The 244,695-nt window shown below is 38.4% G+C and overlaps 2 protein-coding genes and 2 pseudogenes across 5 annotated transcripts; 2 read left to right on the plus strand and 2 right to left on the minus strand.

Annotated features, from left to right (window-relative positions):
• Positions 1 to 41,116: 41,116 nt before the first annotated feature.
• On the minus strand, positions 41,117 to 163,283 carry TAF4B (TATA-box binding protein associated factor 4b). 2 transcript variants are annotated; one of them, XM_021686269.1, is made up of 16 exons: positions 162,941 to 163,283; positions 148,894 to 149,039; positions 147,588 to 147,695; positions 143,937 to 144,098; positions 143,716 to 143,838; positions 140,090 to 140,179; positions 136,506 to 137,120; positions 128,818 to 128,953; positions 127,629 to 127,734; positions 99,415 to 99,584; positions 94,926 to 95,056; positions 89,280 to 89,405; positions 83,722 to 83,778; positions 69,166 to 69,263; positions 43,824 to 43,830; positions 41,117 to 41,284 (listed from the first exon to the last, which is right to left on the minus strand). In XM_021686269.1, the coding sequence occupies exons 1-16, from the start codon at positions 163,281 to 163,283 to the stop codon at positions 41,117 to 41,119; spliced, it is 2,586 nt and encodes an 861-aa protein (XP_021541944.1). The 2 variants fall into 2 exon arrangements, with proteins under 2 accessions (XP_021541944.1, XP_021541943.1); XM_021686268.1 differs by having other exon boundaries at positions 128,818 to 128,968.
• Positions 42,836 to 43,195, plus strand: LOC110577046 (annotated as a pseudogene).
• Positions 163,284 to 189,817: 26,534 nt separating the features above from the next.
• Positions 189,818 to 234,083, minus strand: PSMA8 (proteasome 20S subunit alpha 8). Of its 3 annotated transcripts, none has more exons than XM_021686267.1 (7): positions 233,982 to 234,083; positions 220,634 to 220,646; positions 205,756 to 205,880; positions 201,861 to 201,983; positions 193,541 to 193,660; positions 193,356 to 193,418; positions 189,818 to 189,910 (listed from the first exon to the last, which is right to left on the minus strand). In XM_021686267.1, the coding sequence occupies exons 1-7, from the start codon at positions 234,081 to 234,083 to the stop codon at positions 189,818 to 189,820; spliced, it is 639 nt and encodes a 212-aa protein (XP_021541942.1). The 3 variants fall into 3 exon arrangements, with proteins under 3 accessions (XP_021541942.1, XP_021541941.1, XP_021541940.1); XM_021686266.1 differs by having other exon boundaries at positions 220,520 to 220,646; XM_021686265.1 differs by having other exon boundaries at positions 205,756 to 205,916; positions 220,520 to 220,646.
• Positions 214,917 to 218,481, plus strand: LOC110576918 (annotated as a pseudogene).
• Positions 234,084 to 244,695: the final 10,612 nt, after the last annotated feature.

The following is a 244,695-nucleotide window of genomic DNA, read 5'->3' on the forward strand; positions in this document are numbered from 1 at the left end:
TCTGAGCCCAGCAGTTCACTTTCACGGCTTGCCCAACGCCGGGCAGGGTAGGATGAAAGTGTCCTGGCTGAGATTCCATCCAGATACCACTGGTTCTTCCCTGATTAAACAGATAGTGGCTCTTATTCCCACAGCCTCTTGAAGGCAGAGCTGGCCTTTAGCTCAGTGGGGCTCAAGGCAAGAATGGGTGGAGCCCCTCCTCCTCCTGCCACTCCTACCCCACCCCTGCGGAAAGTGGGGATGAGGTATCCGCGGGCTTAGCCCCCTTGTTTTGGAGACATCTAGGGTGGGGAAAACCAGAGAGAGCCAAGAGAAGAGGGACAATGATGCGGACCAGGGAACATGTGTGGCTAAGCCAACATGATAAGTAATGATTTAGGACAAGGCAAATGCAAGTTCAGTGCAAAGCACATTTGGAGGCTGACCCTGTTGTCCTGAACTGGGCCACAGGAAATCTGGCTCTGCTGCTGACTCCGGGTGGCCTTGGGCAGATCACATCTTATCTCAGGTTTCTATATGCCGGATCTATGAATGGGGTTGGAATAGAGTCTCCCTTCTCAGATGGGTGCACCCCCGTTTACTCAAGGGTGAAAAGCTACACGTCTCTCATCTTCCCAGGATACCAGTTTTACTTGAAGACTGGGAGGGACAATTTTTTTCCTTTTTAACAGCTTCATAAGATAAAAGTCACATTCCATACAATCCACCCATTGAAAGCATACAATTCAATGGTTTTTAGCATATTTACAGGCTGTACAACAGTCGCACAAGCAATTTGAGATCTTCCCATCACCCCCAAAACAAGCCCTGTATACTGGAACCATCAGTCTCCCGGCCCCCAGCCCTCCCAGCCCTGGGGAACTGCTAATCCACTGTCTGTCTCTATGAATTTGCCTATTCTGGGCATTTCATATAAATGGGATCATACAGTGTGTGCTCTTAGGAGGATAATTTTTATATTAAAACAAACAGCGGGACGCCTGGGTGGCTCAGTCGGTTAAGCGTCTGCCTTCGGCTCAGGTCATGATCCCGGGGTCCTGGGATCGAGCCCCGCATCGGGCTCCCTGCTCCGCGGGAGGCCTGCTTCTCCCTCTGCCTCTGTCTCTCTCTCTCTCTGTCTCTCATGAATAAATAAATAAAATCTTAAAAAAACAAAACAAAACAAAAAAACCAAACAGCTATGTTATGAAAAGCATGCAAGAAATACATTAATTTTTAAATCACAAAAGATATTTCAAAGAAATATCCCATGTGTCTGGTGGCTCCACGCTAAGTCCAAGTCTCTTTCAGGGACAGTATTCATGCTGCTCTGCCCGTACGGCCACTTGGTGACAATTCTGGGGGGCCCTGCACCCCCCATTGCAGCTCCAACCTTTAGAAGATGCCAAGGCTCAACGTGATAAACCTACAGAGAGACTTTCCGGGAGGAACTGTCAGTGACCTTCTGTGACCATTTTTTCCTTCATCTCCACCACAGGTTTACATTTAGAATAACTGAAAAAAATCACAAGATTACACCAATATTTCAGCTTCCTCTTTTTTTTAAAAAAAGATTTATTTATTTATTTGAGAAAGAGAGAGTGTGTGTGTGTGTGTGTGTGTGTGTGTGCTCCTGTGCGTGCACACAGGGGCGAGGAGCAGAGGGAGAGGGAGAGAGAAATCTTAAGCAGACTCCATGCTGAGCATGGAGCCCACGCGGGGCTTCATCTCACAACCCTGAGATTCTGACCTGAGCTGAAATCAAGAATCGGACGCTTAATCAACTGTGCCACCCAGGTGCCCTAGTATTTCAGCTTTCTCTATAAAAGAATAATAGGTTGGGAGGTTCACCCTACCCATTCAGACCATTCCCCTAGCTTTTCGGAGGAGCTTCTTCTTCTTTTTTTTTTTTTTAAAGATTTTATTTATTTATTTGACAGAGAGAGACAGCGAGAGAGGGAACACAAGCAGGGGGAGTGGAGGAGGGAGAAGCAGGCTTCCCGCGGAGCAGGGAGCCCAATGCGGGCTCGATCCCAGGACCCTGGGATCATGACCTGAGCTGAAGGCAGACGCTTAACGACTGAGCCACCCAGGCACCCCAGCGAGGAGCTTCTTGATCTGTTTTATTCCTTGAAGTCTCTCGAGTGCCTAGCGCAGCGACATGGAGTATCATAGGTGTTCAATAAATATTTGCTGGAAGAAAAAAAAAAAAAAATTTGCTGGAAGAAAGAAACTAAAGAAAGGCTTAAGGAGAAAAAGAAGGGATGGACAGAGAGAAGGAAGAAGGGAGGGAAGGAAGCAAGGAGAGAGGCAGGGTGGGCCTTGGTTAGTATAATTATACGGTTAGTACAATCATCTGTGGAAGTTAGGTCGTAAGAAGCATTCACTGTTAGCGTGAAGAAGGTTTGTTTGTCTTCTAGATTTGGTACTGGGAAGGAACTGACTCTGCCCCTTCAGTTTCATCAAGTAGGAGGAGAAAAAGTAACCATGAGTAAAGAAAAGAAATAGGAAGATGAGACAGAAGGGACTCAGGGGTGTCCTGCAGAGAAGGACTCTGCAAGTCACTCTGGAGGGAAAAGTCGACAGGCAGAAGCCTCTGCTGCACCCAGTTCAGGATTGGATAATAGAAAAAATTTCTTTCCAATGTAAAGTGTTCACCCAACCTGAGTGATAAACATCCCTAGGATCCTACCTTACAAATGTGGGCAGGAAAGCAGTTCAGGGCAATTTCAACACAAAGAACCAATCCCTTGCCAGAAACAATGGCAAAGAAACATTCAAGCCTGGGACCCAAGGGCCACCAAGGCCAGAGCCAAGGGGGCAGCAAACTTGTTCTGTGGATTTGGCCCTATCCTGGCTCCCTAGACCCAAAGCCCCTGAAGACAAGAAATGAATAAAATAAGTTTTTAAGCCGTCTGGAGACAGTGAGCTAGATAAGACCATGCACAGCCTCCCCCACCAGTGCCAGAGACCCTGTTGCCAGGCAACTGGAGGGTTATCCATTGAACCGCTCATCTTGTGTCTCTGTATCCTCTCTCCATCTCAGTTTCCTCATCTGTAAAATGGGTGCAGTAACTCCTCCCTGAGAGGATTGCGGTCTTTTGCCCAGAGCCTGGCATACTGTCAGTGCACGGAGAGGGCACTGCCCTGCCTAAGCAAGGAGGACTGGAGCTGGTACCTGGGCTAGACTGCCTATGTGCTCAGCCTGGGCCCCTGCGGTGCCACAAGCCTGACCCCCTAAGCCCACTGACCCGTCAGCTCTGTGCACTTGACCTTCGGGGAGCTCTCTGACTTACGCTGTGAGCACGTGTCCCCAAGGCTCCTACTACCCTAGGACAACGGAGGTGATGGAGAGCCTTTACTGTTCCTCACACGCTTCCCACTCCACAGACCCGGGAGTTAAAAGGAATGTTCCTAAAATAATAAATGTACAAACGAGGCTTTCATAACAGGCATCCACCCCAGCGAAGATTCCTCCTGGGGGCTGCCTAGGTCCCCAGGAGAGCAGAGGGCATTCGGCCACAGACGGAGAGCTAGCAGTGTGTGCCCTGTCCCACAGCTCACCGGGGGGGGGGGGGGGGGGGAGGTTACCCAGAGGAATCGGGGCCCAGCCATGGCCTCGGCGCTGAGTCAGCTCGCTGCGCTTGACAGGAAAGACAGGCCTCGCAGCCTGTCCTCCCGAAAGCCATGATCGCACGCTGTGTTCTCTTACGGCTGCGCTGGGCACATGGGGGACTGCAGGGCGCTTGTCCCAGCTACTCTTACCAACCTTTCAGAACGGTCTGGCTCACCTTTTTGCTGCTCATAGAGCCCGAGGGCAGAAGTCCTGACACAGGGAATGCCACACGTGTGGGGCTGCGTTGTGCCTTTGGGAGGGGGGCGGGGGCAAAGCACTTTTTGCTCTGTGGGCCCCTTCATCGTAAAAAAATTTAAAAATTAAAATTTATGACTGTGCGGGCATGAAGACAAATGTAATCCAGACTGGATTTGTAGGTTACACATTATACATTTATTATTATTATTTCTTCTGATTTTAAAAGAAATGACCCATTTTTGTGGGTCCCAGTCTCCCTGTGTGCTATACTTGGTGGAGTTGACCCTGAAACGGGACAATTGAAGAGCCCAGGAGGCCTGCAGCCCGATGCCCGTCCTCCTTAGACTGAGCCAACCACCCCTCAGCACCCCAGGGGTTAAGTTAGTTGAATAAAAGAACACTCCATGTAAAAGGATATGCTAAAATAAGAAACTAGAGACAGGCTCCTTTTAACAAAAACAGAAACTGTACGGTATGAATAATACCCAAAGAAATGAAAGAAGGTAGGTTTAAACAAAGTGTTTTTTTTTTTTTTAAGATTTTATTTATTTATTTGAGAGCGAGAATGAGAGCACATGAGAAGGGGAAGGGTCTGAGGGAGAAACAGACTCCCTGCCGAGCAGGGAGCCCGATGCGGGACTCGATCCTGGGACTCCAGGATCATGACCTGAGCCGAAGGCAGTCGCTTAACCAACTGAGCCACCCAGGCGCCCTAAACAAAGTGTTTTAAATCTATTGGCAGCTTTATTACACACCCACACCCACACACACCCCTCATGGGTGAGCCCCCAGTGTTTGACATTGGTTTTTAGCTAGGAAATGAGTTTGTCTTGAAAAAAGGATATTTGGGGAGGATAGAAAGAGCTTGCATCTTGTCTGGAGAACTAGCCCCTCTGTGGTGTCTCCTAAGAGTGCTCCCCACAGAAGGGAGCGTCTTTAGTCGGTCCTGTCCATGCTGCGTACCAGGCCCTGTGCCTGACCCTGGCGTGGGGACGGCCTGGCTGGCTGGTGCTAGCAGTTGCCTGGAAGGGCTTCCCAAGTGGTGGGGGACAGCCATGGAGAATGTTGGTGCAGCACTGTGTCTGTGAGGTTGCACAAGGACATGAGTGCTGAAGCATGGCCAGCCCTTGGGAGGGGAGGCTGCAGGAGGGAGGGGGAGGAGAGCGCCTCCCAGGCCAGGGGCAAGAACCAGAGAAGGGAGGGCTGAGGAGCTGCGCAGGGGAGGAGAGTCCCCGAGCCCCGCTGCATCAGAGACCCGGAAGGAGAGGTGGGAGGGGGTGCCGGGGCCGCGCCCAGAGAGCTCTAACAGGCCCCCACTTCATTCTGCAGGGATGGGGAACCAGTGAGGCAGGACTGGCTGCATAGTTCACGGGGCCCAGTGCAAAACGAAAACGCGGGGCCCCCTGCTCAGAGAGGGTTCAGAATTTCAAAACAGGGGCGAGAGAGCATTAAACCAAGGGCAGGTCCTGGGGAGGTGGGGGGGGAGTTGCTGTGTAACCGCCCAGGCCACACACCTGGGAACCTAGACCCTGGGTGTGGTTTGGGGGAGGAATCCCGCCCCAGGAGATTTCCAGTCTCTGCCAGGAAAGGCTTTATACTCGTATTGTCTTTGTATGATTGCTATTGTACTTTTCCTTCAAATACAGGATTTAAAAACGTATTCTTTTAATTTTTTATGGGATATGACAGTGTGCTTTTAAATACTATATACCATCAATATATAAATTATTCTAGTCATAGAAACTTATTTCAGAGACGATTTTTCCAGAATATCTCTTCTCCACCAGTAAGGCCTTACTGTGGAAGCCCAAGTAAATTATTGAGCGTCCCCCCCCCCCCAACCCCTAACTCTAGGGCTGGCCTGCACCTAAGTCCCTGCAAGGGTCAGAAGCCACTGCTGCCTGATTACCTGTATGGACAACTGAGGCTTAACTGCTGGCCGCAGCAGAATTTTGAAACTCACCCTCTACATATTTTACAGATAAGCCAGCCAAATTCATCTTGAAACTCCCTAAGAATTTCCCGCACTATATCCCTAGGAGAAGGCAGACTTGGAGAGAAAGAAAGGAAGTGCCTTTTAAAAGAGTAGTTGAAGCCCCTCCTCTGGGGAGCATTCACACCTCCCCTTTGCCCTTGAGCCCTGGGCCTGTCTAGCTGTGTGTGGCCCCACGGGATCTGCAGAATTCCATTAGGATTCAAGGTCAGACTCCATGGCCACGGGACAGCCAAGGCCATGATAGTCTCCCCTTCTCCACCCAGAGAACTCTGCAGAGAGAAGGCTCTGCTCAATGCGCCACCAAGAGAAGTGAGCCCGGCTCCCTCCAGATGGGCAGCACGTGAGGCTGCAACCTGCAGCGTTTCGTAGATGCCGTTTCTTTCTTTCTTTCTTACTTTCTCTTTTTAAGATTGTATTTATTTATTTGAGAGAGAGAGTGAGTGAGAAACAGCATGAGAAGGGAGAGTGTCAGAGGGAGAAGCAGACTACCCACCGCCACCCCCCGCTGCCGAACTGGGAGCCCAATGCAGGACTCGATCCTGGACTCCAGGATCATGACCAGAGCAAAAGGCAGTCAGTCGCTTAACCAACTGAGCCACCCAGGTACCCTTAGATGCGACTTCTTAAGCTCTTATCTCTCTGGGGCTTAAATTCCTTCCTGGAATGTGAGGAAGTGTCCACAGTAGACTCCAAACTTTATCCGGAAGCAAAAACATGCAGCGGGTGGGAGCCTGGGCTTCCCACCTAGCTTCACAGAGGGTCACTTAGCCCCTCTACACCTAACTTCCCTCATCTATAAAATAATATAAAATATAATAATAATCTGTTGCCACGAATCACAGCAATGCCATAAGTATGAAATGGGAAGATGGACATGAAACAGTTTTGAACCCTGTGTCTGGCACACAATGAGAGTCTAATAAATGTTATTTAAGGGTTATGATTTCTGCCCAGTTCCCTAAAGCAAATATTCTCAATCTGGAAGGTTCATAGCAGTCAAATGGTTAGAAATAGTCTGGGTGGAAGGCAGATTTTTCATAAAATTACCGTCTTTACCCAACCCCCCATCATCCCTGTGGGATGCCTGCCCCGTAGCACCCATTTTCCCTTGTGAATCCACTGCCTTAGATTTTATCGGTGGTCTTCGACCTCTAGTAATGGCCGTGGACAGGACTCCTGGTAATTCTCCTGAGTTTATCTACCATCCCCCACTACTCCAAGCCTGCTGCACACCAGCAAATGGCTTTAGTTGCCATAACAATGCAAGCTGCTCTCAAAAACACTGCTTCAAGTTTTCACATCCCTAAACCATACTTTATATGCTTAAACTAGCAACAGAATACCCATCAGCACATAAAAGTGGATATCCCCCCTTTCTACTGGAGAGAGGAATGAATGGGGAAGAAAATTATTTAAAAGTATTTAACTTATTATTTAAGGACCTCGTGGTCCTGCGCAGGCTAGAAGGTGAGCCTCCGTTCCCTCCCTTCCACAGTGTGTTCTGACCAGCTGGCTAGTGAACCACTGCCAAAAAATAATGGAAACGGTGGAAATCTCTGGAGGTATGAGAGCTTCTGTAACACCTTAAGCTTCATTCTTACAGGGCATGACTTGGGCCCTGGGAACAACCTAAGACCTCTAACCCTGGCTCTGAGGGCCATTAGCTAAAAAACAGAGTCTTAATTGCTACTGTTGATGTTCACTGTGGCTCTCCAGAAGGGGAAAATAACATGCAGCATTTCCCAAACAGAATTCACCACAAAACACTTTTATTTCAGGAGTTCTGAATGAGTAGTTCCCTCAAGCCACTGACCTAGGGGCATGAAGCAAAGGGAGAAGACACAGCATCCAGGCAGAGGGAGCGGGCAAGCAAGTCAAGGCCATGCTCCTGCCATGTTGAAGAAGCAAGATGCACAACCCAAAGTAGCCAGGCAAAGGGTGGGTTTCCATGGACTGAGGTGCTTTGCCCTTACTTTTTCCTCTCCCTCCTTTTGTTCTTCCACCGCAGCACGATCAGGGAAGCTCCCACGGGGGAGGCTCCGGGCCCTCACATGGCGCCAGATGCCTGACCCCAGCCCACAACCAGGACTGAGGCAGAAGTGAGGTTCTGCGTCTTGCTTTGGTGTTTTCTATGACTGTACTTTCCATCATCAAATGACATTTTCAAAGCAGTCATTCTCATTGTTTTAAAGGATGAAATTTATGGTTTGAAAGTAATGGCCACCAGCCTCATAAAATGAGCTTTACTATTACCACAGGCATTCTCACAATTGGCCAAATCCCCAAGACCCCTATGAAGAGCGAAGTGCCCTAGGCAGAAAAGGATTGAATTTACTCAACATCATAAAAATACACAATGACCTTTCTCATTTTCCAGCAACAGTCATGCTGAGCAGGGCTTCTTTGGACATGACCTTCTCTCACCTCACCATGTCTACTTCCCAGCATCCACATGCATTGGCCTCCACACTAACCCCACTCGGCCTTGTCTTCCATCCCTGGCCTCAACCTCTGATGTCAACCTGGACCTGCTCCAGCCCTGTCAAAGCCAGTGTCTTCTCTTGGATTCTGAAGAACCAGGTGAACCCAGAATTTGTTTACAGATATTAGGAATATGGACTCATTGATTAATATAGGCCGATTAAAAGCTTATATTCACCTTGACCTGTGAGATGTGTGAAAAATCTCTTTATAGACTGTGCTCTGCTTCATAGACTATGACCTTGGGAAAAGTACTTAATTGCTCTCAAACTGTTTATTTCTCTGTTAAAAAATTTTTTAAATATGGAAATGTAACTTTATTCTATCATCTCACTCAATACTCACTAAAATCCTGTGCGAAGAGTGGTATTACCCTCACAGGAATTGAGGAACTGACACTCCCCAGCCAGGAAATAGTGGACTTGGGATTCCAATTCTGAGTTTGTCTGATTCTAAAGCCTATCCTATTCTTTTTTGGGGTACCTGGCTGGCTCAGTCAGTGGAGTATGTGACTCTCGATCTCAGGGTTGTGAGTTCAAGCCCCATGTTGGCTATAGAGATTACTTAAAAATAAAATCTTAAAAAAAAAAAGCATACTACTTAACGCATACTACTCTTTTTCTTTCTTTTTCTTTTTTTAAGATTTTATTTATTTATTTGAGACAGAGAGAATGAGATACAGAGAGCATGAGAGGGAGGAGGGTCAGAGGGAGAAGCAGACTCCCTGCCGAGCAGGGAGCCCGATGCGGGACTCGATCCTGGGACTCCAGGATCATGACCTGAGCCGAAGGCAGTCGCTTAACCAACTGAGCCACCCAGGCGCCCGCATACTACTCTTTTTCTATAGACTTCCATCATAACCTGGGGGGAACTTTTAGAATACTAGGCAATGATGTGCACGATGGCTGAGAAAGGAAAGAGATTGACAGCAGAGGTATCAGTGAAGGCTGAACCAACTTGATAGGCGGTGAGAGACAGAGGAATAAGAAAGTGGGAGGGACCAAACTAAAGAGATTTTAGAGCCTACATGATCCAAGAGGTGATGGAAGAGGTGAGTGCAAAATAATTTAGGAAAGAGAGCCACTTGAGCATAGGGACACTAAATGAAAATGTCTAGGAGGAATTCAGGGACGTGGGATTTTAGATTGAAAAGAGATGAAGAACAGAGAATCAAGATGTGACAAGCAGCCGCATTAATAAACCTGAAGTCATCAAGGCAGTAGGCTTCCCCCATACAGAGAGGAAAGCTGTGACATGAGGACAGGCTTGGATGGAGGGGTGGGCAGGAAAGACGAGCAGTCAGAGGGCATGGGGAAGAGGCACCACAGGGTAACCCTGGGCAGAGAACACTGTCCCAGCAGGAGTGCTCAGATTCCTGTACAGAAAGCAGAGGAGAGGTCACGGGAATAGCAGGAAAGCTTTCATTTTTAAGAGTGTAATCTCAATAGAGTGGTGAGGGTGGAGGTCACACTACAGATGGCTAAAGAAAGACTCTGGGCAAAGAGAGAAGACAGAAGTCATAGACCATATGTTTAAGATATTTAGAAGGGAAAAGATAAAAAAGGGAACAGCAAGGACCAAGTAAAGATATTTTTCTTTCCCTTCAATGTCAAATACTCGAGAGTGTCTGACCAAAGAAGGGAAAGATCTAGTGAAGATGGAGACTGAGGATGGAAAAAGATCACTGAAAAAACGAATTTCTAGAGCAGGTACGAAGTGATTCAGTTGTTAATTCAACAGCATTTACAGTGAGCCACTATATGCAAAAGAGCATGCTCAGCACAGTAAGAAATAGGAGAATTAAACAAAAACCAGTGCCTTCTCCAAGTAGCTTTCAACTTCGTAGGAGAATTGAGTTATGCAAATAGTAATGTTGCACAGCACTGTAAGCCCTGTGTTCATGTTAACAATAAAGCGCTATTGGAGTTAGAGAGGAATTTTGGGATTAAGGGGGAAGGGACATCTAAAAAAATATCACAGGGCACCTGGGTGGCTCAGTCGGTTAAGCGTCTGCCTTTGGCTCAGGTCATGATCCTAGGGTCCTGGGATCGAGCCCCGCATCAGGCTCCCTGCTCAGCGGGGAGTCTGCTTCTCCCTCTACCCTTCCCCCCTGCTTGTGATCTCTCTCTCTCTCTCTCAAATAAATAAATAAAATCTTTAAAAAATATATCACAGGAGAGGGGCGCCTGGGTAGCTCAGTTGGTTAAGCGACTGCCTTCGGCTCAGGTCATGATCCTGGAGTCCCTGGATCGAGTCCCACATCAGGCTCCCTGCTCAGCAGGGAGTCTGCTTCTCCCTCTGACCCTCCCCCCATCTCATGTGCTCTCTCTCTCTCTCTCAGATAAATAAATAAAATCTTTAAAAATATATATATATCACAGGAGAGAAAGTACTAAACTCAGCCTTGGAAGATTAGCAACCCTATGATTGGCAAAAGATGCAGTGGAAGAGTGTGGAAACGTAGGAATTCCAGCTGCAAGGATAGAGGAGTTGGCCTTCCAAGGAAGGGACGGTTCTGCAAGTGGTACTCAGGGGAAGAATAAATAGCATAAAGAGGTATTGTACAGCAGAGAGAAGACAGTATGAGAGAACTCATACCTGATGGTCTCACTGTACTATGTAATACAGACAAGCAAAGGAGCCTCTGAAAGCAGAGGGTCACTGTTCAAGGTCAAGAGGAAAATGTGAATCTGAAAGAAATGGAGACAGAAACTGCAAAGCAGCCAGATGGGCTTGCTCTATTGATGTTAGAATCTTTCAAAATTTTGTCTAACAAAAATTAGCACTCTGGAAATAGGGATTGGAATAGTAATTGTTGGGAGGACTTTTCTATCTGGAAGCATGATAAAAAAAATACCCTGGCCTGTCCTCCTATGGGAGGGGGAAAAAATTAAAAATTGTATTTAATTCTGTTATAATTTATTATAATGCATATATTTTTAAAAAATTATATATACACATATACACACATATGTATATATATACATGCACACACGTACATAAAAAGCATTGCTGAATTTTTTTTCAAGTGTTTAAAACGTGTTTATTCCTGGGCTATTATATTGCAATGACTTGTTTAATTATAGTTACATGAGTACAATTAATTGTATTGACAAGAGTTTCATTCAATACCAGGCAGAGAAAGTTCCACAACATTGTTTTTCAAAGATGTTTTAAATTATTCCTGGGCCTTTATTATTCCTATATAAATTTTATTTTTACTTATGTATGTATTTACTTAATTTCCATATAAATTTTAGAATCAGATTGCCAAGTTTTACAAAAACAAACAAATCAAATGAGATCACTTGGTATTATACTGCATCTTTACATATATTAAGAGTATTATTAAGAGTTTTAAAATTGTTTACCCAATCTGTGAACACGGAATTATCTCTCTAATTAAAGTCTATTCAATATCTCTCACAGTTTTTCAAGTTTCTGTCCACCTGTCTTACATATATTTCTAAATGTTCACCCTACTGTATTGTTAGGTATGTCTGCATGGTTACTTCTTAGAAAGGACCGAGAAACACCTTTTGGTTAGTTATTATTTACACCTCTGTAGTTTTCCAACTCACTGGTTTCTACTTTTATCTTCATTAAACTATTTCTTCTGCTTTGCTTAGTCTTTTTTTCTTTTTTAAGATTTTATTTGAGAGAGAGGGAGCACAAGTGGGGGAAGCGGCAGGCAGAGGGAGAAGCAGACTCCCCACTGACCAGGGAGCCCCATGCGGGACTCATCCCAGGACCCTGAGATCATGACCTGAGCCGAAGGCAGACGCTTAACCAACTGAGCCACCCAGGCACCCTGCTTAGTCTTTTTTATTTATTTATTTATTTGTTTGTTTGTTTGTTTGTTTATTATTTAAAAGATTTTATTTATTTATTTGACAGAGAAAGAGCACAAGTAGGCAGAGTGGCAGGCAGAGGGAGAGGGAGAATCAGGCTCTCTGCTGAGCAGGGAGCCTGATGTGGGGCTAGATTCCAGGACCCCAGGATCATGACCTGAGCCGAAGGCAGCCGCTTAACCGACTGAGCCACCCAGGCGCCCCTGCTTAGTCTTTTTTAAACTTTGTTTTTTAAAATAAGTATGTCAGAATAGAAATTTCCCTGTAAGCAGTGCTCTACCTGAAGCCCGGAGGTTCTGATACCAAGCTTTCCATTGTTACAGTTTTCTGGATATACTGCAATTTCAGATCTCATGCCAACAGGTTCTTAACTCCCAGAAGGAGGGTTTCAATTTCCCTATACTGTTTGCAATTTCTAGTTTTGTTGAACTTTGGTTTTTCTATTGTTTTGAAATTTAATGTTTCCTTTTTACCTAAAGTTCTTTCATATTTTGTGACTCTTTCACTGGCAATTAAAGGGTTTATATTCTTTGCTTTCAGAGTCTGAAAAACGTTTATAATTATATCTTAGTTTCTTGTAAAATGTATTATTTCTATGTTCCACAGCCCCAGCTGTTTTCCAGTGGATCTGAGGATCTCCTGGTTAGAAATTCTTTCTCTAACAAGCATGGATCTTCTGCTTCTCCAACCTTAAGATCACTTCTGGTTTTGTATAGCAATACCCTGTAAATGGGAAATAATTTAAGACTTGGGCCCATGGAGACGAGGTGGCTGTAGATCTCCAGCATCACATCTCTGTACAGAGTCCGCTGAGTGGGGCCTATTTTCTGCCATTCTTCCTGGGTGAACTCCACAGTCACATCCTTGAATGACACAGATGCCTGAGATGTGTTCATTTTCTGCACCTCTTGGGAGATTGTAAGGCTCAGCTGGTCTTTGTGGCTCCTCCACTCGGGCTCCACCGCAGAGCACATTAGCTGTCAACGTTAGGAACGCATTCCCCTCCCGCTGCGGGGAAGGGTTTTCCCAGGTTGAGCTGCCGGCAGGGTCGGGCTCACGGTCCCCGCACAGCCTGCCCAGCAAAGAACGCCTGCTTCTGACCAGGCTCAGCCCCACCTGCCCACGCTGATCGCAGGGCCTGGCGTGCGTCCCAGGCTCGGGAAGTACCCCCAGCTGCTCCCAGGTATTACTCAGCGCCCCTGCACAAGCCCAGCCCTCCACGCTGGCTCCCCACACGTGTTGAGCCCCGCCACTCAGCGCTCTCGTCCCACGTGTGCACCTCCTCCTGGGACGGAGATCAGAGAGGAAGAGAGCAAAGCATTGCTGAATTTGACCAGAAAAATGGCAAGAGATTGAAAACTAAGTGAAAGTAAAAAACCAGAGATAAGCAAAATATCAGAGGAAAGTAAAAAATCAGAGAAAAGGCAGTTTACACATTGATAACATTCAACAGTGAATTTGGATTTTATTTTCACAGCCTTGTTGGGTGAAGGAAACAGAGCCCAATCAAGGTGGGGAGTCTAATAGAAGAGTCCTCTACCTAAAGCTAGAACCCCAATGGGTTATACCTTCCATGTAAGAGTGAACTGAGAAATAGACCTGCCTACTCCCTCCTCCAAGGGGGGTGGGGGGTAGGGTGCAAAGAATTTACCTCCTTGAGCCTTGTACTGAGGAGAAAGGGAAGTTCAAACTGTCTAGTTAAATGTCCAGAACTGAAGGTACCCCCAGATGCCTGGAAGAGGCAAATATAAATCTTCCCAAGAGAAACTCAACAACCAAGCCTCAAATAATTTCCACAGATATAAGCTCACAGTGAAGAAATCATAAACAAAATCACAAGGAAATGATGCACAAGTAAGTAAAAGCAGGAGGAAAAAAACACAGAAAAATTAGACTCATAGAATTATCAGATACAAAATATAAAATAAATGCTTAATATATTTTAAAAGATAATATAAGGAATTTTAAATAGGAGTAAGAGAACATACATGACCATATTTTTTAGAAGAACCAAATAAAACTTCATGAAATTAAATGATAAGATGTGAAACTCAGTAGTTGAGTTTAATAGCAGATTAAAGATACAATTGAAGAGAGAATTAGTGAACTAGAAGATAGTTCTTTAAAAAAATTTTTTTTTTCTTACTTACTTATTTGAGAGAGAGAAGGAGAATCTGAAGCAGACTCCATGCTGAGCGCAGAGCCCGACTCGGGGCTTGATCCCATGACTGGGGGATCATGACCTGAGCCGAAACCAAGAGTCAGATGCTCAACCGATTGAGCCATCCAGGCCCCCTAGAAGATGGTTCTGAAGAAATTAGATATAATGTATCACAGAGAGTCGAAGAGATAGGAAATATGGAGGAATGTTTAAATGATATGAAAGAGAGCATGAGAAAGTTTAATATATTTCTAGTTGGCATTCCAGAAAGAAAAGAAAAAAAAATCATATTTCAAGAGATGAAAAATTCCCAGAACTGATAGAAGACACCAATTCATAGATTCAGGAAGCCAAAATAATCCCAACCAGTATAAATAAAAAATAAAAGCATCAACATCATCATCATCATTGTTGTCATCATCACCCAGATACATCACAATGAAACTTTATATCCCCCCCCAAAAAAAGCTGGGGGGATGATCTTAAAAGCAGCAAAAGAAAAAAGACAAATTCCCTAAAGGAACAATATTTAGACTAGTTAGACTGGTAGCTGACAGCAACCCAGGAAACTGGAATGATATCTTTAACATCCTGAGAGAAAATAATCATCTACCTAATAATGTATATCCACTGAAAAATGTTTCCAGGTTGAGAGTAAATGGAGACATTTTCAGATAAAGAAAAACCAAGTGACTTTCCCTCAAAAGACTCACATGCACAGACACAATTCTAAAGATAATACTTTAGGTTGAAGGAAAGTGATTTCATATGGACGATCTAAGTTGCAACAAGGAATGGTGAGCAAAAAGAATGATAATTAGGGCGCCTGGGTGGCTCAGTTGGTTAAGCGACTGCCTTCGGCTCAGGTCATGGTCCCGGGGTCCTGGGATCGAGTCCCGCATCGGGCTCCCTGCTCTGCGGGGAGCCTGCTTCTCCCTCTCCCACTCCCCCTGCTTGTGTTCCCTCTCTCGCTGTGTCTCTCTCTGTCAAATAAATAAATAAAATCTTTAAAAAAAAAAAAAGAATGATAATTATGTGAGTAAATCTAAACAAATACTGATGGCATGAGATAATAATAATGCCTTATAGGGTTAAAAATTAGAACCAAAATACAAGACACCAGTAATCTATAATCTGAGATAAGAAGAGGGGTTTGTTGGTAGGAATTAAAGTGTCCCAAAGGTCATATGTTGTTCAAAAAGAGGGGGAAAAAAATGCTGGTTAACTTCGGACTTGATGAGTTAGAATTTCTAGAATAGTAATAAAAATGGGAAAGAAGTGCTCAATTTCCAAGCTAGTAAAGGACAAATGAGATAAGAAAATACTGTTTATTTTAAAATAAGAAAGAAATGGGTGAACCTCTTTGGATATAATTCAAACAAACCAACAGTAAAAATGAATTTTTTGCATGTAAGACAATTAGGAAAATTTGAACGCTCACTGGATATTTAATGATATGAAACATTTACTATTTTTTTTTTTAAGATTTTATTTATTTGACAGAGAGAGACACAGCGAGAGAGGGAACACAAGCAGGGGGAGTGGGAGAGGGAGAAGCAGGCTTCCCACTGAGCAAGGAGCCCAATGCGGGGCTCGATCCCAGGACCCTGGGATCATGACCTGAGCCAAAGGCAGACGCTTAACCGACTGAGCCACCCAGGCACCCCAACATTTACTATTTTTTAAAGATGTAATCATGGTAATGTGGATTTGTTTTGTAAAAGACCTCTTAAATATTATAGATACACATTGAAGAATTTGTGAGTGAAATTATATGATGGCCTCGTTTTGCATAAAAACAATCCAGTGTTGGGTTGTGGGAGGGTACAGAGGGCAGATAAATTTTTTTGATCTTTGGTGAAGCTGAGAGATGATTTCTTTACTTTTATATGTGTTTAAAATTTTCTGTGATGAAAAGTTAAAATAAGAAAATAAAAAAATAAAAGGCAAGAAAGGAAAGAAAAAGAAACAGAGAATCTAAGACAAATAGAAAGCTTTGAATAAAATATATCAGTAATTACAATCAATATAAATTGAGAATGTTTCAGTTTAAAAAGTTCATCTAGGGGCACCTGGGTGGCTCAGTCAGTTAAGCATCTGCCTTCGGCTGAGGTCATGATCCCAGGGTCCCTAGTCTGGCTCCTGGCTCAGCGGGGAGTCAGCTACTCCCTCTCCTTCTGCCTCTCTCCCCTGCTGGTGCTCTCTCTCTCTCTGTCTCAAATGAATAAATAAAAAAGCTTTAAAAAAATAAGTAAAAAATCCATCTATATGCTACTTATAGGTAACAAGTTTAAAACATAGGAACATAAAAGGTTGAAAGTAAAAAGAACTGAAAATGATATTCCAGGCAGATGCTAGTTAAAGAAGCTGATGTCCCTAAATTAAGAGCAGACAAAATAGACTGTAAGGCAAGAAGCACTACTAGAAATAAACACAACTATTATACAATAGTTAAAGTTTGAGTTCACTGGGAAAATATATTAGTTTTAACATGTGTAACAATAATAATAGCTTCTAAATATATAGAGCAAAAATATACACAATTACAAAGGTAAATAAATAAATATACTCTTATGGTGGGAGAATTTATTCTATCTGTCCCAGTAAATGAAATATCAAGAAGACCAAAATACAAAAAAGTATGAATATAGATTTAACAGCATAAGATTAATCTAATATATATTTACAGAAAACTGTACCCAACAACTATAGAACATAAATTGTTTTTAGCAACAACACACTGAGCCAAAAAAAGTCCCAACCGATTTTGAAGTATCAGTATCTGACAGATTATATTATCTGACTACACTACAGTTAAATAAGAAATCAATTAACAAAAGGATAATTTCCCAATGATTGGAAGTTTTAAAATATGCTAATAACCATAAGGGCCAAGAAGCTAATGCATATAACTTATAATAGAAATAATGAGCTTAGCATACAACACAAGGTAGAAAAAAATAGAATAAGCCCAAAGAAAGATAAAAGAAAGAGAAGATATTAATGAAATAGAGGACAAAAATAAAATAGAACCAACACAGCCAAAAGTTACTTCTTTGGCAAAATCAATAAAATTGATAAATTTCTCGCAAGATCAGTTAAGAAAAAGAGAACACACAAATAACAATATCTGAAATGAAAAATGAGACATAATTACAGATGCTATTGACATTACAAAGATGTAAGGGCTTATTATAAGCAAACTTTTGCCAATAAGTTTGAAAATTGAGATGAAATGTAGATAAATATAATTTTCCATTATTGTCTCAAGAAAAAAATAGAAAATTAAAATAGTCCTTACCATTAAATAAACTGAAACAATAGTTTAAAATCATTCTACCATGGAAATACAAGGCTCAGTGATTTTACCAGCAAGTTCTACCAACATTCAAGAAGTAAAACTAGATAGGGCGCCTGGGTGGCTCAGTCGTTAAGTGTCTGCCTTTGGCTCAGGTCATGATCCCAGGGTCCTGGGATCGAGCCCCACATCGGGCTCCCTGCTCCGCGGGAAGCCTGTGTTTCCCTCTCCCACTCCCCCTGCTTGTGTTCCCTCTCTCGCTGTGTCTCTCTCTGTCAAGTAAATAAATAAAAAATCCTTAAAAAAAAAAAAAGAAATAAAACTAGACTTAAATTATTTTAAAATGGAGAAAAGTAGGTAAGACACAGCAACTTCTTTTAATGAGGCTAGCATATCTTTGGTGTCAAAACCAGATAAGGACAGAAAGGAAAATTTCAATCTCACTTAGGAAATATAGATATAAAAATCATAAACTAGTAGCTAACAGATGGCAGATGAAAACTGATGGCACATTCTTTGCTACTCCTCCCACTGAGAGGTAGAGTCTAATTGCTTCCCCCTTGAATCTAGGTTGGCTCTAGAAAAGTGCTTCTTAGAATAGAATAGATTGTGGTGAAAGGGTCATTGCATGACTCCCTAGGGTAATGAGAAAAGCTTGTAGTTTCCTCCATAAACTCTGAGAGTACTCTACCAGCCCTGAGCTGCTCAGAACTAAGACTACCCTGAGAATGCTAGCTGGGGAGGCAACAAGAAGGCACTGCACTAGACAATCTTAGGAGAATCCAGTTTTTCAGCCATCTCTACCAAGGTGCCAGACATATGTATGAGGCTGTCTTGGATCCTCAAGACCAGCTCATCGGCCAGCTTAATTCCACCAAATGACCTCAAGGAGTCCCTATAGAGCAGGAAAAGCCCTGAGCTGAGTTCTGTCCAGATTTCTGATTTGCAGAATTATAGATAAATAAAATAGATGTTGTTTTAATCAAGTTAGGAGGTAGTTGGTTATACAATAAGAGATAGGGGGCATCTGGCTGACACAGTAGGTCGAGTGTCAGACTCTTGGCTTCGGCTCAGGTCATCTCAAGGTGGTGAGATCAAACCCCCCATCAGGCTTTGCGCTGAGTGTAGAGTCGGCTTGAGACTCTCCCTCCCTTTCCTTCTGCCCACCCCCCTCCCCTGCCAGGGGTGCCCAGGTGCTCTCTCTCCCCTTCTCTCTCAAATAAATAAATAAATAAATAATTTTAAAAAGAGAGATAACCAGAACACTAACAAACTTGAGCATTGTTTAAAATCATTATGACCTACTTGGTCATAAACATTAGAAAATCAATTCATGCAATTTACTCCATTAACAGATTAATGGAGAAAAGTTATGTTATCCCCTCAATTAAAGCAGAAAAAAGTAGCTGTTAAAATACCACATCCATTCATGATTTAAAAACAAAACAAAACAGGGGTGCCTGGGTGGCTCAGTGGTTGGTCTGACTTCAGCTCAGGTCATAGTCTCGGGATCCTGGGATTGAGCCCGGAGTCTGGCTCCCCACTCAGTGGGGAGTCTGCTTCTCCCTCTCCCTTGGCCCGCCCCCCCACCCCCACTCATGCTCTCTCTGTCTCTCTCTCAAATAAATAAATAAGTAAAATCTTTTAAAAAGAAATAAATAGGGGCAACTGGGTAGCACAGTCAGTTAAGCATCTGACTCTTGGTTTCGGCTCAGGTCGCAATCTCAGGGTCATGAGATCAAGCCCCACATCAGGCTCCCAGGTCAGCACAGAGTCTGCTTAGGTTTCTCTCTCCCCCTTCCCCTCCCCACTGCTCACTCTCTCTCTCTAAAATCAATAAAATAAAATTTTAAAAAAATGAGTAAATAAATAAAAAAAAAACCAACTCGGGCACCTGGGTGGCTCAGTTGGTTAAGCGACTGCCTTCGGCTCAGGTCATGATCCTGGAGTCCCGGGATCGAGTCCCACATCGGGCTCCCTGCTCGGCGGGGGTCTCCTTCTCCCTCTGACCCTCTTCCCTCTTGTGCTCTCTGTCTCTCATTCTCTCTCTCTCAAATAAATAAATAAAATCTTTAAATAAAAAAAAAAACCCAACTCATAACAACCTAAGGATATAAAGGAATTTCTTCAGCCTACACACCATTCTAAAGACATCATCATTAGTGGTGAAACATATATGTATTCCCTTTAATATCAGGTATAAGGTGAATGCATCCACTTTCACTATTCCAATCCATTTTGGACTTGAGATTCAAGCCAACAGTGGAGGGAAAACAAAAAAAAAAGAAGGAAAGAAAAAGTGCAAAGATTGCAAAGGAAAAAATAAAGCTGCTGCTATTTGCAGATGATACAACGGTTTTCAAAAAACCTATAGGAAGTAGTATTAGTATTGATGGGATTTTAGTAAGGTGCTGGATATAAAATAAAGCTCAGTCGCATTTTCATCTGTCCAAAACAAATGCTGGAAAATTTGTTTCAAAAATACAATTAAAAATATAATTTAAAGTAGTGTCAAAAATTTTTAATCAGTAAAGATACCAATTTTTCCCCAAATTCATCTACAGATTCCATTCAATTCCAGTCAAAATGCTGACAGAGTTTTTGTGGAACTTAACAAACTGGTTCTAAAATTTATATGGAAGTGCAAAGGGACAAGAACCGCTTAGTAGCCAAGACACTTTTTTTTTTTTTTTAAGATTTTATTTATTTATTTGAGAGAGAGCATGAGCGGGGCAGGGGGCGAGGGAGAGGAGAAGCAGGCTCCCCACTGAGCAAGGAGCCGAATGTAGGGCTTGATCCCAGGACCCTAGGATCATGACCTGAGCTGAAGGCAGATACTTAGCCGACTGAGCCACCCAGGCGCCCCAATAGCCGAGACACTCTTGAAGACCAGTGGGGAGTGGTGCAGAACTTGCATCAAACAGTACCGGTCTTTCATTAAGCCACAGTAAATGAAGCAGTGCAGTACTAGAGCAGGCAAAGTGACCAACAGAATTGAGGGTCTCAAAGAAACCAATATATATATATACGAAATTGGTAGCATTACCAATCAATGGGAAAGGACAAATTATTCAATACATTGGTAGAACAATGGTTTATCCATATGGAGGAAAAATTAAAATTGGACCATAAACTCACACCATTAAAAAAAGAAAATCAATTTCATGGGCGCCTGGGTGGCTCAACTGGTTAAGCGTCTGCCTTCTGCTTAGGTCATGATCCCAGGGTCCTGGAATCGAGTCCCACAAAACCAAGAATCTGCTACTTTGGGGCGCCTGGGTGGCTCAGTCGTTGGGTGTCTGCTTTCGGCTCAGGTCGTGATCCCAGGGTCCTGGGATCGAGCTACGCATCGGGCTCCCTGCTCAGCAGAGAGCCTGCTTCTCCCTCTCCCACTCCCCCTGCTTGTGTTCCCTTCCTCGCTGTGTCTCTCTCTCTCAAATAAATAAATAAAATCTTAAAAAAAAAAAAAAGAGTCTGCTACTTAACCGATTGAGCCACCCAGGCGCCCCACAATCATACAATTTCTAAAGGGAAAGATTTAAGAATTGAATTCTAAAAATTAACAACTTCTGTACATCAAAACACACCATAGAGTGAAATAATAAGCCAAAAATGGGAGTATATATTTATAACATACATAATTGCTTAAAGATTGGTATCCAAAATATATAAAGAACACCTATAAATCCATTAAGAAAAACAGGCAAAATATTTGCAGATGTGTGGCACAATGGCTAATTTGCATATTAAAAGATACTCATCTTCATTAGCCAACAGGAGAATTCAAAATCAAAACCACAGTGAGCAATCACGTCCTGCCCACCAGACTGGCAAACATTAAAAACAGTATCAAGTGTTGGTAAGGAAACAAACAGTACTCTACTCCATACACTCTGGGGCAGATTGGAAACTGACCTAGCCACTTTAGAAAATTGAATATGTACATACCCTGGAACTCAGTAGTTTCACTTCTAGAGAAAGTCTCGAATAGGGAGACATTTCTAGGATGTACATAGTAGAGCAGAGAAATCTGTAACAGTAAACACCTGAAAACCAGATAAATGTCCGTCAGAATCAAGAGCTCCACACAATGGGACTCAATGCGTGAGAGAAACTCAATGAATCAGAGCTGTAGCCACAGCAATGCTTGCTGCTCAGGAGCCTGATGTTGGCAGAAAGAAGCGAGTTGTAGAAGAACATTATTCCATCACGTAAAGTCCCGAAACATACAAACTGCATCTTCTCGTTAGAAATACCGGTATAGTGAAAATATACAGAAAAGCAAGGAAATGGTGAACACACAACCTGGGATGATTAATCACGTCTGAGAGGAGAGAGGAGGTGGGACACGAAGGGCACACAGGGGACCCCAGAGGTAAGAGCAATGATCTTGTATTTAAAGTAGGTGCTGGGCACGTGTGTGTTTCCTGATTTATTAGTTTTTTTATTCTACTCAATCTCGTTAAAAACGGTCAGTAAGGGTCACCCAGGATGGGTGATGGTTGTGGCCAGAAGAGCCTCTACAGGACAGCAATTCCTGCTTAGCCCAAGCCTTGAGTCTGATGGGCCTTGGGAAGAATGTGTAGCAATAATCTCTGTTCACCCCTCAGGAATAAGAAAATGTGTTTTTTTGTTTTTTCTTTGTAAAACAGGTTTTCCAGCTGAGCTAGAGGCAGGCTCTGACCCTGGTGGACTGAGGATTATGAGTGTGTGAAGGTGTGTGTGCCAGGGGAGGGGTTGGAGAAGGATGAGGGGAGGTGAGAAAAGGGAACAGGGTATGGTGGGAGAGTTTAGGGCCCCAAAGACAAGGACGGCACCAAGTGAGAGAGGTTAATGGGGACGCTCATCATAGCACCCAAAGAAAACGAGGGTTAACACTGAAAACACCAATTCATGCATATTGTGTCTACTCTCGGGGCTTGATGAAACCAGTTTGATTCTGGCCAAGAGCCAAGGGGGAAAAAACCAGGGCCCGATTTCACAGTGCCCTTGAGGATGTGCCTTGTAAATGGGCACCTCGTAAGGAGTTATGTCAGCTCCTGCCAACTTCTCATCCTTGCACGGTTCTCGCATCAATTAAAAATGCCTCCGTCCTGTTTGGCCTGTCTTCCAGGGGACAGGGTGGAATCTGTTGGCCTCATCTAATACCGGTATTGCTCTGCCTTAGTTTTTCCTGAAGTAGAACTTGGCACTGACCTCCCCGCATGGCAGAAAGACAAGCCCAGCCCTCCCAGGCCATTCATTCTTCGCCTCGGCTTGGGGCGGGAGGGTAGGTGATGCGTGAAGTGCCGCTGAGAAAGGGCCCCGTGGAGCTGGTCTGGCTTCTCCAGGCTCAGGGTTTGAATCAAAGGGCAGCGGCGGGGAGCCTCCGTGGCTCCAGTTGGGCTGTCTTCAGATCTCCAGCTGTTGGGTCTTTTTGGTTTTTATTACATTAGCCTTAAAAAAAGTTTTTAATCAGCAAGCATCAGTGAAGCAGGCTTTATGGTGCAATAATTCTACATGTTTTGTTATAAATATCCCCAGGCAAAGTTAAGGTTATTTCATACCACTATCAAAGTAACACGCCCGCTTCGGTTGCAACAAGGAATCTGTGAGGGCTAGCAAGCAGGAAGCATACCATCTGCATTTTAAGAGGCTTTTGTTTTAATAAAATGGGCATATATTTACCCATAAAAGAGATTGACCAGCTTGGCAAATTCAGAACCCATGAGAAGTCAAGATACAGAGACAAGCCACATTATTTGCTGAACTAAAAAAAAAAAAAAATCACCCATCCACCCACTTCCCAATAACAGAACTCAGTTGTGGGTTTTGGCGATACTGATGTTTACAATAAACTCAGCGCTCAAAGGCTCCAGGTCCAGCACCAGAGGCCTCGGCTCTACAGAAGACGCCGAGGTCTGTTTTTTTATTAAGAGTTAAGATTTTTCCCCCTTCGACTCCCCTGAAAAAAAACATCAGATGAAAGTTTGAAATTGTTAAAGCCAGGATGAAAAGACACTCCCCTGGTTCTGTTTCATAGATTGCATTCGGTCTTGTTTATTTCAACCCTGAAGAGGTTTGGCAGTGGACACCAGTGAGCTTGCAGAGGGGCCACACAGAGGCAGCGAACGAACCCCCGCATTCTGTTCTCTCCTGCGCAGATTTACCGACTGGCCTCAGACAGATTTCCAAACTCCATACTCCCTGCCAGGGAAGATTTCACCATTCTCTTCCATCAAACTTCCCTAAAGCTGCAAGTCTTTTTTTTTTTAAGTTTTTATTTTAATTTCAGTTAGTTAACATACAGTGTTATATTTGTTTTAGGGGGACACTAGACTGATTCAACACTTCCATACAATACCTGGTGCTCCTCACAAGTGCCCTCCTTCATCACCATCACCTATTTAATCCATTCCTCCACCCACCTCCCTTCTGGAAGCCATCAGTTTGTTCTCTATAGTTAAGAGTCTTTTTGGGGTGCCTGGGTGGCTCAGTGTGTTGGGCATCTGACTCTTGGTTTCAGCTCAGGTCATGATCTCAGGGTCATGAGATCGAGCCCCGTGTTGGGCTCTGCGCTCAGCATGCATGTTTGCTTGAGATTCTTTAAAAAAAAAAAAAAAGAAAAGAAAAAGCCTGTTTCCCTCTCTTTTTTTCCTTTTCCTCGTTTGTTTTGTTTCTTAAATTCCACATATGAGTGAAATCATATGGTATCTGTCCTTCTCTGACTGACTTATTTCCTTTAGCATTAATATTCTTTAGCTTCATCCATGTCATTGTAAATGGTAAGATTTCATTCTTTTTTATGACTCAGTAATATTCCATTCCACACACACACACACACACACACTCACCACTCTTCTTTATCCACTCATCGATCGATGGACACTTGGGCTGTTATCCATAATTTAGCTATTGTGGATAATGTTGCTGTAAACATCAGGTTGCATGTATCCCTTTGAATTAGTGTATTTGTATTATTTGAGTAAATACCTAGTGGTACAATTGCTGGATTGTAGAGTAGTTTTATTTTTAACTTGTTGAGCAACCTCCATACAGTTTTCCAGAGTGGCTGCACCAGTCTGCATTCCCACCAACAGGGCGAGAGTTTTCCTCTTTCTCCACATCCTTGCCAACATCTGTTGTTTCTTGTGTTATTGATTTTAGCCATCTGACAGGTGTGAGGTAATAATCTCATTGTAGTTTTGATTTGCATTTCCCTGATGATGAGCATCTTTTCATGTGTCTGTTAGTCAACTATAGGTCTTCTTTGGAAAAATGTCTATTCATGTCTTCTGCCCATTTTTAAATTGGATTATTCATTTTTGGGGTGTTGAGTTTGATAAGTTCTTTATAGATTTTGGATACTAACTCTTTATTAGATACGTCATTTGCAAATATCTTCTCCCGTTCCGTAGGTTGCCTTTTAGTTTTGTGGATTGTTTCCTTCACTGTGCAGAAGCTTTTTGATACAGTCCCCATAGTTTTTTTTGTTGTTGTTATTTTTTTAAATATTTTATTTGTTTATTTGATAGAGAGAGACATAGCAAGAGTGGAACACAAGAGGGGGAGTGGGAGAGGGAGAGCAGACTCCCTGCCGAGCAGGGAGCCTCCTGATGTGGGGCTTGATCCCAGGACTCTGGGATCATGACCTGAGCCGAAGGCAGATGCTTAACGCCTGAGCCACCCAGGCACCCCTTGTTATTAATTTTTTAAAGTAGGCTCCATACCTTGCCTGGGGCTTGAACTCAGGACCCTGAGATCAAGAGTTGTATGCTCTACTGACTGAGCCAGGAGGCGCCTCCCATAGTTTATTTTTGCTTTTGTTTCCCTTGCCTCAGGAGACATATCTAGAAAGAAATTGCTATGGCCAATATCAAAGAAGTTATTGCCTGTGTTCTCTAGGATTTTCATGGTTTCAGGTCTCACATTTAGATCTTTCATCCATCTTGAATTTATTTTTGTGCATGGTGTAAGAAAGTGGCCCATTTTCATTCTTTTGCATGTTGCTGTCCAATTTTCCCAACCCCATTTGTTGAACAGACAGTCTGTTTCCTATTGGATATTCTTTACTCCTTCATCAAGAGTAATTGATCATATAGTTGTAGGTTCATTTCTGGGTTTTCTATTCTGTTCCATTGATCTATGTGTCTGTTTCTGTGCCAGTACCATACTGTTTTTTTGGGTTTTTTTTTTTACTGTTTTGAGGACTACAGCTTTGTAATATAACTTGAAGTCCAGAATTGTGATGCCCCCAGCTTTGCTTTTCAAGTTTGCTTTGGCTATTCGGGGTCTTTTGTGGTTCCATCCAAATTTTAGGATTGTTTGTTCTGGCTCTGTGAAAAATGCTGGTGGTATTTTGATAGGGATTGCATTAAATGCGAAGATTGCTTTGGGTAGTATAGACATTTTAATAACATTTGTTCTTCTAATCCATGAGCATGGACTGTCCTTCCATTTCTTTGTGTCATCTTCAATTTCTTTCATCAGTGTTTTATAATTTTCAGAATACGGGTCTTTCACTTCTTTGGTTAGGTTTATTCCTAGGTGTCTTACTGGTTTTGGTGCAATTATAAATGGATTAATTCGTGAATTTCTCTTTTCTACCACTTCATTATTGGTGTACAGAAATGCAACAGATTTCTGTACATTGATTTTATATCCTGTGACTTTACTGAATTTATCAGTTCTAGCAGTTATTTGATGGAGTCTTATGACATAATACATCATCTGCAAATAGTGAAAGTTTCACTTTTTCCTTGCTGACTTGGATGTCTTTTATTTCTTTTTTGTTGTCTGATTGCTGAGGCTAGGACTTCCAGGACTATGTTGAATGAAAGTGATGAGAGTGCACATCCCTGTCTTGTTCCTGACTATAGAGGAAAAGCTCTCAGTTTTTCCCCACTGAGGATGTTAGCTGTGGGTTTTTCATATATGACCTTTATTATGTTGAGGTGTGTTCCCTCTCAACCTACTTTGTTGAGGGTTTTTATTATGAATGGATATTATACTTTGTCAAATCAAAGCTGCAATTCTTGAAGCAAAGGTTGTCCTGGGTTGGAAGGAAATATCTAAGGGGTGTCAGATTTAGTAGGAAGGGTGTTTGTTCGCTTACCTTTTCGTTTGCTAAGCAACTCACCCGTCCTAGCCAGGGCCCTGGGCATTTGTATATTGAGTCATCCAAGGATCCCACAAGGCAGGCTTCCCTCCCCTGGCACAGATGACGCGCAGAAGCGGGAGAGAGGAAGGTGTACAGGAGCATGGGCTGCTTGGTCACTGAAAGCTTGGGGGGGCAGGGCTGCCTGCTGTGCCCTCCCCACTCCTTCCCGCCATCGCCCTTTCTGCTCCCCTCCCTCAGGTTCCCTCCGCCATCGGGGTGGGTGAGTAGTGAGAAACATGGGCACCCATGAAATGCCCCATGAACCTGGCCTGGGGGCAGACTGTATGACAAGAGCTGTAGTATGGAGACTGCAGCTGCGGGTCCTCGATGTCAAAGCACTCGTCTGGATTTGGAGCTGGAAGTTTGGGCCCTGACTATAGATAGGGCCACAGTGACCCTCCCTCTGTCCTTGGCCGTACCCTCTCCTTGAGGTCCTTCCCGGGGGTGCGTCCCAGGGGCACTGTTGGCCTCCTGTCCCACACTGAGGTGCAGAACAAATGTCTTGATCGTCCTGAACCTCAGCCCCACATTTCTGGGTTGTGCAGTGACGCGGCCTCTGACAATGTGGTTTGTGAGCTGGGGGGTGGGGAGCCTCCACCCAAATCTCCTCAAGTAACATACCCTGGCCCTGTTGTAACCTGGGGCTTCCCTTCGAGCCTGGGTGGTGACAGCCACATGGGTGGGGCTGCCCGCCTAATCTCCCTCGCACCCATAAATCCAGGCTCACCTATGGTGTTAGTGCTTGGAAGGGCTTTCTTCTCTTGAGCCCCTTTCCATGATGGAAAGGTAGGCTACTAGTCAGTAAATGAGTTCCCCCAGCCAAATGACTAGGAAGCCAGTTATTGGTTAAGAGGTCTTTAGCCAGTGCCAGAGTGGAAGAGGTGGGGCTTCAGTTAGGGGTAGAAGGGTCTGGAAGTAAAACAGCTCTCTCTCTGATTGTGGGGCCCAAGGCTTCACTCCCAGGACAACAGGGTGGTGGGAAGAGCAGTCACCAAGCTTCTCCCTTCAGCTTTCTGGCTGATGTGGAGAGACAACATCCAGTCCTGTAGAGAAGTGATTGGGATTCCCACCGGAGCCCACGGTTGGAAGGAGAGGGGGCTATGGTGAGGCTCCTGGACCCATGGATGGGTGCCTAGGAAGCCAGGGGAGTCTTTCTATTATAGAACACATTTGAAAAGGTGTAGCCAGCTTCATGGTTTCCATGGCACAAGCAAACCTTCTGGCTCCAGCTCCTTCAAAGGGTTCTGCACTTGGAGGACCCACCTAAGTAAGCCCTCTGGGAAGAGCCCAGGACCGTCCCTGAGACTCGAGTCGGTCTGTGCCGCCACCAACAGCCAGGAGAACCACCACCAGGCCCTGCCCAGCCGGTTTGGCTCCTGCTGACTTCCAGAATTTCCATTCCAGAGGAGCTTAAAAAAGATGATAAAATCCCTAATTATGGCTTCTGTAGGCATTTCCTCCCCCAGGCTCAAGCTACCTGGAAGGCAGCTGAGAAGTTTTCCAGGTGCCAAGTGCCTGGGGAGGGGAACCCTGCTGGCACTGAGCTCCCCCCTCACCCCCAGTCCCACCAGGGCCCACAAACACCCCCTCAACCTTCAGACTTCTAACCTAATGTGGGCTTTATCTGAAGCAAGGTTGCAATGAATGGAGTTCTTCTCTTGTTACCACAAGTCAAGTGGGCCCTCAGCAGACCAACCCCAACCTGGAGCTGTGTCCTTTGCCTTAACGGACCCCCACCAATCCCACCAAGGAGGAGGAGTCCCAGAAAGAAGTCTCAGGGTCCTGCAAAGCAGGGGCTCAGCAGGGGTCCCCTTCAAATGCTGGCTCAGGCAGCAGGGCAGTGACCCACCCACTGGCTGTTTTCTTATTGATGGTGCCTGGCAGGCAGCTAGGGCCACCGTGAGATGTCCTATCATTAGTCCTGCCACATGGGAAAGATCAAAGCCAACAAATGGAGGTGGGCAGGTGTGTGTGAACTGCAGGCAAAAGTGGAGACTGTGAAAGCTGAGGACCTCTAGCACCTAAATTCAGGGTCTTACCTCTCGTGTGCCTGTGTGTACCATCAGCATATTGTAATTAAAGGGCTTTGAGTTTGGATACAGGCCCTCTGCCACCACCAGTGGAATCTGACAAGAGGTCTGGTGAACTCCTGGACCCTGTGAACTTGGCTTACGAAAGCGGTCATTCTGTCCTTTGCACTTGACATGCTCCAGCCTTGGTAAACGAAGTAGTCCCCAAATAAGACACATCACAATGCCTTTGCCTTCTGCTTGCACAACCTTCTTCCTTGAAGCAGAAAGGGTCCCAAGTCTCCATCTCCTCTAGAGCAGGCCCTCCTCAGTGTACCCCACAGGGCCTCGAATGTCCTCTGTCCCAGCACTCAGCCTGTCACAGTATTTGGAGTACAATGGACATGTGATAAAATAAAACAAAGTTCTATCCTTAAACTATCTGATACTTATTTTTTCAAAAAGAAAAACTGAAAGAAAAGGCAGAAAGTGAAAGAAAGAGAGGCTGATGCAAACAACAACTGAAACCCTCCCATAGCACTCAGTTCATCCTTCACCCTTGGTACACTGTGTTCCAGTCACCTGCTTCCGGTATGTCTCATCTGCTACGCAGGGAGCTCCTAGAGGCAGGGCATATGTGTTCTTCATCCTGGAACATCCCTTTATGAGATGCACTGCTTGGTATACAGCAGGCACCAAATAGATGTCTGTTGGATGCATGGCAAACCAATGAACACAAGAAATCTAGAGACAAGAGCAGCACTACTGCACGAGGGAAAATGGTAGAGTGAATTGAAGTGCAGCCAACTTACAAAGCAGAAACCTGTCTATTGCGAAAGAAGAGCCAAAGGTAAGTAACACCTGTCACCAGTGAACGGGTGTAAATATTTTGCCAGGGTGCCTAAGCAAATGCCCAGATGTCAGGCTGTCAGGCAACTCCCAACCCCAGGCTCACAGCTGCAGGGGACACTCGACTGGCCTTTTGACTGTCCCCCTGGGCTCCAGTTTCTGCTTTGCCACTGAACTTTTTATGGGCATTATTTTTCTCATCTGAGTATTCATGTGTGTAATTCCACATCAAAACTCTGAAAGGGGATATTCTATAGGTAAGTCTCGAATGAACAACAACCCTTACAGAGCCTAAGAAAAATGTTTTAAAATATAGGATCGATTTATGAATCAAATGGGAAATTCATCGGGGTCAACTGCCAAGATTGTAATGGCACATTCTTTTTTAAAAGATTTTATTTATTTATTTGACAGAGAGAGAAAGAGAGAAAGAGAGAGAGAGAGAGCACAAACAGAGGGAGTAGCGCAGAGGGAGAGAAGCAGGCCCCCCCCGCAGAGCAGGGAGCCCAACACGGGACTCGATCCCAGGACATCATGACGTGAGCCAAAGGCAGACGCTTAACCAACTGAGTCACCCAGGCGCCCCTGTAATGGTACATTTTTTTCAGGATCATAATATCGATGTAGTCGGCCTCAAGTGCTGTAGTTACTATTACTGCTGTAAGTGCTACTAATACAATTACTTTTATTGTCATAAATTAAAAACTTGTGAGGGCCAAGGCATTCTGATATGAGTCAAAATGGAAATCTGAAATGTAAAAGATGTGGGAGAATTTTCTTAGAAATGGGACAGGCTTTACTACCCTCTCCTAAGAGAGAAAGGCCGGATAGAGAAAGCTGCCAAGAGTGGGCCCCTCTCAGTGGAAGAATGGTGGTGTTTCTCTGGCGGACAATCCTTGTAACTTTTCTCCAACCCTCAATTCCACTGACCCCCCTTTGAATACAGTTAATATATGTAGCTAGCTAAGTCGCCCATTACTTTAACTTTAGACCCGGTTCTTAAGTGTATTTGGCTCAGAAACTGACACAGCATTGCCAGGTTGCATAAGAAAACATATTTTTATATTACCAGTGTCCCTAGAAAATTGTGCATAATTAAATGCATTCAAGTGTCATGGCTTCCAGGCAAATCACCTCATCTCTCTGGGCTCCCACATCTCATTCTGAAATCTGACTATATGGCTGAGGTTCAGTACAGCTTTAAAATTCCTAAGCCTGGATGTGATCTGACCCACAGGGGTATGCAGTTTTAAGCAAACCTAATATATAGAAAAGACCAGATTTACTAAAAAAATCAATGAGAGGGTTGGGAGCGTCATGCTTCTTAAACGTATCATGCGCACGCAAATCCCCTGGGCATCTTGGTAAAGTGCAGATTCTTATTGAGCCGCTCTGGGGGAGGGGCCAAGGTTCTGCGTCCAAGTCCCTGGTGATGCCCCGGCTGCTGCTGGTTCATGGACCACACCTTGAGTGGCAAGGGCGTAGCATACCTGCAGTGCTGAAGCCTCCCTCTAAACACCACTGCCGAGGGCACTTCCTTGCATGAGATCTGTCTTGCTTTCTACCTGTGACACCCGCCACGCTGGCCACAGCCGTCTGCACTGGGGACTAGCAGCAGACATTACAGCAGCCAGGCTGGCCGGCACTTATGAGGTAGTTCAGCGCAAAATCACGTCCAAGAAGGATGACTATCCAAGAGGAGGCACATTTAAAAGACCCAACCGCTTCCTCTCTCAGGTTTGAACGTGACGCAGAGAACTGTGCCCAGATGCAAAAATGTCCAAGGAAGGGTTCTAGAGGGCAGGGGGGTGGGAGGATGGGTTAGCCTGGTGATGGGTATTGAGGAGGGCACGTTCTGCATGGAGCACTGGGGGTTACGCACAAACAATGAATCATGGAACACTACATCAAAAACTAATGATGTAATGTATGGTGATTAACATAACAATAAAATTAAAAATAAATAAATAAAGGGAACAATTCAGTGACAATTTAATGCTGTAAAAAAAAATAAAAGAAAAATGTCCAAGAAGGCACTATAAAGAGAGAAGAAAAGCAGTAGCAGAAACATTAGTAGGAGAAGCAGGGGCAGCGTGGCTGGGGCACTGCCCCGTCAGAAGCATTGGAATTGGGAGAAAGGGATTCTGACATCGAGCGGACAAGATGACAGGGCTGCTAGAGTTCGTGCTGAATGGTGAATCATTTTTTTGGTTCTCCTAGCAGTTTGGTTCAGGGGTGCTGTATACGGACTTTTCCTGTAAGTTTTGATTAAATTTCATGAATGCAGACACCTTGAACATTCCTCCATACCTTGTGACCCTCGTGGTGATTCTTCTTTTTTTTTTTCAAAGATTTTTATTTATTTATTTGACAGAGAGAGAGAACACAAGCAGGGGGAGCGGCAGGCAGAGGGAGAAGCAGGCTCCCCACGGAGCAGGGAGCCCGATGCGGGACTCGATCCCGGGACTCTGGGATCATGACTTGAGCCGAAGGCAGAAGCTTAATTGACTGAGCCACCCAGGCGACTGATTCTTCCATTTAAAACCATCCTTTACTTCACCTAGGACTTTACTGTAGCACACACCCCTGAGGCATTGTAAATGTATTCCTTATGCCCACATTTCTCACACAGACAGTTAAAGTACACCTCAGCTCATCCTAATAGAGCGAGATGACCAATTCTGCCAGAAACTAATGGCAGAAGAGGGGTGGGAAGGGTGTACTAGTTAGCCTGACTGCCATAACAAAGTACCACAAAATGGGGGGCTGACACAACAGAAATCTATTTTCTCATGATCCTGGAGCCCAGGAGTCCAAGATCAAGATGGCGACAGGGCTGGGTTCTTCTGAGGCCCCTCTCCTTAGCTTGTAGATGGCGCCTTCTTGCTGTGTCCTCACATGGTTTTCTTTCTGTACTTGTCTGGGTCCTACTCTCCTCCCCTGAAGACACCAGTCATATTGGACTAGGGCCACTCTAAAGACCTCTTTTTAATTTAACTATGTCTTTAAAGACCCTATATTCAAATACAGCCACATTCTGAAGTACTTTGAGTGGGGGACACCCCCAAAATAGATTTCTGTTGTTTCAGCCTCCCATTTTGTGGATCTCCTAAACCATTATCATGCTCTTCTTTGAGATGGCTGCTGGGCTGGCTAAGCACAGGCTAGGTGGTGCATCCTCTGGAGTTGCTCATGGAAACATTAGGAACTCTGCGATGGCACTATCAATTTGAAACAGTCACAGCTGGCCGTGGAGTGCTATCAGTGCCAGTTAATAGGCTGATGGTGGAGGCAACATGCTTCACAGCTTTATAGCTGGCCCTGTCCTGGTCAACACATTTATGGACAACTTGAATGAATGCAGAAGGCATGCTTAGGAAACGCGTGGGTGACACAGGCTGAGAGGGATGATGATACAGGTATTAGCCTGAACGCAAATGTCCTCGATACATCACAGAATCAAAACTTAAATGACTGTGACTGGCTAGAACCAACAGGCCAAAACAAAAAGGAAGCACGGCAGAACATATGTGAGGTTTTCTCTTCAGGTTGATAAAGGCAATCAATCAGAGCAGTGCTTCTACAGCTTTAGGGAGCCCAGGAATCATCTGGGGATCTTGCTAAAATGCAGGTTCTGATTCAATAGGTCAGGAGTGGGCCTTGACATCCTGTGTTTCTAACTAATTCCTAGGTAAGGAGAAGCTGCTGGCCCACTGGCTCCTCTCGGAAGCATGAGCACGAAAAAGCCCTGGGGTGAGTCATTAGCCACAAGCTTCATATTTCCACAATCTGACTTTGCACCGACAGCACTATGGACTTCTGCCCTAAATACTAAATGCACTCGCCACCCTCCCGACTCTCCAAGCCCTATGGGCTGTGTTGCATTTAGCGTGGGAACCACATTTAGTGTGAAGAAATACAGTCAAGGGAACAATTAAAATACTGAGAAATCTTGCGGCGCCTGGGTGGCTCAGTTGGTTAAGCGACTGCCTTCGGCTCAGGTCATGATCCCGGAGTCCCGGGATCGAGTCCCGCATCAGACTCCCTGCTCAGCAGGGAGTCTGCTTCTCCCTCTGACCCTCCCCCCTCTCCTGCTCTCTGTCTCTCATTCTCTCTCTCTCAAATAAATAAATAAATAAATAAATCTAAAAAAAAAAAATACTGAGAAATCTAGATGACCGTTGTGCGAATTGATGAACTGGGTCCCCTCAGTTGCAGAAGGGACATGAAATGTAGGAAAGGAAATGTAGGAAAGGAAATGGAGTTACCCTCATAGTTAAAGGGCTATGACATGGGATAGAGATTAGCTCTGAAGCATTAACAAACAAATAAAACAACCCCCCCTTCCACCCCGTGTGGGAATCAAGAGGGCAGGTTCTGGGGTTGGACAGACCTATGTTCAAATCCCTACTCAACTACTTTCTCTGTGACTTCCGCTAAATCGTTTAGTCTCTTGCCACACCAGTGTCCTTATCTGTAAAATATAAATACTGCTAGCAGCAGCTATCTGCAGTGTTAATTCCGCTATATGAACTGCGAGAACAGATACATTGTTAGTTGTTTACACGTTAGATGTTTATTTCCCGCTTGTACGTAGGCCAAAATGCTGTTCTTGGTCAACAGGCAGTTTGGCTCCAAGCCACAATTCAGTGACCCAAGGCTCCTTGCATCTGGTGGCTCTGCCATCTTCAGGATTTATACTTGTCTTGAGCCAGATCGGAAATGTCGCACATCACTTCTCCCTACATGTCTTTGGTCAGACCTCAGACACATGGCCACATTTACCTAAAGGAGACTCATGGTCTAGCTGTGTGTGCAAGAAGAAATGAGTCCCTGCCATTCTCTCATGAGGCCGTGTGAAGGGGTTTACAAAGCGCAGGTGGAATGCTTAGCGTGGCCCCATACCTGATTGCGCTCGAAAAATTGCTACTGTTATTATGTAACTTAACAGAACAAAAGTAGGTCCCAAATGCTAAATTACAGGAAGGCAGATTTCAAATTAAACCAAGGCAGAATATAGAAATAACAGGACAATTCAAGTATGATTTCAAATTAAATCCAGGCAGAATATAGAAATAACAGGACAATTCAAGAATGGCTCGTATAAAATACTGAGGTCACCACCACGCGCACTACTTTAGTAGAGGACCTGTGTTTCAGGGATGCTGAAGGGAGTTCTTTTATTAGAAGGGATTAGATAACCTTTAGACAGCCTCAGAAGTATCTAGAACTTTGGGCTGCAAATAAATGGCTTGATTCTAAGTGGCTTTATACTTAAATGTGGTAGACGAGACCACATAAACATCTTGTTCAACAGACAAGTTCATTCTGGTAACCAGTCCGTACCTTAGCAATTGATGTCACTCAGTAACCTTGAAACAGACTTAACTGGAGGATGCAACATCTTATCGTCTTGCTTGATTTGGTATCTTTCTCCCCTAATCCCCATGCCTGCCTTCTGCATCTTTCAAAAAGATGGATTAAAACTTAATCTTGGAAACCTGAGATTTCAGTCTTCCCTTGAGATAACCGAAGACACTGTGCCATGAAAACAAGTTTTGAGAATCTGCTCCATGACTGTTCCTATGCTAGTATTTTAGGCAAAGGCTGCTGTTCACCGACCTTTACGAACTGCATGCAACAGACTTTCCTGTGGGGTTCTCCCTAGAGTATATGCAGCCTTCTAAAGGCCCTTCCCCAAACCACTGCCAACCGTTTGCCTAGTGATTTAGTAAGTCCCTAAGAAAAAAGGCAGAGAATGGCTTTTTAAAGCTATAGTAGGGCAAGATATACATTGTCTTAAAATTAGTTAGGATCTTTTTAATATTCTATCTCATAAGAAATCTGATAAAAACCTAAGCTGCCTGTAGTGACCCAAGATTTAGAACTCGGTACCAGCTCCCAGTTCCAGAGGCCAATGCCCTGTCTGGGATCAGTCCATGAAGCTATTCTTGACGTTTCTCCAATTTCCAAGTCTCTCCTTAGTGATGCATCTCTCCCCAGGAATTCTGGACTTTGCTCCTTCCTTTCCTTCCCCAATAATATAGGAGGCAGATTCACTTGAATACACTACTCTAAACACTAGGACAGCATAGTCTTAACCACATCAAAGATAGATTTCTGAGAACAAAGCCACCAAAAGCCTTGCCTGAAGGGGAAGGAAAGGGGGGAGAAGGATAGACATCTTGACAGAACTCAAGATTCTAAGTCTTCACTGTAAAGAGTTAACAAAATCAGCCCTTTCCATTTTAACAACCATTAAGTTTTTCACTATTATTGAAGTCAAAGGCAGAAAATAGAAGTATCAGGAATATTTAATCACATACAGGATCCTCCTGCAGTGGGCTGAATAGTGTCATTCTCCCCCACCCCACCCCAAATTCATGTCCATTTGGAACCTTACAATGGACCCTATTTGGAAACAGAGTCTTTGCAGATGTTGGTTAAGGGCCAAGATGAGATCATACTGAATTGGGAGTAGGCCCTAAATCCAATGACTAGGTGTCTTTATAAGAAGAAAAGGACACAGAAGACACAGAAGCCATGTGAGGATGGAAGCAGGGCATTCTGCTGCCACAGCCAAGGCACATCAAAAGCCACCAGTAGTTGGAACAAAGGCAGGAAAGTTCTCTCCTAGAGCCTGTGGAGGGAAACTGGCCCTTCCAACACCTTGATTTCAAACTTCTGGCCTCCAGAACTGTGAGAAAATATGTTTGTGGAAATCTATTATGTCAGCCCTAAGAAACCTTTACAGCTCAATACAGATCAGTAATGATGCTTGAATTGTTCTTTGATTGGCATCTAGCCCAGCACCACCCACTTTGTAATAATGGCAGAAGCCCTGGAAATGACACAATGTACCATTTATTCAACTGTCTTGCTCTCCTCCGTGTTAGATGTGACACTGTCTACTTCTATAGGAATTAACATTGCTGAGGAGTACCCAGTGAGATATTCATATTGCCATCTGCAGGTTTCAAGGATCTTTGGAGACCACTCAGTACAATGACTTCATACTTCTATTCAGGGAAGTGAAGGCCTAAGATAGAAGATTTCATTAAGAAGCCAACCTTCCCCTCATCTTCAGACAAAAGCCTCCATTAAAATTACAAACAGAAGTTATCAGTCCGATAGCCTAAAACTCACGGGTAGTATTTCTATACTAGCTTTCAATGTGCTAATAAACAACTTACGTAGAATTATGGCAGTTCTCCTTCCTCGTTACCTCATCATGTAGAGGGCCACTGCAAGCAATGGTGAGATTAAAAGGTACTTCACTTCACCCCTAAGGACAACAAATTGAAATCATTTTAAACAAATCCAAATGCTCTATGAGGAAATGAGAAACATGGCCTTGATATTGCTTTGAAGGACAGATTTCAAAAGCAATGTTTTATTCTCCTAGTTGTGTTTTTCTTCTCATTTTCTTCCAGTATCTCCAGTGGTATGTAGGAAAGGACACCAAGCTGAATCAATAGTATGACCTAAAACATCTACAGATTTAACATAGGGGGGAAAAAAAAAAAAGCACACTGTAGAAAAAAATAGGAAGGGGGGGCACTTGGGTAGCTCAGTCAGTCAGGCAGTTGGCTCTTGGTTTCAGCTCAGGTCATGATCTTGAGGTCCTGGGATCATGACCTGAGCTGAAGGCAGTCGCTTAACCAACTGAGCCACCCAGGCGCCCCATAATTTTTTTTTTAATAGGAAGAAATGCACCCAAAATATTATGAGTGTTTTCATTTTCCTTACAGTCTTTTATTTTCCAGATGAGGAAACGAAGGCACAGAAAAGTTAAATAATTTGCCTAAGGTCACAAAACTGGTAAGAGGCAAGACTGAGATAGGCAGCCAAGGCAATGTTGCCTCAATACCACCTACAATAAAACTTAGAAAGGTGTCAACCTGGCATTATTAAAGGAGAAGAGTTGCCAGTAAAACTGCTCTCATGATGGGGCACCTGGGTGGCTCAGTCGTTAAGCATCTGCCTTCGGCTCAGGTCATGATCCCAGGGTCCTGGGATCGAGCCCCGCATCGGGCTCCCTGCTCCGCGGGAAGCCTGCTTCTCCCTCTCCCACTCCCCCTGCTTGTGTTCCCTCTCTCGCTGTCTCTCTCTCTCTGTTGAATAAATAAATAAAATCTTTAAAAAAAACCCCAAAAAACAAAAAAACTGCTCTCATGGTTTACTCACGAAGTCAAAAGTCTTAAAGTGAGTTCCTAGAGAGTATTTTCTTCCCACAAATATTCAATGTGCTAGGTCTACATAAACTCTGAACCTCTTACTGTTACAGGTCGGTTCCTCTCACCTACCAGTCAGTGTTCAAGTATATGGTGGCAAACCGTAGGCTGCACGGCACTCTCTCATTGTTTCCCAAAAGAAAAATATGGCAAAGAAATTCTACTGAGGACCAATTTTCAACTTGTGAAACAACTTCAGTAAAAAAGCAAATGCACCAATGCAATACAATTGAAATGCATATGAAAATACTCAGAAATGGTTAAAAAGTCAGAGAAAAAGATACTGATACCAGATGTAAATCATGCCCACGTGGAAAAAAAAGAAAGTCCTTTCAGTTCAGGGAAGAGTATGAAAGTATCTGAAAAGATAACAGTGCCAACAACAATAAAATAAAAACTAGCTACCAGGTTGTGTATAAACATATGACATATTATACTTTTATTTCATGCAGAATCAGAGTCTTATTGAGGTCAGACTTTGAAAAACACAAGTTGGTTCATTATACAACTAAGGATAGAGATAAAATCCAACTTAATCAGCCTGAGATCTTGGTTCCGTATTTTTCTAAATATGCCCTAACATTACTTGTGTTCTTTGCTGCAACTATGACATAATTAGTATAAATGGCCTTAATTCTAAATAAAGTTTTGCCAAAATTCTAACGAAACAAAATTTACCTCAAATGCAGGTTTTAAGAAATACAGACTTTAAAAGAATGTTAAAATGTTAAATGTTGCTCTTTTTTTAGGAGAAGGATCTTGGATCTTAAAGATACTCAAGAGGAAACAATTTAAAAGATCAGTCACATTAAAAGTAAATGGATGAAATATGGGTGAATTTTATATATAAAATATACCTCAATAAAGTTGCTAAAAAAAAAAAAAGGGTAAGAGAATTTCCAGTACTTTACTCTTACTGATCATCACGCAAGATAAATATTGAAGGCAGAGGGTCACCAACTTCAATACTTAAAGGGTTCAGACAAGGGAAGGTAGCTTACGCCATATCTAAAGTGAATAGGCACTGGGTAGTTCCAGTGGATTACCACACACAAGGATATACGTAATGATTCCAAATCTTCTGATTTTTCAGAAGAAGTGGAAATATAGATTTTTGTAAATTAAAACATGAGCAACACTGTATGAGTCACAGAGAATGCATTTATAGATCAAATCTACCCCAAGGCCACCATTTTGCAAATTGAGCGGAAGAATACTTTGGATACACTGTATTTGTTCTTTCCTGGGTAAGATATACTTCATGACACAAAGTTTAAAAATATATATTAAAAATAAATTTTGAAAAAGAATACTTGAGTAAGAAAACCCTAGTGGGCCAAGAAAAGCTTTTGTAATGAATATGCTTAGCTTTCTTTGTGAGTCAAATAGCATGCAAATTCACAATGATTCCAAAGAAAGTGATATAGTAACTTGGATTTGAAGTTAGGTTCTGGAACCCAAATGCTAATACTCCAAAGTAAGTAACAATCAGAGCCAAGAAAGATCCATTGCCCGGGCCCAGCTGCGGGGGCTTACTACTAAAGATATTGGTTTTACAAGTCAGGGACTGAGCAAAGTTATTCTTATAATAAAATAATTATTTTAATGAAGTATTTGAAATAATTTTAAACATCTGATCAATAAGATTATACACAAATATGGGAATATGCTGCACTTTACAAAAAAATAAAGCTAAGCATTTAAATATACAAAAACAACTTTAGGTATAGATCTTTTCTGAAAGTATTCTTTTAACATATACATAATTTATAGCATTTTACATAATAACTTGCCTGAAACAAAAAGATGTGGCCAATTTAACATTTACTACCGTATAGAACATGGCCGTAACAGTCCCGATGGGAAGAACAGGATGAAGAGTAACATACTGGAGGTGTGTTTTTTCCCCTGAAATCTTTTCCTAAAAAGCAGCTTTCTTTTTTGTTTTGTTTTGTTTTTTTAAAACCTTCCTGGAGGATTTACTGGTTCTTTCTGTATGCAATTCTAAATACAGCTATTACTTTTCACAGCTACATGCCACAAAGGTGGAATTAAAAAAAAAAAAAAAAAAAAAGAGGGTTTGCTTTATAAAACATCGGCTTCCTCCTCAGATGAATATATATATATATATATTTCACATATATATATAACATGCTTCTCATAATACATTTAGAGACAAGATCTCTGACAATGAGATGCTGACATTATCTTTTGAGTACTGAATCCAAAATGGAGTCCTACTGTTAAAAATTTCTAATCATCAATTAGGATTTTTTAAATGCAGCAAGATGCTTAAAACTTGCAGTAACGAAAAAAATTTTACAAAACCATCCTTAAGATTTAAAACAATACACAAAATAAAAAAAAAATAACTTCTTCCTTTTGAAATACTGCAAATCTGAAAATGTTTGATACATTTTCCCTTTTGGCTGGACTGTGATTTTGTCCTGTCAACAAAACCCTGTACCAGCCGTGCTGGAGTTCCAATCTCACCCCTGGAACGGAGGGTGCGTGTGCAGCACACGTCCTGCTCTGGGATTCATTCCATTTTCACTCCCCCTTCTCAGGTGGAACGCAATGCCCCTTCATTCCTTCCAGTAGTTCCCACCTTCTCCAGTTTTCAGTGAGGTATATCAGCAGGTCCCGCGTTACAGTTTCCCTGACAAGGATGTCCCCTCACTCGGTATCAGAAGCAGCATACGATGATGAACCACAGAACAGCAACCTTAGGCACAAACTATCCCCATCTGCCTCAGTTTTGACAACATCAGGATGCAGATGACCAAAGTCACCACAGACCCTGCTCTGTGGCTCACCACCTGCAACTACAGAAGGTGATTGTCACAATTAGCTAGGCAACTTCTGATCCCAGCCCAGAAAACCTAACACCTTGAGACAGGTTCAGTAGAGGATGAAATACAGTTTGCTTGGTAAATAGTGACTCTTCCTTTCTTTCCCCTGCATCTTAATGCTGGCTGTATTAGGGAGATCACCTCACTTGTTAACAGTTTGGCAAATGAAGCAGGTGGTACCAAACAGGGCCTTAACCTGTTGTAATTCAATGCACAGGTAGGCAGAAGCCTACGTCTGTATAAACTGTATTTCATTAACCAATTTCCAGAAGACAAAGTTGAATTCTAGTCCTTAAGAACCCCATAAGATTTAATAAAAGTTTATAACTGTAAACAATGGTCTTCCCCATTGGTGATTATTTTCCAGAAACTGAAATTTCAGGAGAGTGCAACAATGCTCTTTATGTCTTCTTTGGCAGTAAACAGCAAGGATCTGGATGGAGAGTGCAGTGGTCACTTCAGAAGGGCAAGGTACAGAGCTCGAGAATACTTCATCTCTCTTTCCTGTTCCATACAGAATATCAAGTCCCTGAGACAGATTCTTGTGATTCTTGGACGAAGCAACTGTTTGGTGGCTATCAGACCGGATGTCCCAGAAGCAAGAAGATTGTCTTTTAAGCCCTAAACAGAATAAACAGAGAAAACAGTTTGAAGTAAGCAATCTTTCATAAAGAGAAAAACTGTCTTCAGAATGGAAGAGCTCACTAACCTCTGGCCACTGAGTTGGTGCTGGAGAGAATATAATGATGCAGTAGGCTCAACCCTGTCCCCCAACAGCCCCATCCCCTGGGGGAGGCTGCCACCACACTAGTTCATGACCTCATTCATTCTCTCTCTCTCACCTGGACCATGGCGACAGCCTCTTAACTGATTTCTCCACTTCCAGGCTTGACTTCACTCCATTCTCTGCTGTGCATTGAAGGCCGGACTTTCCTCTTTAAAGTTCTTAGACAAAACTTTTGGGAGTGATGGCTGTGGACATTATTTCAATTGTGGTGATGATTTCATAGGTCTATGTAAAAACCTATCAGACTGTATACTTTACAGGTGTACAGTCTTTTGTATATCAATTATAAAAATAAAAGAAAAAGCCTTACATGGTTCATATCCCATCATTCTGTGGTTCAAAAATCTTCAATGGCTCACTGCTATCCACAGTAGCTACGTGAGCACTTGTTATATTGACGACAGCTATGTGATTCACCTCCCACACACGATCCCTTTTCTTTCATTTAACATTGCAGCAAGTTACATGGGTGCTGTCTGCATTTATCAAATGAGAAAACTGTGCTTTAGACAGGTTATGCAATCTGTTCAAAGTCACACAGCAAAACTGAACTGTGACTCAATTTCTAATTGGATCTGAAGTGAGTGCTCTTAGTCACTATACTCTATTATCTACCAAATCAGGTACAAACTCATCACCTGGCTTCCCTACAGGCTCACTTCCCACTGTTCCTTTACAAAGCATCTTACCTCTGGCCAATAGATAAAGATCAGCAAAAGGCCATTCCAGACCAATCTACTCATCTTTTAAGACCCATTTCAAATGGGTCTACTTGCCGCCCCCACCAAAGGAATTCTCACTGTAGCAATTACCTCACATAGTATTACAGTAATTTGTATATGCTACCACCACTACCACATACCCACTAGACCATAAGCTTTTTGATATCAACCAATGTGGGCTCTAAATGCCATTCAAAAATGAATGAAACCCAATATGCCTATACTAAGACAGTTTTCTAAATATCAGTGTCTACATAATAGTATTAAAACAAAAAAGATTGGAAGGAGAAATGAAAAATACAGAATTTTCAAAGGATAATTTTTAAATATTTTATTTATTTATTTGAAAGAGAGAGAGAGAGAGCAAGAACAAGCAGGGGAGAGGGAGAGGCAGAGAGAGAAGCAGACTCCCCGCCGAGCAGGGAGCCCGATGCGGGGCTCGATCCCAGGACCCCGGGATCATGACCTGAGCCGAAGGCAGCCGTTTAACCAACTGAGCCACGCAGGCGCCCCTTCTCATTCTTTTTTAAAACCATACTTTGGCTCTTTGAGGAAGACGCGGTTGCAGCTACAGCGGAGGTTTGGATGCCCCGCTCCTGCTCCTGACTCACCGCTGTTCGCTCTCACTGAGGAACAAGTCAGTCAGGAAGCCGCGCTGCAGCCATGGCTTTTAAAGACACCGGGAAGACACCCGTGGAACCAGAGGTGGCGATTCACCAAATTAGAATTACTCTCACCAGCCGCAAGGTAAAATCTTTGGAAAAGGTATGTGCTGACTTGATCAGAGGCGCAAAGGAAAAGAATCTCAAAGTGAAAGGGCCAGTTCGGATGCCTACCAAGACTCTGAGAATCACTACAAGAAAAACTCTTTGTGGTGAAGGTTCTAAAACCTGGGATCGTTTTCAGATGAGGATCCACAAGTGACTCATTGATTTGCACAGTCCTTCTGAGATTGTTAAGCAGATTACTTCCATCAGTATTGAGCCAGGAGTTGAGGGTGAAATCACCATTGCAGATGCTTAAATCAACCTTTTTAATAAATTGATTATTAGTTGTTAAAAAATAAATAAATAAATAAAACCATACTTTGTTTCCGAAAACATCTTGATAGGGTTGGTAACCCTCCTTTCACCCTCCAAAAGACTTATATAAGAAAAAAATTTACCTAACATAGGAAGCAAATCTTCTGGTTCTATAAATATCCTTTTATAACTATCAAATTTTAATTATGCCCTCTGCATTTGTTTTGTTTTGCTTTGTTTTGATGGAGAAAGCAATCCTTTTCTTTTTTTTTTTTAAGATTTAATTTATTTATTTGACAGAGAGAGACACAGCTAGAGAGGGAACACAAGCAGGGGGAGTGGGAGAGGGAGAAGCAGGCTTCCCGCAGAGCAGGGAGCCCGATGTGGGGCTCGATCCCAGGACCCTGGGATCATGACCTGAGCCAAAGGCAGAAGCTTAATGACTGAGCCACCCAGGCACCCCGAAAGTAATCCTTTTTAAGGTCTCCAATAACACTATGGTCAAAACAAGTCAACTTAATTCCATGCATGTTCTCAAAATGACTGAGGGGCACTTTATCTGATGGTCAAATAAAATTTCCTTGAAAGATGTTTTGCAGTTTTGGGGGAATACGATATCACAATCACACTTCTATACTCATTATGGTAAACTTGGCTCAAAAGGGTCCATGGAACAAATTCTGGAACATTTTTAGAAAGGACAAAAACGTTACTCTCGGCTGCACAATTGCCTGGCTACTTCTCCAGGGAGCCCATCTATGGTATAGAGCCAATCTCTCACCACTTCTGCAAGGTTCTTAGTAATGAATGCAGTTTGTACAAATACAAATGTCAGCCTCTGTGACTTCAGCTAAGCACGTCAGTCATGCACTAGCACATTCCTCTTCCCTGTTAAAGTTACCACTCAGAGGTGGTATAATGTAGATATAATCTTAACTGCTGTAAATTATCACCATCACAATATTTTCGTAAGATTTTTGCAGAATGGGGATGCCTGGGTGGCTCAGTCGGTTAAGCATCTACCTTCAGGTCAGGTCATGATCCTGGGGTCCTGGGATCAAGCCCCACACTGGGGCCTTGCTCAGCAGGAAGCCTGCTTCTCCCTCTGCCTGCCGGTCCCCCTGCTTGTGAGCGGTCTCTCTTTTTCTCACAAATAAATAAAAATCTTTAATAAAAAAGATTTTTGCAGAATGGACCGGACAACTCAGCTTTGGAAAACTGGATAAAAAACAAACATTAGGAAGAGAGTTAATAAAACACATCATGGGCAGTGAGTGGAAATTTTGTTGTATATAGGAATTACCTGTTTAAAACTATAGTACATTTTTTTTATTTCTAAACTATAGTACACTTAAATAGAGGCACTTCTCTTAGCCAAAAATTAGATGTAATATGCTAAAGCTGAATCGATAGTTGTTTATAACTATTTAAGTACTAAGAGTTTGCCTAAAATCAGTCATTTAGTGTTTTATACGAATTTTGAAATTAAATGGCTAGCTGGATACACTATGTCTTGGCAATTCCACTTCTATGTAAATACCCAGAACTATATCATACGTTCACCGAAAGACATGTATGAGAATGTTTAACACTCTTATTCATAATGGCCCTAAACAAGAAACAATTCAAATGCCCATTTAGAATAGATAAGTTGTAGAATATTTATACAAATGGAATACTACACAGCAGTAACAAACTGAGTAACATGGATGAATATAACAAAAATGTTAAATGAAAGGATCCAGATGTAAAGGAATACATACAGTTTGATTCCATTTCTATAAAGTTCAGAGCTACAGAAGTCAGGACAACGATTCCTCGGGGGTGAGAGAAGTAGTGCCCAGAAGGAGATAGGAGAGGGTTATCTGGGGTTCTGGTGATGTTCTCTGTCTTGACTGGAGTATTATCTACATGAGTGTGCTTGTACTGTGAAAATTCAGGGAGCTTTGATTTGTGTGCTTTTCTGCATCAGTATTATACTTTAATAAAAAAACTAAAATGCTCCCAAAACCCCACAACAACCCTTGTCTAGGTAGGAAATTAAAAAGGGAGCAAAGAGGGAAAAAGAGGAAAGGAAGTAAGAAAAAAATGTTAGAAAAAAATTAAAGAAACAAAATCATCTGGGTAAAGAACAAAGGGGTCACAGTTCATGTTTGTCATGTGACAAGCCTAAAGGATTCAGGAGAAAGAGCCGTATTACAGCTGCCAGCACAGGGTTGAAAAGGTCATTCCAACAGGATGTAGCAGAAGGCCTGAGGCAATGTTATAAATGAAACAAACCCCAAGGGACAGTCAGTAACCCAACAGAAATGTCTTTCATAATTCACAACTTTACAAAGGTGATAGCATCCTCTTCGCCCAAATAGTGACACACTTAAGAAAGTCAATCTTTCTTGAACATGGATACAAACATATAGCATTTTTATTCCTATGCTTATGTTTTGGGGATGCCTACAGTCTGACTTGTCAGTTTCACAATGACCTGGCCAGAATAATCAGCTACCTCTCAATTATCCATGGTTAAGACAGTGGATAATGTATGGCTAACTTAAAGCCATAAAAACTCAAACCTGCCTTTTCACCAACAGCTTTAATTTTCTCCCACTTCACCAAGTCCCTTTTCCAAAGTTTTCTAGGGCTGGTTTCTGGTCACATTACACTATCAATGCCAAGAACCACTAATGTGGTTAAGAGACCAAAATTTGTATAAAGGGAAAAAAAAAAAAGACCCTGTGACAAAATACTATTTATTTCCGAAATAGGATGTTTCCCCAATCATCTTTCTACATGAGGATATTCTTTAACTTGGATTCTTCACCTGGATGAAGCAGGTAAAATGGAAGAGAAAGGTCAAAGAAGATGAAAGAAATAATTCACTTACCAAGTGCACAACGAATGTTCTTAAAATCATGATCAGACCTAATGTTCACATACTCTGCTAGGTCGATTAAGATAGCCTTCACTACTTTGTTCAACTGCATCACTAAACAAAGTTTCTTACTTTTATTTTGAGGAATTCTCCTCTAATAAGAAAAAATTGAACACCATAAGTTACCGATTTCAGAGAAATAACGTTTTAAGAATAACCTAATTAAAAATAACCAGTTATCCAAACTTTTATTCCCTCAAGTTAATGGAATGGGTGCTGCGAAGTAAAACCTTTAAAAGTCTATCTACTTCTTTTTCCACATTTCCTTAAATTCTATTACTGCTATACTAACTGAAAAGCAAAAATAACGTCTTTATGAGCCCAGGGGCTTCATGAATCCCGCTAAAGTTCTCAGTGACTTCGTATGGGCTTCTGTTTCTAAAAGCTGCCATCCATGGCAACTTAGCTTCATGCTAGCTCACACGCTGATATGGTTTAAAAGTTACGTGGGTTACTGGGCATCTACTATGGGCAAGGAACTGTGCTAGGCAGCGTAAGATATATAGGAGGGTTGAACATCAGTGAGCACCAGTTGTCTCCTCCATAAGCAACCACAGACAAATTACTTAAGTTCTCTGTGCCTCAGTTTCCTAATCTGCAAAATAGTAACAGTAATTATCTCATAGGGTTGTTTTGAGGATTAAATGAGAACATTACCTGGCACACAATATACATTCTATAAGTGTTAGCCCTTCTTATAATAAATTAATTAGTCAGTTGGGAGGCTTGAAGGTTTATAAACAGGAAATAGTATAATTCTAGTTCCAGATCTTTTCTGACATCCCCTAGTTAAAACTAATTATAATAAACTTCCTGCCCCTGTCCTATTCTGTTAAGTCCTAACTAACTTAATTTCTCCTGCCACATTTACTTTGTTCCTTCCAGTGAAATCTTTGAGTTTTAGTGGAGCTCTGAATGCCTAAAGCTAAAAAGTAGACTAATGGGCATTTCAGACATGTGGCAGGTGGACAAAGGATATATCCCAGGACAGGAAGTTTTTCTTTGGCTCCTCCAATCAAATACTGGAGGAGTTTGATGCTTTACAGACCCAACCAAGCTTATCAATACTGTTTCTAGAAGCTAACATCAACTTCTTGCGTTCTATTCCCTGGATCAGAAGACTAACAGAACACAAACATGTCCCTGAATCTTAATAATTAACTAGAAAGAAAAAGTGGGTGTTTTTAATAGAGGCAAAGATTCATTACATTTTCAGGCTCTGCACCTGATTTTATCCTAACCCCATGTACCATAGCAGCTCTTAATGTGAGGACTCAATTCTTAAACTTTAGGGAGGAAACAAGAAATAGACATGGGAACAGGGGGTACAATGAAGACTGGCTCCAGGAAAAAAAAAAAAAATCAAATATCTTCTAAGTCCTGGAAGCAAGGATAAATAAAAGGATCCTGGATGCCTGGCCTTGTGTAAGAAGAACACTAAAAATCTATATTCGAAAGACCTGAGCTTCTAGGCCTTAAGGGCAGCACAGAGAAAAAAATACCGAGCTTCAGGATTGAGCGCCCTCTGCTGGTCAACAAGAAGAACTTTTGAAGCAACAGAGTTGCTTTTATCACTGTTCTATTCCTTTTGAGTTACTTCAGAATACTGACAACCCTACATATTATCTTCTGCCCTAGAATTTTGTTACTTCTACATATCCATGTTTCAACAGTCTTTTATAGAAATAATATGTTTAAACAGACTGATGTGACATGTAATCATGGGCTTTGAGTTCTATTTCTAGTTGTGTCATTAGGAGAGATATATAAAGATAGTCTGGTTCTTCTGTGCTAATGACAATCGCCCTCCTTTATCTCCAAAAGAATGCTTTCTTAAAATCCAGACCTCACTGTTTAATTTCCTAATGAAGTCTCCAACTTAATGTATCCAAAATTCCTCATGTTTCAAACCATTATTCCTCTTTTCTCCTCTTCTTTCTTATTTAAAGGAACAGTAATACCATTCACCTCCAATGCCCAAGCCCGAAAATTGGGTGTCATCCTCAACCCTTTCTTCCTCTATATTCCATCTGTCACTTATCAGTTCTACCTCTTACCGATTTCCAAATCATCTGCTTCTTTCTATATTTTTTCACTGTCATTATCTTTTGCCTAGGTTACCTCAACAACCTTCTTAAGCAACTTCCTTAGTTCCTGGTATTAATATTGCTCACACTGGAGTGGGAATGATCTTTCTAAAATAATAATCAGATAACACTGTTATCCTGCTCAAAATGCTCCAATAGCTAAAAATCTATAGGACCCAGTCCAAGCATCCAAGCATGACATATGCAGTCACATGAGCATACCAAAGCCTCTCTCCAGTCTCATCTCTCATTTCTCTCTTCCTGTCCCAAACTACCAAGCATGCCAGAGTACTTTTTCCCTCTTTGCTCCAAGACAGGTAGTTCTCTCCTCCTGAACTCAATCTCTCTGTCCCATCCTTGTATCACATCACCTTACTAAAAGTTCTTTAAAACTCAGTACCTGTTTCCCCAGTGCTACAGATCCAAACTTACCCCAGGTCTGGACCAGGTGCAAGTCCTGTGTACTTCAGTAGTACTCTGAATTTCATTCTACTGTCACATGCATTCAGCACAATGTAGCTACCTCTTTAATTTTCTCACTAGCTAGAAGGGAAGGATTTTGGAGCTGTGAATATTTTATACAGCGTTTTAGCACTTAGCTGGTATCCATTCAACGTTGTAGTATGATTATGTGTCTAGTATCACCCAATAACATCGCTTATGTGAATTAACAATGAAAATGAGCCATATTATGGCTTTATAATAAAGATCCTGCTGTCATTCTTAGCTTTAAGCCAAATAAATCTGGGAGAAAATGTGAAGTCCTTTGATGGCTTGTTCCAGCCTTCTAACAACTATCTCACCCACTCATCCCCACCAAGCTGCTACCAGATGAACTTGCTCAAAAGGCTGTTTTTTGGTCACTCTTTCCAAAAAGAAAATGCTTCCACCAAATAATACAATACACAAGAACAGTAGATTACCAAATAAACAGTCAAACTCTGAAATGTAGTAACTTTCCTTTTAACACTACAGTTATTTTCTTTAACTTTTAATTAAGACACTTACAAAGTCCTCTGAAAACTTAAGCCATGTCCAAAGATAAATTTTACCTATTGCTTTACGAAAACTTCAAAGGACTGCCAGTTCACTTTTTTTTTCTTTCAGCTTTGATTTTATCCTTGGAAGACCTTAATGTTAAGAAAAGCTACTATAATATCAGTAAAGGTTATTGTGCCTCACAACTAAAGGTAAATTTACCAATATATTTCAGTACTAATAGTAGCTTTATTTAAAACTCTGGTAATTCTAGAGTTGGTAAGTTGCACAGGACTGATGGAAAATGATATAACAAAGAAATATGAATTTATAGGAAAAATAAAAAAGCACAAGTGGTAGTAAATAAAAACTATTTTTATTTTCATAAATTCTTAAAAGATTATGACCGAGTAACGACAATGTACTAGAGTTAAAAACACGTAGAAGTAAAAAGGTGATAACAATAGCACAAAGGATGAGAGGGACTTGTGTAATGGAATTATACAGTTAAAAGGTTTTCACATCTTATGTGACATGGTATTAATTCAAGGTTGAGTGTGGTCAGTTAAGAATACCTACTATGCCTGTTAACAGATACATACAGCAACCATTAAAAAAATAAAAGAGGAATATAGTTAAAAGTTAACAGAGGATATAGAACATCACATTAAATACTACATAATTAACTCAAAAGATGACTGGAAAGGAGAAACAAAATAACAGAGGGGACAAACAGAAAACAAATGGCCAGATGACAGATCCAAATTCAATCACAGTGAAATTATATTAAATGTAAATGGACTAAACGCTCCAAATACATTTTCAGACTGGACACAAATCGCAAACTCAATTAATTATATGCTATTCATAAGAGACGAGCTTTAAATAAAGACACAGATAGGCTGGAAGTAAAAGGACAGAACAAGATAAACCATCCAAATACTAAGGATAATAGTATTTGGTGTGGCTATAACAATATTAAACAAAGTAAGACTTTAAGACAAGGAATATTACTAGAAATGAGAATAACTTCACAATGACAAAAGGGGGAAATTCATCTGAAAGACATAATGTGTTTATGCCTAATAATAGACCATCAAATAAAAGAAGCAAAGATTGATAAACAGAAACAGACAAATGTATAACATAGTTAAAAAAAGAAAACAACTTACAAACCCCTCTCAGTAACCCATGGAACAAGCAGCCAAAGAAAAATTGGTAAGGATATAGAAGACTTATAGACACTTCACTCAATACTAAAGAACACACATCCTTCTCAAGTGCACAGAGAATATTCCCTAAGATATACCATATGCTAAGACAGGTCTCAATAAATTTAAAAGGACTGAAGTCACAGAATATGTTCTCTAACCATAATGAAAACACCAGGGCGCCTGGGTGGCTCAGTTGGCTAAGCGACTGCCTTCAGCTCAGGTCATGATCCTGGAGTCCCGGGATCGAGTCCCGCATTGGGCTCCCTGCTCAGTGAGGAGCCTGCTTCTCCCTCTGACCCTCTCCCCTCTCATGTACTCTCTCTCATTCTCGCTCTCTCAAATAAATAAAACAAAAACAAAAACAAAAAACACCAAATATTTGAAATTAAACAACACACTTCTAAACAGTCTGTATTTCAAAGAAGATAGCAAAAAAGCAAATTAGGAAATATTTTTGAACTTAACGATAATAAGAACACAACATATCCAACATATCAGAGCTTTTCTGCTTTGGCCTCACTCCCACAAACTAACAGAAATTTATAACATTAAATGTTTGTATTAGAATAAAAAAGTATACCCAACCTTCACCTCAACTGAAAAGCTGGAAAAAGAAAATATTAAACTCAATGGAAGTAGAAGAAAGGAAATAAATAGGAGTGGAAATCAATGACATAGGAAATAAACATTTTTTAAAAAAGAAATAAAGCCAAGTTAGTTTTTGGAAAAGATTAATAAAATGTATGAACCCTTATCTAGACTGATCAGGAAGAAAGAAAACACACAAATGATCAGTATCAGGAATGAAAGAAAAGATAACATGACCACAGACATTAAAAGATAACAGTGAGATACAAAGAATAATTTTATGTGAATGTCTTCAACTACTAGATGAATGCAGAAATTCTTTAAGAAACACAAGTTTCAAATACACACACAAAAAGAGAAAATCTAGTATTGAGTTTTCCTCACATTGAGAACTCCTGGCTTGGGTGGCTTCATTGGTAAATTCTATCAAACATTTAAGGAGGAAATAAGACCTATCTTAGAAACTTAAACATTTAAAAACACTTTTAAAAAAGGAGGAAGAAAGAACACTGGCATAACTCAAACCAAAACTAACAAGGACAATACAACAAACTAAAATTATAGACCAATATCATTCATGAACACAGATGCAAAAATACTAAAACAAAATGAATGAAAAGCAAACAGAATCCAGCAGCATGTATAATCAATTTTATATTGTGACCAACTGGGATTTATCCCAGGATTAAAAAGCTGGCTAAAATTTAAAAACAAATACAAATTACCAAATTAAGAGAATAAAGGAGAAAACTCTTATGATAATCAGATAAATTCAGACAAGCTTTGGCCAAATTCCACACCCACCATCTCAGTCAACGAGGAAGAGAAGAATTTCCTCTATGAAAAACCTACAGCCAAAATCATATTTAAAGGTTAAATACTGAGTGCTTTTTCACTAAGATCAGAAACAGGCAAGGATGTCCACTCTCACCACTTCTATTCAACACAGTACTGGGGATGTTAGCTAGTGTTCTAAGGCAAGAAAAAACAAATGAAAAGCACAAAGACCAGAAAGAAAGAAGTACTCTATTTTGATTTGTAAACATGATTGTTTAGCAAATCTTTAGGAATTTGCACCAAAAACCACCAGAACAATTAAGTAAATTTAGCACATTGGAGGATACAAGATTTGCTATATTAGCAACAAACTGGAAAGTATATAATTTTAAAAATACCATTTCAATAGCATCAAGAAAATAGTATCTATGTATAAACGTAATTAAAGACATGGAAGACTTCTAAATAGAAAGCTAAAACACTGCACAGAAAAATTAAAGATGACGGAAAGAAATGTAAGGATATACAAAACTCATATTGCTTCAATACTGTTAAGATGTCAGTTCTTGGGGCAACTGGGTGGCTCAGTTGGTTAAGCGACTGCCTTCGGCTCAGGTCACGATCCTGGAGTCCCAGGATCAAGTCCCACATCAGGCTCCCTGCTCAGCAGGGAGTCTGCTTCTCCCTCTGACCTTCCCCCCTCTCATGTGCTCTCTCTTTCATGCTCTCTCTCTCAAATAAATAAATAAAATCTTTAAAAAAAAAAAAAAAGATGTCAGTTCTTTGCAAACTGATCTATGCATTCATGCTATTTTGGAAGAATGACAAGATGATTCTGAAATTCATATGAAAACGCAAAGGACCTAGAATTATCAAAAACACTCTTGAAAAAGGACAAAGTTGGAGGATTTCAACTATCGGATTTCAAAATTATTACAGTAAGCAAGAGACTATGGTATTGGCATAAGTACAGAAAAACAGATCAACGAATAAAGTATGAATATGTACTTCTACATACACAGTTAATTGATTTTAAATAAGTCATGATAAATGGAGTAAGTCTTTTCAATAAATGGGATGGAGTAATGAGATATCTGTATATAAAAAAAATTAGCCTCAACCCCTAATTTCAAATCAGACATAAAAATTAAATTAGGAAGATCAAACACTTAAAAATATAAGATCAAACACTTAAAATGTAAAATATAAGGCTTCTAAGAAAAAAAATCTTCAAAATTATGGGTACACAAAATTTTTTTAGAATATAGAAAGCAGTAACTATAAAAGAAAAAAATGATAAATTACACTTCAAAGTTAAAACCTTCTGTTCTACCAAAAGACACCATCATGAAAATAAAAGTACACTGCTAAAGGGAGTGTGAAATGGCACAACCACTTGAAAAACAGTTTAAAGTTCCTTATAAAATTAAACATACATCTATCTTATGATTCAACAGTTGCACTCCTAAGTATTTATCTAAGAGAAATGAAAACATATGTCCACAAAATGACTTTTACAGGGATGTTGATAGCAGCTTTATTTGTACTTGCCAAAAATTAGAAAGAGCCCAAGTGTCCAATGAATAAACGAATTATGGAGCATTTATAAAATGGAATACTACTCAGCACTAAAAAGGAATGTACTCCTAACATTGGTGCAATGTGAATAAATCTCAAAAACATATATGCAGAGTGAAATTTTAAAAACAAAAAAGTACAATGCCATTTGATTCCCAATTACACAAAATTCTAAAACAGGCAAGACTAAGCTATGGTGACAGAAATTAGATCAGTAACTCTGGAGTAAAAGGTTGCATGGCAGTGGTAATGACTGAAAAAGCATGACAGATTTCTGGGGTCACAGAAATGTTTTGTATCTTGATTTGGGATGGTGGTTATAATTAAAACCAGCACATCTTATTGTTACAACTTGATCTTAAAACCAAGTGCAAAGTTTCTTTGAAGTTTTAAAAGTCATTCCCTCCTGGAGACCTCCTAGAGGAACATGGTTACTTTTCTCTACTGTCTGGTGTACTTCAGTATAAAAGTTTGTTTGAGTGGCACTGTGATGTCAGAATTCTACACTCACAAATATTATGACAGGTACAGAGAATGTAGACAAAGAAATATTTATTCCAACATTATGTGGAAAGTTGTTTTTAAATAAAAAAGTTACCTAGAAGATATTGTAAGACTCTAGAATATATTCAACTCAAGAGATTACAAGTATTATTGAAGTGCTTGAAAAATTTAAGTGTCAGCATTTCTCAAGGGGATGTTATTAGAATTCTGAGTAAGCTTGATTGGGTGGATCTGCCTCTCATATTGCATAATGTTTAGTATCACTGGCACCGTGCCACCAAATGCTAGTAGCACAGTCCCAACTCTTGAGTCACTCTGTCAGAACAATACTCCACAAATTTCCAAGCACTCCACAGGAGTAGGTACTGCCCCCCATTGAGAATCACTAGTCTACAAGCTAATGGCCTAAAGCATGTGTAAACAGCATGAAAAATAATCCAGTTAATAGACTTAATCTACCATACCATTTTAATTCAAAAGCTGATAATTTAACTAATGACTACCTTTACTTAATCTTCAAAAGAAAAAAGTCCATGCTTTTATGTGCTATATATAAGTCCAACTTGGGAGGATGAAGAACAACTGATTTTGTTGAAATTTCTAATTAGGGAAACCAAATACAACCACTGACAACACTGTCAATAGCAACAAACTGTAAGACAAGAAATAACATCAGAAACCAAACCACTAAATGGAGTGATAAATCCAGAAGATGATTTATCATGGTCAGAACCCTACAAATGGCCCATGAAATGCAACAACAGGCTTAGAAAAAAAAAAAAAAAATCAGGATACTTCCATGGTGTTCTTTGTGGCAGAAAATTAGCAAACATTCTAAGTCAGGCAGATATTACTAATTTGCTTTATGGTTTCAATATTCAAACTTGCCTTTCATGTTGCAATCAAAACACAACATAATCATTTAATGACAAGAAAGGTTTGTTAGGCTACTAGCATTTTACTGACATATGCAAATTCAAGAATGGACACTGAGAACAAGACTAAAGAATGGAAAGGGATATAAGGCCACCTACATGCCCGGTACTAAGAAGAAAAAGATGAATTAAATGGCACATGGTCCTATAACAAGAGACTGAATTAGTGATTAAAAAACTTCTCTCTGGGGACCTTGGGCGGCTCCGTCGGTTGGTTAAGTGTCTAACTCTTGATTTCAGCTCAGGTCATGATCTCAGGGTTGTGAGATCAAGACCCTTGATGGGCTCTGTACTGGACGTGGAGCCTGCTTAAGATTCTCTCTCTCCTCTCTCTGCCCCTCCTCTCCCCCCCCCATGGAAGTACTACTCAAATTGATCTATAAATTCAATGTAATCTGTATCAAAATTCTAGCTACCTTTTTTTGCAGACATTGACAAAACGATCCTAAAATACACATGTAAATATAAGGGACCCAGAATAGCCAAAACATCTTGAAAACAAAGAATCAAGTTGGAAAAATCACTTTCTGATTTCAGAACTTACCGCAAAGCTATGGTAATGAAGACACTATGTTATTTGTATAAGGATAGAAAAGACACATAGATCAACAGAATAGACAGTCCAGAAATAAACCCATACATCTACGATTAATTTCTTTTCAACAAGGGTGTTAAGACTGTTCAATGGGAAAGGATAGTCTTTTCAAAAAATTGTGCCAGGACAACTGGGTATCTACATGCAAAAGAATGAATTTGAACCCATCTCACCCATATACAAAAATGAACTCAGAAAGGATCAAGGATGTAAATAAATACAAGAGCTAAAACTCTAACACTCTTAGATACAAATCCTGTAACACTGGGTTAGGCGATGCTTTCTTGGATATGACACCTAAAGCAAAGAAAAAGATAGATCGACTGGACTTCATTTCTAGAAAGTAAACATACAAATGACCAATAGGGACACGAAAAGATGTCCAACATTATTAGTCATTAGAGAAATACAAAATAAAACCATAATGAGATACCACTTCACACCCACCAAAACCAAAAACAGACAATAACACTGTTGACCATTATGTGGAGAAACTGGAACCCTCTTGTGATGCAAGTAAAATGGTACAGCTGCTACACAAGGTGGTTTGACTGTTCCTCAAAACGTCAAACACAAAGTTACCATATGACTCAGCAATTCCACTCCTAGGAATGAATATACCCAAAAGAAATAAAACTTGAATATGAATGTTCATAACAGCATTATTTGTAATAGCCAAGTATATAAACAATCAATCAGCTGATGAGTGGATAAACAAGATGTGGCATATCCATACAATTTATGGATAATGGAATATTATTCAGTCATAACTAGGAATGAACTACTGATACATGCTACAACATGGATGGACCTTGAAAACATCATGTGAAGTCAAAGAAGTTAGATGCAAAAGGCCACATATTATATAATTCCATTTATATGAATGCCCAGAATAGGCAAATCCATAAAGACAGAAAGCAGATCAGTGGTTGCTAGGGGCTGGGAGGGAGTGCCTGCTGATGGCTGTGGAGATTCTTTTTGGAGTGACGAAAATGTTCTGGGATTAAATAATGGAGATAGTTGCACAGCCATGGGAATATACTAAAAACTACTGAACTGTATACTTTAAAAATGCTGAATTTTATGGTATGTTAATTATATCTGAAAGATCAGCACAGTCTGGTAAGTCAAACAAACAAGTTCAAATAAACATTTTGAAAGCAACTTATACTTACTGTTTTCAATACTCTATGGAATTCTTGGGGAAAATGCATAAACAGGAATTCAACAATATATTCTAAATGTTATCAGAACGTACTGTTGCAATATCTAAGGCAGATATATTGCTTTCCAAGTAAACCTGGGTTTTCACTGGTAACATTTATTGACAATCTGAACATCTACTTTGGGAAAATTTCACAGAGAAATTAACTGTCATTTAAACTATGGAAAGCTATGCTTAGCAAAGGAATTACCAACCACTTTTCCCATAAACATTAGTTTGTTGTTAATTAGCACTCATCTATCACTTTGGAAAACCCTCTAAGGCCTGATATTTATTATAGGCAGCCCTACATCACACAGGCAATTCTTGCTTTTCATAGTCACTAAAGTTGGAACCAAATAACTGCATACAAGGCTGAAACAAAGAGCTACCAGTACATTAGGGAATAAGCATAACGGTATAACTAGTGGTCATGCGAGAATACCACAATTTAAGAAATCTGAGGACAGTAATACTAGTCTAAATGACAGAAGCAGTATGCATATAGACACACTTTCAAAAACTGCTTCTTGGGAGCCTGACAACTTACAGGAATCATCTTAAGGTTTGATAAGTTAAAAAAATAATCTCTCTTAGCATAAGCCCATTATTATGCTAACTATAATTAAAGTGCTTAGAAGGGAAAAAAAAACCACTCATAAAGCCTCAAATATTACATATAAAACACCATGAACACACTATTTTTGCCCTGGGAGGAATTGTGACCAAAATACTTAATGGAGCAGAGGAATGTAACAATAAAAATACTTGAGGAAAAGACATGAGAATCTTAAAGCTTCCCCAACAACTCTTCTCAGAGTTATAATACTAATTTCCAGTTTATATTATACTAATTTCCAGTTTAACCACAAGTATCCATGGCCAACTGCTAAAAGGTCCACCATGCTAACACGGTTCATCATTGGTGTCCTGTCATGCTCAGTTATAAGGCAGAACAGGCCAGACCAGTGTATATCCAGCACAGCTGCCATAAAGAAAACTTTTTAGACTATAAATTCCAAGCAAGATGAGACCTAGTTCTATTCTTCTCACCACTGTACCTAGCACAGTTGGGTGACTGAATAAATGAATAAGTGAATACAAATGCCATTTCTTCCAAATAGAGAATAGAAAGGAGATTAATCAAAAGCTAAGAGATAACAAATGGCATTATGCTTTGAAAATAACAGGGGCGCCTAGGTGGCTCAGTTGGTTAACTGGCTGCATTCGACTCAGGTTGTGATCCCAGAGTGCTGGGATCAAGCCCCATGTTAGGTTCCCTGCTCAGTGGGGAGTCGGCTTCACCCTCTCCCTCTGCCCATCCCTGCTCCTTCTCTCTCCTGCTCAGTCTCTCTCTCAAATAAATAAAATCTTAAAAAAAAAAAAAAAGGTTTTAAAATAACAATATCCGGTATCGATTGAGATGCTAATAAATACACACTTTCATATACTGCTGGTAGAAATATAAACTAGTTCAATTTTGGTGGACAGCAATTAGCAATAAATATTTAAAAGGAACTTTTAATAATAAATATCTCATTTGACCTTGCAACTCTACTTCGGGAAAAAACAAAACAAAATAAAACAAAACCCATGGAGGTTCAGTTGGTTAAGCATCTGCCTTAGGCTCAGGTCATCATCCCAGGGTCCTGGGATTGAGTCCTGCACCAGGCTGCTTCTCCCTCTCCCTCTTCCTGCCACTCCCCTCGCTTGTGCTCGCTCGCTCTCTCTGTCATAAATAAAATTTTAAAAACAAAACAAAACCCATGGTGAAAGATTTAATTATAAACAGGCTCATACAACATTACATTAGAAACTAAAATATGTCCAATGAGAGATGGATAAATCATAGTATGCCAATGAAATGTGTAGAAAAACATTTAAATGACATGGATAAGAGATACATATGATACCATTAAGTAAAAAAGTAGGTTGCCAATATTCCCATTCTGTGAATTTTGTAAAAATGTGATAGGATGTGGATAACTTTATTTCCTTCTCTATATTTTCTACAATAAACATACATCTTGATGAAAATAACAGTTTCAAATATAAAAATTGGTGATTTCTTTAAAAGTTCCTCTGTAAAGTGAACTTTTATCACCAATCTGAGAAATCAAAAGGTGTAAGTGATGGGGACAAGAAAGGGACCCAGGAGGAGTTCAAAGAAAAGGATCCACTGGAAATAAAACAGAGAAAGCAGACAGAATAGATTCCAGACACTAAGTGAAAGAGGTAGGCTTTGGAGCTCCTGGTGAGGTCAACAGAGCAGAAAAAGGTTTGTGGAAGGGGGGGACAGTCCTCATTTCAGGTCAAATGAGGTATATATTCCCTCTAAAATCCAAAGGTGCCCCTTTCTTTGTGTGGGAGAAGTCAGCTAGATACAGCAGGTTTGTTGTTGTTGTTTTACCTTGGAAAAGGCACCTCAACATAATCCAAACCACTGGACTCCTAGAAGGTTCACCAAGATAAAAGGCACCTGAATTTTTGTGGGAATTATCCTCACCCTCTGGCATGCACGTACCTTACCAAAATGTCAATAGGAATTGTTACATCCAGCTCACCAGATCAAACCAGCATGGTATCAATATAATGGATCAGCATAATGTCCTGTGGGAGAGGATTTCCAGGTCCTTGCAGACTACCTTACAACAGAAAGCTTGATATAGCCCTGAGTTAAGTTAGTGGAGGTATATTGCTGACCCCACCAGTTGAAAGCAAACTAATTTTGATGGTTTTTACTAATAAGTACATAGGGAAAAAAGCATATGCCAGATCAAGATCTGCATACTAAATGCTAGCAGTTGCACTGATTTGTTCCAGCAACGAAACCCCACCTGGAACAAATGCAACTGAAGCCACCACCTGATTAAGTTTATGATAATGCACCATCATTCTCCAAGATCCATCTGTCTTCTTCAATGCCAAATAGTTGAGTTGAATAGGGATGTGATAGGAATGAACACTTCTGCATCTTTCAAATTCTTAAGGGTAGTTCTGTAATCCCTCTAGGTAAGAGCTGACTACTTTGGTAGGCAGATAAAACTCTAGTGGCTTCCACCTGACTTTCCCTCACTTCCACAGGTCCACAAACCAATGTGGGATCTCAGTTAGTTGTTGAATATGTTCACTCTAATTATGCATTCCAGGAATATGGAAATAACCACATTGGCCCCACTGTTATTTGGCTCTAAGCCAAAACTCCACTGACTGATGGAAAACAGTGGCATTTGGGTGTTCTAGAACTCATTACATTCTGAGTCAATATTCAGCAATCCCCAAAAAGTCTAAATATTTCTCATTACCCAAAGTCCATTACTCTAGTAAATGGCCACAGGTTTTTTGTGGGGAAGCCTAGAGGGAGATCAACAGCATAAATTCTGGCTGTATGGCAGGACCTGGCTTTCCCTTCATTTAAAGGTTGTTAGATCTGTGAACTGGCTTAAGTCCAGGGACAGGTTGAGGGGCCATAATCTCTTTATAGAGGTCATCCAAGTCACACTTCTGTTCCCCACGTCTAGAGCTCTTCTGTTTCTAGAAATCAATAAATAATTCACAAGGTTTTCCAAATATTTCAGTTGGATACTATGATCAACTACCCCATGCCAAAGATCTCTGCAACTCAGACTTCTCTGATTTCTGATTTGGCTTCACTGACCATTACAGTAACCACACCCTCACCCTTTGTTTTTTTGCAATTAAGTGCCAGTATTTATCTCTGTCACCTGGGATTCCACTACTCTTGATGAATTAAAGGATCCTAATTTGATGGCAATAGTTATCCTTTCATTAATGGCTTAACAAAAACAGCCAACAGAGCTCTTCAAGGATGTTGTAGCTCTCCTCATGAATGTATTTCTCAGAGCCCTGAGAAAAGGAGTGTTCTCTAGGCCCACCCAGCGGACATGTGTGGTCAAGTTTTTGTTTTTGTTTTTTAACAAAAAATCCACTCAGGGCACCTGGGTGGCTCAGTAGGTTAAGCTTTTGCCTTCAGCTCAGGTCATAATCCCAAGGTCCTGGGACTGAGCCCCACATTGGGCTCCCCGTTTAGCAGGGAGTCTGCTTCTCCCTCTCCCTTTGCTCCTTCTCACTGCTTGTACTTTCTCTCAAATGAATGAAATCTTTAAAAAAAAAAAAAAATCCACTCTAGCATTCTAATCTCCTTTGGATAACTTCCTCTACAGTATATAAACTAGGATCTATCTTGACTTTACTTAGTTTAGGCCACCTTTCAGTGTAGTTTTCAATCAACCAACCAAGCAAACTGTTAGAGCCACTCATAGCTCTCTGACTTAATACCTTCAATCTGGAATCTTTGCTTAGTGAGCCTAATAAATAAATTCAGCCTGATCCAATTTTATATTCCTTCTGCTCTATTCCATTCCCACACCATTCTCTAGGTAATTGCAGGTGAAATCATTCACACTTCCTCATGGGTAACACCTAGTAGGTAGGTACCTCACATTCTGGGGGCTGTTGGAATTTAAGTGAGGCTACAGAGGTATAAAAGCAATTAGAAGTGGTGAGAGTAGGTCCTGAAGAAGATCAGCAGTCTCTTAACAGGCAACAACCTCAAGGGAAGCCATTATAGATTCCTCAGGAGACTAACCTCCCTCAGACAGGGATAGGACTGGTAAAGGTGGGTGGGCAGAATTAAGGAGTCCAAGTACCCAGCTTCACTGGAATCTGCCCATATTCCCCACCCCATTTTTCAGTTTTTCATTCTTTCCCAATGTAGCCTTAACACAAGAGACCACAAAACTGGAAATTCAATTTGTATCGTAACTCAGCCACCTGCAGGATTAGACTTTGGGTTTAGTTTTCAGAAATCTCTGCCTTTGGCTACAAGAGATAAGGGTTTCCTTTTAGAGCAATCACAGAGGCTTTCACTCCCTTATGTGGATTTTGAGCTCAGAATCTAAAGCCTTTTCCTTCTTTAAGTTCCCCAGTGTACTCTGAAGGGACCATTATTCTTATTTTCATGTTAAAATGTTCTGTGGCAGTAAATACTTGGTCTCCCAAAGCCTTATCTTCTATGGGCACTTGCTTACTAGTGTCTACAGCAGATAAAGTAACTGTTTTGCTACAGGGTGCCATGGATCACTGGTGTCTCCTTTGCCACTTGAAACAGGGCCATTAATGCTTTTAAACCTAATTAGACCTGAGAACCCATTCTGGAAAACCTAGAACTAATTTAGGAACCCATCATTACATTACTGTTCCTCTACAACTACTTAGGATACAGATGTCTGTATCAGTTAGCATTTGAACAGGGAACACTAGGAATGATTCTGAATATGGCATTTATAACAGAGACTTGGCCCTAAGTAATTATGAACCCGGCCAGTTTATGTCCAGCTGTTGACTCTGGTGCTGGGCCTAGCCTAGGATTTGGAGAAGCCAACAGGGAGAATATGGGGGAAGCTGAGGGGCCCTTAGGCTCTCCCATGCCAAGAACGTTTGTGAGCTGCAGTAGCTCCCCGTGTCCCCACAAGGGCCTTCTGAGAATAAGAATATGGCTGCAGTTTCACTTCCACCTTGCAAAATCAAAACACCTCCTTGCTCACGGTAACTGGGAGCTATGCAAAAAAAGGAATTCTGGGAAATGTAGCTCTAGCTTAGCCAATGTGACAGAATACAAATCCACCATACCATCTTTGTCTTTTTTTTTTTTTTTTTAAATACTTGTTTGGATCTGTCTCAAGTTTTAACTTCTAACCCTTCTATTATTATTTCTGCTCTCATACTTTCAATTTCCAAGGGGTCTTTCATTTTTTCTAGTCATTGTTAAAAACAGCTTTCCCTTCTTGTTTCATGGTTGTAATACATTCTGGTGCTTTTTAAATTTTTTTCCAGTTTCCCACTGCTTCGTGCCTTTTCTTCCATATTCTCCTTTTAATCTTTTATGTAAGAGGTTTCCCTTACACATCTGGTTATCCTTGCCGACATGTTCATATTTAAAAGGCACTTAACTATTAATATTTAAGGCCTCTTCTCTTGGTTACTTTTTTCAGAAAGAATGCCTCTAGTCTGTAATCAATTTCTGCTCAATACTACTAAATACTCTTACTGCTGTTTTCTCCTCTTCTTCTATAGTCTTGTGTATTTATGATGTTTTCATTCCTTTATTAACATTTAAGGGGAATTTCGGAAGAAGGAAAGATAAAACCATAATGTGCAATTCAACATATTTCACAGGAAGTCCCCGAACACAGCTTATAAAGAGTCAACCTTTAAATCTCTGGAAAATTTAAAAGATTTGACTACAACTTAGATTTATGTTTAAGTTATTTAAGAAAAAAAAAAGTTATCTGTTAATCAATGTTATCTGCAAATAACATTAAAAAAAAGATCTCAAAATATAAGGAGCTGCTTCTTTATCTAAAGTAATAACATACTCTAAATTCCAGTGAATCTATGTGATATTTATAGAAAATGTTAGATGACAATAAAGTATGTTTAAATCTCTACTAAGTCAGCTACAATAAGTAACAATGTACACTTCAGGAAGTTATGGTTCCCCTATAGCCTGGCAAAAAGGAAAGGAGGTAAAGAATGGCACTACCTGTGCCCCTCAAGAACATAATGACTAAAACTGTTCCCTTTCACGTCAATAACCTTAATTTTGATTTCAATCAAATTTTCTAATTTATTGCTAAGCAAAGTTTCATGAAAGTCCTTTCTTCTCTTACCTCAAGAGTTAAAATCTTACAGGGTAGGGCTCCAGCCTGCTTCTAGACAGAGCATATACTATCCACTTGATAATTTTTTTGTTCTGGTTAGCAAATGAACACTATTTTAAGCAACATATACCACACACATCAATACTATAAGCACCATGTAGCTGATTTGGTACTGTAACCACTTAATTTTAAAAGAATATCAGCATGGGGTAACTGGGTGATGGACATTAAGGAGGGCACGTGATGTAATGAGCACTGAGTGTCACAGAAGAATGATGAATCACTGACCTCTACCTCTGAAACTAATAATACACTGTATGTTACCTGAATTTAAATAAAAATTTAAAAAAAAGAAATATTAGCATTTCAAGCCAAATGAATAATTATTCTCAAGAGACTTCATTTTTGTTTGTAAAAAAGCCCTGAAAGTAAAACTGCATGCTCACATTCCAAAATTTGTACTTTCATAGTTCCAAAATTGCTTTTTATGTATAATGGTGTGTGATTTTTTTTTAGATATGTTATGAAGTTAAAATAAAACCTATCTTTATATTCAACAAAAATTAAGAAATATCGTTATGAATGTTAGATCATTAATAAGCTACATGAACTATCTGAAAATACTGTTAATAGGAAAAAAAGATCCTTTCCAATCCAAGGATCTAAAAGTAACACAGGAAATAAAGTTATTAATGTTTTGATATTCCCAAGAACCACAAACACATCACTTAAACAATATAAACAATATAAACATGCAAACACTCTAAATCTTAAAGTAGGTCCTAATTTACTGTATACGTATCTGTACAGCCTGTTATTAATTTAAAAGCTAATTTCATATATATGCACATATACAGGAAATATATGCATATATATATACATATACTATACATCTATAAATAAATATATATAAAACATTAAACCACAGCAGTAAATTAAGGACAAATTCAACTACTCCCAAGTACTAAATTTTAACTATTTGCTTTTCTTTTTAAATGTCAACAGGTTTATGGTACAAATATTTGAACCAAAATGGTAACCGGTACTTGTTGCTTTTTGCTAGGGTAATACAAGGAGACAGCAGCTGATGCTATTCAACTTTTTCAAGACTTCTGAGAATATCAAATATAAATCTATCAGAGGCCAGTTTAATATATAAGTTGCACAAATAGATCTTTTTAAGGGTAAGAGGCATTTTTCCTTTATTTTACGTAACAGAAAAAATACTAAAGGACAAAAGTCTAAAACTAATTTCTCCAAATTTATTATTATTGTTGATTTATTATCAACAAAAATGGTAACCTGTAAGTGCAAAAGTACTAAGCTTAATTTTCTGAATTTTTAGTAGACAAAAAAACTGCATTTGAACTAAGGAGTTATTCTTCAAAGAACCAGACTTTACTTCACTACCCTCTGGGATTATATGATTATTCTAACAAATTTAAATCCAACAGGTAAGATTTCAGGTTCCCATCTATAAAGAAAGAAGCAGACAAAAAGTAAAGCCTCAGTTTCCAAGGAATAGAATATTAAAAATATAAATGTTTCATACACCATTTTTGTGTTATTTGTGAGGGAGTACAACAAATGAATAAAGGGTTTTAAACAATCCTGATTAGGGTACCTGGGTGGCTCAGTTGTTAAGTGTCTGCCTTCAGCTCACGTCATGAACCCAAGGTCCTGGGATTGAGCCCTGCATCTGACTCTCTGCTCAGCAGGGAGTCTGCTTCTCCCTCTCCCTCCGGCCCTCTCCCCCGCCTTGGGCGCTCTCTAGAGCTCTCTCTCTCTCTCTCTCTCTCTCGCCTGCGCTCTCTTTCAAATAAAAAAAATCTTCAAAAAAATAAAATAAAATAAACAATCCTGATTAATGCATTTAAGTTATTGGAAGGGCAAATATATCAGCAATAAACTTAAATATCAAAAGAACATATAACAGGGCTTTCTCCAGTTTCGCATTTTTAAAAGAAAATTGCCTTTAAAGTTAAAACACTACAAATAAAAATCAACAAAAAAGAAAGCAGTCTTTAGCTAATTTCAAAATAAGGATCATAATAAAACATCACCAGCTCATTAAAATGGATATTTTCAATTTAGGTTAGCATTACTTGAAGTACTGGCTGTTATATAATACAGTAAAATCTGACAACTACCTAAGTCTGAAGTCCAAGAAATACAGGGGAAAATATACATACTCAAATTCTCAAAACTAAAGAAGCACCAAGCAAGCAGACTATTCAATATATTTATATCTAAGTGAGGATGCATCTGTATTGAAATTTAAAAATTAATAAATTTTTATTTTAATGCCAATAGATAAATCATAAACTGATTTTATCTGTTTGAATACCAAAAGTACATTTCCCCCTGACCCTTAAACTATGACCTTTCTCAGATTCAAAAATACAATAAAAGAAAAAGACACTTAAAAATCTCTGATTATTGGGGCGCCTGGGTGGCTCAGTTGGTTAACTGTCTGACTCTTGGTTTTGGCTCAGGTCATGATCTTAGGGTCGTGAGATCAAGCCCCATGTCGGGCTCCTCAATTGGTGTGGAGTCTGCTTATCTCTCTCCCTCTGCTTTCTCTCTCTCTCTCTCAATAAATAAATAAGTAAAATTTGTTTTAAAAAAATGTTCTTTAAAAAAATATATCTCCAATTATTACACACCAGGGAATGTTTGTTTCCAAAATTTGTGACAAACTCAAATGAGAGAGAGAAGCAAAGTTTTGAAGAGATTAGTGGTCAGCATTTCAAATTCACTATGAATCATTAAGACTACTTATAAAATACTATTAAAACCTAAAATAACAATAGTGTTACTATGATGACACAATGACAATTTATTAAGTCCTTTCTTGAGGCTAGAAACTAGCTAAGCACTTCGCATAATCCAATCCTTAAGACATTACAGGTGGGTATTATACCCATTTTCCAGATGGGGACAATTGAGGTACTGTGTTAAAGAACTGGTCAAATATTATAAAACTTAAACAGAGTAAAGAACCAAACCCAGATTTGTCTGAGTCCAAAGCATATGAACTCACCCCAGGCACTGTAATACAGAATTTTTTGTATAATACTAGCATAATAGAAAAGGACAGGAACTTAGATATTCCCATAGCTCTTTCTCAAAGAAGTTATAATATTAAAAATAATAACTATGTGGATGGAAAAAATTATAAGTAACTATTCTTGCAACAAAAAAAGTATGCTAAGTCATATTTATAGGAATATGCTTCACGATGAAATAGCATGACCCAGTGTTAATAAAATATTCACACACATTTATATACAAAGAGACCAAAAGTTAAGGGCAGTGGGCTGTCCTGTGGTAGGGAAGTAAAAACATAAAAAGCTCTCTACTGAACTAGTTTTACCATATTTTTAAATATATTAAGATTTGGAACCTTGAGGACATTATGCTAAGTGAACTAAACCAGTAACAAAAAGACAAATACTGTATGATTCCACTTACATGAGGTATCGAAGTAGTGAAATTTACAGAATCAAAATGGAGTTATTAGGGGCTGTGGGAGGGGGAAGTAAGAAATTGCTAATGGGTATAAAGTTTCAGTTTTACAAAATGAAAAGAGCTCTGTAGATATGTTGTACAACAAAGTAAATATGCTTAATACTACTGAACTGTATAATTTTCAAATGGCTAAGAATGGGGGGAAAAAAGACTTTATAGTAATACATAAATAGCCATACATAGATACATATCAATAGAACAGTCCTGCACTAATACAGTAGCTTTTAGTTACATGAAACTATTAAAATTTACATTAATTTTAAAAACTTAAAAACTTTTATTTCCTCAATCAGTAGCCATAGTTTAATTGCTCAACAGCTGTATGTAGCCATTCAAGACACCACAGATAGAACATTTTCAACACAGAAAGTTCTATTAGATAGCACTGGATCAGAGTATAAACAAACAGACTCAAATACATATGGGAATTTGTATTCAATACAAAATTTGTGTGATAAAGGTAATATTTCAAATCAATGGGGAAGAAATATTGAGTAAATAGTGTTGGGACAATTTGTGAGCCTGGACGAGAACAAAGGAAGACTAAGGGAATTAAGCTAAAGCTGTATCTCAACTCCTATTCAAAAGAAATTCTGGATGAATCAAAGATTTATACTTAAAAGGTAAAATGATAAATGTATTAACACATAATTCTAATTAAGAAAAGCCTTCCCAAACAGAATGCAAGTCCAGAAGCCAGAAAGATTTTTTAGGAAAATAAAAACTTTTAGAAGAATATAGCCCAGACAAACTGGGGGGGGGGGGGGGGGGGGGGGGGGGGGATTGTGGTGTGTTCCATTTTCTTAATCAATTGAAAAATATAACTCAGCGGAAAAAAGTAAATTGAAAGTGCCAATATACATAGAAAAGACTGCTCAATTTTACCTGTAATTTAAATATTCTACTGAAAATTGCATTTTCTTTTTTTTTAAAGAATTTATTTATGTGATAGAGAGAGACACAGTGAGAAAGGAAACACAAGCAGTGGGAGTGAGAGAGGGAGAAGCAGGCTCCCTGCTCAGCAGGGTGTCTGCTTCTCTCTCTGCCCTTCACCCTGCTTGTGCTCTCTCTCTCGCTTGCTCTCTCAAATAAATAAATAAATAAAATCTTAAAAAAAAATAACCTGGGAGATAAAAAACTTAGCTGAGAAAAGTTGGTATAGATATAAATAAAGACTGGGAATAAATTTATAGTAGGTGTAACAGGGGGTGGGTATATGGGGATTTATTATACTATTCTATCATTGTATGTTTGAATTTTTCCAAAAAGTTATTCCTACTATGCACAGCCTTTAAACCAGGAATTCCATTTTTAGGAATTTAGCCTATAGTTACATTGTACAGACATAACAATGTCAGTACAAGAACATTCTGTAAAAAAGCCTAAATTTCCACTAAAGGACAGGTTGATAAATTACATTTATCTAAACATAGTAATATCCTGTATCTTTAAAACGTATGGAGGTCAATTATATGAGGGAGATTATGGAAAAAAGATTATGGAAAAAGATCCTGGAAAAAAGAAAAACATCAAGGGCATGTTCTACTGAGAGGATTGTCATTCATTTAGGAACTGTCAGTGTTCAGGGTCAATGCCAGGGAGGAGCTTGTCTCAAGCACATTTAAATTTTACAGAGCAAAACAGATGAGCCGTGACTCTTATTGCTGACCCTATCTAGGGGCTCTTACCGTACCTCTATCTCACCCCGATGATCAATCCGTTAATGTACCATTACAACAAATATTTGCTCTAAAGATGTAAGTTAGAGCTTTCCTTGGTGCTAGTCAAACAATTAACAATTTTTAATGAGTATATAAGTGCCTGGTTCTGGGGGGAAATACAAATGAATAGGATTATAGTCTTGCTCAAAAAGTTTAAAATCTTAGAAAAAATATGCATCCTATGTGGAACACAGACTAATTTGCCATGCAAACACACTATGTACTGAGACAAGAAGTCAATGAGGAAATGAATAGTGGTTCATGCAAGAAATAGAGAGGGCAGATTTATCTTAAGAGATGAGCTAGATTTAGATACACAGCAGGAAGAGGATTACATAAGACCACTGAAAAGAATGTACAGAAATAAAAAAATTGAGATAGTGAGGCTCAGTAGGACTAGAAATGAGGGGTTGGAGGAAGTATAAAATAAATAATCAGCAGGAGTAAAGTTCAAGGTGATATATATCCTAAAAACCAGGAAAAATTAAGATTCTGTAAAACAGGCAAAGGAGAGTTTTAACAAGCATTTGGCAGCACCAGCATGCTAGATAGGGTAAACTATCTACACGTCTTTGCTTCTTTTTGGCTTGCTTTCTTGACATGAAAAATAAAATAACAAACATTACTTCAATACCTCACTTCCAGACCCAGATTCTAGTGGTCTCTTCTTTCTTGGTCCAATAGCCGCAAGAGCTGTGAGGTTAGCATCTCTATGCTGTATCTGCGCAAGCTCCAACTGTTGTAACTAGAAGATGGAATAAAAAAAAAAAAAAATGAGTATTTACACAGAGTCATGCTCAGAGGGAGGAAGAAATTGATCACTAAGCCTACTTCTGTGTTCTTCACCAAATAAGTTAAAGTAAGAAATAAGTATAAATTCCCCTAATAGCCAAGAGCACATCATTTCCTGATGCCTTTACCCCAACAAACTCTTTAGTCCTCAATCTATAAACAGAAGAGGCAGAATTTAGGTAAGGAAGAAGTATAGAATAGAAGAAAAACAAGAAAAGAAAGGCATCTAGAGCTTAATCTCTTCTTACTTTAATCACAGGTAAGAAATGCCTGAAGAATAAATTGAACAGTAAACTGGACAGAAATTGGCCAAACTATAGTCAACCTTTTCAGATTAAAAGAAAATTACTCGAAAATAAAGAGTTATTGTGTGTCATAGGAAACAGTTCTGTGCTGTAGGATTTACAAACTGCCTCCTTAAAAATTGACTCATTTAACTCTCACAACACTGAAAAGTTTATATTAATTACTATAACAGGATATGAAAATTATACATGTACTCATCTTTTTTTTTTTTTTTAAACTAAGGAAGACATGCTCTAAGAGCTTAGGAAAACTTCATAAAGGTCACATAAATAATAAGTGGTAGAAATAGAACTCAGAGCCAAGTGTTCTTGTTACAAACCCTCTCTATATGTCACATGGATTTACTCTATATTTATCTTCATGCCAAAAATTGAAAGTACTCAGCAAAGCAGGGATAGAGGGAACATACCTCAATATCATAAAGGCCATATACGAAAGACCCACAGCTAATATCATCCTCAATGGGGAAAAACTGAGAGCTTTTCCTCCAGAGTCAGGAACAAGACAGGGATGTCCACTCTGACCATTGTTATTTAATATCGTACTGGAAATCCTAGCCTCAGCATCAAAATCTTACTACTATGGAGGGAAAGAAAGAACGAACCTGGCACTGGTTGCTAGACAAATATTCAAACAAGATCAGGCTCCAAGATAGCCAACTGAAAGTAACCTGTTGAGGGACTACACACACACACACACACACACACACACACAGAATATTCTTTTAAAAAGAGCACTGACCAAATTTTGAACATATTAATACAAGAGCAGGATGAAAACAGGAAATAGTTTGTGGTGAAATAGGCAGTCTCAAGGAGATAAAAAGTAAAGATCACTTCAGATTATTTTATAATATTAGAGGAAAGACCAAAAATAAGCCATAGGTAACTAAGTCTTTATTAAAGAAGAAAACACAACTTAAAAAAAGAAAAAAGAAAAAAGAATAAGTCTTCATTTGCTTCACAAATTATCAGGCAGAAATTCCTTTTTTTTTTTTTTTTTAAAGATTTTATTTATTTATTTGACAGAGAGAGAGACAGCGTGAGAGGGAACACAAGCAGGGAGAGTGGGAGAGGGAGAAGCAGGCTTCCTACCGAGCAAAGATCCAGATGTGGGACTCAATCCCAGAACCCTGGGATCACGACCTGAGCCGAAGGCAGACGCTAAACCATCTGAGCAACCCAGGCGCCCCCAGAAACTCCTCTTTTAAATTGTGGATTCATTTATATATAAACTGCTGGAAAACTGTTTTCAGGAGTTAGAAACTATCTTTTGTTGATGCTGGCCTTTTAAATAAAATATATAGTGTTAGAATCTGATGCTGTCACACTCTGGAACTTCTAGATGACAAAATACGATTTTAGTTAATCTACGCTGCAGCACAAATCAAACAACAAGCTATATTTTAAAATGCTTCCCTAGAGAAAAATGGCATCTGCAAGATAGTTACAACACATAAAAAGTTTTTAAATTGACCTCTGTCATCAAATTTCCATACCTTTGTAGTAAAACACTCTCTCCCATTCTGCAAATTACACTTCGGTTTTCTGAAATCTCACATACAATGTTTTAAAATTTTGCAAAACTATAACAAAAATTAAAACTTAACATAGTTTTGGTTTGCCCTATGTTACAACAAACTTACTTAAAAACAATGTATCTTGGCCAGCACAATACAGAAAAACCAGGCATTTTTAACCAGAACAGAAGAACATTCTGGGCATTAAGGCAGATTTGGCATACACAAGTGGGTAAAGAGGATATGTAAGCCGAGTTCAGTGAAAACAGTCAGGCACTGAGTTAGAGGCTTGCGGGTAGAAACAGGATTGAAAGTGACATGATTATCTACACAGAAAATGTCAAATCAGCTACAAAAAACAAAAACAAAAACAAAAATCCTCCTAGGACTAATAAATGAATTTAGCAAGGCTGCAAGATGCAAGGTGAACGTACACAATAATCATTTCTAAATACCATTAAGGTACAATTGGAAATTTAGGTATAAACCTAAAGCCTATGGATATTTGCATGCAATAAATCACAAAATGCAGATGAAAGAAATAAAACACAGACAAGTGGAAAGACATGCTGTGTTCATGGACTGCAAGACTCAACATTGTAAACATTTCAATTCTCTCAAAATTTTTATAGATTTAACACAATTCCAGTACTTTTTTTTTTTTTACAGATATGGGTAAGTTGATTCTAAAATATATATGGAGGGGCACCTGTGTGGCTCAGTTGGTTAAGCAACTGTTTTTTCTTTGTTTGTTTGTTTGTTTGAAGATTTTATTTATTTAGGGATGCCTGGGTGGCTCAGTCGGTTAAGTGTCTGCCTTCGGCTCAGGTCATGATCCCAGGGTCCTGGGATCAAGTCCCGCGTCGGACTCCTTGCTCAGCAGTCTCTCTGCCTGCTGCTCCCTCTGCTTGTATTCTCTCTGACAAATAAATAATATCTTTAAAAAAAAAAGATTTTATTTATTTATTTGTCAGAGAGAGAGGGAAAGAGAAAGCACAACCTGGGCTCTTGGGATCAAGCCCTGCATTGGGCTCCCTGTTCCCTGCTCAGTGGGGAGCCTGCTTCTCCCTCTCCCTGTACCCCTCCACCCTGCTTGTGCTCTCTCTTACCCTCACTCTTTCTAATAAATAAATAAATAAATCTTAATGAATAAATGAATGAATAAAGTAAAATTTATATGGAAAGGCAAAGGAACTAGAAAAGCTAAATCAATTTTGAAAAACAAAAAAAAAAGGAACAAAATCTAAAGAATTTACACCATGTGATTTTAGGAAGTACTTACAGAGGGCTACAGTAATCAAAATAATGTGATACTGATAAAGGAACAGACACACAGAATAATGAGACAGAATAAAGAATCAAGAAACATATCCACATAAATATGGCTAATTGATTTTTGACCAGGGTGGAAAACAACTCAATTGAGAAAGCATAGTGTTTTCAACAAATGTTGGAGCAATTGGACATCACATGTGAAAAAATAAATCTTGACATTAAACCACACACCTTATATAAGAATTAACTCAAAATGCAAACTATAAGCTTCTAGCAAAAAGTGTAAGAGAGAAAAAAAAAAAGTGTAAGAGAAAATCTTTGTGACTTAGGGCCTAGCAAAGAGTTCTTAAGACATGGCACCCAAAGCAGGTCTATTAAAAAAACAAACAAACAAACAAACAAACCATGACAGATTAGACTTCATATAAATTAGAAAAGTTTGCACTATAAAAGACACAGTTAAGAGAACAAAAACCCGGGCACCTGGGTGGCTCAGTTGGTTAAGTGACTGCCTTCGGCTCAGGTCATGGTCCCGGAGTCCCTGGATCGAGTCCCGCATCGGGCTCCCTGCTCGGCGGGGAGCCTGCTTCTCCCTCTGACCCTCCCCCCTCTCATGTGCTCTCTGTCTCTCTCATTCTCTCTGTCTCAGATAAATAAATAAAATCTTTAAAAAAAGAAAAAAAAGAGAACAAAAACCCCACACTATTTAATTTCTCTGTCTCCAATCTCTATATGCCTTTTCTTTTTCTTGTTTTATTGTACTGGCAATATAACACTGAGTAATAGTGATGAAAGCAGACATCTTTGTCTTTTTTCTAATCTTTGAAAGAAAGCATTTGGTCATTTCACCATTAGGAATAACATTAATAGCAGGGTTTTAATAGCTGCCCTTTATCAGATTGAGGAAGTCCCTTCTATTCCTTGATTCTTGAGAGTTATTAATACATGTTGAAATCTATCTAATGTATTTCTGCATCAATTGACATGATCTTTCTTAGACTGTTAATATGGTAAATGATATTCACTGATTTGTGAATTTTAATCCAGCTTTGCATTCCTGGGGTAAACTCCACTTGGTCATGATGTATTATTTTATATGTTACTAGATTTCATTTGCTAATATTTTTTGAACATGTTTACATCTATGTTCACAAAGGAGACGGAAATGTAGTTTTCTTATTTTGTAATGTTTATCCGGTTTATTAGGGTAATGATGGTCTCATAAAATGAACTGGAAGAGTTTTTAACTCTTCCGTGTTCTGAAAGAAATTGTGTAGATGTAGTGTTAATTCTTCTGTAAATGTTTGGGAGAATTTACTAAGTAAAAATCATTTGTGCCTGGAGATTTCTTTATTGAAAAGTTTTAACTATAAATTCAATTTATTTAATAATTATAGAACTACTGTGGTTAACTACTTCACTTGGCTAAATTTTGATAGCTTGTGCTTCTCAAGAACTTGGTATTTCACCTAAGTTGCATGGAGTTGTTCATCTGTATTCCCTTATCCTTTTGACATCTGCAGCATCTGTAGTGATTTTCCATCTCTTTTTTCCTGATATTGGTGATTTATATCTTCTTTTTTCTTTGTCAGTCTTACTAGAGATTTATCAATTCTGTTGATCAAAGAACCAGCTTTTGGTTTTACTGATTTTCTCTATTTTTTCCTTCAGTTAGTGGAAGTCATTGATTTCTGCTTTTACCTTTATTTCTCTTCTTCTGCTTACTTGGTTGTATATTGCTCTTCTTTTACCAGTTTAAGGTAAAAGCTTAGATTATTGATTTGAGATCTTTCTTCTCTAATATAAGCATTTTTTCTATCCTTTTACTTTAACCTATCTACATCATTACATTTGAAGTGAGTTTCTTGTAAACAGATACAGATTAGTCATAGTTTTTAAATCTATCCTGACAATCTCTCTCTTTTAATTGGTATATTTAGACCATTTACACTTAATATAATGACTTAGCCATATACATATACACATATATACACACACATATATATATATTGAAAATCCCTGACAATGTTGTAATTTTTGCTTTCAATATTTTAAAAAGCTCAAAAGCAGACTAGTCTATTATACCATTTCTGTTCAAGTCTTTCTTCATTCCTGATGTTTAAAGGTTCCCTTTGGTATCATTTCATTTCATTCTGAAGAACTTCAACTTCCCTAAACAATTCTTTCAGAGCAGGTCTGCTGGCAACAGATTCTATTCTTGTTCCTTCATCTGACAATGTCTTTATTTCACTTTCATTCCTACAGGGTATTTTCACAGGATATAACATTCTGGGTTGATTCACAGTTCTTTACTTACTGCACTTTAAAAATATGTTGCTACTTTCTTTTTGGTCTCCATGGTTTCTGATAAGAAATCTACAATCATTTGAATTGCTGGTCCCTTATTGGAAAAGTGTACATTTCTCTAGCTATTCAAGAATTTTTTCTATGTCTTTAGTTTTCTAAGACTAGATGTGACCAAACCTGAGTTTCTCTGTGATTATCCTGTTTGGGGAGTTTACTGAGCCTCCAGAATCTTTAGGTCTTTCTCTAAATTTGGGGGGTTGTTAGCCATTATTTTTTCAAACATATTTTTAGCATCTTACTCTTTCTCTTCTGAGACTTCAGTAACATTAATGCCAGACCTTTGGTCATTGTCCCACAGGTCTCTGAGGCTCTGTTTTTGATCCATTTTCCCCTCTGTTGTTTAGATTAGATAAATTCTATTTGTCCATCTTCAAGTTCACTGACTCTTTCCTCTTTCCTCTCTTTTCTGCTATCTAGCCCATCTAACAAGTGTTTTATTTTGATTACTGTCATCTTCAGTTCTAAAATTTCCATTTTAGAACTTTATTCCTAGGTCTTCAAGCCAAATAATTTTAAACGGTATCCTGAATATTTTAAGTATTATAAGACTCTGGGTCTTCTTTAAATCCTTTGGAGTATGATATTTTTGTTTTAGCATGCAAAACAGGCCAGCTAGATTTAGGCCACAAATTCCGACGTGTATTCTGTGGGCTTAAGCTCCAACATTAGTTCAGTTTTCAAAGCCTTTGTTGTGCTCTTTGGATCTGTCCCAAATATGTACTACTCAGTTGTCAGTCTGGGACCTAGCAGTGCTCTGCTAGTTCCATTCTTATAGTTTATGTATGCTCATCAGAATCATTCACATATGACAAATGTGTAGCTCAAGAGTGGGCCTAGAAGTTTAAAACAGTAATAATAGGATTGCTTTCCTGAGCTCTCCCTATTCCACAATGTTCCCAGTAATTTTTTATTCCCTAGGCTCCTCTTTTTGTCCTCTGGCCAGAAAGCTGGGGCTTTAGTTACTCTGCTTTGCCATACATTTCTGTGACTGTATCCATGTCTACAGTAAGCAGCAAAATAAGGAGTGGGGAGGTGAAAGAGGGATGGCAACCACACCGCTGGTTTAGTGGTATTTTGGATTCTCATCTTCTTCCCCAATTTATCTACTACTTACTTTTCAAAACCTTCAAATAGCTTCTCTGTGCATTCTGTTCAGATTTTATACTGTATTCAGTGGGAGAGACAGTGTGGAGTGTTTTTACTCCATCAACTGGAACTTTAAAAGCTGGTTTAACCAGAATTCTGACAACAGGTTTCTGTTAAGTTATATTCCTACTAGGCTTTGTTTCATAAAACTTAAGCCTGCTTGCTCACTTACATCAGCAACACACACTTTGGTCCAAAAAGATCTAACAGGCTTGGTAGGTTCTCTTTTAGAGTATCCTCACTCCTTCCTTGTGGCTAATGAAAAAGGCAGAAGCCTTCATTTCCCTTATCACGGTCTCTCTGATATCAAATAGAGGTTCCCTAAAATTCAAGTCAGTGCCCTAGAGAGCAAAAGAGCAATAGTAGTTGAAGGTTATTTTATTCCTGATGTTTAGTACTTGTCTCTGTTCATTTTTAAGTATAACTATGGTAATATTCACTTTAATCAAGTCCAAAACACATTAACAGATTACCTTAAAGATCACACAAGCTCTCAGAGTAAAGTTCAATAGAGGTACTTCTTGATGCTAAGTACTATAATTGTGAAGGACAAAAGATAAGGAAAAAAAAAAATTAATGAAAATAGAATCCAAAACCTTAGGCAGAATTAGAGGAGCTGAATGAAGAATGAATAAATCAAGTATTATATAGCCAAGTCCCTCCACAAATACAGTGAGACATACTAATAGGAAGGGCTAAATTATTTAGATAATTGTGACACTGACACTATGGGAAATTCAAAAATGTGTTTCTTTTTTGTGCTTCAGGAAGCCAAGGAATTAAAAAAAAAATGCAGGAGCTGAAAGTACAAAAGACAACAGCAGAGCTGTCCTTTTTAACAAATGATCCAAAAATATGAAGTGCTGTCATCTTCAGTCTGATTTTGCTATGAATTTTTGGAAAGTGATACTAAGGTATAATGCAAAGGGGGGAGTTGAGAGGTAAGTTAATGTCTCCCCCCAAAGCTTATGTGTGCTATCCAACACCTACATTAGTAGCAATGAAAATAGTTAATGCCACCAAATAGGAATATTTGAAAGAATCTAAAAAAATAAGAGAACTAAAGCACACTACTTGGTTTTGAGTTCAGCAAAGAATTAAAAATAATGTCCTGTTTAGATTTCACAATTAATGTTAAGTGTACATAGAAATAACAATAAAACCCTATCACCAAACAATAGATTTTTTTTTAAAGATTTTATTTATTTATTTGAGAGAGAATGAGATAGAGAGAGCATGAGAGGGGGGAGGGGCAGAGGGAGAAGCAGACTCCCCGCTGAGCAGGGAGCCCGATGCGGGACTCCATTCCAGGACTCTGGGATCATGACCTGAGCCGAAGGCAGTTGCTTAACCAACTGAGCCACCCAGGCGCCCACAATAGATGTTTTTAAATAGCAAAAAATTAAATAGAATTTTAGATATGCTTTGTAAAGATTAACGGACCAAACTCTAAAATTCTCAACAATGCTAATAATCACTTCTAAATTACTGCAACTTACTGGGGAAAATAAGGTTAAATCCTAAAATATTATACTACAAAAGAAGCAAACAATACCATACTAAACAGTATTAACGTGTGAATCCTAGACTAAAGGAACCAATGAAGCAAGTTACAAAAAAATAACTACCCCCACCTCCCCTAAAATTCAGGGGCATCACAATAAAAACACAGGATCCCTTTCAACCCCTCAAAGAAAATTATTAGGCAGGCATTCCACCAAACCTAACAATACATGGTCTGATTATTTCTTTTTTCTCCTAACCACTAACACTAGTTCTTATGATGTCAAGACACTGTCCAGAACACCTGAAATACTTGGAATCTGGAATGTAGAGTCCAACCGCCTTGCTAGTCAGCCCTTTTAATCCATCCCTACCTTTCAGGAAAATAGCACATTCCACACAATCTCAATTAGACACTTTCTTCTTTAGACTTAAACATAATACTTGATTTATGTATTGTTGAATACAAATGTAATCTGTATTAGATTACAGAACTTCCTTCCCTCTCCATCTTCCCCTTAAATTTTTTTCAACCTTCTTTCCAGTCTTCTTGAAAGAAAACACACACACACACACACACACACCTAACATATCCATGGGTCAATCTCAAGCTTACTTATTTAAGAGCTTGATGGCATCTATCTTAAATGTTTCTATAGCTATGTTCTTAAGCTACTATTTTTTCCTTTTATACCTGACCTTCCCCTAAATTATGATAGCTATGTAACATAAGTAGAGCAGGTACTGTTACATTCATTTTAAATACAGTTGATCCTTGAACAACATGGATTTGAACTGTGTGGGTCCACTTATAGGTGACTTTTTTTGATATACTGTAGTACTGTAAGTGTATTTTTTCTTATGATTTTCTTAACATTTTCTTTTCTCTAGCTTACTTTAGTGTAAAAATATAGTATATAATATAGAGAATATACAACTATGTTTTAATCAACTATTTATGTTACCAGTAAGGTTTCCCATCAACAGAGGATTGTTAGTAGATACATTTGGGGAGAGTTAAAAGTTATATGTGGGACGCCTGCGTGGCTCAGTCGGTGAAGCGTTTGACTTTGCTCACATCATGATTTCAGGATTCTGGGATTGAGCCCCACGTCGGGCTCCTGCTCAGAGTGGACTCTGCTTGTCCCTCTGCCCCTCCTCCCGCTCATGTGCATGCTCTCTCAAATAAATAAAATCTTAAAAAAAAAAAAAAGTTATATGTGGATTTTTGACTGCACAGGGGGATGTTACCCTAACTCATGAGTTGTTCAACGATTGACTATAGAAGGAAATGGGAGTAAGTTCAAAAGAGTAACTTCCCCAAAGTGAGATGCAGACAGTGGCAGGCTGAATCTAGAATTGAAGACTCCTGACTTCTAGTTCAATGCTATTTCATTTATAATATGTACCTCTTCTACCAAAAGGGTAGAATGTCTCTCAAGCCATACAAATCCCACACTTCAAAATTAATGCATACAGCCTTCTGTTGAAGCTTTAAACAAAATATTATCTTTCCTATGTAAGGCATACCAATCGAGATACAACCAATAAGTGTCTCTTGTGAAAAGTATCCATCAAAAAAACGAGTATAGGGACGCCTGGGTGGCTCAGTCGGTTGAGCATCTGCCTTCGGCTCAGGGGTCATGATCTCAGGGTCCTGGGATCAAGTCCCGCGTCCAGCTCCCTGCTCAGCAGGGGGGTCTGCTTCTCCCTCTCCCTTCCTCCCTGCTTGTGCTCTTTCTCTCTCTAATAGATAAATAAAAGTGATGGATTTTAAAAGTCCTCTTTCTTCCTTCCCCTCCTAGACCAATGGTTCTAACTATGACCTCCAGAGCAGCAGCAATAGCAAATCACCTGGAAATCTGTTAGAAATGCAAACTCTCGGGCCTCACCCAGACCTACTGTACCATAAACTCTAGGTATGGAGCCAGCAATCTGGGTTTTAACAAACCCTCCAGATAATTCTCATGTACACCAGAGTTTGAGAACCATGGTCCTGGACTGTCAATGCTTTGAAATATTTGCATCTGTTTCTCTATGTACACAAGCTTTCCACAACTTGTCATTTTAAGAATGCCTTCTCCATACTAAATTAATTGGACTGCTAGAATATATTTTTAATGACAAGTTTCACTTAGTCCTGTCCAGTGTTCCATGAGTTTTGGCTCATGCAGAACAAGCATAAAACTTTAGATACAAATTGCTATTAATTTAATAGCCTTAATTATCACATTTCACTGACTCCGTATCTATAAAAATTGCATTTAAAAACAACTTCTGTCTTTCTCATAATGAAGTAACATTTTCTGATCATTAACAAGCCTTATGATACAGTATTTTATTTCTTATACAATAATGCTTTGTATGTGGATAATAGTACTACTTTTTATGTCCTATGTTTTCTTCTTTTTTTTTTTTTAAAGATTTTATTTATTTATTCATGAGAGAGAGAGAGAGAGAGAAGCAGAGGGAGAAGCAGGCTCCCAAGGAGCAGGGAGCCCGATGTGGGACTCGATCCCAGGACCCTGGGATCATGACCTGAGCCGAAGGCAGACGCTTAACCGTCTGAGCCACCCAGGCGCCCTGTCCTATGTTTTCTATAAACAAAAATCCTAAATACTTGAGGGTACAAGTTTTCTAATTTGTCATGCATTTTAATCATTTAATACTTATTCTTTTGCCCAGTTTCTATAGGTTGCACTGTGGAGCTAATATGCCAGCAGGTACAGGTCTTGCATTTCTTTTTCTTTCTTCTGTTGTCTGATAACAAATGTAAGTGGGAATGCTAGGAACTGTTAAAAGGAAGTAAATGAATTCTTTGTCTCAGATGTGCTGAATTCACACTTCCCAAAGGAGAAAGAAGATATTCAAAAGGAAATAAGGGTCACAGTATATATAACAAATGTTTAAGGAATCAGGATATATGAACTACAAGGTCAGGTGGCTTGCTCCTCAGAATTCTGAATGATGTGGTAAGAAAGGAAAACGAAGGCTAGATGGTAATCTAGGACACACGGTACATATTTCAACAAGTCTACAGCTGCATTAAACATAGATGTGCCTACTTGTTTGAAGTTAGAATCTGGCAATTAGTAATCTATTTAAAACCTTTCACAAATAGATGGTAAAAATGGAAGTATGTCAGTACTTAACATTTTAGGAAAAGTATCTAGGAAAATTTTTAAAATCAGAATTTAAAAGCATCAATATTTAAAATATAAAGTTAACAACAGAGAGAGAGAGAGAGAGAACGCTTATAATATTGTTGTGGGGTTTTTTTTTTTCAGGCAAAAACAGAAAAAGGAGGGGGAGGAAACATCCCCAAAGTTGAAACTAAAATGTCTGAATTACAGAGATACCCATAGACATTTTAGCCAAACAACAATAAGGTTTTCAAACAGACAGATAACCTGTCAGGTCAATAAGAACAGTATGCAGCAGGAGCCACTTCAATGGACTGAGACTGGACTGGAGGCAAATCCCACAGGCAGCCTATTTTTCTAAGTGCCAAATAAGAATGACAAAATTGTAAGAAGTCTATAGGAAGGATGAAAAGAAATTATTAAACACCTTTATAAAAACCTACTTGATTTAACACAGTTTGTCATTACACCCAGAATGCAAAGAAGAAATGAACAGACTCTAAAATAGTATTAGAGAAGAAAACGCACAGGAGAAATGATCAAGATCAAAACTCTAGTCCTTAACAGTTGAAACCACCACAGATTATAAAATTATGAAGGGGATTCAAGTTATGATTTAATATTTATATGACAAACATCATTGTTAAAACATATCCCAGGATCAATAAAGCCTACGACTTCTCTAAACAGTTCCTCAGAGTTGTGCACTTATAAGGTACTGTCTTTAATATATTTCCTATGACCAGCTTGGTAGGTAGGTAGTCACCTGGAAAAAGAAAGCAAACCAATTTCAAATCAAGCAACTGAAAGGAATCCGTGCTAATTTTCACAAATGAGCAAAGAAAACTTCCCAGAGAGCCAAATACCAAAAAATCACAAACAAAAGCTTTATAGTTTATACCAGTGTGATAACAATTAGCATATCCCAAATGATAACCTTACAAATTACCATACAAGAGAACAGTTCAACTCTATATTAAGATAAGGTCAAGTGACTTTTGCAACCAGACAAAATATCGCATCCCTGTGTGTTTGATTCTAAATTGGAGCCCCTTAGAATATTAAAGTTATTAAAAGCTCTAGGGGACAGAGGAATGATACAAATGACAATATTGTATTTTCATCAAACATTTGCAACTAATACACAGTGGCTCTGTTCTTGGAATGAGGCCAGCATATTTTTTTTTAACAGAAAGATTTAGGATAGTAAGCAACTAGAAAACTTTTAAAATATTTTAGAAAGAAATTATACAGTCCTTTAAATCTTGCTAGGAAAAAGAAATGGAGGTGCAAAAAGAGGGGGAAAACCAAGTTTGCTACCACCTGCTCTCATTAAAAGGTATTTTTTTTCACATTTACTTTTACAGTTTTCTTTGAAAAATACTGTCCATCTATTCATCCCTTAGAGAATAATTAAGCACAATATTAAAAGAAAAACCAACCACACAAAACAATCCTATACAAACCTGAAGGAAAAATTAATCGATCCAGATGTTTATGAAGGTTTATGAAAGCGGAATAGATGGGATAAAATTTTTAAAGATAAAAGAGCAAGCTTTCTGATATTTTCCCAAAAGTGGATGGAATTATAAGATAAGCATCTAATCAGTTCTTAATTAAAACAAAGAGGAATGCCCGTGATTCAGAGCAACAATAGGTTGCCCATTCCCAAATAACCTATGAAGCCAGGCTTGCTTAAAGAGGGTAATTGGTAAGGTTCTCATGCTAATTTTTTGGATAATATCTTTAGATACATTTTCCACTGAAAAAGAAATGAGTATGAGAAGTGTTCTGTTGTTGAAATGAAATGTTTCTGGCTTCAATCCTTTCTAATGTTCTCCCTTTCCAGTTCTCCTCATCTCAATCCAGAAACCTCTCCATGCAGAGTTCATGCATTTTCCTTCTCTATTTTAGTGAAAACACACCACATTGATTGTAAGAATCTTACTAGATTTCCATTTGTTTTGCCTCAGTTCCTACATTAATCCAAACAATAAGGGCCTTTAAAACATTCATAAATAACCTGCTGCTGCTGGCACCTAGGAGCTGAGTCCTGCAATGTTAAGCAACAACAAATTTCATAGTTCAAGAGGCACAGTTAAGGAAAAAGGTTGCTCAGGAAATCACTCTTATTTAGCACAAAGATCCTTAAAAATTGCATGAAATCAGTCAAGTAACTATAGAAACCAATTTCTTCAGCTCCATATCACACGTCTCACACCTCAATTGTCTTTATTATCGTCTGCTGTCAGATCCTTAATCAGAAATGTGAACAGGCTTGATGATTTATTCAGCAGGGAAAAGGATCTGTAGGTCAAGTGAAAAATTTCACACACACACCCAAACACACACCACATCTTCAACCTTAGGTACTTTCATTTCCTTCTGTTCTCAGCAGCTCTGGGGGCAACTCCAGTGAGATCCAATATTAAGGCTCAATTAAAATAAGCTCCAATTAGTGGAGCTTTTTTCTCTGGGGCTAGAAAAGTCAGGAAATGGATATTGGGAAATGTAAAAAGTCAGCTACTGAGAGGAGGCTGCAGACATAAATGAACTTATTTGTTGATTTCTACAGTTGCTATGCAGAGGCCTCTGGGAGTAAAAGCTTAACCAGTCTAAGCTATAAACTAAAACCCCTGCAGCTAAACATGAACTGTGTGAAACAAGGGCTCCATTCCAGAACAGAAAACTGCTGGGCCCAGAAAATTAAAAGCCAGAGGCGTTTTCCATTTAAAACTAAATCCCAGTACCACCTCCCAGCCAAAGAATTATAAGCAGTATCAGATTTACAAAACGAACAATTACCCTGGAAAAATGTAGCCTATTGTACAGTCCCAGATGCTAAATCTCAGAAGTTTCTTTTTCTTTTTTTTTTTTTTAATCCCACGTTATATTCCTCCAAGTACACTGCTGTAGTTTACAAAGAGCCATTTCTAGACAGGCCTAAGCCTTGAAAATAAATTTTAAAAAGAGAGCACATAACTCATTGACCTCATTTGAAGTACTGCCCTTGCCTTCAGCAGTTCCTGTCCTTCCCCAAGGCTTCTGCAAATGGTATGCAGCAGCAAAATAAACCCTGACCTAATTGCCAGGAGAGAGCTGCCAACCTTCCCTCCAACACAAAGACAAGCATGGTAACTTGAAAGTCCTACCTCTTTGGCTTTCTGCTTTAATCTCAGCTGTTCTGGATCTTCTTTATTGGAACGACTCTATCAAAAGAAAAGAAAATTTTAATAGAAATTACTAGCATCTAAACACCATAGTTGCCATTAAATATTTAATAAATGACAATTTTCTCTTGTGATTGAAAACCTTAGCTCCAGGGGAAAATGCCTCAATCCAGTCTGCTGCACTCCCTCCTTTACGCCCCCTCCCTCTCATCATCTGGGCTGGCTGCTGCAGTTCTAGCCCCGAGGAAGCTTATACTGAAAATGATGCTAACAATGTCAGTCAGGTCCAGTTGAGGCATGACGTTGTTCTTGTTAGAACACTAAAAACTAAAAAACGGATGGTACAGATGAAGGAAAAGAAAAGAAGGATAATTGCTGGCTCAAAGAAGGAAAGCAATCAACATTGGCTAATCTTCAGATAAAGCCATTTTGGGAAAACATGTTATTTCAAGGACTGTTAAAATCAAGAACCTCATAGGGTGATGTATGAAATTGTTGAATCACTATATTGTATACCTGAAACTACTATAACACTGTATGTTAACTGGAATTAAAATAAAAACTTAAAAATAAATAAATTAAAATAAAATCAGGAGTCTGAACCAAATCAATCTCTTTAGAAGTACAATTCTCAAAAACTAAGTAGGAAATACATCCCAGTGTTTTCATTAGAGTATCTTGTCATCTTTGGGTCCTCCATAGCATTTAATTGAATGCTATGCACAAATAAATGTCCAATAAATGTTATTCAATACTGTTTTCCATACTGATTCAGTTCAACATTCAAAATTGAAGAATCTAACAGGACTGCTATTAAGGAGAGAGCTATCTTCTATATGTAATGCTATGATGAAAGCGGTAAAGAACTTCATTTCTGACACTATGAACATCTGTCCACTGAAAAATATGCTCAGGAGTATTCTTTTTTTTTCATTCTAACAAAGTTATCTAAGTCCTTATAAATCTGAATATTTGTTCTATAAAATGCAACATCAGCTAACTAAGTATAGCTAGCAAAATAAAAGCTAAAAGTATTTTCTTATTTACTAAGTTTACTTGATACATTTTACTGATGTATCAGTACTTTTGTTAAAGGGAAGTACAAGAAAGAAACCATTTAGATTTAAGAGTGCCTTGTAATTTTTTTTTTAAGATTTTATTTATTTATTTGAGAGAGAGAGAAAGCACGAGTGGGGGCGGGGGGGGCGGAGAGGGAGAGGGACAAGCAGACTCCCCACTGCACAGGGCTTGATCTCAGAACCCTGGGATCATGACCTGAGCCGAAGGAAGCTGCTTAACTGACTGAGCCACCCAGGCGCCCCAAGAGTGCCTTTTAATTTTAAATACATGAAGTGTTTAAATTAAATTTAAATAAGGCTACCAAAAGCTAGTAACTTTTTTCTTCTTTTTGTCCTCTGTCTACTAAAACAACTTAACCCAAACTAAGATAAACTCTTTTATTATTCCACCTATGATATGAGACAATAAGCATGTATATAAACGTATTTATCTTAAAAATGTGTGTGTATGTATGTATATACATATACATTGTGAGTGTATGATTTTTGCCCCAGTATGTAATGGGCACATTTGAATATCAAGTCTTTATCACTTAACCAATATTTATTGATTATTCATAGATAAATTCTACTCTGTGTGCCTCTATTCTGAGTCTGGAGATACAGAAATGAAATAGTAAGACAAAGTCTCTGCTTTCAAGTGACTTATATTTTAAGAAGAGAAAAATAGTAAAAAAATTTTATAAAAATTAAATACAGTTATGATATGTAAAACATTTATGATGGGGAAAAATTTTAAAAAACAATTACTGATAGTTGCTAAGTGCTATAAAGAAAATTGGACAATGTGATAGAAAGAAGAAGGAGTGTGTGTGGTGGGGGGTACTTCTTTAGCAAGGACAGGAGAGAAGACACCTGAAAAGTGACATTTGAGTAGAGCTCTGAATGACAAGGAGGCAGCCACGCAAAATTCTGGGGGAAGAATACTCCAAGCAAAAGGCCGAGTCATTGGGGCGCCTGGGTGGCTCAGATGGTTAAGCGTCTGCCTTCAGCTCAGGTCATGATCCCAGGGTCCTGGGATCGAGCCCCACATCGGGCTCCTGGCTCGGCCGGGAGTCTGCTTCTCCCTCTCCCTCGGCCTCTCCCACTGCTCATGCTCTCTCTCTGTATCTCTGTGTCTCAAATGAATAAATAAAATCTTAAAAAAAAAAAAAAAAAAAGCAGAGTCATTGCAAAAGCCTTAAAATGGGAACAAGCTTGGCAAAACTGAGGAAAGAAGGAAGGCCCGTGTGGCTGGACCATGAGAAAAGTTGAAAGAGATAAGGTTGGAGACCATGTAGGCCAAGATACAGAGTTGAGGTTTAATTCTAGTCATAAAAAAAAGCCACAAAAGGGCTTGGAACACAGGAGTGAGATGCCACTGCTCTGACACTTTAGAAAGATCACTCTGGTTGCTCTGCAGTGAATGCAGCACTGTAGGGATCCGAGATCAGAGGCACAGGCTTACAGAACAACTCAGGAGACTGCTCTAAAACAACTGTGGTTTTAGAAAAAGATAAGGGAAACATGGACTAATGTCATAGCAGATAAGATTAGGTTGAAATATATTTTGGAGGCAGAGCCAACTAGATTTATTGATGGACTGGATATAGGGTATGAAGTAAAGAGGAGAATCGAAGATGATTTCCTAGGATTCTAGCCTAAGCAATTGGAAAGATGAGAATACCAACTTTCTAAGATGGTAAAGACCAAAGCAGATGTTAAGACATGGGACCTCAACTTTCAGGTTGAGTCACCTAATTAGCAGTCTATGATGCACACTTGGCACCCTCAAAGGTCAGTGTGTCTGGAGCAGAGTGAGTACAGAAGGGAGGGATATGAGTGGTGGGCGGGTACTTTTTTAAATCTGGTAAGCAGTTTGGATTTTAAATGCAAGAGGAAGTCACTAAAGGCTTTCAAGTAACGGAGACATGCATGATTTGTTATGAAAACATTATTCTGACAACAGTATGAAAAACGGATTGTAGAATGAAAAGGAGATCAGTTAGGGGACATTATAAAAGTCCACGCTGGGCCTGGAATAAATTGGAGTAAATTGTGCCAGAAAGTAAGGATAAGGGCACCTGGGTGGCTCAGTCAGTTAAGTATCTGCCTTCTGCGCAGGTCATGATCCCAGAGTCCTGGGATCAAGCCCCACATCGGGCTCCCTGCTCAGCAGGGAGTCTGCTTCTCCCTCTCCCTCTCTCCCCAGCTTGTACTCTCTCAAATAAATAAATAAATAAATAAGAAAGAAAGAAAGGATAAGCTCAGTGAATGATGGAAACATGAGTAACAGACAGATGTACCAGTTGGAAGGGTCTCCTACTCAGGAGGAATTTGAGCATCAAAATAAATAATGATAGTAATGGATTAATAACCTACTGAATCAAATAGAAATCCAAAGCCCATTTTGATATCAGTGAATACATGAATAAATGAATAAAAGAGAAAGGAAAGCTCTTCCACATACAATGCTAATAAATGTAGAAGATGATGAGAATTAAAAAATTACCATTTTATATTTACGAGTAGTGTTCATCATAGAGGTGGCTGACTTAGGTAGATATCATCTATGGGCACTAAAGTTGATACATGGAGGTTTGGTGAGGAAGGGAATATTGGTATAATCTTGAAATACCTTCCTATGAAAAACTAACTGATTACAAAAGGAAAAATGGCAAATTTGAAATGGAGAGAATTGGAAGGCACCCACACAGCTGGGTGATCAAGGTTGCCTTTTGATAGGATCAGCTGAGAAGAATGTATTATTCCTGCCACAAATTCATTACCTAAGTCATGAGGAAATATCAGATGAACCCAGGAATTATCAGTCACCCTATAGATAGTAAGGCCTGTACTCTTAAAACCTGTCAAAGACATGAAAGAGAAAGTAAAAAATCTGACTAAAGGAATCTGAAAAGAGATGACAGTTGAATGAAACACACATTGTTGAATGGGACAATAGACCAAGAAGGAAAAAGAGACTGGGCTGAGACAGTTGGTGAAATCTGAATGGGGGTCTGTGGATTACATGGCAGTGTTATATTGTTCACACCCTGACTTGGTAGGGTTATACAGCAGAATGTCCTGTTTTGAAAGTAAGCTTCAGAGAAAGGCTAATTAGAGATGATAGTTGCACAACTGTAAATATTGTAAATATACAAAAAAACCTCTGAATTGAAAGAAACAAAGGAGAACAAAGGGATGAAAGAGAATAATAATAATAATGATAAGGGTGTGTGTGTGTGTGTAAATGCAGAGATGGAGAAAATGTTAAAAATGGGGGCATCTGAGAAAAGGAGATGAGGATTCTTTATATAGTTCTGACAACTTTCCTGTAAGTATGAAGTACTTCAAATTAAATTAATTTTTTAAAAAAGTGATTAGTATACCAAATACTCTAAAAGGGGAGGCTGCCAATAACACTACAAATTTTTTTTTTTTAAAGATTTTATTCATTTATTTGAAAGAGAGAGAGACAGCGAGAGCAGGAACACAGCAGGGGGAGCGCGAGAGGGAGAAGCAGGGCTTCCTGCCGAGCAGGGAGCCCGACCCGAGGCTCGATTCCAGGACCCCGGGATCATGACCTGAGCTGAAGGCAGACGCTCAACGACTGAGCCACCAGGTGCCCCAATAACACTACAAATTAAAACTAAGGTGTTTAAAACAAAAAAATCGGTCTAGTGCCCAACATTTACGACTACTCGCAAAGGACCTATGCCTATGGAGAAATGTGAAGCAACAAAAGGCAAACCACAGTGCAACTAGCTTTCACCCCTTCTGACACTATAGTCCAGGAAAATGTTTCAGTAAAGAAGAAAGAAAATATATTTATATATAAGATAAATATCTTCTTACCTGTTCTTTTATTCTCTAACCCATTTCTGCCCATCCTATATTTTGTTCCATACAATCCTAATTAATCCTAATTTTACCCATGAATTTCCAAACTTTTCTCTCTCTAATTTAACTTGGCACATATCAAATTATATCCCTAAAAAGACGTTGAATATTTTTAAAAACATTTTTACTTGGGGCATGACCAGTCAGTTAAGTGCCCAGACTCTTGATTTCAGCTCAGATCATGATCTCAGGGTCTTGGGATCAAGCCCCGCCTGGCGGTCTGCACTCAGCGGGGTGTCTGCTTGAGATTCTCTCTCCCTCTCTCTCTGCTCCCTCACCACCCCCACCTCAAATAAATAAATCTTTAAACAAACAGTTTTTACTTGGGGGTGGTAGGTATGATCCTAGGCACATAGGAACTGAGAATGAGGAGACAAAAGATTGTATCTGATTAAAATAATTAACTGAAAGTCACTGTACCACACCATTCTGCTTATGAGAGATTTTATTAGTAATTTCATTTAAAGAAATCCTTCAGAGAAATCTAAAAGCCTAGCAAAAACAAGACAGTTGGCTAACAATAAAGCCAATTCTAACCTTGCCAGGTCATGTTCAATCATAAATCACGTAGGCTCTTACCTTGGCCACCCTAAGTAACATTTCTCTTTCTTCTAAATCCTTTCTCTGCTTCTCCAATTGATCTAGCTTTTCGAGAAATTTGAGCTGTGATCTGGTATCACTAGACAGGATGTAATTTTCACTTGCCTGGAAAAAAAGAAAAAAGAAAGTCTTACGATGGTCCTAGGCAAAACATTCTACATTAGGTCTTATAAATCAGCTAACGACAATACTAACATACATAGAGAGCTAAATTTTCAGGATGTAATATTTATATTTCTGATAATACAAACAACAAAAAAGAACCTTAGTCATCCTTAAAAGTTGAGGGGTAATTAAGCATTTAAATTTCAGAGCTTTCCTAGTAGGCCTCATTCAGAGGGGATAAAGAGAAGCCAAGCAAATCCTAAGAATAGGAAGTAGAAAGCAAGAGAGTATAACATGTACCTATAATCTAAATCTTTTTAGCTAAATTATTGTCCATCTCTGCAGACCTTAGTATAATTAATTAAATCTTAGGCTTGTGAAAGACAAAACAAAAAACCAATCACTTCACTAAAAAATACACCAAAGATGAAAGTTATCACCCTTGTTTCCACTGCTGGATTGGTCTAACCTTGGCAAGTGAGTACATTTTCAATCAAAATGTAACATGAGATAAAATGGCAAACATTTAAAAACCTAAAACTTGTTTTGAGGATTCCTTTAAGCTATGAACTTGGGCAGAAACTATAGTCAAAGAAATTAAGTATACAATTTATAAATGAGAGCTGTAACAGAGAAGTATAATTATGTCTTAATTTACTCCATAAAATGATAAAATTTAGTTTCATTTACTCTGATATTCTAGAGTGTAAGACAGTGCTTTCCAATATAAATATTTTGTAATTTTCTTCATCTGATATGATCACCTATCTCTCCTAATACACATAAGACGGTGGGGGGTGGGGGGGTGGGTTGCAGTGGTGGGCAATCTTCCAAATCAGCATTTAAGACATCCTGCCATCTATAGTCATCTCAGTAATTCAGACATTTAAGCTATGGGATGAAGATTGGGGGAGACTGTATAATAGGAAAACTGAATGTTTTTAAACATTTAGTCCAACAGTCAGTGCCTAGCTTAGAAATCATAGGTATAGCACCAATCCCATCTTTGTTTTATCCCATGCTTATGGTTGATTCAATTAACTGGGACCAAGAGATTTCATATGCCCAAGATTCCTTCTAAATTAAATTTTTATTGTTGGTATTTAACTAGATCAAAAGAGTATTACATAGTATAACGAACAAGGATGTATTAGTGCTACTTATTTTAATTCATGTTTAATACAAAACGAATTCTCAAATGCTTTTAAAGTTAAATAATACAAGATAGAATATGGAATACATTATAGGCCAACCATGAGGCATAAACATAATAACCAGCGGTTTCTTAAATACTTCATCTTTACCATGTTTGTGCTCAGATACTCTGGAGATAGTTTACTGACAGAATTTAATTTTAAAAGGACAACAAACACTAAATTAAAAAGGGGCACAGACTTTCTAAAATTTAACCCAATACCATCCCTGTGCTAAGATCCCTTCTTCTCCCAACTTGGATACAACTGCCTCTGGCTTAATGCATCCTTCCTTTATTCTTACAGATGCTAAACAAATGAGTGCCTCCCCTATTCCTACTGATTCCCCAACCTTATTTAAACAAGAGTAACCCCAATCTTAAAACATTGCTTCCTGTCTACCAAGCTGGCCTAACTGAAGTCTTTATGAACACTAAATAGGGTGGGGTTTTTTGTTTTTTTTTTTAAGATTTTATTTATTTATTTGAGAGAGAGCAAGCTAGAGAGAGAGAGAGCAAACAAGTAGGGGAAGGGGCAGAGGGAGCAGCAGACAGCCCGCTGAACAGGGAGCCTGATGTGGGGCTTGATCCCAGGACCCTGGGATCATGACCTGAGCGAGGGTAGACGCTCAACCGACTAAGCCACCCAGGTGCCCCTAAATAGGGTGGTTTAACAATAAAAATATAAGGACTCAGACCAAATGATAACAGAGCAAATCAAGCAAATCCCATCTAAAGAAAGCACTACAGCCCCTTTCAACTAGAAAACACTGAAGGGCACCTGGGTGGCTCAGTCGGTTGAGCATCCAACTCTCGATTTCGGCTCAGGTCATGATCTCAGGGTCCTGGGATCAAGCCCCACAAAAGGCTCCTTGCCCCATGGGGAGTCTGCTTGAGGCTTCTCTCTCTCTTTATCCCTGCCCCCTAACAGCTTGCGCATGCGTACTCTCTCTCTCTCTCAAAAATAAATAAATTTAAAGAAAAGAAACACTGAAGCTTCTCCACAGTCACTGGTGTGCAGAAGACTATAATATACCTTCAGTGGGAAAACACCTGGCAAAAAGATCAAAAGCTTTGTATTGCATGTGTCACTTTCTACTTCTTTACTTAAATCTGTTTATGGACTATGATTAATTAGATAATTATATATAAACATGTGAAAGATTATCAAAAGCAGATGGATGTCAAATGCAAAGAGATGGTGGAATTTTGCTTTTAATAAAAATAAGCTCACTTTTGTGAAATTCGTGGGACAAAATTTCCCACACTGTACAGATAAAAAAAAGTCCTATCAGGGATGAATTGAAATATAAGGACAGGGCTAAATCTGTGACACAATAATTATTATAATATCAAAGTCTACAAAATAAGTATAATTTTGAACTAGATCCAAATATAACTAAATGATTATTACTTCTGTTTAAAGAAGAATAATAATGTAGCTACAAATTCAGACAGTGGCATTAACTGTATTAAGGAATGAGTGTGGGGAAAGGCAGGCTGGGGAAAATCAATCAGAATAGGCAGTGTATACAACAAAAGGTTAAGGAAGTGTTAGCTTTAAGCTTAAGTTACTGAGGTTCCACGTGGGGTAGATATTATCCATTTTGCCTATGGTAACTAAATCCTTAGAACATATGCTATTGATATACAACAGAAGAACTCCATCTGAAAGCTGGAACACACAAGAGAGATTTGGAGGACACTCAGAACAGTAAACCCTACTTGGAAAAATTCTATTCCACACTAAACTGTACAGTTACATTTTATACAGAAACTGCCTATTGTAAATAAAAGTGCACTCATGTATCTCTGAAAATATATAATTGAGGTGGGAATAGGAGAGAATCCAGGTTTGAAAAATTTGCTAAGATGTTACAGTAAAAAGCCAAAAAGGAAGAAAATTTTCCCCACATCCCAATATTGAAGGAAAACTGATTATCAAGTCAAACTAGATTATTACAAATTTAGGATGTTAATTGTAATCCCCAAGATAACCACCAATAAAATATCTAAAAAAGTATACATAAAAGGAAATGAGAAGGGGATCAAAATAGTATATAACAACAACAAAAATCAATCCAAAAAGGCAGTAATAACGGAAACAAGGGACAAAAAAAAAAAAGCTACAAAGCATACAGAAAATAGTGAAGTAGCACAAGTTCTTCCTTATCAGTAATCACTTTACGTGTAAATGGAATAAACTACCCAATCAAAAGGTAGAGACTAAAAGAATGCATAAAGAACATGATAGACTACAAGCTGTCTATAAGAGATTGAGTTTGGATGAAAGGACATGCATGAAGTGAAAGGATGGAAAAAAAATTTCATGTAAGTAATAACCAAAAAAAGCAGAGGTGGCTACACTAGTATCAGGTTAAATAAACCTTAAGTCAAAAATTGTTAAAAGAGATAAAGATAAACAAGGGGGGCCTGGGTGGCTGGCTCAGTCAGTTGAGTGTCTGACTCTTGATTTCCGCTCAGGTCATTATCTCGGTTGTGGGATAGAGCCCTGTGGTGGGCTCTGCACTAAGTGGGGAGTCTGCTTGAGATTGTTTCTCTCCCTCTCCCCTTCCTCTGTCTTGCCCCACTCCACTGTCACCCTCTCTCTCTCTCAGACAAATAAATCTTTTAAAAAAAGAGATAAACAGGACATGATATATTGACAAAAGAGTCAATTCATCAAGAAGATATACATAACAGACAACAGAGCCCCCCAAATGTATGAAGCGAACATTGACAGAACTAAAAAGAGAAATATGGTTCTACAGTAACAGTTGAAGTCTTCAATACCTCCCTTTCAATAAGAAGAATACCTAGACAGAAGATCAAGAAGGAAATAGAGGACTTAACTTTAAAACCCAAATAGATCCACCAGACTTTTATGAACATTCCACCCAACATAGGAGAATACATGTTCTGCTCAAGTGCACATCGAATGTTCTCTAAGAGAGATCATATGTTAGGCCACAAAACAAGTCTACATAAATTTAAATTGATTGAATCACATAAAGAATCTCCTTTGCCCATATGGAATGAAGCTAGAAATCAACAATAAAAGAGAAACTGGAAATTTCACAAATATGTGGAAACTAAACATACTTTCAAACAACCAATGGGTCAAAGAAATCTCAAAGTAAATTAGAAACTACTTAGAAGTAAATGAAAACAAAAACACAATGTACCTAAACTTACAGAATGCAGCGAAAGCAGTGCTCAGAGGGAAATTTATAGCAGTAAATGTCTACATTAAAAAAGGAAGATCTCAAATCAGTAACCTGCTTTATACTTAAATGAACTAAAATAAAAAATGAAAGTGGGGTCATTACTGCTGAACTTACAGAAATAAAAAGGTTTGTAAGACAACACTATAAACAATTGTATGCTAACAAAATAGGACCTAGAAGAAATGGACTAATTCTGAAAACACACAAAAAGAAATAACTGATACTGTTTTTTTTCCCCACAGCCTTTTCTCCTGATGATCACTTATTTTTAAGTCGGTCTTGCAAATTCTCACAAAAATTTATACAAGTGAGGACCTCAGCAATTATAAATAGTTCTTCCAAAGTTCTAAATAAAGCAGAAAGTACAGAAAATAGAATGATTCCTCCAGGGAACTTACCAGTGATGTGGAAGCTGCTATTTCTCTGAGTTCCTTTTAACTTATGGCTAGGACATTGTGACACTGACCATTCTCACAAACTCAAAACCTCATAAGGTTACCCACATACCACGTTGCACAAAATCTAGCTATCAACACTTCTTGGTATGGAGGAAAAGGTTATCTTTTTTATTTTTCATCTCTCATCCCAATAAATTCGCTCTCCACCAAAACCATAATACAAATAAATCAAGTGCTTTCATCTTGATGATGGCAAGTAATTTGGTTCCTACCACTAGAGACAAGACAGGCTATCGTTCCATTTAATTTGTTTAAAAAGCAGTGGCACCAGCATTCGCACTCAATACAATTATTTAACTTATTAAAAGGAACAACAGTGCTAACAGAGCACAGAGCACTGAAGATATATTCTCCTTGCCAATCAAAAGCTATAGGAGATGTCTCAGGCAGAACAGATGCATATCCCAATCTACATTGACACAGAAGCTTCGGATATAATTTTAAACTCTATGTTAATTTTGTCATGTAAGCATATCTAAATCAGGCAAATTAGGAATTAAACTTTTGTCTACCAATATGAACTATGTCTCTCGACCATTTCCTTTAAACATATACTTAAAATATGAATCCATACCAAAATACTATCTTTAACATGACAAAGAGGAAAGAGAAGAATTTGTACTTCTTTAATGATTTTCTTTACCTTGTAAGTTGTCATTCGATGCTGAGCAATTGTAGTCAGTTTTTCTAGAAGGCCTCGTAATCGCTCCTGTGTTGCATGGGAGATCAAGTTCACAGCATCAGAGTTAAGTTCTGTAATGTCATGCTTTTTACCTGTACAAGCAGAGAAAATCCATTACGTGTTTTAGTAGTGGCTGATAATTGAAATAATTAGCACAGCAGGTATTCTGTTCCCCCTGGAAGTCATACCCATTATGAATAAAGGTTTGGAGATTATGATTTTCCTGGTAAAGTCACAACTTCAAAGATCTTAGACATTACATTAATAAAACCTAGCCTGAAGCCTCAGAAAATATAGACATTGTTTCACTTAGCCCCTAGAATCATTCTCCTTGCAAGGTCATTTATAGGACAAAGTTAATAAGAACACAAATCAAGTCTAGTGTTCAGGGAGGAAAACGGTAACTGCAGAAATTAGTGCCATATTCTGTTAATTTTAGTAATTAAAAAAATAGAAAATTACATTTCGCTCTGTTTGACACCGTTAACAATTTATGACATTTATTTCAATGAATTCAGATTGTGGGTCTCTGTTACTGCCTTATCTACAAGACATACCTACACTTCTTTTGTCCATTACCAATCCTGCTTCTTTTGCACTAACTCATGTTCTGATAAGTTGACCTGGTAATTAGTTTACAAGCTGAAATGGGTTCAAAGCCTTATCATTTCACCCATCCATTTGAATACCTTCTCTTTCAATGTATCTCCTTCCATAAATAAACCAAACTTCTATTCTTCTTTTGGCTAACTAGGAAGAAAGATTCAGGAAAACAACTTGGACCACATACCCAAAGGCAGAAGCTCATTTATAAAAGACCTTATCAGTATTTACATAGTAATTCCTCAGCTCAGTGAAACCAACCTGTATCAAGAAAGACCTAAATCTAAAGATATAGCCAATTGTGTAGTCTAATTTAAATGAGCTTTTAATAGTGCTATTATGTTTATTTTTAACAAACATAACAGTTTGCTTTTGCACTCATCTAAAACATACTCTTATATACTCACCAAATTATGAATCAGTATAGCAAAAATAAGTTTTAATTAAAAGCCAACAAATCTTAAATACATTCTTTGACATTATTCCATAATAAATGCTAAACTTCAAAGTGTAAGCTATAGGATGTGAGGGCTATCTGGCTGTGACATGTGTCACACCACTGATCACCAGGGTGGATTCAGTTGATCTGGCTGCCAAGGCGCAGTCCCCTTCCTCTCTCACTGTTCCTTGTGCATCCCTCTCAAAGCTATGTGCTCCCTTGAAAAGAATGATCTTCCTAGATAGAGAAAGGCCATTCTTTGGTCAGGGGTATGCAAGTAGCTGCATTCCCCTACTAGAACCTCCAAAGAAGCTCCCAAGGTCCAAAATGCAGGCTATAGTAAACCAGACAGGAAGAAGATATAAAATTATTTAGCTTCTCCTAAGCTAAACCTTCAAAATATAATTCATTACTGTGTAGCAAAACTGAATTCATCATCAATTTTAGATTCAAGCAAGGAAAAAAACACTACAAAGTCAAATCTTCTCTACTAAAATTGTTAGCATACATAAATAGTGAAGGCCTTCTATATAAGGACATAATTTCAAAACCATCCAATGATTAAAATTACAACTAAACATAGGGAAGAGATAGGGGATGACCTGTCAGTTCATGCTTAAAGGAAAGAAAATGCACATTAAAAAATATGTAGTGTTTTGGAGAGAAACTTTGAAAATAATTTCATATGTATTTATAAAATAGTTTATCCTATGTAGGAAAAAAAATCCATATTTTAAAAATATTAGAAATAAACAAGGGTAGGGATTTGCAAACAATTCCAGGGTTTAGTGATCAAATGTTCTAATATCTTCACTACACTGATAATAAAACATGACAAAGTTACCAAGTTAAAATACCGTAAGAAAAATTCCCACCCTTTTTTCTTTAGATGCTTTCTTTCTTTCTTTGAGAGAGAGGGGAGAGGGAATGGCAGAGGGAGAAGGAGAGAGAGAATCTGAAGCAGACTTCTTGCTGAGCGTGGAGCCCAACACGGGGCCTGATCCCATGACCCTGAGATCATGAACTGAGCCTAAATCAGGAGTCGGGTGCTTAACCGACTGCACCACCAAGACGCCCCCCCAAAATTCCCACTTTTAAACAAAACATTCTAAGTTGACAAAACTGATGAAAAAAATCTGGTTGGTGCTTTTAAGCTTGTTACGTGATTTTATAGAATGTCTGTGTAATTTAGTTTAGGTAATTAGGAAAAAAGGAAGAACACTGGCATATTAACTCTCCTAACAGTATTCAAGTAGAAAAATCCCCCCAAAATTCTTTGGGTTGATTTATAATTTCTGTGATTAAGGAATAGTCCTGGTTCTGAGCTGTTCTGTAAAGATGGAACTTTACTATACATGGAAAACATTCCTAGAAATATATAACTACACTCACTCTATAGTTTTATTGTTTTTAAAAAAGCTTAGGTATTTCAGAAGTTGTTTTGTAATTTTCCATGATATTAAATGACAAGTTTGTGCTTAATTATTAAGAACTGAAAATACCAAATAGTTACTCCCAGAATTCTCCTTGAAAGCAGAGGTTGGCAAACTAAATTTGATCTCTTTTTGTATAAAGTCTGATGGGAATACAGTCTTGCCTATTTGTTTATGTATTCTCTATGGCTGCTCTTGCAATGTAATAGAGTTGAGCAGTAGTGACACAAACCACATGACCACAAAGTGGCAAATATTTACTATCTGGCCCTTTGCAGAAAAAAACTGCCCATCCCTGTCCTAAATGATCAAATTGTTCTTTCAATGCTAAAAACTTTCCTATCATATACTCAAAGTGTAAGTCAAGCTAGAAATAAAATTTGTCGGGTGGGGGGGGGTGGGAACTGATAAAGCTAAGTATCTACTTCTTCTCTACCAAAGCTCTAGATAATTACAGGGTTACATGGAATCAATACCAGTAAGCTTCCCAAGCCATCACAGGAAAGTATCATGCTTGTTCCAAAATTAAGGAACTGGCTCCTGTACAGTACACAATACATACGCAAAAAGAGACTGTAAGAGAGAGTAAGAAAAAGAGGGAAGGAAAAAGAAAAAGGAGTGAGGAGGGAGGTGGGGGGAAAAGTCAAACAAAACACAAGCAAACATTTTACCATCAGCTCTTCTGAATTGCTATCCTTTTGAACTGCTTATAAATTCTAGTTTTTCATAATAAAAGAAAGATTACAGAGGGGCTCCTGGGTGGCTCAGTCAGTTGAGTGTCTGACAACTGATTTTGTCTCAGGTCATGATCTCGAGCCCCACTGCTGGACTCAGGGCAGAGTCTGCTTGAGATTCTCTCTCTCCCTCTGTCCCTCTCCCCACTCACGCACTTGCACTCTCTCTCTAATAAATCTTAAAAAAAAAAAAACAAAAAACCCCCCAGATACCCAAGTTATGTTAGAAATGAAAAAAATGGAATTTGTAGAGTATATAGTAGGAGCTCAAACATTTCTTTATTATTTTGTGAACTAGATTTAAACTATGTAATAGTAATGTACTTTGTAGTCCTTAAAAATACTATGGGCGTAAATCAGAAATCAGAAACCTTCACATTTTTGTGTTAGGGCTTCAATATAAAATACAAAGATCCTTACTAAAGTATACTCAAAGGTCACTAGTATTAACCTCCCAAATTTGATATGGGCAATGAAGAAGGTACTCCAAGAAGTCCCAGGGTTAGGACACATGAAATGAGATAACTCACATGCAATAATCTCTCTCTAAACTGTCTTATTTTTCAGTCAGTGTGGGGAGAATGTAGTCTTTCATGTTTCTGCAAGTTTGGTATTAAACAACAAGAAAAAAGCTGTGTGGCTCCAGAACAAAATTGGAACATTCTCTTCCATTTCCTTCTACACACACTAGGCAGCCACCTAATAACTACTCAGTGGACCTAGGGAGAAACCTAGTATTTTAATTTAGTTCTTTTAGGGTAAAGACGAGTTTGAATTTCAGGGTTGAGAGAAGAAAAAAGGGACTTAGTCTCTATTTCTATGTTTCACAATACTTGGAATTTTCTAGATTTCATAAACATGAACTTGTAACGTATGCATGCATTTGTATACATATGTGCCTAGTCCAACCAAGAAAGGAACAGGACAGAAAAAAAAAAACAGTACATCATATGTACAAATTCACGTAAAGTAAAAATATACACATATTTCTCCCACTAAGAAATAAAAGTAAAATATTAACTTCTATTATCTAAACCAGAAACCATAGGTTATGATTTAAGTTATGTTAATAGTTTTTAAAATGAAATACTTCTCTCTATAACACCCATGAAATCCTGATTATTTCCAGAGCCTTATTTAAGCCTGAGTTCCAGGAAAACCAACCCACACTGTCTCTTTTGATAACACTTTCCCTGGAACAGACAGTCCTCTTAGGTCAATAATCTTAAGTCTGCACTTACCAATGTCTAATATTCTCTTTTGCAGAGCTCCAATGAAAAGAAATGGTTCATCTTTACATGACTGAACAAGTGTGCCAACCAATTCAGAGTTTGTTGCTAAGATGCAGGCATTTTCTTCACTGAGGTTGACCCCTGCCATGGAAGTCACATCATTGATGTCATCTTCATCTCTAAGAGGAAAAAAAGATAGCTTTTTGGTGGTGGTGGTGGTGGTTGCTGATGTGTATATGAATGATTTAAGAGAGCAAAGAATTATAGATCTCTCCTTATAACTGAAGACATTATTTTAACTCAATTCATCCAAGCAAGAGAACTGAAGAATGGCTATCTTTCCCTGGAAGCCTTTAAAAATTAATTGGTGTTCTAATCACTAGTGTACATTTAATATCAGAGAGATGAATCAGAAGCAACTCTGTCTTCTAGTGCCCATCTTTCCATCTTTCAGCTTAGTAAATGGATACACCAACAGGGACTTGGGAGTTAAACTAAGTTAACCACAAATGCCCTGCAATGAGAGACAAAGTAACAATAACAGACTTCTTTGTTTTTATCCAAGATGATTAAAAGCCCCTCAGATTTCCCCAGTGCACTCTACTGTTCCACTGAGGATCAGGAGAAATCCGCTGATCCTGAAGATCTATACCCACATAAACCCATAAGAAGAAGGTTTCTTGACTAGTTATTCTGAAACCAAATGGTTAAAACTAGTTTTGATCTTCTGCTTCAGACTTTTGGTGTGTTCCATCTGTACCAACTGAATTCATTAAACCACATCCTCGAGCAAATGGCTGCAAAGGGTCTACATATAAAATTACACACACACACACGTTAACATGACATACGTATATATATAAGAAACAAAACATGTTTGAGCTCCTTGCATTGCACCAGCAAAAATAAATAGTTTTTATCTAACAGGATTGCTACATGGCTACAGTGCTAAGATTAGTATATATGTTTAAGGATCAAGAAGAAAAAGAGAAAAGAAATACAAAAATTCCCTCACAGCATCCTTATCACCATATGTAATAACAAACACATTACTGATCATAACTCACCTAACCAATGCATAACATAATTTACACAAACATGATTACATAAAAAAAGATGTTGCTTCTCTTTATTGCATGGGCCAAATGGTATATCATGTGGTCTCACATCAATAGATTTAAATTATGGAACTCCCTGTGGTAATGCATTTGTGCACGAGAAAAGGAAATAAATTATAATTGTCAAGCACTCAAGAAATGAAGGCCTCTGGTGTTCCACTTTAAAAAGCAACACATTTGGGGTTAAGGGGAAAGAGCCCATCTTCAAACATAAGAGATTAAAAAAAAAAAAAACTATGTAAAAGAAAGAAAGAGCTAGACACAGCAGTTGAAAGTGAAGAGATAGAACAATGGTCTTATAATCTGAACAGCGGATTTAAAAGCCTAACATTAAAAGGTGTGTCTTTACAAAGAGAAGAAAAATTTAAATTTAGTATCTCAAACCACTTAAATAAAACATGCAGTACAAAGAAAGTATACTGAAATGGTTGGACTCTACCTTATCAAATGTCACAGATATTGTCAGAAGTATGGATGCTGAAAATGACTCTAAGAATCATTCTGCCACCTATGTAAATAAAGCATTTCCAGAAACATCTAAACATGTAAACATCTAAAGTGTAAGAATGGTAAAAACCATAAACCCAAAGATGGACCAAGACCCAAGTAAAAAAATAAAAGGTCTGAGTAAAAAATATTTTTTAAAAATCCATGTCTCATGGGAGCCTGGTGGGCTGAGTTGGTAGAGCATGTGACCCTTGATCTTGGGATCGTGAGTTGGAGCCCCATGTTGGGGGTAGAGATTACTTTAAAAAAACCAAACCAAAACAAAAACCCCACCGTGTGTCAAGAGAATGAAAAGACAAACCACAGAGTAGGAGAAAATATTTGCAAAAGACATAGATAAAGGACTGTTATCCAAAATATACAAAGAATTCTTAAAACTCAACAATAAGAAAACAAACAAACCAATTAAAGAACTGGCCAAAGTCCTAATAAAAAAGATGTACAGATGGCACATGAGGCATATGCTCCACATCCTTGTCATCAGAGAAATACAAATTAAAATGAGATACCACTATACACCTAATAGAAAGGCCAAAATCCTAAACACTGACAACATCGAATGCTGATGAGGAGGATGTGGAGCAACAGGAACTCTCATTCACTGCTGGTAGCAATGCAAAATGGTACAGCCACTTTGGAAGACAATTTGGCAGTTTATTATAGAACTAAACATACTTTTACTGTACAACCCAGCAAGCACATTCCGTGGTATTTACTCAAAGGAGTTGAAAATTTATGTCCACACAAAAACTTATACATGGATGTTTAGAGCAGCTTCAGAGATAATTGACAAAACCTGGAAACAGCCATAATGTCCTTTAGTAGCTAAGTATATATATAAACTGTGATACATCCAAATAATGGAGCATTATTAAGTGCTAAAAAGAAATGAGATGTCACACCATGAAAAGACACAGACAGGAACTTAAATGCAAATTATTAAGTGAAAAAAGCCAATCTGAAAAGGCTACATACTGTATGATTCCAACTACATGACATTCTGGAAAGGGCAAACTTTTGCCTTTTGGAGGCAGAGCACAGAGAATTTTTATAGCACTGAAACTACTCAGTATGATACTATAATGTTGGATACACATCATTATACATTTGGGTTGTTTTTTTTTTAAGATTTATTGATTTATTTGAGAGAAAGAGAGAGGAAGCAGGGGGAGGGGCAGAGGGAGAGGGAGAGGGGAAGCAGGTTCCCTGCTCAGTTTCCCCGCTGAGTGTGGAGCCGAATGCAGGGATCAATCTCATGACCCTAAGATCATGACCTGAGCTGAAACCAAGAGTTGGACGCTTAACTGACTAAGCCACTGAGGTACCCCTCACTATACATTTGTTAAAACCCATAAAATGTACTACACCGATAGCAAACTGTAAACTATGGGCTTTGAGGCTTAATGACTTGTCAGTGCAGGTTTGTCAACTGTAACAAATGGACCACTCTGGCAGGGGATGTTGATAATGAGGGAGGCTATGCATGTGAGGGATTAGGGGGAATTCTCTGTATCTTCCAATCAATTTTGCTGTGAACCTAACCTGCTTTATTTTTTTTAAAAAAAGATTTTATTATTTATTTGAGAGAGAGAGAGAGAACATAAGTGGGGCTGGGGGCAGAGGGAGAAGCAGGCTCCCGGCTGAACCGGGAGCCCAATGAGGGGCTGGATCCCAGGACCCTAGGATCACAACCTGAGCCGAAAGCAGATGCTTAACCGACTGAGCCACCCAGGTGCTCCAAACCTAACCTGCTTTAATAAACAAAACCTATCAAAAAAAAAAAAAGTCAACTACACATCAGTGAAGAGCTAGTCACTACAAAACAGAAACCCAGTTACTTAACATCTTAAGGATTTCAATTTTTTTTTTTTTTTAAGATTTTATTTATTTGCGAGAGAGAGAATGAGAGACCGAGAGCATGAGAGGGAGGAGGGTCAGAGGGAGAAGCAGACTCCCCGCTGAGCAGGGAGCCCGATGCGGGACTCGATCCCGGGACTCCAGGATCATGACCTGAGCCGAAGGCAGTTGCTTAACTAACTGAGCCACCCAGGCGCCCCAGGATTTCAATTTTTCCTTTAAAAAATGAGTAACTTAGGGATGCCTGGGTGGCTCAGTCGTTAAGCGTCTGCCTTCTGCTCAGGTCATGATCCAGGGTCCTTTGATCGAGTCCCACATCAGGCTCCCTGCTCAGCGGGGAGCCTGCTTCTCCCTCTGCCTGTGCTCGCTTGCTCTCTCTCTGACAAATAAATAAATAAAATCTTAAAAAAAATTATAAAAAGAAATAAAAAATGAGTAACTTAGATCAGGTGCTTTCTAAAATCCCTCTCAGCCACTTAAAAGAATGAGGCAGCTCTCTTTGACCTGATACAGAACAACTGCCAAGATATACTGTGAAGCGGGAGAAAAAAAAAATGAGGTAAAGAGACTGCCCCTTGGGGAAAAAAAAGATACACACCCGAGCATAACATATCTCTGGAAATATACATGAGGAATTCTCCTCTGGAGAGGGAAATAGGGAAGTGGAGATAAGAAAGACTTATTTTATAACCACAATATACTCTTTTCTACCTCTTGAATGTTGTACTATATACATGGATTACCAATCAAAATGATTAGTGATATTTATTTATTTTTTAATTTTTTAAAATGTTTTATTTATTTATTCATGAGAGTCAGAGAGAGAGAGAGGCAGAGGGAGAAGCAGGCTCCCCGCCTAGCAGGGAGCCCGACACAGGACTCGATCCCAGGACCCTAGGATCATGACCTGAGCCCAAGGCAGACGCTTAACCATCTGAGCCACCCAGGCGCCCGGTTAGTGATATTTAAAAATAGTAAACAAATATTTAGGAAAAGAAAACTGAAAATAGAAAATATGATGAAGTTTAGACATAAAACCCCAATATTCCCTTACAAAGAAAATCAGAATTATTTAACACAAAACATGGCCTTTACACACATGCACACAACACTGAATGTTTACAATCTCAGATGTGTATCAGGTACACAGGCACCATAAACTGCAAACTGCTTCCACAGGAGGGTTCCTGCATAACCCCTGTTGAGATCTCACACACAGGCTGGAAAGACCAGTACCAAGCATACTTAGTACCAGTACTTAGCATAGTACTAGAATTGAACAGAATTCATCAATGACGAGACAGTCCCAGGGTTTTAAGAATCTTCTTGCAGCCCTTCTCTGAAATAAGCAAGGAACTAACTGCCCAATAAAACTGTTCTTGCCTGGCTTCCCTCCTCCTATTTGGCCCTAAGCTGAACACAGCTCCCTCTAGTACATCTGTCAGTTGCTATGGTTACAGAGGGCAGCAGGAATAGAGGAAGACCCCCACTGAGGGAAGAGGAAAAGGTGCCACAATAAACAGCACCCAAGCCATTTAAAACTTCCTCTAAGTAAGGAGGCAGACTGAAGGGAAAAAAAAGTCAACACAATGTAGTAGCAGCATTACCAATAAGGCAGGAGACAGTATCAAAGGCGTTGATGTTGAAGCATAGTTGTGAGAAGAAAATGAGTCCCCGAACTACATCTTCAAGTCTTCTGGTCTAATGCAATGTCTTTTCATGAAGGTACTGTGCAAAATAATCGGTTTTGTTTTGTTTTAAAAAATATACAAAAAGGAAATTTATTTTTATTATTTTTAAAGATTTTATTTATTTGAGAGAGAGCGCACATAAGCAGGGAGAGCAGGAGAGGAAGAAGGAGGCTCACTACTAAGCAGGGAGCCCAATGCGGGACTCGATCTCAGTACCCTGGGATCATGACCTGAGCTGAAGGCAGACGGCAGACGCTTAATCAACTGAGCTACCCAGGTGCCCACAAAAAGGAAATTTAATAGTGCCTTGGCAGAAGCTTTCCAACTCAAGATTCTGTGAGATATAATAAGTTACTGTGTAAAAATTAAAGAAGAATTACCCAATTATCATTAATGTCTTACATTCTGGCTTCTAAAATCAATCTAATTCCTTAGCTTTTGATAAAGCTGTCCACTGCTTGTGCCTGACTTCTTAAATCTCTTTCACTGTCTTAAGATCTGAACAGCCCCAGACTGATGATTCTTCTAAAGTAGAGGGAATCATATTATTTTCCTGTTCAAAAACCTGTCATGTTTCCAAAAACTTAACTTGATATTCAAGGTTTTCTAGGTAATGACCTTAACTTAGCACTCTTCCCTCCCATTACTCACTATCACATAGTTCCTACTGATTCTGGCCTTGATTCAGGCCATTCCACACTTCCGGTTCTCATCTTCAAACTCCTACTTTTATTGTCTTTCAGTTGTCAAAGCTTTAGCTATATCCCAGTCCTATTTCAAATGCCTAGTTTAGAAATGCTGGTTTAATTTGTTTTTATACTTTTGTTTCTATGGTTTTTTTACTTTGTTTTTATATTTTTAAAGCATTTGTCCAATTGCTACAACTTTTCAACTTCTGAGAGCACGTTGTGTCTTCCATTTTAAACATCAGTGTGTTTCTCTTAAAAACCAATAGACTTGGGCGCCTGGGTGGCTCAGTTGGTTAAGCGACTGCCTTCGGCTCAGGTCATGATCCTGGAGTCCCGGGATCGAGTCCCGCATCGGGCTCCCTGCTCGGCAGGGAGTCTGCTTCTCCCTCTGACCCTCCTCCCTCTCACGCTTCTGTCTCTCATTCTCTCTCTCGCAAATAAATAAAAAATCTTAACAAAAAAAAAAAAAAAAAACCAATAGACTTATTTTATTGATTATATTCAACAAATATATTAAATATAATAAAGATTATATTATCTTCATTGCCTATTATTCCTAGCAGAAATGATAATAGTTGAGGAATTTCCCTCTGTTCAGAACATGTGCTATTCATTTGTTACAATGTACTGAGAAGTAGAACAGTGGGTAAAACAGTGAGTCAAACTGCCTGTAGTGCAACTCTGACTGCTTGTTATAATCTATGTGAAGTAAAGCAAATTAATCTTTCCAGACCTGCATTGTTAGTAAAATGGAGGCAATAGCAGTCCTTACATATTAGACTGAAGATTAAAGGAAGTAATTCATCCCACGGAAAAAGGAATTAGTCTAATATAGAAAGAGTTCCTACAAATAATTAAGGAAAAAAACCCATGATCCAATGGAAAAATGGAGAAAGCACATGAATTTTCACGAAGAAAAAATTTAAAATGACTCAAATATAAGATGTTCTACTCTACTCATAAGAGAAATATAAGATATAATTTTTCACCTGTTAGACTGGCAAAAACTAAGTTCACCAGAACATGTGAAAATATGCTACCATAAGCTTGCTGCTCAGTGTAATTTGTAAATTTAACCTCCATGGAGAATCATTTGATATTCTGACAATTTAAAATAAATAAGCTCAGGGTACTTGTGTGGCTCAGTTGGTTAAGTGTCTGCCTTTGGCTCAGGTCATGAGGTCATGATCCCAGGGTCCTGGGATGGAACTCCACATCAGCTTCCCTGCTCAGTGGGGAGAGTCTGCTTCTCCCTATCCCTCTGTGCTTACACACTCTCTCTCTCAAGTAAATAAAATCTTAAAAATAAATAAATAAAAGCAAGACTTCTTTATAAATAAATAAATAAATAAATAAATAAGCTCTTCTTTCTAAAAATTATGTGAAATGATAGCCACTGTGGCTTTGCTTTCCTAGTACAAAACACTGGAAATATCCTAAATATCCACCATTATATAACTTTGTTAAAAATCTCCAATCACAATGATTATACACTGATATAGAACAATCTCCAAGATTTATTACTACTAAGTTGTAAAAAAAACAAAATGTAAAACATTATGTATTGCATACTACCATCTGTGTTGAGAAGATTACATCTAGAAAGACACACAAGAAATTGCTAACAGTGGTTGGCTCCAGAATGGAAACATGGGTAGCAGAGAGAAAAAGAAGCAAGGGAAAACCTTATTTTTCCACTGTATATCTTTTCTTCCTTTCAAATATTGTACAAAATGTATATATTATCTCACTGAATAAATAAATAGTTTAGAAAGCATAAACAAAAAATTTTATTTTAAGAAGATTAAGGGCTTCCCGGGGCACCTGGGTGGCTCAGTCGTTAAGCATCTGCCTTCGGCTCAGGTCATGATCCCAGGGTCCTGAGATCGAGCCCTGAGTCGGGCTCCCTGCTCGGCGGGGAGCCTGCTTCTCCCTCCCCCACCCCCCCGCTTGTGTTCCCTCTCTCGCTGTGTCTCTCTGTCAAATAAATAAATAAAAATCTTTAATAAAAAAAAAGATTCTCTCTCTCCCTCTCTCTCCCTCTGCCTCTGCCCCTCCCTCTGCTCTCTCTCTCTCTCAAAATAAATAAAATCTTAAAAAAAAAAAAAAGATTAAGGGCTTCCCTTAGATTACTAATCCCTGGTAAAATAACTTTGCCTTCAATACTCTTCTGGTAAACCCTTAGATATAACCTCTCTACCACAGTCGGCACATAAACTCATGCAACACCCTGTTTATTCCTCCTCCCATGCCTTTGTGAAGTTATTTTTCTCATGGGAAATTCTCTTTTTCTTTCCTCTTTTGACTCAATGTAGCATAACATACTGCAGGATTTCCCAAACTTTAGTGATTTTAAGAACCATCTGGGACGCAAACAATGAATCATGGAACACTACATCAAAAACTAATGATGTAATGTATGGTGATTAACATAACAAAAAAAAAAGTATAAAAAAATTTATCTTGCAGACCTGAAAAAATATATATATATAAATTAGATCTTGTAAGTCTTACCTGACTTTGGTCATTATTATATTTCTAATTTATAGAATGAGGGTTAGTATAAAGTGTTCAATAAATATTTGTTGGATAAATAAACATTGTTCTATTGCCTAAAAAAAAAAGAACCACCTGGGAGTATATTTAAAATACATGTCTCACAATCAAATACACACCTGCACAGTACCCACGATTTGCACTCAGTGGCTCTAGGCTGGAGACCACAAACCTGGAATTTTTTTTTTTTTAATTTTATTATGTTATGTTAGTCACCATACAATACATCATTGGTTTTTGATGTGGTGATCCACGATCCATTGTTTTCATATAACACCCAGTGCTCCATGCAGTACATGCCCTCCTTAATACCCATCACCGGGCTAACCAATCCCCCCTCCCCCCTCCCCTCTAAAACCCTGTTTGTTTCTCAGAGTCCATAGTCTCTCATGGTTCATCTCTCCCTCCAATTCCCCCCCCACCATTTTTCCCTTCCTTCTCCTAATGTCCTCCATGTTATTCCTTATGTTCCACAAATAAGTGAAACCATATGATAATTGACTTTCTCTGCTTGACTTATTTCACTTAGCATAATCTCCTCCAGTCCCATCCTGGAATTTTTTTTAAACAAACATACTTAGGTGATTGTGAGGCATATACTCTGTGGACCACACTTGGAAAAATACTGAGTTATAAAAATTAAGAGCACCAAATCTATAGTTAGAGATGAAGGTTTTAGCCCCTGCTCTGACAATTATTAAAAGGATGACCTTGAACAACTTACTCATCAATTCCCTTATATATGGAGGTAAAAACTATACTTGTTACATGATTTTGAATGACAACTGTATTAGAAACCAAAACTATATTAGAAATAAAAAATGAGTATTTAGGGGCACCTGGTTGGCTCAGTGTGTGACTCTTGATCTTGGGGTCGTGAGTTCAAACCCCATGCTGGGTGTAGAGATTACTTAAAAATAAAATCATTTTAATACAGTGGAATATTACTCAGCCATCAAATGAAATCTTACCACTGGCAATGATGTGGATGGAACTAGAGGGTATTATGCTAAGCGAAATAAGTCAATCAGAGAAAAACAATTATCATATGATTTCACTTGAATTTAAGAAACAAAACAGAGGATCTTAGGGGAAGGGAGGGAAAATAAAATAAGATGAAATCAGAGAGGGAGACAAACCATAAGAGACTCTTAACTACAGGAAACAAACTGAGGGTTGCTAGAGGGGAGGTGGGTGGGGGGATAGGGTAACTGGGTGATGGGCATTAAGGAGGGCAGGTCATGTAATGAGCCCTGGGTGTTATATACAACTGATGAATCACTGAACTCTACCTCTGAAACTAAGAATACACTACATGTCAATTAATTGAATTTAAATAAAATTTAAAAATAAAATCTCTTTAAAAATGAGTATTCATTAAAAATTAATAAAACCATTACATATTAACATAAATAACATTTTAATGAAAACCAATACCAAAATTACAAAATAACTACTCAAAAGGGTGGCAGTGTTTTCTATTTTTCTAATCTCTTTAAAATCCATTGATCCTCTTCACTTTGAATGGATCTTTTACTGATGCATGATTTTGTAACATTAACTGAGTTACACAGATCTTCCAAATTTAAGCTCATTACGTATAATCCAAAATCACATGTCAATATCTGCACCAATCTAATCAGAAAATCTAAATATTGGGAAGATGTTAAGTTCATGGCAGTGGATACAAGTTTTCCAAATTTTTAATTTTTGCTTGAAAAGCTCAAACCTTATCACTGGCAAAAAATGCTGTCAAGTTGTTTTCCCTGAAGTGACAGGCTCACTTTTTTCATTTTTACAAAACTGTCTGTCAAATTCCCAAATCTAAACAATCAGTTTGTTTTTCAGTTATTCTTTGTTCTTCCAAGTAAAAATGGTTCTCCATGGAAAAAAGTGGTTAGTTTAGCTCACAACTGAAACATAAGCAGGGTGCTGGGGTGGCTCAGTTGGTTAAAAGTCCAACTCTTGATTTAGACCCATCAGGTGATGATGGGGGGTGCTGGTGGATTGAGCCTCCCCACCCCCTGCGCCAGGGAGTCTGCTTCTCTCCCTCTTCCTCTGCCCATCCCCCATGTGCGCACACACGCACGCTTGCTCTCTCTCTCTCAAAATAAATAAATAAAATCTTAAAAAAAAAAAAGAAATATAGGCACAAGCACTTCTCCTTGAAACAACCATGAGACTCCGGCATGCAGCAGAATAGCTTTCTGCAAACTTCCCACTTTGTCACACAGAATATTAAAAAGGTATATACTTAAGGGTAGAGACTTAAAAAAAATGTTTGCTTCCTCATTAAAAACATTAAAAAAAACACCAACAACCCTGGCTTCTTTTCATTTACTGGGAGTGTCTGAGGGTAAAAAATAAATGGCTACTAGCACAGTTTGGTGCCCCTGCCTTGATTAATGCTAAGGTGCCAGCAGTTTTCCACTGTGGCTTTTGAACCAGCAATCAAGTATACTGAAAAAGGCAAATAACAACATTAACATCATCATCATTATTAAAATTGTTTTAATCTCACAGACCCCCTGAAACAGTCTCAGTTTCAAAACTATTTTCTGTAGATCGTATTTTGGGACCTGCTAGCCTGTATTTATATTCCCAAGCCTACAATGAACATCAGAAATACTATGAGGATTTTTTTTTTTTAAAGATTTTATTTATTTATCTGAGACAGAGAGAATGAGAGAGACAGAGAGCACATGAGAGGGGGGAGGGTCAGAGGGAGAAGCAGGCTCCCTGCCGAGCAGGGAGCCCGATGCGGGACTCGATCCAGGGACTCCAGGATCATGACCTGAGCCGAAGGCAGTCGCTTAACCAACTGAGCCACCCAGGCGCCCACTATGAGGATTTTTAAAAATACAGATTTCTGCCAAGGTTCAGTCTCCAGAGATTTCATTCTGGATGAGCCCCCAAATCAACAATTTCAGTAAGTTCCCTGAGTAGTTTTCAAATTGTTGATCTGCACTATATTAGCAATTACTTACTTATAAATTGTTTTGAAAGTATCTACCACCCTCTTCCTATATTTATATATTTTCAATTGAATTATTAATACTGTTAAGAAATTTTTATTATAAATGATACTCTACTATTATCAGTCTCTTGGCTTTGATCCTTCTTGAAGATGCCCATGACATATAAATGAGATATTCCCTATCTCCTGCCCATGTAACATCAACCTCTACCTCTAATATCTCTTTTCTTTCCAACTCATTCTGCATCTAAGTACAAATATAATTTTTCCTAAACAGCATTTTACTATGACAAAATCTGGCTACAAATTCGGAAAGACTTCACAATCTCATCTCCCAAGTGTTCATTTATATAATTTCCCTGTGAAGAATGTTTAAGAACTTAATTTCTATCAAATTTCTAGTATAAGGCAACTCCTCCCAGAGGACTGTTTTGTTGAATTTTTACCCTAGATTTAGAGCTACTCCAGGCATAGCTTACACTGATGGTTCTTCTTCTCTGTCTCCTTTATCTTTCCAAGATGAGAGGGGTTTTTTTTTGTTTGTTTGTTTGTTTTGTCACTAGAGGCTGTTTTCTAAGTCCCTGCTCTGGAAAGATTAACCATATATATTATGTCATATATTATATAACATATATATATATACATATATATTTTTTAAAGATTGTATTTATTTATTTGACACAGAGAGAGCACAAGCAGGGGGATCAGCAGGCAGAGAGAGAGGGAGAAGCACTCTCCCTGCTGAGCAGGGAGCCCGACGTGGGGCTCAATCCCAGGACCCCGGGATGATGACCTGAGCCGAAGGCAGACCCTTAACAAATGAGCCACCCAGGCGCCCCATAACAATATATATTATTGATACACTTGTACATATAGGGAAAAGCAGACTCTTTAATAAGTACATGATGAAACAATTACATATGAAGCAAGGTGAACACGTTTAATCAACACTAGAGAATCTGATTCCTACAATATAAAATAAAGGACACTAAAGTTAATGAAGTAATACTGTCTATGACAATAGCGTGTAACCTTGTCCTATATTATTTTCTAAGTGTGTTTTATTTTTTTATTTCGTTTTAAAGATTTTATTTAGAGAGAGAGCGCGCACAAGTGCACGTGAGCAGGGGGAGGGGCAGAGGGAGAAGCAGACTCGCCGCTGAGCAGGGAGCCTGATGGAGGGCTCGATCCCAGGACCCTGGGATCATGACCTGACCCAAAGATAGATGCTTAACCAACTGAGCCACCCAGGAGCCCCTAACAGTATTTTAAAGAAAAAATGTAAAAATATCACACTAAACCCTAGCTGTTAAAATACTGTCACTAACAGAAGTAACATATATGCATTATCCATCTATATTTTATTTTTCTCTAAAATACAAGAACTCTTTAAAAAAAAAAACCTTAATCTTTAAGCATTATCATAGCTTCAAAAAATCAACAATTCCGTATTATCATTAAGTAGCCAGTCAGTTTAAGTGAGGTTAACTATACAAACATGCAAAGGTACTGTAATATTTGTCACTTCTGATTCTGAAATATGAAGAATGAAACATGAATCTCTGGCACCCTCTGGTGTTTAAGTACTATATAGCTTCCCTTATTCATCCCAGGTGTATTGACAAGCCAAATAGAAAATATAATTCTCTTAGTCGAAAAAGCCATGAAAAAAATAATTTTTTTAGTTAAACAAGTAGTTTTGAAAAAATAGGCAAATAACACTCTATGTTATTAAACCTCATCCAGTTAAGTCAAGACAAGATCTAATGGCATACACTATTACCTCCTCTTACTTAACAAAAGAGTCAACATCAAGGGTCTATTTTAAGGTTCATTTTAACAACAACTGAAGTGACATTGATATTAAGTATCCAAAAAAACCCAAACTTAAGCTAAAAAAGCCATCACTTCAAAAAAGATATGCATAAATCACATATGACCAAAATTACTATAAAGCATACAAAATGAAAAATGTATCTTAGTGCAGAAATAAAAGATATCCTTAAAAATAGCTATGATTATAGACACTTTTGTTCTCTTTTTTAAAATTCATTATTTCAGCAAATATTTGAATGCTTATTATGAACCAGGCCTTGTTCTAAACATTAGGTATACCATGGTAAAAAAGTTACTGTAAACTCTCAGAGATTTTTAAAGGAGTGGGGAAAAACAAGGAATGGTAAACAAAAAAACAGGATACTTTTAGATGAGTGCCTCAAGACAGCAGGTATGACTGAAGAAGCTACTTTACACTGGCTGCCTAAGCAGACACTCTAATTAGGGAGATCACTTTTAAACTAAAATAAGAAGGACCAAGACAAATAAAAACTGGAGGACAGGGGCGCCTGGGTGGCTCAGTTGGTTAAGCGACTGCCTTCGGCTCAGGTCATGATCCTGGAGTCCCGGGATCGAGTCCCGCATCGGGCTCCCTGCTCGGCAGGGAGTCTGCTTCTCCCTCTGACCCTCCTCCTCTCATGCTCTCTGTCTCTCATTCTCTCTGTCTCAAATAAATAAATAAAATCTTTAAAAAAAAAAAAAAAAAAAAAAAAAACTGGAGGACAGAGAGTCCAGGGAATATCACATCTAAAAACTGTACAGTGAGAACATGAGCATGTGTCTGAAAAACAAAAAGAAAGCGAACAAGGAGGCTGGGTCCCTTACACCATGGAATGTTATACCTGCAATGATTCAGTTTTCCTGAATGTGAGAGAATCTTGTCTTGCATATGCCACTGTTTTTTGGGGTTTTTTTTGGGGGGGGTTAGTATATCTATTATCTATAATCTTACTGAATTCTAACAAATGTAACTATGGCTCAAGATGGTTCACATCATAAAAAAGTCAATTCTTCCCCAAATTAACCTAATCACATAACCTCAAGACAAAATTTTCATAGAACTGCTCTGCTCATTCTAAAATTCATGTTTAGTAGAAAAATAACAAAGGTAAAGTGGAGATACCTTTGATAAAAAAGGAATAAAGAGAGAGGATTTGCTCTGTCAGATACAAAAATAAATAATAAATCATAATTGAAAGTGCAAAAATATTAACACAGAAATAAAAACAGCACTAAAATTCTAGAAATGTATCTTTGTACAAACAATAATTTACTATAAGATAAAGGTGACATCTCAAATCAGAAAAAGTAAGGATAATGAATTCTTCATAACTACTGTTGAGACCAGCATTTCCAACTGGGAAAAAGCTAATTTCTGCTACAGATATTTACAAAAATAAAGAATGTTGAAGATGTAAAGGTGTATGTACATATGTAGGTGTGTGTTTATATATATCTTGGAAGAAAACATGGAGGCACATCATTATGGACTCAGGATGAAGAAGAATTTTTTAGAATACAATGATATTCAAAAGCCATAAAGCATGAGAGTGATAAATCTAATACTGTGATTTAAAGTCTTCTAAAACAAAAAGACTCTAAAAACAAAGTTACAGTTAAAAGATTGGGAGAAAGATATTTATAACATACACAACAAAGAATTACTCTCCTATATATGTCTAGAAAGCAATAAGCATTCAACAGATAAATGAGCAAAAGTAATATGTTAGAAATTTCCCAGAGAAAATACTAACGGTGACATTTTTGCTTCAGGCAGTAAGTGGACTAGATTTACTGAGGAGAGATTACACGACATGCTAACTAGACCAGCATTAAGACATTTTCATTCCAGTGTTGGGTGCACAGAAGTTGTCAAAAAAGTTGTCAGTAAAAATAAGCAATAACCACACTCTAAAGGTAGAGCTGCCTTAGTGGCAAATGCCTGTGGCTGGCACTAGTTCCTGGACCTCTGTTAATGTGGAGAAATTGTATCTGAGACTGCTGGGTTAAATCGGATTCCCTAGAATAGATACTAAAGTGGTCCCAAATCAACAATCATCCCTGGTTACCATGAGAAAGTCACAAATCCACTGTGGAGTAAAGCCAACTCAATTTAAGTCCTTAGGTTTAATCTGATCTACCCATCCAATGAGGTTTTAAATTCAGAAATACTTTCTTATTATTTTTACTTTTTTAATTTTTTTGAGAGAGCACATGTGCACAAGGTTGGGGGCAGGGGCAGGAGGGAAAGAAAGAATCCCAAGCAGGCTCCACGCCCAGCATGGAGCCCAACTCAGGGCTTGATCTCAAGACCCTGAGATCAAAATCAAGAGTCAGATGCTCAACTGACTGAGTCACCCAGGCATCCCTACATTTTTCACTTCTAAATGTCCTTTTCCAAATCATTGTATTCATTTTTTTTTTTTTTTAAAGATTTTATTTATTTATTTGACAGAGAGATAGACAGAAGAGCACAAGCAGAGGGAATGGCAGAGGAAAAGGGAGAAGCAGGCTCTGCACTGAGCAGGGAACCCGATGCGGGACTCGATCCCAGGACCCTGAGATCATGACCTGAGCCGAAGGCAGACGCTTAACCATCTGAGCCACCCAGGCGCCCCATTGTATTCATTTTTTAACAGAAAACTGTTCTCCACTCATTTTTGTGATTCCACATTTTATTTCTAACCATGTTATAATAATTTTTAACATTGAATATTTGATCATCCAATGTTTGAAGTCACTGGGGTTTCAAATGTGCTGCTGTTTCATTGTACTTTAACTCTCAGGGTGACTTTTCCTTATATGTTTTACTTTTGAAAGTGAATACATACATGGATACCAGAAAACCATGGAATGATATTTTTAAAGTGCTGAAAGAAAAAAAAAAAAGTCAACCCAAAATTCTACCACTCCTGACATCACTGTCTATATAAATAATCTAAAAACTACCAGAAATTAAGAGCCTAACAAGCCAATTAGCAAAGGATTAAAGAAAAAAGCAATGTGCATTTCTATACAGTAGTAACAGAAAAGGCAATCACCAAAAATATTTATAATAGCAATAAAAAGGTACCTAGGAATAAATCCAACAGATAGATACAACAAATTATGTACAACCTTATAGATAAAATTATATCACTTTATTGAAAGATGTTAAAAAAAGGTATGCATAAACGAAGATATAAATCATATTTATAGATAGAAAGCTCAAAATTATAAAGAAATCAGCTTAAAGACAATGGACTCAATGTCATGCCAATTCAAATTCCAGCAGACATTTTTGGTGGAATCTAAACTAATACTTAAATTTGTATGGAACAGCAAAATCCCAGAAATAGCCAAGAACAGTGGAAGGGTGGGGTATGAAAGTGAAATACAGAGAAGAAATAAAGTATACTGGTAAAGGAGATGCTTTAATAAGACTTAAAATTTATTCTGAAGCTATAGTAAATTGAGAATCATGCTACTGGAAATAAACAAATTAACCAGTAAGATAAAATAGGGATGTAAAGATAGACTAAAAATGATAGCCTAGAAAAGACCCCAAATATGATATAGGAGATGCTACAGATCACTGAGGAAAGACAGAGTCTTGATTAAATCTGCTGAAACAAATGATTATGCATATGGGAAACAGTGAATTAGGATCCCTATCCTACATCATAAGAAAAAACAAAACCAAAATTAAACCGTGTTGACCAAGATTTAAATAAAAAAAGTGAAATTTCAAAACTTTTAGAACACTATAAAGGAGACTATATGATACAAAGGAGGATAAGACAGCATAAGCAATTCATATAAGAAATTGCTAAATTCAACTACTTTTTTTTAAATACAACTACTTTAAAATGAAGAACTTCTGTTCATCAAAATATACCATTAAGTGTACTAAAAACACTAACTCCAATAAATATTGGCAATACCAAAAAGTATAAAGAATTACACTAGGACTTCTGCTTAGTTGTAGACTATCACTTAGACAATTGTTCTGTCTACTAACAAAGCCAGAACATTTTTAAATTTTTTTTTTTTTAAGATTTTATTTATTTATTTGACAGAGAGAGAGAAAAAGGACAAGTAGGCAGAGTGGCAGGCAGAGGGAAAGGGAGAAGCAGGCTCCCTGCTGAGCAGGGAGCTTGACACGGGGCTCAATCCCCAGGACCCAGGGATCATGACCTGAGCCGAAGGCAGACACTTAACAACTGAGCCACCCAGGTGCCCCCAGAACATTTTTTTAAAGTTTGTTTGAGGGCAGACAAGGGTCCAGGAAACCAGGTCTTGAGGAGCCACAGTCCCAAGAAAAGAGAACCTCACCACTGGAAACCCAATTTTTTCCATGTTCTTCCATGTTCATCAAATTCTTGATGTAGAAGAAGACACTAAGAAGCCATGGAGAGGGGATGCCTGGGTGGCTCAGTCGGTTAAGTGTCTGTCTTTGGCTCTGGTTATGATCCCAGGGTCCTGGGATCGAGTCCCATGTCAGGCTCCTTGCTCAGCAGGGAGCCTGCTTCTCCTTCTGCCTGCAGCTCCCCCTGCTTGTGTGCTCACTCTCTCTCTGGCAAATAAAGAGAATCTTAAAAAAAGAAAAAAGAAAAAAAAAAAGAAGCAGCAGCCATGGAGAGGGCAGCTACTAAGAAACAGAAAAGCCAAGAGAGCATTAGGCAATCTCATGATGATGAGAGACAGAAAGTTAGAGTTCAAGGTTTCTGAGGCTGCCAATATTCAGGGTGTAAGCCATGACCCTATAAAAGAACTGAGGCACAAAGAAGCAGACTTGACATTATGTGATGATTTTTCATTCAAAGCACTGAACACTGAAGCTCTGCAAAAGAAAAGTCAAAGAAGCCAAGCAAAAAGCTTATGAAGAGCACTCTTGAGAAGGATTCTGGGAGATGGCAGAAGAGCATCAGGAATCTGTCTGGTGTAACTATTTTGGAACTTTTGAATCTTTTGAAGGCTTACAACTTTCAGGGGAAGGCTTGTAAGATAAATTGGGTTTTGGGTCAATTTCAGCTGTTAGTTTGGCAAGGGCTACCCATCCCCCCGACTCCAGCCCTGGGGCAAACAGCTATGCACAGGTATTAGAGAAGTCTGCACACAGCTTGTGGCAGCTAGGGTGTGTGTGGGGGGGGGGGGGGGCGGGGGATTGGGGGGGAAACTGTCCTCCAAATATCAGGAATATATGCTCAGGATCACTGATTGTTGCTTCTGATCTCAGAAGTGCAGACTATGAGGTGGGTGGGCATTGTTGCTAATACTCCTTTCTCTGTTGCAGGGCCCTCACTCTCTAGCCAAAGTGACTTCTAAGGCACATAAAGGGTGAGTCCCATTTTCCCCCATCCCCTCATTTACCCCTTTTAGAAGCCAGATATGAAAGATCAGGACATTCAAAGGCAACTCCATATATTTAAGGGAAAAGAGAAAGTCACCAGACATGCCCAGGGAAAGTCAAAAGCTAAAAACAATCTAAGATCTAAAGTTTATACCTCAGGTTTATCCTACAACAAAAACAACACACACAAAAAAACAAAAGACAGCAAGCCCTAGGAAATGGGAATAATCTAATTTTCAGAGATGCCGCATTATTAGATTCAAATGTCCAATTTTCAACAGAAAATCATGAGACATACAAAGAAACATGAAAGTATGACCAATTAAAAGGAAAAAAATACAACACAGAAACTATCCCTGTAAAAAAAGACCCAGGGATGGATGTACTAGACAAAGACTTTAAAACAACTGTTTTAAAGATGTTCAAAAAACAAAAGGAAGATATGAGGAGAGTCAAGAAAATGATGTATGAACAAAATGGAAATAACAATAAAGAGAAACCTAAGGGGCACCTGGGTGGCTCAGTCGGTTAAGCATTGACATCAGCTCAGGTCATGATCTCAGGGTCCTGGGATGGAGCCCCACGTCGGGCTCCCTGCTCAGCAGGGAGTCTGCTTCTACCTTTCCCTCTGCCCCTCCGCCATTCATGCGTGCTCTCTCTCTCTCTCAAATAAATAAAATCTTTAAAAAAGAAAGAAAGAAAAGAGAATAACTCAAAAGAAACCAACAAGAAATTAAGAAGCTGAAAAGTACAATAACTAAAATGAAAAATTCACAGAAAAATTCAAAGGCAGATTGGGGAAGACAAACAAACAATCTGTAAACTTGAAGACAGAGAAAATGGAAATTTACTGAGAATGAGGAGCAGACAGAAAAAAGATTGATGAAAAGTGAATAAAACCTACAAGGACCTGTGGGAAACCATCAGATGGTCAAACACATATATTACAGGGTCTCAGAACGTGAAGAAAGGGGCAGAGAATATTTAAAGAAATAATGGCTAAACACATCCCAAATGTGAGGAATAACATCAACATAAACATCCAAGAAGCTAAAAAAAACTCTAAGCAAGGTCATCTCAAAGAACCCACATTGAGACACATTATAATCAAACTTTCAAAAGACAAAGACAGAGAATCTTGAAAGCAGTGAGAGAAAAACAACTTATCACACAGATGACAGTGTCTCCCTCACTATGGTATTGGGAAAAGTGAATGTTATAGAACTTATCTTATTAGCACAGTACCTGGTACACTGTAAGTTTGAATAAATATTACTGAAATGATAGTAACTGCTAAGTTATTACCTTTTAAATAAGCCTTTAAACTGATAGGTCAAAAGAATATCTAAGACTGAAGATATCTTGATTTCTGAAGAATGAGACACTCAGTCATTGACACTCCTAATAGACAAGATGGAGTATGACCAGAATGATAACACCAATTATATAAGAAACACAATGACAAGTACAAAGCAGACAATAAACAGTGGTTAAATGGATTAGCAACATGTTGAGAAAAAAATCATTTAAGTGTTGGTTAATCCATTAGTATCACCTTAAAAGGCAGGCTAGAGTGTCAAGCTTTGTCTTTCACTCTTTTTTTTGTTTGTTTTTTAAAGATTTAGTTATTTATTTCAGAGAGGGAGAGAAAGTGTGTGCACACAGTGGCAGCTCTGGCTTCACTGCGAATTATACCAAACATTTAAAGGAGAACTAATATCAAATCCTCTAAAACTTTTCCAAAAAACTGAAGAGGAGAAGATACTTCCTAACCCATTCTATGAGGCCAGCATTACCATGATACCAAAGCCAGACAAAAATAACATAAGGAAACTACAGATTGCTGTGCCTGTCTGACTTGGTCGGTACAGCATGTGACTCTTATCTTGGGGTTATGAGTTCAAGCTCCACACTGGGTGTAGAACTTACTTTAAAAAAAAAAAAAAAAGAGAGGGGCAGCTGGGTGACACAGTCGATTAAGTGTCTAACTCTTGGTTTCAGCTCAGGTCATGATCTCAGGGTCATGAGATCAAACCCCGTGTTGGGCTCTGTGCTCAGCACAGACTCTCCTTAAAACTGTCTCTTCCTCTCCCTCTTCCCCTCACCTGCCCACACGCTGTCTTTCTCTCTCTCTCTCTCTCAAATACATATTTTTTTTTAATTAAAAAAATTTAAAAGAAAACTATAGACCAATATCCCTTATGAACAATGATGCAAAATTCCTCAACAAAGTACTACCAAACTGAATTGGACAGCATATTAAAGGATCATACACTAAGGCTAAGTGTGGTTTATTCCTGGAGTACAAAGATGGTTCAATATATAAAATTGATCAATTTAATACAGATTAACAAAAAGGAGGGGGAAAAGCCACTGATCATCTCAAGTGATGCTGAGAAATAATTTTACAAAATCCAACACCTTTTCATGATAAAAACATTTAAAAAACCAGGAATGGAAGGAAAGTACCTCAACATAATAAAACAATATATGAAAAACCCACAGTGAAAACCATATTCAATGATGAAAGACTGAAAACTTTTCCTCTAAGATCAAGAACAAGATAAAGATGTTAACTTTGGCCTCTTCTATGCAGCATGGTACTGGACATTCTAGCCAGAGCAATTATGCAAGAAAAAGAAATGAATCCAAATTGGAAAGGAAGAAGTAAAATTACCTCTATTCACAGACGATACGATCTCATGTGTTAGAAAACCCTAAAGATTCCACAAAAAGAATTAATAAATGCACTGAACAAAGCAACAGGATACAAAGTCAATACAACAAAAACAGCTACATTTCTATATATTAACAATGGACAATTTGTGAAGGAAATAAGAAATTACATTTACAATAGCATCAACAAGAATAAAATACTTAGTAAAATAAATTTAACCAAGAAGCCAAAGACTTGCACAATGAAAACTACAAAATGTTGTTGAAAGAAATTAAAGAAGACATAAATGAATAGAAACACAGCCCATATTCATGGATTGGAAGGCTTAATATTACTAAGATGTCAATGTTACCCAGAGCAATCTACAGATATAACGCAATCTCTATCAAAATCCCAGTGACATTTTTTGCAGAAATAGAAAAACCCAACTTAAAATTCATATGGAGGGGCACCTGGGTGGCTCAGTCGTTAAGCGTATGCCTTTGGCTCAGGTCATGATCCCAGGGTCCTGGGATCGAGCCCCACATCAGGCTCCCTGCTCCATGGGAAGCCTGCTTCTCCCTCTCCCACTCCCCCGTCCCTCTCTCTTGCTGTATCTCTCTCTGTCAAATAAATAAAAATCTTTTAAAAAAGAAAAAAAAGATTTTAAAACAAGATAAAAAATAAAAAATAAAATAAAATTCATATGGAATCTCAAGGGACCCTGAATAGCCAAACAATCTTGAAAAGGAACAGATGGAAGACCCACTTCCTGATATCAAAATTTACTACAGTGCTACAGTAATCAAGATAGTGTGGTACTGGGGAAATCGGAGGGGTAGACGAACCATGAGAGACGATGGACTCTGAAAAACAAACAGGGTTCTAGAGGGGAGGGGGGTGGGAGGATGGGTTAGCCTGGTGGTGGGTACTGAGGAGGGCACGTTCTGCATGGAGCACTGGGTGTTATGCACAAACAATGAATCATGGAACACTTCATCTAAAACTAATGATGTAATGTATGGGGATTAACATAAGAATAAAAAAAATAAATAAACTGGAAAAAAAAAAAAAAAAAAAAGATAGTGTGGTACTAACATAAAGCCAGACATATAACCCAAATGAAATAGAACAGAAAAGACATAAATAAACCCTTACATATATGGTCAAATGATTTTTGACAAGGGTGCCAAGACCTTTCAGTGGGGAAAGGGTAGTATTTTTAGCAATAGTATAGTGCTGAAGAAACTGGATACCCACATTAAGATGGATGATGTTGGACCTTTACCTAATTCCATATACAAAAATTTAACTGGGGGCACCTGGGTGGCTCAGTCGGTTAAGCGTCTGCCTTCGGCTCAGGTCATGATCCCAGGGTCCTGGGATCAAGCTCCGCTTCCCGCTCAGTGGGGAGCCTGCTTCTCCCTCTCCCACTCCCCCTGCTTGTGTTCCCTCTCTCGCTGTCTCTCTCTGTCAAATAAATAAAATCTTTAAAAAAATTTTTTTTAACTGAAAAAGGATCAATAACCAGAAAGGATAAAAAATATAGGACCTAAAACTATAAAACTCTTAGAAGAAAACAGGACAAACACTTTACAACATTGGATTTGGCAATAATTTCTTGGATATGACACCAAAGGCACAAGCAACAAAAGAATATTAAACAAACTGGATTTCACAAAAATTTTTAAATTTTATGCTTCAAAAGAAATTAACATCAAAGTAAAAAGGCAATCCACAGAAGAAAATATCTGCAAATCATACATCCAATAAGGGAGAAATATACAGAATATAAAACTCAATAACAAAAAAATTTGATTATAAAATAGGCAAAGTACTTGAATAGAAAATATCCAAAGACGATATACAAATGGCCAATAAGCACATGAAAAGATGTTCAACATCACTAATCATTAGGGAAATAAATGCAAATCAAAACCACAAAGAAGTATCACTTTATATCTATTATGAAGACTATTATCAAAGAAAACAAAACCAGAAAATAACAAGTGTTGGCAAGAATGTGGAGAAATCTGAACTCCTGTGGCCTGTTGATGGGAATGTAAAATGGTACAATTGCTGTGGAAAACAGCATGGCAGATCCTCAAAAAACTAAAAATAGATACCATATGATCCCATAACTCGATTTCTGGATATATAACCAAAAGAATTGAAAACAGACTTGAAGATATTTGTATGCCCATGTTCACAGGGGCATTATTCACAACAGTTAAAATGTGGAAGACACTTAAGTGTCCATTGACAGATGAGTGGATATACAACAGAATACAACTCAGTCTTAAAAAGGAAGGAAATTCTGACTTATGCTACAACATAGATGAACCCCTGAGGACATTATTCTAAGTGGAATAAGCCAGCCGCAAAAAGACAAATACTCTGCAATTCCACTTACATGAGACTGTTGTAGTCAAAATTGCAAAGACAGAAAAGTAGAATGTTGGTTGCCAAGGGCTGGGGGGTGGGGGGGGGGAAGGAAAAATGAGGACTAATTGATTAAAAGGTATAGAGTTTCATTTTATAAGATGAAAAGAGTTCTGGAGATAGATGGTGGTGATGGTTGCATAACAACATGAATGTACTTAATGCCAATTAAAAATGGTTAAGATGGTAAGTTTTTTTATTTTTATTTTTTATTTTTTTAAAGATTTTATTTATTTGACAGAGAGAGACACAGCGAGAGAGGGAACACAAGCAGGGGGAGTGGGAGAGGGAGAAGCAGGCTTCCCGCGGAGCAGAGAGCCTGATGTGGGGCTCGATCCCAGGACCCTGGGATCATAACCTGAGCCGAAGGCAGACGCTTAACGACTGAGCCACCCAGGCGCCCCAAGATGGTAAATTTTATGTGATGCGTATTTTCCAAAAATTTTTTTAAAATGGGGGAAAAAGAATTAAGACAGTTTACAACAACAACAAAAGCCTGGTGAGTTTTAAGCACTCTTAAAGTACTGAGGAAATAAAAATTTTCAGAATGCAGCAAAGAAAAGCACCCTAACTCTTAGTTGAAACTCCTGAGGGACTACATCTTGGGGCCAGGAGAACCAAAGGGATATGCTAACCTTGGAAAGATTACAACCTAGCTTTGAACCAGCTCAATTACTGACTATATTGAGGCAACTTGCTCCTCTACTGCCAACCAGAAAATTGGGTAAATTCTCTTTCTGGAGGTAACTAATCCAAAACTCTTTTTAAACATATCTGACATTGACTCAAAAAAAATTACTAAGTAGACACCAAGAAACAGGATGAAAAAGTCAGATAAAAGAAAGAGACTTATAGTTAACATGGATATTAGGAATATTAGGCATGGACTTTAAAATAAAGATGATGATTAATTGTCAAGAACACAGGAGATAAGATACTTCCACCAGCTCAGTCGGTCAATATCCACTCTTGAGACTCTGGATTTTGGCTCACATCATCTCAGGGTTGTGAGATCGAGCCCTGCCTTGTCTTGGCTCTGTGCTGGCTGTGGAGCCTGTTAAAGATTCTCTCTTTCCCCCTCTGCACCCCCTCCAGAAAAAAGATACTTCCACCAGATAACAATAATGTATTAAAAAAAGAAGTGGAGGTTATGATTTCTGGCAATGGCAGAGTAACTTGATTAATAATTATAAAATCAACATACAATTTTTAAAAAGGCAACCATTTAAAAAAGACAAATCTGGGGCACCTGGGTAGCTCAGTCAGTTAAGCATCTGCTTTCTGCTCAGGTCATGATCCCAAGGTCCTGGGATCGAGCCCCGCATTGGGCTCCCTGCTCAGCGGGGAGCCTGCTTCTTCCTCTCTCTCTGCCCCTCCCCCTGCACACTCTCTCTAAAATAAATAAATATTTTTTAAAATAATAAAAAAAGAAAAAAGAAAAATCTAGGGGCACCTGGGTGGCTCAGTCGGTTAAGCATCTGACTCTTGGTTTTGGCTCAGATCATGATCTTGGGGTCCTGGGATCAAATCCCATGTTGGGCTCCCCACTCAGTGGAGAGCCTGCTTGAGAGTCTTTCCTTCTGCCCCTCCCTTCAAGCTTGCTCTCCCTCCCTCTCTTTCTTTAAAATAAATAAATAAATCTTTAAAAAAATAAAAAAGACAAATCTAAACCACAATGACAGGAAACTGGTCAGTGGCTGGCTGGAGTGTAACAAGGGGACTGGCTAGGAAGGAGCACCAGGAAGCTTTTGGGGTATTGAAAATAGTCTATGTATCTTGATTGACACAGACTAAACACACTGCATTGGAAGACAATGATGACTGCCTAGATGTCCATCTTCTAACATTTCCTCCCAAAACAATGCAGAACAAGGAAAACCACAACCTCAGCATAACTCAAAGAGAAAGAATACCCAAACTTCAAAATAAGTATAAATGAAATAAAGGGCAACCAGTTCCTCACCCACCCACTCCTTGCCCCACCCACCCAATGTGCCCCCACCTCATCTGACTCAAGACCTGTGGTAAAAGCAGACTAAGAAAAACTGCTGTAAAGAGGTCAGAGAGGGCGCCTGGGTGGCTCAGTTGGTTAAGCGACTGCCTTCGGCTCAGGTCATGATCCTGGAGTCCCGGGATCGGGTCCCGCATCGGGCTCCCTGCTCAGCGGGGAGTCTGCTTCTCCCTCTGACCCTCCTCCCTCTCGTGCTCTCTATCTCTCATTCTCTCTCTCTCAAGTAAATAAATAAAATCTTTAAAAAAAAAAAAAAAAAAAAAAAAAAAAAAAAAAAAAAAAAAAAAAAACAAAAAGAGGTCAGAGAACTGGTGGCAGTGTCAGGCATAAGGATGAAATATTCTATTAGGAGGAAGACTAAGCACATCCCAAATCAGAAAGTACTAAAAAGATGTCCTACTAGATCATAGTACGAGCTCTATTCAGTTGAACCTCGTAGATTTAAATGTGTAAGCTGGGGATGAGGACCAAAATGGGGAAGGGAAAAATTTATACAGTGCTGCAGACAAGAGAATCAAAGAGGTTTTTCATAGGCCAATAGATACAACCAAAACCCTATTAAGAAGCATTGAAGAAAGGTGTAAAAACAACCAAGGGAATGAAAAGGAGATAAATTAAAAAAGATCAGAGGCAAAGTAATGGAAAGTAAGGGAAGTAAAAAGAATAAAATCCAAACTATTGCATTCCCTGAAGAGTAAAACATAAAACAATGGACTAGAACTAATATTTCAAACTATAATCCAAGAAAACTTCACAGACATTTCAAGAGATCAGAATCTACATATTAAAAGGGCCAACTGGTAACCTAGGAAAGTGAAGTAAGAATGGTCCATGTCTCATAGTACACTCTAATATAAAGATATTAGATTTTAAAGATAAAGAAATAAATTCTCGAGGCAGACAAAAAGATCAAATAAATAAAAAAACAACATAAATATCAAGGCAACAGTAGAGAAGCATTTTTAAAAATGCAATACGAAAAAAAAATGCAATACGAAATGTTAATTTCATATCCAGCCAGCGGTCCTTTAAATATGGAGGACATTGAAATCCATTTTTAACATAGAAGAATTTAGGATATTCTACACCAGATGAGCCTTTCTTGAGTAGATGAACTTCATCCAACCAAGAGATAACTAAGAAAAATTCAGAGAAAGGACTGAAGATGATCATTTTAATATAAAAGTAGACCTACAACTAAAATGCAGGTGGAAATGAGAAAGACTAATGCACAAATGTTTTTATATTGTGACAAAGAAATAATGCAACTAGAACTGGGAGAAGGTTGAGGAAGAAGAAAGTAGAATACCCACACATTAATATTTATATAGGTAATGGCAGAAATTAAAGAATATCAATACAAGAAGGACAAACCTAAAACTGTAATACTTCTACAACAAAGCATAGGAGATAATCTTTGTAAGCTAGAGTTGCACAAACATTTCTTGGATAAAACATGAAAAGCATAATTTACAAGGAAAAACAATGAACTGAACTTCAGCAAAATTAAATGTTTGCTCTGTGAAAGACACTGGTGAGAGAATGACAGAACACACTACATAGAAATTATTCTCAAATCACTACCATGGCAAAAGACTTGGATCCTGGATACATAAAAAATGCTAAAAACTCAACCATAAGAAAACAAATAACTCAATAAGAAAAACTGGGCAAAGGATTTGAACACACACTTCATCAAAGAAGGTATATGGATAGCAAATAAATACAAGAACAGATGCTCAACATCTTTAGTCATTAGGGAGATGAAAATTAAAACCACAAAAATAACCACAATATACTTTTTAGAATGGTAAAAATCAAAAGAACTGACAATACAAAGAGCTGACAAAGTTGAAGAGCAAATGAACTCTTATCATTGCTGGTAGAAATGCAGAATGGTACAGTTCCTTTGGTAAACAGTTTGTTAGTTTCTTAAATAGTTAAACACACACTTCCTTAGTGATCCAGCAATCATATTCTGGAAATAAAAACCTATGTTCACATAAAAATCTGTATGTAAATGTTTATGGCAGCTTTACATATTATCGTCAAAAACCAGAAACAACCCAATGTCCATCAACAGGAAAAAGGATAAAGAGATTTACATTTATATAAAGAATACTTCCCACCAATACAAAAGAACAATCATCTAATGTTCAAAATGATATGGATGAATCTCAAAAACATGCAGAGTGAAAAAAGATGCAAAAAGGTTAATGTGATTTTTCATTTATGTGAAGTTCAAGAATAGACAAAAATGATCTATGGTGATGGACATAAGAATAGCAGCTGCTGGAGGCAGGGGTCAGAGGTAATTGATTTGAAAAGAGCATGAAGGTGAAGGGTATGTTCAGTATCTTGATTATACAGGGATATATGTTTATCAAAATTCATTGAACTATACAGTTAAGGTTTGTGCACTTGTTTATAAATTATACTCAATAAAGTATTGTCAGCTTTTCAAAAAGGCATCAATATATTCATTTTATAAGTATTATTCTGTCATCTTTTCCTTTAACCAGACCAAATTTTAACTATTTATTTTCTTTACCTGAAGGATGTTGTTCCATTCTCTTTTACTTTATTTTTCTGAATAGGAGATGCTTGGATTGACAGAATCTTATTTCCTGGCAGGGTAATTTGCTTTAGAATGGAAGCTATACAAACAAAAGAAGAAAGGAAAATGAATTAAAAAAAAAATCATGCCATATTAGGAAAAATGCAGAATAATAGCTTTTAGTATACAAAGAAAATTTCAAGCTGTCCTAGAACTATATTTAAATTCAAAAACGACAGGGGCGCCTAGGTGGCTCAGTCGGTTAAGCGGCTGCCTTTGGCTCAGGTCATGATCCCAGGGTCCTGGGATTGAGCCCCACATCGGGCTCCCTGCTCAGCGGGAAGTCTGCTTCTCCCTCTTCCTCCGCCTCTCCCCCTGCTTGTGAACTCTTTCTCTCTTTCTCTGTCAAATAAATAAATAAAATCTTAAAAAAAAAAAATTCAAAAACAATGAATTTATTCCCTGTACAAGCAATCATCTTATAAAATCAAGACCTCTCCATTTCTTTTTTTTTTTTAAAGGTTTTATTTATTTATTTGACAGAGAGAGAGAGAGACAGCGAGAGAGAGAACACAAGCAGGGGGAGTGGGAGAGGGAGAAGCAGGCTTCCCATAGAGCAGGGAGCCTGATATGGGGCTTGATCCCAGGACCCTGGGATCATGAGCTGAGCCGAAGGCAGACACTTAACGACTGAGCCACCCAGGTGCCCCTCCATTTCTTTTTATATAGTCTTCAAACAGTCTACAGAATTACCAGCGTTATAAAAACACGCAGAAAAAGTGACAGGTGATAAATGTTAATAATATATCATATTTGTAGATTTAAAAAAATACACGAAATCTCTTTTACGTGTAAGAATGATTTCCAAACTTAGAAATAGTACATTTTAAAAAGAAATAAAGTTATAGCAATTTTTATGTTAAAAAGTGCTTTATATAAATATGTTATTCTAATTACAAAAATACCATGAACAGCTGCTTCTTTTATTCTAAAGCAACACATATCCCTAAAAAGTAGCTATGTATGTACAAAGAATGTACTAAATAATTATTTTTCAGTCCTCCCCCCAGGTCCTATTTAAAAGACTATCTTCTCTTAATATAACAATGAAAAAAGAGAATAATACAAAACCCCATCATGTTCCAAACCCAGTGTGATGGGGCAGGGATGGATTGGGGTCTACCTGGAGCAAACTGACTGGTAGGTATTGCAGTGCTCATTGGCATCTTCTTCTGTCCAGATTTCTGAATGGTCAATGCTGAGGAATGGGAAAGTGTGGTCACTTGTTTTGCAACACCTCCTGAAGGCTGCTGGACTACCTGAAACAATGAGAACTATTAATACACTCATTCAACTAAACCTGCTTTAGAAAAGAACAAGCTTTCAATTATAACAGTAGAACAAATGACGGTGCTCACCTAACTGTAAATACACCTTTACATTAGCGTAACAAAGTCTACTTAAAATTTATATTTGTATGTCACAAAATTATCTTGTTCAATAGTGAAAAACATGACTATTATACAATATATTTTATTTTTAGAGTGGAATTCAAATTTGCATTATATACTGCCCGACTTAAATCTCCATTTGGATCCTATTTTCATTTTTTAACTTATGGAAAATTTCAAACATATACAAAAGTAGAGGGAAGAATAAAATGAAACCACCTATTCCACTATTATCCAGCTTCAACAATGAGTAATTCTTTACCAATCCTGTTTTATCCATATCCCTACCCACTCATTTTCTCACCACCCTCAATTTTTTTTTTTAAAATCCCAGGTATATCTTTTTATCCCTAAATATTTCAAAATATGTCTCTAAAAGATAAAGACTTTTAATGGGCTGCTTTTTACAAGTCTCTGGAAAACAACAATGCTAGGGCATTCTCCAAGAGAATAGTTCAAGAAATCCAGGGGGCAAGGGTTGGGGATAAAGGAAGAGAAATTAAACTAATAGTAGGGCCTTATTTTTAGCTAAAAGAAGAAGAAAAGTCAAAATAGCAGAGCTTCATTTTTTCACTTCAAAAAAGAAAAAGTCACCATGTATATTTGAGTCCGCTATTAATAGTGAACTACTTAAAAGTCCTTAAACTCGGATACGGCTAATATAAACAAGTCAGGAGAAAGACTTCTGAACAGAATTTTGGGGATAGTATTCTATTCTCTCATTTTTTGTAAATAAAATATAAAATTTAGTGTGTATTACTAAACAAAAGTAACTCACAAGAAACTCAAAATGTCCCAGTGAAGAAGCCCATGGGAACTAATGGCCATACAGAAGAAATACAAGTTGGAATAATCCAACTGCCATCATTCTATAAAAAGAAACTCTTGAAAGAGAGAAAGAACTCTTGAAAACAATGATGTATTTTAATAAGTTGAGATTATAAACTGAGTTGTATTGTAAAGTACGAGGAATCAGATTTATATTCTACAAAGTAATATTTTGATGGATGAACAGATAAAAGAAGATATGGTATACATACAACAGAATAGTACTCAGCTACAAAAAGAATGAAATCTTGCCATTTGCAACCACATGGATATTACATGCTAAGTGAAACAAGTCACAAACTTCCAGTTATAAAATAAGACAGATGAATATAATATACAGTATAGGGAATACAGTTAATAGTATTTTAATAACTTTGAGGATAGATAATAGCTAGGTTTAGTGTGGTAATCACTTCCTAATGTATTTAGATGTTGAACATTACTATGCTGTATACTGAAACTAATATTGTATATCAACTGTACTTCAAAAAAATTTTTTATAAGTGTATGTACAGAGAAAGGTCTGTAAGTTAAAAAAACAATCTGTAAACAGTGATTATTTCCTAGGATTCTACTGCAGGGTAATTTTGCTTTCTACTTTGTGTATTTATTATATACTTTATAGATATGTACATTATTTGCTTTTTTATGATTAACATAAGCTACATTTATAATTAGAAAAATAATAAAGTTAAACTTTCAAATAACTGAAGATGAGAATATTAGAAAAAAAATTTTACAAAATAATATACATTTAGAGTCACATTTATTCATTCAGACTGAAACTCAACAGAAACAGTCCTCTAACAATTCTGTCTTATCTTCCTATTCATATTTTCTTCCTTAATATTCTTAAGTATTCTTTTCCAGTATTTTAATTGTGAAAAACAGTAATAAAATATTAGAGAGGTGTTTATGAGTTAGTCTTCATACCATTTTGATAGGTAATCATATAACAGCCCAAAGGCCTACCCCTGAGGTAGACACAGGCTCTACATAGCCTGGCTGTGTGCAGCCTCAGCTATAGAGTAGGCCCCGGGACGCCTGGGTAGTTCAGTTGGTTAAGTGTCTGCCTTTGGCTCAGGTCATGATCCCAGAGTCCTGGGATCTTCAAGTCCCCCATCGGGAGCCTGCTTCTCCCTTTGCCTGTCACTTCCCCTACTTCTGCTCTCTCTCGCTTTCTCTCTCTCTCCCCACCCCCTGACAAATAAATTCTTAAATTTCGTAAGGAAAGGACACAAAGAAACACAAGTATGAATTAAACAAGTAGATGAGAACATCCCTTACACTTTTTTTAAAAAAGATTTTATTTATTTGAGAGAGAGAGAAAGCACGTGTGAGCAGGGGGACGGGGAGAGGGAAAGAATCTCAAGCAGACTCCTCGCTAAGCACAGAGCAGGACGGAGTTTGATCTCACAACCCTGAGATTATGACCTGAGCCGAAATCAAAGAGTCCAGCACTTAACCAACTGAGCAACCCAGGCATCCCCATCTCTTACACTTTGCCTTCTCTGTATTTCAACCCTCACCTACTCCCCTGTTCATAAATACACAGCAATCAAATTCTTATCTCTAAATAACTCAAGTAGTACATACACACATAGTAATTAGAATCAAGGGTATTATCTCCTCTAATTTCTATTCCTATATAATATTCAGTATGTGATTACTGGCATGCACTCGGTAGGTTGAGTTCTAGAAAACAGAGGACCCCAACTAAACAAAAGCTACAGCTTTATAGTCAGGAAATACATGTTAGTTGCCAACTATTTCTCAGGAACAGCCAGGATGTGGTTCTTGTACCACTATTTCCTTATCTCCTGGGACAATGGCATACATCACTAAATGCCATCACTTCTATATACCCTCATCCAGCCTCAGAATCTTAACATAGAACTCCAGTAAAATCCTACAAAGAAGATTGAAACTTATATGCCATACCCAATCTAAATTAAAACTCAACGTTGGTAAACTTCAGAATATGCTGTTTCTTTCATTTAAAGGGCCTTCTAAACACTTTTAAAAATGTGCTCAAATGAATTTTTAATTATACTACCAGCTTTTATAAGGAATCCATAAATGCTCCTTCAAATTGAGAACCTCTAAGTTTCTGTTAAAAAATTTATGATCTCTGGTCTGTAGATACTCTTTAAATTTAGCTTTTGCTCAACTATGAATAAAACATTTTTTTTTACAAATATCCTAAGAAAAACTTTTAAGCATCAAAACTGAAAGCTTCTACTTACTATCTACCCATCATCTGTAGACTATAATACAATTCATCCACTTATTAACTTTTAAAGAAAAGTAAAAACATTAAGCTTAACATTTAGTTGGAGTGTGTAACATCATATAACACCTACTATGCCAGAATTGTTCAATAACCAATAACACTAACCATTTATAAGAACTAGATTGTCAGATGAAATCACAGGAACTACTGAATAGGTCCATAGTTCAACAATGAAAGCATCTGAGGACCAAAATATACAAAGCAATGAATTACTGGCACAAAATGAAAAACTTATATCTAAAGAAACTATGAACAATTCCAATTATTTCATTTGATGAGAACTCTAGCAGATCCCCAGAGGATAACATACAATAATCAATGAGATAGGAAAGATAATATATAGTAACAAATCTAAATTAAAAAAATAAATGGGGAAGGGCCTCTTTAATCTGGAATAAAAACATTATTTCATAAAATAATAATTCTATAAAATCTAAACCCTGCACTGGGAGATTAAGAGGATCCTTATAAATTGAAAAGTGTGATATTTAAAACATCTAGAAGGCAAGAAACCTATACAATTCTTCAGAAAAGCTAGTACATGCTAGAAACATATAAAACATTAAGAAGAGGTTTTAAAATTCATGATCAATCATTAAAGGAAATTAAAAAAAAAATTTTTTTTAGAGAGTGTGAAGGTGCGAGCAAGCAGGGGGGGGGGGGGGAGGGGCAAACTGAGAGGGAGAGAAAGAATCTCAAGCAGGCTCCACACCCAGCACAGAGCCTGACCCAAGGGGTGGGGGTGGAGGGAATCAATCTCACCACCCTGAGATCATGACCTGAGCCGAAATCAAGATGGTCACTTAACCAACTGAGCCACCCAGGCACCCCAGAAATAAACAAATTTTAAAACTAATATTGAACAATCTATACTTGTATTCTTCAGCTCATTTTTGGAGACTACATCCTGAGTTGCACAAACCACAGATTTGAACCAGTATGGCAATTCTCATATTTTAAATTATGATTTGCCAGATCTCTTATAAGCTGCATTGAATACTCCTATGTTTCTAGCACCCTGAGTATTTTCCCCCTCACTTATCTGGGATTAAATTGAACTATGGTTTATGATGGCCTCATGGATGATATTCTTAAATTACTTGAGTAATACTAAACTTTAGTAATATTAATTTCCTAAATTAGCTGATTTGAAAGAATGTCTTAGTTCAAGCCTCTCTGTGGCATTACCACAGAGAATGGCTTGTTTTGTGCCCCCAGGTAAAAATGTGTTATAAAACAGATTACAATGCATCTTCAGTGTCTAGATGCTCTGGTGTTTGACATTTTAAATAGGAAGGTATAAATACTGACATCAAATCTGCTGAGTAAAATTAAAACAAAGGGCAAATAAGAAAGCAGAATTCACAAGAAAAATTAAATTATTCCACATTTTTGTAAGAATGAAAGTAGGAGGTCAAAAAATCCCTAAAATTTACCATTAGATTTTCTTTCTTTTCTTTTCTTTTTTTTTAAGTAATCTCTACACCCAACGCGGGGCTCAAACTCACAATCCTGAGATCAAAAGTCCCATCCTCCCTGGACTCAGCCAGCCAGATTCCCCCCATTGGAAAACCTGTTACATTTTTTCTTGATTGAAATTGTTTCTCATGTATAACAAGTCAAACATACAAAATATAAATGCTGTCAAGATATCATTACCAGTCTTACTGTTTCAGGACACTCTAGATACCTAGAAGTTCTTGCTATGAGTACATCCTAATGGGAAAGACCCTGGGTTTTGGTCTGAGATCCAAGACTTGCTAAGTGCCAGTGGATGGGTCACTTAATGTTTCCAGATTCTAAAATTTTCTTTAGAAAAGTGTTATTTCACTTCAGGAACTAATATGGTACAGATGTTCAATAAAGATTAGCACTGATTCAACAATCACTTATGACCATAAAAAGGATTTCAATTCTGTTCAGTGCTACCAAAAAAGAGGCCTTTCCTTGAGGTGATTACTCTGTTTCAGTGGTTCCCAAAGCTGGCTGCTCAGACTGATGTTTAAGAATCACTGCTTCTAAAAAGGTTTCATCTCTGAGATTAAATTCAAACAACCCAAGAGAAATTCTGCAAGGCAGGCACATTTCTTTATTTGAAAATCAAACTCAGGGTAGGAAGGGATGAAAAATGATTAGCACCCAGGAAATGACATTACTTCCTACCTACCCAAGAGTTTGACCACTGTCCAAGCTTATCTTCCCCCTTTCTTTCTTTCTTTCTTTTTTTTTTTTTAAGATTTTATTTATTTATTCATGAGAGACACAGCAGGGAGCCTAATGCAGAACTCGATCCCAGGACCCCCGGATCATGACCTGAGCTGAAGGCAGATGCTTAACCATCTGAGCCACCCAGGTGCCCTGATCTTCCCCCTTTCATCTTATGCCCATAGCTGACCTTTGCCTCAAAGACAATCATCCACAGATATTAACCTCTTCTCCTGACCAGACAACAAAGGCTGGGAAGTTTATTTAGATTTTATTATTCTCAGAAGCAGAATAAACTAAAACAATGAGATTTAACACACAGCCTTTAACATAAAGATTTATAAAAGAAAACAAGGGCAATTACCCAAAATTAAAAGAACAGCTAACTGTTATGGTATAAGGTAAGTGAGTTTACTAAGAAATGTAATTTTAAATTAATTCACCATGTAGTATTTCCTACAGGTTAGTAATAATCTGAGTCTGTCTTGATTAAACTGGAATGTTCTAAACACTATGAAAATAAAGGGAAACCTCACTAAAATGAGTCAGGAGGCCAGAAGGGGAACCTCTCACACCCTATAACTAGTCATCAACTGCAGACCCCAACAGAAAGGGAGGTGCCTTGCATTCCCAACAGGAAGAAGCCTATCCTTTACTACGCCTGTAGGAGGAAGAAAGATTTTTCACCTTGCCCAGCAACAGCCCAGCCAATGAGAGACTGTCACAACTCAAGCCAATGAGAAGGCACTACACTTCGGTTTACTCCAGCGGACTTTTGTAAAAGCCTTTTCCAACTTCCCCCTTTCCTCTGTACAAGGCCATTCTTCTTTGTTCTCTAGATCTGCCTATGGTTTTGCCATATCTTGCTTGTCCTGAATTCTAATTCTTTGCTATTCCCAAATAAACCCATTTTTGCTGGTGAAATAATAGACAGTTTTATTTCTAAGGTTAACAACACAAAAAGATAAACAGCTAAGATTTCTTTCACCTAAGAACCTCCCAACCTACCAAGTTTAGGAAAAACCACAACTTCATACTCATCTACTCCCCTCACTGTTTCCCTCTCCCCTTTGCACATTTTTCTTGAGAAATGTTACCATAACATTACTTCTGTAATGACCTTGCCCAAAAGATTCAGTCTGAATCTAATCTTGAGAAAACAATTAGATAAAACAAAGGACATTCCGCAAAACAACTAGCCTGGGTACTTAAAACTATTACAACAGAATGAGCAACTACAAAAGGCTGAGGAGTTGTTCTAGATTAAAGGAGCCTAAAGAGAAATGACAGGTAAATGCAATACGCAGTTCTTAATCAGAAACAACATCAAAAAAAGGGACATTATTGGGGCGCCTGGGTGGCTCAGTCCTTAAGCGCTCAGGTCATGATCTCAGGTTCCTGGGATCGAGCCCTACATCGGGCTCTCTGCTCAGCGGAAAGCCTGCTTCTCCCTCACCCACTTCCCCTGCTTGTGTTCCGTCTCTCGCTGTGTCTCTCTCTGTCAAATAAATAAAATCTTTAAAAAAAAAAAAGGGGGGGGGGCGCCTGGGTGGCTCAGTTGGTTGAGCGACTGCCTTCGGCTCAGGTCATGATCCTGGAGTCCCTGGATCGAGTCCCGCATCGGGCTCCCTGCTCGGCAGGGAGCCTGCTTCTGCCTCTGACCCTCCCCCCTCTCATGTGCTCTCTCTCTCATTCTCTCTGTCTCAAATAAATAAATAAATAAATAAATAAATAAGGGACATTATTAGGTATAAAAGACACTGTTGGGACAACTGGGGAAAAAAAATCATACCAATATTAAATTTCCAAGTGTGATGATAAGTACGTGGCCATTATGTTAAAAAAAAAAATCCTTTTCCTTAAGAGATACACAGTACTTAGAGGTACAATGTCACAACTTCTGCAATTAACTCTCAAGTGGTTCAGGAAAAAGTTCTGTGTGTGTGCTTATGTGTGTGAATAGAGAGAGGGAGAGACTAAGCAAGTGTGCTAAGTCAAGGATACTCAGGGGCTCATTTGACTAGTCTTGCCAGTTTCCTGAATGTTTGAAATTTTCAAAAAAAGAAACTGAGGAAGAAATGAAATGTTACTCACTAGCTGTTTGACTTGAACTGCCTGGGGAATCCCAGCTGGTTGTGAAAGGATGGGGCCCGGCTGTGCAAGTTTGATCTGGACTGGAGCAATGACGGCCTTGTCGGATGTGGTCCCAGCAGAAGTAACAACAGGCTTCACAGATGGAAGACAGAGAGCTGCTGCGGAAGCTTCTCCAAAAGTTACTGAGGGAAGGGCCAGCGTGACTGCTGCCCCAGAGACAACTGGCTTTTCAGGTTGAAGCGAGACTGCTGTAACTGTATTCTGTATAGATGTCACAAGTGGTTTTGGAGTCTGAAGCAAAACACTTCCAGCGGTTGTTCCTCCTGGCACAGCACATGGACCCACAGAATGAAGTGTCACAACTCCAGTTTTTGCTCCCCCTGGACCAGCGAGTGGATTCAGAGTCGGCACTGACACAGTACTGGGTGTTGTTGCTCCGGAAACAATGATGGGTTTTTCAGACTGCATTGAGCAAACTGCTGTTGTCACCACAGGAGAAGTTGTGGCTGTTGTGGTACAGGTGGCAATGACTACGTCACTAGAGGTCTGCTGAACACATTGCTGAATAAAGCTCTGGGAGCTGGGCATGAGTTGTCGTAAGGCATTCACACTTTTCTAGGAACGGGAGAAAAAAGAACCTGATAACTAAATAAATTAGCTGCTAGTAAAATAGAATTACTTTGTATTTCGTAGCTTTACAACCTAAGATAAATCAGAAGTATACCAGGTATTTCAGTTGAGTAAATCTGGGATCACCTGGTAGTCATATCCTGCCGATATCCAGGATACAACCAATTTAAAGCACAAAAGTGCTTTATTTTTCAATACAAAATTATTATCTCTCAGTATTAAATTTATTTTATATCCCTCAAGATCCATTTGGTAAAATAAAACACTGTGTCATACTTGTTTGTGTTTACTTATACCCCATAATAGATCACTAATAATTATTCTATCAGTAAATTTCTTTATATGACAATAGAATCTAAAAAAAAAAAGTTTTTGTTAATTAACTTTCAAACTTCGGATAAAAACAGTCTTCAAATCAAAATAAAACTAATACACGGGATGCCTGGGTGGCTCAGTTAAGTGTCTGCCGTCGGTTCGGGTCGTGATCCCGGGGTCCTGGGATCGAGTCCCACATCGGGCTCCTTGCTCAGCGGGGAGCCTGCTTCTCCCTCTGCCTGCTGCTCCCCCTGCTTGTGCTCTCTCTCTCTGACAAATAAATAAAATCTTTTCAAAAACAAAATAAAACTAATATAAACAAGGTCAATTTCCTTAATTGAGCTAGAATATTTTCTGACTAGATTGTAAATTGGTGTTTCTCCTGTATCTTTCTGAAAGAGTAATGGCAGTTCAAACTAAAAAGTAGAACATTCTGCCTTTTCATCCCTGGGGGTTTTGTTTGTTTTTGTTTTTGAGTAAGGAAAAAAAAAATGGAAAAGGAGGTAGATAGTAGATTATCTTTTGGTGAATTCAAGGGCCGTTTGGAAGTTTTCCTTGTTTTGACACTTAAATAAAGGCAGTCTGATGGAATTTTAGAAGCAAATGAGAACCATTGTTCTTCCTTTCCTTTCAGTTACATCTTTTACTTTTTTTTTTTTTAATTAAAAAGGATTGAGAAGTTCTTCTCTGAAGGTTTTCAAATATGTATATAAATGGTAACAAAGGAAAGTAAGAAGCAGAGTCTCAATGTTTTTCTAAACTCAAAAAATGGTGGGAAACAAGCTGCTTTGGAAATATATGAACAAATGAAGTGATCTGATTAAATTTAAGCTAGAAATCTAATATGAAGGGGTCCTGAGAAAAACACAATTGGAACAAATGTTAAAATAATCAGACTCAAAGAGACTATTATAAAACTGTATATTAAATTATCTCTTGATCAGCTGGCCAGAGATTAAGTGCTGAATCCCTCATCTCCATGCAACATTCAATGCTCAAGAGCTCTCAAAAATGGGGGGGAAAAGTCTCAAGAAACAAATCACAAGGCTTAATAGGTCCTTAGAAAATACATACAAACCACAAAAATTTCATGGTGTAGTATTTGGTAACTTTAAGGTAGTGTTACCCAGCAAGCAGAGTCAGATAAGATATATTCTGGACCTGTAAGTTTGATAAAAAATTAGTCGATATAAACAGTTTATCTCTAAAATGGAAAATACTATAATATCTAGCACCTAGTATCCTCGAAAGACTGATATGAAAAATAAGTGCAAACAATGCAAAGTAAAAGTAAAGTATCTAGCAAAGCATAGGATGAGTAAGAACATATGTGATTTCCTCCCTTCTCCCCCAGCGTCTCCAGTGAGTATGAAATATAGATAAATTCAAGAATTGTCAGGGTCATGTAGACAACCTATAGCTCAAAGAACTTTTGCACTGAAAGGGACCCAAGGGAGAACTGCCTCTAATTTCTCTATCAAGAGGATCATCCAAAAACAGGGCACTAGTCATTTGATATTAGATATTATGCTGAAGCTTCAACCTCCCTTTGCCCAGACCAAGTCTTCTCTAGCTAAAACATTCTCAGTTTCTTTAGCCACATTTTGTATCACATGATTGGCACCCTCCTAATCAATGTGCTCACCCTCCTAGTGACAGTTTCCATTATTTTAATATCCTTCTGAAAATGTGGTGCTCCACTTCCCTTCCCACTCTTTTTTTATGAGGCAACCAAAAGGAGTCTTCCACTGTGATGCCTCTTTCATCTCCTCTAGACAATTAAACCAAATAGTTCTTTTTAAATTTTTTAAAGATGTATTTATTTATTTGGGAGAGAGAGAGAGAGATTCAGAGAGCGAGCATGAGCAGGAGGGGCAGAGGGAGAGAGAATCTTGAGCACACTCCACACTGAGCCCAACACAGGGCTCAATCTCACAACCCTGAGATCATGACCTGAGCCGAAACCAAGAGTCGGACATTCAACCAACTGCCCCACCCAGGTACCGCTAAACCAAATATTTCTAAAGGCCACTCCTCATTCCATTATTTCAAAATTTATGGGATGACTCTGTGGTTAACTATAATTCCAGTTCTTTAATGACTTTTTAAATTTCAACTTGATTCCTCTTCAGCTTCTGAGTATCCAAAAAAAAAAAATTTTTTTATAGTCTCTTGTTATCAAATATACTATTCTATGTCAAAATTCTACTTTATTCAACAAATCTTAGAAAAGAGTATGCTTACTAACAGTATAAATCAATTTTTAAAAATAACAGCTTTCCCACCAACTTTGGCACTATTTGATTTATTATTTCTAGGAGAATATGAGTCATTAGGACAAAGAAGAGGCCCTATTTTAAAGGAAAAGTCAAGCCTTTTAAGATGCAAGCTTTACCAATAAAATCATTAAGTTATGTTCATGAATGAGATGTTACTTTTATTTTCCCAAAGTGTTCCAATCCAAAGAATATGGACTATGAACATTCTTAACAGATTACAACATTTGAGAGCTTTCTCCTACATTGTTAGTATCTTCACATAGCTATCTTATTGAAATATTCAGGATTCCAATTATTTTTAAAAATTATTTTAAGGTAATCTAACTCAAATAATTTCTTCAAAGTAACACATAACTTTACCTTAAGAAAAGGAACTAGGTGAGGCTGAGGTGAAGACTTGAGTTCAACATACAGTTGTCTAGTAAATTCTTCAGCTTCAATTTTTCCATCCTGAGAACGGCAGAAAGAAAAATACTTTCAGGTTTACAAATACTTTAAAAGAGGAAAGGCATGTAACTCATGATTGATGTAAGGAGGTAAAAGACCTACCTGTACTGTGAAAACTATAATTGAAGAGGACACAAATAAATAGAACCATATACTGTGTTCATGCACTGGAAGAATTAATACTGTTCAAGTGTCTATACTACCCAAAGCAATCTACAGTTTCAGTGCAATCCTTATCAAAACACCACCAACAGCATTTTTCACAGAATTAGAACAAATAATCCTAAAATTTGTGTGGAACCACAAAAGACCCCGAACAGCCAAAGCAATCTTGACAAAGAACAAAGATGGAGGTATCACAATCCCAGATTTTAAATTCTATTACAAAGCTATAGTAATCAAAACAGTATGGTACTGACACAAAAAAAGACACAGAGATCAATGGAACAGAATAGAGAGCTAAGAAATAAACCCACAATTATATGGTCAATTAATCTACGACAAAGAAGGCAAGAATATACCATGGGGAAAAGATAGTCTCTTCAATAAATGGTGTTGGGAAAACTGGACAGCTATATGCAAAAGAATGAAACTGGACCACTTTCTTAAATAACATACCCAAAAATAAACTCAAAATGGATTAAAGACCTAAATGTGAGACTCAAAACTATAAAGGTCCCAGAAGAAAATATAGGTGCTAACCCCTGAATATTAGCCTTAGCAATATTTTTCTGGATATGCCTTCTTAGGCAAAGGAAATAAAAGCAAAAATAAATTACTGAGGCTATATCAAACTGAAAAGCTTTTGCAGAGTAAAGGAAACCATCAACAAAACAAAAAGGCAACATACTGAATAGGGAGAAGATATTCGCAAATGTCATATCTGATAAGGGGTTAAGATCCAAAATATACAAAGAATTCACAGAATTCAATGGCCAAAAATAATCTGATTAAAAATAGACTGAGGGGGCGCCTGGGTGGCTCAGTCATTAAGCGTCTGCCTTCAGCTCAGGTCATGATCCCAGGGTTCTGGGATCGAGCTCCACATGGGGCTCCCTGCTCCGCGGGAAGCCTGCTTCTCCATCTCCACTCCCCCTGCTTGTGTTCCCTCTCTCGCTGTGTCTCTGTCAAATAAATAAAATCTTAAAAAAAAAAAATAGACTGAGGACCTGAATAGACATTTTTCCAAAGAAGACTTAGGATGGCCAACAGACACATGAAAAGATGCTCAACATCACTAATCATCAGGGAAATGAAAATAAAAACCACAATGATATATTACCTCACACCAGTCAAAATGGCTAATATCAAAAGGACAAGAAATTACAAGTGTTGGCAAGGATGTAGGGAAAGGAAACCCTTGTGGACTGTTGGTAGGAATAGAAATTGGTGTAGTCACTGTGGAAAACAGTATGAAGGTTTCTCAAAAATTTTTAAATTGAACATACAATCCAGTAATTCCACTTCTGGGTATTTACCCAAAGAAAACAAAAACACTAATTTGTAAAGATATTTGCACTCCTATGTTTACTGCAGCACTGTTTACAATAGCCAAGACATGAAAGCAACGTAAGCGTCCATTAATAGAGGACTAAAGAAGATGTGGTATACGCATACAATGGAATATTACTCAGCCATAAAATAGAATGAGATCTTGCCATTCACAACATGGATGGACTTAGAGGGTTTTATGCTAACTGAAATAAATCAGAGAAAGACAAATACTGTAAGATTTCATATATATATATATGGAATTTATTTTTTTTTAAAGATTTCAGTCTTTTTTTTTTTCTTTAAAGATTTTATCTATCTATCTGACAGAGAGAGACACCGCGAGAGAGGGAACACAAGCAGGGGGAGTGGGAGAGGGAGAAGCAGGCTTCCCGCAGAGCAGGGAGCCAGATGCGGGGCTCAATCCCAGAACCTGGGGACTACGACCCAAGCCGAAGGCAGACGCTTAATGACTGAGCCACCCAGGCGCCCCTATATATGGAATTTTTAAAAAATACAAAAAAACAGAAACAGATACAACACAGAGAACAAACTGGGGCGGGGGGGGGGATGGGCAAAATAGGTGAGTGGTTAAAGAAGGGCAAACTTCCAGTTATAAAATAAGAAAATCAAAGGGATAAAAAGTACAGTGTAGGAAATACAGCCAATAATATTGCAGTAACTTTTTATAGTGACAGATGGTAACTATACTAATGCTGTATTTTGTAATGTTTATAATTGCCAAATCACTATGTTCTACACCTGAAGTAATACAATATCTATGTTAACTATACTTCAATCAAAAATTAAAAATTTAAGTTAATTGAAATTTTTAAGAATGCTTGAAAGTTAAAAACTTGCTTATAGGATTTATAATTTTAAATATCTAAAATAGTTTTCCCAAGTGGGAAACTAGCCATTTCAAATGTGCTCTATTTCTAACAACTATAGGTAGCATAAAAAACAGTAGTAAAGAAAATATTTTAGTATTTATAAATTATACTTGTTTTCCTGTGCAATATTTGAAATATACACATTTTCTGCTGGGAAAAAGTGACCATTTTTATACAAAAAATACACAAAATGCTCATTATATGGTCAGAGAAATCTGTATATTTCAGTAGCTCAAAAAATCCAAAATTGTATTTGTCTATTATACCCTCAGCATATTTCTTAAGCATATAATATGCAATTTTTGTTAATTTCCACCTTCATCTGCTTTAATATATCTAAGCAATTCACCTGAAAGAGGATACAAAACCTGAATGATGTATAATTTAATAGCTAAAAAACACAGCATCTTGGAACTTGGGAACTCCAAGATCATCACATTTATTACTCTTCTCATCTTATAGAAAAGAAAACTAAAACTTAAAATTAACTTACTTCCACAGGTTACAAAGTATGCTGTTTGAACTTACAAGAACTGAATTTCATTATTTGTTGATAGCCTGGCTTTCTGGCATTCGCAATTCTAGTAACAATTTTTTATTTGACCAAAGAGTCAACTTTCTCTCCAAGGCCTTTTATTTTTTTTAAGATTTATTTATTTGTTTTAGAGCGAGAAAGAGTGCATGCAGGGGTGGAGGGGCAGAGGGAGACAGACTCCTCAAGCAGACTACCTGCTAAGCATGGAGCCTGACACGGGGCTTGATTCCAAAGCCCTGAGATCATGACCTGAGCCAAAATCAAGAGTCGGACACTCAACCAATTGAGCCACCCAGGCACCCCTCCCCAAGGCCCTTTTTAAGCTAAGGCATACAGAAAGTAATATAATGGATTTACTTGTTTCAGATTTATTATCATTACAAATTAAAAAACAAAAGCTTATCCTGCTTCTCCCTCTCCCACTCCCCCTGCTTGTTGTCCCTCTCTGTGTCTCTCTTTGTCAAATAAATAAATAAAATCTTTAAAAAAAAATAAATAAATAAAAAACAAAAGCTTATCAAAAAAATCCATCTAAAATAAACCTCATTTAAAGATAAGTCCCATTTAAAACATGTTCTACAAATTCTTACAGAATTTAAGCTTTCATAATACTAACTTACCAAAAGTTGTTCCACCAGTTTCTTCACATTCTGCCCCATTTCTGGAGACTGTGATCCACTACATGCTAGTTTTATTAACATTGCAAGGAAGTTCTTACATTTCTTCACATTTTCTAGCATCGCCTACAGGGGGAAATATAAACACAAATGTTAGCTGGAAAACAGAATTCAAGAAAATTTCTAAAGAGCTGTATTCATGTAAGATGGAAGTGGGAGCTTACCGGAGAAAGACTCGTCTGAACAGCTGCTGAGTTCTCTGTGTTGAGACTGGGCTCATTTGAGGGGGCAGCTGATGCTCCCAAACTTGAAGGCTTCAGGGTAGTTACGGAATTCAACGGCTTTACAGGAGTAACTGTGACAACATTGGCTGGCACAGCTACAGACTGAAATTAGAAGTAATGCACATTTAGATATGTATTACTATGAACTGTATCACAGCAGGTGCCTCGTTTCACACTTATCAGACTACACATGGATCTTGACATCTTTGCTTTCATGTTATGTTCTACTAGTCTAAGGCATCAGAACACTGTTGTAAGAGCTCTGGACTTCAGTAGATCTGGGTTTCATTCTCATCTACCTACTTACTTTATTATTATTTTTTTTTATGTTCAATGAGCCAACGTATCTACCTACCTACTTTTCACTGACACCTACTGAGTGTTGACTTCAAGCAAGTTACTTAACCTTGCTAATACTTTGATTCTCGTCTGTAAAAAAACAAGGACAGAAATGGTACCTCCCTACTCTCCTAGGTTTGTTTGTGAAAAACAGTACCAAGTGCATGGTCCTCAAAACACATTATTAATACTTCTCTAAAAAGAATTTGAAATAGTAAGTTTTTATATGAAAATATAGAATATCCTATTCCGTAATTTTCTGCTTTTTCTTAAGTATAAAGCAGAGAGATCTACTGATCATCTTATACTCAGATAAGCTGCTTTTATCTAGACTCTTAGATTAAGCATAATGAATATTACAAACTGTGATAGCTTATTTTCACACTGAAAAGAATTTTGGTTATGTCTTCCACCTTCTATTGAAATGAGGTGTGATTATAGCACCACCCGCAGGATAAAAAGTTTAATACAAGAAATCACAAGTCAGGCAATAATTTAGACAACTCAGATAAAGCAAAAATCTTATTTTAAAACAAACACAAAGTTACAGAACATGAGTCAAGTTTGAGGGTGATGGGAGAGACAACAGTATTTACAACTGACTCAGAAAACTGAACACTGCACCATCATTTTAATTTAAATATTTGTATTCCAGAGGTATACAACACAAAAAGGTCAGGTTGCAATCACCTTCAAGAAAATTTCCTTTGGTAAAAGTCAAAATAAGTGAATTCAAACGTACACCAAAATTTCCCACTTTAGAAAGACTGGAGCATATATTAGACGAAGCATGCTTTAAGGGTAAAAATGGGGAAAAAATTTAAAACATGATTAATGGTGAAGAGACTAGAATGATGAAATGTTAAGCAAAAAAGGTAAAAATAACTGCACCTAATTTAGTGAAATATTATTAAAGTAGATCTCAAGGCAACAATGAAAATGAGTCACCTTCCTATTCCTAGCCTTAGTTCTGCTCTCCAAGGACAACTACTGTGCAGTTTCTCTGAATCCTTTTGGAGACTGTCTAATAAACTTTTTCAGCTTAATCTACAGTAATTAAATACCCTTTCTTCAGTGAGTCTATATTTATACTCTGCCATTAACTCCTTATGCTATTATTTAAAGAAAGCATAATCTATAACTTTAGCTAGTGATTATGATTACCCTTCTGGACTAATGGGAAGGGTTCCTCTCCCTTATGAAGCAAAATAAGAGCCAATGAAATGCGAGCTCAGGAAAAGCATCCTATTTTTTGTGAACATTTACGGCATTTCTACTTTCCTTGTTAATATTTTATAGCCTCTAGTACAAAATCTGTCCTTCACAACTCTAATATAGCTACTAGCTGTACCTTACCAGATACCTGCACCTTCCAGGCCAATTCTTCCTCCTAAGAGGCACAAGGAGGTACACAATCCCAGTCTTACTCTACCTACATAATCCCACTGCAGTAATGGGTGGACCATCTTAAACTCAATCATAACTCCTGATATTGAAGCCCAGCCCATTCTATTTCCATGCTTTGCAAGACCATACTGGCACTGATTATGAATGTCTGGGGGCATGACCTAGAAGCTGGCAGCCTAGTAAAGTATCAGAACAGCCTGCAGAGGGCACAGGTGAAGTGCAAACTCAGGCAATACTCAATGAAGATGGAATTCCATCCTCCAAGATTCAGTGTAAGCTGTATCAAGAAACTCTATGGTACTATGTCTCCAATAGGACAAATACATGAAAACCAAGGAGTAGAGGAGCAGAGGGATGAATGGAACCACTTATCATCACTCCCAAAGACGCAATGGGGGACCCTGTGCTTCCCATTTCTACCCACAGGGGACACACTTTCACCAGAGAACACAGCAAGAGTTCCCATAAGCTAGACACCATGGCTGCCTCCTGGGTACTTCAGGTTCCTAGTGTCTAAGGAACAGCAGTAAAGAATCATTATCATGGCAGCAATAATTGACCTGACATCTGGAATAGGTAGGGTTGCTATTACACAATAGAGACTGAGGAAGAATATGTGTGGTGAATCCAGGTGATCCACTTAAGCGCCTGCTGGTGTTTCTTTGTCCAGTTGTTATGATACCATGTCTCAAGAGAGCATGGTGAGTAGGACCTCAGATCGCTCAGGGATGAAGGTCTGGTCACACCACCAGTTAAGTTACCAAGACCAGCAGAGTTATTAATCGAGAATGGAGAGAATCTAGAATGAAGAGGAGAGTCAAGGAGGGAGATGATGAGTATCAGCAACAGTGGTGAAGACTGCAGTTCATCCTAGTAACCTCCTCTTCTTTGTTTCCCCAAGGAAGAAACCCACTGGAATTCCAAAAGCTCTGGTCTTTAACATATTTAAGGAAGTAGCTCCCAGTGACACCAGGAGTAAACTGTGATATACCATTACAAGGAAATCTGTTTTGTCCCAGCTGTGGGGAATGCTATTATATAGCCCACAGATGTCAGTTCTTTCAGGATTTGTCTCAACTACAAAGAATTACCCTGCCCAACAGCACAACTTCCTTGTGGAGTTGACGTCCAGTGACTTATCCCAGAGGAGGAATTAAGGCCCAGCTGACCAATGCTGGCACACAGTAGAACAACTCTGACAGGCCATATTTCCTCCAATGTTCTCCACCCAGTTGGCAGAGGCTTTACTGGGCCTGCATCTAGTTCAAAGTCTTATTCTCCTTCCCTTCCACAGATATCGATAATTTTTTTTTTTTTAAAGATTTTATTTATTTATTTGACAGAGAGAGACACAGCGAGAGAGGGAACACAAGCAGGGGGAGTGGGAGAGGGAGAAGCAGACCCCCTGCCGAGCAGGGAGCCCGATACGGGACTCGATCCAGGGACTCCAGGATCATGACCTGAGCCGGAGGCAGTCGCTCAACCAACTGAGCCACCCAGGCGCCCCCACAGATATCGATAATTAATAAATACCTCCTATGTCAAAATTCTGTCCTGACAACTGCTTCTAGACCCTCTGACACATGGCTATTAGATGCATTTGTATTAATTTATTACATGCAAGTAAAACTGATATTCCAAGATCATACACGATGTTTATCTTGTGTTTTCCACAGCTCCAACCGTTCCCACTTTGATAAGTGTCACCAAATATCACTGAATTGCTTTCTTCAAGGTCACATGGTCATTGTGGCAACTTATACCTCTGGCAGAAAATAGCTAAATGAGAAAGAAAGGTGAGAGAAAAACCAGTGCATGCATGGACAGAAGTCAGTCACAACTTACTTGTACTGAGGAAGGCTTTGGAACAGTGGTTACAACAGTAGTTCCTATTTGTGCCAATTTTTTAACAGGTGCCACTGCCACTTTCTTAATTAACTGTGAACTAGAATTCTGGGGGGGAGGGGGGAGGGAGGAGAGATAATAGAGTCATCAGCATTAGTAATTTTAAATCAGTCAGTACTACTGTAAACATTAAACATTAAAACACTTCACCATAGCAAACTTCTTTGTTATAACTGGCTTTAAAACCTTAGAGATTTTAAGCACGTTTTCCACTATGAACCTAACTGGTCAACTGGCCAACTGACACCCACTTCGTTTTCCTAAGGAGGCAACTGATTTAACAAATAAATATTACAGTATTTTAGCATTAAAATCTTGAACTTTACTCTTTGGCTCATAGAGAAAATAAATGGATTCTTATTTAACATCTAATTATAAACAAAAATCTGCTAACCTATCTTCTCAACTCACAGCAGTTACATAAAGCAAATTGGAAAGGAAAGGAGAAGCTGTCATTGAAAGATACAGTAACAGAGAAAATGGTCGAGAACCTAGAACCAAATACTAGGAAAGCACAAAATGGGGGCTGGTGGGGGAGCGGACAGAACTGGCAGCAAATATTACCACAGAATACTATGCAATCCTTCATTAGGATGAGCCTGACTCATCAAGAAAATGTTATACCATTCAGCATTTTTTATTTTACCAGAGAAAGATGCCATTAAGAAAATTTTTTTATTGTATTTTTTATTGTATTTTTTCTTTTTCTTGTTGTAAAAAAAAAAATTTTTTTAACCTCTGGCACACAAGATAAATTTTAGTTAGTTACCTGGAAAAATTATCAGGTATGTAAAATTAACCATTTTCTAACAACACCAACTAATGAAATATTACAGATTTCTGAATTTCTTAAAAGTCAGTCCTGTAAGGTATGTATAAAAATGAACACCATAAACTGTAGTGTTAATATTTTATACCACAAATTAAAATTGAAACAGAATGATTATTTTCTTTCCATTTAGAGATACAAATAGCCCTTTGAACATTCCCTTGAGGACTATAAAATCTTTGAGTATGAAGAAAAATCATTAGTATTTTAGCAAATACCAAATGACAAAACCAAACACCTTAATTAACATGTTCAAGGAAAATGGCTTAATTCAAAAAGTTGAGCAGAATCATCTATTATTCTTATTGACAAATACACACACATTTATAGGAAGAAAATAGCTGGAAAATTAAGGAGGATTAAAAAAACTAATAATAAAAAAATTAAAAAATAAAAAAAAAAACTAAGGTATATTACCGGCATTGTACAGATTTTGACTGTATGAGTATTCGTTGGTACAGCTGGCCTTGAAGTTATGTTAGTAGTGGTCTCTGCTCTTGTCACAGCTTGCTGAGGAGATACCAACATCAACTGGCCACTGTTACTTTTGATCAAAACTGTTCCTAGAGTTAGAAGAAAGCAAAATATGACTTCTAAGCTAATAAATGAAACAATCATGTATTTTGTGTTCTGACCATTTCTTTCAACACTGTAAAATGCTCTGAATAAGTGATTAATACATACTGAATTCCATGTATACTAATTATTATGCTACTTAAAAGGAGCCAAAACACTTTTCCTTCATGACATCAAACTATAGAACTACAGTAAGATGGTAATGGAACCAGATTACACAACGTAACCGATGGAATAAATTGGAGAATTCCAAAATAGACCCATGCAGATATGTTATATCAAATTCTCCTAGGAGGCACTGCAGATTAGTGAGGAAAAGAGCAACTATTTGATAAATAAGGCTGTGTCAATTAGTTATCTATATGGAAAAGATTACAAGTTTCACACCACACAGAAAACCCCAAGGGCATTAAGAGTATAAAGGTAAAAAGTAAAACCTTTTAAACTCTTAGATAATGTAGAAAATTATCTTTCTGAACTTGGAATAGGGAAGAATTTCTTTTTTTTTTTTTAAAGATTTTATTTATTTATTTGAGAGAGAGAGAATGAAAGAGAGCACATGAGAGGGGGAGGGTCAGAGGGAGAAGCAGACTCCCTGCCGAGCAGGGAGCCCGATGCGGGACTCGATCCCAGGACTCCAGGATCATGACCTGAGCCGAAGGCAGTCGCTTAACCAACTGAGCCACCCAGGCACCCGGGAAGAATTTCTTAAAATAAGTCTGATGCATTAAAGTATATTAAAAAAAATTTTTTTTTTGTTTAGCAAAAGACACCATCAGGTAAAAACTAAACGACAAAATGGGAGAAAATTTTAGTTCACATACGTTCAAAGGACAAATATCCAAAATGCACAAAAGAAACACAAATGGCAATGATAAGGAAAAGTAAATTAAGACCACAGTGAGATATCACTTTATATATATATACCTAGACAGACAAAAATTAAGAAGTCCAATGACAATATTAAGTGTTAGAGAGATGTGCAGCAACAGGAACTTTAACATCTTGATGATAGTAATATAATTTGGTACAAGTGCTTTGTTCAACTTTACATGATTGTGCCAAACTGATTCCCATTTGCACACTCTTTAACCCAGTATTTCTAATCTAAAGAAATTCTTGTCCATGTCAGTAGGAGGCACAAACAAGAATATTCATAGCTGAAGTTCCATTTCCAGAAAGGGAGCATGAAGAGCTCAACAAACCTGCTCCCCAGCAAAGGAAGCATAACTGGTGAAAATTATTTTTAAAAACAACTATTTAAAGTCTTTGGAAATTGTGTGAAGGCATACAGAAAATGACTTCACCATTATTAATGAGGATTTACTAAAACTCAGTAAGCACAGCAAGAAACAGTGGCATCTCAATCATGACTCACTCCCTTTCCCTTCTCAGATCAGGCAGTGTGGCCAACAAAGGCCCTCTCTCTCTCCCTCCCAAGCTCCCAGTTGAGGGCTATGGTATCTCTCTGGGAGGAGCAGGCCACCAGCATTTCTGATCTCCCCCACAATGAGCTGCATACAGCAGAGGACAAATTTGAGACAAGTGCATCCAGAGGTTTCTAGGCTTCTTTTACTCATCCCTACTCATAAAGGGAAGGTTCTACTTCAGGGATGGCACACTAAAAGTATCTGGACCCCACTCTCCCTCACCCCAGTTCTTTTGTAGGATGGAGGTTCCATGCTGGAAGAAGTAAGTAGATAAGACCAGATGGTGGTAGCCCAGTACCCCACTCCTAAAGCAGGGATACTGCCCACAAAGAAGCATTCCACAGTCCTGATCCCCACTCCAAATATCTCTATAGGGAAGCTGACTTTATTTTATTTTTTTTTAAAAGATTTTATTTATTTATTTGACAGAGAGAGAGATAGCGAGAGCAGGAACACAAGCAGGGGGAATGGGAGAGGGAGAAGCAGGCTTCTTGCCGAGCAGGGAGCCCGATGTGGGACTCGATCCCAGGACCCTGGGATCATGACCTGAGCCGAAGGCAGATGCTTAACGACTGAGCGACCCAGGTGCCCGCTGACTTTATTTCAACACAGTGTGGGGAAGCTCAAAGGTAACAGCACTCTCAAATACAACAAAAACAATTAAAAGAAGGATGGTAGCTTCATGACAGATACAAGCTAGGCCATAGGCCTAGCTCTAGTTTATCAGAGAAAACCAGAAATAAAAACAACTAAGAAGGGCTCTCTTGATGTCAGAACAAACCTCAAATATTAAAAGTAGCCTAAATTTAATTGGATCAGACTATGGAACAAGTTGGGCCCTATGGCATTGTTGAAAACAATAGGGTAAATGGCTGGCAAAGGTAGAGCCTAATACCTGGGTATGATACCAAGAGACACACAGCTTAACAGAGAAATCAGAGAAAGAGAAAGTCAAGGAGAGCCCTGTCATCTCAGGGTGGCTGAGCTTATGCCCATGGTTGTGCCCTCTGAGAAGCAACATCAAAGGCTTCCCACTGTGGGGAAAAATAGACTTCACTAGAATAAACCAGTCAGACATTTAAAAAAAAAAAAAAAAGCAAACAATAATACACTCAAGGGAACAGGGGGCAGAATCCAGAGTTGCTGCAATATATTAAATTTTTTAAAGATTTTATTTATTTATTCATTTACTTGAAGGGGGGCAGAAGGAGAGAGAGAAGCAGACTCCCTGTTGAGCAGGGAGTCCAATGCAGGGCTCGACCCCAGGACCCTGAGATCGTGACCTGAGCCAAAGGCAGATGCTTAACCAACTGAGCCACCTAGGGACCCCAACATACTAGTTTTGAATAACAAGTTACACAACATGCAAAGAAAAAGAAAAGTATGACACACAGGAAAAAAGGCAGGCAAGAAAAACCACCTATGAGAAGGACTGGCTGTCAGATCTAGTAACAAAAACTTCAAAGTAAACATTATAAATATGTTCAAAAGACTAAAGGAGACCATGCTTAAACAAGTGAAGGAAGGTATGATGATATCATCAAATAGAGAAAGATAGATATTATTAAAGGAAAAAAAAACAACTTCGGTAGTTAAAAAAAAATACAGTAACAAAAAAATCCACTAGAGGGGCTCAACAGTGAAACTGAATGAGTAGAAGATCAGTGAACTTGAAGATAGATGAATGGAGATTATTAAATCCAAAGAATGGAGAGAAAAAAGAATGAAGAAAAATGAACACAGCCTCGGAGAAATGTGTACCACTGAAAGGCACAGCAACATAGGCATAATGTGAGTACCAGAGAGGGAGGACAAGAGAAACAGAAAGAGAGATAAAGAAACAGAAAAATATTCAAAGAAATAATGGCTGACAACTCCCCAAATTTGAGGAAGAATAATCTAGATGTCCAAATAGTTCAACAAACTCTAATACATTGAAAGAGATCCACACCAAGACACTTCAAAATAAAAGTGTTTGACTATTAAAAGAAAATCTTGAGAACAGCAAGAGAAAAATGACTCCTTATTTACAAGAGATCCTCAACAGGATTAACAGCTGACCTCTCATCAAAAACAATGGAGGCCAGGGGCACCTGGGTGGCTCAGTCGTTAAGCGTCTGCCTTCGGCTCAGGTCATGATCCCAGGGTCCTGGGATCGAGCCCCGCATCAGGCTCCCTGCTCAGCCGGAAGCCTGCTTCTCCCTCTCCCAATCCCCCTGCTTGTGTTCCTTCTCTTGCTGTCTCTCTCTCTGTCAAATAAATAAATAAAATCTTAAAAAAAACAAAAAAAAAAACAATGGAGGCCAGAAGGCAGTGAAATGACATATTCCACTTGCTGAAAGCAAAAAAAAAAAAAATCAACCAACAATCAGATATTCATTAAAAATATCTTTCAAAATTGAAGGCAAAATAAAGACATTCCCAGATAGGGGTGCCTGGCTCAGTCGGTTAAGCGTCTGCCTTTGGCTCGGGTCAGGATCCCAGAACCCTGGGATTGAGCCCCATTTTGGGCTCTCTGCTCAGTGGGGAGACTACTTCTCCCTCTCCCCCTCCCCTCTTTTTCTCTCTGTCAAATAAATAAATAAAATCTTAAAAAAAAAAAAAAAAAAAGACACTCCCAGAATAAAACTGAGTGGACTGGTTGACTAGCAGACACACCATATAAGAAATACTAAATAAAGTTGTCCAGGCTCAAAACAACTGATCCCAGGAGTAATTCAAATTCACATGAAAATGAAAAAGGGCACTGGGAAAGGTGATTACATAATTTGACAATATAAGTAAATGCCTATTAATTCTGCTTCTCTTAATTTTTGTAAAGAAATTGTGTAGAAAAATATGTATATAATTATGTTTTTGGACCCATAACATAAAAATGTAATATATTTGTGAATAACAGCAGAAAGGAAGTGGATGGGGGGCACCTGGTTGGCTCAGTTGTTAAGCGTCTGCCTTCGGCTCAGGTCATGATCCCAGGGTCCTGGGATCGAGCCCCGCATCGGGCTCCCTGCTCAGCCAGGAGCCTGCTTCTCCCTCTCCCACTCCCCCTGCTTGTGTTCCCTCTCTAGCTGTCTCTCTCTCTGTGTCAAATAAATCTTAAAAAAAAAAAGAAAGGAAGTGGATGGGACTAAAGTTGTATCACACTAAGGAAATGACTTTGGTTGAAAACAAATGAAGAAAACCAGAAACGGTAACTCACAGAGTAATAAAACAAATGCTACAAATATGTCCTGTGCTCCTTTCTTCTGTCAGTTTCTTTAAAAAACAAAAAGTTACATAAGGTAATAATTATAACAAGGTATTTGTTGGGTTTCTAACATATCTAGATGCAATATGTAGAGCAATAATAGTACAAAATAAAAAAGGGGGAGGAAAATGAGCTAAATAGAAACGTTTCTATATCTCACCCAACTAAGTTATTATAAATGTGAAATAAATTCTTACTAGAATTTATTAGATATATATACAACATATACTAGATATATTTTGTAACCTCTAGAACCACTAAATATATATATTGAAAAATTATAAAGAAAACAAAGTGTCACACTAGAAAATATTCACTTAGTGCAAAAGAAAGCAGGAAAAAGGAATACAGGAACAAAAATGAGAGGATATATAGAAACAAAAATAAATGGCAGACCTAAACCTAACTATAGAAATAACATTACATGTTAACAGATTAAATAATCCAATCAAAAGGCAAAGTGTCAAACCAGACCAAAAAAAGATAAGGTCCAACTATATGCTGCCTACAGGAGACACACTTCAGACTCAAATATAAAACAAAGTTGAAAGTAAATGGCATATCATACAACAGCAACCATAAGAAAGCTAGAGTGGCCATACTTATATCAGACAAAATAGTCTAAAAGTGTTACTAGAGATAAAGAGGTGGCATATTATAATTGATAAAACACCCAGTGATCAGGAATATTGACAATTATAAACATTTTTGCAACAACAAACAGCCCAAAATACATGAAGCAAAAGCTGACATAAAGGAAGGGAAAAACAGAAATGCAACGATAATAGTTGAAAGACTTAAATACCCCATTTTCAACAAAGGATAGACAACTATATAGAAGATCAACAAGGAAATCAAATACTTCAAAAATACTATAAACCAAACAAATCTAAAACACACCTATAGAATATTCTACCCAATAACAGCATTCTCCTTTAGTGCACATGGAACATTCTCAGTATAGACCACATGCTAGGACATAGAACAAGCCCCAGTAAATTTTAAAAGACTGAACTCATACAATGTATAGTCTCTAACTACACTGGAATGAAATTTGAAATCAACAACAAAAAGAAATTGGGGGAACTCAGAAATATTTAGAAATTAATTACTCCTAAGTAGTCATTTGTCAATGAAGAAATCACAAGGGAAATTGGAAAATACCTTGAAATGAGTGAAAATGAAGACATAATAAACCAAAATTTATGGCATGCAGATAAAGCAGTGCTTAGAGGGACATTTATAGTCACAAATGGCAGTATTTAAAAAGGATGGCTCAGTAAGTTAAGCATCCCAACTCTTGATTTTGGCTCAGGTCATGATCTCAGGGTCACGAGATCCATCGAGCCCTGTGTTGGGCTCTGTGCTGGGTGTGGAGCCTGCTTAAGATCCTCTCTCTCCCTCTCCCTCTGCCCCTCCCCCCACCCCCATTCCTCCCTCTCTCTCTTAAAAAGGAAGATTCAAGGGGCAACTGGGTGGCTCAGTCAGTCTTACTCTTGATCTTAGCTCAGGTCTTGATCTCAAGGTCGTGAGTATAAGCTCCACTGGGTGTGGAGCCTACTTAAAAAAAAAGGAAGATTCAAATCAATAACTTAAACTTCTGTCTTAAGATACTGGGGGAAAAAAGCAAAATAAAAACTAAAGCAAGCAGATGAAAGAAATTAATAAAGATTAGAGCAGAGGTAAATAGAGAGTATAAAAACAATTGAGAAAAAGAAAAACAAAAATGGGTTCTGGGAAAAGACCAACAAAATTTAAAAACCTTTACCAGACTGACTAAGAAAAAATAAGAGAAGGCTCAAACTACTAAAACCAGGAATGAAAGAAGGGACATTACTACTACTTTATAGAAAGAAGGATAATAAGGGAATAATACTATGAATAATTGTAAACCAATAAATTAGATGACTTACATGAAATGGACAAATTCTTTTTTTTTTTTTTTTAAGATTTTATTTATTTGAGAGAGAATGAGAGACAGAGAGTATGAGAGGGAGGAGGGTCAGAGGGAGAAGCAGACTCCCTGCTGAGCAGGGAGCCTGCTTCTCCGTCTCCCTCTGCCTCTCCCTGCCACTTGTGCTCTCTCTCTCTCTCTCAAATAAATAAAATCTTGGAAAGAAAAGAAAAGAAAGGAAAGGAAAAGAAGAAAAAAAAGAGGCAACCTGAAGAGGGCTCTAACAAATGAATTTAATTACTAATCAAAAAAAAGTATCCACAAGATAAGCCCAGGTCCACATGGCTTCACTGGTGAATTCTACCAAACATCCAAGGAAAAATTAATACTAATCATTCACAAACTCTTCCAAAAAATAGAAGGAAACATGTATCAACCCATTCTGTAAGGTCAGTGGTACCCTGATACAAAAACCACATAAAGACATCAAAAAAAACTAGAGACCAATACGCCTTATAAATATAGATGCAGAAAGTCCCAACAAAGTACTAGCAAAGTGAATACAGCAGCACAAAAAAGTGTTATACTCCATCAAGTAATATTTATCTCAGTGTGAAAGGCTGGTCTAACATACAAACATTACTGTAAAAAAGCATATCAATATAGGACAAAAACCCCAGGATCATCTCAACAGAAGCAGAAAAAGCATCTGACAAAACCTAACGCCCCTTTTTTCATGATGAAAACACTCAAAATAGGAATAAAAGCAAACTTCCTCAACCTGGTAAAAGAGATCTACAAAAAACTCACACCTAACATCACATTTAATGGTGAAAGACTAAATGCTTTCCCCTTAAGATGAGGAATAAGACAAAGATACCTGTGATGAGAAATGAGACAAGAATGCCTGCAATCACTACTTCTATTCAACACTGTACTGAGTTCTAACCAGGGTAATTAAGCAAGAAAATGAAATAAAAGGCATCCAAAGAAAGCAGTAAAACCATCTATTCACAGATAATACGATCTTCTATGTAGAAATCCTAACAAATCCACAAAAAAAACTATTAAAACTAATAAAGTTCAGTTTGGAGGCAGGATACAGAATCAATGTATAAAAATCAGCTGTATTTTTATACATTTGCAATGAATGACTAAATTCATGACAAAGAAAACAATGCCACTGACAATAGCACCAAAAATAATAATATACTGATAAATTAAACAAAATAAGTACAACACCAGTACTCTAGAAACTACAAAATGCTTTTGAAAGAAATTAAAGATCTAAATAAATGGAAAGACACCCCGTATTTGTGGATTGAGAGACTTAATACCTACTTTCCAAGATCATTAACAGGATTAAATGAGGTAATACTTTCAAGCAGGCTTTTGAATTTTAAAGTTATCAATAGTAATAACTGTTATTAATACCAAAAGGTTCACAATCCAAACTTTTCTTCAACTAAATACTCAAAACTTCAGTAGGAAGTAATATTAGAATAGTTGAAGACAATACTGAGAATAAAATAACAAGAGCTCATCTAAAGTCAATGCTCTTCTAACTGAAGTGTTTATCTATCCCAAAGGCCCAGTTCTAATGAGCAACAACCTAGTGAAAAGGACTTATAAACATATAAAGGAAACTGAACAGTAGTCTCTTTTCTGAAAACCAGCTACCAAGTCTCTTTGAATCAAATCCTGATAAATTTGACTCATTTTCCAATCATAAAAGGATAACCAGTTTGCCTACTTATCCTACAGACATGTTGAAAGAAAGTAAACATACATTAGGTTACAGAGCACCTTTCCTCTAAAAATATTGTTAAAGTGTAAAGTGGTCCTGTGCTCATTCTCTATCTGGTATATAATTTAACATACTACTCTACTCATCTGACCAGTGAACTGCTATGTCCTAAGATGACTTTCCTATTTTGTCTTGGCTACAAGTTGATCTGGATGGTGGCTGTGATTGCCCAACTTCCTAGCGTTGGTAAATACTGACCCTGAAAGGATAGCAGACCACACAAATCTAAGAGCCAGAAAAACTTCAGAATTCACCTATTATAATTTAGTATCTATACATAATTGCCTGACTGGTGACCTTCTAGTCTCTACTGAAATAAGTCTAGGGTTTTAAAAAAAAAAAAAAAAAAAAGATGAAATTTAATAAAGTTAATAGAATTTCTGGGTTTTTTGTTTTTTTTTTTTTAAGATTTTATTTATTTGACAGAGAGAGACACAGCGAGAGAGGGAACACAAGCAGAGGGAGGGGAGAGGGAGAAGCAGGCTTCCCGCCGAGCAGGGAGCCCGATGCGGGGCTCGATCCCAGGACCCCGGGATCATGACCTGAGCCGAAGGCAGACACTTAACGACTGAGCCACCCAGGCGCCCCTAAATTTCATCTTTTAAAAGTAGGATCATATGTTTTCAGGTGGTTTTACCTTTTTAACTTGCCATATTTGTTTTTACACATGTCTTAGTTTACAAAAATAATATTGTTGTAGAAAAATTAAGCCCAGAATAACCCAAGGAAATTCTCAAAATCTCTTTAATTTCCAGGAGACGTACTGTGTCTATTTACCACTGTATCCATGGTAATGAGCATAAAACCTAGTATACAGTTAGCACTGAAATGTGTGAGTAGGTTAAAAAATACAGAACTTTAAAATACTTGTATTTCCTTGATCCAGAAATTCCAAAATTCTTGGAATTTGTTATCTGTCCCAAGAAAATAAGACACACATCACAATCTAAATATAAAAACATTCTGTTTACTTTTATTTATAAGTAATCTTTTTAAACAAAAAGGCATAAGCAACCTAAATGAATAGAGAAAAGATTAAATAATGGGTTATGCACCCATTAAAATTAAACTTTTGAGGTTAGAACATACAAAATTGTCACTATATAATAATAAGTGGAAAAGAAGGATATAGAAATTAAATAATAGAATCCCAATTATGTAAAAAAGAAAAAAAGAAAATAAAGGAAGCATCCACAAATTTTCTTCCCCAAAGAAACTAAACTTTGGGGGGAGTGAAATGTTCTCCATATCTTGGAGTGGTGGCTATATCTTTGTCAAATTTTTCAAAACTTATTGTAAATGGTTTCCTTTTTAAAATAAATATACATGTAAAGAACTGTAACTCCATAAAGTTTATATAAAAAAGGAAACTAAAAGATATACTCAAAACATCTGCGGTGATTTTTCTGTACTTTCCAAATTTTGAATAACAGACATAAAAAAGTGGGGGCACAAAGACATTGAGGTTATTTCAAAATCCATCCTTTGAAATTATAATAAAATCTTTTAAAAAATAAATTATAGTGAATTTGGTGGATGCCAATATACATTAGATAAATAGCAACCAGAGTACCTATAGCCCAATGCTATACAGGTACCTTAAATATTTAGGGCATGCCTGTTATGCAACTCTGTATTCCACACAAATGTTGTTCTTTAGAGTTCTGTGACATGTAGACCTATATTCTTAGTTAACCCATATGATACTTCTATGAAGAAGGTATGATCCCATTTTAGACATAAGAAAACTGACACTGAGGATGAGGTTAATAAACTTGCCCCAAATCACAGACTTATTAAGTGGTAGAGCTGGGATTCAAATCCAGGTCTGTTGATTCCAAGGCCAATGTTCTGCCCTTTATTGCTACACTTCACTGCTTTCCACAAGAGGCTAACCCACCAAGCCCCTTGTTATCTATAAATCTGATTAGCACACCTAGTCCTTACTCTGAACTAAACTTGCCCTGAACTAATAAACCTTCCCAGCTACTCTATATTATATACTTACTTTACTTCACAAACTAACAAGAGCCCTCTGAGGCATAGTTATTCAGTAAGTAACAAATCTATATAACATTATCATCCACCCACATTTCTCTACATTTGAAGTCTATCTCTCTCCACTCAATTATAGGACTCATCTACTCTTACTGTTAATGAAAGTCAAGTCTGGAAAATTACTTATTAGATTTCATAGGTAGATTTTTATTTTATTTTTTAATTTTTTTTAAGATGGTATTTATTTATTTGACAGAGAGAGAGCACAAGCAGGGGGAGCAGCAGGCAGAGGGACAGGGAGAAGCAGGCTCCCCACTGAGCAGAGAGGACCCTGGGATCATGACCCCAGCCGAAGGCAGACACTTAACTGACTGAGCCACCCAGGCACCCCCATAGCTAGCTTTTAAAAATTAAGTATTAACATTGTTGATTATGCATTTTAATGATCTTTTGCGGATAAAATTTGGTAATCCTATGAAAAGATTACCTTTTGAAACAACAATTCCACTTCTAGCAATTTATCCTATAAAAAACACATTTACAAAACGGCACAAAAATACACAAAGATGTTTATTATAGCATCATTTGTAATAAAAGAAAGTAGTGCAAACAATATCAATATCTACGAATAGCAAAGTGGTCAAAACATGATGGTACATTGATACAGTGGACTAGTTAGCAATTTAAAAAATGAGGAAGATTTATAGTTACTAACATGAAAAGGATAACACTGTTAATAGCAATACTCTGGTGAAGGGGGTATATTACATTTCAGTAATGCTTTTTTTCTTTTACATGAGCACATGCATTTTTGTAAGCAGAATGAGCAAAGAAATTAAAAATAAAATGCACTGGTATGTGTAATGGTCCTTGGAATCCCTTAGGGGCTACAGCCCTATTTTCCTCTTCTCTCTCCACATATACTAATGTGTGCATTCAAATACTCTGGTGCCCTCTCTGAGCAAGTAACTTACTAGGTTCTGGGTAATAAAGTCAGTGACAGAGTCCCTACCCTCATGCAATGCCCTTTTGATAAAGCCAGGGTGGAAACAAGAACCGCTAGTTTATCCAGGAACTGGTTCAGGAATTTGAGAAAAGGTCCAAATCCTATGCCATGCCTGAGCATGAAAGAGTTGATGAAGAAAGACCTGAACCATTTTACAATTAACTTTCACAGACTTCTGTACAGTATGACCATCAAGCAGAAGTTACCAGTTTTTGACATAGCAGAAGCAACCAAATCCTTGATCATTATTCTCAAACAAGTGATAGAAGAGACAAAGAATACCAAAAACAGAAAGAAGCGCAGTCTGGCCCCAAATCCCACATGTTCATAAAAGAGAAGACCGAGAAGATCAAAGAGATTACCAAAAACATTCAACAGAGTAATTTTCAGAGCTTTGCTATAGCTTCTTTCATTTCCTCACAATTCTGCCCCTTTTTATTTCCAGCCCCTGCTCCCTAGAAAAACCTGTGGTGCATATTTATACTTTTAAAAACCACTTCTTTTCATTGAGGAAATTCTGAAGTAAACAGAAATCCAGTAATTATTATCTTGGCAAAAGAAAAGGTGACTTCTATGTGATTTAAACATCCCTGCGTAATCAATTACTAATCCTCAGGATATAAAAGAAATGGTACAAGACTTATAATTTTTTTTAAAGTTACTTTAATCAGTGTTTCCATTTTATTCCTCAACTACTGGTTATCTTATTGTGCACCAATGAGAGCACAAAGGTTAGTATGGTCTTCTGCCACCTATCAGTTGAAATATTCCCAAAAGCCGTTCTTCAAAGTACCTCCCCACCTCCCCTGTAACTAACAATTCCTAAAGGCAATTTATCTCCTCTCCTGTAAGTTTTTCCACGGTCAATAACCTAAAATGTTTTAGTGTGGTGCACACCTACCTGTGGTCCTGGTTTGCAGCTGTACAGCTCTGGCAAGTTTCAGTTTTGGTTTCTTTGTATACAAAAGATTAGGCTCTAAAATTCTATGTCACCGTTTAGCCCTGATGCTCAATGAGGCAAATCCTACGCACACAGTAAGTGGTAAGCATGGTATTGCGTAAAGAGTAAACAGACCTGGATTCAAATTCCCTGACACCTGTGAGGTGTCTGGCATTGGGCAAGTTATTTAACTTTAGAGACCTTTCCTTATTTCCTTATTCTCTACCTATTATGACCAACAAAAGAATATAAATAATATAAAGGCACAGTATGCCTTCGATTTGTGATGAGTTCCCACTTACCAAGTTTTTACTCTTGATAGTTTCTGTATTTTAATACTTTTTTGATTGTTTCTAAACAATCTTCACTGACTAGACAGGAATTTAGTTTTTAACAAATTAGGAGGTGATTTCATTCAAAAACATTCATAACTACTTTGTAAGGATATGCAGGATGACAATTTAGAACTGGCAGAAAATGTATCCAGCGGTATACACAGCACAGCGCTAAGTGTATGTATCTCCTGTACCATACAAAACTGAAAGAGAACTTCAGCAAAAGTAAAGAACATTATCTTTCCACAATGTTCATGATTAAACAGAACATTAGCTACAAAAGAGCCTCTGTCATTTTGCCAGGGGATACTAAAATCTTGAATCCAATGCTTCACTTCTTTACCACCTTTGCAGGTCTGAGTTCCAATTACTGCTAAGCAAAATAAATAGAAGACGATATAATTAAGAGTAGAATTCACTCCAAAGAATGTGATATGTGCTTTTTTCCCCAATGAAATTCTAAGACTTTCAGTTGAGGAAAGAAAGAAGGTAGAACACTCAAATTTACAATATGCTGAATGATCAAAAAGCAAAATCTTTGCATAAATCATGAAACACAGCCCAAACATGTAAACCCTCGGATAAAAAGTAGTCACAGACTTATTAACTGTAGCATCACACGCTGCTGCAAAAATAACAATCCCATGCCTCGGATCTGTCAACTCTGGCACTGCTCCCTATAAGAGGTATTCTTCTACTGAAAATTACAATCATCACACATCTAAAGATGGTGGAGGAAGCAGCATTATTCATTTCTGGTACTAGAAAAGCAGTGAACTTATTTTAGCTTGCTTATATTTAAAATTCTCTTTCGGCCTTAACACACGAGAACTTATTAAATAAACTTTTAAAAAAAATATAGCTATCTAAACGTGTGGATATATAAATTGGTCTCTTCTCCACATAAAAATAAAAACTTTAGCTATATTCTACTTTCTCCCTCCTAGGAGCCAGTGCCTCAAAGGCTCTCTAAATATACTGCTCCAGCGTTTACTGTGTCACTTGGGTGAAGAAATTCTTTCCTTAAATATGGAAAGAACTATGCAGTAATGATTCAAAGAGGCTAATTAATTGTAAAGCCAAATCACTGCCCTGCAAAGTCGATTACGACAGGTTCTCTTAGCTGAGTTTTTTAGAGCTACCAGCAAGAAGGCACAATCCGGAGCTGCGACGTTTCCCGTGTCGCCGCTGGCTGGACCGATGGGTAAGCTAGAAAAGGTGATCGACATACCTGGAGGAAGCTGCAAATTAGCAGGCAACTGGATTGTTGTGGTGTTGGGGGCTTTCACAGCGACTATCTGAGGAGCAGGCAGCGGGGGGCCGCTGCTGAGTTTAGGAAGAGCACTGACAGGAGCCACTTTGGTCACCAGGGTCCCCACGGGGGACCGCAGGGGCTGGGACACCGTGGACTCCACGCAGACACTGACAGGAGCCTTAGTCACGGCGCCCAAGGCCACCGGGGTGCTCTCCACACGGACAGGCACAGTCCCAGCGGGGGCCATCGTCACGGTCCCGGAGGCGCTCACACCGGCGGGGGGGGCGGCGCCGGCCGGTTCCGTGAGGCCCGCGGGCATCCCCAGGTGGATCAGCGGCAGCTGCGACGCTGCCGTTCCGGGAGCAGAGGCGAGGGGAGGCTTGACAAGCGGCAGCCGACTCCAGAGCAGTTCCGGCTCCACAGCATCGCTAGGGAGAGGCGCAGGGGCCGCGACACAGAAGTCAGGGACGGGCGCCGGCTGCACACTGAGACCCGCGCGTCCCGGACCTCCCTCTGGTCCGTGCGGCCCCGGCTGCAGCGACACCGGCTCGGCCGCTCGCCGCTTCCTTAGCGGCGCTCACACGTGCGCCGGCTCAGCCGCGGAGCCCGGCTGCGGGGTTTCCGGAAGGGCGTCACTTCGGCTCCCACCACCCAGCAAAACTCTGCGCCCTAGTTCCCCCCGCCAGAAGTTTCAAAACTACAAACCCGAGCGCCCCAAAGCCCCCTATACACACTCAGCGTGGCCCCGCCGCACGGCCACGCCAGCCATGTTTATATAGCCACGCGGAGACCTTGCGCACGCGCACAGGCCGCCGCCGCCGCCCCGGGCTTCCCCCGGAATCCGGCCCTGTCATTGGCCACAGACTGGAATCGCGCTCGTGACGTCACTAGGGACGGCTCCAGAGGGCGTTAGAATCTTCCCCAGCATCAGGAAGAAGGAGGGTCAAGTTGCCAAAAACCTACCACGTGGGAGGGGCAGACCGCACTTGGAGAACTGCGACATTCGGGTTCCTCTCCTTGGTATCCCCAGTGGTATGTTCCTTTAAAATCCAGGAGTGTAATTTCCACACGCTTTTACTTTGAGGAAAAAATGGGGACTGGCTTCCGAGAATGGTAACTCAGTAAGACTTAATCACGCGTCCTCTTGTTTTTCTGCGAGCTTTGCCCTAAAGCGTCGCAAAATGAGCATTACAATTGACATTGTGAAAAAAAATGTCCATTTCTTTCTTTTAAATGTTTCAGAATGGCGTATAATTTTATAGCCTGTAAAATATGCCTATTTTCCTATGACTTTAGAGTTGAACTGCCCCAAGGGAAAATCGTTTTCTTCCATTGGGCGGCTATAGATATCTCTTGTCACCTCTAAACGTAAATTGTTTACATTTTGTATCTCCTTGAAAACTGGGACGGTGTCTTTTGATTCCTACGTCCTCAGATTCTAGCAATTATATTTTAACTGCAATCCTAAATATTATTTGAAAAAGTGAGAAGTGTTTGTTAAAGGAATCAATTAAGTCCAATATACGGGAAAACTTGCTCCTTAGAGATCTAGTTAGAGAAGATGCCTTGATTTCAGGCTTTTGTCGGAAGATTATGTTTGTAGGAACCGACACTATAAATGAAGGAGATTTTGCAAGTGGGCAGGCAAGGTGATCTTTACAGCTGCTAGTTTTCTCCCTCCCTGTAAACTCCAATGGACAGGATCTACTCACAGCCCTCACACTTCACTACATTTGCTGTCTCTCCCATGTCAACCAGTCCAAATCAAGAAACCATCTTATGATTCAAATCATTTACAACCTTCCCCATTCATGAAGACTAAATGATCACGTGGTCTCTAGAAAACAGTGGAGTTGGGGAGAGGGTAAATTTATGAAGGGCCCCTTGTGTGCTGGTCACTAAGAGGTATTTTGTTTTAACAGCCGTTTCATTGTATTGACTTAAAAACTGCAGTTAGAAGAGTAATTTTCCAAGGAACTGGGATCCAAAAGTCTGTATGAAACCAAAGTACATCTCTTTCCATTATCTCCACAAATGTGTAATTCATCATACATCCCATATGCCCCTGGCAAAATGCCTTGCATATAAAAGTGTTTAATAAATATTTGCTAGATGAATTAAATAGATCTATGCAACATTTTCAGTGAAGCAATAAGGTCTAGTGGTTTCGAATCTCAGATCTACTTTTTACTAGCTGGGCAAATTGTTTAGCCTTGTTGTTTTCTCCATAGAATGTAATTCAATAAATACTGGTAGATGGAAGGCTCAGAGTTTGCTCTGAGGACTCTCCCTTTCTAAACTTTCATTAGACCCCACCCCCAACTCACATACTTTGTTTAGACATGTAAATAACCTCAATCAAGTTACAAAGAGGGTTGGTGAGGAAGTACAGCTTTCTCTTTAAAGTGACCTTGGACATTTTGTTCTGATTGTGTATGTTTGCTCTATTATTTGTCTCATTGATGGGAACTTTAATTTTCTAGTTGCAAAGAATATACTTTTTACCCAGCACAAGTAACTACTGTCCTGAATTTGGAGATTAGTAATAATTCTGTTTGCTACATTTCCTTTCTACAGAAACTTATACTAAAACAGGATATGTAGGGAAGCAAAATGCATTTTATCTTTCTATGTGAGAAAAGACAAAAATGCAGGGGAAGATTATACCTTGATTTTTATTATGTTTATCTGTTGAAATATTTGTAAAATTAAGGATGATGAAAAATACTTATTAATTTACCTTCTGTCTTTGTTCAGGCTGCTGTAACAAAATACCACAGAGTGGTTTTTTAAAAATTGAATTGTAATTTACATACAATATTATATTAGTTTCAGGTGTATAACAGCAATTCAATATTTTTACACATTATGAAATGATCACCTTGAGAGGACTAGCTACTGTCACTATAAAGTTATTATAATATTAATGACTATTCCCTATGCTGTATATTACATCCCCATGACTTATGATTTATTTATTTTGTAACTTGATGTTTATACCTCTTAATCTCCTTCTCCTAGTGGGGATTAGGTGATGGGTGGCTTATAAACAGCAGAAACTTATTGCTCACAGTTTTGGAAACTGGAAATCTGAGATCGGGGTGTTGGAATGGTCAGGTGAGGGCTTTCTTCCAGATCACAGACTTCTCCACATGTCCTCAAATGACAGAAGGAATAAAGAATCTCTCTGGATCCTCTTTCATAAGGTACAGATCCCGTTCATGAGGGTCTCACCCTCATGATTTAAGCACCTCCCAAAGGCCCCACCTACTAATACCATCACGTTTGGGAGTTGGGATTTCAACATATGAATTTTTGGAAGACACAAACATTCAGACCAGATAGGACCTTCTAAATGAGGGACATTAATTCATTAATCATTAATTGTCCAAATACTCTGCTCATCAACTCAGGTAATGGAATAAAACTGTGAACAAACACAGAATTTATATTTCCAAATTTTAGTATTTTACACACATACATGAACACACTTTAATTTGGGCAAAACCAAAGGCTAAGGGTACAATTACCGGGTGGACAATGCAAATTACTCTTACTGTCCTTTTGATTTTCCATATGTCTACAGTCTCCTCAGAAAATGAATAGAAGTTTACTCCTCTGTAGAATTTAAACAGGAAGCCTTCTTTATCTGTGAAATGAAATCAGCTGAAAACTCTGTCTGAGAAAACCTAACTATTTGGCTAAGATGGTTATGGCCTCAGCTTCAAATTGAGTCATAAACCAATGGCCTCAAGCTCTGTACCTTGAACCTGGTCCAGTATCTGTGCTTTTATATCAAAAGATTTAAATACTTTTCTGCTGTAGAACACATTCCTACAACACCATTCTGTCATTCCTGTCCTCTTAAAGGAATGCAGCTTAAAGTCTTAAGAAGTTTGACTTCATTAATGACTTCCATTTATTATGCCTTCACTAAAGGTTTAATGAAGTCTGAGACACTTTTAATGTTCCTACAAAAAGTGGATACGACGGAAAGATCCTATCGTAAGAGATGCATCACACTATGGAATACGAATCAGCCACTCAGATTTATACTTGCAGAGGTACATTAATGGAAAAATGATTATGGTATATTGTTAAATGTAAAAAGGAGGTTATATAATAGTCTAGAAAGAATGATTCCATTTTTTTGTAAACTAAAAGGAAAAAATTTAACCAAAAAGTAGGTAGATATATGCTCAGAAGAAAATCTAGATTATACCCCAAACTGTTAGCAGAGGACATCTGTTTGGAGACATTCTAAGTGATCATTTCCTGTTTATATTTGTGTCTTTTCTAATATATTTACATAATCAAAAATTAACACAAGGTTTTTCTTAAAATATATAATCTTAACAACAACTGAAGTCTTTTAAGTACAGCTAAGTATTCCCTGGTCTCCTCCCCATAGCACTCAGGAAACCATTGAACGTTATGAAGCTGGGAAACTGTATTAACCTGCTTAAGCTATGCCAGGCAGAAGCTTACGACAAACACTGCCCTAACCTAGCAAGATGGGTGTTTTCTAAAAGTGTGAATACTGCCTTCCTTTCATTTCATATTAAGTGTAGAAAAAGCAATGACTTACTCAAGAAGCCATAATCTCAGAAATAATCTTTTATTTTCTAGAAGATTCTGCAATCACAGAACTTTTTACTTGTATTGTTGATTTTAGCACTCATTTTCTTGAATTATATCTTCTTAGACGATCTTCCTCCCCACTCCCTTCAGTCATTCATTCATATAACCAGTGTTCTCCCCCAGTGTTCATTGTACGCTTCCTGTGTGCTTGGCAGTAGAGAATATATAAGTGAAAAAAAGAAAAGGCAGAAATCCCTGTCCCTGTGAAGCATACATTCCAGTGGAAACAGACAAAATGAAAAAAAAAGTAAATTATAAAAATGTAAATAAAAAATTAAAAGGTAAATTATATGGTAGATTAGATGGTGATGCATGTCCTGCAAAAGGAAGTCAAACAAGAGCATAGAAAGTACTGTTGGTGATGGAAGAAGAAAGAAAGGGAAGGCAGCAAAATCACACTGGGCCTTGTGTAGGCCTGAGAAGGATTTTGCTTTTTACCCTGAGAGATGGAAAGGCATGGGGAGATCTTGAGCAGCAAAGTAACATTATCTGACTTATATTTTCAAAACTTCACTCTGACTGCTCTATGAATAGTCCAAGAGGGCTAACTGGATAGGATAATTATAGGATAATATACAGGATAATAATATAAAGATAATTGTAGAGAGACTACTTAAGGAAGCTACTAGAAAACCCAGGTGAGAGATGATGGTGGCTTAGACTAAGGTGGTATTGGGGTAAGTGGTAAAAAGTGGCCAAATTCTGGGAATATTTTGATGGTAGACCCAACAGGTTTTCCTGATGGAGTGAGTGTGAGGTATGAGAGAGCAGGTAAGGATGATTTAAAGGTTTCTGGCCAAGGCAAACTGGAAGCATAAGGGGCTGTTGATTGAAATAGGGATGACTACAGTGATAATTGGGAAATCAGGTGCCCAATCTGGGATATCTTTATTTTATTTTATTTTGTTTTGTTTTGAGAGGGAGAGAAGGAGAGGGAGAAGGAGAGAAGGGGGGAGGGAGGGGGGGGGGCAGAGAGAGTATTATGTAGGGTTCAATCTTACAACCCTGAGATGATGACCTGAGCTGAATCAAGAGTTGGACGCTTAACCGACTGAGCCACCCAGGCGCCTCTGGGATATTTTAATTTGAAATGCGTATTATATATCCAAAGAAGGTTTGGGGTAGGCAACTGGGTATACAAACCCAGAGTTCAAGGAAGAGGTCCAAGCTGAATAAAAATATATTCACTGGCATATAGATGGTATTTTTAACATCCCTGGACTCATATGACCAAGGAGGAAGAAAGTATAAAGAAGAAGAGAAGAGGCCAGAGTCCTGGGTACTCTAATGCTAAAGGTTGGGTTGATGAAGAGGACCCAGCAACAAGAGATGGAGAATGAATTTCAATTTCCATTGATAAGAGGAAAATTAGGAGAGTAAGGAGTCCTGAAAGCCAAGAAATGGCCAAGTTTCAGATGAAGAGAGGGATCAACTGTGTCAAATGCCACTGATAGGTCAAGTAAAATGAGGACTGGTGATTGCCCAGTAAATACAGCAACACAATGTGAGGTCATTGGTAGCCTTGATAAGAGACGAGTCTCTGTGGAATGTGGAGATAAAAGCCTGATTGGAGTATTTTCAAGAAAGAATGGAAAGAAAGGATTTGAAGACTATGTGAAGTTTTGATGCAAAGTGGAGCAGGAAAATGGGGCAGTAGCTGGAGGGCATGAGGTCAAGGTAGAGGTTTTCTTTATGATAACATCATACTTATATGTTGATGGCAATGATCCAGTAGGGAGGGAAATTACTGATAGAGTAAAGAGGGGAGACTTGCTGAAGCCATGTCCTTGAAGGTAAAAAGGGATGGAATCTAGTGCACAAGTGGAGAACTTTAGCTTTTATAAGAGCAATAGACCATTCATCTATGGCAACAGAAGCCAACACAGAGTTCTTGGCCACAGACACTTGTAGGTAGATATTTGTGATGGTGGGAACTTGTGGAAATTCTCTTCTAATCTTTCTCCCTTCCTCCAACCCAATCCATGTCCCTTATAGTTTCTAGAACAATCTTCCTAAAATGCAAATCTACTTAGGTAGCTCCCACTTACAACTTTTTCACTCACAGGCTAAAATCTCAAATAGTTAGCATGGCATACAAGGTTCATTATGACCTGGCACCTGCTGGACTGCCCAAGCGATCTCTGCTATGTTCCTGTGGGCACCTTCCACTGGCACCATAGATCACTACAGAAATTCCGTAAATGTCCCAAAGTCTCTGTCAGCGTCATGCCTATTCATACATTGCTTCACCTCCCTTTGAAGACTTTCCCCATTTGAAACTCATGTTATACCTTACCAATTCTTATTTGGCCTTCAAAAGGCTATAACCTACACTGGATGAATTCATCACCTCTCCTTCTTCTCCCATGATATTTATTATATTATGGTCATTTCAGTTGTTTTTCTTGCCTATTCTATCTCATTAAATTGTGAATTTTCTCCATAGTTGAGGTCATGTTCACCTCAGAACCAGAAGAGAGAACCTAATACGTAAGTAGATACTTGACAAAGAGAGTACTTTTCTGACTCCTATCCCACTCCCAACCTCTAGACTGGCACCTAGGGACAGGATTTTGTCTCGTCTTTGGATCCCTGGTACACATTGTATTATATGTAATACAATTCTCCATACAGTAATAGGAAGTTCGTATTTCAGCTTTCTGTTCTCAGTCTGTACTTTCTTTGGGTGATAACATTCACTTCCATGACTTAATTTCCATCTGTATGTTTATGACTTTTGGATCTATCTATCTTTGGCTCAGATTTCTCTTCTGGCCTCCAGTCTTTTTTTTTTTTTTTTAAAGATTTTATTTATTTATTTATTTGAGAGAGAGAATGAGATAGAGAGAGCATGAGAGGGGGGAGGGGCAGAGGGAGAAGCAGACTTCCTGTTGAGCAGGGAGCCCGATGTGGGACTCATCCCGGGACTCCAGGATCATGACCTGAGCCGAAGGCAGTCGCTTAATGAACTGAGCCACCCAGGCGCCCCTGGCCTCCAGTCTTAATATAGACAGCCATCTACTGTCTCCACCTGGATGTTTCACAGGCTCAAACTAAGTTTATAATCCTACCTTCAAGCCTGCTTTTTCTCCTATAATCCCTAACTCAGTGAGACAATCAATGTTCTTCCAGTTGCCTAGGATGTAAAATTAGGAATTGACCTTGACTTTTCCCTCTCTTTCACCTGTTTCAGTGAGTCATAAGATCCTGGCAATCCTGGCATCATATCTATAATATAATACCTCTGGAATTCATCGACTCCTCTCATTCCACTGTCACTCTTAGTTCAAGCCCATGTATGCTCACTTAAATTATGCTAACTGGGCTCTCTGTATAACTCCAGACTGTTCCTCCTTTGTTCTATTCTCTGGTCTGCAATCAGAGGGATTTTTGTTCAAAATGTTCCTTTAAGCATTAACATTATAATTATTATCATCATTCTTTGGTTTAGGACTATTTTTCTTTCTTACTGAAAGGAACCTAAAAAAAAAAAATAATTTCTATTTTTAACTATTTATAATTCCATCATTTCAGCTGAATTCTCATTTTTATATATTACTTTCTAATCCTTGTCCATTATGCTTGCTATTATGTGAAGTATACATATGGTTTTCCCTATAATTTAGAATCAACTATACCTAAATAATTTTCCATGCCTAAACTAAACATTTAAATCAGGTCATGTGCATAATTTCATACTTCTAAAATGTCTTTATAATTATCATTTTATGCATAATATTTATTAAACAAGAACACATAATTGCATGTATAATTATGAATTATGATGAAAGCTACAAAAGAAAAGAAGAAGGTACTTTGAAAGAAGATAATGGACAGGGTCTAATTTAGCTACGGAGTTAGGGAAGTGTTCCAGGAATTAAAAGAATGCCCGCGAGACTGGCAGAGAGCGAGCCAGAGGAAGAGTTTCCTGAATGAGATTGGAGAGTCAGAGCGGTCATATGATGTGCAAATGAAAGAAATGGAAATATTTTAAGCTGAGGAGTAAAATGAATTTATTCACATTTTAAACTTTTTATTTAGAAATAATTTCAAACTTAGAGAAGAGTTACAAGAAATGGCATTTATAATTCCCATATCCCCTTCATACAGATTTATAAATTTTAACATTTTGATTTCTTTTATCAATTGCTCTTTCTCTGTGTGTGTACGCATTTATATACACACACACTCATCCTCATTACTCACAGATTCCGTGTTTGCAAATTTACCTACTTCATAAAACTTACATAAGTGGTGCTCTGCAAATCAGTACTTAACAGTACTTTCGAGGCCTTTTACAGGCACATGCAGAGCAGCGAAAAATCTGAGTTGCCAAATACGCATGTTCCCAGATGAGGTCAAACAAGGTGGTGCTCTGCCTTCTTGTTTCAGCTCTCCTACTGTAACCAGTTGTCCTTTTTGCTGTCTACTTAGTGCCATGTTTTTCTTATTTTTGTGTGTTCTGTTGGTGATACCACTGCTTAAAATAGCCCCCAGGCATAGTGCTGAAGTGCTGCCTTGTGTTCCTAAGCACGGAAAGGCATGATATGCCTTACAGAGGAAAATATATATGTTAGACAAGTGTAGTTCCGGCATGAGTTATGTGCTAGTGTTGTGAGTTCAATGTTACCGAATAAACAACATATTTTAAATAAGGTGTCTTTAAACAAAAACACACATAAAACAAGGTTATGTATTGATGGGTAGAAGAAAATGTTATGACCAAAGGTTTACAGGAACCTAACCCAGTACTTCCCCTAGGAGTCATGGTTGAATATTAGCTAATTTAGTGTTTTGTAACTTAATAGAACATAACTACCATAAATCATGAGAATCGATTCTATATATGCTTTTTTCTCTGAACTACCTAAAAGTAAGTTGCAGCCCTGCCCCCTTCTTTCAAATACTTCATTGTGTATTTCCTAAAAACAAGGACATGCACGTACACTACCAAAGTACAATGAACAACATTAGAAAATTTAACATTGATACAGTTATTTAGTTAACAGATCTTAAGTCAACAGGTCTTTTTCACTTTTGCCAACTGTCTCAGTAATGTCCTTGATAACATTTTTTTTCTAGTCCAGGATCCAATCCAGAATCATTCATTGCATATAGTTTTATCTCTTTAGTCTCCTTTAATCTAGAACAGTTCCTCTCCCTTTCTTTGTTTTTCATGATACTGCCAATTTTGAAAAGAATGGGCCATTTGTTTTTTAGAATGTCCTCAGCTTGGGCTTGTCTCTTGTTTCCTCCTGATCATATTCAGGTTAACATTTTGGTAGAAATAGTGCATGAGTGAGGCTCTTCTTTATATCACAGTAGGAGACACATGTAAGTTTGTAAGTTTTATTATTTACCTTAAATCTGACTGCTTGTTTATGTTGGTATAATTGGGGTTTCTCACTGTAAAGTTACTGTTTTTTGTCCTTGTGATTAGTAAGTTTGTGGAACATACTTTGAGACTATGTAAATATCTTGTTCTTCATCAAACTTTGACCTTGGCTGAATCAATTATTACTATAATGGATGCACAGTGGTGATGTTTTAAAACTCATTTTCATTTCTTTTACTACATTATCAGAAGTAGCTTCCCATTTCACTTATGTAGGTATCAGTATGAATTTATGCATTCTTTTTTGGTCAGTGGGCTATGACCAGTTATTACCATGATTATTTTGATTCTTAGATTATCCCAGATTTGGACAGTAGGATCTCCTTTAAATTATCTCCTATATCCTTTTCATAAATCCCCATGAATTTCTGAGTAACTTACGTTCTTAAAAAATCTTTCTAGTTATTATGCAGAGAATGGACTTGGGGAGGCCACAAGAAGAAATAAACTAATTAGATGGCTCTTGCAGTAGGCCACATGAGAGACAAGGGTGGCTTGAAATGGGGTAATGATAGTGGATATAGAAATAGGGTGTTAGCAGTGCACAGATTTGAAGGTAAAAATCTATGGATTTTTTGTGGTAAATTGAACAAAGTAGCCAAGGGACTGAGAAATATTATGTTGCATTTTTTTTTAAGTAGGCTCCATGTGGGGCTTGAACTCTTGACCCTAAGATCAAGACCTGAGCTGAGATCAAGAGTCAGACACTTAACCAACTGAGCCACCCAGGCGCCCCAGACTAAGAAGTGTTAAGAAGGACTCTTCACATTTCTAGCTTGAGAAACTGGTTGGATGGTGATTTCATTCACAGTGATGGGGAAGATTGGAGATGGAGCAGCTCTGATGGAAAAAATTGAGAGTTCAAGATCAAGAAAGATCAAATGGAACTTGAAAGTGACACACAAGCTAGCTGTTAAATTACCTTTCTGCCTGCACTTCCTGGCACAGTATAGGTTGTACTTGAAGTAATGGGACTGGATGTTATCACCAAGGGAGAGGAGGTACAGTAAAGAGAGAAGAACCTACTTCAAACCTCAGCAGTCAGTGGGAGCATAGAGAACGAAGCCAATAAAGGGAAGGAGAGAAGAGGAAAGACTGGAGAGTTAGAGAAAACAACCCAAAAGAGTTAAGTCAAGAGAAAGGTGTTTCACTAGATGAAATGCTGAGAGGTAGTGAGACTTCAGTCTGTTTCTTTTGGAGTGATGTTTTATGAAGGCAGGGATCTTTTACTGTTATTCACTGCTATGGCCCTGTAGCCTGGAAGAGTGGCCGGCCCATAAGAGGTGTTTCATAAATGTTTGTTGACTGAATGAATTTGTAGATCATGTATTTTTGTGGTACTATTGCACTGATTAGAGATAATCTCCAGAAAAATACTGAATAATTACAATGATATGCTTCCTAGTCTTCTTCTTCTTTTTTTGTTTTTAAAGATTTTATTTATTTATTTGACAGAGAGAGAGACAGTGAGAGAGGGAACACAAGCAGGGGGAGTGGGAGAGGGAGAAGCAGGCTCTCCGCTGAGCAGGGAGCCCTATGCGGGGCTCGATCCCAGGACCCTGGGATCATGACCTGAGCTGAAGGCAGACGCTTAACGACCGAGCCACCCAGGCGCCCCATCATTTCATTTTATTTTTTAAGATTTTTTATTTGAGAGAGAGAGAGTGATCACACGAGTTGGGGGTAGGGGCAGAGGGAAAGAGAGAGAATCTCTAGCAGGCTCCTCCCTGAGCTTAGAGCCCAACAGAGTGGAGTCAGATGTGGGGCTCGATCTCATGACCCTGAGATCATGATTTGAGCTGAAACCAAGAGTTGGACACGCAACTAACTGAACCACCCAGGAGCCCCTGCATTTCATTTTAATTACATTGTTAGCTGATAAGGTGTGATCTCCTCCTCTTTCTTTTTATTTTTAAAGGACCTTCTGTATGAGAAAAAAAAGGGATTTCAAGTTTTGTTTTGTTTATTTTTATTTAACATCAATTAATTAACATATAATTTATTTTTAGTTTCAGAGGTAGAGGTCAGTGATTCATCAGTCTTTTTTTTTTAAAGATTTTATTATTATTTATTTATTTGACAGAGAGAGTGAAAGAGCACAAGCAGGGGAAGCAGCAGAGGGAGAGGGAGAAGCAGACTCCCTGCTGAGCAGGGAGCCTGATGTGGGACTCGATCCCAGGACCCTGGGATTTTGACCTGAGCTGAAGGCAGATGCTTAACCATCTGAGCCACCCAGGCGCCCCTCATCAGTCTTATATAACACCCAGTGCTCATTACATCATATGCCCTCCTTAATGTCCATCACCCAGTGACTCCATCCCCCCACCTCCTCCCCTCCAGCAACCCTCAGTTTGTTTCCTGTGATTAAGAGTCTCTTGGGGTGCCTAGGTAGCTCAGTCTGTTAAGCGTCTGCCTTCGGCTCAGGTCATTATCTCAGGACCCTGGGATCAAGCCCTGAGTTAGGCTCTCTGCTCAGCAGAGAGTCTGCTTGTCCCTCTCCCTCCGCCCCCACACACCCTATTTGTGTTCTCTCTCTCTCTCTCTCTCAAATAAATAAAGAAAATCTTTGAAAAAAAAAGTGTCTTATGGTTTGTCTCCCTCTCTGATTTTGTTTATTTTTCAAGTTTTTTTTTAAGATTTTATTTATTTATTTGTCAGAGAGAGAGAGTGCATGCACAAGCGGGGGGGGAGGGGCAGAGGGAGAGGGAGAAGCAGGCTCCCTGCTGAGCAAGGAGCCCAATGCAATGCAGGGACTCCATCCCAGGACCCTGGGATCATGACCTGAGCTGAAGACAAACACTTAGCCAACTGAGCCACCCAGGTGTCCCAAGATTTTATTTATTTATTTGTCAGAGAGAGAGAGTGCACAAGCAGGGGGAGCGTCAGGCAGAGGGAGAAGCAGGCTTCCCACTGAGCAAGGAACCCGATGTGGGACTCTATCCCAGGACCCTGGGATCACTCCTGGAGCCCAAGGCAGATATTTAACCGACTAAACCACTCAGCCATCCCTATTTTTCAAGTTTTTAAGACTTAAAAATTGTCGACCATACTGTCTCCTATAGCTTTATACATTTTAGATCTGGATTTAAATTCAGATTTGCAATTTGCACTAGTATATCAAAAGCTATGAGAAGACTTGCAATAAAGCAGCAGTTTTCAAACTGATCTTGGAAACTTGGACACTATCAAAACTTTTTGAGGACCCCCCAAATCTTTTGCTTATCTGGATTATATCTATCAATGTTTACCATGTTAGAAATTAAAAGTGAGAAAATTAAATTACTGATATATGAGTCCATTTAAAAAAGACTTATTATATGTTATGTTAGCCAGGGTCTAGTCAAGGGACAGAGATCACACCAGTTATTTGAAGAGGGCAAATAAATTTAATAGAATCGTTAGCTAGTAGAAGGTAAGTAACTGCTACGGTGTGTAGAAGAGGACTCTAAGACATCCAAGAGTAGCAGGTGCAAAAAAAACCTTTACTCCCTCCAGCTAGAGGGAGAGTTAACATTGAAAGAACCAGAAGAGGGACTTCCCTTTGGCTGAGATTCAGGCCTCCTTAAAGAGAGCATGGAGCACACAGCCTAACAGTGAAGCAGAAACTTGCAACAGGACATGGGCCATTCATTGCTGGCCTATGAAGCCACTGACTGTGGGGTAAGCCTGGCCTGAGGGTGTGACTGGAGTTCATCTGCACTGAGTAATAGTAATAATGGAGTACCAGAATCTGTAAGGCAAGCGTCTACCTGCCGTACGGCTCAGCAGTATCACTTCAGTGCCCTCTATTGACGAAGTGTAGCATGTCACCAGCTGGCAAAGGAGAAATGTTTTCAAAGTCAGTTCTATTATCACAAAAGAGGGCAAAGAAAGGTGGATTTGTGGCTGAGAGATAAGAGACCAGCACATGTATTAGTATAAATATTTTAAATAAAAAAACAACTATTTTTTTTAAAACAGTGAATGTATAACATTGTTTTATATTTTTGCCAATATCTTTAATGTCTGGCTTAATAGAAAACAGCTGGATTTTATATCTACTTTGCATTTAGTTTGCTCCAATATGTTATTTTGGTTCATGTCTATGAAGAAAATCTGGCCTCATACAGATAGGGAGTTGGAAAAGGGAAGAGTATTTTAATAGTCTTTTCAGATTGTTGGGGACATTCTTCTTTGATGCTGCATCAAACTTAACAAATAGCAGTTTTTAAAGTTCAGTTGCAATGTGGAAGTCAAAATCATATCAGTTAACTTCTCATACTTTCTTATAGTCAATTCCGTTGATTGCATTGGACCTCTTCGAATGGATCTTCTACCTGTGTACCATGTTGCTATATTGTGCATGTCTTTGGAGAATATTGGTTCTTTGAGTTACTCAGATCTTCCAAATGTTGACATATTTCATTATACAATATCAAAAAGTCTTATTTCTCAATAACACCACCATCTCATCAGCTTTATGTATTGGGAAGCTGTCAATCTCTTAGTAGTGTATACAGGTCTTCCAAAATTCTAAATTTTGCTTGAAAGTTGAACTTTGTCATTGGCAATAAATGCTGTCAATTGTTTGTCTTGAAGTGACAGGTTTACTATTTTCATTTTTGAGAAAATGGTTGCTAAATACCCAAGTCTGAAAAAAAAAAATAGTTTGCCAGTATGTTTCAGGCAAAACACAGTTTGTTTGTAAAATATAGTTTCTTCCTCGAAAGAAATGACAGTCCATGAAAAAAAGTGGTTAGTTCAGCTGGCAATTCAAACAGTTGAACGAGTGCTTTTTCTCAAGTCAATTATCTTACTTTGGTAAATAGCAGAAGTACTTTATGTGTAATTCTTACTTTATTACACAGAATATTTAAAAAACATGCAATTTTTACTGCTTCATCAAGAACATTCTTTTTAAAAAATATATTATTTATTTATTTGAGAGAGAGAGAGCACAAGCCAGAGGGAGAGACAGAGGGAGAAGCAGACTCCCTGCTGAGCAGGGAGCCCGACATGGGGCTCAATCCCAGGACCCTGGGATCATGACCTGAGCTGAAGGCAGACGCTTAACCCACTGAGCCACCCAGGCGCCCCTCATCAAGAACATTCTTAAGGGAAACTCCCTTGAAAAAAACAAAAGCAAAATGTAAGTGTATGGCAGTAAAGAATACAATGACTAGGTATAGTTTGGTTTCACTGCCCTGATTTGTAAATGCTTCAGCAGGTTTACCCACCACTACTTTTGAACCATCAGCAGAAATGTCCACACTGTGAAAAAAGCAAGCATTTTCTACTTCAATCAGGTTAAAATCTTTTTAGAGACTTTATTTAGTGATCATTAAATTGAGGCCCCAAACTGCAAAGTTACAGTTCTTAAGCCAGAGATGCTCACACTCTAGTAGAAGATACAAGTATGAAACGATTACTGAACAGTATGAGACAGGTTGCAATAAAAAGCTATGGAAACACAGAGGTAGGTCTCTAATCAAGCCTTAGGAAGGGCTTCTTCGAGAGGACTACCTGTGGTAAGTCATAAGAAACTTCCAGTGTCAGCTCAATCAATGAAAAGGAGAAGGACAAAAGTCTTTTCAGTGAGCAGAAGCCTGTGTGTGCTACCCAAGCCAGTCTTGATGCTTATGGTGGTCACTGGTCTGAACAGTTACTCTTTGCAGTATTGAAATTGGGAACCTTGGAAAAGGAAGGGAAGTTAACTATGGAAGTTAAAGCTACAAGAGATCATAATTGAAGCGAATGCTAGAGAGGCCATAATGCGCATGTATAAGCTAGAAGTTATGAGGGAAAAGGAACCATGAGTTAACATAAGCAATGAGTTAAAGAAATAAAATGAGGCTGAGAGACAAAAGAGGGAGAAGAACATAACAGTTGTGCAGAAAGGAACTGATCCACTTACTGCTTCAACATTAGAGTTAAGACCCAAAAGTTCTTGATATGGACATTTCTAAGGCTGCCATTCCTAGGAGGCAAAGTGATGCTATTGTTCTGAGTTTGGTACTCCCCCATGAAAGCCCTAATTTCCTTGTATCCTTCTGGAGTGAATCTTTGTTTCTTTTAACCAAAATATCTCAACTAAAATGGGCATAGACAAATCATGACACAATTGGCAAAATCCAAGTATCATGTTTGAATAAAGTGCCCTTGAATTATCCCTGAATTTCAGTGCAGCCAGGCCAGCCTGAAATGAATGATACTCACAGGTTATATGCATTTCAAAGACAGAATTGTAATTGACAAACAAATACATCATTTGGAGAGCTTTTCAAAATCTCTTTCCTGTTGTTTTATCCATTATCAATAAATATAACATTATGCTAGAATAAGATAATTTTAAAAATATATCATCTTAGCCAGTAGTTTCATTTATTTTTTAAGTAAGAAGCATGGAAACAACTAGTAGTTGACTTGGGATTTTTTAAAAGACTTATTAATTTACTTTAGAGAGAGAGCGTGCACATGTGTGTGCGTGGGGGGAGAGAGGCAATAGTAGAGGGAGAGAGAAACCCAAACAGACTCTGCTGCTAAGCTCAGAGCCTGATGCAGGGCTCAGTTCCATGGCCTTGGGATCACAACCCAAACCAAAACCAAGAGTTGGTTGCTCAACTGACTGAGCCATCCGGGAACCCCATTTGACTTGGGATTTTAAAGTTTTAATTTAAATGAATGGCTCTATACTATTTATTAAGTATTTATTAAGTACATACGATATGGCCAGCACTGTTATAGGCCCTGGCCATTTACTAATAATAAAACAGATGTGGAACTTACAATTTTAATGGGGAGGGGCAGTCAGTAAACATATACAAAACATATTTAATGTGTTGGGTTTTGGGGGATGGGTGTTCTATTTTATATGTGGTGGTGAGAAAATGCCTCTCTGAAAAAGGTGACATTTGTACAAGTGGAAGGATGTACAGAAGCAGGTCATGCCCATATAGGGTGGGGGTAAAGTGATCCAGGCAGAGGACCCAGTTAGTGCCAAGGCCCTGAGTCAGGAGCCTGCTCAGGGTATATGACAAACAGCAGAGAGGCCAGTATGGCTACAGCTGAAGGAGGGAGGACAGCAATGGCCCAAATGGCAAGAGATGAAGCAGAGAGGTGTGTGTGGGGTGAGGAGGGAGATCGCATAGGCTATATGTAGATTTTTCCTAAATATTAAGCTGATGGGACCTAATGAGTTCCTAGGTGATGCCAGTGCATCCTAGGTATCGCCTGGGAGTGTGACAGAAAAGACTCTTGGGCTCCACCCCAGACCTATTGAATCAGAGCCTGTGTGTGTGCATAACATATGTGCAACACACACAACATATACGTAACACACACATATACAACACACATGTAACACACGTGTGGGTATATAACAACACATGTATATACATATAACATACATATAAATGTTAAAGTATGAGAAACACTTGTTCAGTTTATGTGAGTTAACTGTCCTCCTTAAGAAGAAATAAGAAACCACAATTAGCGCTTTTTCTTTAATTTCCAGATAAGGTTGAATTTTTTTATTTCTGCAAAAAACATCATTGGGATTTTAATAGAGATTGCATTGAATCTGTAGCTAGCTTTGGGTAGTATTGACATCTTAGCAATATTAAGTCTTCCAATCTATGAACACAGGTGACTTTCCATTTGTGTCTTCTTTAATTTTTTTCAGCAATATTTGGTAGTTCTCAGTGTGTAAACCTTTTGCCTTGTTGGTTAAATTTATTCCTAAGAATTTTATTCTTTTTGATGCTATTGTACATGGAATTTCTTAATTTTCTTTCTGGATTGTTTACTTTTAGTATATAAAACTCAACGAAATTTGTTTGTTGATTTTTTTATCCTACAACTTTTTTTGGTACTCTAAAGATTCCATAAGAAAAAACCAAAACTGTTAGAATAAACAAATATGTGCAAGCAGGGATAATTTTACTTCTTTCTTTCCAATCTGGATGCCTTTTATACCTTTTTTTTTTTTCTTCTTGCCTAATTGCTTTGGCTAAGACTCCAATAAGCAATACTGTGTTAAATGTAAGTTGTGAAAGTGGCATCCTTGTCTTTTTCCTGATCTTAGGGGAAAGCTTTCAGACTTTTACCACTGAGTATGATGTTAGCTTTGGGTTCTTCAAAAATGCCCTTCATCATGTTGAGGAAGTTCCCTTCTATTTCTAGTGTACTGAGTGTTGGCTTTTGTTGTTGTTGTTGTTTGTTTGTTTTGTTTTTAATCACAATTGATCCCCCAAACTCTTTCCCTATTTGGTAGTTTAATGCAGATGGACACACAGAAATCTTGGGAATGTTTGAAAATGGCATTTTGGGGCACTTGGCTAGCTTAGTTGGAAGAACATGCGACTCTTGATCTCAGGGTCGTGAATTTGAGCCCCATGTTGGATTTAGAGATTACATAAACAAACAAACAAATCTTAAAAAGAAAATGGCATGTTGAAGGTGGCAAAGCCGGAAAATGGGAAGACTCTTGATTCCTAGATTTTTGCTTGGAGGATTGCTATCAGCAATGGGATTTTTTTTTTAAGATTTTATTTTTATTCTTAAGTAATCTCTACACCCAACATGGGGCTCAGACTTACAACCTTGAGATCAAGGGTCCCAAGCTCTACAGGCTGAGCCAGCCAGGCACCCCAAGCAATGAAATTTATCATTAAGAAATAAACTTCTACTGTGTGGATTCATCCGTTATAGCAGCCAGCATTGCCCTAACACATAAGCAAAAGGGTAATTTCCCAAATATATAGAAAGCTGTTACTAAAAGAATGAGGAAAAAACGCCCCAAAATCCATTGGAAAAATTAGGCAGCAGATATAAACAATCAATGGAAGGAAAATTCAAAGGCCTTTAAATGAACATGAAGATGTTCAACATTGGGGCACCTGGGTGGCTTAGTCGTTAGGCATCTGCCTTTGGCTCGGGTCATGATCCCAGAGTCCTGGGATCGATCCCTGCATCGGGCTCCCTGCTCAGCAGGAAGCCTGCTTCTCCCTCTCCCACACACCCTGCTTGTGTTACCTCTCTTGCTATCTCTCTGTCAAACAAACAAACAAATAAATAAAATCTTAAAAAAAAAAGATGTTTGACATCATTCAAAATAAGAAAAATGCAAATAGAATATTGGGATTGTTTTAAAAGTAAAAATGCAGAAAGTATTGCAATTTCATCTACTTATTGGCAAAAAATGTTTGAAGCACTATTGTATCAGTTTAGGTTCAATTAAAGAAGCAAAACGACTATGATACAGAATTGGCAATTTTCTATATATATTGGACCCCATGCAATTGTGGGAGTTGATAGAGAAGTCTATGCAAGGCTGTTGCCTCTGTGTTGGGCCTGAAAGCTCTCTCATCCGCTCAGCCTGGTAGTCAGGAAGGAAAGTTAGATGTGAAGAAGGGAGGGTGAGAATAAACTGTAACCCATGAAGGCAAATAGTACCCACATTTATCTTTCACCACCTGCACCCTTGTGATGCTTGTGACCTGCAGGAAAAGCTGGTGACCTTTGCCATGAAGCTGCATGCATGCCTTGCCCAGTTAGTTCCCAAAAAGTCTGAAGGAAAGAACCAGCAGGATCTGGAGGAACTCGAGTAGCTATGGTCCTGGATGCCTTCCCACACTAACAAAGTGGGCCAGTAAACCAGCATTCTTTGTGAGAGGCTACAATGCCTGGTGCTCTACATTGAGTGGCTTCCCTTCTGCCTTTCAAATTTTGTATAAATTTCTCTTGTGGCCAACTCAAGCTGGGAACCAGAAAGGAAAGAGAATTCTGGGAAACAGTTCCGGGTTAGCTGAGTTGACGCCATGCAAAGCCAGCACAACTACAATGGGAAGGTGTAGAAAAGGAGATTCTCACTCACTATTAGGAGAAAGATAAAATTGTAAAATTGTGTAGAATATCTTTGACCCTGCAGTTCCAATTCTAGTGATTTATCCTGTAAATATACTTCCACATATGTGAAATGACAAACAGAAGTTTATTCATTGTAGCATCTGCAATAGCAACACTATGAACAGTTCAACACTATGAACATGTTCATCAATAGAAGACTGGTTGGTTAATAATCTATTGTGACATCTATACGTTGGAAAGAATGATCCTCACATGAGAAGATCCTCAAATATAAAGTGAAAAAAGCAAGATGTAGAACAATATATAGTATGGTACCATTTGCATTAAGAGATAGATTTTTTTGTATATGTATAATAATACATCAATAGAAGTATACTGAAAACATCAGTGGAAACATACTGATAATATGGTTGCCTCCAAGAAGACCTTAGTCACTGGGGTACAAAAATGAGATAGAATATTTGATGATACAATTAAAAAAATTATGTACTGTGTGAATGTATTATTTCTTCAGAGTAGTAATTTAAAAGATCCTTTCAAGGAAATTATTACATGCATTTATTTCTTCATGTTGTTTCCGATATATGCCTTTTGAAATCAAGATTTTAAGAAAATTCTAGTCACTGTTGTCTCTATGATACATAAAACACAATGCACCTTTATAACCCTCTATTAAAAACGCAGTGAAAAACCTTGTAACTTTTAATCAGATGGGGCATTTTTCTAACCCCTCAATAACCACTGACAATTTATGTGGAGTTATGATAAAGTAATTGCTGGTACCAGTTCGTGTACCTTGTTCTCCTAACAGAAGTTGGGCTCCCACCAGAAGTACCATACTCCTTCACTGTCCTGAGTTTTGCAACAACCATTCCCTTGCTTTTCTTCAGTTTTACCTCAAATGTTCTATCTTTTAAACACTATATTTCGCTTTGTAGGTCTTGAGGCTTTCTTTTTTTTTTTTTAAGATTTTACTTGTTTATTTATTTGACAGAGAGAGACACAGCAAGAGAGGGAACACAAGCAGGGGGAGTGGGAGAGGGAGAAGCAGGCTTCCCGCTGAGCAGGGAGCCCAATGTGGGGCTCGATCCCAGGACCCTGAGATCATGACCTGAGCCAAAGGCAGACGCTTAATGACTGAGCCACCCAGGCGCCCCAGAGGCTTTCTATAAACATTACGTTGTGTATCTTTTCTCACAATTGGCTTTCGTTTTTGCTCAATGTGATGTTTTTAGGTCTACCCATATTGATGCATGTAGCTATAGTGACTTTTCCCCTGCTGTATGGTATGCTACCGTATGAATACAGCATAATTTATTCATTCATTTGTTGATGAACATTAGGTTACTTCATATATATATGTATATATATGTTGCTATCACAAACAACATATGATTATTTTTATGCACATATGCTAGAATTTCTGTAGGCTGTATGCCTTGGAGTGGCATTGCTGGCTAAAGGGCACATGCCTTTTTGACATTACTAGATCTTACTAACTTGCTGCCCAGAGTATCTGGCCTAGTCTACAGTCCTGATAGCAGTAGATAAGAGTTCTTGTGGCTCCAGGTGCTCACCAGCATTTTATACAGTTATTTTTTTATACATTTTTAATTTTTGCCAGTCTGATGGCTGTAAAATAGTGTCTCACCATAGTTATTTTTTTTTAAGATTTTATTTATTTATTTGAGAGAGAGAATGAGATAGAGAGAGCATGAGAGAGGGGAGGGTCAGAGGGAGAAGCAGACTCCCTGCCGAGCAGGGAGCCCGATGCGGGACTCGATCCAGGGACTCCAGGATCATGACCTGAGCTGAAGGCAGTCGCTTAACCAACTGAGCCACCCAGGCGCCCACCATAGTTATTTTTTAAAAAAACTTAGGGATGCCTGGGGGGCTCAGTCAGTTAAGTGGCTGACTTGATTTGGGCTCAGGTAATGATCTCAGGGTGGTGGGATCAAGCCTCATGTCTGGCTCCATGTTCAGTGTGGAGTCTGCTTCAGATTCTCTCTCTCCCTCTGCCCCTCCCCCTGCTCTCTCTCTCTCTGTCTCTCCAAATAAACTCTTAAAATTTTTTTTTATAGAGAGAGAGGGTGTGTGTGTGCATGAGAGGGGATGTGGGGAGGGGCAGAGGAAGAGGGAGAGAATCTTAAGCAGGCTCCACCCATTTTTCTGATGTATTTTCATTCCTTTGAATCAAAAGTTCTTTATAAATTCCAGACACATAGCTTTTATCAGTTGTATGTATTACAAATGTCTTCTCTCATTTTTGGCCTATCTTTTCCTTAAGTGGTAGCACTTTTTGTATTTTGTTTAAAAAATCTATGTTTTTGTTTTTGCTTTTTGTTTTTTTTAGAGATTTTATTTATTTATTTGACAGGGACACAGCGAGAGAGGGAACACAAGCAGGGGGAGTGGGAGAGGGAGAAGCAGGCTTCCCGCCGAGCCGGGAGCCCGATGCGGGGCTTGATCCCAGGACCCTGGGATCGTGACCGGAGCCGAAGGCAGATGCTTAATGACTGAGCCACCCAGGCGCCCCTAGAAAATCTATGTTTATACCACCAAGGTCTTAGAGATATTTTCCTGTATTGTCTTCTAAAAATTTTATCTTTTATGTTTAGGTCTTTAATTAGTCTGGAATTGATTTTATTATTTATTTTTAAAGATTTTATTTATTTGATAGAGAGAGACACATCGAGAGAGGGAACACAAGCAGGGGGGAGTGGGAGGGGGAGAAGCAGGCTTCCCGCTGAGCAGAGAGCTGGATATGGGCTCTATCCTAGGACCCTGGGACCATGACCTGAGCCAAAGGCAGCCGCTTAACCGACTGAGCCACCCAGGCGCCCCAGTCTGGAATTGATTTTAATAGAATGAAGTAGAGGTCCAATTTTCTTTTCAAATGGATAACCAGTTGTCCTGTCACCATTTACTGAAGAACGTATCCCTTGCACACTGATATGCAATACTGCCATAAACCAAGTACCCCAGTAAGGGTGGTGTGTTTCTAGGCGCTCTGTTGCCTGATTCTTAGTTTGCTTTTATTCCTTATGCCAGTACACACAGGGCAGCACCAGCATCTATCAAAATGCCTTCTCTGATTTTCAGATCCCTTTCTGATTTTGGCCTCTAGGGATTTCCCTTGTGAGCTCAGCTATGCATTTAAAAGGATGTTTGTTAGATTTCATCCAGCATTTCTATGCCTGTAGTGGGAGATTTTTCAGACTGCCTAGTTAACCATAACCCAGTGATGTAAAGTGAAGTTGCTTAGCTGATTCCTAAAATCAAATGTTTGTGATTATCTCATCTTGAGGATATGAGGCAGAAAAAACACAAAGTGCTTGCGTGTCAGGGAACTTTCTCTCAATAAAAGAAGTAAAAATGACATTTTATTTATTTTTTATTTTTTTAAAGATTTTATTTATTTATTTGACAGAGACAGAGATAGCGAGAGCAGGAACACAAGCAGCGGGAGTGGGAGAGGGAGAGCAGGCTTCCCGCCGAGGAGGGAGCCCGATGTGGGACTTGATCCCAGGACCCTGGGATCATGACCTGAGCCGAAGGCAGACACTTAACGACTGAGCCACCCAGGCGCCCTAAAAATGACATTTTGAATAGCAAACATGTTGGAGTATGTTTTGGTTAAAACCTCACATTAAACAAAAAATTGCATTGTGCAGATCAGTGAAACCTGGTCAAAATAATACTTAGATTTCCAAAGTAATATAAAGCAATTGAGCCAAAACAATCAAGACCCTCATGCCTGTTACAGGAAGAATAAAACCAATGAGATATATACAAGTCCTGTCATGAAACAGCTTTGTGGGGGAGGGATGTGGGAAAATGTGTCCATTTTGATGGACAGCTGTGATGGCAAAGCACTGTAAGCATCAGCACTAAGGACATTGATTATATGTGTCTCATGAGAGTTGTTAAGAGAATTAAATGAGTTAGTGTTTGTAAAGAACTGAAAAGTGTCTCGTATATACGATTATGTGAGCACTTGTTAAATAAAAACAAGGAGTGGAATTACAACCATACCATTTGGATGATGTGTCCCTATCACCCCCAGTTAGGAAGCATGGAATCCACAGAGCTGAGCAGTGGTACAGAGAAGTCATTAACATTTTATCTATTTATAGCCAAATTCATCCAGAGGTATAGACTGTCCTGTCCTCAGATCGGAGGTAGAAATTGGGAGACAATGAGAGAGATCACCACCTTCTTTTGCTTTTAACACACAAAACAGATCTCATTTCCTTTTTAAAAGATCTGGTGGTATGTGCTACATTTACTAGGGAAGATTTAAATAAATTACTCCGGAATCATCAGCAACATGTTTCATATTAAATTCACGGATTAGGGACGCCTGAGTGGCTCAGTTGGTTAAGCGTCTGCCTTTGGCTCAGGTCATGATCCCAGGGTCCTGGGATCGAGTCCTGCGTCGGGCTCCCTGCTCAGTGGGGAGCCTACTTCTCCCTCTGCCTGCCGCTCCCACTGCTTGTGCTCTCTTTCTGACAAATAAATAAAATCTTAAAAAAAATAAATTCACAGATTATAAGGGAAATACACTTTTCATTATTCATATAACTTGTCAGAATGGGCTCAATTATTTGGCACTATGACCTCTTCAATACAAGGACCATATCTTGTTCATTTCTGGTACCCGGCACAAAGGGAATGTTCAATTGGGCGTGAGTGGTTTGGGGAATGTAACTTCAAATTACTACACCTTCTAAAAGGCTTCCCAGGGCCGTACTAACACATTCCTCTCTTCCTGAAGTCCTCCCATTTTTATTTCACCAGGGTTAGAATCCTTTCAGGGGCTCTGCCTGCAATACATTCATTGACTATGTGATGTCTTCCCATCACTGTAATGTTCAGCCAGGGACAAAGAAATGAGTAAATTGGCTTCTACACTAAGTGAGAAATTAGATGATTCCTCTCTCCACTCCCAATGTCTGATATTTGCAACAAAGTCTGCAAATTAACACAGTTCAGCAGGCATGTACTGAGTCTTAACCATGGAAAAAAAGATGAAAGAGAGGTAAATCCCAGCCCTCCCTTACTGAAGAACTTCTAGTTTAGTAGGGAAAATAGACACAGAGCTGCACAGCGTTAATCCCAATTGTAATTATAATTATTTTGGTTTAATTACCTGCCTTTTCACTGCATGGTAATGAGGACAAATCGGAGTCTACTCTTTACCACTATATCCCTAGCATATAACAGTGTCTGCCACTTAAAACACTCAGTATTTGTCAAGTATTTATTGTGAAATATTGTATCAAGAGCATCAAGGATTCACAATGGGCTCACTGCAGGACAGTAGGGTAATGTGAACACCCTGACCTTTATGTTGTATGTTGGGTATGTGTGTGTGTTGAAAGAGATTCCTTCAGGGGGAGCTGATGATTGATTATCAAAGTTCTGGGGTTCTTTTTCCAAAGTGATAAAATTTTATTTAACAGGCCTTCTGCTTGGGATACACCTTTGCTTCTGGAAAGTTAAGAGGGGCCAGGAAGTGACAGGGAACAAGATATCTTTGATTCTAAGTTTTAAAGAGGAAGGGTATAGTATGACTCAAAGTCAAGAATCATAGTACACCAGAACAAAACAAAGAGGAGCATACAGGGAGCCACAAAATTCCATGGTTCCAATGAAACTAGAAAGGCAGTCAGGGCATAAGTCAGAGTGGCATAGATTGTCCATCTGCCCTAGAAAATGCTCTGCAGTCTTTCTGTCTGAGGAAGTGAAATGCACCAGCAGCAGGACACAGGAATTTGGTACAAGATGAATACCAGCGAGGTGGCCTTGTTAAGGTGTTTGTATCTCTTAAAATTCTGACTCTGCTTTTTACTTTCCCCTTGCCTCAGAGCACTACAACCACCAATGGCTTAGATCTTCTTATGATAGCTATTTGTCCAAACTGATTCTTTTCTTTTCTACCCTGAGCTTTTCATTCCTCTGCAAAAACTCAACCTCTCTCCTTCTTGTTTTCAAAAAGAACATTAAAAAAAGAGAAAAAAAACCCAAGGCTCTAAAATAGTAAGATATATAGGCTTTTGTTTTTATGCCTATTCATATCCTTTGTCTTCAAAAATATAAGCTCATTACAGGCATTAAACACATTCTTTTTGTGGGCCCTTTCTGTGGAAGGGATCACTTTTTATATTTCTTTTATTACTCCCAATAAGCCTAGTTCAATGCTAAGCACATAGTAAACCAAGGGAACAGCCAAGGGAACATGTGACAAACCTAACACACTGGACACTCTTAAGATAAAATAAAAATTGAAACTAAGAATTTTATGTATTCATTTCTCTCGTTTTCCTATATATAGTACCCTATTTGGATGCCCTTATAAGCTCTTACCATACTTTATTTTAACTGCCTATTTAGATTAGGTCTTTAATATTTGTTCCATGAAAAAATAATATGCTGCAACTTAAAAAATTACAAAAGTAAAATAAATATGATAAATGTTTAAAAATGAAGAAGGCTCTGATAAAATTTTGGCAATTCATCAATACAAGGATGTTTTTATCATTCATCTTAGAAGTACAACTCAAGATTCAGTTTATTTTGTAATAGCTATCTCTTTACCTGACAGTCAATACTCAAACATCAACAAATTATTAAATTTTATTTAAAATTTTTTTTTACAAATTATTTTCTTAAATTTACACAGATGAAGAAAAGTAACACATCAGACAAGTTATTAAGTATAGTCTCAGGCTTATGTGGAATTATGATTGCTTTCAACAATTACTGAAATTTCTTTTCAAAGAAAATCTTCATACTAAGATATGTTTGTTCATGTAGCAGACTGAAGACAGCCACAAATGTGGCATTCTCAAAACAGCACGTAACTACTAAATGTAATGCCGCAAACCAACTTACTCCTTTAAAACTTCACTAAGTAATTCTAAGGAGTACAACAAAACATTATGGGCTCCTAATGTTCTTCCTAAGAATTAGGTAGTCTTCTTGGATTTTTTCTTCTCTGCTTCTTCCTTTTCCTTTTCTATTTCAGTTACTTGTAATTCAATTTCTTTGGCACTAAACATCTGAAAAGAAAATATTTTAAAAAGCAAATTTCAATTATACCAGTAATTTCTGAATATTTCCAATATGAAAGAACCACTTATATTTTATACATTTATATTTTCTCTTTAAACTTTAAAGTTAAGACTGGGTGGCTCAGTCGTTAAGCGACTGCCTTCGGCTCGGGTCGTGGTCCCAGGGTCCTGGGATCGAGCCCCGCATCGGGCTCCCTGCTCCGCGGGAAGCCTGCTTCTCCCTCTCCCACTCCCCCTGCTTGTGTTCCCTCTCTCGCTGGGTCTCTCTGTCAAATAAATAAAATAAATAAAATATCTTAAAAAAAAACCTTTAATTTTATATCTTCAAATATATAATGAAATATATATAAGCAAAATACTTGTAACAAATACGGACAAAATCTGAACTCTATTATATTTCCACTATCACTGTGCTAAAAAAGTAGGGCAAAGTGTTATATTGCATTACATACCCTCTATCTGCATATAACTTGAAAATATTTTAATGCAGGCTTATTCTATTCATGAGCAAGTAACTCATTACTGAACTCCCCCTCTCCACCCCACTGTGTGATTCTCTGATAGGATTTGCCTATTTTATCAGCCATTAGAATAGCCAAAGAGGTAGGGAAACGACGACTTAACACTGCTTTGTTTACAACTCCCTCACTAAGTGTAAAGCAAAAATAGCTTTTCTTTTATATCAATCAATTTTATTATATTTAAAATTAAAGATGGGAGCAACTTGCTCAAGGTCATACAATTAAACGTATCAATCTGCTGGAACTGAGGTCTATCCAACTCTAAACTTAAACCCAGGTCTATCCGATTCCAGAGGCCATGCCCTATTTGCCACACAGCATATCCTGAAACAGCGTGTGGGAGGGCAGTCTAACTTTGCTGCCAGGGCACGTACCATCCTAGCACGCGTCACATGACTGCGTGGGTCCATCCACGTGGGTATATATGTATGTGCTGGGGTTGGAGAGGTGACCCTGGCTTTGGTGGGTCTGTGCCCTTGTGTTGGTGGCATGTCTGCCCTGAGACCCTTGACAGCAGGGGTGACAACACAGCCCAGGGGTCATCTCCACACACTGTGCTCAGCACCATGGTTACTCTGAGGGGCCTGTGCAGGGGCGCAACCTATACCTCTCTCCCCATTTCTCTTATTCCTCATATGCCCATCTATTGGTTGGCTAATAAAAGGTGGGAATGTGGTGTCAAAACAGTGCAACAACATAACTCAAAAAACAAAAACCCCACTGCTCCCTCCAACACTGATTTTAACACTATTTCCTCTTGAAATATTTCCTTCAAAACAAATGTGTATGTAAAATAATCCTTTTTCGTATACTTTTCATATAGTTTCCCATGCTTTAAGTGCTTTTTACACTCTCAGCTAGAGAGCTGGTGAACTGCACTGTGTACAGTTCTACCTGAGGAACAATAGTGAGCCACATCTCAGATGTTCTTTAGCCAGTGAATCCTCCATCACAGTACTCTGGATGATTTATTTTGTGGTTCAGCAGTTTGAACCCATAATGACGAACAACGGGTACACAAAGAAAAATGCCAGTCTTGCCACAAAGAAATACGGAAAGGTTATCACACTACGTATTACAATTTAAGTCTTACAGAGGCTCAAGACACTTTTTTTTTTAAAGGTTTTTATTTATTTGAGAAATAGCAAGAGAGAGAGAGAGACCGAGCACAGAGGGAGAGTGAGAGGGACAAGCAGACTCCCCGCTGCGCAGAGAGCCCGATGCGGGCTTGATCCGAGGACCCTGAGATCATGACCTGGGCTGAAGGCAGACGCTCAACCGACTGAGCCACCCAGGCGCCCCTCAAGGCACTTTTAAGTGAGAAGTAGAGAAAATAGATAAAAACCAGTAAGCAAACAAGGGGTGGAGGTTTTTTGACGTAATGAAGGATAATACCATGTTAGAAGCCCGGAGGCCCAATAATTATACACATGATAGCTGAACAACACTGGCTGGAAGCATATCTTGATTTCAGAAGTAGAAATATAGGGAGATGAAATGCTCTCTATAGGAATACCTTGTTTTAATTGTGCTTTGCAAATACTGCATTTTTAATAAATTGCTGGGGATTTTCGTTGTTGTTTTTGTTTTTTTTAAGTAAACTCTATGCCCAACATGGGTCTTGAGCTCACCACCCCAAGATCAAGAGTTGCATGCTCTCCCTACTCAGCCAGCCAGGCGCCCCTGTGCTTTTTACAAATTGAAGGTCTGTGGCAACCCTACGTTGAGCAAGTATATTGACACCATTTTTCCAACGACATTTGCTTACTTTGTATCTGTGTCACAGTTTGGTAATGCTTGGAATATTTCAAATGTTTTCATTATATTTGTTATGGTGGTCTGTGATCAGTAATTATGACTCACTGACCACTCAAATACTGGCTAACATTTTTTAGCACTGTATTTTTATTTATTTATTTATTTATTTATTTATTTAAAAAATTTTATTTATTTGACAGAGAAGGACACAGCGAGAGAGGGAACACAAGCAGGGGCAGTGAGAGAGGGAGAAGCAGACTTCCCGCGGAGCAGGGAGCCAGATGCAGGGCTCGATCCCAGGACTCTGGGATAATGACCTGAGCCAAAGGCAGACGCTTAATAAGTGAGCCACCCAGGTATCCCAGCACTGTATTTTTTTTTTAATTTTTAATTTTTTAAAAGATTTTATTTATTTATTTGACAGAGAGAGACACACAGCGAGAGAGGGAACACAAGCAGGGGGAGTGGGAGAGGAGAAGCAGGCTTCCCGCGGAGCAGGGAACCCCCCCCCCTACATCGGCGGGGGGGATCAGGACCCTGGGATCATGACCCGAGCCGAAGGCAGAGGCTTAAGGAGTGACTGAGCCGCCCAGGCGCCCCCCAGCACTGTATTTTTAAATTAAGATACATACATTGTTTTTTTTAGACATAATTCACACTTAAGAGACTACAGTATAGTGTAAACATAAATTTTATATGCATTGGGAAACCTAAAAATTCATTTGACTTGCTTTATTGCAATATTGCCTTAATAGCGGTGGTTGGAACTGAATCCTCAATATCTCCAAGGTATGCTTGTATGCGGGGCTCGGGAATAAATCTCCATAAATAATATATTATACTAATCCCATATATGACTGATTCAGTAGGGGTTCCTACTTAGAAGAATATATACTAAATGGGGTATGCCTACAAATAAATCTCAGCTCCTCTAAGTCTTCACAAAGGACCAGGGAGAGGTAACTGCTTGCAATAAGCGCATAGAAATTAGTGAACGTTAGCCTACAGAAACAACAGATGTCATCATAATGTCAGTGGATGCAGTGGGTGTTTCAGGCTTTTAATGAAGATTCACAGGTGTCAACATTTTGACAAGATTCAACTGTTGTCAAATTATATTATAGATGTTTTTTCCTCTTTGGTTAATGACTTACTTTCAAAGGCTGGTTTCTTCTTATTATAGCAAGTTCAATGTTTTTTCCACCAGACTGGACAACCTAATGTAGAACAAGCACAATATTAAAATTATTTCAGCAAATTTTATTTTTAGTAAGGAAATAGATAAGAACAAATCCTCTCTCCCCATGTTCTTCTGAATATGCTTTATTAGATCACTTACTTCTAGCAAAGCTCTTATTGCTAATTTGATAGCCTCACTGTCGTTTGCTATAGCATCTTCTGTGTAATTCTTCTCTAGAAATTCTCGGACAGTTTTAGCACTTCGGCCTATTGCATTTGCCTTGAAAAATAAAAGACAATTATTAATATCATTGCAATATGAATGAATTTATGGCTAGTGAAGTTTAGAGTTTACTGAGCTATTTCTTAGTATAATTACTAAATAAAAATTGTAGTTTTGAAAACTTAGCAAACATTTCAGCAGCTCATTTTGTTACTATGCGAATGACCTGTAATGGTGGCGTGACTTATCTTCAAAAATACCAAAGCCTCATCCTGGTCAATGCCTTCTACTACTTTAATGGCTCCCAAGTCCTTGATAACCAAGGAAGACTGAAAGTGTTGAAATTCAAAAGAAGTAGAGAGGTAAGGAGGTAGGACTTTGCAATATAGTACCAAAGGAAGAAAGAAAAAAGGATAAAAAGGACATCAACCTGAAGAAGAAAGCTGTTTGCATGAATAGGACTGTGTGCATCATTTTCTTAGAACTTAGAAGAAAGTGGTCACCTAATTATTGATTCATTATCTTTGATTCTATAAGCGAGAAAAGATTCTTCTATTCCCCATTTTTCTTTGTTCTTTAGAAATTTTCATCAGATGAAGGAAAGAGGCAAATGACTGCCCTGGCTCTATAACCGCGGGTGGTATACGGCATATTCTTTGAATTCAGTCTAAATATCCAGGCAAGTATTACTGAAGATAATGAGGATGATAACAGTAATTGTTATGTAACAGAGCACTTATGTTCCAGGCACTATGATACGCATTTTACATGGATTATTTCCTTTAGCCATCACAAAAATAATTGAATAGTTACTATTACAAACCCCAATTCATGAATGAAGAAATGGGGGCTTGGAAAGGTTAAAACAAGCTTTGTCAACCTCAGCACTATTAACATTTTGAGCTGAACAATTTTTGTGCTGGGTAGGGGGCACGTCCTGTGCATTGTAGGATGTTTAGCAGCCTCTATCCACTAGACGCTAGTAGCATCCCCCGCCCCAGTTGTGACAACCAAACATGTCTCTAGATAGTGCCAAATGTCTCTTAGGGGGTACAAAATCACCCCTATTTGTGAACCAGTGTCTTAAATAATCTTGCCCAAGATCACAGAGGGGATAAGTAGAAGAGCTGAGCTTTGAAACCAAGTAGTCTGAATTGACTCCGAACTCTGAACTCTATACACTATGCTGCTGCATGCCCCTTGGCTCTGATGACCTTAGAGCAAGGAACCAGGAGAAAGGCCCAACCTCTCACTCAAGGATCCCGGCACTGAATGAGGGAATGTCTCAGTTCTAACTGGTTATGGTTCGTATTATGATTATAGGAAAGAGATCGCAAAAGAGATGTTAGGAAGTGAGCAGGAAGGCATACCTTTTGTACTGCATGACAGTATATTGTTCTGGTTAGCAGAAGATTATTTTTACTTCACAGAACTTTTCTATTCCTTTATATTTCAGAGGATTAAAAAAACAGCTGTGAAACTTTAAATTTTGTGGCTTTGAAATTTCACTAAGATCAAAAGTAAAGACTTCAAACTGGTATGACTTTGAAGTATTATTTGCTACTAGTTTTTTGGGGGTAACTAGTTCTTGCCCAGAGAGGAAGAATATAAGGTAGGGGTTTATCCAAAAATCTCACCGAGCCCACAGAAGGTTACCTTATAAATTCCTGGTGACTTTCCTGTCCAATTCTTCTAATTGGTGATGTAAAAATTCTTTAATTCTTACCTACTTGGCTGGTTTCCTAAAATCTTCTTGCTAAGCTTATATCCCCCATCCTTCCTCCAAATCCATCACCCACCCCAGCCCACTTGAACAGACTCTTTAAGTTTTGTGATGTTTGTTTCCTGCCTGTCTATAATGATTAATGATAATTTTCTATGGCAAAGATGATTAGCAGCCAACGCCAATATCCATTCTTCCTTTGTGATAGAACTCTAGGCAATGTGACTGCTGAGAAGTGTCATTTCCTAGCCTTGGTTACCAATAGGAATATACAGGTGGAAATAAATGGGTAGAACTTGTAGAAACCTTTGCTGCCTGGAAAGCAGACAGGTTGGCTGGAGATCTAGCAGCCACTTTGAGAGCATGGGCAAAGACTAAGATAATAAAAGAGACAAATAACAGCAACTCTCTACCTTCAAACTTCTCATTATATGAGAAAAATAAATTATTATGTGTTAAGAATCATCACATCTCTGTTGTTAGAAGCCAAAAACAATACCTCACAGATAAATTTTTGTATATCTTAAAGATATACAGAACAAAAATGGATGGGGCACCTGGTGGCTCAATCTGTTAAGTGTCTGCCTTTGGCTCAGGTCATGATCTCAGGGTCCTGGGATAGCACAGGACTCCCTGCTGCTACTCCCTCTCCCTCTGCCCCTCCACCCGGCTCATGCTCTCTCTCTCTCAAATAAATAAATAAAATCTTTTTTAAAAAAAGATTAAAAATTGATAAACAAGATCATTTTGGCAGGAATACTTTATTTACTATTAGAATTTCTTAGCTGATGAGTAATAAAATAGTTATATCCTTTGTGTGGTCTTCTACAGAAAGTATGAAAGCCTGATGATTCTTGATCTTTCCTATCTCTTTTAAATCCACTCCAATCAGGCTCTCATCACTATGAGATATTCTTATCAAGGTCAGCCATGACCTGCCCATTGCCATATCTAATCATTTCACTTTTTACCTGACCCATGAGTGGCTCTGGCTCAGCTGATCAACTCTTCTTGGGATACCATTTTCACTTGCGATCCAGGATACCCCTCTCTGGGTTTTCCTTCTTCATAGACTATGCTGGATCCTTCCCCACCTTCCACTGGTCCAATACTCCTGATCTATATCAGGTCTTGCCTGGATTATTATTGGACAGCCTCTCAACTTGTTTGCCTGCTTCTATTCTACCATACAATCTATTCTCACTACAGCAGCCACACAGATCCTTTAAAAATATGAATCAGATCATGTTATTCTAACATGCCAGAACCACAAATGGCTTTCTACATCACTCTCCTTATTTTTATTATTATTTTTTAAGATTTTATTTATTTATTTGAGAGAGCACAAGCGAGGGTGGGCATGGGAGGGGGAGGCAGAGAGAGAAGCAGACACCCCACTGACCAGGGAGCCTGATGTGGGGCTCAATCTCAGGACCTTGGAATCATGACCTGAGCCAAAGGTAGACAGATGCTTAACTGACTGAGCCACCCAGGCACCCCTGCATCACTCTCTTTAATATCCAAGTCCTATCCATGGCCTTCAGACTCTACAAGATCTAGCCCCCTCCTACCTCTGTTACTCATCCCTCACATCTCTGTTGTTAGGAGCCAAAAACAATATCTCACAGATAAATCTTTGTATATCTTAAAGATATACAGAACAAAAATTAATGGGGTACCTAGGTGGCTCAGTCAGTTAAGCGTCTGCCTTTGGCTCAGGTCTTTCTGGATTCACCACAGTGCAGTCATATGCTCCGCATAGAGCTTGGTATCTCATAGATATGGAACATACTGTCACCTTGGAATTTTGCCTTGATTGGTTCCTCTGTTCAGAATACCACAGAAATAACTACCTGGCCTGCTCCTTCACTTTCTTCAGGCCTCTGTTCAAATATCACCTTTTCAAAGGTGCTTTCCCTGACTACCTTACCTACCAATCACACTCTATCCTCCCAACCTTATTCTCGCCCCGCCCCCTCCCCCGGACTTATATTACATGTATACAATCTGTATACTTTTTTGTCACCTCTATATCCCCAAACCTAGAATAATATTTGATATGTAATTCAAATACACATAGACTGAATATTTGTTAAATTATGGATTGTTAATATATTTTACTTTGTAACTTTTGATGGTAATTATCTTTGGGAATCCTACACTATAATCCTAAGTACAGTGATATTAACTCACATGCTTACTGCTCTGGTACTCAATTCTTTCTTCATTTCTGGCCCCTTAGGATTTTGTGTCTTTTTTGTGAATTCAGCCATGCATTAAAAACATGTTAATGATCATTCTAGCTTTCTACATGGTTATAGCAGGAGAATTTTTGATTAGTTCAATTTAATATAATGTGCGAAACCCCAAAACATGTTACTCCACATAAAAAAAATACTTTCTGCAATATAAAAATATATTAAGAAGAAAAAAATATTTCAAATAGGGTGTCCCCTCACCACTGGTCTGGATATTGCCAGAACTACCGGGCTAACTGATTTTTTTTTTAAGATTTTATTTATTTATTTGAGATAGAGAGCGAGAGAGAGAAAGAGAGAAAACGATGGGGGGGGGGGGGAAGGGCAGAGGGAGAGGAAGAAGCAAGACCCTGGGATCATGACCTGAGCCGAAGGCAGATGCTTAACTGACTAAGCCACCGAGGCATCCCTGGGCTAACTGATTTCTTGAGACTCTTCTGTTATGGAAGGGGCATCTGTATGCCCTCACTGGAAGAGAAACTGACACTGGATATGAGTTTCCCTTCCCTGTACCAAATGCCCCACCTTCTGTGAACTTGCTGAATGCTTTCTTCGCCATGATGGTATCTTACAAAACATTAGTGATGACCAAGGAGGAACTGAGAGAATACACTTATGCCCATGGGATTCACTGGTCTTATCATGTTCTCTGATCCTAAAGAAGCCAGCCTGATAAAAACGGAATAGCCAACTGAAGACTCAGCTATAGCACTAGCATCTTAGGGAGCCAAGATCCTGTACGTGCCCTGACGTGGGAGCCAGTAACTAATTTCTTTCATAGCCACAAACCTACGAATCAAGGGATAGCTGTCTCATTAAACCCCTAATGGGCCACTAATAAAATTTTTGCTTCTTGGATTGTATTAGTTTAAAGGTCCTAATTCCCAAGTTGGCAGAGTAATGGGGAAGGGAGAAGAGGCAGTGTTCTACTAGGGGATATAACAATTTCACTGAACTAGAAGCTGAGACTGCCGGTTGGCAATTTTGGACACCTCATGCCTTTGAACCAATAGGCAAATAATGGGTTACTGTGAGGATGGTATGATTTATCCTGATTATCAAGGGAAATAAAGTTACTATTATACAATGAGACCAGGGAGGAGATGTCTAGAACTCTCATAATATTCTCATGTAAAGTGAAAAAAGCTAATGGAAGGCTCTATAATCCATTAAGGCAGGGTCATTAATGGACCATAATCTAAAAAAAAAAAAAATTTTGTGTTAAGTGCCAGATAACCCCAACAAACCAAAGTGCTGGTATCAGCGATTTCTGTTCTCATTTCTGCTACAGGTCATGTGGCCAGTTTGTATTTTGAATTTTCTATTTCTCTTGCCCATTTCACATGTCCTTTATCTGCACTATGTAAAACTACATCCTAGCACTGCAAAGTGTTGTCACAACATGGTACCAGAGCTGTGTCCTCAATAGCCTCTTGTATCACTTTATCAGGCTACTGGTATAGTAGGTCAGAATAAAAAACAAAACATAGAAGTGAAAGAAAAACCAAAGACCTTATCTCATGGCTAAAGTGCTATATATAGTCTCCCCAAAACAGAAATTAAACCAGAAGATTTTATTCTATTTTTCAAGACTAGATATCAGAATTTATGTAACACACACAGAGGACCACTTGGCCTAAGCATGATGTAATGGAAGGAACACTGTACTAATAAAGCAGAAGACCCTGAGTTCTAATGACAGTTTTGTTATTAACTAGTGGTGTGAACTTAAAATAAAAAATCACTTAACTCCTGAGTCTCACTTACCAAATATGTAAAATAAAAAAGTTTTCAAATGTCTTTTGTTATATATATTTTTTAAAGCTGCATTTGATTTCAACCAAAATCTTACAAGAAAGTACAATATGTGCAATCAGTTAAATGATGATATATGGCCTTCAGACACCACTGCAATGCATAGTTTCAGACCTAGATGATAAACAAATTCCCAACAATGTAAAAATTCCCTAATTTTGGGGTGGCTGGGGGACTCAGTCGGGTAAGTGTCTGCCTTCAGCTCAGGTCATGATCTCAGAACCCTAGGTTTGAGCCCCATGTTGGGCTCCCTGTTCAGCGGGGAGTCTGCTTCTCCCTCTCTGTGGCTCCCCCTGCTTATGCTCTCTCTCTCAAATAAATAATAAATAAAAATTAAAAAAATTAAAAAAAATAAAAATTCCATAATTTTCCTAACTAGTTGACTTTACAATAAAATAAAAATGCTTCTCTGTATGACCCTAGGGAGCAACCAAATTAAAATGGAAAATTATGTAAACTTGGAAATTGCTATGTTATGATATTGAAATGAAGTATAATGATGTAATGATTAATACAAACAGAAGATGGCATACTTTATTTTATTTTTTTTTAAAGATTTTATTTATTTATTTGACAGAGAGAGACACAGCGAGAGAGGGAACAGAAGCACCGGGAGTGGGAAAGGGAGAAGCAGGTTTCCCGCTGAGCAGGGAGCCCGATGCGGGGCCCGATCCCAGGACCCTGGGATCATGACCTGAGCCGAAGGCAGATGCCCAATGACTGAGCCACCCAGGCGCCCCGAAGATGGCACACTTTAAAATATTTAGAGAAAGACTGAGGGTAGTAACTTGTTTTGTGTAAGGTATAGATTTGGGAGGCATAAGAAATCTAGGACATGTAAAAGATATCTTAAATTGGCACAAAAAAGTCTGGTACTTGCAGTAGGTAAATTCATAGTTTCTGATTACCAATTAGTTTGTCTAGTTAGCTTAAAAGAAGATGTACAGCTAACACAGTATCCAGGTCTTGATGGCAAGAATATAATCCACTGTTTTACTAGCCTGGTTAATTGGTTTATAAAACAGTATGAGTGTGGTCAGCTCAAATCAATTCCTTTAGTTAAAATAGGCATAAAGACCAAGGCGATATTTCCCATTAATTTATTTGGCTTTTAATAACAGTAAAATAAACACTTCATGAAATTATTTAAAGCCTAGGTATTTAAACTTTTTTTAAAGATTTTATTTATATATTTGAGAGAGAGAGAGAGAGAGAGAAAACGAGTGAGGGGGAGGGTCAGAGGGAGAAGAAGAAGCAGGCTCTCCACTGAGCAGGGAACTCGATCCAGGGCTCTATCCCAGGACTCCGGGATCATGACCTGAGCCAAAGGCAGAGGCTTAAGAGACTGAGCCGCCCAGGCACCCCTTTACACTTCTAATAAAGTAAAAATTATTTAGATTCTATAATGTACTTCTATTTTTATATATTAAAATATACAAAAATTTGTTTCTGGAAATTGCTACTAGTTTCCCTAGACCCTAGACTTTTGTATTAGATTTGAATGTACCATTAAACAAAGTATTGGGGTAATGAAAGAAGAATAACAACTTACCCAGAAAACAAACTATATTTCAGGAATTATGTAGAGACAATTGTAATGTACTGCCATATAAATAGAGAGTCATAGTTTGGGGTACTCCAACTCTCTTAGAATAGAGAATGCGTTCAATATTTCACTATGGGGTTTATTTTTTTTTTAAAGATTTTATTTATTTATTTTAGAGACAGAGCACAAGAGGGGGGAGCGGGAGAGGGAGAAGCAGACTCCCTGCTGAGCAGGGAGCCCGATGTGGGACTCGATCCCGGGACTCCAGGATCATGACCTGAGCCGAAGGCAGTTGCTTAACCAACTGAGCCACCCAGGCACCCCACACTATGGGGTTTAAATGCTCATTTAATTCTATATTAAAAGCAAAGACTATTTCTACTCAAAGCAAGTATCTGTATGATGCAGTACTTATTTGGAAGAATGAATGATGAATAGGAATTGGATATATCTCTTATTTGGCCACTTATATATACTTAGGTTTGTCACATCTTTTCAAAGTAAGGAAAAGACCCTTTGATTAATAAACGCAAGTGTTGGGGTGCCTGGGTGGCTCAGTTGGTTTAGCATCTGCCTTCAGCTCAGGCCATGATCCCAGCGTCCTGGAATTGAGTCCCACATCGGGCTCTCTGCTCCTCAGGGAACCTGCCTCTCCCTCTGTCTGCTGCTCCCCCTGCTTGTGTTCTCTCTCTCTCTGTCAAATAAATAAATAAAATCTTAAAAAAAATAAACAGTGTTTTTCTATCCATCAAAAATCATCATAGTTGCTGACTAGCTAAATGGTTACATAAAGGTTGTACCACCATCAATACTTTAATGCAACATAATTTTTGTCATGTCCCTGAAAGTGATAAAACATTTACTGTGAATACATGTATTCAACTTCTAAAATATATTAACAAATTCAAGACTTACCTTCCAAGCATGGTAAGTACCAGAGGGATCAGTCTGATATAATCTTGGGATACCATCGTCATCAAAACCTACAATTAAGGCAGAAATGCCAAAAGGCCTTCGTCCATTGCTTTGTGTATATTTCTGAAAAATAAAATGTTTTTATAACTACTTTCTGTATGAGGCCATACAAAGAATAGTACTATTATTTATCAACTAAGAAATTTTAATAGCAGGGGCGCCTGGGTGGCTCAGTTAGTTGAGTGTTTGCTTTCGGCTCAGGTCATGATCTCGGGGTCCTGGGATCACGACCTGAGCCGAAGGCAGACACTTAATGACTGAGCCACCCAGGCGCCCCAATCTTAAAAAAATTTTTAATAGCAAAGCATTCCTGCTAAAATGTTATTAAGATCCTCTTCCTGACTTTTTCTGAACTTCAATCCATGATGAAATTTTAATGAAATTAATGTATAGTGTTTAAAATAAAATAGTAAGTTTGTTTATATATGGTCTTAACTGTTTTCTTGTTGCTTTATATATCTTTTGGTAACATAATTGGATTATAATCTTGTTAATATAGCAGAGAACTGTATATGTACACCATTTTGGTTCCTACCTAGTAAAGCTGATTTTAGTGAGCTGTACTTTGGAAGCAAGTTCTTGAGGTTTACTTTGAGAGACACTATAATTGTTACTATTATAATCAATATTCTTACTTGATACTATTATTATCAAGTACATTCTGTTCACTGTATACTGAGTTATCTCTACATAAAACTCAACTAAGACACTTCTTTCAATCACCAAACAAGGAAACCTTTGTCTCTCTGGAAGAAAAAGCATGTTTTTTCTTCCCAGACAGCAGGGCACTGGAAACCAATTGTATTTCTTTTTACTTTAGTGCCAAGAACTTCCCGGATTGTGCTCCAACAAGTGGAATTCACACTAATTCTGAGACTGGTGCTCCTAGAAGTTGTGCAGAGAGCAGCCCTGACAGAAAGCTCAAGCTCATGCCTCTTTTTTCATTTTTATATTTTATTATTATGTATTTTTATTAGCCACCTCCAATTCTGAATGCAAATAGTTGGGCTACAAATGTAAACAAACTCTTAAAGAATGTGGATCACTACATCAAAAAACTAATGATGTGGGCGCCTGGGTGGCTCAGTTGGTTAAGCGACTGCCTTCGGCTCAGGTCATGATCCCAGGGTCCTGGGATCGAGTCCCACATCAGGCTCCCGGCTCAGCGGGGAGCCTGCTTCTCCCTCTGACCCTCTCCTCTCTCATGCTGTTTCTCTCTTGCTCGCTCTCTAATAAATAAATAAATAAAATCTTAAAATAAAATAAAATAAAAGGTGGAAAAAAAAAACTAATGATATATTGGTGACTAACATAACATAATAAAATTAAATAAAAAAATAAAAGAACAGGGTTTATGTCTTCATTCTTCTGTATTTCCTAATATTCCTAGTCACACAGAGGTATGAAGTAGATGCTTTTTAAATATACCTCAGAGGAGAGACCCTTTTATTTGTTTAATCAACCATGTTTTTTTTTCTTTAATGAAAAAGTACAGGCACAGGGTTAAAATAATTTAAAAGTACAAAAGGTGTACATTTTAAAGGATCTCTTTTGTTGCAGAGCCCCAGACCCCTTCCTAGTAGCAACCACACTGTTACCGGTTTACAATATTAAATGTTCTATGCGGAGCCTTTATACTTCTAGAAGACAAACTAAAAACTACAACTGGGAACCTTGTATACCCAATGTTCTATACCTTGCTTTTTTGGTGGATACAGTGTGGAGCTCAGCAGGAAGCTTGAACTCAGGACCTTGAGATCAAGACCTGAGCTGAGATCAAGAGCTGGATGCTTAGCCGACTAAACCATGCAGGCACCCCAGTGGATACCCTTTTAACTACTAAGAAAATCAAAGCAAATAAAAAAGTAAAGTAGAATAATATAAAAATGTTGAACTTACTTGCAACATAAATTAAATGGAAAAAAAACCCAAAACAACACCAAGGTATCTTTTTGTAAGTATGTAATTTAAAACTTTAATATCTAGAATATATAGTTTATTTAAAAAAATCTCTACATGGACAAATGGCAAAATCCATGCCAGAAGGTGTTCTAAATGCTTTAAATGTATTAAGTCATTTAATCCATAATGCAACTCAACAAAGTAGGTATTATTGAAATGTTTATTCTATAAATAAGAAAATTAAGACAAAACAGGCTAAATAGTATGCTCATGGCACTAACTAGGATGTAACAAAGCCAGGATTCAAAACGCCCAAATTCTGGCTCCTGAAGGCACATTCTTAATCACCAGAGTGCCTGTCAAAGGGAAAGATAGTTTACACTAGAAGAAATGAAAATAGCAAACCAACATGTGGGAAAAAAATCAGCCTCACTACTAATTATAAAATACAAATTAAAACAACTATTATAGTACTATGTTATACTTATTTGCAAAATAAAAGAAAAATGAAAACCCAAGGCTGATGATCCTTCAGGGATACATTTATGCATTGCTGGCTGCACAATAAAAATTGGTTCAATCTTTTTAGCAAGTAATTTAGCTACATATAACAAAAGTCTTAAAACTAATTACAATCTCTAATCTAGTAATCTCATACTGAAAATTAATTTAACAATATAATTCAAAAAAGAAAAATAAAGGCTGTGACAGACAGAGTAATGTTATTAAAGTACTAAACCGAGAAAGACAATGAGAAAGGGAAAGAAACTGGGAACAATCTAAATAATTGCCAGTAAGCAACTGGAAACAGTATTATATGGTTAGTAAGAATGGTAAGTATGCATAAGGATTATGCTGACATACATAAAGGACACATAAAATGATAGAGAACAAATACTTATATACATAGTGACTATACTTAATGTCAAACCATGCATCTATATGTATGAATTCAGAAATCATATCCAGAGGTGCCCGGGTGGCTCAGTAGGTGGAACATCAGACTATTGATTTCAGCTCAGGTCATGATCTCCGGGTTGTGAGATTGAGCCCTGTGTTGGGCTGTGCTGAGCGTGGAGCCTAGTTAAGGTTCTCTCTCTCGGGCGCCTGGGTGGCTCTGTTGGTTGAGCGACTGCCTTCAGCTCAGGTCATGATCCCAGAGTCCTGGGATCGAGTCCTGCATCGGGCTCTCTGCTCCTTGGGAGCCTGCTTCTCCCTCTGCCTCTCTCTCTCTGTCTCTCATGAATAAATAAATAAAATCTTAAAAAAAAAAAGATTCTCTCTCTCCCTCTCCTTCTGTCCCTCCCCATTGCACTCTCTGTCTCCCTCTAAAATAATCAATCAATCTTAAAAAACAAAACATGTCATATCCAAACCTGATCAGTTGTGTTTAGGTTTGTAGGTGAAAGAACCATGGGTATTTCTTTAGTAAACGTGTAAAAAGAAAAGTTTTCATTACTGTATCTCTAGAGGTATAGAAATCCTCTTAAAATATGAGATTTACTGCCTTTGAAATTTTAAAGATTTTATTTATTTATTTATTTATTTAGAGAGAGAGAACATGAGAGGGGAGGGGGTCAGAAGGAGAAGCAGACTCCCCACTGAGCGGGGAGCCCGATGTGGGACTCGATCCTAGGACTCCAGGATCATGACCTGAGCTGAAGGCAGTTGCTTAACCAACTGAGCCACCCAGGCACCCCTGCCTTTGAAATATTAATATAATTCCTAGAACTGATAGTAATTGAGATTTCTAATGCTCAAATCAATGTAGTCCACTGGAATAAGAGTGTATGAAGTAAGTGTGAGAAGGAATAAGGAGTTTAGTAGACTTAACAGATTAAATGACTGGAGTTATTGTAGTATTCCCATGGTAGGAACCATAATGATGGCAAAAGAAGAAAACCTTCCAAAATCTGTTGGAATAGTGTCTTACCTGCTTTAAGGTTGCTATGAAGCGAGTTATATATTCTACAGTGACTGGGTCCTCAACTGTGAGCTTATAACTCTGGCACTCCACACGGGATCTGTTTATTACTACTCTAGCATCAGCAGTCAGTCCTATAAAAGTAGGCAATACATTACAAAAAAGAATGACTCTTTTCTTGTCCAAAGGGTTTTTTTTTTTTAGCTACCATGAAATCTTTCTTATAATGTCCATTTGTTTTTTTCAATATCTGTCCATTATAAATAATTTATAAAACAGAATATCACTTGTCCAACATTTAATACTTAATCTGATGCATTCTTATTTACTTTTTAAAGAAATGGTTTTAGGGGCGCCTGGGTGGCTCCGTCGGTTAAGTGACTGCCTTCGGCTCAGGTCATGATCCTGGAGTCCCAGGATCGAGTCCCGCATCGGGCTCCCTGCTCAGCAAGGGGTCTGCTTCTCTCTCTGACCCTCCTCTCTCTCATCCTCTCTCTCTCTCTCTCTCAATAAAATAAAAAAAAAAAATCTTTAAAACCATTTCTTTCTTTTTTTAAGATTTTATTTATTTATTTGAGAGAGAGTGAGCACAGGGAGGGGGTTGGTCAGAGGGAGAAGCAGACTCCCCACTGAGCAGGGAGCCTGATGTGGGACTCGATCCTGGGACTCCAGGATCATGACCTGAGCCGAAGGCAGTTGCTTAACCAACTGAGCCACCCAGGCGCCCCGAAAGAAATGGTTTTAAAGAGTAATAGTTAAACACTAAGTTAAGTAAACTATTTTCCCAAAGATCAAAATAGTTTAACTCACAGTGGTTGGTCTGGTAATGAGATTTTATTAAACATTTTCTAAAAATCTCTGTAGTCATATTTTTTAAAACTATTTTTGGGGAAGATATCAAAGGCAGACTGATCAAAGGCTGATGGTTTATCCTGGTTCCAAAATCAGTATTATTTATATTATGAATATTATTATTCATTACCTAAATCATTAAGTAAGCTGTATTTCTCCTTATGAAGAGACAGTATTACTTCATTATCAAACACATATCCATTGAATTCAAACTGCATTCAATGTAACTGTGATATGTAATTTCTCTCAGCTTTTCGTCCAAGATTAAGGGTTTGAAAATCAAGAATGTTAAAACAGAAAAAGAAAAGTCTTCCTTTTGCCATACCAAAACATCATGTAATTAATTTTCAACATTTCCATACGGAAACAGAATGATTCTATAAAAACAACAACTGACCCAAAACTTAAATACAACAGTTGCAAACATTTCTATTAAAGACTTCTCTGGCATTTGACCTTTACATGGCCATTTTGTTTCTTTCCCCACTCTCTTAATAGCACACTGCCAGAAAAATGCATTCACAAAATCTCTGTAACAGTCATTTCTCACATAACCATCAGTCTTTTCACAAACTCATCTTCCACTTCCACACCATTTCAAATTGTGTTTCTACAAATGGAAGAATTGTCAGTCCCTGAAGATAATGGTAGTCAACAATGAAGAACCTGTCACAATATGCCCTTAAGAATCACCCTAACACTCATGGGTCGGGGGCAAATTTTAATCAGATAGTTAAAGAGGGAGAAACTGATTCTATTCTCTCTGCAAAATATGAGAAGCACCTGGCTGGCTCAGTTGGTAGAGCATGTGACTCTTGATCTTGGGGTTGTGAGTTCGAGCCCCATGTTGGGGGTAGAGTCTACTTTAAAAAATAGTTTAAGAAAGTTATTTAAAAAATGTTATATGAGGGCGCCTGGGTGGCTCAGTTGGTTAAGCGACTGCCTTCGGCTCAGGTCATGATCCTGGAGTCCCTGGATCGAGTCCCGCATCGGGCTCCCTGCTCAGCAGGGAGTCTGCTTCTCCCTCTGACCCTCCCCCCCTCTCATGTGCTCTCTCTCTCATTCTCTCTGTCAAATAAATAAAATCTTTAAAAAAAAAAGTTATATGAGAGAAAGAAATGGAAAGAGATTAACTTTACCTATCCTATGGATTAAAAGCTATACTCAATTAGAAAATGTGATCAGAAAGGAGATTTCTAAGTTATATCCCCTTTACAATGTAAATATGATCCCAAACTACAGAAACATGAAAGTATATTTAAAAAGTAGTGACATAACTGATTCAAGAAAAAGTCATAAATTTGCCAAACCATATAAGTAATACATATGTGTGATTGTGTTTGTTTTTAACATAAGAAATAGCAATTACACTAATCAATACTAAATAGCTAGGAAAAAAAGAACAAGTTCAATTTACAGATAGCATTGAAAATTGCAATTTCACATTCCATAGGTTACCATTTAGTTTTGTTGTTTCCTTTGCTGGCAGAAGCTTTTTATTTTGTTTTTTTAAAGATTTTATTTATTTGTCAAAGAGGGAGAGAGAGAGCACATAAGCAGGGGGAGCTGCAGATAGAGGGAGAAGAAGGCTCCCCGCTGAGCAAGGAGCCTGATGTGAAACTCGATCTCAGGACCCTGGGATCATGACCTGAGCCAAAGGCAGATGCTTAACTGACTGAGCCACCCAGGTGTCCCTAGAAGCTTTTTATTTATTTTTTTTTTTTTTTATTTTTTTTTTTTTTTTTTATTTTATTATTTTTTTTTTTTTTTTTTAAAGATTTTATTTATTTATCTGAGAGAGAATGAGAGAGAGCACATGAGAGGGGTGAGGGTCAGAGGGAGAAGCAGACTCCCCGCCGAGCAGGGAGCCCGATGCGGGACTCGATCCAGGGACTCCAGGATCATGACCCGAGCCGAAGGCAGTCGCTCAACCAACTGAGCCACCCAGGCGCCCGAAGCTTTTTATTTTGATGAAGTCCAAATAGTTTAGGTTTGCTTTTGTTTCCCTTGGCTAAGGAGACATATCTAGAAAGAAGTTATTACAGCCGATGTCAAAGAAGTTACTGCCTGTGTTCTCCTCTAGGATTTTTATGGTTTCAGATCTCACACTTAGGTCTTTAATCCATTTTGAATTTATTTTTGTGTATGGTGCAAGAAAGTGGTCCAATTTCATTCTTCTGAACGTTGCTGCCCAGTTTTCCCAATACCATTTGTTGAAGAAACTGATGTCTTTTTTTTTTGAAGGCAGTCTTTTCCCCATTGGTTATTCTTCCCTACTTTGCCAAAGATTAATTGACCATATAGTTGTGGGCTCATTTCTGGGTTTTCTATTTCGTTCGACTGATCTGTATGTCCGTTTTTGTGCTGGTACCATACTGTTTTGATCACTACAGCTTTGTAATATAACTTGAAGTCCAGAATTGTGATGCCTGCTTTTCTTCTTCAAGGTTTCTTTGGTTATACAGGGTGTTTTGTGGTTCATACAAATTTTAGGATTCTTTGTTCTAGCTCTGTAAAAAATGCTGTTGGTATTTTGATAGGAATTGCACTAAATGTATAGATTGCTTTGGGTAGTATAGACGTTTTAAATATATTCATTCTTCCTACAGAATGGAAGATATTTGCAAATGACCTATCTGATAAAGGTTAGTATCCAAAATAAAGAACTTATAAAACTCAACACCCCAAAAATGAATAATGCAACTAAAAAATGGGCAGAAGACATGAATAGACATTTTTCCAAAGAAGACATACAGATGGCCAACACACACATGAATAGACGCTCAACATCACTCATCATCAAGGAAATACAAATAAAAACTACAATGAGCTATCATCTTACACCTGTCAGAATGGCTAAAATCAACAACACAAGAAAGAGTAGGTGTTGGCGAGGATGTGGAGAAAGGAGAACCCTTTTGCACTGTTGGTGGGAATGCAAACTGGTACAGCCACTCTGGAAAACAGTATGGAGGTTCCTCAAAAAGTTAAAAATAGGGGCGCCTGGGTGGCTCAGTTGGTTAAGCGACTGCCTTCGGCTCAGGTCATGATCCTGGAGTCCCGGGATCGAGTCCCGCATCGGACTCCCTGCTCGGCAGGGAGTCTGCTTCTCCCTCTGACCCTCCCCCCTCTCATGTGCTTTCTCTCATTCTCTCTCTCTCAAATAAATAAATAAAATCTTTAAAAAAAAAAAAAAGTTAAAAATACAACTACCCTATGATCCAGGAATCGCACTACTAGGTATATACCCAAAGAATACTAATTCAAAGGGATACATGCACCTTGATGTTTATAGCAGCATTATCTATAATAGCCGAATTATGGAACTAGCCCAAGTCCCATCAACTGATGAATGGATAAAGAAGATGTGGTATATATATATACACAATAGAATATTACTCAGCCATAAAAAGAATGAAATCTTGCCATGTGTAATGACATGGATGGAGCTAGAGAATATTATGCTAAGTAAAATAATTTAAGTCAGTCAGAGAAGACAAGTATCATATGATTTCAATCATATGTGGAACTTAAGAACAAAACAAACAAGCAATGGGGAAAAAAAAGGGGCAATCCAAGAAACAGACTTTTAACTACAGGGAACAAACTGATGGTTATCAGAGAGATCGGGGGATGGGTGAAATAGGGATGGGGATTAAGAAGTGCACTTGTGATTAGCACTGGGTGTTGTTAGAAAGTCATTGTTAGTCAACAATGAAGTCAACAATGAAAAACCTGTCACAATATTGTATACCCGAAACTAATAATACACTGTATGTTAACTAACTGGAATTTAAATAAAAACTTAAAAAAAATTGCAATTTCACTTTGTTTATAAATAAGCAATCTATAGAAGAAATAAGTTCTCCATCTAGTGCTTTTATTTTTTAAAAGATTTTATTTATTTATTTGAGAGAGAGAGAGAGCGAAAGAGAAAGAGAGCACAAGCGGGGGGAGGGGCAGTGGGAGAGGGAGAAGCAGACTTCCTGCTGAGCAGGGAGCCTGCCTAGGGGCTTGATCCCAGGACCCTCAGATCAAGACCTGAGCCAAAGGCAGATGCCTAACTGACTGAGCCACCCAGGTGCCCCTCTAGTGCTTTTGAATTCATACCACAGCATTATCTTGAAAATCTTGAAAATACTTACACAATGTAAAATTTCTACTTTTAACTGGAATTCTACATGGCACATGAAAGAATTATTTTTTTCAAATTCTTTGATTTTTTTTCCTAAGGGCTGTTTTCTAAACATTAGAAGTACAATATAGCAACAACATTGACAAAAGAATGTGATTTTTTTTCAAGATGAAACTATGTATTTTTTTCTGATATGTACTCATTGTAAAATACTGCAACAGAGGGAATAAAAGCTACCATATAATTCCAAAAGTTATAAACAAAACAATATTATACATATTATTCAGTAATCTACTATTTTTAATATATATTGTGAATACTTTGCCGTGTCAATACGTATAGATTCTATGACCTTTTTTTAATTTAAATTTAATTAGTTAACATACAGTGTAGTATTGGTTTCAGATGTATAATTTAGTGATTCATCACTTACATATAACACCCAGTGCTTATCCCAACAAGTGCCCTCCTTAATGCTCATCACCCATTTAGTCCATCCCCCCACCCCTTCCCCTCCAGCAACCCTGTTTGTTCTCTTAACTACAGAGTCTCTTATGGTTTGCCTCCCTCTGTGTTTTTATCTTTATTTTTCCTTTCCTTCCCCTATGTTCATCTGTTTTGTTTCTTAAATTCCACATGAGTGAAATCATATATTTGTCTTTCTCTGACTGACTTATTTCACTTAGCATAATACACTCTGGTTCCACCCACATCGTTGCAAATGGCAAGACTTGTTTTTGATGGCTGAGTAAAATTTATATATACATATATAATCACTCTCCTTTATCCATTCATCAGTCAATGGACAATTTGGGCTCTTTCCATAATGTGGCTATTGTTGACAGCGCTGCTATAAACACTGGAGTGTGTTTGCCCCTTGGAATCAGCATTTTTGTATCCTTTGGATAAATAACTAGTAGTGCAACTGCAATTTTGAGAAACCTCCATACTGTTTTCCAGAGTGGCTATACCAGTTTGCATTCCAACCAACAGTGCAAAAGGGTTCCCCTTTCTCTGCATCCTCGCCAACATCTGTTGTTTTCTCAGTTAATTTTAACCATTTTAACAGGTGTGAGGTGGTATCTTATTGTGGTTTTGATTTGTATTTCCCTAATGATGAGTGATGTTGAGCATTTTTTCATGTATCTGCTGCCATCTCTATGTCTTCTTTGGAGAAATATCTGTTTAGTCTTCTGCCCATTTCTTAACTGGATTATTTATTGTTTGAATGTTGATTTTGATGAGTTTTTTATAGATTCTGGATACTAGCCTTTTATCTGATAGGTCATTTACAATATCTTCTCCCATGCCATCAGTTGCCTTTTAGTTTTGTTGATTGTTTCCTTCACAGTGCAGAAGCTTTTTATCTCGACAATGTCCCAATAGTTCATTTTTGCTTTTGTTTCCCTTGCCTCCAGTGATATGTCTAGTGAGAAGGTGCTGAGGCTGAGGTCAAAGAGGTTGCTACCTGTTTTCTCCTCTAGGATTTTGATGGTTTCCTGTCTTACATTTAGGTTTTTTATCCACTTTGAATTTATTTTTGTGTATGGTATAAGAAAGTGGTCCACTTTCATTCTTCTGCATGTTGCTGTCCAGTTTTCCCAACACCATTTGTTGAAAAGACTTCTTTCCATCAAATATTCTTTGCTGTTTTGTTGAAGATTAGTTGACTATATAGTTGTGGGCTATGCCTCCTTTTTTAACTGCTACTAAATAATAAGAATGATAACATGGTGGTAGTAGTAATTGTAGTGGTAATATTAATAATATATGCCAGACATTGTTATAAATGCTTCTTATCTATTAACTCATTTAATTCTTGTAACAAATCAATAAGGTACACACTATCATTAGCCTCATGTTAAAGAAGACTAAACTGAGGCAAAGAGCAGTTAAGTACCTTGCCCATAGTCACAGGTGTAGTGGGCAAGGGAGTCTGGCTTAGAACCCAGTTGGTATGGTTCTAGAGCCTATACTTTTAAGCAGCTGCTTGGATATGCCATGGTTGATTATGTTAGTTCCCCAATATTAGACATTTAGGCATTTTCCAATTACAAAAATAAATTAACATGTGGGGAAGTGTATTAGTAAATGCTCATTTTGCTCTGCTAAAAGGTCATATTCATATTTTAAAATTATTTTTAAAGTCATAAAAGTATGCATACTAGAAGTTAAAGCATTCCATATCACTTATACTAAGATGATTTCTTTAAAAATTTTTTATTGTAGTAAAATGTACATAACATAAAATTTATTATTTTAACCATTTCTAAGTTTAAAAACAGTTCAGTGGAGTTAAGAACATTTACACTGTTGGAAAAATCATCACCATCCATCTCTAGGACTTTATTTTCCCGAACTGAACTATGAGCCCATGAAATAACCTTCCATTCCCCCTCCACCACAGCCTCTGGCAAACACCATTCTACTTCCTGTGTCTGTGAATTTGACTAGTCCAGGTATTCTCATATAAGTGGAACCATATAGTAATTATCCCATTATGACTGCTTATTTCACTTACCATAATGTCTTCAAGATTCATCCATGTTGTAGTATGCGTCAGATTTTCCTTCCTTTTTTAGGGCTGAATTATGTTCCATTGTATGTATACAACACATTATGTTTACCCTTTCATCCACTGATGGATACATGGTCTTTTCCATCTTTTACCTATTGTGATTAATACTGTTATAAATATGGGTATACAAATATCTCTTTGAGTCCCTGCTTTCAGTTCTTTTAGATATATACCCAGAAGTGGAATGGTTGAATCACATGGTAATTCTATGTTTAATTTTTTAAGAAATCACTATATTGTTTTCAATAGTGACTATACCATTTTACATTCTCACCCACAGTGCACAAAGTTTGGAATTCTCCACAGTCTTGTTAATCCTTATTTTGTTTTCTTGATAACAGCCATCCTAATGGATGTGAAGTGGTAATTTATTGTGGTTTTGACTTGCATTTCTCTAATGATTAGTGACATTGAGTATTTTTTCATGCATTTATCAGCCATTTGTATATCTTCTCTGGAGAAATATCTATTTAAATTCTTTGCTCATTTTTGAATTGGGGTGTCTGCTTCTTTGCTGTTGTGTTCTAAGCATTCTTTATATATTCTGGTAATTAATCCCTTATCAGATATAGTTTTGCAAATATTTTTCTCCTATTCCACAGACTCAGCTGAAGCCAAGAGTTGGGACACTTAACTGACTGAGCTGCATAAGGAGCTAAATGGGAAGCGTTGGGTATATGATGTTGCTAAAATTCTTATGAGTGGAACTTAACCTAAAAAGGTATTTTGAGATTTTAAATAAATGGGGCATTTACATTTATTTGTGTCTTCTTCAGTTTCTTTCAGCAACGTTTTATAGTTTTCAGTGTACAAGTCTTTTGCCTCCTTGGTTAAGTTTATTCCTAAGTATTTTATTCTTTTTGATGCTACTACAAATAGAATTATTTCTCTTAATTTCCTTTTCAGATTGTTCACTGTCAGTGTATAGAAACACAACAGATTTTTTTTGTGTTGACACTATTTCCTCCAACTTTGTTCAATTTAATTATTACCTCTAACAGTTTTGTGTGTGTGTGTGTGTGGAATCTTTAGGGTTTTCTATATGCAAGATCATGTCATCTGTAAACAGATTTTATTTTATTTCTTCCTTTCCAATTTGGATGCCTTTTTTTTTTCTTGCCTAATTGCTCAGGCTAGGACTTTCACTATTATGTTAAATAGAAGTGACAAAAGTAGGCATCCTTGACTTCTTGATCTTAGAGGAAAAGCTTTGTCTTTTGTAACTATGATGTTCTCTGTGAGTTTTTCATAAATGGCCTTTATTATGTGGAGATCTTTTCCTTCTATTCCTAGTTTGTTGAGTGTTTTCATCATTAAAGGGTATTGAATGTTGTTAAATTCTTCTTCTGAATCAATTGAGATGATCGTGAAGTTTTGTCTGTCATTTTGTTAGTATGGTATATTATATTGATTTTCATGTGTTGAATTATCTTTGCACTCCAGAAATAAATTCTAGTTGGTCATGGTATATAATTCCTTTAATATGCTGAATTTGGTTTGCTAGTACTTTGGTGAGGATTTTTACATCAATATTTATAAGGGATATTGGTCTATAGTTTTCTTGTTGTGTCTTTGGTTTTGGTATGGTAATGCTGGTCTCATAGAATGAGTTTGGAAGCATTCCTTCTTCAACTCATTGAAGAGTTTGAGAGTTGGTGTTAATTCTTCTTTAAAAGTTTGGTAGAATTCACCAGAGAAAGCATCTAGTCATGGAGTTTTTTTATTGGGAGGTTTTTGATCACTGATTCACTCTTTACTTATTATACATCTGTTGAGATTTTCCATTTCCTCTTGAGTAACAGGTAATTTGTATGTTTCAAGAAATGTGTCAGTTTCTTCTCATTTGTTGGTTTATGACTGTTCACAGTACTCTGATAATCCTTTTTATTTCTTTAAAATCATTAGTAATGTCTCCTTTTTCATTTCTGCTTTTAGTTGAGTCTTCTTTTGTTCTTAGACAACCTAATGTTTTGTCAATATTGATAATCTTTTCGAAGAATAAAACTATTGGTTTTATTGATTTTTGTTTCTTGTTCTCCTATTTTTTATATCTCTAATCTTTATTACTTCCTTCCTTGTGCTGGCCTTAGGTTTAGTTTGCTCTTCTTTTCTAGTTCTTAAGGTATAACGTTAGGTTATTGAATTGACATTTTCCTTCTTCTTTTTTTTAAATTAAGCAGTTACGGCCACAAATTTTCCTCTTAGCACTGCATTTGCTACATTCCATAAGTTTCATATGATGTGTTTTCATTTTCATTTGTCTCAAGATATTTTCTAATTTCTCTTCCGATGCCTTTTTTTTAAAGATTTTATTTATTTATTTGACACAGAGAGAGAAAGAGAGAGAGAGAGAGAGCACAAACAGTGGGAGCAGCAGAGGGAGAGGGAGAAGCAGGTTCCCTGCTGAGCAGGGAACCCAATGTGGGGCTTGATCCCAGGACTCTGGGATCATGACCTGAGCCAAAGGCAGACGCCTGACTGACTGAGCCATCCAGGTGCCTCTCTTCTGATGTGTTTTTTGACCCATGGGTTTTTTAGGAGTACAGTTGACGCTTAAACAACACAAGGGTTGGGGTGCCAATCCCTTCCCCCCACTGAAATCTGCATATAACTTTTGACTCCTCAAAAACTTAACTACTGATAGCCTACTGTTGCCTGAAAGCCTTATTGATAACATAGTCAATTAACATATATTTTGTATATGTATTATATACTGTATTATTACAATGAGGTAAGCTAGAGAAAAGAAAATGTTATTATGAAAGTCATAAGGAAAATAAATTTATAGTACTATATGTAAAAAATCCACATATAAGTGGACCTGTGTAGTTCAACCTGTGTGTTCAAGGGTCAGCTGTATTAATTCCTACACATCTATGGATTTTTTTTCAGTTTTCCTTCTGCTGTTGATTTCTAGTTTTATTCCATTTTGATTGGAAATGATACTTTGTCTGATTTCAATCTTTTAAAAATTTATTAGAACTTGTTTTGTGGCAAGATGATTACTTTTTAAAGACAGATAAAGGCTATTTTTTGTTCAATAAGGCTTTTAAACATCAATAAAAAATCCTGGTTTGAAAAAACATCATTAGAAAATGGGTGTGTGTGGCTGTCTACACGTGCCCAGGTGCTGGATGGCTGTTGCCCATCTAGGTGCAACCTGCTGGTACAACGCTAGGGGCGTGGGGGAGGCCCCGGAAGATAAAAGTCCAGTGGTTTGCTGATGGCCAGTCCCCCAGAAGACTCCACTAGCCCTTCCTCAGACAGAAGGGGTCAAAGCAGCTGCTGTGGTGCCCATCCTGTTGTGCAGCCCGAAGGGCAGTTGCTTCAACCATCCTCTGCACCAGGGGCTCCTCCACCCCACCTGGCACCACTGCAGTCCTTCCTCAGCTCCAACTCACAACTCGTCAAAGAAGCCCAAGGTGCATGCAGCCAGGGACACGTTTCCCACTGACTGGAGCCCACTGCCTGTAGAGTTCCTGAACCTGAGGGTACTGTAGGCTGGCAAGGGGGCCACAGCCCAGAGGTGGGTGGGTGCAATGGGGCCTTAGGGCCTGAGGACATGGGCCCACCTGAGGAGTTACAGCAGGAGCCACAGGACTCGGACCCCCAGGGGAGCCTGGACTCACTGGAGGAGCTGTTCTGGAACATGGCAGGCCCAAGTCAGAAGGCTGCAGCTCCAGGGGTGGACACCCATAGCTCGCTCCAGTTCGCCTCTGAAGCCTCAGAGAACTACACCAACAGCTTAGATTACTTACTGCAGAAGCGGGAACAGGCCCTGGAGCAGGAGCTGGAGGAGCTGCTTCTACATGACTTTTCCGACCTCAGCCCCTTGGATCTGGATGAAGATGAAGTGCCTCTCATACCTGAGCACAGGATGCTGGTGGAGAGGTTATCTGTGTCACCAGTACATCCCAGTGAGGCTGTGTTTCTACCCAGATGTCACCTCCTGCATTGTATCCTGGATTGTTCACACCTGAAGCCACACCTGGAGGGGCTGTTCTTCAGATGCCCCTGGCCCAGCAGCTGTCCTTCCTGCACAGTGGCCTCGTGAGCAACCTCTACCTACGTACCCCTGCTCCAGTGGCTCTTCCAGCTGCTGACATGGCCTCCAGAAATTTCTTCAGGAGCCTTTGGCTTCCTATGGGATCTCAGCATGGATGGGCTCTTCCATCAGTCTGATGGAGATAAGCACTGGTGGTGCCCCTCACTGCAAGAGGTCATAGAAGCATTTTATAGCCTGGGGGCCCATAGTCCTGCTCTGGGACTGCAGGGGCCCTGTCAGCACAGTGGGAAAGTGTTTAAATAAATGACACTAGGCTGAGCTGGAGTGAGCAGCAGAACACACCCCTGGAGACTGCCTTAGACATTAGCCTGAGCTATATCTATAAGTTCCTGACACTGTGTACCCTTGCACAGCCAGGGGCCTACACCGATGGGGACCTCTCGGGCCTAACTGAGCTGCTGTGCTGAGCTGGCCTGGAAGGGCAGCTCTGCCTGCCACGCAAGACCAATCTCCAGCAGTTTCTGCTCCTGCTCCTCAAGAACATCCAGGAGTGGCCAGGGAAACTCCAGCAGCTGTGCTGTACCCTGAGCAAGGTGTTGGATCACCATTACCACTCATGCAGTTCTTCCTGGATGTGACCTTCTGGAGCAGACAGCTTCGAAGCCAGCCCAGCCTTGTGGTCTTTGCGCAGATGCTGGACCAGCAAGAGACATTCTGTCTCTGGCATGAGAAGGCCCAGCTGTCTTTGCTTAGCCAGGTCCTGAGCCTCATGAGGCCATCATCCCTCTGGTAATACCTGAGCTCTGAGACCTTGCCACCTTGCCAGGAGCAACAGCAAAGGCCAGTGCCAAACCAGATCACAAGGTCTGCTACCTGTGCCACAGCTTTCTGACACTGCCTGGGTGGGGGTCAGCTGCCAGGACATTCTTCCAGACCAATGGTGAGAGCTGCAGCTTGCTGTGCATGCAGTTGGGCCTCCATATTAGCACCAATATCCAGGAGAGCTTCCAGGCCATGTACTGGACCAGACTCAAGGACCTGGTTGCCCAGACCTACATCTGCTGGCAGCAGGTCTATATGTGCCTTACTGGACAAAAAATAGCCTTTATCTGTCTTAAAAAAGTAATCTTGCCACTGCCAGCCCCAGGCCCTGTAGAAGACTAGAAAGACTAAAGGAGGCCGTGGAAAGACTAAAGTTGCAAGGCAGGGCTGGCCCCAGGCTCTTGGCTCTGGTGAGAAGCGAAAAGGGCTCAGGGAACAGGAAGGAGCAAAGACAGAGGCCAGAGGAGGACAAGTGTGATGAAGCAAGAGCCTGCCTTGACACTGCCCCTGACCTGCACCAGGCAACGGATGGGGCCTCTCCCTGCCTGGCCCACCCCTCAGCTCTCCTTCTCTCCCAGCTGTCTCCTCTGCCGTAAGGCCTTTGTCTCCATACCCCCCGGTTTCCCTGGGCCACCTACGCGCCCCACCCTCCTTCCTCTCTCTGTCACTAATGTGAGCTTTCTTTGTGCACACTAAAGTCTTATTTCAGGAAAAAAAGAAAAGAAAAAATAAAAAGAAAATGGGTGCATGTGCATGCACACATGACAAGAAACATGCCTTGTTTGCTATAATACAGAGGCAAGGGGCACCTGGGTGGCTCAGTCGTTAAGCGTCTGCCTTCGGCTTGGGTCATGATCCCAGGGTGGTGGGATCAAGCCCCACATCGGGCTCCCTGCTCAGCGGGAAGCCTGCTTCTCCCTCTCCCACTCCCCCTGCTTGTGTTCCCTCTCTCGCTGTGTCTCTCTGTGTCAAATAAATAAATAAAATCTTAAAAAAAAAAAATACAGAGGCAAATAAAAGCACATGAAAATCTGTTCCACATCACTAGCCATGAGTCAAATGCAAATTAAACCCACAATGAGATAGCACTACACACTTATAAAAATGTCTAAAATTAAAAATAGTAACAACACCAAAGGCTGCTGAGGATGCAGAGAAAATGAATCATTTATACACTGCTAGTAGGAATGCAAAATAGTTCAGGCACTCTGGAAAACAATTTGCCAGCTTTTTATAAAACTAAGCATGCATTACCATATGACCCAGCAACTGTACTCTTGAGCATTTATCACAAAAAAAGGGAAAACCTATGTTCGCACAAAAACCTGTACACAAATGTTCGCACCAGCTTTATTTGTACTGGGCAAAAACTAGAAATAATCCAAATGTCCTTCACCAAGTGAGTTGTTAACAAAAGTGTGGTACATCCCTATCATGGAACACTATTCAGCAATAAAAAGCAAGTAATTATTGATATATGCAACAACTTGGATGAATGGCAAGGGAATTATGTTGAACAAGAAAAGCTAAGATGAAAAGGTTATATATCACAGGATTCTATTCACATAACATTCTCAAAATGACAAAATTATAGAGATGGAGAAGAGAATGGATTAGTGGCTACCAGAGGTTAGAGATGAGGAAGAATAGCATGAGGCAGTCTTCGGTTGATGGAAGAGTTGTGTATCTTGATTGTGGTGATGGTTACATGAACTTACACATGTGATAAGTCTAATAAAACTACACACACACACACACACACATGCAAATGAATGCATATAAAACTGTTTAAATCTGAATAAACTCTGTGGCTTGTAACAACGTCAATTTACTCGTTTTTGAAGATGTTACCACTGGGGGAAACTCGGTAAAGGAGACTTCCCTGTGTTTTGTTTTGTTTTGAAAGATTATTTATTTTAGAGAGAGAGAGAGCGCACAAGCAGAAGGGTTAGGGAGAAGGAGAGAGAATCTCAAGCAGACTCCACGCTAAGGACCGGGACCGGAGCTGAAACCAAGAGTCGGATGCTCAACCCACTGTGCCACCCAGGGGCCCCCCCCCGTTTTTTTTTTAATGACTTCCTGAATATCTATAATTATTTAAAAATAAAAGTTTAAAAAGAAAACACAGCTACTTGAAGTTATAATTAGGGTACTATAATATGTATCTTTTAATATTTCTGTTTTATGAAAACTAATTATCAGAAATCCATGTTTATAGAGATGTGATCTTCCGGAAAAGACAGGGTATACTGTTTGTGTTAAGAAATGGAGCATATCTCCATGTGTCGCATAAATGTAGCAGGATGATTGTAGGAGGGGCCAACTGTGTTACCCTACTACACTATGATACTCTGTATTATTACTGTAGTTCCATAAGTACCTGCAAAAGCCATGCAAACATGGTCATCAAGGGCACAAATTTTCCTCACAGTTCTTTCATCTTGAAGCTTGGCAACAGATTTTTTTTCTACTCCAAGCACAACTATATCAGTACCTCGGATTCCAACCTGTCAAATGATTGAAAAAAAAACATAATTAATGTCAGTTTTAACATTAAAATGAAGTTATTCTAACACATGACTTAGAGGAAAAGGCTTTTCCTTAACTATTCAATAAAGCTGAGAAAAGTCGACTTCCAAGAAAACAGCTGCATAGGTACGGGATTACTAGAAGTCCCATTCTCCAAACCCAAAGCAAAGAAGACAAATATGTAGAAATTGGAAGAATATAGCACCAACGCTGAAACTACAAGAGTGTTCTAAACTCAAGCAATACACCTGAAGAAGTGCTAACTAGATAGGGAACAATTTTAATCAAAATGAAAGAAAATGCTGGGAATCTATATGGATTCCTTATAGAATGGGCAATACTAGTGGTGGTAGCAGAAGTAGTATAGAAAATTAAGTAGATAAAATTCTGAAAGCTCTCCCATGTATCTCACAATCTGGAGGGATAATGCTTGGGGGCTATAAGCAGCCAAGAGAAAGACCAAATGCCTTCACTCCAGTTCACTGATCAATAAAACCTCCATTCAAACATGAATACAACAAGAAGAATCACTATTGTTCTTCCCTCTATCCCTTCCCTTGGGAGTGAAGTGGGAAAATGTCTAAAGAATAATGTATAAGGATAGTAGTTCTCAAACTGGGACTTCCGCGGAAACATGTCTATATTCTCAGGAGTTCAAGAGTAATAGATGAGAAGTTTAATTCTGTATTACACTGGTGATCTAAATATTTTGATACAGGTATTTGTGTTTATGATTGCCTTGTAGCCAAGTGTGATATTAGTACTACTTATGCAAATAGGTGGGCTCTGAATTAGTATCATTGAAGTAGAAATACACAACAGTTTAAATATAGAACTAGACCTGAGATTACATCTTTATTTTTTTTTTTTAAAGATTTTATTTATTTGTTTGACACAGAGACACAGCGAGAGAGGGAACACAAGCAGGGGGAGTGGGAGAGGGAGAAGCAGGCTTCCCACCAAGCAGGGAGCCTGATGCGGGGCTCAATCCCAGGACCCTGGGATCATGACCCGAGCCGAAGGCAGACACTTAACGACTGAGCCACCCAGGCGCCCCACATCTTTCAATTAAATAAAACTTAAGACAATTTATCAAGGTTTTTGCTCTTACTGTTCCCTCACTTCATTCCAGTCTGTCAATTTATCTGACAGGCCTTTACCTAATCATCCTATCTAAAATCAACAACCCTCCCTCGACATTCCCACCTTCATCTAAGAGACTCACGTTGAACTTTATATCCTACAGGAATTATGCCTTCTTATCAAGCCAAGGGACATTATAACAATATAACATATATTATGACTCAAGAAAATCTCAATATTTTCCCCAAATTGTAATAAATGAAATTAAATTAATCGATCACCACATATAATAAGTTTTATAATTCTCTCCTAAACAGTTTTGACTTAATAACGAAATCAAAACTTCCAACACAGACTATCTGGAAAATGTTTATTTATGTATTTATTAAATATTTTTTATTTATTTGAGAGAGAGAGAGAGAAGGAGAGCACAAGCAGGGAGGAGGAACAGAGGAAGAGGGAGAAGCAGACTCTCCACTGAGCAGGGAGCCTGATGAGGGGCTCGATCCCAGGACCCTGAGATTATGACCTGAGCCGAAGGCAGACCCTACACCAATTGAGCTACCCAGGCACCCCTAGAAAATGTTTATAATGAAAATCCTAATATCAAAGTCTTTTGTATGTGGGTAAAATTATTCTCACAAGAAAATTCATAATCACATTTTATAAAATCAAATAAAAAAATAATTATGAATTCATTCAAGAAGTTCAAGAAGGAATAAAAGTATATAAGCTAAGCTTACAAGGTGAATAAGGAAAAAGCAGAAATTAATGATTAGGGAGAAAAAAATAAAATTGATAAGTAATACCAAGAGATAGTTTTTTAAATAATAATGAAGAGATGTCTCAGTTAATCTAGCCAAGAGGGGCAAAGTGTAAAAACTATATACAATTGTGAAAAACCAAGAATTTAAAAATTATAACCCTAAGTTAACCAATGTGAAAAGGATGACAAACTAGAAAAATTTAAAACTGCCCATGCGGACTCAAGAAAATATAGAAAACACAGTCTCTCAAACAAACATGGGATAATTTCAAAAACAAGTGTCATGCCTAGAAGGTTCATGGATGAATTTTTCCCGATTATCTGTTATGGGTAATTCCTATGCTATTTAAATTATTCCATGAATGGGACACCTGGGTGGCTCAGTCAGTTAAACCTCTGCCTTCAGCTCAGGTCATAATCCCAGGACCCTGGAATTGAGTCCCACATCAGGCTCCTTACTCAGTGAGGAGCCTGCTTTTCCCTTGGCCTGGTGCTTCCCCTGCTTGTGTGCTTGCTCTCTCTCTGACAAATAAAAAAATAAATCTTAAAAAAATCTTAAAAAAAAAATAAATTATTCCATGGTACAGATCAAAATGGAAATGTTCCTAACTCTGTTTTGGAAAGCTATGTAACAATGTTAAAATCTGGCAAATAAAACATTTTTTTTTTAAAGATTTTATTTATTTATTTGAGACAGAGAGAATGAGAGACAGAGAGCATGAGAGGGAGGAGGGTCAGAGGGAGAAGCAGACTCCCTGCCGAGCAGGGAGCCCGATGCGGGACTCGATCCAGGGACTCCAGGATCATGACCTGAGCCGAAGGCAGTCGCTTAACCAACTGAGCCACCCAGGCGCCCCTAAAACATTTTCTAAATAAAGAAAAGTACTAATGATTTTCACTTGGGAAAGCTCATGTCAAAAAAAAAAAAAGAAAAGCTGATGTCAAAAAATTCTTTTTCTTTTTTAGCTGATGTCAAAAGTTCTAAACAAGATATTTACAAATAGAATCTATGAATACAGAAAAACAGTAATATTCCATAAACAATTATGGTTCATTCCAGGAATTTTAGGAATGTCAATAAAAGTAAATCTTTTAATATAAATGTTACAGGGGATAGTGAAGATCTGTTATTTTTGCCCTTCTGATAACAACAGCACTTCAATTTTTCTTGGAGAAATACTGAGTCTTTAGCTGGGGCTGTAATGCACCCCAGCCTCATCAAACAGTAAATCCTTGAAGTTTTACTGAGGGGCGCCGCGGTGGCACTCAGTCATTAAGTGTCTGCCTTGGGCTCCGGTCATAATCCCAGGGTCCTGGGATCGAGCCCCGCATTGAGCCCCGCATCGGGCTCCCTGCTCCGCAGGAAGCCTGCTTCTCCCTCTCCCACTCCCCCTGCTTGTGTTCCCTCTCTCACCATGTCTCTCTCTGTCAAATAAATAAATAAAATCTTAAAAAAAAAAAAATAAGAAGTTTTACTGCAAATGTTTGGAAGACAGGATAATTCTTTACCTATTGATAGGAGCCTGGAGCCCAGGACTATCTAGGAGCCACTTCTTAGGGAGGTCATGTCTGAGAGTGAAAGTAATACGTAGAGGAAGCAAGAGATGGAGAGGAAGACAGAAAAGAGGAAAGGAGGGAAAGAGAGACAGAGACATACCAGTTCTAGGGATATCATTAAGACCCTAGTAGCGGGCTCAGATGGTTAAGACCCTAGTAGCCATATAATTGAGACTAAAAGGAAGGTTTACCCCTGCTCCCTTTGGGTACTTGATTCAATACAGTTGACCCTTGAACAATGCAGGGGTTAAGGGTGCCAACCCTATCCCTTTGTACAGTTGAAAATTCGTGTATAACTTTTGACTCCCCAAAACTTAACTACTAATAGCCTATTGTTGACTGGCAGCCTTACCGGTATCAACAGTTGATTAACACATATTTTGTACATCATATACTGTATTCTTACAATAAAGTAAGCTAGAGAAAAGAAAATACTAAGAAAATCATAAGGAAGAGATATACATTTATAATACTATATTGTAAAAAATTCGAGTATAAGTGAACCCATGCAGTTCAAACTCATCCTCAGTTTTTGTTTAAATCAGTTTGAGTTGTGTTTCTGATGCTTGCAACTGAAATAGTCCTAACTAAAACAAATAGTATAAAGTCAATGACAAAAGCTACAACAGCATTTGATAAAATTCAACATCCACACCTACTTTAAAAACACTAGAAAAGCAAGAAGACTATTTGTGAAAACTATTTCATAACTTGTTAAAAGTATCACAAACTTGTGGTATCTCTCCCGATCAGATGGGGGTTCCCAAATGTGGGGTGACGATTGAATAGAAGCCGGTGGCGCAGGTGGTGAAAGAATTCACCTGAAGCGGAACAAAGGAGATAGAATTTTACTGAATACACCACAGGGAGAAGCAGCAGGACAGCAAAGAAGAGGCTGTCTGCCAGAAGGCAGTGGGTGGGGGCTGGATTTAAAGGGGGAAGGGAGGGGGCACCTGGGGGGCTCAGTCTGTTATGCGTCCAACTCTTGATCTCAGTTCAGGTCTTATCTCAGGGTTCAAGCCCCACGTTGGGCTCCACACTGGGCCTGGAGCCTACTTAAAAAGTAAGTAAAATAAATAAAATAAGGGTTCCTGGGGTGGCTCAGTCGATTAAGCATACAACTCTTGATTTCAGCTCAGCTCATGATCTCAGGATGGTGGGTTTGAGCCCTGCATCAAGCTTCACAGTCAGCACAGAGTCTGCTGGAGAGTCTCTCCCTCTGCCCCTCCTCCCTGCTCGAGCTCTCTTTCTCTCTCTCTCTCTCAAATACATACATAAATAAAATATTTTAATAAATAAAATAAATAGGAAAAAAAAATAAAATAAAGGGGGAAGGTGAGGAGGTATGGGGACATACGGAATTTTCCCTTTTTTGGTAACTGTGCCTGGTTTTAAGTAGCCCATTGGTTAGTTATGGCCTATGGATATTTAGAGATGGGTTGCCTGATGGGCCTATCTGTATTCAGCCAGGGGGTTGGAAGTCACTATGGACCCTTTTGCCTTGGTTAAGTTTCCATTGCTCAAGTCTGTTGGTTGGACTCTACAAAACTGGCAGCCAGAATCATCTGAGAAAATGAGTTACCATCCATTCCACTTGTTAAGCCAAAAACCCAGTTGTTATCCTTTATAGCTCCTCCTCTCACACCATCCATTTCCAACCAATTACCTTGCTTTTGTCCATTTTACCTACACAAATTATCCAACTTCCCATCAACACTCTAATACAAGCAACCATCATTTCTTGCCTGGACTATACAGGACTGCATAGCCTACTAGGTTTTCCACTTTCTACCTTTGCTCCCCACCTCTCCATCCTCCCACCCCCATCCTGTACTGCCACCTAGTCTCTACAAGGCTGCCAGGGTGAGCATTTAAAAACATCAGTAGGGTCAGATTACTCTTCATTTGAATATCCTTCCACAGCACTCCTCTGCACTTAGAAAATCTTTTTAAACTCTTTAGTCTTGCTTATAAAGTTGGGAAAAATCTAGCTCATGCCTATTTCTCCAATAGTATGTCATTGTTATTCACCAAACTCCAGCCACATTACCTTATTTCGAGACTTTTTCAAGCACAATTCTGTTTCCCTCCTCTGAACTTTCACATGTAATATTCCCTCTGCCTGGAATGCTTCTCTTCCTATTTCAAGTCTCAATTTCAATTTCACCTCAAGGAGTCCTTCTCTATTATTCTTTAAACAACAACCCATTCTGTCCTTTCAGTCAGCACATTTATAATTATTTATTTATTCATTATACTTGTCTCTCCAAATAGTATCTCTGAGGGCAAGGAAACAATCAGAGGAATCTAGAAAGTGGGACGCTCCACTGAACAATTAACCCAGTCTCTTCAAGAAGTCAAAGCCATGAAAAAAGAGGAGATGCTGTTCAAGAATAAAACAGATACCTAAGGGCTAAGCACAGTACACAGACTTTAGATTCAGACTTAACACAATTACAAAAAGACATTTTGTAAGCAATGAGGAAAATCAGAATGTAGACTATTACAAAATATTAAGGAGTTTTTGTCAATTTCATTAGGAATGATAATGGTCTTAAGAGACAACTTTATTTAAATGATGAAATATCTTGTTATCAGGGATTTATTTTATTTTATTTTTATTTTTTAAAAGATTTTATTTATTTATTTGAGACAGAGAATGAGAGACAGAGAGCATGAGAGGGAGGAGGGTCAGAGGGAGAAGCAGACTCCCTGCTGAGCAGGGAGCCCGATGCGGGACTCGATCCAGGGACTCCAGGATCATGACCTGAGCCGAAGGCAGTCGCTTAACCAACTGAGCCACCCAGGCGCCCCAGGGATTTATTTTAAAATAATAATAGATTTAAATGTAAAATGCAAAATTATAAACTTTTAGGGAAAAATTTTGGGATCTGGGCAAAGGGTTTTTAGACTTGGCACCCAAAAATATGAACCATAAGAGGAAAAATTGTTAAATTGGGTCTCATCAAAATTATAAACTTTTGCTCTATGAAAGTCCATGAGAAAAGGATGGAAAGATGAGCTACAGAGACAGAGGAAATATTTGGAAACCCCATATCTGAGGAAGGACTGGAATCTAGAATATATAAAGAACTGTCAGAACTCAATAGTAGAAAAACCAATCCAGTTAGAAAATGGATAAAAGACATGAAAGACATTTCACTGAAGAAGACATACAGATGGCAAATGAGCACATGAAAATCTGCTTGACATCATTAGCCATTTAATGGCTAATTTAAAACCACAATGAGGTATCACTATACACTTATCAGAATGAACAAAATGAAAAATAGTAACACCAAATGCTGGCAAGGATGTATGGAAGCTGGATCACTCACTGCTAGTGGGGATATAAAATGATATAGCTACTCTGGGAAACAATTTAGCAGTTTCTTATAAAACCAAACCTGCAATTACCATATGATCCAGTAATTGCACAGCTGGAGATTTATATCAGAGAAAAAACACTTATGTTTACACAAAAAACTGCTACAAATGTTCATAACATATCTATAAATAATAGCTCCAAACTGTAAACAACCCAAATGTTTTTCAAAAGAGAATAAATACTGTGGTACATCCATACTGTGGGATACTACTCGGCAATAAAACGCTGATACATTCAACAACTTAGATGAACCTCAAGGGAAAAAAAAAGCAAATCCCAAAGGTTTCATACTGTATGATACCATTTATATAATACTTTGAAATGAAAACATTTTAGAAATGGAGGACAGATGACTGCTTTGAGAGATGAGGGCTATGGATAGGAGGGTGTGTGGGCAGGGGAAGGAGGTGGGTGTGGTAATAAAAGAGCAGCATAAGGAATCCTTGTGGAGTTGGGACTGTTCAATATCTTCACTGTGGATACAAGAAAGTACACAGGCAATAAAATCTGACAGAACTTAATATCCACATGAATTAGTACAAGGGTTACTGGAGAAATCTGATAATATAGGTGGGCTTATATCAATGTCAATAACCTGGTTGTAATATTGTGCTATACTTTTGCAAATGCTACCATTGGCAGAAAATGGGAAAAGTACACAAGGAATCCCTATGTATGGTTTCTTTTTTTTTTTTTTAAGTTTATATATTTAAGTAATCTCTACACCCAATATGAAGCTTGAACTCATGACCCTGAGATCAAGAGCTGCGTACTCTACCAACTGAACCAGCCAGGTGCCCTCAAATCTCTATGTATTATTTCTTACAACTGCATGTGAATCTACAATTATCTCAATAAAAAATTCAATTAAAATAATTCTATTGGAAAGAGGGAAAAGTTGGGGAAAGATAAAACAGATTCATAGAATGTTGGTAATTGTTGGAGCTGGGTAATGGGTATACAGAGGTTCATTATGGTATTCCCTTTATATCTTTGTGTGTTCAAAATATTCCATAATAAAAAGTTAAAAATAAATAAACATAAAAACAAACAAACCTTGAATTTCTCTACTGGCTTTTTCTCACCAACAATTTAAACACATGCTAAAGTCTCCCTTATCTTAAACAAAGTCTTAAACACCACTTCACTTCAATCCCACCCCTCTTTCAAACTCTTCAAAGCCAAATATTGTCATCATCCTTCAGCTGATGGCAACATGGTTTCCACCCCCACTCCTCCCAGAGTTTAGTCAAGGTAGACTACACACAGGTCATTAAGGTTCCTCATGGTTGTAGGTTATCCTCTACACAGTCCATTAGTCTATAGTCTACATTTCATCTTTTCAAGAGAAGAAGAGTACTCAACAATACTCATTTACTCTACCTTCAACATATATTTTAAGCAGGGGAGAGAAATGATGCACTTCAAAATTACTATCTCCAGTCCATATCAATCCCCTGAGTTCCAAACATGTATATTTATATATACTCATGCCTCACAGTCTCTGTAGGTCAGGAATCTGGACACAGTTTATCCTCTAGCTTAGGGTCTCTCACAAGGGCCTGCAATCAAATTGCCTTCCAGGGCTGCACTCACCTCAAGGCTCATGAGGGAGGATCCATTTCCAAGCTCACTCACATGGTTGTTAGATTCAATTCCTCACACACTGTTGGGACTAAGGATCTCAGTTCCTTGCTACATTGGACCCTCCATAGAGCAACTAAAAATGGCAGCTATGTTCCACAAGAATAAGCAAGTGAGAATGAAAGAGGATGAGCAAGACATAAGTCACCATCTCTTTGTAACTTAACCTCTGAAGTGACATCCCATCACTTTTGTCTATCCAAATTCCTAGAAACAAGTCACTAGATTCAGCCCACACCCAAGGGGAGAGGATTACACAAGGGTATGAGCACCAGAAAGTGGGGATCACTGTAGGTCATTTTAGAGGCTACCTATAAGGCTTCCATAAGCATCTCAACCTCAACAAGTCCAAACCTCAATCGTTCAGTCAAACTTAGAGCTTCATATTCAACTATACCATTAAAGTTTCTCTGGAATCTGCCTTATTCTCCTTTCTGCCCCAACCCTTGTAAAAACTATTATTTTTCATGTGGATTGCTTCATAGACTCCTATGTGGTTTCCCTGCTTCCAGTCTTGATATTATCCAATCCACTGACCACATTGGAGTCTGACAAATCTTTGAAAAATAAAAACATGAAAAAAAGAAAAAAGAAAATCCGAATGTGGCATTCCTTTACTTAAACACTTGTACGAGTAAGGACCATTTCTCACTAAGCAAACTGAGACAGCACAGAACTGGAATTGAAACAGAAAGATCTAGGGACTGTAATATTTACTCTGCATATTGGCCTTTCACTCTCTTAATACAGAGAAGCTGTATTTACAGAAAAAAAAAAAAAAAAGATGGCCACTGGCAATCTTGGACACACATCCCAACAGTTGTCCCAGAGGAAAAAAGCTACCACTATCTCTAGTTTAAAAAGTCCTAAGGATGGATTTGAGTCACATGCTTATCACTGTGTTCAGGAGGATAGAAACTAAGAATGATTCTACCTGGGTCATGTAAGTACCTCTGTGGTTGGACAAATGCAGTCTGTTACTAGAAGGACTGATCAGTGATAATCTAGAGAATGACAACAGGCACATTAAAACCCTTCAAGGCCTCTTATTTCCTTAAAGACATTCTATGATCCAGCCCCCCTTTCTAGCTTTATCTCTTCCTGGTTTTACATTGCTTCAGCAATCTGGAATGCCTTCCAATTCATAGAATATAGTTGTCTTTTGCTAACTGGTCTTCACATGCTATTTCCTTTGTCTAAAATACTCTTCCTTCTTCCCACTTTTCAACATATCATTCATCTTTTAGGTGTCTACTTAAATATTACTTCCTCAGGAGAACCTTCCTAACACCTAGAGTTCCCATACTGCCCCCTCTTCTCTCCCCATTATAATACTCATTTAGGCCTTGTTAGGACTATTTACTTAATCATCTAATGTGCCTGCTAGATAGTAAGCTCTCTGAGGACAGGAAGTGAGTCTATCTGATTCATTCTGAAACCCTAGAACCCAGCACCATGTTTGGCATACATAAGTGTTCAACAAAAATGTCTTGAAATAATAAATGAAAGCGCTAGAAGAATCACAGACAAAAGTGAAGGGAAAAGTGAAAATGAAGGAATAATAAATAATAATAGCTATCTTTTATTAAATACCTGCTGTGAACCAGATACTGTGCAAGATGTTTAACATGTATTATTACCTCATTTAACTCTCTCATCAACCCTATGAAGCAGGTGCTATTTTGGTACCTATTTTACTATTAAAGAAACTATAGCTTAGAGAAGTTAGTTGCTTTGCATGATATATACCTGACTTCCATATTCATGATATAATGGCTAATTATATACAAATATTTATTTAAGAAATTGCATGATACAATGCAAAGAGCAGAGGCTCTGGAACTAGAAAAAATTAAGTGTGAACGTGGGCTCCATCACTTTCTAGCTGGTTACCTTCAGCAAGCCATCAAAGTTTCTGAATCAGTTTCCACATATATAAAAAGGGGATTAAATACTATACTTAACATTACATAACATACATAAAATACTTGGTACAAAAGAAATATTACTTAAAGGCTTACTTTTTACCTTGCCCCTCCACTGTAATATATCATGTGGTAGAAATACAAGAGGAATTATGCTACCTAGATTCTTTTTTTTTAAAAAGATTTTATTTATTTATTTGTCAGAGAGGAGAGAAGCAGCACAAGCAGGGGGAGCTGCAGGCAGAGGGAGAAGCAGCTCCCCGCTGAGCAAGGAGCCTAACGTGATACTCAATCCCAGGACCCTGGGATCACGACCTGAGCCGAAGGCAGACACTTAATGGACTGAGCCACCCAGGCGTCCCTATGCTACCTAGGTTCTTGAAGATCTTACTATCCAGTTGGTGTGAGAAGCTATTAAATGTACTTGAAATTAAAGTGAAAACGAGGCCAAATAGTAGACACTCTATAATGCTATGTGGTACAGATTTTTAAGTTCAGAAAAAGAGTAAGAGTCAGTATGGCTGGAGCAGATCAGAGAAGGCTTCATCAAGAAGAAGAAATGTGCAGAGATTCTCAGAGGATACATAAGAGGGAGTGTGGCATAAATAAAGGTGTTTTTCTCCTCTACCCACAAACATATATGAGTAAAACCATGAAGCTGCCCCTTTAATTAAAGAGGGTGGATAAGGATTATGGAAGACAGTGATGGCCAGAATGTGAAGCTAAGATTTGTAAAAGCAGGAAACATGGAGCTAGTAACAGTTTGGGGTCAGGGAAAGGACAGAATGAGGAATGGTAATAAATCTTACATTTTTCATGGGAATACTGTAAAGGAGTCATTGTTTTTTTTTTTTTCTGAGAAGAAAGGTATTACCTCTCCAAAATGTTATTCAAACATATTTTTCATTTATAGAAAAGGGAACTAAAGCAAAAAGAAAACAGGCCTCTTGCCTCACTTCATGCTATAAGATAATCACCAAAGAAGGAAGTAGAACCCAAGCCTCTAATTGTGATCCCTATAACTTCTTGTATTACTAAATAATATTGCATCCACATACTGGTCAAAACTGGTCAACCTTGGCTTATTTGCAACTCATCATAACAAATGTTGTTTATAGACAGAATATTTTGAGACATATTTTAATAAGCAAGTGCCATTATAAACTTCACCCCACATAAAAGGTCACAGCACCCTCAAGGAAACACAATGAACAACTCCATACAAAGATGCAAATTATAATTTCAGAATCCTGAGACAAAAACTGTCTCATCCTTCCAATGTATCTTTAAAAATGCCCATTATAGGTATTTTTATATCCTTACCCTTTTACAGCTGATTACAAAGGAACTATCAATCAGTTCTATAGCATTCTTAAAACATTTTAAATGAGCCAATGTGGCTTCTTATTACACCCCAGTCTTCTCCCATTACTTTCTTTATTTTAGGCTCTAAAACTTGGGCATTATTTTCTAACCATATGCTTCATGCCTTACTGGGGATTATATAACTTTTTGTTTTTATCAAAATGGTACCCTTTTGGTTTAAGCTACATCAGGCTTTTCTTAAATTTACAATTCTAAAAAAATTACTTATAAAACAGAAGCAAAACTAGAGGGCCCAATTAAATAGAAGAATACAAGATTCTTTCTAGTGTTATTTTTTTTTTGACCACTTTACATTTGATAGATTTATAATAAAAGTGAATTATTTCCTTCCATAACTAAGTTGGTATGGACAGTGAGGAAAAATAGAGACACTGCTGGACTTAGAAATGTGTATTCTCATACCTGGTGTCTCAATTTCCAAAATGCACAACAAACATGCTCATGAAATTCGAGAGATTTAAAAGAAATTGTAACCTTCAGGTACGCCTGGGTGGCTTGGCTAAGCCAGTTAAGTGTCTGCCTTCCGCTCAGGTCATGATCCAAGGATCCTGGGATTGAGCCTAGCATCAGGCTCCCTGCTCAGCAGGGAGTCTGCTTCTCCCTCTCCCTCCGCCCCTCCTTCCTGCTCGTGAGCGCTCTCTCTCTCTCGCCTGAGTGCTCTCTCAAATAAATAAATAAATAAATAGTATCATTCTGAATTCATACGTTAGGACTTAGAGGATTTGGAGTAATAGATTCTTGCTCACCATGGCAATTTTGTCCTTTTTAAGTTTTATAAATCACTATGAGATTAATGTAATTAAAACTTGTCAGGAGTATTACTGCTACCCTGAGTACTTAAGTTTTTCAGAAATGTGGATACTTAAATATAAAGTAGGGTATAATCTCTCAAAAAATTTCAGCATTATTTGAACAACAAACAAAAAAGTGGCAACAGAATGGAGATTCTTGGGGCTCAGAGCCTCTAAAAGGCTGCCAAATATTCCGGTGAAAATTTTAGGACAATTACTTTTAACAGGTGGAAGTGTGTGATAACTGGCTTAGCGTTTTTGACCATTTCCTCGCCAACAGATTCAATTTTACATTGATTTGTCCCTATTTCAGGGAACAGGCATGGCCTATTTTTAATGTAATTACTATTAAACAACAGTACCCACAAGAAGGAACTGTTACTTTTCCATGCATCTGTCGATTCCTGAGGAAGCAGATCATGTGCATCCAGGAAGGCTGTTACTGGCTGGAGGAAGTTTTTTCTTCCTCTGTGAGACACAGCATTAATATCTCTTCTAAAAATCAAAGCTTCAACTCACACTCCAGTTTTGTGTCTGTAGCTATCGTTCTTCAAAAGCAGCTGCCCACCTATGAAATCTACTTTTATCCCGTCACTTCCAGCCCAAATTTCAGAAAAGGCATCTCTCTCGATTAAAAAAACGAAGCAATTCTCACAAGTGGGAGACTCCTTTTCTGACCCGCTACACCAGGGCCTTGGGCTGGGGCAGCGGGGTGAGGAAGACATGGCGGGGGGCCGGGGGGGGGGGCAGGGGTGGAGAAACTGATCGCCCACCGCCGTGGATCCTTTCTTCACTGCTTCCTGAGCATATTCCACTTGGAAAAGGTGTCCATCTGGGGAGAAGACAGTGATTGCCCGGTCATACCGAGATGCCATGGCACAGGCCTACGCCAGTTCCTGCGGTGCCAACGACGCTACCGCCGGAAAAACGCGCGGAAGTGTCTCAGCTGCTGACACGTGCCACCCGGAAGTGCTTGCCTAGAGCCGTGAGATGCCTCCCGGAAGTGCTCGCACATGCACCGCGAGTTGCCCTCTGGCAGTCCTGGAGCCCACTGCCAGGATGCCGCCCAAAAGTCCTTGTTCCGCCTGCCTGTGTACGGCTGTGCCTGTGAGATGGCAGAGTTCCTCTGCTACCATTAGTGCTTGGTGCACACTTCCCGGTTTTTCCACTACGGGTGTTGTCCTAGGGGTGGTGTCAAATCTATCCGGGTGTAAAAAGGACAGCTAAGAGTAGGGCTTCACGAAGAGAAAATCGAAGATATTTTGGTTTTCTCAAACCTGTCAGAGCACCAGTGGTAAGTTAAATTTCAACCTCTTCATTTAGCTCCAAATTGCAAATTTCATTTCGCTCTCTCACTTATCTTACGTCGTTTTAAGTCAAGGAAAGCAGTAATTTTCAAAATAGTGTTTTTTCATTTTCTGCCTTGTGAATGGCAGAAAATTTTTATTTTCTGCTAATGACAGGAATTAAGATGGTACTATTTTAATCAAATAAATTTTTTAAAAGCCCAACTTAACAGTGTGGCTTTGGGTAGGTATATTTCACTTCCCTAAAAGTGACCTATAAAAAGAGGATAATAAGCCCGACCTCACAAGTTTGTTGTAAAAAGCAAATGAAATAACGTATCACTGTATGAAGGCATTACTTATCACAGATAAGTACTTGAAAAATGTTAACTTTTGTTATTAATCATTGAGCTAACTAAAAAGATTATTCTGTAAGAGAGAAATTAGGAAGAGTAAAAATGTAGCATGAGTCCACTTCTATGTTTTTTAAATGTATGTACAAACATATTTCTAAATCTATAGAGAAAAGAGTGAGGGGGCATACATCAAGTTGACAAGAGTGGTTTTCTTTGCAGGAGTCCAGGGATTGGAAACAGAATGAGGAGACATGGTAAGGAGAAAGAAGTTATTGTTCTAAACTTTACATCTGTATTTTAAAATTTTTACAGTAAGCATAGTTTACCTTTATACTTAATAAAAACAGTATAATATAACTGTTTAATGCCTAGAGACTTCTGCAAAGGCAGTCTTGATAGTTTGACCCAGATCTCCTATTGAGAACAACTAGAAATACTGGACAAATTATTTTCTTAAAATATATATTCTGACTCCAAATAGCTAACAAGGAATGAGGAGTTGTGGTGCCAAGATTCAGAAGAGAAGGAACACTCTCAGGGGTAAACCTAGCATTTTTCCCTTGAGATATTTGCCTATATGTAATGCCTAGGTGAATAGTGAAGCAGATTTTTGATAGACAAACACTGGATTTCAAAGCCTGTCAAAGTATAGGGGTTATGGTAAAGATGACCTAGGCTTTTGTTTGGGACCCAAAGAACCACACCCCAGAAATAAGAGTAAACCAAAAGCAGATGTCTTCTTACAAAGACTAACACCAAGTTTTGCATCATCTCAGTTGAGGATTGGACTAAAGCCGTTGATGAAGAGAACAAAGGAAAGAGAAATGTAGCTAAAATTAAATCTCCTTACAACTTGCAGCCCACTGGAATACCTGAGATGTGCAGAGCGTGACATTCCTCATGGAACTCATGGCTGCCTTAATATTGTTGTTTTATTAGAGACTAAAAGCCACCTTATCTTAACAATAGCTAGCCCTCCAAGGTCCTGGAGACCTGCCTTTCAACATGCACAAATTCCTTAGAGACTTATGTTACCCATAATCCCCACTAAAAGTATATAATCAGTCACTCCTCACAATCCCAGTGCAGCTCTTTCTGCCCATGGGTCCTGTCCCCATGCTATAATAAAAACACCCTTTTGCACCAAAAATGCCTCAAGAATTCTTTCTTGACCATTCACTTGGCGGCTCCACATTAGTAGCATTTCTCAAACTGTGGTCCACAGATCTTTGGAATTATTCAAAAACCTTTCAAGGGATTCGCAACGTCAAAACTATAATGATAATACTAAAATGGTTTTTGTCCTTCCGTTGTATGAATATTTACATTTGCAGTGCAAAAGAAATAGGTAAAACTGCTGGAGCCTTAGTATGAATCAAGGCAGTAGCATCAATCTGTACTAGTATACACTGTATTCTTTACCACTAAGCACTCATTAAAAAAAAAAGCCAATTTCATTTAAGAATGTTATTGAATAAGCAATAAATTATTAAATTTATCAAGTCTTCCTCAGGAGTACTTGTATGTTTAATATCCAGAATGGAAAGTACACATAAGGTACTTCTGCTGCCTTCAAAGTAAGGTGGTTAGCTTGAGAAAAAGCACTTTTGTAAATCTTTGAGTTGCTAGCTGAACCAACCCCGTTTCTCATGGAATATCATTTATACCTGAAAGAGTGACTGACATTGTGGTTATTCAGAGTTAGATATTTGGGCAGACATTTCTGAAAATGAATAAAATTAGCCTGTCACTTCAAGAAAAACAACAGACAGTATGTGTTTCCAAAGATAAAATTCAAGGTTTTGGGGCGCCTGGATGGCTCAGTCAGTTAAACCCCTGCCTCAGGTCATGGGATCCTGGGATTGAGCCCTGTGTTGGGCTCCCTGCTTAGCAGGGAGCCTGCTTCTCCCTCTCCCTCTGCCCTCCCTCCCACTTGTGCTCTCTCTCTCTCCCTCTTTCAAATAAATAAATAAATAATCTTTAAATAAAATTCAAGCTTTTGAAGCAAAAATTAGAATTTTGAAAAACTTGTATCCATCACCATGAACTTGACAATTTCTCCATAATAATTGACTTTATTGATGAGACTGGTGGCCATATTAAAATGTGATTTTTTATATAGTACTACATTTGGAAAATATGCATAACTCCGCCAGGATTTTTCTAGTGACCAAAGCATAAATCATGCACAATCATGCATAAATAAAAAAGACATTCAAATTCCTACACAGACTAGCCGATTTAATGTAAAAGAGTACTAAAAGTTCATTGGTGTGATTTTAGATGACAAATTTCAACTAAGAAACTACCACCTTTTGAATGTTTGTCTAGTAACAAAGAATAACCAATGATTGAAATCACTGTAATTGATCTGGAGTGATCTGAAAAGGCTATACAAATACTTTATTTTCCAATATATATCTTTGTGAGGTTGTTTTCCCCCTATATTTCAATCTAAATAACATATGGCAACAGTTTGAATGTAGAAGCAGATCTAAGAATCCAGCTGTATTCTATTAAGCTGGATATTTAAAAAGATTTATAATTTCATTTTTTTAAAAAAATATTTTATTTATTTATTCGACAGATAGATGGAGAGAGAGCACACGTAGGCAGAGTGGCAGGCAGAGGGAGAGGGAGAAGCAGGCTCCCTGCTGAGCAGGGAGCTGGATGTGGGGCTCAATCCCAGGACCCCAGGATCATGACCTGAGCCAAAGGCAGACGCTTAACCAACTGAGCCACCCAGGAACCCCATATAATTTCATTCTTCTCACTAATGTTTTTAAATTTTGGAAAATATAGGTTTTTCATTTATTGAAAAGGTTTATTTATTTTAGAGAGAGAGAGCAAGCGAGCGAGAGAGCACTCACGTGTGTGAGCGAGGGGAAGGAACATAGGGAAAGAGAGAGAGAATCTCAAGCAAACTCTCCACTGAGTGCAGAGCCTGATGCAGGCTCAATGCCACAACCCTGAGATCATGACCTGAGCCTAAAGCAAGAGTCCGATGCTTAACTGACTGAGTCACCTAGGCACCCCAGAAAATGCAGGTGTTTTAATAGAAATATATGAAAAGTGTAAATATGTAATGGGTTTAACTTTTTAATGAATTAATAAATAAAATGTTTTAATTTTAATATGGTATATATAGACATAACCCACATAAACAAAAGTTCTTCAGGGTCCTCAATAATTTTTAAGTGGGTATTCCTAAGGTCAAAAAGTTGGGAACCACTAGAATAAAGCATTGCTAGTACCCCTAGAAGATTAGTTGCCTACCAGAAGCAAAAGTAAATCCTCTGTAGAGGAAGATAACATCATGCAGAACCTCAAATTGTTGCAGTTTTTTTGTTTTTTAAATATTTTATTTATTTATTTATTTGAGAGAGAGAGCACAAGCAGGTGGAGGGGAGAGGGAAAGGGAGAAACAGACTCCCTTCTGAGCAGGGTGCCTGATGCAGGACTTGATCCCAGGACTCTGGGATCATGACCTGAGCTGAAGGCAGATGCTTAACTGACTGAGCTACCTAGGTGCCCCTGTTGCAGTTTGTAATATGCAGTATCCTGTGCTCTATTAAAAGTAACCTTGCACACACAAAAAAGTGGTGTGACTAAAGAACAAGAAAAACAACAGGCAATAGAAAGACATACAAGATCCAGATAATGAAGTTATCAAATATAGATTTTTAAAACAAATATGATAATTATATGCAGAGGATTAAAAACAAGATCAAGACTTTTAGCCAGGGACTAGAGCTATTGATGAAGTATGTGCTGGAAAATATAGAAATGCATACTACATTAACTGAGATTAAGGACTTAAAATTGGACTTAATATCAGTAATTGGACTTAAAATCAGACCTAGTTGACTTAAAATTGGACTTAAGTCAATAATTGGACTTAAATCAGACCAGTTGAAGAGAGAATTAGGGAATTAGAAGATAATTAAAAATATATATATATAAAATTTCCACATCAAAGCAGAGAGAGATAAGAGGATAAAGAACACTGAAAAAGAATCTAAAACACAGTGGGTATGTTAAAAAAACCAAATGTAAAAAAAAAAAAAAAACAAAAAACCAAATGTAGGTATAGTTAGAGTACCAGACAATAGGAGGTAAAAAAATAGGGCAGAAACAACATATAAAGATACTTTGTTTAGAAATTTTCAAGCTGACAAAAGAATCAAGCAACAGATTTAAGAAAAACTATTAACAGCAAGAAGGATAAATAAAAGGAATTCACACTTAGAAAAGTCATAATAGGGGCGCCTGGGTGGCTCAGTTGGTTAAACGGCTGCCTTCAGCTCAGGTCAGGATCCCAGGGTCCTGGGATCGAGCCCTGCATCGGGCTCCCTGCTCAGCGGGGAGCCTGCTTCTCCCTCTCCTGCTCCCCCTGCTCGCTCTCTCTCTCTCTGTCCAAAAAAAAAAAAAAGTCACAATAAATCCAATGTAAATCAAAGACATTGAGAAAAATCTTAAAGCTATCTAAAGAAAAAAATAGGTAAATTACCAAAAAGAAGATAATACGGCTGTCAGCTGACTTCTTTAGTAACATGGAATTCTACCTTCAACATGCTAAAATACATGCAAAGCTAGTATGATTATTTCTAGTGAAAATAACCTTTAAAATTGAAGGCAAAATTAAGGTATTTTTCACACAAAACCATAAAGGATTAGTTACCAGCAAACACCCACTGAAGGAAATACTAAAGAATGTTCTTCAGACAGAAGAAAATTATCACAGATGAAATTTGGAGATGGAGAAAGAAATAAAGAGCATCAAGGATAAACATATGCATAAGCTCAAATAAATATTAACTGAACAAAACAATTGCTATGGGCTTATAAATACATATAATATTAAAATATTGAGAAAATAACATAATTTGGGTAGGAAGACAAATGAAGTTAAAGTGTTCTACACTTCCCTTTATTGCTTCAGAAAGTAGTAAAATTTCAAAAAAAGTAAATTTCTAATTTATATTAGACTAACTGATCCAAAATGCATATTGTAATAGCTGAGGAGAGCACTAAGAGAACCATATAAAAATATATAACCACGTATATTGTAATACTTTATTATAATGAAATAATAATAAATAACAAAAAGAACACCAAAAAAAAGAAAAAGGAACATATAACAGGATGGAAAATAGAAGCAAATCGTATTTTAGTAGGTTTCAAGATAACTACATTAATACTTATGTTCTCTATAATGAAATAAGTATTTCAATTATAAGATAAATCTGGCTGGATAAAAAGAAATGTACTATATGCTGCTTACATGAGATAAACATTAAACTAAAGGGTAAAGAAAATTTGAAAGTAAAAGGATGAAGAAGATGTCATGCAAACACTAAGCAGAAAGAGCTAGTATATAGTATAACAAAGTATAGTTCAGCTCAAGATACATAGCAAGAGATATTGATGGATATTTTGTAATGATAAAAGGTCTAATTTACTAGGAATACTTAATTCTAAAATTTGTACCTAATGCCAACCACATATTCAAGATAAGGTAAAAATTGTTAGTATTAAAGAAGAAATAGAGAAACCCACAATTATAGTCAGAGATTTTTTTTTTAAAGATTTTATTTATTTATTTGACAGAGAGAGAGACAGCAAGAGAGGGAACATGAGCAGGGGGAGTGGGAGAGGGAGAAGCAGGCCTCCCGCTGAGCAGGGAGCCGCCGATGTAGGGCTCGATCCCAGGACCCTGGGATCATGACCGGAGCCAAAGGCAGACACCTAGCGACTGAGCCACCCAGGCACCCCTATAGTCAGAGATTTTAACATAATTTTCTTGGTGATTGATAAAATAAAGCAGATAAAAAAATTGAAAACAATATAAAATATTCAAGGAACACAATCTTTGTTTAATATATATACACACACATATAAACACTATGCCTAGCAACTGTAGACTACACATACATTTTGAGCAAACACTGAACACTTATAAAAATTGACTATATGGTGGGCTGACAAGCCAGTTTTACAAATTTCAAAGGGGTAAAAGCATAGAAAATATATCCTCTGGCCCCCCAGAATTAAGCTAGAAATCAGTAACAACAACATAATTAGAAAACACCCATGTATTTGAAAATTGAGAAATTTATTTCTAAATAACATGGGTCAAAGAAGAATCTACAATGGAAATTAGAAAATGTTTTCAATGGAATCATATTAATACGATTATTAATATGAAATATAAAAACATTAAAATGACAAATTTATAATAAATATTATACATAAATATATAATATATAAAGATATAAATTTGAATATATTAAAAATATAAATATAATAAATATAACAAATCCAACATGTGATGCAGCCAAAGCAGTATCTAAGGGGGAAATTATAACATTAATGTACACATTAGAGAAGGAGAAAGACTAAGAATCATTACCTAAGCATCAAAGTTAAGATGTTACATTAAAAAACAGCTTATTAAACCCGTGGAAAGTAGAAGGAAGGAAATACAAAGATAAGAATAGAAATCAATGAAATACAAAATATATAATAGGGAATGTAAAGAAAGCTGAAAACCATTGAAAAGGCTAAAAATTGATAAATGGTTGGCAGAAGTAATCAAGAAAAAAGAAGTCAAAATATGAGGAATGAAAAGAGGACCTTATTAAAGATTGTAATGACATTAAAAAGTTATGAGTAACTTTATGCCAGTAAGTTGGAAAATATAGACTAAAAGGGCAAATTTTTTGAAAACATAATAAAAATAATGCAAGAAAAAAGAGAAATGTCTTGATGGTCCCAAATCTGTTAAGAAATTAAATCCATAAATAAAACATTGCCACAATGAAGACCCTTGGCTCAGGGGTATCACTGGTGAATCCTATGGAACATTTAAGAAGGAAATAACACCCATCTTACATAAACTCATCACAGAAATAGAAGAGAGACTGCTTCCATACTTGTACTATGAAAGAGCATAACCTTTTTTTTTTTTTTTTTAAATAAGCTGAATGCTCAACATGGGGCTCAAACTCATGACCTGGAGATTAAAAGTCGCATGCTCTGCTGACAGCCAGCCAGACGCCCCATGAAGCAGCATAATCTTAAGAGCAAAACCTAAGGATGCTATAAGAAAGGAAAATTACAGGCCATTTTCACTCATGAACATGTACTTAAAAATCCTACTTAAAATGTTAATAAATAGACACTAGCAATATACAAAAAAATATACATTACATGTATATCACAACTGACTTGAGTTATTCTAGGAAGCAATCAATGTAATTTACCACATTAACAGAATAAAACAGGAGTTATCAAACTATTGCCCAGGAACCAAATCTGGTCTGCCGCTATGCCTATTTTTGTAAATAAAGTTTTACTAGGAAACAACTATGCCCATCCTTTTATGTTATTGCTTTCTTGTTAAAGTGACAGAGTTGTGTAATTGCAGGGGAGCCTAGATGGCCTGCAAAACCTGAAATACCATCTGGTCCTTTATAGAAAGTTTGCTGACTCATGAAATAGAGGGGAAAAAAATCCTCTCTCAATAAATGCAGAAAAGCATTTAATAAAATCCACTGTCTCATAGAATTTTATTGACTCATAATCTAAGGATTGAAAGGAATTTCCTTAATCGGCTAAGGGGCTCTACAAGAAACCTCCAGAAAACATCATACTTGATGGTTAAATATTAGAACTTTTTTTCATTTGAGATCAGCAGCATACCTGAGAGTACCTGCTTTCTTCATTTCTATTTAACTTTGTACTGGAGGTTTTTTTTAAGTGGTATATGGCAAGAAAAAAAAAAAACTTCACTGGAAAGGAAGAAATGAAAATCATATTATTTTTAGATGACCTAATTGTATAACATAATAAAGAGTTCAAAATAAAATATAGATAAATCGCTAGTATTAGTAAGTGAATTTAGGGAGGTCGACAGACATAATTGATATAAAATCAATTGTATTTTTATAAACCAAAAACAGATAATTAGGAAATAAAATATAAAAGATATCATGTATGTAGTATAGGAAATACATATAGACCTCTACACAGAAAAACCTAAAATATTATTGGAAGAACCTAAAGAAAATCTAGGTAAGGGGAGGTATATATCATATTTATGAGTTGGCAAACTCAAATTGATCTAGATATTCACTGCAATATCTACAAGAATGCCAACACTTTTTTCCTTAAGAAGTACTTTAATTAATATTTAAATTTTGTATAGTAGGACGAATTTTTATCAATGTATACACCTATGTATTTATGACTACAATAAAAATATAGAATATTTTCATCGTCCCAAAACATTCCTTTGTGCTCCTCTGTAGTCATCATATCCCCCATCCTCATCCCTAGTCAACTGTTGATCTACTTTGTCACTATAAATTGATTTTGCCTTATTTAGATTTTATATAGATGGAACCAACAGTACTCTTTTGTGTGACTTTTTTTATGCAACCTAATGTTTTTGAGATTCGTCCATTTTGTTGCATATATTAATAGTTCAGTCCTTTTTATTCTTGAGTAGTATTCTATTATATAAATGTATCATAATTTATCCATTCACCTGTGTGGAATATTTGGGTTGTTTCTAACTTAACACTATTTTTTTAAAGATTTTATTTATTTGCTTAGAGTGAGGGAGAGAGAGTGTGAGCGGCAGGGGGCTGGGGGGCGGTGCGGGAGGGAATCTCAGGCAGACTCCATGCTGAGTGCCTGACTTGGGGCTGAATCCCACAACCCTGAAATCATGACCCAAGCCGAAATCAAGAGTTGGATGCTCAAGCGACTGCGCTACCCAGGCATCGCTAACTTAACACTGTTTTTATTAAAAGCGCTACAAATACTCATGTACGAGTCTTCGTGTGAGCAATACATTTTCATTTCTTTTGGGTAAGGAATAAATACTCAAGGGTGCAATTGCTGGATCATATGATGAGTGCATGTTTAACTTTATAATAATCACTAGTTGTTTCAGAGTGGTTGTATCATTGGTATTCCCACTAGCAATATATGAATGTTCCTAGTTGTTCCACATACTTTCCAAAATGTGATGATGTCACTCTTTTTAATTCTGGCTGTTTTAATGGGTATGTAGTGGTTTCTCAATGTGGCTTTAATTTGCATTTCCATGATGATTAATGATGGAGAGCAACTTTTTGTGTGTTTATTGGCCACTTGTATGTCATCATTCTAAAATGTCTCCCAGTCTTTTGTCCATTTTGTTAATAGGGTTGTTTGTCTTATTGAGTAGTAAGGGTTCTTCATATATTTTAGAGACAAATTCTTTGTTTTAATGTTTCATAAATTCATATCTTTTCTCTCAGATTATGGCTTCTCTTCTCATTTTCTAATTATATCTTTGAAGAGCAGAGTTTTTAATTTTAATGAAAATTTATCAAATTTTTCTTTTATGCTTCTTGCCTTTTGTGTCATATCTAAGAAATATATGCTTCACTCAGGGTCATGAAGATTATTTGTTTTTTTGCAGAAGTTCTATAGTTTTGCTTTTAAAATTTAGGTCTACAATCTATTTCAAGTTAACTGTTGTGTATATGTAAGGAAAAGGTCAAAGATAATTTTTAAAAACATGGATGTCTAGCTGTTCCAAAACAATTCTTTCTCCATTGAAGTATCTTGGCATCTGTATTAGTTTCCTAGGGCTGCCGTAATTACCACAAATGTGGTGGCTCAAAATAACAGAAATTCTCTCACAATTCTGGGGGCCGGAAGGCTAAAATCGTGATGTCTGCAGGACTGTACCATAATATTATGCTATTATTTTTCTTTTAAAGTAAATATATAATAAATATGATTGCTAGGTTACTTTAAGAACAGTAGTTCATAACATACTGAAGACC

Source organism: Neomonachus schauinslandi, chromosome 14, assembly GCF_002201575.2.
Source record: "Neomonachus schauinslandi chromosome 14, ASM220157v2, whole genome shotgun sequence".
Lineage (NCBI taxonomy): Eukaryota > Metazoa > Chordata > Mammalia > Carnivora > Phocidae > Neomonachus > Neomonachus schauinslandi.

Coding starts and splice junctions, on each gene's coding strand:
- PSMA8 (XM_021686265.1), bottom strand. CDS start 234,083: ATGGCATCTCGGTATGACCGGGCAATCACTGTCTTCTCCCCAGATGGA. Junction 205,917..220,519: donor TGTTTGCATGGCTTTTGCAG/GTACTTATGGAA, acceptor ACAAGAAAAGAG/TCATTCTTTTTTGTAATGTA. Junction 201,984..205,755: donor TCATAGCAACCTTAAAGCAG/GTAAGACACTAT, acceptor TTTATTTTTCAG/AAATATACACAAAGCAATGG.
- TAF4B (XM_021686268.1), bottom strand. CDS start 163,283: ATGCCCGCGGGCCTCACGGAACCGGCCGGCGCCGCCCCCCCCGCCGGT. Junction 127,735..128,817: donor TACCAGTCAGTTTGCTCCAG/GTAGACCCCAAT, acceptor TTGTTTGTATAG/CTTCCATTCTAAAGCAAATT. Junction 99,585..127,628: donor AATGGAACAACATCCTTCAG/GTAAAGAAAATA, acceptor TTTTCCTCTTAG/AGATGAAGATGACATCAATG.